Consider the following 271,479-nt stretch of genomic DNA (forward strand, 5'->3'; position numbering starts at 1 on the left):
GTTGCGTTCAATCTTCCACTGAGGGGTATTTTGTCAGCTCATACAGACTGGGGGTTATCTGTCTCCTCCAGCTGTGCCACCCAGCTGTCACACAATGCCATGCCTCCATTCTGCCCTGGCATCCTGGCATACACCTCCTCCTGCCCACCGTTATCTGCCTGGGGGTGTCGACTCCATATTTGCCTCACTTTTACTCTTTCTGATTATTATTATGGAAATGAGCAGGTTTGGGTAAACAAGCTTGCGTTTTTATGCTCTTTCCAATCTCTCCAAAACAGTTGACTTTTCTTTGCTCGTCCGTCATTCACCGCCTATTCTTGGCTTCTTATTAATCAAAAAATGTTTTTTTTTCTTTAAAAGGCAAACTCTGAATCAGTTTGCTCCATTTCCCAAAGGTAGGGTCAAACGCTTCCTCTAGACCGCAGTCCTCATTGCTGCTCTCACCCACAGCCTCAATTACCCAGAGTCTGTCACTGCAAACAGCCACTTTGCAGCCAAACCACCTGTGACTTGGACTGTAGGAAGCTCTGGATACACTGTGATGTTGTGGGGGAAGAACAGCCAAAGCCAAGGTTTGGGCAGCCATCCATTGATTAAAGGAATCAGTATTGATTAAGAGAGCAGGGGACATCTGGAATGTACCAATTTCTGTCCCCACATCAATTATTCAAATGGATGCTACTGAATTAAATTAAGGGACTATCTTCCGCTGGTTGTTTTTAGCCATAAACGATCTGCACCCTCCCCCGAAGCTGTCGCCGCAAGTCTGACAACAAATTACAAAGTTTTAGGTCAAGCTGGGAATCTGCAAGCACAGACGAGCCAGAAAAAGGCAGGTGCTGGGATCATAATGAGCGAACGCTAAAAGACACCACACTGTAGGGCTCCAATTTTCACTTATAGTGCAAGGATCTGATGTTTCAAGGACCAGTGCTTTTTATCAGGCAGGCTTTAAGTTCACAGCATGCACATTTATGCATATTCAACTGATGCAAGTCGCAGGGACCTTGGGGGGATTTGAAGTACAAATTAAAAAGCACAGTACAGTGCAAGGACAAGCGTTTCAACTATTGGATCTGTAATGCTTATAGCTGATTGTAGTCACAAACTGTTTTGTTAATTTGTTTCCCAGTTTGCCCTTCTGTCTCTGTGTTGACATCTTGAGGGCTTGAATGAGACACAGAATGATGCAGCTTGCTGAAGATTGGGCCAGAGGGTTATTAATATTCATAATGTTGTTGCTGCAAAGGCTGTGAAAATGTCTGCGGCTCTGTTCGATGACGGTATGTCATTTTGGGTGGGGGTGTTTGTGTTAATCCCTGTATGAGTGTTCCTGGTGGGATTCCTCTTTGTGTGTCTTGCAGCAGTTGGCTGACAGAAACTAGGGTCCAGCTGATGGGCTTTTGTCCATTGCAGACAGGCTGACCAGGGTGGTGATGTGCTGAACTAGGGACAACAGCCCTTTGCACAAAAACCCAACCATTGTTCCTTTAGCTATTTTTTTTTAAACTAATTCACAAAACAGTGGGGGCATAAATTGATTCCAATTTCATTTTCTGTATACTTTGACTTGATTTAGACTACAAACTTGCACAATTATGATTTTTTTTTAAAAGTAGCTGTTTTCTATTTGTTCATAACTTTTCTTCTCATAACAGTTGTTAGCACCAATAGAGTATTCTTACAAAAAAGTCTGCTATTCTTTAAAACTGTTTGCCTGTGAAGGCTTATTCATTCTCACTTATGTAGTTATTTCTGTAACTTCGATGTCACATCTACATGCTTTTTCTAATTGCTATTGATCCCTTTACTCCTGAATCACAATTTGAATAAAGAAATACTCAAAAAAGCAATTTTATGCTTAATTTTCTTTATATCAGTCCTTCATCTTGAGAAAAAAAGCCACAACATGTTAAAAAAACAAAAAACACAAGTGGGTTTTTAGCAGAAAGAAAAGTTACACTGTATATTTTCTTCCTTTGTTAATAAAGATTTTGAATTTAAATGTTAAATCTCCATCTGCAATTTTTAAAGTATCTGGTCAACTATGACACAGTTGTTTACTGAAACAGACTGGATGGAGTGGTATGCTCTAATGTCTGAAATACACCCATCTGTGTGCATGCAGTTGTCAATTTTTACTTCAACTACTGAAATTAGACGCATGAGCGAGTGTCCAAACTCCACTTCTGTCATCAGTCCATCCATCCTGCCAGTGTAACAGGAGGCGCACAATCAATCTCATTCCAAAACTCAAAGTCAAAAATCTTTCAACAGTCTTTGGTGAATGTAAAAAAAATGCATTAATCCTATTAGCGTTATGCTTCCTTGAACTTTTCCTTTTTTGTATTTTTTTGATTCAACTTTTTTCTTGTGGGTAAAAGAACAGTAGACAACCCACTTTCAGTTTAACGCTAAGAGAATAAAAAAAACTCTGATTCTGACAACAGGTAGCTCTAAATCTTGCACAGTAAAGCATAACAAACAGGTAGATGTAAACCCTCATATGTTTATGGTGTTTTCTTTTTTCCGCTACAGAATTGTTTTAGGTAAAATCTTGGTGCAAAAGTGTAAGATGAGTGAAATGTTAAGGTGGTGCAACCTTTCTAAAAAACAGAGGAGCGAGATGATAAAAGAGGATTAGGGGTCTGCGCCTGCAACAGTTTGACACCTCAGAGTGTCAGATAAATCTCTTTTTCTTCTCTCTCTGTAAGCTAAAGCAAAGATACATCACAGTCATCCGGCAGGCCGGGCCATTAGACAGACTAAGCCATTAATAAACATGAAGGGTTTTTATACTCCACGATAACATAGCTGCAAGTGCAATCATTGTAAATGATGTGCATGGAATTTTCTTACTCACTTCCTAATGTGCGCGACAAGCCGCCTCAGATTCTTCATTTGTTATGTTTTTCTGTCACTTTCCTTTTTTTAGTGTTTTCTTTCTGGAAGAACTTTGACACAGCAGCTGATGGGGTGACATTTATCTTTGGAATTGCAGTGTTGACAGTAAATGTTAATAGCCTCTTGTCTTTAAAGCCGAGGTTGTGCTCCCCTAAAGCACAGAGTTTAGTCTTATTGATCATCCAGCCCCATAACCATACGCCATACTCTTATAGTGACTGCCTTAATAGCACCCAAATGCTCGGTGTCCGTGGACAGGTCTTAAAATCTTTTTTTTTTTCTCACAGCCACAACACACCACCGGGTTTGGATTGACAGCGTAGTGGGGGTTTGGGGTTAAAGGGCTAAGGTGATCATGGAAGTGTGGAAAGCCATCTATGGTGCAAAGCAATCATAGCCAGCTCTCTATCATTCTGCCTCCTCCACTACCTCCACCCGACCTCTGTAAACCCATCACCCTTTAGGAGGTGCCTCTTACCTCCCCTCCATTATTCCCAGCTCACTAGTCAGAAAATTAGGGGAACACTTGGAAAGCCTCCCTCCACTTCTTGCCTTTACTCTTTTTCTCTATCCTCTCACCTTCCCTCTCTCCATTTCTCACCCATTACTCCCAGTTCAGTGGTTGGTATATGGAGGGTGACACTGGGGCAATTTAATATTTCGTCCCTGTCAGGCCACTTGGTTTGCTGAAGTGCCAGGAAACAGGAGATAGATTGTATACACTCACACATAAGAACATTTTGAGTGAACATGACAATGTTTATTGAAAATTTAAATAAAGCTGTATGTATGTACAGTATATATAGATTAATATAAAGCTGAATGACCGTTGACGTCATCTTCTTAATGTGTTTGGCTGTTACTGAAAACATGGTACATTTGGATTAGGATGTCTGAGTCTGCAAAAAATCTGGTGGCCAAATGTCATGAAAAATACTGGATGTGCTGGCAATCCTGCCGTAAGAACACTTATTATTGTTCTATGAACAAGGAAAACTTGAATATGTTCAGTCATGGGTACCCAAAGGTATAGAGCCCAAGAATCCTGCTTCCCATTGAAAGCCAATACCTAAGGGATAATGACTGACGAAGTGTGCATTATCAGAAATTAATGCACGCCCTGGAAGCCGGCTGCTTCCGTGAAGTGCGTTAATTTCTGGTAATGCAAATTTTGAAGGCCAGTATCCTTTTTTTGACAAAAAGCGGAATATTTGTTACACGGTGCAGTGTGTAGTCATGGGAGCATGACAACGCGCTAAGCCAGCACATACCTCAATTGCAGTAGCAAAGGAAAGTGATATTTATGCTGGTTGTAACAATAAGTTGAATAAAGCATCAGTCAGGAGAGAAAGTTCCCCTCTTACCGTTTGTTTTTGTCCAGATGATGAAGCAAAAGATTTTTTTTAAAGAAGCCAGTGCAGTGATATAGAACATTTAAGCTATGTGACCCGAACTTCCTTTACGAATGAATACAGGTGACCCACCAGTATAAGTTGTAGATCTCTCGGTGAACCCGTAGAGCAAAAATGTTCGTGCACATTTTTTTTATGAGCATGCTGCAAGAGACAGGTTGTAGTGGACATATACAACACGTAAGGGTGAAGTAAGAAAGAACCAGTACCTACGGACGGCCTGTCTGCAACCCTCCACTGACCCCGGGCAACCCAAAAACCCACAACACCCTTAGGGTTGTTGGTCACTAAGGCTTTAGGAAGTCCCTAAATGGGTTTGTTTGCAGCATGAGATCATTTCAGAATCATGGGAAAAGAGAACTGAGATTCCACAGCGCACAAATACAACTGGAGTGTTCCTGGATAGATCTCAGAAATCTGGGGGGATCAAAGTAAACTGTGAGTTCTCTTACATGTTCAGGGAGCATAATGGGGTTGCACCTGGAGAATGGAAGCGAAAATAAAACTAATCTTTACAATTACGATGTAGTAGCTTTTTTAAGATAGTCACTTGTGTGTCTGTGTATATTGTGGTTTTTCACACAGTGTTTGTTGGAGCTATATGCTTGTTTTCTTTTAAGTACTTTTTGAACATTTTTAGTCGGTTTTCCTTTGATACAATTACAGTACCTCCTATGTTCCCAAGCCACTAATATTTAAACTTGTGTTCAATATTTTTAGGACATAAATCATTACTCTCAAGCAATTTGAAGAAACTACCGTAACTGTATCACACGATCTTTAGAAACAGTTAAAGTAACTCAACTCGCCGAATCAACTTCTTTTTTCTTTATTTAAAAATTAATGGCTCCCAGCAAAGTGTTCCTATTTTTTATTTCTTTTTTTTTTGTGATTAGAAAGGTGTCATGGGACAGTACATACAGATTTTGCATTTATTTTCTTTTGAAAGTCAGGATTAGGCTGTCATTTATTCTCTAAGATGATTTAAATGGGAATTTTTATGGCTATAAATTGTAGTTTAGGGCATTTTGTCTAAGTCTTGTGTGTGTGTGTGTGTGTGTGTGTGTGTGTGTGTGTATGTGTGGAGGGGTTTCTTTATTACAGTTGTCTTCTCCTCCAACTACACTACATGCAGTCCTTTGTATGATCTGGCACTCTTACAGTAAACAGCTGAAAGTGAAGTCATACAGAACAAATAGCATTTAAATTGAAGAAATTTTAGTTTGGGCAATGGAAGGATGGAAAAAAGCTCCATACTGGAATTACAACTCTAATCTAAAATTTGGGCAGGGTTTTTGAAATTCAAGTGAATCATGTAATGCAGGGGTGCCCAAGTCCAGGCCTCGAGGGCCTGGACTGGTTTTCCAGAAATCCTGCCATGTCTGCTGTTGATGACTTGGATCAGGTCTATGTAGCCAATAAGGAGCCTCAATGTTAGGAAGGTTGGAAAACATGTTGGACAGCAGCCCTCAAGGCCTGGAATTGGACACCCCTGATGTAATGGAAAAAAAAAATCATTTTTTTTCACCTAAAGTTCAGAAGCCCATTCAGAAGACAGATGTCCATTGTTCACAATTGTTCATAATTGCCTTTTTTTTAACTGTATAAAATGGACCATCCTTTACCTAAAGAAGAGACCCTGGCTGCTCTTTTTCTTTGGACTTCAGTCATTTAAAGCAATAAAAACACCTATCATTCACAATTACAGCAGTATTCTTGTTGTGTGATGGAGTTTCAAGCTTGTATATCTCTACACTGTCAATAACAAATATTCCTGGAGCCACTACATACAGATTTATCTTAAAGGGAAACAAAAAAGAAATGTGTATGAGTGACATCTGAACTGCAACTTTGTGTTGATCTCTCCACATTACACAAGGAGTCATCTAAAAGAACAGCAAATATCTGCTGTTTCTCTTGATACAGACACATTCATTATTCAGTGATTCTGTTTACCTTCCCACTGGCGGTGTTTTTATTTTTCCTTATCCAGTCCTCTTGTTGGCATCAAACGTATACACTTCATGAGACAGAATCCTCCAGTTACATTCAGGGGTAAAAATTTGTACAACAGTTTAGGAATATTTCACCTAAAAATCACTACATCCCTCCCTGCCAAAATTAAAAAAGGTGAATTACCTTGTTACTGTATATTATGGCTACTGCTGACCATCCGGCAGCTGGATAGCTCAGTTGGTTAAGTGCAGGCTGGCACACGGGAAATCAGGGTTTAAATTCCTGGTTACATAATGAGCTTCATCCAGTGTGGGTCCTCGGCAAGGGTTCCCCCTGTGCCGGTCCCCAGCCTGGATAAAAAAAAGAGTTGTGTCAGGAAGGGAATCCTGCGTCTCAGCACCACCTATGCAAAACAGTGAAAACTGATTCACTGTGGCGACTTCTTAACCCTTGTGCTATCCTATGATCCCACCCTTACTTTGACGTGTTCTCCCTACCATGACAAAGGTGGATAATGGTGGAAAGATTTCATGCAATCCATGGACACCAGTGAAGATCACAAATCATTAAAGAAAAAAGGTTCAGCGCACTGTCTAGTGGGGTCTAGATGACCCAACTCCCAATGTTAAAGTGCCTAGGATAGCACAAGGGTTAACGATTTGCGGAAAGGAGAACAACAACAACTTACAGCTCCTGCTGACCAAGTAGAAATGGTATAGCTAGGTATGGTGTTTTACCAAGGAAAATGGCATCTGAGCGACACCTGCCACATTGTGAAGAGCGCCACGTTTGGTTGTCGGACTTGCTCATTCAAACATCACCTTTCACTTAAAGGATCTGAGAGGGGGGTATCTGTAACCCTTTTTCGTAAAGTTATAGTTCCTTCTTGGCATGCTGTTGACATATGTCTGCTGTCAAATTGTTTACATAGACAGGTAAAAGTGGGGTCACACACTTTAAATGCCAAGATCTTCTTTTTCCTGAGTCTTCATGAATTCTTCATATCATCCTTCCTATACTGTGACATTTTCTAATAAGGTCAAGGACCAAAGCTTGGGGAAATGCAACAGATGTGGTCTCGATTTGACAGTTTGGATTTATCTTGTCTTTTTAAAGTCAGCTTTTATATGGGAAACACAGACGTTCTGGATTTATATTATTTCTATGATCAACATAATCTGGCAGCTGTGGTGCAGCGGTAGGGCTGTCAACCACTCATTAGAATATTGAAGGTTTGATTCCCACCCACGTGTCAAAGTGTCCTTGGGCACTGGACGTCTAGTCTAGTGGAAGGTTTGCGCCAGTGTGTGTGAATGGATGAATGGGACTGTGACTGCAAACCACCCTGGGCCTTTGAGGAAGGTAGAAAAGCGCTATACAAGTATAAGCCAATAACCACAATTTCTGTTTCAGATGGTTTCAAATGATCTGTATTCTTAAATATTGATTGTGTGTCCATGCTACCTTTACACACGTCCTCTGTGGCGCACATACAAGTCTATATTAACACACGCTTTGGGCTTCCAGTTCAAAACTCTAGCCTTCTCCGGTTGCTACGCACACTCTTAAGACCGTTTTGTGTCAACACCATATACTTAACATGGCTTCACTATCCTGTGTTCAGCGCACCCGTGCCTGGTGTGCATGTAGTATTACGCTAGTCATCTCGCACCAAGCTTCTTCCAACTGTAGATGGTGGAAATACGCTTGTAAACAGTAGAAAAAGAAGCAGCTTGTCCAGCGTGAACACCAGGGAGGAATGTATGTTACAGAATGCACGTTTTGCGCATTCTTGAACGTGCATCAAATGCCCGGTGTGTATGTTGCTTTACAGGAGATCAGAGACTTCTTAGCAAACCAAAATATTTCTAACTCTGATATTAATTTAAAAGTAAAAAAAACTTTAAAATCAAACACAATATTGGCTTTACCAAAAATGCTACTGTGTCCAAATCTAAACAAAAACCCAAATAAACACAAGTTTCTTGGTTTCATAATAAAGTTTATTCTATATTACAAATAGTATTTTGTTCTTGACTGCAAAATAGGAATGCATTATATTTACATACACAGGTATACAATTATAACAAAGTTAGAGAAGCTTGCCTTAAATCCCCCGGGTTTCGTTTTTACTCTCAATATGATACTCTTTCTCTTTCAAATAGGTTTTAGTAAAAGTCTTTTCTAGCATGTTTGTGTAACACCTGCTATAACACTGAGCAAGGAGAACATTTTAGGTTTCTACAAAACGTTTGAAGGTGGAAACTTTATCTTTGCTCTTGGCAACACATTTTGGCTTCAAGCAGACACTCTTTGTCGTAAAAACAGGCCAAAAAGAAATGGAAAACAGGATGTTGCACTGAGAGGCAGATTCACAATGTCAGCTGAGGATTTTAAATGTGTTTTTTATTTTACTCCTAAGGATCTACTTGTGTTACTTACACATTGGCTATGTAGTAAAGATTTCAGCATTTGAGTATTAACTTTACTGGAAAATAGATTTACATAATTTTTTTTTGCAAAGGCTGATGTTTGCCAAAGTTTTCCCTAAAAACTACATCTAAAAAAGCCTCTCAAAGGCAACAGCAGACATGACTTCTGTAATGCTGAAGAATGAAGCTTATGAAAAATGTCTTGGATTTCATATGTCAAAAAATATAAATGTTAAGTCTCAGCAGCTATTTTGATTTAAATGAGTAAGTAGCTTGGTTATGGCAGTAAACAAAGGAGCACTTTCTGTGATGGGGAACTGATAATTCTGTAAGATAAAATTAGAATATTTCCTTTCATAAATGGATCTTGGAATTTAAAGCAGGACTTAATGCTAAATTATATTGAGGCATTTTAAACCAGAAGCATTACAATCATGAAATAGGTCAAAATAATCTGTATTATCAGCAAAGAAAAAGCTAGAATTACGTTTTCTGCCCAAAGGTACACCACTGCTGTCACTGATGATTTGTTGTGGAAGATGCTGTAAATGACTTTACTTGACTCTTAGTAGATGTATAACTATATAAATATCTTTGAGCAAGGCAGTTCCATTTCATACTATCCAGATAGGTTAACATGCAAAGGTATATAATATCTGGTATGTTTAGCATCTACCACTTCACAAAAAAACTGTGGGAATGAGATCCTGCAGGAGCCGAACTGGATAAAGGTTCCACCTTAAACGAAAGTTAAAACTTTTCTTGCATGAACAATCCACTTACTCCATCTCAATTCTTCCAAGCAAAAGAAAGACAAAAGAACACATCCACATCATCATTGCAAGGCTTATTTTCTTGTTTTCATTTTTTTTTTTTTTTTTTAAATAAGTTTCTTAAATTGTTTACGTTTTACATGCGCTTAAAAAGCCAATAAAGGACCCAAGGTGGACCTAGGGCGGTCTTCACACATTCACATCACCACGTGGGGCACGTTGTCAAGGCAAAAGAAAGGGCAGAGGTCAAAAGGTACGGAGGGCGCCTCCATCTTTCAGTCGCTCTTTCCCGTGGTGGGGGTTCACATCCAATAAGTCTCCATTACTCTTAATGTCCATTATGCTTACTAGTTGCTATGCTTAATCGTTTTTTTTTCTCTTTTCTTTGAGGCTTGCAAAAGGGCGCCCACAGCTTCCACTGAGGACATCTACACTAATACAGACAAGAGTGCCTCAACAATTACACACTCAGGAGTTGGGGTTTGTTGTATGCAACTAGCTACCATCTCCAAGGCTTGTGCAAAGCAGATAAATTGGTAAGTCAAGAGCCAGACAAAAGGGTGGATGGTGTGCCGAGAGCCGGAGAGACCCAGGACGATGGAAATAGCATGGAGGATCACACCAAATCGCCCACAGAGCCTCCCACTTCGACACACTGAGGTCAGAAAAAAATCACACAGGCTTCGTAAAGAATCAGTCACAAGATGTTTTTTTTTTTGTCCGAGAAGTGGTGGTCTTAAACATAGTCCTTTTTTGTTAATTCCTCAGTGGCACTTTTATAAATACATTTTTACTGTTTGACAATTTTAAGATCCTTTGGTTTTTGGCTGACCAGCTGAGTCCATCTTATTAGATTTCTCCAAACACACACACACATACACATCTCAAAATAAGAACATCCTGGAAAAGAGGTGTTTCTCACACAACTGGGCCTCTTTAGGTAGAAGTCAGCCATGTCTGACTTTGTATGGGATCTTCTCTGTATTTTGTTTCCTACCAGTGCATTTCAGTCAGCTCTTCCCCTTCTAACCACCTCTGGTTGGTGTAGAAATGTGGGCAGTCAAGATCTTGGACAGCTGCAGATTTGTTTTTGTAAATTTGTGCATGTGTGCTTTGATAGACCTTCACAGAGGCAACAAAACGTTTGGAAGAGACTGCTCCTGGTTTTGATCTGGCAGTCAAAACAGTCTTCTACGGTTGGTGTAGATATCTGGAGAGCTGTTGATTCCTTATCTGTGCATGTGTGTGCTTTGATATACCGCTGCAGAGACGACAAAGTTGGCAGGGGCTGCTCCAGTTTTGAATTAGCAGCCAAAATGCTGCCTTCCTGCATTGGTTGTGTGCTTTTTTTTTTTAAAGAAGATCCAACTTTGGTGGGGCTCCTGGGTTTTCTAATTGCTTAAGTTTGCTGTAGCCATGGAAGCGCAACTCGTTAAAAATGATCTTGATCATCCACTAAGTAGGTAAAAATGTGTGAAAGTTGCAACAGGCTACAAGTTGGGGATGCACTGCATTCTAAAGTTTTTGTTTGTCATCAAAGGAAACATTGAGAAGAGCAATAATCATTAACTACCCCAATCAGTCTCTTTCTAAAATACAACTCCAGCTACATTTAAAGAACACAAGAACATTCTGGATTTGCCTGGATTCTCCCCAGATTTCACTGATATGTATGCTTTGCTTGAAGGTACAGTGTAAACTTGGCAAACCATTCTTGCATTAATTTTCCCCAAAGGTGTTCATTTGGTTTGCAGTCACCACTTTTCATGTTTCCACTTGATTCCTTGTGTTGGAAATAGCACTACTAAAAACCAAACGCTTGGAAACTATTTTCATCTCGACTACTCTAAAGTTCAACAAATGGACACCCAACGTTGTGGTTTTCAAAAAATTACTGTATGTTCTTGAAGGCAACATAAAAATGTTTCTTCCCTCTTCCAGCTGGGGAATGAAGAATGCCAATATGGCCAGCTCTCAAGCAATCACTCCCTGTGGTGAAGCTGAGTGATGCCCCACTTTGCACGGTGGGAGACACCAACCTTAGCTGCAGACCACCCCTCACATATTCAGGTAAACTAGTCTTTGCAGCAGAGTGAATGAGGGGAAAAAGGTCTCTTCAAAGAGGAAGCAGAAAAAGGGGTAAAGGAAGAAGTCTCTAAAAAGCTGAAGGAGGAAGTCACATGATGAAAAAGATGGGGACAGGTCTTTGCTCAGGCACGGCTCGGTTTCTGATGGGGTCTCTTCCCAGTGCATCCTGGGAAATGCGATCCTCAGCTCTCCAGGCTCATGAAGGCCACCACCTGCTCCAGCTTAAAGGCCAACCTCTGTTTTCTGGCTGCATCGTCCTGCTCCAGTGCACACACAATCTGCAATCAGGAGAAAGATGTGAGGACACACAAACACAACACCTTTTTTAACTTAAAATTCTTTACACAAGTCATTCAGATCTCACATATTTTAGGTAACAGAATACTTTATTATATGTTGAGTTGTGCTAATGATCAATGATGATTTCAATGAAGATGATTTCAGACGAGGAAAACAAAGATGTATCTATTTGTCTCCATGAAGATGTATCAGAGTGGAGCAGAGCAGTGAGAGTTGGGCTTGCACATCGTAGTTTCAACGTCACAACTGGGAGCTTTTTCAGACAGCATTTTTCATCAGCTTCTGATTTATCAGGATTTGAATAAACAAAAAACTCAGAGATGCAGTTTTAAGCTTAAATTATTTTTTACATGTCCTCAAGAATGAATGAAAGTTGTTACAAGAACAAGTTCAAAAAACTGTTTTCATTGGAATGGGTCTTTCAATCCCTAAATGGTTCCTAAAGCTAGTTGTGGAGAATAAACTGGTTAATTGGTTTATGGAACCAATTTAACGGGGTTTGAAGAGAAGACAAATCAAAAACTTTAGTGAACCCATCTCCTGCAAATGAGGGAATGGGGTTTGGATGCAATGCGGACCAGGAAAGCGTCTTGCCAATTTGAGAAATACTAACATTGTGAATTTAAGCTCACTTGGACCTAAACCTTTTATTTAGTGAATCAGGGTGAAGGGTGTGGGACACCTGTAGCACTTTAGTTTAACCCCAAGATGAGGAGTTCCCAAGTGGATGAGAGGGTCCATGCTGTCATTTGTACTGATGCTACTTACATTACCACTAATGTCAAGCTTAATTTGCTAGGTCCGTTTAATTCTTCTGCTTTTTTTGTGGACAGCTTTTCTCTATGCTACAAGTAGTAGAGGAAAATTGGCCTAACTGGCTCAGATGAGACCCAACCAAATCTAAGTTCATGTTCTTCAGCCTAAAAAAGCAAGTCCAGGACTTTTCCACACAGTATCTAAGAACTCTGTTCACCAGCAAGATAACAATGGATTCTGATTGACCTAATCAGTTGGAAAGGGTTTTTTGTACCAGTCTGTTTGGTGAAGAAAGATCTGGGTTGGAAAATGAAGCTCTTAACCTCATCTATGGGCATGGATTATGGGTTGAAAAATATCTATCTTGAGATAGTGGGGAAAGCTATGCTGCCCTTTTATCTCTAGGAAATGTATCTCTGTGTGTTCTAGAACATCTCTTTGTTCTCCAGAAAGAGAGAAGCATGGGCAATTCTGCCTAGATTCCTAACTCTACGACCTGAAACCCAGATGAGCAGACGCGATGAATGGATAGGCAAAAGTCTAAACAAAACTAATAATTGTTTATGATTGAAATGTTAAATTTCTCATTACTTGAATAAGTCATTCATGTACCAAATGCTACATACCTCTTCAGTGTATTTCCCCACGTAGGAGTAAATCTCACTTAGAGAGCTCATGGAGTTGAACTCATTCATGTGCATCCTTGACTGTTCAGCTAAGTAGGCGTTCATATCCTGGTCACTGATAGCTGGCATCCTATTAATGTCTGAGTAGTACCTGTAAAAAACACAAACATAACTACTTTACTCCTTTATTTCCTAACCATCTTTGAAGCTTAGTGGATTTGAAAAATGTGGTCACTTGTGGACAATAGTTGTGTAACCCTGGATATTTCCAGGTATGTTTTTTGCAAAGTAAAGAACAAATGGGTGTTGTTCATAGAAGTCAGAGTCATGTTAACTACTGGTCAGTGTTGAAAGCAGTTATCTTGGTAGTCACATTTTTTTCCTTTAAAAAACAACCAACATGTTGGTCAGTCAAAACCCTATTTACCTTCTTTTGCAGACACACAACTCAAATATTTTTTATGCAAACTGTTACTCAACTACAATACAGTATGATGTTTTACTTTAACATTATTTTGTTTGTTTTGAAATATGTTCTACAGCATTGACATGTTCAGTTAAATAAATAAATGTAAATTCTGTCAGAAAATCTGCTCTCATTTTACATTTTTCCTTGATAGTGTGAAAATAATGAAGCTTCGGTGTCAAACTACAGTTCTTAAATGTTTTTAACCAGGCTCCTTGGGCTTATTGGTAAAAAACAAAAACCACCTGATCCAGTAATTAGTATCAGATGGAACAGGAATGTCTGAAAAACTACTAGGTTCCATATTCTTTGGAGAACATTTTTTTTAAATAATAATTTGTTATAATTTTACAAAAACCTTATGAACACAACATTCCCATTTTTTTTACTCAGAATGTATTTGCTTATAAAGAAGAGTAATAATGCTTACAATTGACAAATCTGCTTTAGCGGCGCTCGACTCCTCTCAAAACGTTTTTTGTCTTTTCCCCTTTCATGCAGTCTGTACAACACATCTCTCCTGCCTCAGGCTTCACATCATTTCTTACAAAGTTACCCGCTCCTGAAGCAGCACTACAGTTGGAGTGTGTTACGACACACACTCCAACTGTAACAAAAACCTTCTAAAGCAGTTGCTCACCTTTCCACCCAGCTTTTGTAACTGGGGATGTCCTTGGCATAAAGCAGCTTGTTGGAGGGTGAATCTTTCCCAAGGCGGTGTTCTGAGGTGGAGCAGGAGTCCATGAAGGTCTGGGCCACCACAGACAGACAGGCATCTGTGATGCTGCTTTTGTGGATATCAAACACAAATTGGGGGTTCTTGATCACATTCACCCAAAAACGTAGAGGTAGGCTGCAAGAAATTGGTAAAAACAAAGAAGAAAATTATTTGGTGGAAGAGAATTTACAGGAAGCTAAGTTAAAACTGCCATGATTAATGCAGTTAATTGAAAAATCCTTTATTTGGACTGCATATCAAACATGTAAAAACAGACGCTGAGATTTTCCTTTTTATAGGCGAATCTTTAGTGCAGCTACAAAACCTAAAGCATCTGAGAACTGATGCATGTTTTAGCTTCATGCTTAACTCGCTTTTAAAACTGAAACAAAGAGCTTGAAGAAAAAAAGTGCATCCATTTAACCTAGCTTAGAGAACAACGTTTGAATATGTAACAGTCGTTTTAGTGAATAGGTATAAACAAACCATTTGCCAGTGGGAATAAAGATACATACTAAGTGCAATGCTTTGTGTTCAATTCAATAAAGGCTTTTTCTTTAAAAACAGGTGGTAGCTGCTTCTCATTTATTCAGTGTCCAGTGGTTTTTGCTGGGGGACACATACCAACACTATTACCTTGTTTGTGTTGCTTCCTGTTTTTATGGTTGTCCAGAATAATGAAAATGTGCAAGTCTGTTTATTTGCAGGCCTTGTTTCTGCCAGAATAAATAAATTTAGGCACAGCTTCATCTGTATGCTGCGGTAAAAAGGGGTTCAGGTGGTCTTTGAAGAACTCTGAATGTGACTTGGATCACTGCAGCCTCTTTATTCTATGGACTATGTGCTTTTAGTTGCTGTGGCCGAAATCATTCCAGCCCTAAACAGCATGTCAGTGAGGAACACTACCAAAGGAGGAGGGGAAGTAAAATGGAAAATGCAGTCATTTAAAACACCGCTAGTGCTCCCCTGCTATGTATTCATACTAGCACCACCACCCATAAAGCAATTTAGATGTGCAATCTAACAAAAGAGGATTTGGACCAAGCAAGAAACAACTCTGCATTATGACTTCAAAATTAATCTAAGCAAGTAATCTAGTGGGATTAGGTGAAGGGATCAAAGGGATATTACACCACTGCTGTGCTGCTTTGATCACTGGCAATCTGCTGTTTCAAAGGGGCATAAAGGTGGCACAAACAAGAGGCCCCAGTACAATTTTAGCACATTTCCATTGTAATGTGTACATTTTTTTTCCTTTGAAGATCATAAAACATATAATTTAACTTTAATTGGTCAGTGTAGCCGCTGTGGGTTCATGAGTCGCTAGAGAGGCTGTAGCAGGTCCTTTCTTGCAATTCGCTCAAAAAAATATGCAGAAAAAGTCGACCGGCTGTGTCTTGGTTTATTGCACTTCATCATTGACATAGATGACACATAAGATGCAAACAATCAAAAGCAGCGAGTTCATAAAAAATGTATACGAAAAGCGGTCAACAACAAAAAAATGCTAGGTCCTGTGCACCCTCTCTGCACCAAACCAAAAAAAAAAACAGCTACAACAGGTGACAGGTGCGCCTAATGACGCCTGTAATTATCAGGTGACAAAGAAAAATTATAAATACACATGATCATGGCGGCTACAGGCAGATTTAAGTATGTAGTCGTGTTTGCCTATTGGTCAGAGCTTAGGTTAAATATCAACTGCCATGATCAACGTCTGTGTTATCCTGGAGAAAAGATTCTAAGAGAAAAAAAGCAGAAAATGAAAAGCTGCTTTAAGGTGCTCTAAACGAAAAGGAAATACCAATATTTGTGGATAATCATATCTTTTAAATAAATTAGTGTTCAAATTGTTAAGCAGTTTTCATCTATTTTTGTTCCTTGGTCGTTAACAGATTAAAAATGTGTTTGCATCCTACCTTGATTCACTAATTTGACATTAAAACGCAGTTTCTTACACAGATTTTGATATATTATTTTGATAATAGCATTGCAGAGAAAAGAAACTGTCTTTGTCATGCATTGACCGGTGCTGTTTCTAAACATGACTTGGTGAGTCATCTTAAAGCAGATGCTTCTCACATGAATGAAAAGAGTCATCCATGTTGTTTCTGTCCTGGACGTGCTGTTTGCACTGAGAGCTGCAGTGAAGATCGGTATGTGCATGTGCATGCTCCACAGTAAAATCAGATTTGTCTGTTCCATCTTGACATGACAAACACAGTGTGCAGAGAGACACTAATACAAATGCAGAAGAGCGAGAAGAAGAGACGCCACCAACATGCTGCCATTAATCCAAAGGATACCATCTGGAGGTGCTGAGGGAGCCAGTGACTCATCCATACACTCTCTTATTGCACACAGCAGAACTCCACAATGCAGAAACGGCTGAAAGCTAATTTGAACTTGTGACAAAGTCATTTATACTTTGTCTGAAAAGTATTTACAAAAGCGTGTGTAGGAACACATAATATATGTTTTTGCTGTTAGCATACTGTTGTGAAGTATGGCCTGAAGAAGAGGTAAGATTGGGTGGGTGCCATCTTTAGGTTGGTGTATTGTGCAGCTCTGCATTGTGGTTTGAACCAACTATACTGTGGGTGCTGCCAAAGTACAACAACGGTGATGATCCAACACAGAAGTTTTTTTAAGATTCTAGGGACTTATTGAAGTGCAAATTAATGGTGTTTGCGTTCACACCTCCCTTGGCAACGATGGTTCAAGCAACAGCTTCCAATATAAAGTCTATATAAACGTATGTATATGCACATTTCAGGCTTCCATGTTCAAAACTTTTGCATTCACAAATCTATTTTTGAGCTTTATGGTCACTGAAAATGTGCAAACGTTTAAACCGGCTGAACTTTGCCCAATCTGGGACTTGAATTTGGTACTGACAAAAATGCCCGTTTGGAATTATATGACACCAAGTCTTTCATATGTCGGAATAGAGCTATGACAGAAAAAGACTGGAGTAAGATTCACGAGACAACATTTCACATCAAGCCTCTTCCAACTGTAGGTAAATGCGCTAGTATGGATGGGGTAGTGACAGTCCAATGTGAACACCATATGCTAAACGAGCGTTCAAGACCTCACACCGTGTTCGGTCTGTTTACGTAGCCTTACACTAGGCTTGGTGGAATTGTTCCAAAGTGATACAAAGTATGAAGAATTCAACAGATTTAGTGAAATGTTATAGAGAGTTTACTTGATTGGATTCCTCCTATGTTTCAAGATACTAAATAAGCATCAATGTGTTTGTTAGTGAGGCATCCGAGAATTCCGCCTATAATGTTTAATTATTCTAAATTTGATACGTCTTTTTATGAATGTATAACTGCTGATCATAATGTTTTTTTGTGTATTATTCGTGTTTGATTGCTTGAAATAAACCATTTCAAATCAAATTAAAATAAAAAATAAAAAATATTTACTGCGTTTATCATGACTTGCTTTTCAAGATAAAATGTCCGTTCTTGTTTTTTACTTATTTATTATGTCTATTTATTTTGTCTTCTGCATCTTGTAATTCAGTGACTGATAGTCTGAAAAGTATAATATGCAAAATGAGCATCCCTTACAGTGACAATAACAGCAGTAGCATCAGCAGAAACTCAGTCAATTTAAGTGGCATTATGTTGGGGTGTGTTAGTGTTTAGCGCTTAAAACAACAACACTTTTTGACGACAACAACACTTAAAACACTAGAAATGGACTAAAAATACAAATAATTCTGGAACTGTAAATTTAAAAGAGAAAATCTATTGAAAGCATTTCTCTCTCTCTCTCTTTCTTTATTTTAACATAATTTTTTTGCTTCAGTTTTGTAGTGTGATGCATGCTGGGAGCTTGGCAGTAGCGGAGAGGCTAACAAGATATAACCACCTATTTAACTCCCACCATGCTCATTTCCTCTTCTTTACCTTTTCATTTCTCTGTTTCCGCTTTCTTTTGTTGGACATTCCAGCTCCCCAACCTTTCATGGCAGGATCTCAGAGGTTAGCATGGTCTAAATTAATATGTAAATATTAATCTAGAGGTGTACTTGTGCATTTGAGAGTGCACACTTGTCACTATAGAGATTTCCACAGTGACAGGCATTTTTGGCCCCATTACTTGTAATAATAGATCGGGAGCCTTGGCAGCCAATTGGATTAGCCCCTTGTGGTTGGATTTAATGAAGATTACACACCCCTGCGGTTGAAGGATATTAGAAAAGGAAGAGGTGCCTGTTGCAACTTGGCCTTAACAGTGCAAAGCCATTTTAAGTGTGTCAAAATGTAGGTTATTTATTGGTTATACTGTAACGCATAGATACAATTAAATGATAGTAAAATTCAATCAGAGGGATTTTGTACAATTCCCTAAATAGGAATTTGCATTATTGGAATCCAGAACAAGTACTCACCAGTTGCTCTTCCATGTGTGTCGCACATGTGGGTCGTGGATGCTGTGTTTGTCAGCCTGCTCATCCAGGAAGTCAAACATGTATTTAATAGCCAGGGGAAGAGCACTGCCTCGATGGGCAGTGCTGAAGATGGTCTCAAACAGGTCATCCACAAACTTTTGCAGCGTCCCCTGTGGTGGAATAGAGAGGAGAAATTAAATCTGCAGTCTTTCCACATCCACTTTCAGCATGTCTAATCTACACTATATAGATATTGATCACAACGCATGCAGGTGGTGAATGTAAGTGTCACCATCTAATATATTTTGTGACACATAGCTGATTAATGTTGACAGAGAGATTGCTTGAATGTATTTTCCTGTGTGGGTTCATGAATTGTGCAGTGGAGTTCATTTTGTTATTGCTCCGGTGTGTACGTATCAAGCATCCATCTCACAGACCTGGACCCTAAATCTTTTTTTTTCCAGGTTTACTGGAGGAAATTGTTATTCCACAGATAACTTTTAATAATATCTGGGAACAGAAGGACCATCTCCTAAGCCTCTTTGTGAAGCTGGATTAGTTCCCACAATGCACCACTGACCCTAATTTGATTTAATGGTGGTGACTTTAAAAAGGAGACAAGAGCAGAGACACACAGAGCAAAAGAATCTAATCCTCTTGTAAAGAACAAGTTGATGGGATGCATGGTGGAAAAAAAGCAAGAGCGGAGGATGGAAATGAAACGACAGAGGTTTCCTATCTGAAAGAGAGGCCATTGAGTGTGGCAGATGAGGTATGTACAGGCGTTAGCGAATAAAAATCCAATTTGGGTGGAGCGAGTGACCGAATCAGAGTGAAGAGAGGTAGAAAAGTGTGGGTGGAGGGAATCCTGTTAGTCTGACAATCACAGCTATAATTCTGCTGTGGCCTGCATTCCTAACAGCTTATCATTTCTCAGAGAAGATGGGATCACATATCTTTATCAAGCCAGTGTGCCTCAGCCTCACAGACTGCTTCAGTCGGCAGCGATAGCCCAGTGTTTTAAGCACTCAAACATACAGGTGTGTACAAAAGCAAAACCCTGTTTGTGGCGGAGGCTTTTACGTCAGCCTTTATCTCAAGGGGTGCATGTGTGTAAGCACTGTCATCATCACAGGGTTCTCTTGTTCCCTGGTGGAGCTGGTAACCACCAACACAACCTCCCCAGCAACCATTCAGCCTGTCATTGGCCTGCACCCTAAACCTAATGCGTCACCTGGACGTTTTGATTCTGCCTGCCTCCTCGAGGAAATTCAAATGAGGTGAGCAAACAATCACTGGGAGGATTGTAAACAGTGGAAAAGTGGGAAAATTTTTTCCATCCTCGTCCCTGTCCATGAATGCAATCTTTTACTTCTAGTCTCACTGATGGAGATGGTGCAAAAATGTAAACTGTGAAAAAAATTCATTGGTAAGGTGAAATCCAAACTTAGTTACACCATCTGTCTGTATAATCATGATGCTTCAAAAGAGAAGGCTTGTCAAGATAAACTAGTTACTCCAAAAAAACAATCTATCTGAAAAGAGGGTGTGCTGTCAGCATTCAGAATCCACCGTCCTGCACCCTGGAGTGGGATGATGGCGGGGAAATAGAGCGAGTCACGGAGGCTGAGCTGCGACGTGTGTGATGGTGTGTGGAGGACTCTACAGTATGTGTCAAGGTGACAGCTGCTCCATTTTCCTGCCTTCTCTTTATTCATCACTTTGTTTATTAGTTTCTCTCATATGCTGTGGATTAGGTCCTATGCCACAGTCCCTGTTATATTTCTCTTTCCCTTTAATTGATCACTTGAATCTGCCAATACATCTGCACTGCTAGGTATTGTTTCTGGTAAAGAAGAGTTGCTCCAATCCTTCAAATTGGAACTTTAAAAAAAACTGTAGGACAAGAGTTCTGGTTGAAATAAATGTCTAACTTTTTATTCCAAATGCAAGTCACACTTTCCTTGGATTTAAGTCCCACTCCAATCATCTTCTGATCTATTTTAAAACCATTCTCAGTGGTCTTTTAATTATATTTTTGCTGTTTTTGGGAAAAAAAGTCATTTTTTAGGATATAGTTTCTGCAGTGCGGCAGAAATACACCTACGAGTCGTGGGTGGGTTGGTTGCCTTGCAGCAACTCCGCCCCCTTTCCCCTAACTGTTGCTGAGAGCTCAAAGCAGGGAGCTTGTGGCCCGCACAGCGTATTTTCTATGTCTGTGTTTCTTCTATCTGTATTTTTTTATTTGTTCTTGTTTCACAAATAATTAAATAAAGAAATACTTAGAAAGAAATTTGAGTTTAATTTTCTTTATATATGTCCTCCATCATCAGAAAAATAAGAATTTGATTTTCAACTGAGTGGGTCTTTAAGGCTTTGGCATAATGATTGATATGAGATAGTGAGTTTTATTTTGCTATAGAATAAAATCAAAGGACTCTAAGACACATACAAGAAAAATAAAACAAGACCTGCAATACTGAACTGTTTTTTTTACACCTTCACATATTAGATTTAACACTGAGCTTTGCATATTTTTGTCTCTAGGCAAGTTTAGAAATCCAATACCTTATCACTGCCTTAAAGGTGCTCTTGCATACATTCCCCATTATTTGACACAAAGCAGTTTTCTTTATTTCATGGTCAATCTTGTGATATAACCCAATATTTATACATAAAAAAACACAAGTATGATCTACGAAGAACTGTTTCTTCTCTAGAAGTAAACATAATGATAAAATGACTTCCTTTTTTTAATAGTTTTACATTGTCTACATAATCATACTTTTATTTGTTCTCCAGTATGTACGCATTTCAAAATGTCAGAGTTTGTAAGATTTCACAACTTTTAACATATTTTAGTATTTGTTGATTGTCTTGTTTACATGCTTACATGCTAAATTGGAATTGTTAATAAAACTTTATAGATAAGAACTATAAAGATTTGTAGAATTGATGTATTTTTGTCTAATATAAGTTACTCTGAAGACACAATTTAGAGATAAGGTTTTAGTCAATTATTTTTTTTCAACTGCCTATAGATTCCCTTTAAAGCTAATTGATAATCCTCACCACATCCTTTTCCTAATCATGAATCTGTTTTATGTAATTTATTCACCAGGACAAACACTTTAAAGATGTTTTCTATATTTGACTCAAACTCAAAACAGTCAAGACTCTCTCTGTGAAGTGCTTAACACAAGTGTTTGGATCTTAATGTAAATAAAGGTTTTTTGATCACAACAAATTACAGTGGAAACATTTCTCTGCGTTCGTCTACCCTGTCTGTGTCTGATGATGTGAATTTTGATTGCAGAAAAAGACAGAGCGCTTTAGGACTGGATTCTGAATTTGCATTCAGCCGACAGATCAAAGTCACATTTCTCACCAAGCCAAATTAACTGACCCCCCGCCCCGCCCCGCCCCTCTTCAATTTAAGGGCCGTTGTCAGAAGCCCTATTCAAAGAGTTTCATTTGAAAGAAATTTCTTTTTTTATATCCTTGAATAGCCTTGTGGTTTTTTCTTCCGTAACATTTTGGATATGCTCCTGCATCAGTGCAACAGTAATGAAAAATGAAAACAAACAGATATCCGTTTTCCCTTTCTCACCTGAGGGGATAGCTGAATACATTTGAATAATCTTTTCCGGTGAGATGACTCATCCAAAGTAATCATGAATATTTAAATAAACTCAAGCTTTTCCGCATCATTATAATTCAGTGTGAAGGTTGTACTGACCCTTTAGCCTTTTACTTGCTGAACTGCTTCAAAACATACAGAAAGTAAAGATGTAGGAACATTTTACAGATAAATTAGGCTCTGTGAACGTTCCAAATTCAGACTAAGCGGAAAAAGCTGGCAGGATAATGAACATGATGGTGATTTTTCTTCAAAGATTCACCTTTGTAGCCAGAAGCCGTGTCAGGTAGATCTCAGAGACCATCTTGCTGCCACGGTCTCCTTCCTTCTGGTCTCCATGCTCATGGTTCTTGACCAAGTGCCAGACCTTCACCCCGCTCTCCAGGTCAGGAGTGATCATCGGTGTGCGGGAGCGCAGACTGTCGGGGCTTCCAGTGTACTTTATCATGTTTTCTGTAAAGAAAGGTGTATTTTTAGTTTAAAAAGTGCTGAAAAAACCAATGGAAATCAATTGGTATCCAACAGTTTTTGTTATAAAAATATAACGTATTTAGCATCAAACTGAAAGTTTAGCTATATGGTTGAATAGAGAAAAGAAAAAAAGAGAATCAACAAATGACAAAACAATCAAAGAAACATGTCAACAATAGAATACTTTTGTGGCAATTTGCAAGTCTGGGAGATTGGACAATAAACTTTCAGAAAGTCTGTTTGGTTAATTTTTTATGGTTTCTTCTCTAACTGACAAGACATGATATTGCCAGCTGACACAAAATCGAAAAGGTGTCAAAAGAGATGAAATATGTATGGCCCACCCAGTGGCTCAAGTAGCGATGACATTTCCAAACACATGGCTCAATGAATGTTTACACAGTGTAAAAAAAAAAACTGATCAATAAGTGCAAATTGGGAAAAAAGAACGTGAAAAAAGGTGATTTTCATGGCAACAGAAATCAATCTGTCCAGAGAAAAAAAACAAGGGTTTGCACGGCAAAACTTAGAGGAGAAAAAAACCCAGACAACTGAAGATAACACAAACAGAGTGAGTGCCAGCTGAAATGAGATGGAAGCATGAATGAACTGTCATTTGTTTCTCTGATAGAGCACCTCTGTGAACATTTACCAACAACTTTATTGGACATTCAGCTATAATAGGTGCATTTGCTCCTGAGGAAAAGAACAACATTTTGTTTAACTATACATTTTGTCTACTGTGTTTAACTATGACGCACCCATGTGTGCGGTTAGACACAAATGTTTTCCATAATATCACAGTTTATAAATGTCTTACTATGTTCCAATGGTATAGAGAGGACAAATAATGAAACATTTAGCTAAAAACAAGCCAGTTATGATGATGTTTACACACATGTCATACAAAGAGCACATTCTGGATGAATATGCAAAATTTTTAAGCTAAAGGGTCATCAAAAATACTAAATTTTGTGGCTTTTCTGGTAGGAATTTTTAATGCCAACATTTTAATATGAACAACTTTAACTCTTTAAATTTAACAAATCAACACAAATCTAAACTCAAAGTTCTTTCCTGCTAATGATGATGAGAGAAATGAATTTATGTTGCAGTCTTATCGAAGATCAGAATATTAGAGTAAATGTAAACCTAGTCTATGTTAGTTTATCAAGTACCGTGTTCCCTTGTTTATCGTGGGAGTTACGTTCTGAACATAACCTGTGATAGGTGACATCCGCCAAGTAGGATTATGACAATTTTTTAGGCTGTAAAACCCCTTACTACACTTTTCTCACACAGATATGAACATTTTCCCACTTTTCTCTCATGTCAAAGTTCAAACCTTTGCAGAAAAATAAGACGAGAAAATGTAATGACACTACAGATCTTATTGCAATAAGGGATTTATTTAGATGTGGAGAGCTTCACATATATACAGGAGACACGGCAAGTCTGGAGATTGATTGACAAGGTCTCCAGCCGATCAGAATGCAAAACACAACGCACAGTCTAAAAAAATTAAACAAGACCAGAAAACGCCAAGCTGGTGAAAGGTGAACAGTGATGTAGCGAGGGAACACTGTATCTGAATATTTTCAAGTGTTTTGTCTCCACAGAAATGCATTTTTTAATCCAAAATGTACAGAATTTGTTTATTATTAGATCGAATTTTGTAGTACATGATCTTGGTAAAATGGCACAAGAAAATATACCTGGTGAAAGTCGAGGTTATTACTCAGTATCACTTGAAGACTTGGTGTAACTTTAGAGGTGGAGAGTCTTGGATAAGAAATCTCGGCTCAGCGGGCAACAGGATCTCCCTGATTTGTAACTCTAAATCAACCGCACCATATGTAAACAATTAGTACATGTTTTAAATGCTTATATATTTTTATAAATGCTGAATGTATTATGTTTTTCTGTTTTTGTGAGTTAACTTCTTGTTCAGGAAGTGGTTAAGCTGTGGTTGGGAGGTTCAGAATGGATTTGGTTTTTAATCCTGCTGCACAGACGTGGTTTCATTTTTTATATTTCATTTTAGCTTTTGATCTTGAATACAAAGAAGAAGAATTCTGGATCAGACTGAGGTTACTTTTATTAATAGATAGATAGATAGATAGATAGATAGACAACTTTATTTATCCATTTGGGAGGTTCCCGCATGGAAATTGACATCTCCATCGCATACAGCACTGGTTGACATACATATAGGAAAAAGGAAAAAGCAGCACAGTGACTAGAAAATTAGAAAGATTAGAACAGTAGGAAACAGTTTAAATATCTGAAAAACAGCATATACAAAAACAAAAAAAAATAATAAAAAAAGGTCATTCAGGCCCTTTCCCTTTCCTTTTCCGTCTTCCTCCCCCCTCCTGAGTGGAGGTTAAAGAGTTTGATGGCGCGGGGGACAAAGGAGTTCCTCAGTCTATTAGTCCTGCACCTTGGGAGGAGCAGCCTCTTGCTGAAGGTGCTTCTCCGGCTACTGATGGTCGTGTGCAGAGGGTGGGTGGTATTGTCCAGGATACCCGTTAGTTTTTTGAGTGTCCTTCTCTCTGCCACAGTAGCCAGAGGGTCCAGCCTTGTGCCAACCACAGAACCAGCCCGCCTGATCAGCTTCTCCAGCCTGGAGAAGTCTGTCTTTGAGGTGCTCCGCCCCCAGCACACCACAGCGTAGGTTAGTACACTGGCGACCACAGACTGATAGAAGATCCCCAGGAGCTTCTTGCAGATGTTGAATGATCTTAACCTCCTCAAGAAGTACATCCTGCTCTGGGCCTTCTTGTACAGCTGCCCCGTGTTGCTCGTCCAGTCCAGCTTGTTGTCCAGCCACAGCCCAAGATATTTATAGGTCTGCACAACCTCCACCTCCTCCACTCCTATCAGAACTGGTCTGGGGTTTGGTCTGTCCCTCCCAAAGTCGACGACCAGTTCCTTAGTCTTGGAGGTGTTGAGCTGTAAGTTGTTCTTGTGGCTCCAGACAACAAAATCATCCACCAGGATGACACAACTAAGATTGTGTCATAATCTTGTACCGGTACTTTCCGTGTTGCAGATTTTTTGTTAACTTTTACCAAAAGATTTTCAACAGCCTCTACCTTCCTCTTCTCAGCTTCTTCTCCATCTTTATTTGGTCATTGCACTTGGGGAAAGTTCAAAGTCATTCTCAAGTACCACACTAGTTGTGAAGTGCAGCACATTTATACTTGAAGTCCCCCAAAAAACACACAGAACAATACCAGCTTCCTCCTTGGTGCCTCTGTTGCTCCACTTATCTGGTCTAATTTGGTCCCCAAGCAGAGAGGTGAGACCATATGAAGATGAGGCAATGCTAATAAAATGGCAGCCCATCTGAAGTGTCTGAAGTGTTTGTGACCAACGAGGCTAGCCCTTTGATCAGAAGCTAACTTAATGCTTTTGCAGGTTGAAGGAGATGTGGAGCAGACGGACAGGCAGAAAACAACACAGGCACGGAGACGGATAAGAGGACACCCGTGTGAGTCTCAAGAGACAAGAGGTCTCTTTATGTTTGAAAAATCTTTCCAGCTACTTTGATTTGTGGCGCGTTCCAGACATTGTTGATGAGCAGGACTTTAAAAGAAGATTCTATTGCCTCAGGATCAGTGTTTTATTTTGCTTCTTGATCATTTTGTATTGCATTTAGATAAAAAAACAACTTTTAATTGTATTGGTTTGTCTCTTTAATTGACATAAATCATTTCTTGATCTTTTTTTTTTTTATAATGTAAGGTCATCAGATGTTGATGATAAAAACCGTTAAAAGAACAAAAAGTTTAGGTTTGTTACAAATTTCTATCTTAATGATGAAAAGTTCAGCTTATATCCTAATATATATATCCTAATATATATATATATATATATAAATATATATATATATATATATATTTGAAATGCTATTCAAAGTTATTCTGCCCTTAACACATTTAACAGTAAAATTTCAGCTCATAAAAAAGAACCTTTTTGATATGTACAATGGAGAACAATTTAAAATCTACACAATCTAGAACCTGAAAATTCATCCTCACTATAAAAAGTTGCTAGAATGCTGCTCGAATGACTTTAAATGTAACTTTGGGGGTTATTTATAGTAGACTTTAAGTTCAGTGTGTGGCTGTGAGCAAAAAGTCTTACCGTATTTACTTGCAGAGGTCCGTGACACAGTGGAGTTGTTTACTGAGTTGTATGCTGTAACTTGCTTGGGTACTAGAGCCATCACTGCATTATCAGGTACCTGAAAAACAACCATAAGTAACATATATCAGCATTCCAAAAAAAACAAAACTCTTCTTAGTTTTAGGTTTGTGCAGATTTCCAATACAGACAGACAAGATATACAATTATTATATTATGGTTTTGGTTTTGCAAACACAATATTCTATAACCCATGTTTGCTCTGCTCTGCTAAGCTTTTACATGAAAATAACTACATGAAAAGGAGCTAGGGATAACTGAGCAGGACAATTTGAGAGGGTATGCCCCTAAATCTCTGTCTAATATACTTTTTCTCTTGGGCTTTTTTTATTTAGTGCACATATAAGGTCCTTAGAAGTAAGTATCTATAAGTGAAGTAACAAATGATTTTCTAGTATTTATATATGTCAGAGAAATAAAAAATGAAACAATAGGTCCATCCAGTACCCTTTTTCCCACAGTAAAATAGCACACATCCAGGAAACCTCGAGTTTGCATAATTAGGCTATGCTGCAGGGTTAATTGAAGTGATCTTCATCTTTTGAGGGTGCACGGGACCAGAAGGATTGAGTCTTCAAATATGTGCTTGCATGTGACCCGAGGCATTACTAAGATTGTGTCATTATTTCATCTCATCTCTCAGTCTGCTCCTTATGCATAATATGTTTATATCATTGTAAGCAGAAGGCCCTCAGGGCAAATTTAGATATTCCTTTGTAGGGGGGCTAAACAACTCTCCAAAACCCCCTCAAGGACTTTTCCCGATCGCTGCTCTTATATGTGAGCTGGATATATAGCAATGGGATTTCATGAAATGTAACAGGGGGGTGACATTTGAGGAAATAGGAGTTTGGAGACAAAAGACAGAAAAAAAAGTGCCATTAGAAAAGAGGACAAAATGTCTTAAGCATTTGATTTTTTTATTAGGCCAGTGATTATATGTAAAATTCTTTTGCCATTTGATAAACATTTCAATTAAGTAGTTATCCAAAAAAACAAAAAAAAAAAAATCCTAAATTTCTAATAATTATTCCACTAAACACTGAACTTGTTGATTTTAGCTACATTTATGATGTTGATAATTTCTAATATTTAATTTCTCATTTATTTTCTCATGGTAGTAAAACAATAGCCTTTTGTAGTCGTGTTTTATACCAATACACAGCATACACTTTTCTTGGATGGTTAAGAGAATGTCAGATACTTTAATGTCATGTGGCAAAAATAATATATTAGTAAAAATAAAAAACACATTTGTTGGCTTTCATTTCACATGTAAAATACATGGAATCCTTTTGATTTCCAGCTTTGACAGTTGATCTGTGCTTCGGGAACAAACTTAACCCCCTTATTTGTGAAATTGACAAACCTTCTCAGTTCATTTGAATAAAATTTGAAATAATTTATTGCTTTTACCCTAGAAAAGATGTGACTTTTTTGTGAAAAATAATAGCCACTGGGGCAAATTTGACCAGTGTGGAATAGCAGTTGCTCTTGGAGGCTGAAGCTGGGATTAGTTTGTCACATCCCCACATTTTCTTGCTCTTTGTTTAGCCTACAACCATTTTTTATTTCTCATGGTCTATCAAGAATAATGTGTCCTTTTTCTCCAGCCTGAAAAAAAAAGAATTAACTTCTGTCTTCATTATCTTATCTCCGATTCAAATCAGCTCCCTAATTCATTCCACCCACGGCTCATACTCCCAGCCTGTTGACACTCGCTGCTGCTGACATTTAATTTAGGCACCACAGAAACTGCACTCAGAGGAGACAGTCACTACTTGCTTAGCTGCTGTTAATATTAACAGCATATTGGCAGAGCAGGGCCGTCTTCCCACCCAGGCTTGTTCTTTTGGGCTGGTGAGGGACTCAAATGGCATACAACACCTGGCAATGTGTTTTACTTTATTACTTCATCATTACGGTATTCAATATTTCAGTAATTTCAGCAGGTCAAAGTAATATTTATTCCAACAGTTCAAAAAACATATATCTGTTATGTCTGGTCACTAATGTGTCTCAATTGATCAAAATGCTTATTTTCAGTTTTGTTCAATACAGTGTTTTTGTTTGCGTTCCAATATTTGCGGTTTCACAGATTGGCAGATTTTGTCTTCAGTCACGTCACTCCTCCGGTTCATCACAAAAACTCAGCTAAAGACACCTGTATGAGACTTTTGTCTCCAAATGAGGTGCTGTGGGATGAGGAGGGGAGCGGAGATAAAGAGCATGCCGGCCCGTCGGCTTCCTTGCCGCCCACTAAGAAATGTTTCTATTTCCACCGGTTCCTGAATTGCTACCAACCGAAGTTTGTGCCCCTGCATCAGCTGACTCAGAAGAGGCCGTAAAATATCCTGATACGCTGAGGAAGATAATCGCGGAGAATAATTATGATCCGGATAAATAAATGATGGATGAAACTGGCCTCTTATTGAAGAAAATGCCAGCATGCACTTAACTAATGATGAAGGAAGCACGGGCTCCAGGTTTTAAGGTACATAGAGACATAGTGGCACTCCTGATGTGTATTATAAAGTATGCCACATCCAGCCAGTCTATTGCTCTGGGAAAAAAAAATAATAATATTGAGAAATATTCCAATTTTCTTTCATAAATGTTTTACAAAACATCAGAAATGTTTTCGAAAAGTTTTTTGATTAATAAAGATTGGTGACGGACATTCAGTGGTTGTCCGTATTCATGGATTCTGAGGATTTGCGGGTCTATGGACCCTAACCCCAGCTAATACGGGGTGAATACTGTAATTCCATTTCAATTGAAAATCCCAAATGAAAGGATTTCTGCTGATTTCTGCTTTTCTTTCAAAAATGTGTAGTTATTTTTGGTCAGATTTTCATTTGATCACTTTATGTTTGCTGTAATAATTGAAAGAAACTCTGCAATCGTATCTCAAAAATCTTAATTGAACAGCTCTGTCTTTTTACTGATAAACCCATATAAATTAACATTTGAACTTATGTTGTTTCACTTTTAAATAAATGACCATATCAATTGTGTTGCAATTGTGTTCTGTCCTTTTGTGGGTCATTAATTGCTTACCTGATAATGGCAAAGAATGTTCAGCCTCTTCCAGTCAGCTTCAATCTTAGTGGTGATGTCTTCGTCCTGCAGGATCATCCGCTGTCCTCGACTTTGACGCCACTCTGCAAATGAAAAGAAAGAAAGAGGGGGAAGAAATAAAGTAATCAACCATGGTATTGGACAATTTTGACTTTGTCTTCTTGTTTGTTTCGTCTAGTGGGGGGATTTGGATATAATCCTTTCTCTGAGAATCTGTCAAGATATCTCAAAACACTGCTATATGTGGTGGACTAGTAAACCTTTGGGACAAAGAATTTCTGATTGTGTAGATGTTTTCAAGTTAGACTTCTGCTTTTGGGAATCATTTTGCTTTGTAGCCAAAACAACTGAGGCAGCTAAATCCAAATCCTACTGGGTGTGTTTGCAGTTGCAATCAATACTTAGGCCAAAAGAGAAGATGAATGGGTACTAGCAGCGTAGATAGATTTAAAGTTCTAATAGTTGTGCTTTTTACCTTTAGGGACAGTCACCAGTCAGAATCTGAACAGCCAAAAAGAATTATAATTCCTAATTAAAGCACTTTTGAAGATAGCTTGAGATAGGATTTAGCTTTTGTGTCTACAGATGAACATATATGTGGAGGCTCTGAATGCTGAAAGTCCATGTTGCCTCACCTTCAACATGACAGTTGGGGCATCTGATTCTAAGCTTATTGTAGCTGCTGTTACTAGGGGATTGAGCCCCACAAAATAAGTAAAAAAAAGGCAAAAATATTTAGCAAATAATTAATAAAGCTTTGACTGCAATGAGAAAAAGAACAACAAGGTTTTGTTGTACCTACGTCGGAATGCAACTTTAGTCACGTCATATTCAATATTATTATGGCGTAAATGGTCAATGGTGTATACTTGTACAGCGCTTTTCTACCTACAAGGACAAAGCGCTTTTTACAGTCACCGACCCATTCACCCAGACACACACACATTCACACACTGGTGGCCGCTCCGCTGCCAAACACAGGCGCCCGCCTACCACCAGAGGCAAGGTGGGGTTCAGTGTATTGCGCAAGGACACTTTGACTCATGGGCGTGCAAGGCGGGAATCAAACCTGCAACGACCCTACCGCTGCACCACGGCCGCCCCCACATTATCATTAAGTTATGAAAAATCTTACTTCACCAATTATTTGCTTCTCCTACTCAAACATTACCATTACTCAAAGAAGACTTTTCTCTCAAATGAACATGAAATTAGTAACTTAAGCCTTAGTTTTATCAACTCGTAAGGGGGCGAGGGTGGGGCGGGGGGCAATCTGAACAGATGCTGCAGGTTTTTGGATTGTACGGACCCAATGGAGGGTTGTAGACAGGAGTGGCTGCATCTTAAGGGGAGTACAGGTGTGTCTTGCAGAGGCTCGTCACCTTAAGGGAAAAACTGAAAATGGAATGTACTATTGTCGTGCATGTAAGAAGTGAATCGTGAAATTTTTGTAAAGATGGGTTTTTGTAAACACCCATACACGCACACACATTTTACAAGGAAGGTGGGACCTGGGTCCATCTGTCCCCTACCCCTTCCCTGGTGGGGGGTGCGGGCCCCTTGGCGATGGCGGCCGTGTCCCTTGGGTGCCGGCTCCCTGGGCCCGGCGGTGCTCTCTCCGCACGGTGGGGGGGTTCATATTACACCTGAGCCGGGGGTGTTCGTGTCCCTGGGGGGTGGGTCCTGGTCCTTGCCCCTGGGCGCTGGGCCCCGCCAAACTTCCAACATGGCCGAGCCTGGTCGGGCCATATTTATAACATCCCTTGTGGGCCGCCCTTTTTTCCCCGGGGTTCCCCCCTCCTGGGCGGGGGCGGCTCCTACCTGGACCAACCGTGGGCCGGGTGGGTGGCTGCCTGGAGTGCGGAGCGGGTCTCCCTTGGGGGGTCCTGGCTCGTACCTGGGGTCGGGGCGGGGGGATGCCCGGAACTCCTGGGTGGTGGTGGGGTGCTCGTCTGGGGCTGTGGGCGTCCCTCTCCGGTGGGGCCCTGCGTTGGGCTCTTCCGGCGCGGCGGGGGGCTGCTTTCCTGGCTGGGCTGGGGCGGCGCTCTCTTTCCCTCTGCGCCTCCCTGCTCTCTGGCTCTGGGGGCCTCGCGGCGGTCCGGCTGGCCCTGGCCTGGGTGGCGGTCTTGGTCGCCCGGGGGGCGGTTGTTCCCTGCCTGTTCCCGTGTGGCGTTGGGGGAATTCCGGCTGCCGCTGCTGCTGCGGCGGGGGTATGGGTGTGGGGGTGGCTGGGCGCTCCTCCTCCTTCTTTTCACATTCCACCATCCATTTTAGAAGAACATAAACACTCACCTGAGCACAGGTGTTGGCTCACCTTTGCACTAATAGTTTGCATGATTGAATGAATGAAAGATTTCACACTAGTTGGTTTAAAGGCATAGGTATGCGTTCGTGAACACTATCTGTTTTGTGTGCATGTTGACATGTGGACATTTTTGCGGCTAGCAGGTGTGTTGATAATATTTGAGTGTGTGTGAACAGGCCCCGCCCTTTTTGTACTATACATTTGAACCGTACCGTAACGATAAACAACCAGTAAACCTGTCTGCTCTATGCTGCTTCATGGTCTTACCCCCCTTCCCCTCCTATTATCACCCTCCTACCCCCCCCTTCTCTCTAACGTCCCTCTCTCTTCTTCCCCTCTTTCCTTTTCCGTCCGGTCCAACACCAAAGATTTTCAAACATGATTGAAATTAATAAATTTTGGCCTCAATTACAAAAGGGGTTTATTCAGACATACCTTTGGTTTGTCTGAAGATGAATAACCCCTCTTGTTAAAATAAAATATGTCCAACACAAGAGGCCCTCAGCTCTCATCTGTTTGCCTAGCTGTTGGACAGGACAAGTTAAAAAAAAAACAAAAAAAAAAAAAAAAAAAATTTTTTGTAAAGATATGGTGAGTTGCACACATGTATGACCTACGATTACGGCACCCTTATGCCCCTTTGTAATTTTTAGTAAGGTGCATGTACAAGCTCGTCACTGACCACATATAAATCCTACGTGCACAGGGTGTGAAGGTGATATGCAAGTGCCTATAGGACGCCCACACAAACTATGCCTTAGATGACTACGTCAATAATTTCGAACAGTCAAGCTAGCGCACAAGGAGCGTGAATGAGGCACACATTTATCACTTGAACAGATTGTTAGGGCTCCTTGAGCAGAGCAAAAAAAGGGAAAAACCCGTACAACACACCTGAGTCTCACCTTTTTTCACTGTCGCCTGAAGCCTGTCCATAGAAAATAACCTGCATAGACACTTTCACTCTACAAGCTCACTGAGTGGACAATGACCTTGATATTTTGTGCAGGTCACCTACACACCCTGTACAGGTACCATTAAAAATAAAAAATATATATATATAGAGAGAGATTTCTTGTCTTCCAAAAGAACAGTCATTTTATGTTTGTGCTAAAAATAAAATAAAAGTTGGTGTTAAAATCACTTTAAAACAAAGAACAGATGAAGAACGAAAATGTGAAACAAGTTGCACCTTTCTCCTCTTCCAGTTTTAAGAATGGAACTTTTCAATAGGTAAGCTAATACTGGCATGCTCAGGGATTTTACACTTTCTTCTGCACCTGCATCACGCTTTTAGAAAATACTACACTCTCTTGACAAACCAACTTCAACATTGCAAAACCTTGTTTGTCTGACTTTAATGTTTTCTTTAGAAGCATAAAAAAACAAACTTTAGATTGTGGCATTCCTATACCTATGAGAAAATGACCTTTTCATTGCATACTTTTTTTCCCCAACCAAAATTATATGTGCAATATGGTAACAGCAGGTTTCCACATCTGTGCACCACCAGCAAAACAAACAGCAGCTTTGATGAAAAAGAAAAATCCCCCATCCCACTTGCAACATTACCATTAACACTATCTTGAAAAACCAATACACAGGCAGATGATTCCTCTATTCAGACTCAGACATCATAGGTTTTATGAATATGTTTTGGGTGTGTGCTCCATGTTGAGCTTCCCACTTGTGTCAGATGCAGTCATCTCCTATTCTGATCACAAACAGGAAAACAAAGCAGCAATCACAGTGGTGCATGATGAGGCCTGTCTTTGGAGGATCCTCCAGAATTGTGTTGAGATCTGAACATGTGACAGAGAGAAAAAAGAGATCCTCCTGCTGCTTTTGTCTATACAGTACATCTTCCTATAAAGATGCAAATGAAAACTGGTCTCTAGTCAAGCCTCAGTAAACAAAGAGACGCAGAGCAAATAGAAGGGCTGGAAGGAATAAATAAAGAGAAAAAACTTGAGGTAAAAATGGAGCAAATTGAAATCAGCCCTCATTTCCAAACCTGGTTGTTTCTAATCAGTCTAAACACAACAGAGAAATGGGTGTTAGCTCGCTTTTTAAACAGAGAAAAGGAAAGGTTTGGATAGAAATACGGAGGTATTCGCCTAAAGGAAACACAATGCCACAGCTGTAATCCAACTAGTAAACATGTGCCACCACACATATGGCTTTACTCTGACGCCCCATCATCACCCATTTCTGTGAAGAACTCATTTGCACAGCAAAATTAAAAGCAATTGCATGGATAACAGCACTTCTTGGTTGATTTTATTAAAGGCATAATGCTTTACTCTCATTATCACCATAAGGCACAGCAGTCAGATGGTTAATGTGTGAGAGTGTGCACAAAAAAAAAAATCACAAGATCTACAACTTGTATACAGAGGACAGCTCTCTAAAAAGGTAAAATGTGTGCAAGCTTAGCAAACAAATAGAAACCAGTTTAAATTAAACAGCTCCTATTAACAGAAGAAAAGGCAGCAAATCTTTAATTACATTAGCAATCTAAAAAAAAAGAATCTACATGCTCAGAGTGTTAATAGGGACCTGATTACAGGAATAGAGCAAATTATACAATACTACAAATGCAGTTGTTAATTTGGCTTTAAATTCCATACTCTTATCCCAGTGTGAGCTTTATCTGATTCATTCTTTAATATATTTATATATGCATATACATTTACACTTTTTCAATCTCATGATCTTTTCAGATCAAGAATAAAACAGGCAAAAGCATTAAACTGATTATTTACTATTGTTTTTTTACATACTGTTTCCACATTGGATGGTATAAATATCTGAGGTTGGTTATGTAAATCTAAAAAAAAAATAAAAGAAAGAAAAAAAAAAAGCTTGGAAAAATCCTTGTCATTGTCAAACCATAAAGTTCTGTGCAGTGACAGCATGTGGACAGTGGTAGTCAGCAATCACAATAACAATGGTATCTTTTGGATTAATTAGCTGATCTTACTCAGACACCCATTGACAGAAGAGCTGATCGATATAAACATCTAAAGACATATGAGCCGACTGAGGCGGGAAGTTAATTCCCAAAAGGTTTCTAACAAGGTTGGTACTTTAGAAAAAGTGGGGGCTGAAGGAAGTTGCCCTTTCTAAAGTCAATAGATAAAAACTTTTTTTTCTTTTTAAATCCAGTCAGAGATAAACAAAAATTTCTACTACAAGGTTTTGACTTGAAATGGAGAAAAAGTCTGGGACATGTCATCAACAGCTTCAGAACTATACTATTTCACATGTTTTATCATCATTACAGTTGTAAAATTATTTATCTTCTACTCTAGAATGCTTTTTTTATTCCTATAAATTATAGATTTCTATTAAAAAATACTCTTACCTAAGTCCATGTCCGATGATTTCAGGCGGTGTGAATAAGGAACATTCTTGTAAATGGCATCCAGTATCTTTTCCTTCACCTGGCTGATGGTGTCACAGTTCAGCACCTTAACCTGGATCTCTGGGCTTTTTTCGTTCTCAGGGTGTATACAGTTCACCACCTGTGCAATGGGGAGAGGAAAAAATAATGTCCAAGCTTTAGGAGGAATAAAAAAAAAAAGATGGAGTTGTAATAACTGTGCTTTTCAAAAGAGTGTGAGAAAGCAGCAGCAAAAGATTATTCACTCCAGAAATCACACAACGTTTTAAAATATATACTTTCTTCATAATGGACACTGAAGAAGATGTTATTGATGTAAATCCCCAAATTTGAAGTGTACTACTTTTCTCTGCTATCTTAAAAGGTTAAAAAAAACTTGAACACATATAACAATAACTGAAAACAAATTATTCTTATAAACAAAAAATGATATACATATTTGAACTTTCCTATCTTTAAAGTCCAACTTTTATCATGTTTTGATGTATTTTAAAAGCATTCCCAGTGGTCTTTTAATTATGATTATGATGTTTATAGGAAAAATCATAAAAACCTGAGTCATATTCTAGGACATAATTTCTGGAGAGTGGCAGTGGTTCATCCACCACTGAGTTGTTGTTGGGTAGTCAGCCTTTCTTCATTTCCTATGATCCTTTTGTTTACACTCTCTCTCACTATCTTATAGCCCCTCCCAATCTTACACTAGTGGTGCAACAAAAATGACGAGCAATATCGGAGCCATCCGGTCATACAGTTTTGAGGCTGATGTCAGCTAAGAAGAGGAAACCGAAAATGTCAATGGTCTAAACCTCTGCAGGTGGATGCATCAGAATGGAACATAGAAGGGAGTTTGTGGCACACCGACTTGGACCTACCTCACAGCTACAGTCTTTTTCAAATGTTTTTTTTTCATCCGCTCCTGATTCTTAACAATTTGAATAAAGAAACACTCAGAAATGCAATTAATGTTATTTATAAATGTCTTCCATCGTTAGAAAAATGCTACAAGAACATATTCAAAACATGATTTTCAATGAACCCACCACAGTGGGTAATGAACAGATTGTTGTAATAAACAAAAGACGGCACAGGGAGACATTTCTTTTGTTTCTCTGCTTGTGCAAAGATGCATTGAAGCCTTCCTTTTTTCTTGACAGCCCCCGCCTCCACAGGATCTGAGGTTGCCACTTCTTTGCTCCTTTCCTTACATGTCAAGCGTGACAACAACAACTTTGTTTCCCTTTGCACATCTCATGACTGACCACCCATGACCACCCCATCCTCTCCTCTTGTCCCTGAAAACATATTAAGCATCTCCCTTCAGCCCTAGTACCCCAGGGCAGGTGAACCCCTTACCAGTGTCTTGTAGTCAATCTGTTGTCTGATGAGTTTGTCCTCACTGAGCGAGTAGCGAGCCTCTCCTGTGATGGAGTCAATGGGGCCTTTCTCCATCTGCTGCTTGATGGCACAGAAGAGAGAGAAAAGCGGCTCTCCTGCACACTCCTGCAAGAAGATTTGGAGAAAGAACAAAGTTTGGAATGAGCAGCGTGATGGCTCTTTCAAATTGAAGGCACGCACTTCAAGCAGAGTTTGGCACAAAGGAGGAGTCCCTGAGTGCTGATCAAAATAAGAAGAGTTTTCAAAACTTCAGCATTGTCATTTGTTGTTTGCCTGCAGGACGCTCCCACATTGTGTGCAGCCTATACCCTGCCAGCAAGAAAGATATATCTACACTTGTCCTGTTTTGAAAAGAAATTGTGGCTATATTAAATGCAGAGCAGGACTCTTTTGAGTGTCTCAGTGTGTCGTGAGACTATCCAGTCCTGTAAGGACAGGAGGAATGACCACAACTAGATCATACTGTTCAGGAAATTCACACATAAATAATGCCAGCTTTATCCATTTTTGATGGCTGTGCAAGCTTTTGTTATAGAGTGGACAATGCAGTGCAAGCATTAAAAAAAAAAGTGACTTTCAGTATTTGATGGGAAAGAGATAAAATGTCAGAACTAATTTTGAGAGCAAGTTTGAATGAAAAAAATGCCTGTGTCTTTGTACCTGCTTAAAACAAATGCTACAGTCTAATGTTTGCACCACTGTTACACTTTTACATCAGGTTTTCTTAAAGTTGTGGTACGATTGTTTTTGCAATATTTGCCAATATTTGTAGCACATTATACACTAAGGTACTGAATTAAGTTTGATTTTATGTTTTCATAACAGGTGTTACCTGCTTTTTTTAAAATAATTTGCAGTGCATTAAGCTTTTCTGGCCACGGTAAGATTCAAATACAAGAAATAGCACTCTTTTTACTAATCTTCCTAAAGACAATTTAATGTCAGAATCTCAAGGGTAATTTTTAAAACTGTGGTTAAGGAAACTTAAATTTAATTTCAAATTTATTTTTTGATGTTTTCATGCTACAGAACACCTCAAAGTGCTATCAATAAAATAAATAATAAAAATAGTGATAATGAAAAAAACACCACACAACCACATTCTGCAAAAAAAGACAACAGGAAAAACACAACATAAAATAAATGAAAACATTAAGAAATGTCAAAAACTACTTAAAGTTAAACTAAAGGCCCGTACACACCGGGACGAATATTCGCCAGGCGTTATTCGCCAGCGTTTTTCGCCACGTTTTTTGTGTTCACACCCAGGCGATTTTCGCTGACGATGAGTGGAGTGAACATGCAATTTCATTCCCTGACATTAGATGGCGCTTAATGTAAAACAGAAATACTCCTGTACACAAGGTGGCGCTGCGCAACTTTACGCTTCTTAAAGTCGCTTTTCACTCAGAAGAAGAGAGCAAGTATTTACACGCTTGTCAGAATCAAACAAAGAAAACATGAATATTTCAAGCACCAGTAGCTCCAACTGGTGCTTGGTTCGGGGATGTTTTAGAATGTCCGTCATTATTGCTTCGCGGCTGTGTAGACGCTACTTGGCGTCTATCTTCTTCGCTGGTATGTGTGCTCAGCAAGGCAGTTTTGTGTTTGAGCGCCCCCAAGTTGTGTTTTACTGTAACTTCAGAAGCTCCAGACACGTGAGCAAAAGCGCCATTCTCATTGGTCGAGTAGATTTCGACGCGACGCGTCAAAAAAAAAAAACGCCTCGGGTTCGTTTTTTTTTTTCGACGCGTGGCGTTTTTTGCGTCGGTGTGCACACTCTCATTGGTGCCCTTTGTTTAGTCACGAGGCGTTAAACGCGGTTAAATCGCCGGCGAAATTCGTCCCGGTGTGAACAGGCCTTAAAAATATACATTTTTTTTTCTTTTTGTAAAAGTTGAATACATCAAACTATTCAACAATTAAAACATAGAAGTATTACCCCTATTACAAGTTAATTGTAATATTATTTACTCCATGAAATTAGGAACTAAAAACAAGACTTTACCTTTAGAAACTTGTATAGGAGGAAGGTAAACCAGTTGGTCAGCATTTTCTCTGCAACAGATTCAGTCCTGCAAACGGATACAAAGAATAAAATGAACTTTTAATCCCAGGGCTCATCTTACCTTCATACATATTTAATGTCATTGTAAAATATTCTGCTTAAAATGACGACAGCTGCTAATGAATAGTCTTTCACTCCACAAATGCATTTGAAATGAAGTGAGGAGGCCATTGCACTTGCTATATTATGGCCTCTTGGAAAATCTTTTGGTTGGTTTTTATGCTCAGGCACGCCGGGGGCAGCTCATCTGCAATGGTGGCAGGGATTTTAATATTAGGCAAAGCAATTAAAAGCTTTTATTTGATCCCACTGGATTGATGTCATTAGGGGCCTGGGCAGCTCTGTAATAACACTGGCCTTATTATGAGGCGCTCCCTTGCCTATTCACTGGACCAAAACCCGATCCGTGCACAATAGAAAGTGAATGAATACATCTCCGTCTCCTTCTCCGCCTGGCATCCATGCTTCACTAGCATGGCAAACGATGTGTGTGTGTGTCGACCGGGGGTCAATAGTGCCAGTGATCTCCTGTGAATGACTAATACGCATGCATAACTACAGTAGTGTAATCAGATATTCTTTGACAGCAACCTTTCTGGCCAGCAGCAGGAGTGTGTAGGTAGTAATAAATACCCCCCCCCCCCCACACACACACATATATTCTCAATGAAAAACTACCATAGACATAAATGTTTTAGGATTAGTGTCTATTGACTTGTTTGTGTGTGTGTGTGTGTGTGTGTGTGTGTAGATTTTGTCCCTAGTGTTTCGGTTGCCACGTGTAACCCTCCTTCCCCCCACCATTCAGACAGCCTCTTAAAGAGGCTCCACACTGTGGCATTAGGGGAAGCATGATCTGCCAGTGGGTTAGTCTGGTACCCCCTGTCAGCACTGGCACAACACCTGGAGGGGATTAACTTCCTGGCTCTTGCTGTGCCTACACTTTTATTTCCCTGCCTCTCCCACCCCGTCTCCATCCACAGATCCGAGGGTCAACAAGGTCACTTTTCATCTTTTCTTTCATGTGTCCTTGCTGTCTTTCTCCCTCCCTCCCTCTGGCTTCCTTGCTCTGGATCCTGTAATCACACACATCCAAATCCTCTCCATTTCCACAAATGTAGCCCATCTATCAAAGGGATGAAAGGAGCAAGGAGAAAGGAGGAGGTGCACAGGAAAGGAAGGAAGAAGGGAGTAGTGAAAAGGCAAAAGAAAAAAAAGAGTTAAGAATAAATGGCTTGGCTAAGCCGAGCCTTTCCTTTTCTTAATTTTTAACTGACTTTCTTTACTCCCTTTGAATAGATGTTTTTTTTTCTATAAGCCTGTGTGACCAGACAAGTGTGAGAGTGATTTAAGGCCCGTGTGCAAAAGCACAAATTAATCCCACTGCGTATGTATTCAGAAATTATCACGTGCGCCTACGATTCTTTTGTGCGAGTGTGTGTGTACGTCTGGCAGCAGGTGGCAGCCCTGCAGTAATAAGAGGTCTTGGCAAAGGCCCACCATTTCGTTTTACGCTCATTCTTACTCATGGCACACAAAAATAAAAATTGCTAGGTGATGGAGCTGTTCTGACATCCAGTGCTCAAATTTGACTTGGTGACTTACAAACAACAATCTCCAAACCTCAACTGATATCTGATATTTTAACACAGCACGATCTGTGTTCGAGCAAAATTTGCGGTTTTGTTGGCTCATTCTGACTAACCCACTTGGCCAGCAGTCAGAGGGCCCATGGAAACAATAGAAAGGAAGTAGAGCCTTGATTACAGATGTCTGAATGGTAATGAAGCCCCCACTTATATTATCTAAATAACATTTTTCAGAATTGAAGGCTTGGCCAGAGACAAATATAAACATTCAAGCATTATTTCACTTAAATGAAAACAATTAACTGAAATGTTGCAAAAACTTTGTGATATACTCATGTGAGGTCCAACTCAAGGTCCTTTTCTTGTGCAAGTGTCAACTGTGTGATGACTGATTTTGGTCACGTGTCAAAGCAGATCAGCTTGAAATCCAAGCATTTCCTGTTTTCTTACCCCAACTGCGGGTGCATGGCTGAAATAGATAGGTCATCGTGTGTCACAGTCTCACCATGACGGCCTGCTGCTGTCACTCACAGATAAATGTGCCTGGGAATTTATTCTGCATATTTCTCACATCTGAGCAAAAAGTCATTTTCTATCAAGAGAGATTGTCCTTATGACTATGCAGTCGGGTCTGTTCACCTATGTACAGTGGAGCCAAAGCAATGTTGTGACTAGCATTCAAGCTTTAGCTTCTCATCTTTTGACAGAATCATGAATTCTACTTTAATGCTTTAGTTGCAGCCTAACAAAACCTAAAGCTACAGAGGGACTTTTTATTCCAGTGGGATAGGAAGATGGATGGGTTGCATCAGGAGGAAAATGAAAGATACAGGAATGAGGCTCAGAGAGAAGTTAAAGAAGGGGAATGCAGCAAGGAATGCGACAGATGGTTGTGGAAGGCTCTCGTTAGTTAGCTTGCCTGGTGGTTGTGCTTCAGCACAGGTTGAGATGGGACAGATGGAAAGATGTGTGTTGGTGTGTGGAGAGGAAAAGACACACTCAGACTACTTGGAAGAGGAGGCAGCGAGTAGCCATGCTCAGAAGCTGTGCCAGAGACACCCTGCTTACGCACTTTAAGCATTGATTTAGCAATCAAGAAGGCAGGGGTGAGGAGGAAGAGCAGAGGATATAGATTGAGGGGAAGCAACTATAAGAAATGGGAACAGAAAAAAAGGTGGCAATGTTAGAGAAAGGGAAGACAAACAGATGAGAAATCAAGAATGAGCAGAAAGGAAAACATCCAAAATGAGCAAATCTACAAATAAAAGTCCCACTGATCATCTTTTGATCTATAAGTGTTCCCAGTTTTTTTGTAATTATGATTATCCAGTTTTTAGCCAACAAAAAAAAAATCTGTCATTTTCTAGGACATAGTTTCTGCAAAGCGGGAGGAGTTTTTTAGAAAGTCACCTCTGAGTTGTGGGCTGGACTGTTGGTGTAGAGTGACCCTTCCTCTATTTCCCGTCATCCATCTTTTTACACTCTCTCCTGCTAGCTTACAGTCCCCCACACCCCCCCTTAACATTACCGGTGCAGCAAAAATGAGGAGCCACATTGGAGCTATTGCGCCATTTACCGTATTTTCCGGACTATAAGTCGCCCTTTTTTTCATAGTTTGGCAAGGGGTGCGACTTATACTCCGCAGCGACTTATATTAGAAATAAATTGAAATAAATACATTGTTAACCCTCCTGTTATGTTCATTTGTGAGGAACAGAGATGATGTTCCTGGGTCAATTTGATGTATGAGGTATGTTAAGTGTTAAGAGTATGTTAAGTGACTCAGAGAATCAGCAAACTTTTTTTACAGTAAGATCTTGAAGGCTAACCACATAATATTCTATTTTCCAATGATTTCATAGATTCAGAAATGCAATAAAAATGACAACTGTTTCTACAAATACAGGATGAAAACAGAGTATTATTTGGCCAATGATGCTTCATGAAAAGAATAAATAAATAAGTTTTAAAAAAAAATCTGTGAAATTATTAGATAAACAGTCTGCTATGATTGTGTCATATAAGGTTGTGAAAGTTAAAATGCGACTTATAGTCCAGTGCGACTTATCTGTGTTTTTTTCTACTTTATAATGCATTTTTGGGCTGGTGCGACTTATACTCCGGTGCGACTTATAGTCCGGAAAATACGGTAGTTATTAGCCAGAATGGCTCAGAATGGAGCAGAGCAGGGGGCTTGTGGTAGGTTCTATGTCACAGCTACAAGCTGTTTCCAAAAGGCATTTTTTCATCTGCCCCTGATTAACAATGATTTGCATAAAGTATGAATTAGGAGTGAATGAATAATGGACAATTTGTAAGCACTTTGATCACCAAGAAGAAGCGCAGATAAATCTTATCTATTATTATTATTATCATAAAGAAATTCTTAGAAATGCTTATTTCTAGCTTATTTTCTTTATATCATGAGAAAAGAACATGCAAAAAATATAAAAAAAACACTATTTTAATTGGAATGGGTTTTTAAAGTGAGGAAAAATAAAAAACTTTTATGGGAACTTTGTAATGGAGCTACATTCCGATGCTTTTCAGGACAAAAAAGCTAGTTCACAATGCAGTGTGGAAAGCTGCCACATACTGGGTTGTTGAAGGACTAACAAGCAAATCTGAGGATGAAAAATGAGATGAGGGCAGTCCCAGTTGAGGCTGCTGCAATCACGTGTGTGACAGTTGGGAAATCAAACTAGGAGCCTGATACAACGTGTGCGCTCTCCTTTAAAGTGCATTCTGCATGGACTGACGTTTTCCACAAGTTTTTCTACTCTCAGTGTGTCTTGTGTCTGAACAGCGCTGCCTTGATTCAAATCAGGAAATCAACTGTCTCTGCAAGAATAATATTAATACAAAAAAGAGTTTTGGTGAGTCATAATACAGAGGGAAACAAAGAGCACATCATCTTATCTCCATGCCTCAATAGGTGAGACTCTCTATTGTCCTTGACCATCTCTACCCTGTGTGCCATCTCTTATGCTGCATCTGCTGCCAGGATCAGCAGTTACACAATTGTTTAGCAGCTGCACAATACTTCCTGAGATCTGACAGCAATTAATCACGCCTCCTGCCCAGACGGCAATAATCTTTCTCTGCATCACCATCAAGTGTCTAAACATGCTTTCATGAGCAGAATATGCAGACTGTCTTCATGGACGGTACAATGAGCAGCATTAATTTCAGCCCTCTCTGCACATCCCTGTTGTGTTCATGTGTTTGTCTTTATTGGTAGGCAGTTAGAATGTTTTAAGCCACGGGCAGAATTCGAATTTGAACTGAAATGAGATGGACAACTTAATTTATCACATGCCGGTCAGATCCTCTGATGGTGTCAAGACTTGACTGACAACCCCCCAGCAATAAAACATTTAAAACTATGAGCATGTTGATATGCATGTGCATGCATGCACGCAAATACACAACAGTTGCGAAAAATATGGTTTACTCAAGTATCCATAATCATCACATTTACCAAACACTGCAGGCAGGAAGCATAATCACAAACAGTGCTGTGTTCAAGTGCATGCCATTCAAGCTTTGACTACAAATCTGAGGGAGGATTGTGATTGTGCCAGAGTGCGGGCTTTTCACAGTTTCTCTTTCTCACTTTTTCACAGTATTTTTTTTCCTCTTGAGCCATTTGAAATTGAATTCACTGCTAATTAATCATAATTATTTTGCTAATGATGTGCATGGCAATGCGCCCCGTGGTTTCTGACAGTGAGCCAGCAATTCAAGGTCACAGGAGTTAATCCAAACATGTCACAGATTGAGAACACAGAGCAACATATGCAGTCCTTCATGAGAGCTGATATAACCAGTGTAAACCTTTCATCTTGATCCCACACCCTAAGTTAAAGAAGCCGCTCCATGGTTTAGAGCAGCTGAATGTGTTCAGCACTCACGAAGCTAACTGTCCAGTGCCAGCTTTGTAACTCTGGCCACCTGTTAGAGAGCGGTGCAAGTCAAGTTAAACTGTTTTTGAGCCTGCTAATTACCTGCGAAGCAGCAGTTTGGGATGATTTTTGCTCTCAAGGTTGCGGTCTATGAGGTCAGACAGCAGGTGCTTCAGGACATCAGTGGCATATTCCAACTTGCTCTGCAGCACTGTCATGATCAGTGAGGCTACATTGCCACGGTCCCTCATTGAGAAGCCACGCTGGGCTTCCAGGGTACGGATAAAACACAGCAGGAAGATTTTGTTGTTAATGAGCTGGCCAAAGAGCTTCAGCCCCTTCTCCACTTGTTCCTGACGGTAGCCTGGCACCTGGTAAAAATCAAGGGAAATGAGAAAGAAATCTTAATATATGTGATCCATCATCAGAAAAGTGCCACAAGAAGATGTTTAAAACACCAAAAACATAATCGGAATGGATCTTGAAACATATTTTAGAAAAGTGTCTATGAAGATTCTCATTCATCCAGGCAGATTCCATCAATTGACAAAGCCGTTTGGATAAGAGGTGAAACCTCTTCAACTTTAAAAACCAAGTCCAGATGACAACCTTTAAACCTACTACTATGATATTTTAGAAAATAATAGTAAAAACAGTAATTATATTTATTATAAAACGTTTACTAAAAAAAATTCAATTGTTTACAAGTTTATCTAAAACATAAAAAATTATATTATCAACAAAAAATGTATCTAGATATTTCTACATTTTATGTGCAATGAACTCTTATTGTATATTTTCGGATACGTTTGCACGGAAAAGGGAAAGAAAAAATGTATAAATGGAACTGAGGAGAAATTTAGAGAGAAGATTTTAATACTTTTCAGCTTTAGTCAAGTTTTGCTCAAGGTTGAAAATAAAAGCTGGAAAACAGAGAAGCCCTTCAGGGAATGTTTATTATTTCGATGGCGCCGCTTGTTCCATATTAATGAAAGTTGAAAGTGAGTGCAGTTCTGTGAATTTTCCCCGTCTGCGCCCTTATCATCCCTGCACTATTTATACTTGTGACTTAACACATGTGCTTCCCTTTTTCATATTTTTTTTATAAATGGCACCTAAGGAGATTACGTTTTTTTATCTGTCAAAAGCACTTCTGGTAAGACGAGATCACTTTGCAGCCAATGCAGCTGTCAGCCCACATATGTTCTGTCTTTTTAACTTTCCTTGAGGTACTTGTAATCTGCTGGGAGCTTTTGTTAACTTGCAAATCTAATTTCATACTACTTGAAAAAGTGTGTAGCCTATATTTATGCATGTGTCTGAGTTTAGTTAGGCATGTTTTTGAGCATGCAGAGGCAATGCAGGGGTCTTTAGGTGCAGAGAAATATATAGTTTTATAATTATGTTATCTTTACTCAGCCTGTATAGTCATGTGATTACTCTGCATGATCTGGTTAATATTGTGTTAATGAAAAAATCTAATTTTTTTTTCTAAATTTAAAATGTAATTTTGAAGTGAAGGGAAAAAAAGTAAAACAACTAAAATGCTGACGTTGTTTTTGTAAACAGAGTGGCAGTAAATATGCCAAAAGCAAATTAAAACAGGAAAGAAAAAGGAACACAGATGTGAAATGTCACCATATATATATATATATATAAGAAACAGATTTTTTCTGTTAAATTTATACACATTTGTGATGTTTTACTGCAATGTCAATTTAATCTCGATTAAAAAAAAATTGAAACACAAATAATATTATTTAAAAATGTAATCCCTTCAATAGTCTTTGTGAAAACCCCTGACTTTTTTGTCTACAGCATAAAATCAGAGCCAGGAGTTTTCAACACATCAATAACAATTAAAAGGTCATCAACGGCCTAATGAAAGCCCACTCTCTTTCCCATTAGGGCTTTTTCCACATTATATACCTCATATAGTTAGATATTTATACCAATTAAGCCGTAATTAATTTGGCTTATTACTGGGAAATTCTAATCAGGGATGAAGGGGGTAACCCTGAAGGTAGAAAAGAGGCAAACCATCAGTGTTTAATGGAATAAGATGACCATTTCAATTATGGGTGTCTATCAATGTCAGCAACTATGAATAAATGACTCAATTTTTGTGTTTGGTTCTTCATATGTGATTGACTTTTAATTTGTTCCCGAGCTGGAAACAGAAACGGCAGTAATTCATGAAGTGAAGAGTTATTAATGAGAGCAAACTCCTGATTTCAGGTCTGAGGCAGGCTTGTAGTCAGCTGTCGGAGTGCTTTGTTTACCCGACAGCAACAACACACCACAATGATGGCAATTTCACCTACAGTGACCCACACATTTAATTTGTTAGTTCATTTTGTTCTCATTTCCAAAAAGGCTAATTGTATTGCAACTGGTATCTGACGAAGACTGGAAAAGAGACGCACACATTGACATGTAACGTGTGGAATGCTTGATTGAAGACAACAATTGTTAAAAGTTCCTACAATGTTTTCTCTCTGGAATTAATTGGAACTCTCGATTGGGACCAAATTCTAATTTGAATTCAATATTGGCAGACTCTCAAAGTCACTTTCCATTTACTTGAGGACAACATTTACTAAAAATGCAACCAAACAAAATCCAGTGTTTCTCAGACTTTATAGTTATTAGCTAATGCTCAGTCATACCTCCAGATCTCTCAGTACTGGATGTTCCTCAATGCCTGGGAAAAGAACCCTCATGGTGTAGGTCCTATAGTCCAAGAAAGGTATACCTGCTCCATCCAGATCACTGGTCAGCTCATGGATATCTGTCTGCAGCTCTGCAAAAGCTAGAAAAACCAAACAAACTTTTCTGTCCGTACTTATGTCTTTTTAACAAAACAAACAGAAGCACATTGAAGAACCCACTCAATGGACAGTCATTAATGTACTTTAAATATACAGTGTTCACACTGGGCTGCCGCTACCCAATACTAGCGCACGTACTCACAGTTGGAAGAGGCTCGATGGTACTTCCATGTTTTGGATAGGACACAACTCATAACTCACTACCAAAACCGAGTCCGTGACTAGTCAAAGTTCAACAGGTTTAACTTTGACGTGTGTTCTGTTTTGTACTTAGAGCCAGAAAACTCACTTAAAAACTTGCATAGCGATATGTGAACTTAAGAGTTTTGTAGGCGGAAGCCCATAACGGGAATTTTTAAAGACATTTTATTGGAAGTGGTCGCTTGAATGTGTGTTTCTGGGCCTGGTGCAAACGTAGTCTTTCAGTTTTCAATATTTCAATATCTCTGCGTGTTTTAAAATGTTATTTAGCTATGCAAAAAATTGCTCTTCAACTATTAAAAACCTCTGTTATGAGCAATCTCTTACCTTCCTTGCACTCCAGGGCCACACGTGACTCAAGGTTATCCATCTGCATCTGCAGTCTCTTCAGTGTCAGGTCGCTCTCACGGGACTTGCGTTTATAGGCGATGAGCATCACCACAATGAAAAAGATGAGCAGAACACCAGCTGCAGTGATGCCAATGATTGCTGTGCTGCTGAGTGGACTGTCGGACGTGATGTGTACCACACCTGGGGAAAACTCGATACCACCGACTCGTGCCTTGTGACAGAAGGACAAAGAAAGCTGACTTTAACAACTCACACAACTCGCATGTCACGTACGTCCACAGTCAAGCCTTTTTTTTATTAACATGATGCTGATACTTAAATTTAAAGTGGTGAAAACAAAGCATACATTTCTGAAATCAAAGACCAAGATTTGTTGAATACTGCATCTACTAGCTGCTTACGGTAATGTTTGCAATGGTTCTGGGATGCAGACATGTGGTGGTAACATCAGGGAAAGCTTTATCAGAGTGGTCCCTCATTAAACCAACAATGGAATTTTTATTAAGTTTTCCTGGATGTAATTCCTCTTATTGAAGGGTTATTTGTTTGTCTTTTGTCTGCTTGTGGGCAATAACAGGAACCGCAGTGCTGATTTGATCTGATTAAAGCCACAGCTTGTACGATAATGGACAGACGGATGGATAGAAAGGAACATTAAGAATGTTTGTCTCTGAAACTCTAAATTGATTTTTAGGTCTGCCTGTGTTTTCATCCTCAGCTTAGTGGGTTTTCCCTGTCTGTTTTTATTTATTTTATTTTTTTGCAGTGTCACTCACTAGGACTTTGTGCCGGCCAGTCAGGTTAGGGGATTCACAAAGAAGCTGGGTTTCTGACACTGTCAGCATGCAGGGTTTCTCTCCAATCAGAACTGTGTAGTTCAGCTTGCCATTCCCACTATTGGTAGGTGGAAGGAAGTTACGCCCCTGTAAATGGCACATTTGTAATTAGTACAGATTTACAGTGATTTTTACCATATATTTAAACATGTAAAATATTACTGTTTCTCACCAAAAATGTACAAAAAAGAATGACACGGTCTCTAACAAGCAATCTGACACATATTTAATTATAAAAATTGTCTTATTATACTCCAGATACTTACTTTTAGTATAATAGGGGATCCAGGTTTTAGCTCCAGAACCCCAGAGGCACTGAGAGGTTCAAATTCTGGGTTTGGGTAATAGATGAAGTTGGTATTGTTCAGAGCCATCAGAGACTGTACATCATCCAGTTTAAAGCCAAACTCATCAGGTTTTTCAGGTACTTCCTGGTGCCTAGCAAAGCTGATGGGCAGCTCTGGGGCCTGGCACAGCATGGTGGTAGGGTTCAGCACTTCACACAACTGGATAACACAAGAAAAAAAAAAAAGAAATGGTTAAGACTCTGAATAAATGTAGCATTTGTTAATATGTTAATTATTAATTAAAGCATGTTACAATGCCACAAATCCTCATTTACTTGTTTTTTTGTTGGCCAAATCTCAGCATCAATAAAACTATCTAGATGATATTTCTTTGATCTTTTGTGACACAGAGGGATTACTCTAAAACCCAACTCACTACACACTTTAAACCTGATTTCCTATAAGAACTTTTAGGACTATTTTCTGCAAGGAAAAGCACCATGAGATGCATTTAAAGAGAATCTGCAGTTTCGTCATTGTTCTAATGTTTTGAGATTCAGTAGTGATAACCGGAGCTTACATTTTCATCCTAAGCAAGCCTCTGCTTTTCCCTCTTCCTTTTGTTCCACGCTCTGATCTGTTCTTCTTTGATATATCTCTCCTTTTTATAAGTTAACTCAAAACTGTTTCAAACCTTTGGGATTTTCTAATCCTTTAATTCTGTTTTCTCTCATCAAAGTTTCAAGTTCATTTTTTTTACTACAATGTTATCAAGGTATATAAACAGAAAAAGATTGACATAACATTTTGAAGGTCCAATTTCCAAATACCCCCTTACCATCTCTATGTCTGTCTGCCTGTCAGGACACTGACAAATCAAGCAGAAGCAAAGGTTTCCCTCACAGGCATCCCACATTTCTGCAGTAACCTCTGCCATGCAGTCATTCAAACAACTGCCTGTCACTCTAATTGGCTCCTTGAAAATCAGTCCTGACAAATCCGGCAAAGTCTTGAGACTACTACTGACATGAATTACGCTATGGTATATGTCAGATACAGGAAATAAGTGGGGGGAAAAAAGGAAACAAAAACTCCCACTTGTGGACATCTGTCCCCTAAAATGTTCTATGTATGTTTGTCTGCGCTCTTTTCATTTAGACGGGAGCTGTGACAGAGAGGTGGACAACGCTATGCGGTGACACGGTTGGTTTTTTTTGAAAGGCAGCAAAGGCACAGATGTTCAATGTGCTCCAGAGTCATGCTCAAATGGACCATGAAGATAGCATTACCACCTTTTGTTTTCTCATCTTTCAGTGAGATCAAACAGATTCTTGCGTTGCTCTCTCAACCCTTCTTTGTGCAAAAGAATAAAAAGGAGGTAAATAACTTCACATGGGCCGATCTCCTTAGGTTACAGTTTTTTTCTCAGAAAAACAGCACAGTTAAGAAATAAAAATTAAATCGGTGTATGCTTACACACATGTACTCGCTTTTTCCCCAGAGAAAAACTTCAACCAACTTTAAGAAACCCAAAGAGAAAGATATTGGTATTGTAAACATAGTTTCTGATGCCTAATTACTTACATTCAGAGTCTCATGTCCGTTGTATTTGGCTCTGATGAGGGGAGTCTGGATTATGTCCAAATTGGTTCCTGTCACCGTCACAGGAGTATGTCCGCTAAAAGAAAACAAAACATGTTTTTCCCTAAATAATTTATGATATAGCTTTATTTTGTTTTATGTCACTTAGAAAAGTTGGTTACACCTAACATTTGATTTAAACTCTAAGACCCAAGTTCTTGTTAGTAATACCTTTTTAATTTTATAGTTACAGGGCCTTAGTTAAGCTGAATTAATTACGGTGATATGACCCAAAAATCATCCCTCAGTATACCTGAATATGCTCCACTCTGGCTCAATCTTGGTGATGGAGGGATCCTCCACGTATTCAAACTGCAGGTCTTTCTGGAGTTTGGCCTTATCTATGCTCACAGACACCGACACGTTTCCATAGCCGTGCAGGGAGGCATGGGTTCGGCATGTGAGCCACTGGCCTCCTCTCCTAAGGTGATGACAGGATGTAAAGTTATTTGCACATATCTTGACACAAAAGAGGGACAACAAAGTGTTTTGCACTGTGAAGATATTGAAGGGAAGCGGTCATCTTCATGCAGGTTTATAAGTTATTAAAAACAACAATTAAAACCAGAAAAAGGCATTAAATTGGCATCCAGTAGTTGTATAAATTTGGAACATCTATTTTGAAATATAAATCTTTTAACTTCCCCATATCCGTTAGTTGACCAAGGCCCTGAAGCTGCAAAAAAATCCCAAATCCTCATTCCCCCACCACAGTAGCTTTGAGGCACACAGCTTAGACACAGCACAGCTTTGGTTGTCACCAAATGTGAAGCAGGACATTAGAGCCAAATATTTACTTTGGTGTCAAACTTTAGGCGCAGCTGATGCCACTTTTCCTCCTAAAAAGGAAAGGGGTTCTCTCGGCAACCCATCCAAATACTCCACACTTGTGCTGTGCCTCTTCAACCATACTGTCGTAAATATTAAAACACGGTATGCTAAGTGAGGCATGTAAAGTCTGACATGTCCCTTCTTAGATCTTTTAAATTCTCAGAGCATTGCACAGCCTGAACTTGTAGTGAACCTTTTTAGGCACCTGTTCCTGTGAAGGAAGTCTTGAATTTGTTCCTCTTATGAAATATCATTCCCAGTGTGAAATAATGCACTCCAATTTGTTTGTAAATAGTCTTCAAGGTCTTTTGAGATTTGCTTGCAGAAGCAGTGGCTTTCCTCAGAAAACCAGTAATGTATATGCGCTTTTCCACTGTGATTAGAAAACAACAAAAGCTCCTGCATTTCTGGAGGTGTAGCTACTTGCTGAAAATCAATTAAGGGAAAACATGCAATCAGCAAAAACCTATATACTATCTGTAATATTGATTCCCAGGAAGCAGGGCAGAGTAAAAAAACATGATGTACACTTCCTTTTACACACACTCTACAGGCATTTAGAATCAGTTTTTATCTAGTAAAAAAATGAGCATCTGTTGTGTTAGGGTCTAGTTTACATCACATTTCAATATTAATTCATGCAGGAATCAGACTTATTTTTTAATGTTCTGATATATTAAGTGTTTTTATTCCCACGGGGTGGCATTTTGCAATTGTTTTTTCCATATCTTTTAAACCATTTTTTAAAGTATGTGAAAGTTTTAAACACTTTTGAATTGACAAATGCAAGCTATGATGCAGCATTTTAATTAGATGTTTAAGTGCTACTGGATGGGTCAACATGTTACTTGTTTCCACTAACTTCAGATAAGTGCAAGGCTGGTCCTTGAACACGACTGATACACTGCTCCCAGCATCGAAGTGGCTGCCAGTGATGTTTACAATCGTTCCTCCAGAGATCGGGCCTCGGTTCGGCTTTAGGGTTGTAATCCGTGGAATCTGGAAGAAAGGTAGAGTTCAATGCAAAGAATCAGCGAGAGAGTCAGACTAAGCAGAGACTGAGAACAGTTTAGCACATAAAAGCAGATTTATGACAGAACAATAGGAAAAAAAAGCCTTCAGGGCAATAGCTGGTTAACCAAGTCACATATATTCACTGTATTCAGTATAAGTTATCTTCAAATACTGTTATGAAAGCACCTTTTGCAAGTCAAAAAGCTCTTTAGCTGATAATGGTTTTAAAGTAAAAGGATTTCCCACAGTCTGTTATTTCCTAGTTTGGATGACATATTACTTTTTTTTATTTAAAGATACAACTGAACTGCATCAAAGTAATGCATTTCCTAGAAAGTATTTGTTTCACTTGGACCAGGGATCTGTAAGCTGAGGCTGTGGAGCCACATGTGGCTCTTTTATCCCCTCATAGTAGCTCTTTGCCTGAAGAAAAGTAAAATAATAGTAATGTTTGAAACTCAGTTGACACTGATTTGATTTAAATTACTTAAGATTATACATTTATGGCTGAGGTGCACCTGGAAGTAAGATAAACTATATAAAGGTTTTTACATCCCTGCTGACATTAGGAGGCCGTGTTCACTCTACACTTCCTTCAGAAAACACAGATTTAAATACTAGGCACAACTTTGGTAAAAAGTCTGATCCTTTTACCAAAAATGTTACACAGTTTACAGCACATAGTATCTTATTATGCACACCAATGACTAGTGGCTATCCAGAGGGGAGTTACCAAAATATATATTTACATAGTTTTTCTGCTGAATCACAAACCTATGAAGTCATGTTTGAGTTCAGGTTAATAGCAGCAGCAAGAAGGAAAAAGGACGATGGCTGACCAAAGTAAACCTATGGTATAACAAGAGAAAATGCCATTTGTGTCTTGTGTTATTTAAAACCTTGTAATGCTAGTTTCTCTTTATATTTCTGTTTTTATACCCCCCCCCCACCCCCCAAAAAAGAAAAGGAATGTAATTTATACTGAAAGTAAAAATGCAATGAATCCAAGGCAACATTAATTTACCTAAAGGGTGAAATAAGACTTTGCAGCTCGCACAAAGGTCTTGATTAGTAAGAAACAGATCCAAATAGTTCTTTTACCATTAAAGGTTGCTGGCCTCTGACTTAGACTGTAAAATAAAAAACTGCTGCAGTTTAATTATCATCATATTAGCAAATGCTACTATCAGACTGTATAGGAATTAGCAAGCTTAATTAAATATATATACAAAACAGCAGCTTGCATCATGTCAGGATGATTTCATTTGTCCACAGCTGAAATTTTTAACATGTTAAATTATACATTTTATTTTGTTTTACCACAATAATAATCCACCACTGTGTGGAACGTTTAAATGATTCCAGGCAGTGACCTCACTGATGAATGAACTTTGAGTGGTGCCCTTTAAGATTTATACTGAAATATCTTTTCACAATATGAATTCCTCTGAGTGACAGTGTCGCAAGAACACAGCAGGTCTGTGATTTGTATTTTTATGAGTTCATGTCAGAAAATGTTTTGGAACCATCAGTGTTTCTGTCTCATTCTGTGCTCATTAGTGACTGCCAGTCATGTCTCACCACTGATACATAAATGAAAGAAAGGCTGCCAAGTGGGAGCACAGCCAAGTAAACAACATATATTAACACAGTAAGTGTGAACACAGACCATCTAGCAGCAAGGTGCTGAAATAAAGACGGCGACATATGTAGCAGGCTTGTTTCTGCTCACACTAGCAAAATTCTCATTTTCTTTAATGAAGTGTTCATATCTTCAACACCTAAAATATTTTTAAAGTAGTACACACTTACCACAAAGTAGTAGTACTTGAGGGATTTTGCCGTAAACTCAGGTCGACAGGGTCCAACCCCAACACAGACCTTTACGTTTCCAGTATACTGGCTCATTTCAGCTTTACCCATCTCGCACACAATCCTAGAAAACACATTTGAAATTTGGAATAACTATGAAGCATTTAGCATCAATGTGCATTGAAATGAACACACACGTTTTTAATGAAAAAGGCTTCATGAATAATAAGATTGTAATCCTCCATCTAGATATTTTATTTTAATATAAAAAAATTTAAAAAAATAAACATCAGCTAGCCTTTTCTCAGTTGGTGATGCCAGCAAATACAGTACAGATTTTATGAAAAGAAAACCACATAAAATTCTCAATATATCTGTAATATAATATATTTATTTGTGTAATTGCCTCCAACAAAACTGAAAATCTGTGTGAGAAAAGTGAAAATGCTGCCCTTTTACATATGACCTCAATTACAGCGACATCTTCTGCAGGGTCAGCATCTTTTGGAAAAAAGTGCCAGCATAGAACTTTCTGAGGAGAGGCACTGGGTCTGTTGATAAGCCAACTTTAAACTCATTTAAAAAACAGCACTGTAAGAAGGCCAAGCTTGGATTAAACTCAAATGTCAACTAAATCTAACCTCCAAACTTTCTAAAAGTGATTATTGCACTGAGCGCGCAGGTGCTCATACCGATATTAAGGCTGAAAGCTTGAATCGTGCACTGGGGTGTGTCTGCTAAACAAGTTATACATTTTTTTTGTTTGGTTTTTTATTGCTAAATGTTTTCAAGTTTTCAAATAAATGCCATCTTATTTCAAAAAATACAGTTTAATTAGAAATTTAGAAAAAAATTTAATTCTTCTTTGGATCTTGCTTACTACAGACCCAAACATCGTAAGAGACCCATGTAATATAGCAGCATGACAATTACATAGTTTCAATGTTTACTGCCATATGTTCGGCTATAGTGTAGTTTAGCTGGTGTATAACAGATTATATTGCTGGATAACCTGCACCTTTTGTTGACGGAAGTTTAAATAAATATGAAGCAGAGTTTATTATTTTATTTTTTCTTGTGGTAATGAGTCTTTTCAAAAAGCTATGCTACGGTTAGCTTTTTTGCTCTAGCAAAATATAACTTGCATTACTAAATAGTTGTTCTTATGTGATGAAACCATCCTCTTTGAAAAAATGGCCTTGAAGTAAAATATTTGATGAGATAATATGTAATTGAGTTCCACCTATCAGCTATCTTTTGTCCGTCTTTTAGTTATTAAATAAGCAGTGTGGTGTGTTCATTATAAATGACAGATATGGAAGCAGGGAAACATGCGGTTAGAATAGACTTGCAGTTGAGCCTGAGATACACATGTCAAACAGCAGGGGTTTATGCACTTAGGTGCTATCATGAAAGTCAGAGTGAAAATGACACACTATGTGAACTAAAATCATGGCATAATCCATATGAAACTCAGCTAGTACAAAGCTGACTTTCTCAATACTGCAGTTTCATAAAATCTGTCATGGATATAGTGCAACTTACTGCTCTGCAGGGATGTAGCCCTCACGAATAGGTGTGCAGTTCACCTCAGCCACTTTGACGTTCCCCTGAATCTCTCTGAAGTCCAGTCCCAGGTTTTCACCACGGATAGTCACAAGCGTGCCGCCGTCTCTGGGACCCCGGAGGGGGGTGATCTGTTAAAAAAGAAATGCTCACTGATTACTTCTGAAGCAAGTTCCTTTGTGGATCTGCAGTTTGTATTGTATAGTTGTCAGTTCAAAACCAAAATATTGGTTTACACCGGTGTTTTTCAACCAATGTGCGGCAGATTAGTGTGCAGTGAGAAATGTAATTACCCAATTTCCCTTTATTGGTCTAAAAAACATTTACCATTATCCGGATGTCAGCTCTGTCTGTGTTCATCCAAACAGGACCAATACAGTACCAATACATAGAATATATAGTTATATAAATGATCATAAAATACTTTTTTCTTTTATTTGATTTCTATTCAAGACACTTTGATCAGCACCGCAATTTTGCCACAACTTTGGCCAATTGCTCTCATTTTGGAAAAAGTTTAACCCCTTAACTCTCTGCCAATCACTCTTGAAGGCTTTTTCATGTATGCCATCAATCTAACCAATCAGTGGTGGTTAACATCCTCACTTCCATGTGTTGGCATCTCTGTTACAGCAAATAACAGCTCGAGATCGTGTTTAGCGTGTAGCTTTCCGCAGAATCAGCTGTCATCATTCTTTATATATAGTCAAGAGAGACAGAGGTAAATTAGTTCTGTCAACATTTTCTAACTTGAGAAAAATGATAAAAATAAAGAAAAAGCACCTAAAACAATGGGAGCATCTGATTGGTACAGATAACTGAAGACAAACTGCTCAATGATAGGTCAAGTGATAGACTGAAGACCCCAAAGATCTGGGGGTCAATGCCATTTCTCAGTTTCGAGTTACCAGAAATCAATAATAAACTGTCATTAAACATTAACCCAAATACTTACAGTACATCGGATGGCATCACTGTGTACTGTATAGATTTATCAATAGCCTCTCTCCCTGTATCAAAGGTGGTTCCAACATCCATCAACGTTTTCTCATAAAAAGGTTTTTAAGGCAGTCTGTAAGTATAGATCATCAGGCCTGACCAGATGGAACGTATGTTACAAACAGACACACAGTGGTCTGTCTCTATCTGTCCTTGCCAAACAGAAGTCCCCTGGGCTGCAGGCAGGTGCCAGCTTTAATGGCGATTTGCACCGTTTCTCAGCTCAATGTAAAGATGACTGTGAGACCCCCCTGTGGTTTTCACATGACAGGCCGCTGTACGAGGGAGTGCAGCTTGATGTCAGAGCTTAGAGCTGCTTTATGTTACAGAGAGATATGCAATATGGAGCAAGCACAACTAAGCAAATATTAGGTTATGGTAAATTAAAAGAACAGTGAAATAACGTTGTTTTAAGTAACACAGTTAGTCTCGTCGATGACACCAGGCTTCAGGACTGCCAGGGAGGATATATATTTATTAGTTCGTTTATCTGGTTGTTCATTCTCCCTACTGAGATATTACCATATTTCCGTACAATAGGGCGCACTTAAAAGCCTCATTTTTTTCAAAAACAGAGCCCTATATATAGATTAATTCAGGTTGTGCTCACTGATGTTGAAGCGATTTTTATTTTGAGGAGTACAGGGTGCCCTGTCAAAATATCAGTTTATTTTTATTTTTATGTGTAACTAACTAGGTTGAGATTAGCATAGTCATAGTAACTTTTGTTTTAGCAGTATCAAATTGTTTTTTTGTGTTACAAACAACTTTGGGAGTTACATGTATGCTTAATACTCTAACGTGTAGCGTGTTACAATCAAGTTCTTGAATTACTTCTGAACACATGTAATAAAGTTTGCCTGACTTTTCTCTGACTCTTTTGACTCACTTTATCCTTCTTATAGTATGGTGGTTAGAGTTTGAAAATAGACCAATCATTGACGGTGCACCTTATAATTCGGTGCATCCAATACGAAGAAAGTATATGACATTCATTTAGAAACAAGGGCGCAACGCAGGCCAATATCATTTCCCTCCAACACCTCATGTTCTTCAACTCAATTAAAAAAGCAATATTTAAAATAAAATTAATAATTACAAGGGAAATATTGAAGAGAAGTGGTAGAACTTCAGGAGGAAAAGGGTGAAAATGAGTCGTTGATTAGATTTGTGACTTTGACAAGATAACTGACGTCTTGGTAGTGGCAAACGCTATCACTCCTCACTTTCCATCTTTCTACGCGAGTCTTTGCCTCTTATAAGGCTGATGAGCGATGTCATTATAATGAAGAGCATTAGAATGCATTAGAGACTGGGTTGTCCTGGGAAAGTCTTTACTTCTCACCGCTGACAGTTTTAATGGGGGATGTGGGAAGGCCGCAATATGTCCCGGCTACAGCCTCGGGGATGTTAGGAGAAATACGGCCTGTCTTCGAGAATAAATCCACTGCTCTGACTGAAGACAAACACTAGAAAGAAGGAGTGATAAAGCATATCTGACTGACAGACACGGTTTAATAAGTGGAAGGAGGGAAAAAGTGTTGCTATCTTCTTCTAACCTTCTTCAAAGCAGAGCATATATTATTTAAATAAATCTACATGAATGCTAGCCTTTTCCTGATAGGTTGACAAATCACAGACTTTAAAGGACAAGGCTATGTTTTACAGAAAACTATCAGGGCTTCAAATATCTTGTAATTCATTTTAAGAAAAGAACTGTAAAGTTTTGGTTGTATGGAACAGAGAGCATCAAATAATTAATACGTTTTCTGAACATGTCTGATATAGTGACAACTGTAGACGTGAATATGTTGCAGTAATCTCATTTAATTAGAAAATAACTCTACTTATCTTAACCCACAAGAACCCATACCCACTGTTTCTAAAAATTAAAATTATGTGTATTTTACCACAAACCAAGTGGACCACAGAATCCATTTCTGATCTCACCATGAGCTCTTATGGCTTAAGATCCAGTGGCAGAATCCCTATTTAACCAAATCGGTGAAGTAAGTTGGAAAAAATACTGGTGCATTCAGTAAAACATAAGAAGATATAACGTGAATTGTTAAGATGAGTTTTTTGAATGGAGACTTTGTTCATGTGCAGACAGGTACATGAAGGAGAAGAATTTAATTTTTGTTATTTTTATTCTATTCATGCCCAATAAAATTGATAAATCACCTCATTTGTGTCTGTCCACCCTTACCCTGCATTCTTATCCTGGGAGCATTCCATTATACTTTCACAAAAAGAAATAAAGAGTACCTGTTTGTTTAATGAGAAAAACATATATAGGAGTTGTGTCTTCTCCAGACCAGCTTCAAGTGACAATAATTTTCAAAATGTTTCACACAGCTATCCATGAGTGATCTGTCAACCCTAAGCATAAATCTACTCCCCCCCCCACCAGTAAATATGCAGCTTTCTCTTCTTTTTTCCTTCATCTTTCTGTCTGAGCATCATCAGTCTCTTTCAATTTTCAACAGCATAGGAAATGTGTTTCCTGAGGACGTATGTACTATGTACTGACAGAGTTTCTATTAAAGTTCACGTAAAAGAAAAGTCTTAAGGTGTATTCAGACTGGGCACATTTGGTCCGCTTAAAGTAAACAAGAGTTTGTTTTCCCTGATGATCTGGAACAAATTTGATGTTTGAATACAACCAAGCGGACCCTGGCCTGGGACCAGGAAGCGCTCTCTGACCCATCTTTGGAGGTGGTCTCGGTTCGTTTCCAATCAAATTGAGCTTCAGTTCGCTCTAAGATTTCTCAGTCTAAATACAATCCATCTGCGGCACGGAACAACTGAATCATAACGGACACCGTAGCGGACGTAGACAATGTAGTAATGTAGTAACAGATGAGCCACTGACAAATGTAAAACAACGATTGTCATGTTATCTAACAGAATAAAAGCTTATCTGTTAGAACATTTACTTTAACATAGCTGAAAACGCTTTATACATGCTTTTCTGTGTCTCATCTCGTGGCACGTGCTGCCCTGACGTCATCCTAAAAGTTACCTTGTAGTTCCTTAACAGAATTTTCTTCAATGAATGCCATAACGCCACAACAATGAGACACAGCAACTCATTGAAATGTAGTTGGAGAATTCAGACTCATAAACCATTATTAACGGGGAAAAAATTGCTTCTTTTTTATTTATTTATTCATTTATTTGCTTGCTTCTAGCTGTTTCCAGACAATCTACCAGGCCAAAAAAGCCAGCAAAAAGTGTTGAGCCTGACGTTGACATAGACTTTCAAAATGTGTGAACCAAATATAAAGTTTGAATGAAGTAAAAGCACCGGGCTTTCATAACTTGTCTCTAGTTGCTTCCCCCCCCCCTTTAAAATTCCTGACCAATGAGTGAAGTCACATGGTTTTGTTCACAAGCTTTAGTCCGGGACAAGACAGTTCCCTTGTCGGCACTCTGAATACAGAAAGGTTCAGGACTTGATCCAGGACCAAATGCAGTGGATGCAGTCCACAACAACAGATTTTTCTAGTCTGAATACACCCTTAATTTTGCTTCATGCTATTCATTTTTGCCGTATAAAATACACAGAAACAGCCTAAAACACAGTACAAACAGCTTATGCTATTATTTTTAATTGATTAACCGACACACACCATTAGAGTTGACATGAATGTTTAAATCAGTGAGCCATAATTAAAGTGTGCATGTAGCGTAAGTAAACGGCACAGGCATTGCTTTGTTTCATGTGAGCACTGATTTGTCAGAGCTGTACTGTATAGGTGGGCATTGATGCGTGCCTCTCCTGAGGTTTTTTGCAGCTCTCACCTGTGTGATCCGTGGGTGGGTGCACTTGCTGTTGATGCCGTTGGGCTCCAACCACTGGTTCTCGGGGTGGGGGCAGTCTTGCTTCAGGGTGCAGCGGTTCTCTCCTTTACACCAAACGCACCCAAACAGCGGGTCTGCCTTTAGACACAAACCACAACTTCCACGCTGGGCGTCACACTTGTAAAGGTGGACTGTGAATGTAGAAAACAAAAAAGCAAAGGAGGTGAAGATAATGAGGGAGGGCAGTAACATAAGGTGAGGAGTGGAGGAAAGCAACCAACCCCCTGGACCTGATAGCACTGCAAATCCAGGTATGCTTATTTTGGCCAAATCCCAACAACTGTCAGAAATCCACACATAAACAATACCTCGACAAAATCTCATTATGTTTTCATCTATTGTGAACTCAATCTCTGAGATTCCTTCAATGCTGCCTCCTGCTTCTACTTTACTCACCACGCATTTACCATCTCATCTCCATGGTAACATGCCTGCCATTTTCCTTTTAATTGCCATTAGATATGTGTGTGATCTGCCCATCAAAAATGCCCTAGGAGCCACTTCCCCCGCAGGCGAACAAAAGTAGGAGGAGAATTGCTGAGCGCTCTGTTTCAAGCATCTCCTTCTTTTTGCAACTTTTGTGGCTTTGATTTTTTACTTATGCTGAAGGGTATGTTTTGTAGACAGCTTTTGACTCAGACACTCATGCTAACCACCACAAACACTTCACAAACTTGCCTCACAGCACAGTGTCAATTTGGCATGTAATCCACAATTTAACAATGTTTTTCATGAGCCTGACTTCACTGCTTCAAGTGAAAATGAGCCACCTTCCTGTCGGAGAACCAAAACCCCTTGCATGTTAATTTATTTTATTTTTTGTTTTCTGTTGCCACATGAATAACTTACAGTGATGAAATGCTACTGGCAAAAATGAATTAAGCTCAACATTTGAATGTCTAACATTTAGCTCTTAACTGTCATTCTGCAGATGCCATGAGTTGGTGATGAATTACGCAGGAAGAACAAGTGACAGACAGGAAAATACATTTTAGAAGGAATCCCTTTGTTTTCCTTAAAATTAGACAGGGAAGATAAATGAACATTCCCTGTATATTCTTCATTCTGATTTTATTTATTTATTTATTTTACATGGATAATTAATATATTTTGTTGGTGCTTTGTCAGTATTGCCGTTGGAGAAAATCAGCATAAAATGAAACAAAAAGAAACAGGAAGTATATACATTTTGCTTTAAGGCAGTGTGACAACGTGCTAAACCCCCATTGAGATGTTGACAGAAGTCATAAAAAACACAACAGAAAAGATGCATTGTGTGAACAATTGAAAAAAGAAGATACCGGAAATTGGAAGCCAAAGCAGTGATGTGCAGAATTGCCAGATGGACCCAAATAACTACTATAGGAAAATCTGGATGTGTTAAAGTTAACCACTCTTCATGGCAACATCAGGAAATGGATGCCTCACCTCAGCACACCACCCTCCTGTTGCCATGGAGATGGGCTCCAAGGGCAACAATGGAGAAGCAGCAGCTTTCCTGTGTGTGTGAGTGTGTTTAAGAGAGAGTTTGTAAGATACTACATCTATCAAGTGTACTAATCAGTTGAGGATAGATGCAAGTGCAAATGTTGATGCTATTATCTGTGTTGTCCTAATTTGTGCACCTGCTTTTATGAACACTCACCTTTATTGTGGGCAGGGTTGTCAATGCAGAAATCTCCATTCCAGATGACGGTCAGCTCTACGGGAAGACTGCTCATCTCCATCCCATCGTAGAAATACTATCACCATGACAACCCCAGGAGGAAAGAGAGACGGTGGAGATTGTGAAAGAGGGAAAGATCAAACTGTCCATTATCGCCACATCCAAAGCAGGTTTACAATCATGCTTAAGAGGGGGGGACTTAACAGGTGGCTTTCCAAATGCAAATACAAACTAAAACACACACACACACATTAGTGTGTTAAGACTGTTACATTGGCAGCATAGAGGGTTTTTGCTATCCAGTTTTGTGCTACATTACACTTCCCCCTTTTTCCAGCTAAGTCAAAGTACATTTGTTATGAACTGTGACTACGCCTACAGAGCAGAATGACGCGCATGCTCATGAGAATACACACTAGAATGATGAAGATAGACAGGAAGATGGGATGTTATTGTATCAACAGACGATTAGCATCAAGACTCGCATACAGCCTTTGTCATGTCTGCCGTCAAAGCATTATTTAGTCACTGAATAGAGGATCATTGCAGGATGTCTGTGCAAAAAAGACAAAGTTAGCTCTTATCTCATCTACCTCTTGTCTAGATGGGAACACAAAACTCCCTAGGCTAGAAACACTGTGGATGTAGCAGTATTCGTTTGGGAGACAGTGAAAAGATTTTGTAGACACTTATCAGGTAGTTTATATAAAGAGGTGTTTTTATAGTGATTGTGTTTGTATCTGTATCTGGACGGTGGCAGTGGTGTGCGATGATGTAGCACAGAAGCAGACACCTTAAAAACACCCATTTTCCTCACCGATGTGTTTTGACACTGTACTGAGGAGCTGTTATAGCGGAGAGCAGGAACCCGATGTTCATTTCCTTGGATGGTTAACACACACTCATAACCCTTCTGTCCAGACTGGGGCTGGGGGAGATTCTTCGCTCGGAGGGTGATTGGCTTCACTACATTGACTGGCACCAGAATTCGATCTGCAGGCAGAAGCTGAGGACATCCCTGAAAAAGACAGATAAAATAGAAGTTTAACAAAAAAAAATGATTAGAAATTGTTTTGGGAAAAAGGTTAATTGTAGTGCTATGTTCACATCGGGCATGTAACGCATATTCTTGTAACACACGTTTAGCCCATTGTGTTCACACTGGAGAAGCAGGGAGAGGCTTCTTCTTGTTCTTTCACTACTGTTTACTAGCGCATGTCCACCACCTACAGTTGGAAGATGCAAATCCTTACCCTAAATCACCACCAAATCCAAGTAGATAGATAACTTTATTAATCCTCAAGGGCTATTTGGTTAAAACTGCTCTCCAGCAGAGCAGATAAAAGACATGACAGTTAAAAAAAGTGTGATAAAAATGAAGAAAATAAAATAAAACAATAAATTAATTCAAAGGTGACTGTGAGACAGGTACCTCCCTAGGGTCAAGAGTAGCCAGTCAGACTTAAAAGCTTTATAGCACAAGGAATAAAAAGATGCAGAGTGTTCCATGTGAAAGGGGCAGAAAAGACAAAAGACTTTTTCCCAGGTCAGTACAGGCAAATGGATCATCAAGAAACAGATGGTCACTGGAACGCAGTCCATTTGATTCTACAGTCCTCAGCTAGATCAAGCTGCATATGTAGGAAGGTAAAAGTCCAAGAAGAGATTTGTAAATAAAAATGCACCAGTGTTTGAATCTCCCAGTGGACAGAGAAGACCATCCCACTCGAGAGTACAGTTTGCAATGATGAGTTCAGGTCTTACAGTTTGTTACAAACCTCAAAGCAGGATGATACACAGAGTCAATCTTACTCAAACATTGAGCTGTAGGACTCATATATAAAAGGCCTCCATAATCTAAGATGGATAAAAAGTTTAACTTTCAACATGCGCTTAATGGCTGTGCATTTTGTATGTGGATCCCAAAAACGGTCTTAGAACTTGCATTGTCACGAGCGAGAGTTTTGGACACCAAAGGCCAGACCGCACTGATAGAAGCGTTTACATAGACTTTTCATTGGAAGCTTAAACGTTGTCGAGGGCGGTGTGAATCTAGCTTTGTACACATGGTTGTTTATGCTTAGTCTCATACAGAAACATCTTTTAAATAGGTTTTAGCAGATGCATTTTGGCACCACAAAAAGTTGATCACAGAATGTGTCAACATTTGTATTTGTATTATAAAACAAGATATGCCAATAAGAATTCTTGTCGACTCAAGTTCTACGATCCAAACACCTTTGAACAATCTGAACAGACCATCTTATAATTTTTCTCTATTTTTCTGAGGGCAATTGGTCTTATTTTTTAGATGTTGAAAGCTAATTTGATCAAGGCGGATGGCCTTTATCATATGCCAAGTCAATTTTAAGGGCTCTGTTTGATAAATATTATTATATTAGATTTGGCTGAATTTTGATTAATAAGTAAATAGACTAAAAATAAATGACACATACAGAAAAGACTCAGACAAACCCTCATTTTGCCAGGATCCATGCATAATCATATGGTAATATAAACTGAACAGCCAATTAATTTAGAGGCAGAGTATTTATAGATCACCTATGAGTAACTTGAAGAATGAAAAGAAAACAAGTGAGGAGTTCTTAGAAAAAGATGAAGAAGACAATAAAAAGGGAATAAAAAACGATAAATATATAAGACAATTATTTGAGGAGAGAAGTGAAAGTAATGATAATTCTATGTCTTTGAGGAGTTAGCGAAATGCTTTGTTTGGGTTAAATGGTATGCAAAGAGACAGGAAAATAGACAAAAACATAGAAAGAAATGACAGAAAAGGAAGAATAATTACTAAAAGGTGTATGTGACAATAACAGCTTTGGGATGTGAAAGACAGAAGAGGAAAGGAGCTGAAAGAAGGACAGCCGATAAGGTGAGCCCCCTCACAGATTGGGGGGCGAAGCAGAACAAACGAACTGAGTGATAACACTTGTTTGAAGTTCATTAAAAGCTACTTGATTGGGTTAGGCTGAGTGAGTGACTGGATAGTAACGGGGTGAGAGGAGAATGCACCGTGACACTATTCACAGTCATTATAGATAAATGACATGCAGAGGGAGTCAGTTAGCTCATTGCTAGAGGAGAGGAAGGTGGTGGCGCACCAGTGTTTGTGCTTTCAAATCTAATTTTTCAGGAAATGAGGGGGTCATATTTGGAAAATGAAAATGAGTGGGAGAGCAAAGAGAGATAAACTCCGTTATTAATCACATCTCTTCCTTTTAATACACTTCTACAATTAGGACCATAAATCTAAATGCTGGTTTTTGGGACACAGATGATAATGAGGTGACAGTTTTTACACTCTTCACTGACAGAATGTGCATGCCAAGACTCTAATCTTTTAAGTTAAAATTAGCTATAAAGATTATAGACTTTAATAAATACAAATTTGGACAAATACTGGCAAAAAACTTTGTCATAGGGACCACAAAATTAGGAAGACAAAATAATTTACTGACTTTTGTTGTTAGGTATTAAATAGCTTTTTGCAAGTCATGTTTTTTTTTGTGAAGACAGTATAAAAAAAATTACAATATGATGTAAAACATCAGTTTCAAATAAAGCCATTCCAGCATTTGGCATACGATAGCAGGATAACCTAAATCCGTTATTGAAAGATAAATGAGGCTGCATGAGTTTGAAGCTAAACTCAAAACAAAGGGCATTTAGTATTTTGCAATATTGTGATAAAAAACAATTGCATTATTTCAATAATTATATTTGCAAGGAAATTAAATAAAGCTGCCCTTAAGAGTTTTTATTCTTATCCACAAAATCTATAGGCATGACTTGCAAATTATTTGTGTTTTTTGGCACGTACATAAACAAATGCCTCCACACTGCTTTAAAGCAGATAATTATCATCTATTGTGATTCTCAACACTACTTGTTTTAATAAAAGGAGATACTTCAAACAAACACAAATGTTATATAAATAAATGCTGCAATGTTCATGTATTAGGCTTTACCTTCTATTTTGCGAAATGACCTTGATTTTGACAAACACATTAATAAGGCAGTCGCAAAAATCAGACTATCATCTTAAGGATTAAAGATCTAGTTTATGCATTCATTCATCTTTAATCAACTTGAATACTGTAACAGTGTTTTTACCAGACCAAGAACCAAAAAATCAAACAGGAAGCTGCTGCTTATTCAGAACTCTGCAGCTCGGGTTCTCACAAGCACCACAACATTTAGACCACATCAGTCCAGTTCTGAGGTCTTTATAATGGCTGCCTGTCAGCCAGAGGATAGACTTTTAAGTTCTTGGTCATTTTTCTTACCCTATTGTCAGATTTTTTGTCTATTTAAAGAAAATATTTCCAATTTTAAGAATTTTTTACTTATTTTTTACAGAGAAATTCTGTTCTTCTTGATGTTCTTTATATTTTTTACTTTAATGATCACTCCTTTAATTTTTCTTTTAGATGTCTCTTTTAATTGTTTTATGCAAAGAACTTTGAATTGTCTTCATACATAGAATGTGCTACACAAATAAACGTGCCTTACCAAATAGGTGTCTAAAAGATATTACATACCATTTAATTTCCTATATTTTTTATGTCATACGTGTAAATTATAACAACCAAATCTAGTACGGAACCCATGTCTCTATGTGCAGTTTCAGTTCACTCAAAAATATTCTTTTATGGTTAACAAACAAGCTTTCTGACCTATATAATTTATTTTATGTGTGCTTGTCAGTGAGCTTGTGAATGTACGTCAGTGACAGTGCAGTAAGAAACTGAACTGAAAGGCCAAAAAGAAGTAATAGCACTTGTGAATTGCATGACTCATTATAACCACAGTTAAAGCCTTGGTGTTTGATAAAACAAATTCTTTTTTGCTGCATAATTATCATTTTTTTTTTGTTCATGACTTATTTTTTACAATAATCCCTCTTTAAAGGTGTCCTGTGTGGATCATCCCATACACATTCACTGACCCCTCTCATTTTTTTAAACCTCCCAGTGATTCTCTACTTCCCACTTCTCTCTGAGTCCTGTATTTTTATGGGGACCCACTTAGATCGGATAATTAGAGGCTGGTGGGAGGTGTGAAGGGTGGAGATAGAAAAGTGACAGAGAGTAGGACGCAGAATGGGAACAGTGAATGTAAAAGCCCTTGGCATAGCTTGAAGGTAAGATGGGAGGAGGGGGATGATGGCGAGAGAAAGCCCATAAATATCGCAGTGCAAGGTGTGAAGATGAAGAGCAGCTAAAGTTTTTACACACATCTCACACATGCACGCACACAAATGCAGTGTGGTTAGCAAGCACTTTCCAGTCTATTTTATCATATCTAAATGAGCCTGGGGCAATGACTCTCCAGTTTTTGTTCTCTCCCTTCACCTCCCTGTTGCTGCTCCGCCTATATTTTTCCAACTTTTTATTCCCTTTAAAGTTTTCCAAATATATATATACATAGATTGAGAGAGAGCGAGAGAGAGAGAGAGAGAGAAGTACGAAAAAACTAAACACTTTGCTTGCTTGGCATCACCATAATGTTAGCCCTGAACCTCACTTAAGTTCTAAAGTCATGTGGTTTGTTTCAGTGTAGGAGATACACCCGTTTTGGTCGACTGGTGTGCATGACTTACTTTCTTGTGGGCAAGATAAACCAGAAGGGCTCCATAGAAATTAAAATTTTCTATAACAGAAAAAATGTTTTAAAAAGCTCCTGTTAGTCTGTATCCATTGAAAAAAAAGTATTGTATGGATTGTAATTTTCCCCATTTAAACAAAAACGTTTTTTAAGTGCTTCATGTTTATATCACGTTGAATTTGCAATTTTACCAGATTTTTTTCCACGTCTTTAAAGTATTCAGAATCCACTTCATCTTACTGAAAATAATCCACACATCGTCAGCAGTAAGGCATGACTTGATTTGAATCAAACCAAAAGAAGTCTAACCACCATTTCCTGTCTAACATAAGCCATTACCATTGACATTTAGCCTATTTAATAGAATTATACGGAACGGTTGATCAATGTGTTTGTGTTAAATAAACTACTCAGCATTGATCACCACAGGACAATAAAAAGTAAATAAAGCAATGGAATGGCAGTCCAATAGGAGTTGGGATATAGTGATTTGTATTCAGTCACATTAATATTTGTGTTTTTGGAATCTGCCTACCAGCTGAATATATTAGGAGAGGGTTTGGCAGCAGTTCAGGATATGAACGTGCTGTGTTGCAGACAGCAGTAGAAGAAAGGGAAATATCCTCCTGTGGTTTTCATCACACAAAGAGAACAGGAAGTATCTTCAGTTTCATCAGTTTCTTATGGAGAAACTATGTTTGTGCTTTAAAGGTGCTGCTGCAGTCTGAGGGAGAGCTCAGTGTGCAGGTAAGCAAACACTGTCAAATAAACAAGCACAATCCATTCATATGAGAATGACTGGTGTGAAAAACAACTACTGTCTCTCTTGAAAAAAAACAAAAAAAAAGGCAGTGGTGCTGCATTCATTGTTTTCAACAATAAAACAGAGCTCTTAAGTCCTTGAGATGTGTGGAGGGCAAACAGGAACATGACCATGGTTAATGTGCCAACAGAAAAGTGTCTGATCCCTCTGCCCACATCACTACTGGCATTTATAAAAAGGTATCAGCTGAAGGTTCACGGCCGGCTGTAACTCCACCCTGCAGTGCATACTAACGATATGCTCAAACAGTAGAGAGATTTTGCCGGCCTCAATCATTAACATAGAGCTAAAGGATTACTGAGCCTGAAATCCCTTAATTGTAATAGTATACAAAAGTCTGCAGCTGGAAGAGGCCGTCTCTTTTGATAAAGTTGACTTGTTTCCTTTTGTGAAATTTAGGAGTGATCCTCTGGGTGGTGAGTTCTTAAGCCTACATGTGCGTGTCTAAACTACTAATTTAAAAGTGGATCAAAAAATTTGGATGAAAAATGCGTGACCCTGGATTTAGGGGGTTAATTAAAAGCAAATTAAAAGTAATTAAGCCTGCATAACACCTGCTTTTGCCTAAAACAGCATGTCAAGAAAGGCTAATAACATTGTACAAAACCCTTCTTTGTTGTGTTTTTTGGAGTGAGGAACAAACAATAAAGGATTTGTACATTATTATCCTGAGTAAATATTGACTACCAGCATCTGGACTAATTGACAAAGTATCCCTGCAAAGATTCCTGTTTAGGCTTAGGTAAGCAGATGGTTCAAGGAGATAACAGACATGGCGAAAAAAAGAAAATAATGTGGTTTGTGCAAACCGAATGGCTCAAGGGGGGAGATCTGGTGGAACAAAACAATTGACAGCAGACTGTTCCTGTTGTGTGACGTCCGCCAGCCCAAACACGATCACCGGTGATCTTCATCACAGCTCACCTCGGGGTAGGATTAACAGACCAATAACTTTCCGTTAAACCTTCCCCCTAGAAAATCTGAGAGAATTAGAAGTGTAGTAGAGTAATACTACAGGTAACCACACACACCTCCACTTCACAGAGTGGATTTGCAGATGACCAGGCATACAATGCCCAGAAGACCAAATCCCATGTGCATATCCCTAACCCATGACCTCCTGCTTTTCCTTGAAGGCTTCTGGCAGGAACAAAATCAGAGCAGATTCCTTTCTTATGCCGGGCTTGAAGACTCTTACGGAATATACCCCTTTCAGTAAGTGGCTTGTCCTCTGCAGCAGAGCAGCCTAATTACAGTGGGCTCTGCTTCGACGGGAATAGAACTGGCTGCCAATATTATTGATAATTCACAAAGACTAAGCTGTCACAGGGAATAGGGATGGGCATATGGAAATGACTCAGTTTTATTAGCTTCCACTGCCCTTTGATGTGCAGTCAAGAACAAGACATGCCAGGAGACTCATGCCAGATGGAAGCAATGCTGCTGAAAGGTGTCTCTGTGCTTTAAACACAAGTCTTTGCATGTGAAATCTCAAATGATAGCTATTAGTCCAACACTGCCAAACAGTTCCCTTCCATTTATTTCACAAAGTATTCAAACTCAGCTGGCTCTGTGCAAACTGACTGACTGGACATGTACTGCATTAAAATGGGGAATTTTTACATAAAGAGCTTATTTTTACGTGTCTTTCATCTATGAATGAAATAAGGGTTATAAGACTACTAAAAACTGAACACAAAAGTGCATCACAAAAGAAAAAAAACGAAAGATTTGTGAGAGGCTCACCTCAGGGTTCTTGACCCGCCCTTCCTGGAAGGAACATGTGCTAGGATCGTGGGTGCAGACGTGCCTGTACTTACACCAGTGGCACTGGTAGGGACTGCTCACACATGACACACACCTAACCATGAAAAAGCAGAGGAATGACCCACTTTTTGATAAATATTCAACAAAAACAGATACATACAAGAAAACAGCTTAACATGTCCAATTCTTTAAAGACCCATCTCCAATGAAAATAGTGTTTTTGGTGTTTGTTCCTGTGGCATTTACTTCACGATGGAGGATATACAGTACAGACCAAATGTTTGGACACACCTTCTCATTCAAATGAATGAGAAAGTGTATCCAATGTTAGGTTGGGGTTGTGAGTGGCTGTAAGCAAGTGGGAGAGATTGTAATTTTTAATGAATTACTGCTGCTCTGCAAAACAATGTCCTAGAACAATTTTAAAATAAATCAAAATATGATGGGAGTGGGACTTTAAGTGTCCATTGGAACATTTTAAAATCCAAGGCAGGCTTTCATCAACATGAAAATTTTGAATTTAGACAAGATATCTGCAGGCAAGTTCCAACAAAAAGTGTCAAGGGAGAGACACAACCTGACTGCAAATGTTGCAGCCCTTTACATTCCTGGAACCTATTTTATATATTTCTAGCATGAAATTGGTACAAAACAAGTATATCAGACATAGCCGTACAGTTTTACAAACGTGAACTTACGATTTGTGCACACTGCAGTTGTAGAAAACAAAACTGGTATTTGCAAATGCCAATCCGGTCTCTTTAGACTTGAGAAAGAGCTGCACAATCTGGTGGTCACCTGCAGAAAAGAGATCACAGTCAGAGTTAATAAGAGTAGAGTCAGAAAGAATTTCCAGATAAACTTTTTCGGTTTTCATGCTTAGATTTCCATTTAATTCCTGAATATGGATTTGTACTGCTTGGCCATATTAAAGAAAACTGTGAGACGCCACAGGTCCATGGCTTGTTGCAATAGCAAGACAAAATCTTGAAAGGGAAGCAAAGTGGTGAAGCATTTTTTTTAGGTCAAGTCTCCCTGTCCCTCCAGCTGTACAAGAAACAAAAGTTGATGCAGACAGCTCTCCCCTGGGATCCACAATATCCCCCCTTGAAATGTCTTTGAGAGTGTATTTGACAAGGTAAAAGGAAAAAAAGATGAAACAGCAGTTATGTGTATTTGTGTGCAGGTCTGTGTGTGTATGAGACTGTGCCCATTATTTGTTGTGTCCTTTTGTCTGGCACTAATGAAGTTCATGTTTAATTCAACACCATATCCAGATATGTAACTGCTCTCTATACATCCTTCTCTCATACTCACTATGTCTATACACAGGTTTCTGCACTTCCTTCAACACTGTCACGCCTCCTCCCCCGTGTCTTTTTCCATCTTTCCAACAAAGAAGGAATCATTCATCAATCACTGTAAAGGACCACTGACAACAGCTCTGTCCTAATTAGGCCACCTAAATGTTACATTGAAGCCTGCTCACTATATCCTTGCTTCCTTCCCTTCACTTTGTCTGCAATTTATCCTTTTCTCACTTTTAACGAAGATATGAGTACTAATATAAACGGAAGATCAACAAATAGAAATGTGATGACATTTTCTTCACCTAAAACAAGAAATCCGTGTGATCTTTCCAAAGACTGAAATCTAACGAGGCGGCGGTGCTGCAGAGCTCGATTTGCTTCATATGTGATTGTTTACATATGGATGTTTACAGGACTGCGGCATTAGCAGCTTTACATGCGACTAACATGTCAAACAGATGAACAAATAGTTTTTTTCTGTCAAAGCACTTTCAGAATTCCCTTCAGTTCTACATGTATTCATACAATCTGTCTGTGACTATGTCACATACCCATGAGTTTCCAAGGTGACTGTTGATAGGATTTTGACATTTTTAGGTGGTTATGATATTGGATCCCACCACTATAAGGAATGAGGGTATAGAAATTCTACAACAAACTAATGACTTATGTTTATTTATAAGTGAAGACCTCCTAAGGCATTGCTTTAAGGCTTGTTGCTAATGGCAACAAAAATAAAGTTTACAAAAAAAGCATTTTTCAGGGACATCAAAATAAATGTTTGCTTTGCAGAAAACCTTGCATTTTGAGCAACACTGTGGAAGTGTTAAGACATGTTTTTACTTCAGAATTCTTTATTTTATTAATGTAAAATGTGAGCTTTGTCTGATTATACTGGACGACTTCTTACCTTTGTCAACGATAATCCGAGGCATTTCTCTTTCAGCTGGGCTGTAACACTTGATCCGGTTTCCTTCCACCAATCCGTTCATCTCAGCAAGGTTTTGAAAGGTACAGTTGACACCAGCTGAGAGCTCGGGGACATTATGGGCTTCCAGTACCAGCTGTCAAAAAGAAAAAATGTTTATAAATTCACAACCATATATCAAGTCCAACATAGATCGACTCAAAAACCAGCAAAATGACATTAAAAAAGTTTAGGGAAGTGGTAAGACTGATGCAACGTTCACACCGGGCTCAGAACACTGTATGCTAAAAGTGCGTCCAAGTCCAGGTGTTTAAGAAGAAAGTCAAAGATTTGTAATATCCTAAAATATCCCAAATCCAGACAACCTTCGACTGTAATGTACACAAATTTGCAATGTTTGCCCTGCTTGTGAAAACAGAAATTAACTTATGAAAATATACCGTTTGTACATCAATGGCTAGAGGAATGTCACACATAATCACCTGATTAAACACATCATTTCTTAAACTGGCTAAAATAAAATAAAAAGCATTGTTAAAAGAGTTATGCACCTGCTTCTAGTTAGACCCTTATGAAGCACAATCTACCAGGAGGACTGATGTTTGTGCATGATGCAGTGAACAATGAAGGACAGGTAAAAAGCACAGCCATAAAAACTGTTCAACAGCCATGGTAAAAAGGACTCCTCAGGAAATAAGAAATGCAAATCCTCCTCTTTATTCAAAAATGCTGCGTAAGCTGTCTTGGCACCTGAGGAGAATTGGCCTTAGGTGATGTAGAAAGGGAAAAAGAAAAAGAGGCTGTCCTTGGATTAAAGAGGAGGAGGTTTGATGGGAAGGAAGTAGGGTCAAGACCAAAATATACATACTGATGGAAAACTGTGTCTGCAGAGAGGCCTTGGTTTATACATCGATTTGGGCCAGTAGTACACTTGGAAATGTTACTGAAAGCTGCCTCAGCGACAAAGAAGGGCTGACCTGCACTGTTTTTATATTGCTATTTAATGAAAAGAAAGCGATAGGGACAGACACAGCTACACAAGATCACACAAAACTGATTCCTTAGCTTCTTTCTCTTCTACCTTGTACATTTTCCTTTATTTATTGCCTAACTTTTACAGAATTTTGGCTTTATAGGAAAGAAGTTTGCTTAATCGCATTTACAGTGGTCCTGAATGTATCTATCCGCAGAGGAGCTGCATGCAGGTCTCTGATATTCCCATGAAAATAAAAATGCCCATACAGTCTTAGACATAAAGGCACTCTCTTGAAATTTGTAAAACATCACGTGTACACCTGGAAAAAAAAATACTTCTCTAGGCTCGAAATGTGCATTTGAGCAACACTTTCCAAAGAAAAGTCGTGTAAACAAATGTTTACGCTAGTTACATGCTTCCATGTTCACGATCTTTCCGTTTGCACATTGCTATTGCAAGCTTTTAAGTTAATTTTCAGGCTCTTTGTACAAAACACGGCCATTGAACGCACGTCAAAAGTTCAACCAGTTAAACTTTGACCAATCAGGGACTCGGTTTTGGTAGTGACACATTTTTCAAAACACGGATATGCTGACCGTTGATTGATCAAGAAGGATAAATTAATAAATGCGGTTTGTGCCCGGCTGGAACCCCATGACACCAAGTCTTTCATTTATCGGAATAGAGCTGGAAAAGAAAAAGCCTGGAGCGAGATTTGCACCGCTTTGACATTTCAGAACAAGCGCTAGTACTTTAATATCAGATTGCGACAGTTCAGTGTGAACACCGTATGCTAAAAGCACGTTCAAGAGAGCCTGTCACATGCATGTGCATGTCACATTCCCAGTGTGTGTGTCATACTGTTACCCTGGAACTGACTCGTGCACTGGACTTTAGAGGGGCAGGGGCTCAAAGTCGGAAAAGGGCAGCTAAAACACTTTTTTTTGGTCCTTAAAACATTACGGAAATTAAGTGAAATTTTAAAATAAATGACTAATAGACAAATACTCAGCCATGATACCTGTGTGGGTGAAAGTGATGCAATTGCCATTTTTTATGTAAACAAATTATTGTCAGCATGAGTTTGTTCACTTTATCATATACTTGGAAAACATCAAAGCAAAAAAAAAAAACTGGAGGCTGTTTGTTTTGGCACAATGTGCTGCAGGCATAATCAACATGAATCAAGTTTAATAATGAGAAACGTGTTTCTCCACAGTTTATGTCCTGTTAAAATTTATTTATTAAATGTTTTTGTTTCTGGATTCAAGCCCAGTTTTGTTGTGATTGGAAATATGTCATACAGAAGATTATGACGAGGTGTTTAACAACAGCAAATGTAACACCTTCTAAATTTTACGTTTTTTACTTTCAATTTTTTTAAATTTGATGCAGAAAATCTACAAAGATAGAAATGAAATAAAACTTGTGTATTAAAGTAAATATTCTCCCACATAAAATTATTTCAAAAAAAATTCAAGAACAGCTGTCTGAGTTGGCATTTCTCCAGTCCCTGCAGTGATATATGTGTATAAAATTCATTCTCTCACATGGCAAAAAGCAGAATAAAAAAATCCTGTTCCAATAAACATAATAAACACTGAACTAAAGTATACACTGTTTACAGTGGTTGACATTTTGTTGAAATGTTTCCGTAGGTTAGGGCTGGACATTGTCAGGTCGAGTTGAGAGGACGCACCCTGGCAGGCAGTAAAATGACATAAAGCAGGATTATAAAGTCAACACTGTGTACTCATTAGTGCTCGGAGCATAATTACATCGTATTACAAAATATGAGAGTGTGAGAGTGTGATGCTGTAAATCGGCCAGACAAGATTTCTCACTTGCAACACATTCAGTCATCCTCACTGTTTACTGCAAATTGGCTCCACTGAACCAAATGCTTATTTGCGTCTTGAAAATCATTTTTTAACATCAAACAACAATATGTTGAATTACCACAAATAAAAACCAAATCAAATTTTGTCTCCCGAGTTGGAAGCCAGAGTAAAAAAGAAATCCTTTATTTTAAAAATTTCAAATAGAAAAAACCAATACCAGAAGTACTTCCAGTATATACTTTTAATGTTTGATTCCAACTTACCGTGACACTAAATTGGGACACAGATATATTGTTCGGGTGGACACTGAGACGCACACATTGCTTGATATCTGAAGCAAAGCGCCGTGGTTCTGATGATCGCTCACATTTCTCCTTTCTGGCACACCTGAAAGAAAAAGGGAAAGATCAGAAGAAGGGTGTTATTCAGAGATGTCAGATACACACATATGCATGCACAGAGCAACTCGATCAGGGCAGACTCTTTTTCACCTGTTTTATCTGGGGAAAAGAGAATATCCCAACACTCCCAAACTAGTGGTTTTATAAACACTTATCATGTTTCTGCTCTGGCAGAGCACCAGCTTCAGCGGTCCATGAATGAAAGCCCAGTCAGTACAGGAGCTGAAGCAGTTTTATTTAATACAATGGTTGCTCTATATGTGGAAGTGAACCTGGCTTATTAGACTAGACTTTGTGGAGTATTCTTAATGGATGGAATTCAGTGGTGATGCCTAAATGCAGGTGGGATGTGGATGGTGGTAAGGTGGGACAGAAACCCCTTCTCTTCTACTCCCAGACCAGGTGGTCTAGTCCACTATAACACTTAAGCTTGGAAGAAAGAGGCGCTCAGCTATTGTACAAGAGGGGGAATTTCATGACTCTTGTTCTGAAAACTAGTCACTGGCAGACTGATGAGTGATTCCTTCTGGCTGGAAGATCTAAATGGTTCTGTAGGTAAGGTGGAATAAGAGCTTCCATTCATTCCTAAAAAGTTTACAAAGTAAAGCTGTACAAATATGTTTCAGAAGACATAATCTAAAGGAATTTTTTCAGAGGGGTGATAAATACATGCCAATATAATGATAATAAAGCTACTCTACATACAAAACCCACTGCCATTGAGTGCACGTTGCAAGTTAGACCAATTGACTTTAGACTAATCCGGGACTTGGCTTTGGTAGTGACATATGGGTAGAGTCCTCTTTAATGCATGGAACTGGCAACCATTTGAAAGTTGATCATGGAGGAGAAATTAATAATTGTGATTTGTGCTCGGCCAGAATTCTATGACACAAATTCTTTCATCTATCAGAAAAGAGCTGTGGAAAAAAAAAGCCTGGAGTGAGATTTGCACTGCTTCAAAATTTTGCACCACCTACTGTAAGTACATAAGCTACTATCGAATAGCTACAAATCAATGTGAAGACCATATGTTAAAAGCGCATTCAAAAACCGCGTTGTGTGTTCGTGAAAGGACACACATGCTCGGTCTGCCATAGCTTAAGAGAAAAAAGTTGCAAACTTAACAAGCTGCCAATTCAACACAGAGCCTTATATTTCTTTGAAAACTCACATTTAAAAAGGAAAAAAGAAGGTTGACATTAACTACTAGAAGGAAAAAGACTATTTAGGGAGGTTGACACCTAAAAAAAACAGTAATTCTGTGCACAGAAAGACAGTTTTTTCTCCTGAACTCCAGAGATTGAAGGAGGGCTGGTTTTGACCTGACACAAGTATTGTAAAGTTAAGCAGCCTAATGCGCTGCAGAGCAGACAGGCATAAAGAAAAGACATAATCTATTTGACAGAGAAAGAGAACAGGAAGACAGGGTAAAGAGCACAGGAGAGAAAGTGGAAGAAAGAGAAAAAAAAGAAGGAAGATTAGAAGGAATGCAACTATTGTTGGCTTCCCGTAAAGCTTTCCTTGCTAAGCCGGTCTGAGTAGGGGTTTAATCGCTTCACGTTCTTTGTGCTTCCTATCTCTGGTGTCTGTGCCTCCTTTTCTAGCAGTGATTTAATAAGACCACATCATATATGGAGCCCCAGGCTACCACACTGAACAGAAAAGTCCCACACACATACTGTATATGTGAAAACACTGAAGGTATAAAAGGTTTCAAGTTTTGACTCAACGTGTATAAAAATACTCATTAATATATCAGAAATGCATATAAAATAGACATTGAAATCAAAATTTGTGAAACAATTTTATAAACACAAATGATTAATTAATGTAGGTAGCCACTAAGAAGTTTTTTGCTAACACTTAAAGTTTGTATTGGGTTCTCTCTGTGCAAATCACTAACCTTGACACAACAGATCGACAACGTTTCCTACTTTGGGTTTCACAATTGATTTTAAAGAAAATAAAAAAATTATTTTTCAGTTTGGGGGTAGCCAAAGTGTAACATGCAATACCAGCGTGGTTGGTTAAAGTGTGTAATACTTTTTAAATGTGTCTACCATGTTTTGTAAAAAAAAACAAAAACAATCATCTGACCATAAAAGTTATTCTCACTTCAATGTTGATGTGAATGTGCAAGGTATCTCAGTAAAACTTATCTGAAAGATACTCAATCATCACTAAAACATTGAAGGACTGGAAACATGATTTATTCAACCCTCCGGTATTTAGTTTTAGTGCATACTTGCATGCCTTTGATTGATTTCTGTGAAATATTCAGTTCATAAAAGACAACTCAACATAGATATAACAGACTATATAATTAATAGAATCTAATAAAAAAAGCATATGCATATAGCCATTTTAAATGACTAATGCCTTTAGATTCCATCAATGGTCATAAAAAGCATCAAATGTGTATAGGCAGATGCCCCTCAAAGAAATACTCATTTATTTAATGGTATTTTTCATAACTCGCAGCCTTTGTTGATATTTTCTAAATGAGAAATTAATAAGTGAATATATTTGTAGTTTGTAATGTATTTTTTAGCTTTCTGTTATGTGCTTTGTCCTCAGTGGGTTTTTCTTATCGATTAGGAGTTTTTCATTGCTTTTTTTTTTAATCATGGCACTTACACATTTACAATTATTTGTGATCATAGTGAGTTCCTACTGCTTTAGGCAAAACCAACAATCAAAAGTTGTATTTTATGTGAGTGAGGAGCTTAGGGTTCACAAATGCACAGCAACAATACATCTACAAATCCAATTTAGGAAATTATCTTTCTAAAATTCCAGCACCTGTAAATAACCCGTAATTGAGAAATTATAAAAGCTTTGCAATAGAAAAAAATATGAAAACATCCACAAATGGTTGTTGGTTAATAACTGCAGCAAACTATATTTTACATTAAGAAATGCTGACCTATAAAGCAAATTTAGGCATTGCTTTTCCAAGTAGCGTGTAATTTCATGCAAAAACTTTCATAAATGTGCAAAAACTTAAATGTATTATAAAAATAGGGGCAACAAAATGCTGAAGCATCTCATGCATAGTGTGGCAAGATTTCTACATGTATGGAGTTACGCCAGCCTATTCTGATGATTAAAAAAATAAAAGACCGTTTCTAAAATTGAGAAATGAAATCTTTAAATATGTCTAAAATGGGCTGCCTAACTTCTTGATTGTAACATAACGGTTAACGATCTACTTCAGTTCTCTCCACAGGCGCTGCAGCTTTCATCTCCATCTAGGTGTCAAAAGGTCACAGACTTGCTGTGCAGGATGAAAAAGGCAACAGGTTGAATAATAAACTGTTCTAACAGACTGCAGACTGTGACTCAGCAGAGGGAAGTTTCTTGTCTCTTTATCTGTCTTCAGCATATCTCCAACGAAGGACAAGGACACTGCTTAGAAGACATTTATCTCTTTTTTTTGTTTTAAATGAGACCATTGCAATGCCACCGTGGAAGGTTTCAGTCTACAAAAGCAATGCCTCAGAATCTACCCTTTTGCATTACAATGCAATGCCACCCACCAACACAGGAAAGAATCTGCACTGTATGCCATACAGATTAGTTTAGACAATGGTTGTGTCTGACATTTGAGTTATTCAAACTATTTTCCCGGTGCTATATTTAGTTTCTTGCATGCGCTATGTTCTGAAATGGCTGCATAAAGCAGGAACAAAGGCCATTGTATAGAATAAAGGGAAATAAATGAAGTGGTGATGAAATATAGCAGATAAAAACACATTTGACTGCAAAAGACTCGTTTATATCCATATTGAATCAAAAGTGTAAGATTGCTTCACAAAATGCTAAATTTTAATAAAAGTGTAGTTTAAATGTATGCAACTACCTTTGGGTTTTGGAAAAATTGATTAAAAAGATAATACAGAACAGAGTTTAACTATCTGAAAATGTGTAAAGCACTAGATAATTGTTTTTTAATTATTACCCAGACAAGCAATATACATCATTATTTGTATGAGTATGGTTATGGAATTGTTTCACTCTGTGTGAACACTGCAGAAAACACTGCAGGGAACGAAACTGAACAACATCAGTACAATTTCAAATAGCTGTCATGAAAAGCTTGACTCCTGACTGCATTTTTATGCAAAATTAAAAGTCCAGTATTCTCTGATTTGGTCAGTAAACACTGCTGTCAAAAAAAGCTGTTTACTGCCTGGTAATGACTGATTTTGAGAAAGAAAGCTGAAAGGATTAGATGGGCTCTGAATGAAAGCTAATCTGCACTCTTGTTTCTCCCAGCCTTTGATAAGGTGGCACAATTAGCGAGCAACTGAAAGGAAAAAGAGATGATTCCTGGCCTTGGCAATTATTGCTATGAGGCTGTATAGGTCATTCAAAAGCAGTGAGTATTGTAAACAAATTCACTAAAAAAGCTTTAAAACTCAGATTATTGTTCACCATAATGAATGTATAATTCATTGCAAGATGTGGAAAAAAAAGGTTCAATTTAAAAAGTTATTTTTTAACTTCAGTGATCCAGAAACAGAAACATATGATATGTAGTCTTTTTTTTTTTAAAGAAAAATTAGCTGACAACAGTTTGATTGATGGCATGCATTCAAAATGCACACAAGTGTAAAGGAAAAAGGACTGAACTTTTATGTTTTGCTTATTCACATCAATGGAAACCACAGCCCTGACAGGAAGAAATATAAGCACTGTGAAATTCTTCAATCTGCAAAATAAAAACATATATAATAGTAGGCAAAATCACAACAAAGTGCAAAGCATTCTTTCTGAGTTTTACATTTAAGTACATAAAGATTTTTCATTTGAGAGGATCAGTAAAGCCAAAGTTCATGAATTACAGCTAAAGACTTTAAGCAGCAACTTTAGGTGTTTCTGATCATGTGGGACTTCAGGTGAAATGCTCATCTAATGCAAGTCCTGGAGAAGGTCAAACAGGCAAGGAAAAAATGCTTTTTAAAAAAAAAAAAAATGCATTTTCCGCCATTTTCAGGTTTACCGAAATCTATGTAATGAAAACAGTTATAAGAGAGTTTTCACTTATGCATCAACACACAGATGGAAACATAGGCAGTGTAAATATCTCTGCACGAGCAACGAAAATGTTTTAAATGAAGAAAAAGATACGCAATAAAATAAAATAACCTTTAAAACCATTACACCGCTAGTACACATTGAGTTTCTATTTTTAAGTGATCTGCACAGCAAATAACCATTCTGTTGCCCAGCGAAACCCAATTACCATACTACCAATGTATCATCATGCGCTGCGTGGAATCTTATACATACCAATAACCTTAGGCTGCATAAGTTACTCTGGAGCAGGAGCTGTGGTGCGCTTTTTCAGTCATATGACACATTGACATTCGGGCTGACTACTTCTCTCACTCGAGCATGGCATCAAACACACATGAATGGAGCTGAGTAAGGCCACAAGTACACACATACACACAAAATAAGAAGTGTACCAACTGCTATCATTAAGACTGCTGGAGCACAGAGCAAAAATCTGCATGAAGGAGCTGGTGTGGGAGTCATTACCTGGCCCACTGGCCATGATCCTGTTACTTCACTTTGTGTGAACGCACAGACAAAAAAAAAAAAAAAAACTTCACACACACACACACAACCTCTCTCCTATACCTGTAGGCATTTCAAATGCAGAGTTGCTGTCCTCAGGTCTAAAAATCTGCAACCCACACTGCAGTGGACCATTACAAGAATGCAAACTGTACCAAATAAAAACCAAAAGCGATACTCCAACCCTGCTGGAGACTGTTTAGAGCTGACAAAGTCTGATTTTATAAGTGCATGTGACGGGGTCCCGCCGGAAAAGGATGCAAAGGAGCCAAGGTGAGTGGGTGCTTTCTTTATTCAAGAACGGTGAGCTCTCCACTAGCTCCACGCAGGGCCATATCCACATAGACACCTCCGTCTCACTCATTCCTCACTACCTGTGATGCACCCTTTTAAATGATGAGCCCCTCCCATTGGGCTCTTCATCATCTTCCAGGTGGCACCACAGGTAGATATTTTATACATAAAATATACACAAATACACAAAATAAAAACAGTGTGGGCCCCCTCGCCATCTGACGTTGCCACACCGTCACATCGCACCATAATGTTTCAGTAAAATTGGAGTTTATTAGCATGTCCAACTCAAGTTCCATTATTTTCTTCTCAGATGCAGACAAATATTTCTCAGTGAAAGCAACTAGAACACAACCTCTGGGCATTTGGTTGACACTACAGGATTTACCCTACATATGCATTCAAGCTATACAGTATTTGCGGTTTTAAAAGCCAAAAATCAAATATTCCCTGGTCGTTGAAGTCCCATCCCAATCATCTTTCGATCTATTTTATAAGAGATTCAATTTGTTTATGCCGTTTTTAGCCATAATCTAAAAACCTGTTTCATTTTCTAGGACATCGTTTTTGCAGAGCAGCAGTAGTTTATTAGAAGTGGGCGGAACTGTTAGGGCGGAGTAAGCCCACCCCCGTTTCCCATTATTCCTCTGTTTACACGCCCTCCCGCCAGCCCCTCACCTTTTTTAAGCTTACAGTTTTATATATGTGCTCCATATTGTTAAAAACATTTGTTAAAAACAAAAAAAGTATTTGCTTACTGAATTAGTGAATTTACCTCTATATTTGGCTCATGTGGTGTCGTTGTCATTCTTAAGAGATTATTGATCCATGTGGTGTTTTTCATAGTAAACAAACTAGGTCTGTCATATCTGTTTTGTGCCATGCTCTGTGTGTCCTGTGTTCCGGCAACAGTTTATTATATCCACATATCAGCAACAAATTGATTAGGGAACAGAATTCCATATGGTAACACTGGCAGATTGTGTAGGATATTTACGAATCAAATGTTGCTGGAGGCAGTAGGTCTTTTGCTTCTTTATGCTTTGTTATGATCCTACATGTGTGCAATAAGGGAAACAGTATATGACAGCATTGATCCAGGGAGTCAATATCCAGCCTGTTGAGTGAAGGTGTGTTTACTGAGTCAAGAGGGAGCTTTTATCTATGAAGGACAAGACGGAGTGTAACTACTTAATCATTTGCTGGGGTTGCAAGTAGAATACATATAACTCGGAGGTTATATGTATTTTACTTTAATTATTAAATGTGATTATTCATACAGTCTGGAATCTGGTGAACTGTTGTTATTGCTTTAACTAGGAAAGCAATGTAATTATATTTAACTTTAACCTTGTTAATCAAATACTTTTTTAAGACTGCCTAAAAAATACATTATTTTATGTCAAATTAAAAGACAAAATGAAAAACACAAATTAAATGGTAAATGGTGCATACTTGTATAGCGCTTTATAGTCACAGTTCCATTCACACACACACATTCACACACTGATTCCGCTGCCAAACACTGGTGCCAACCTTCCACCAGAGGCAAGGTGGGTTTCGGTGTCTTGCCCAAGAACACTTTGACAGATGGGCAGGCAAGGCGGGAATTGGACCTGCAAACTAGTTAAAGCTTTTAAATCAATTTAGTAGGAATCACAGTGGCTTCAGTATAATTAGGATGATAAAAATTGCAACACTACATCACCTGAGGGCAATACTATGCTAGCTGGTAAGCTAAATCACCTGATTGCATGCTTCAAGGTCAAACTAAGCAACAGAACTCAAACTTGACTAGTGATCAAGAACTGTTCCATCCTGATCCCTTTAGCCAGATCATAGGGAATGAGAGACGAGACTGATCTAGAACCTATCTGCATAAGCAAGGAGTGTCTGAAGTGGATGCACAGCTTAAGTTTCTGGGAGAGTACATGGAGACCGACTTCAAAAGGTGCTTTAACACCTCAGCTAACATGAAGGGGGCAAACAGATTCTCAGTATCCTCAAGAGAGAGGATGATGACGTACTGCATCTTTGTTTGGTTCTCCAGCTGCACTATGGTATACAGAGGGTTTTAACAATGATCAGAAGATCATTAGCCACCCTCTCCTCCCCCTTTAGGATCTTCAAAGTACCTGCTGTCTTAGGAAGTATCATTTTGTGAGACAATGTACATACAAGACATCGGTGTTTGAGATGCTGGCAGATGCTTCAGGGTGCTCAAAACAGATGCTGTCAGATGAGGGTAACTGTTTTTTTACAGAACTAACATTGGCCTTATGAATGAAAACATCTGACACTATCATGTGTTTTTCCAGCCACGGGCAAGCTGGATGCTTTTCATTACCATGACTGTGTATTCCTACCAAAATGTACAATAGAAATCTTATTTTACTTCAATCTTGTTCTTTGTGAATCTTGAATAAACATTTGCAAAGCTGTCTTTATAACTCTGTTCTTAAAATAATAAGTATATAAGTATATAAGTTTTTTTCTGTTGCACTTAATTATTTTACTATTTAAAGATTTTAACCAAATTGAGACACTGTTTTATGTTGTCTGATAATGAATTATAATCAGTCCCACTTATGCTGTGTTAAATTAAAGCAAGGCAACTACCTCCCTGAAGTTTTTTCGGTGTGCCTGTCCATTTTCTGGTGCCTCTGCCTTCCTCTGCTTGCTGGAGTGACAACAGGTGACAGTGAGCAATGGCTCTGACTTAAAAGTGAGTGTGCATATGTTGTGCATGTGCTTAAGGGTGGCTACGTAAATCATTTTGTGGCTGTTTTTGTGAGGTGTGGTTGTGAGATTGAAAAAGTCTGTGCGTCTTCACACCATGTTGGTGACAGTTCAGAGAAAACTAGAATGCGGAGGGCTCTGTTCCATCCTGATGCCCCTGTCACTTCTTGGTCTTGTTCCCTTCTCTCAACTTTCCTTAAGACCCACCAAGAGGTGGAGGGTGACGGCATTGGGTGAGCGCTGTCGCCCTTACACAAGAGAGGCCCTCCTCCCTTTTAGATACTGACATCAGAGAAAAGCCATGGATCCAACAAAATCAAGATCAAAGTGACAACTTTGAATAAATATACAACTCTGGTGGGCTAAATTGCTTACAAAAATAATTTTAAATAAATCCAGGGCTTGAATTTTCAAACGGTGGTCTACCAAGTTTTGATAGAGCTGCAGGAAAGGTTATTAAAAATAAATTGATGTTTATACTATGAATTCTAGAATTTGAAATATATTTATTTAACAAAACCATGAGAATAAGAAGAAAAAGTAAAGTAAAGTAAAAAGTAAAATGGTGGTCACAGCATTCCTTGAGGTGCTTTTAGTTACTAAACATTTTCAAGAAATCCAACTATCACAGATAGCAGTCGAGTAAATATTTCATTTAGCAAGCTGACAAATGGTGAATAAAATAGTAAAAGAGTTAGACTTCATGACACATAACCCCAAGTACAGTACTTTATTTGTTTGAGTCTGAACTTCACATTTTAACATTTGCTTGCTTATAAAATTGTTGTTGTTGTGTAAACCATGACTTTTTTTTTATGGACCAGTGTACTTAAAAGCAATTAAAGGCAACTGTACGAAAAGTTTAGCCATCACTGCAACCAATTACAATGTAGTTGCACGCTAATTGGTGCAGTGTTGTTTAATTAGTATTAGCTCACTATTTCCCAGCTAATGAGCATTCTGAGTTAAAGATGGCTTTGAGCACAACGACAGGTAGGAGAAGAAATGTGAGAAGAGAGAAGCAGAGGGCATGGAGAATCTGCCAATTAGCTTCCTCCTCCAAAAGGTTATTCGTTTGACAACACTTCAGATGTCTGAGGAATACAAAGGCTTCAGAGGACAAGAAGCTTGCAGGATGACTTGTACTCTTTATCTGCAATTTTGTGTGATTTCTCCTGGCTTCCTGAACTTATTGTATTACTCAAAAAGATTTGCAAATATCCTAGGTAGAGCTGAAAGATCTATGGGTAAATCTAAACTGGTGGAGCAACGAAAGTTATTTCTGGCATTAATTACTTTACGGAGCCAATGATTTTTATGAGAGAAAAGAACAATCCTTTGTAAGATTTTGTAGAAAAATGGAGAGGAGCCAAAAGGAGAGAGAACGTCATAATAGTCAGAAAAAATTTGAAAATACAAGATGTATAGATGTGTGACGAACAGACAAATCACAAAGCCAAAAAAATTGATTCAACATGCTGAACACTTACAATGACATTACGGTATTGTGAAACAAGAAGACAGGGAGAACCGAATGGTCTTTTGCTATATCACAGCTCACCTTTTGCAGTCTCCCTGTATCTCCTCCATGCTGTGTCTGTTGTACAGATTGTGTTCAGCCTGTCAGAGCTACATAAATCTTTGATCTCAAGCAGATTTTCAGATTTAAAAAAAATATTTTTTCGATCTGCAATACAGGACTTATTTTTCTATGAAGGTTTGAACTTAGAGAGTTTAAACCAGAGATGAAAATGTGAAATGTTAATGTCTGTTGGGGAAAACTGTAAAGTGTGCAGCAATGGTTTTTACACAGTTAGAATACTATAATTTTAGCAAAAAATTAAGATAACTACTTTACAGATTCCATCTATTGCATGTTATTTTTAGAATGTAACTACCACAATTAATGAGCATTTTTAGTCAACATATATGAATGTACAGTAAAATATAATATACTTTAGGTTTACTTAATACTGAATCGCTTGGCTTATAATTAAGAATAGTGACCATTAGGGATGTGCACTGGATTTTAGAGGGGCAGGGGCTCAAAGTCAGAAAACGGCAGCCAAAACACTTTTTTTTTGTCCTTTAAACAATACAGAAATTAAGTGAAATTATAAAATAAATGACTAATAGATAAAAACTCAGCCATGATACATGTGTAGGTGAAAGTGATGCAAGTGTCAATTTTTTAAGTAAACAAATTATTGTCAGCATGAGTTTGTTCACTTTATCATAGACTTGGAAAACATCAAAGCAATAAAACACTGCAGGCTATTAATTTTGGCACAATGTGCTGCAGGCATAATTAAAATGAATCAAGTTTAATAATGATCGTAATATTTTAAACACCGACATCCAACAAGTTTCATCCCAAGAATGCTGAAACTATTAATAGTATTTAATGTTATCATATTGTCGCTTTGAGGATTCTGCTGTCATTTATGTTTACAGTGGTGTTTTTGGTCATATTCTGTCCTCTATCAGTCACTCCTGGTTTATTTAATCATCAACATCTTTCTTCATTTCTGTTTATTTTCTTCATTGAGTAGAAGTGTGTGGTTTTCAGTTCTACCTTTTCCAGTCATCTGCTTTATCCCCTTTTTGTTTCTCCATGGCTTTTGTCCTCTTTAGAGCGTTTCTTTTAAATATGAACCATATTTAAGCTCGTTGAATCAGTGGACGACGACTAGTTAGACCAGAACTCTCAGATTCAAGTTGCTTCATGGTCGCATTGTCTGCACAGTTGTCTGTGGGGCAGCAGTTTGTCTCGCTGTCCCTGGCTGTCCCTTACTCTCTCTGGCGGCTCTGAGTCCATTCAGAGCCGCAAAGACAAAAGCGGCAGCTCAGAACCCTCATATTACAAAAAAATGGGTTTGATAGAATACTATGGGTGTTGGTAGCCACATTTTTGTCTTGTATCTCTAACAGAAATGTATTAATGTTAATACAAAAAAACAGAGGGTGCTAGGGCACTTTTTATTACGAGGCTAAAAGGGCAGGTGTTCAAGCATCCCTAGGGCCCTATGTGTGAACGTGCCTGGTGACCATAAAAAAATAAGTGATAAAAAGAAGGTTGAGTGAATATATGGCAACATATTTTCCCTTATACCACCATCAACACATATTGTATAGAAATGTAAAATATTTCCAACATCTACGCCAAATGTGACGACGATCAGATTGACAAAAGTACCTCTCAAAATACGGTCTCCAATCTTTCTGGCTGTCATGCACTACAGGCGTCTTGACATCATAGTTAACCACTTACAAAACTGACAGCTGACAGACTGGCATTCAAAAGGCAACATACCCCCAACATGGCTCAAGTATTTCTGGGTTTGGCTCTCAGCAGGAGTGCCCCTGCCTTTTTGTCAGGGGGGTGGAGAGTAGAATTCACAAAAAAAGTAACATTTCAGATTAGACCAACTTTATATTGTAAACAAAAACAGTTGGATGCAAACACCCAGGGTTAGTTAGATGGAAATTTGAAATTCATAAAAGTGTGGGTTAACATAACTCAAGCAAAGGCTGTTTTACTGTAGTTTATACATACACCTAAATATGCACATAAATTGAAAGATGTTTGCATCTAGTTTCTAACTGTTTTTATTTCTACACAGAAGACCCCTTTTGTATATGTAATCTGTCAGGGTCCTTTACTTGAAGCTTTCTTCCGATTGACAATTTTTGTTTCATCTAGAGTGCAAAAGAAATTTTTAAAAAAAGGGAATAATAAAAAGAAGGAGGTTGAGATGAGTCAAAACTTTCCTTTTACTTGCTTAACTAGAATGGCATTAGCATACATTGTGGATGTCTGACAGCATGACTAGACCAAGACAGTTTAGTTGACAGGTGTGCCTCCAGGTCTACATGAATGGTGTCAGAGCTCACTGGAGAACTTGGAAATCCCTTGAATGATTTCAAGAGTTTTTAGAATTGACATCTAATGGTATAAGTTTCATTATAAATGTACAGAAAAACATTAGAAAATAACTTTTTTCTAAAAACTGTTATATTTTTAATACGGCCATTGGTCATGAAGGACAATTTGACTGCAATTGGAGGAGCATACACAGAAATGCAAACAGGTGCACCATCCACTCTTGTTGATTTCCTCTCCTGTAATATTGATTACCTTCCTCTTCTTGGTCTGGTATTCCCTTTAACAGGTTCTCTCTCACAAATCTATAGAGTAAATAAAAGCAACGCCGATAGCTGAGAGAATGGGGGCTACGTGTGTATGTGCATGAGAGGAAAAGCGATAATAAAAGAGAGAGACCAAGAGAGAAAGCAAGCTGTTTTTCCCCTCAGAGCAGTGAGGAGAATTCAAGGTTGATTGGAACAACAAACTATGTGGACGGGCACTATGGAGGAGGAACTGCTCCCTATCCTTCCTTACAACTATTCATTCCAGCTCAGAGCAAGTATGAGAGTCTGTCTGTGTTATGGTCGCTTCTCCCATGTGGTTTTTAAAAGGCTTTGTGTACACCTTTGGTCTTTTAGTCATTGTTAAAACTTGTGTTGACCTTGACAAGGCCAGAAAAACACATCTAAATTGGCTTCAAACAAACAAAAAACAATGCTGTCCTTCATAGTTTTTAACATTATTTCACTTTTTTTGAAAATCACTTGTTAATTTTCGTCTCACTTTTGTGTTCGATAACTATTCTGTTCAAATATCACAGTCTTCTTAAACACTCAATGAAAATTGTGTTTTTAACATGTTCTACTAGTACTAGTTCCACTAGTTTTAATAAACTTTTGCTGTTCTATACAAACCGTCCTAGAACACAGCAGGGTTTTTTTGTTTTGTTATTTTGGCTAAAAACGACAAAATTATAATAAAAAAAAGCCCACTGGAAACCCTTTGTAAAGTAGCTCAAAAGATGATGGGAGTGGGTCTTTAAAATATCTCAGAACCAGAGGGATGCAGATTGTCATAAACTTACAGATTTTGTTTTATTGTTTTACTAAAATGCAACACAGGGATATTGTGAAGTGTCCACTAGCTAAAACGTGTGTTTATTTTTGACCAAGTCCTTTAGTTAGTTCGTTAATTAAGTAAATCAGGAGTGTTGTGTGACAGAAAAGTGTCAGCAAGACTCAAAGGAAAGGTGTACAAGACAGTGGTGAGACCAGCTCTGCTCTATGGGTTAGAGACGGTAGCAGTGAGACAGAGACAAGAGGCTGAGATGGAGGTAGCGGAGATGAAGATGTTGAGGTTCTCCTTGGGAGTGACCAGGATAGACAGGATAAGGAACGAGTACATCAGAGGGACGGCTCATGTTGCCTGTGTTAGCGACAAAGTCAGAGAAGCCAGACTGAGATGGTTTGGACATGTTCAGAGGAGGGACAGTGGATATATTGGTAGAAGGATGTTGGAGATGGAGCTGCCTGGCAGGAGGGCAAGAGGACGGCCAAAGAGGAGATATATGGATGTCTTAACAGAGGACATGAAGTTGGCTAATGTTAGGGTAGAAGATGTCCATGATAGAGTGAGGTGGAAGAGGATGATTCGCTGTGGCGACCCCTGATGGGAAAAGCCGAAAGAGAAAGAAGTTAATTAAGTAAATCCTACTAAGAAACCACTGAAACTTTAAAGTTATGGTAGTATGTACCATTTGTAAAATATAAATCCAAAAAAGAAGTCATCTCTCATTGAGAAGCTGACTGTAAACACTGTCATTGTTTTGCTAAAACTTAGAGACATTGAAAAAGGCTGTTGAAACTGTTTGCACTTTACCTGTTGTTTTGGTGGCTATTTGAAGCTTGAAGGTTACCCTAAAACTGAAAACAAAAATAATTCTGAACCGGGACTGTTTAAAATGTTGACTGTTTATAGGAAAGATGATAAGATGAAGATGTGGTCAATAAATCTTGTTGGTTTGTGAGTTTTATCCACAGTGTGTGTCATTGTGCAACAAGGGGTGTCCAGTAGACAGTGCTGATGTGCAGGTGAACACTCACAAATCATTCACATCTTCACTTGTACACAGCAAACCCATAAATCTATTTTTCTGCCCTTGTGTTCATCAATCATCTCAACACTTGACATCTACTAAAGGGGCATTTTGGCAATTTTCTCTCTTTCTCTGAGATCTATTCATGTTTTAGTGCATTGACAGAAAATCTCAAGCAGGAATGGCTTGTGTGAGAGTAAACCTGCCCTTCTGTGCATTTGTGTTAAGACTGAAATAAGTCAAGGGCAAGCATTTCTATCAGGTTAAGTGTGACAACCCAATCTGTAGCTACCCATTTGCTCTGACTGTGAGAATGTCAAGAGCAACTGTTTATTTGTATACATGCCCACTTACATACACACTTTACCAAATCAGTTCAGCCTAAATTCAAAACGCACTTTAAAACAAATTACCTTTGTGAAAACGGTCTAATCTTTTGGCCTGGTCTAATGCAAACATAAATATATTGTTTTGTTTTTATTAAACTTTTCATTCCGTTAGATTTAAATCCTTGAACGTATTGTCCCAATGGAACATTCATTGCCTATTTACCCCTTAAGAATTCAAAATGAACAATTATTATTTGTCATATTTTCAGGTTTTGGTTCTTAGAATTTACTAACATTTATTAAGCCTCCAAATATGGTTTTGTTCTTCGTTTGTCTTTGTCCCATCTACACTCTGCCTACATAGATAGTTCCATTTCATTTTCTTCCAAAGCACTTTTGTCCCTTTCAGACTTTTCCACCCCTTTGTGTCCTCTCTATGCCAGCATGAATAAGGATATAAAATGTTGTTTCGCTACAATATTCAAGTTGAAAATTATTTTTGAACGGCTGTGGAGCAAACTAATCTGGCACCCACAAATAGGTTTTCACAAAACTAGACTATAGCTTCTCATGGGGAAATCTTTGAGTTTAAAGTTGTAGTAGGTTTTAGAAATTAATTCTAACTAATTTCTAAGGAAAACAAACATCTATGAGCTAAGAACAAGAATGAACTCATGGTGCTACCAATCACTTGTTTTCAAACCAAAAATTATGCATATTACCCATTCCTACTATATTACCATCAATGTTTACAGCAGACACATTACAACTTTGCTACCAAAAATTGCATGTGATATTACATTAATGATTTTTACTTTATTCTGACAATTAGTTCGTACACTCATTTGTACTAAGCCACTAGCTCAACATAAGTAGACTTTATATAACCAATATAATCAGAGTAGAAAAGGGTGCTACTGACTGGTAAGATTTTTTTTTTATCTTTATGAAAGAAAAAATAATCTGGAAAAAAAACATTTATAAAGAACTGAGATTATAGATTTACACTTAAATGTATATCTTTTTTTTAAATCAAAAGCTATTTTAAAATCAAAAGGACAGAAAGAGGAAAGGATGACAGTCACGGTGTAGATCCTACAACCTGTCGAATTGCTTTCCACAAAAATAGAAACAAAATTATGAACAACACCCTGAAAGTCTACAGTAGTGCTTAACACAATCTTGGAAGTTCATGCAAGTCTCAGTGCCTCCATTGGGGTCTTGTTTCAAGGCCTACACAACACTAGTGGTTCAGTCTGGGAAAATATCTAGACATAATGGTGGCAAAAGGCCAAGTCCAGGAAAGCAACCCGAGGTCAGGATAGTGTAGAAGTATGCCTGAATGGTCAAGGGCTTTAGAGAATAGTGTGTCAAACAGGTGGTGGTGGGGGTTGCTGGAAGGAGAACTAACTATCCAAACACATATTCCCCAGAAATGTCTGTATGGGTAAAAGAGTTGGGGAACAGCAGAGAAATAAACAGAGCCAGTCAAAAGTTTTCGAACATCCCAATTATCCAAGTTATGTTTTCCAGTTAAAAGTAGTAGAGTTGTATAAAAGGCTTGAAATGGTTTAAAACAAAGTTGTGAATTGCCAGGAATTAGAATATAAAGTTGAGGTTATTTAAAACTGAAGAACTTTGAACAGCTCGAATTGAACAGCAAAATTTAGCTATTTTTTTCCAATAAATGCAAAGAAAGTCAAGGTGTCAGTGATTAAAGCTTCTCTGACGATAAAAAGGCACTTAGACTAGAAGAAACTGTGACAGGAAGAGGTGTGGAAGACCAAAGCTGCGACTGAGAACAAGTTTCTGAGAGTTAAATACTGCATAAGGGGATCACAGGACAACTTCTTCAAGCTCAGCTTCACTGCTGTCTTTGAAAGCCAGTTTCAGTATTAACTGTAAATTGAGGACTTCTATGTTGAGAATTGGCATTATCAGTTGCAGTAAGAAAGGCTAAGATAGCTTGTCTAGGCCAAGAAACACTGACAACAGGAAGATGCAGAATCTTTATAAAAGAAAAAGACTGGCTTAATATTATGCAACATCAACTGTTAAACATGGAAATAGAAGTGTGATGGTTTGGGGCTCATTGGTGAATCCAGGACTGGCATCCTGTACAGCTTCAGAGACACCTTGAACATTCACACAGCATTCTGCAGTGCCATGCGGTTCCCACTTGTGTAAAATTTTGGTCAGGGGTTTGTTTATTCATTAGGGAAATAATGACCCAAAAGATAAAGCAAAACTATACTTGAACTACCTGAAGACAAAAGAGCTAGGTGGTAAACTTAATGAAAGTATCCAGGGTTGAACCACAATGAGCCCCTTTGGATGAACTGGACAGATGAGTGAAAAACCAAGAAACTACCAAACCTTGATGGAAATTTTTGCAGGAGACTTCAAACACAATTCTGAAAAACATTCAATTATAAAAAGAATGTAGCAATTGTGTTTAGCTGTTATTTTTGTAAAAAGTGCCTTCTTTTAACAATTACAATTACATTTTGATCAATAATTTGGTTCCAGGAATTCTTTTTTGCTACTCTGGTTGTTCATTTGTATTATCATTTCATTTTAGAGATCAACGAGCCAGTACTCATTAAAAAACTTTAAAGTTTGGGGCATTTTAAAACTTTTGACAGGCACTGTAAATCTGTTCTATCTCAAAACGATTGTACTCACATGTTATGTAGGACACACCAGCCACAGTGAGGATCTCCTGATCCAAGACATTCACTGCAGGTTGAGTATTGTCCACAGGCCTCCACAGGTACTCTTGACAGCTGTGAAAAAATATGCAGAAACCTTAAACCAATGTGGAACGCATAGCTGACCTTCAAGATTAATGGAAGTAAGAGAAACTTTATGAAGAGAATCCAGTCTGGACAAGTCTTTTTGAACAACTAAAATAAATAGAGGGAGGGGGGATCTACAGTCGTATGTTTTACACTGATAAACATGTCCTGTATAATTTAGTTCTAGCATTATTGCTTGCAAAAATAATTATTAGCCTAGATTTATAAAACCATTAGTTAGGTGAAAAAGTATTTAATAAATCAAACTAAGAAGGCTGGAAACTTTAACCATTTAAATGAATTTCTTGCTTTCAATTTCTGTCAGAACTAATCAAGCAGAAGTGAATGAATATTATGTAGTATCATGGTTGGTTTTGCTGAAAATTTTACAGCTAAAGAGTTTGCATCTTTTTGCCAATCGAAGCAGCTCCATATTAGGAACTTGGCCACGGGGGAACAGTAGTCCATCTATGATGATATATTGCCCTGCCAACTAAAACTGGCAATGACTGGCACTGATTGGCATGAGTTTTGAGTGACCAAGCACATGGGGCAAAAGGGAGGTGGATCTCAGCTGCACCCTACCCCTTACTGTCACTATGGTAACTGCATGCCGCAATAATAAGAGCAGTTGGCACTTTTGATTAATGAGCTGTCATTGGTGGATGAATGCTTTCACTCAAGCTGCTTCTTGACAGCCAGGGACAGAGGAAGCCGAAATCATCAGTGAGGGACTGATATGACCAGGTTAAAGGGGGATGATGGCTTTTTGTTTGTTTGCATGCAAATGTCTGCACGCTTAGTGCATGATTAGGAAGTTCATCTTTTAGGGGAAGAAACTCCAAAATGATTTGCATACATTAGAGCATAAAATTGACATACACAATGAAGTACATAAATAAAAAGACACATGCAGAGTAAAAAAACAAGAACTAGGAAAAAGAAATCTTCGTACATGTTTCTGATTTGAAAACAATTTTAAAATGTAGTTACCTTACTACATTTTGAGGGGACACAGGTTGTTTTTTAAGACGGAAAAAGACAAATAACTAAGCCATGTACTGATGGGCCAGATAAAAAGTGGCATTTTGAGCATGCCTTTTTTCTGCTGGTAATTCTGAAACTCAGTCCGGCAATAACTGCTGTTCTCTCTGTTGATTCAATAGACACTCATTAACTGATCAGAATGCTTTTTTTCTTCCTTTTTGATAAATAAAGAAGCAAGTTTGAAATCAACTGAATTAGAAATATCTAAATAGTGTAAGTACACTGAAAGCATGCCACTGCAACACATTGCTGCTTCTTTTAGACTTCTACATTTGAGTGAATTCACAAATGTCCCTGCAAGTACTATAAATAGTATGCTGAGATATGTATGCACAAACACTGCAGAGTCACACACAACTGAATGAATTCAGAGGGGGAGTATCTCGTTGTCAAAGTCAAGAGGAATTGTGCATGCTATTACAGATTAGAGACAATGCAGGTGCATCTGTTCAGATTGTGTGTGTGCTTTGGTGGAAAAACTCAAAGTGTCTTTGCCCTCCCTGCTGTGTAGAGGCATATTTGCATCGGGTAGATAAAGAGAATGAGTTTGAGATGGAATCAGGCAGATAATGGAGAACTGATGTGCATATGTGATCTAACTCTTTACTAATCTGCATTTCCCTGTGCATCCCTTCTGTCCCTGTCACTTTTCCTCAGGCCTGATCCTCCAAAAACACTGACCACGGCTACGTCATTCAACCAACCAGATAACTTCCAAGTCCCTGCAAAGAAATTGTGCTAGAATTACCAATAAGCAGCTATTCTTGAATGAACAACACATGTTGTTTTTCTGTAAGTTGAAGACCCATCAACCTAATTTTTTGAGCTATTTGAAAGCGTTCCCAGTGGTCTTTTAATGAAGATTATGCAGATTTTAGCTATAGTCAGAAATCTGTCTTTTTTTAGGACATTGTTTTTTTAAACAGTGCACTGTGTTATGTGTCCTGATTGGCTGTTGATCTTGTCAATCACCCTCTTTGGTTCCGTGTTTCATGTACAGATATGCAGAACTTTTAGGCTGCCAGAGTTGCATAAATCTTCAATCGCCAGCAGATCTTTGTTTTCCTTCTGTAATCCTAGACTTATTTTTCTACGAAGGTTTGAACTTTGAGAGTTTAACCAAGAGAGAAAAGGGGGAAATGTTCATGTCTGTTTGAGAAAAGTTCATAAATGGTGTAGTGAGGGGTTTTACAGCCATAAACATCTGTATGCCACAATCTTTAAAGGCTACTTATGAAACCTATCTGCAAGAAAAGCTGTGGTTCAGAAAGTGAAGATATTTAAATTTTGTCCTGGACCTCTGGCATTGAACAACCCCTGCCTCCCCGTCCCCTCACTGTTGCTGAGAGCTCTCTTTTTAAATGCTCTCAAGCTAGCTTACAGCCCCTTACCACCCCAATTACCGGTGCAACGAAAATGCACAATTGGATCTAGTTGTCTTCAAGCGGATGCATCAGAATGGAGTAGAGCAGGGAGGATCTGGTTCACTCAGCGTATTTTCTGTCCCAAAAAAGCTCTTTCTCCATCTGCATTTTTGCTCCTGATTCACAACGACTTGAATAAAGAAATACTCAGGAATGCAATTTTCGGCTTAATTTTCTTCATATATGCCCTTTATCTTCAGAAAATACCACAAAAACAAGAAACACAATTTTCATGGGAGAGGGTTTTTACAGTACAATGATTTCTATGTAGGCACATAAGTCTACTAAATGAAGCCACATCTTCATACTTTATGCCTTCACATACAATCAGTGAAGCATAAGCTGATATGCACATTAACCACCTAAAAATGAATTAAAAAACTTAAATAAAGATTCTAGAACACTGGGGTCTCCTGATGCCTATTGAGGACTCAGATGCCTGGATTTGCAGAAATTCTTTTGTCAACAGATAAAACCCCAAGCGAGCAAAGACAAACACACACCAAACTCAGAGACCATTGGGTGCCAATATTAAGGCATCTCTTCCAGAGCATAGATCCTGATATCTTTCATTCTCCATCTGTTTCTGTCTGTCCGTCCCTGTCACTCAAACTCTCTGAGGTGTGTGAGATCATACATTCATCATCTCTCAAAAGCCTTGGTTCTCTATCCGCCACACAGACACACGCTCACACTTTAGCAGGCAACACTTTTGTCTCCTCTTTTATCACAAAATAGAAGGATTTGGTGGCTAAACGACCCAATGCACCTCTTGTCCCTCTCATCTCGATATCACATTCATTTCATGCTATCTTCTTCGTGGGCTTTGCCAGCAAGGAGACCATTATGACACAATGTCTCTTCACTATGACTGCACTATCATATCAGCAGGGATAAATACAAAAGATGGGGTGCATGGTATTGATAATTCCCCCCTGTTTCAGGTGAGTAAATGACAGCCATTACATCCAGCACTCTCCATCCTTTCTCAATAGGTAGAGATGGCGGATGCTGAATGTAATCATGCTTTTAAAAAAGGTAGAGATCACAGAGGTACTTGATGCTTTAATGTGTGGGGAGAAGGATGAAGACACACTTGATCATTTGCTATAGAGGCACAATAGCATAAAATTATACTGTACTAAAGTGTGCATAGCTGATGCATTACAAGGGCAGAAAAGTACCAAAAGTTCTGCCTAAAATACACATGCAAGATATAAGACCATATTTAATGATATACAGATTAAATTGATCATAATTTCTACTTCTTTCCTATGTATCTTCATTTCTCCATACATACTAAAATGCCAAAGGCAATCGAGCCATTCAACGCTGGGAATGGAATAATTTATTTATCACCCCACAGTCTTATTCTTAACTAATTTCTCTCTTTAGCTCTTCTTATTGTCCTCTTTTCCTGCAGTTCCATTTGAAATTATGTAGAGCTCATCTCAACTAAACTGCACCAATCCAAATGAACATATAAAGGAGTTTGCATTGATAGTCCAATCCCACATTACAGACACAATGGCACAGTCAGTCTCTTGTGCTCTCAGATCAGTACTCCTTTTAACTTTTTTTTCCAATCAATATTTATTTTTTGTCAAATGTGTGCTATATTTTAACATACAGCACAGATGAAATTACTGTCCTCTAAGAGCCTGATGCAAAAATGGAGATAAATAAACAATAAAAAGATAGGTGAAAAAAGTGAATTTAAATCATTGGTCAAAAAGTGGAAACAGTAAAAAGTTAGTCAAATGCATGAAATAAGTGGGGAGTGACAGTCAGCTTATTAAGATAGGTTTGCAAGTATTAGCTCATCAATAAACTGCTGTTACCTCAACTGATCTGAAACAGACACTAATCTATGAATATCCATTTCTTTTATTTCTTTTTTTCAATATTCATTTTTTAACACTCATCCTTATAGCTAAAACTCTTCCAAGTACTGTTTTCAAAAAAAAGGAAACAATTATTTCATGTAGCATTATATTTAAAATAGAAAATAAAATGTATTCACAAATTTAGTAAACGTTGCAATAAAAGCATAAAGAAGTGCCCAACCTTTCTGCGCTTATGCCTATTATGACAAAAATTGTCATCTTTTCTTTTTAGATGGTAAACACACAAGAGGAAAAAAGGAGAAAAAGTAAAAACAAATACATACATTTTTATTCTTCTCGTGTTTTATATATTTATTATGTTTTCAGTTTTAAAACATAATACAAACAAATTTAAAAACCAGTCCCCCACCCCTCCTGCTGTCAGTTGCATATACACCAATATCAATTTAGTAAAGAAAATATAAGGAAATTTGATAAGCTGAACTATACATAAAAATATATAATCGACAGATCTCTTAATAAATTTCAACTTCTCCTTGCATTGTACTAATTTCTCCTTTTGACCGTACCAAGCATCTGTGCAAGCGAATGCTTAGAACATAATGTGAAGATCTCACGTTGGCGCACACAGAAAGCATGGACGCTAATTCTGCACAGCCTGCATCGTCATGCCCTGGGGCCTAGCTAGAGTAAAAATAACATCTATATCATACAGACTGAGTGCACAGCTTGGACTGCAACCAACTGCCTGAAGCTGTCAAATATGCTGAGTGTTGAATCACATGAATTACTATTTTAATGTCGGCCCATTATTAAGAATCATGATCTTTTAAAAAATGACAGTTACACAGGTCTGGGAAAATAAATTAAGAAATACAGGTAGAGACAGGAAGAGTGGGGGGAAAGAGGTTCAAACATTACCTCTTATGAACCCCCACTTCACACAAAGCTCGTCTTACATGTCTTACTTGTCAGAGTCAAATGCATTCAGCATATCTATTCACCTGGCTTGTTAGACCGCAATAACCCCACAGCTAATCTGAGCCACATAATATGCACATCTGAACACCTACATGACTTGAAGCTGCACACTGGAGGGGGGAGGAGGCCACACACTCTGAAGGATGTTATTAAAAGATTCACCCTGACATGAATTGAAGATGCTGGCACTGACCATCTTGGAAAAGATGTGAGGAAGCAATACGTCCACCAATTGGACTGCTGAAACAGGTGTAGGGGTGTGTTATTAAAAAAACTTTTTTTTAATACAACGAGGGAACCGTTTTTTTGGGATTTAAACCTCTTTGGAAAATGCATGGTAAAATAAAATTACTGATCCACTGAACACGAGCTGGCAGCACAGGTCCATTAGCTTTACTTAAACCAATTGAAATAGCATCCCAGCTTTTAATAATATACTGTTCTGTTTTTTATTCATTTAAGTCCCACTCTAATCATCTTTTGATCTATTGTAAAAGTGTTCCTGGAGGTCTTTTAATTATGATTAAGCCGTTTTTAGCCAAAATTTGGAACGCTGTCATTTCTAGGACAGAGTGGAAGGAGTTTCATTGGCGCAGATAAAGCCTTCCACCCTTCCCATCATCCCTTTGTGTACACTCTCTCTCACTACCTTACCACCCGAACCTTACTTTACCAGTGCAACAAAAATGCACCGGTACAATGCACTGAGCAATATTGGAGTTATCCAGCTATGCAATTTTGAGAAAAATGCCAGCTCGGACAAGGAAAAAGAAGACGTACATGGATGTAGCGGCTTATAAGTGGATGCATCAGAATGGAGTGGAGCAAGGAGCTTGTGGCTTGCCATTGTAGGTTCCACGTCACACCTACAAGCTTTTTCCAGTAAGATTTTTTTGCCTGTTCCTAATTCACAATGATGTAAATAAAGAAATACTCAGACATGCAATTATAAGCTTAATTTTATTCATACATGTCCTACGTCAAGAGAAAAATGCCACAACCACATGTTAAAACACCAAAACACAATTTTCATTGGAGAAGCAAGTATAAATCCAGTTGTTATGGCATGTTTGACAACATTTTTGTCTAAAATTTTATGCTTTATAATTTACCAAATCCAACTAAAGTCAGATTATACATAAAGTACAGCTAGTGTCTAGTAATAATTTTTATTACGTTTTAAGATTTCTTTTATTCAATTTTTGCCTATTGGTGTAATTTCCTAAATAAAAAATACATTACTCTATTGTGAAGTTCTAATTTATTATTATTATTTTTACCTTTTTAAAAAATATCAATAGAGGAAACTAACCTGGATGTTGAAATGTATTCATCAATTATTTACATCACTCTGATCACCTATTGTCATCAGTGTGTGATTTCTTCCATCACTGCTTTTACAGGTGATGAGATGATCCAATACTGATCCAGTATTGACACTGACCTATTTCTACTGCCCATATGTGGCTAACACATGAACCAGTGTTAACAGCACAGGAACACAGTCGTGGACTTTGGTATCAGCTCATTTTAATAGTGTGATTGACCTGCCCTTATCACTCAAACTGCAACCTTAATATCCATAATCACAGCCCATTCTATAATACGACTGCCCTCTTTATGCCAGAACATCTATTTAACACACTAATGGGATGTCTTTTGTGTGAGTGTTCACATGTGTGTGACAGTGAAAAGAAGACGAAGAGAAATATCTCATTAGAGAACAACCAATCACTGGATTAATGAGAAAGTAGGAGTGACAGATCATTTTGTTAAGAAAAAACGAGCCAGAAGGAATAGAGAACTGCGGTTTAACAAAATAAGAACAGGAATTCAGAGGATACTTAAAAAAGAGAATGAAAGGTATAAAAAAAAAGGGGTAAGATGAAAAGAGGAGCCAGAAAACACAAAAGGCTGAGTCCTCATTTACTTCACAAATCCTCTTAGAATGGAAAAAGGATTGTAGGAACACAACTGGATAACCCGGGAAGAAAAACAAACGGCACAAAGGCAACAGTGACAGGACGGGGGATAGAAACAAGAAAGGAGGATACAAGTACGGTGGGAACAATAAGGTTTGAACAAAATACAGTGAAAGCGATGGAATTAAATTTTACAGTTAACAATGCTGAATGAGAATGTGCGCTTTGTTAATGTTTGGCTTATTTCCTTCTCTCGTGAATTGATGGCACATACAGGCAGGGTAGAGGACCTAACATGATTACAAATCCCTGCAAAAGTGTTAAGCCTTCTCTGCTGAAGCATTGCGCTGGTTCTTGAATAAAGTAAATTATTGATATTTCATTTTTCCTATCTGTCATAGCTGTTAGATGGGCAGAATATATTATGTATTATGGTGTAGCAGTCTTACAAAATGCTGAAAACACCTTTGCAAATTTAGATCAGAAAAAAAGGCACCTTTTTTATTATATTTCTTGAAAATGCTTATTACATTTCCAGTAATCTTTTCAATATGCAGGCAAAGAAAATCAAGCCATATGTCAAGTTTGTCTAAGTCTATCTTACTTATAGGTGACAAGGGAAAGAATTTAAATTACGGGCAATTTGAAAAAATACTTGTATATCTGTATACAAAGAACACACATCCACACACAAAGAAAATCCATAATGTAGCTCAGTTTGCCTTATTAATCCCTACATGCTTCTCTCCTCACATAATTGCCTTTGATTTCTCTTTTTATAGTGTCCACTTCCCAGAAGATCCGCTTCTGTGCTCCAACATCTCTGCCCCACCTTCAGTTTGGTAGCAGACACACAAAACGAACCCCAGCTTCACCAAGCTGAGCATTTCAAGTCTAAGAAAAGCACTGATAGAACTGTATTGACCAACTGTGCTCTCAGCCTCCTGTCGCGGGCACCCTTGCCTCTCTCTTTTTTGACCCCTCTGTATTTCTTTCTCGTTCAAAATATCACACTCTCTCTGCAAGTGTCTAGGTCCCAGGCCCCAGAAACAGCAGGTGGTCTTTTTCTATCGACCAACTCAGGCAGCTTTAATGGCTTTTAGTACTGCTGGGAATTTGGAATGAGCATGTGAGAGCGAGATTCTATTCTAAACTAGTACAACGATCCAGGAAGCAGTCCACCTAATCCCATTTCTAGTGGGATTGCCATTGCATGGTCTTTGAACTTGGCCAAGAGGTTAATGAAAAGCAAACAATTATTACAAAACAAAAATGTATCTTTAATCAATAGGGATGTAAAGGGCACTCTGATCAACTTTTGATCATTTTTAAACCGTTTCCAGTGGCCTTTCAATTACAGTATGTCTATGATTTTTTGAGCCAAAATCAAGAACCCAGTGTCATTTTCTAGGACATAGTTTTTGCAGAGCGGCAGTAGTTCATTAGAAATGTCCCTCTGATTTGTGGGTAGAAACATTGGCAGACCCCTTCCCCCTTCCCCTTCCCTCATAACTAAGAGCTATCAGTTTACATATTCTCCCACTAGCTTACAGCCTGTGACACCCCCAACCTAACATTAGCAGAGCAACAAAAAAGGGGACCAATATTGGAGCTATCCAGACGTACAGTTTTGAGTCAGATACCAGCTCAGCTAAGGAAAGCAGATGCATCACAATGGAGCAGAGAAGTGAGTTTGTGGCCCGGCCAGTGGGTTTTCTAGATCACAAATAAGCTCTTTTTTAGCTATGTTTTTTTTTCTTTCAATGAAAATGTAAAAGTTTTACATTACAGACAGACAAATTTAGCTGAACAGAAAAAACTTTTAGGAAAAAATTCAAGCTTGTAAGATTGTGGAGAGACTGCTCATCAATGCAGACTACAGAGTTTCTCTTTTTTTACATTTTTGGTTGTTAGTGTACCTTGGGATTTTCAAGGAAAAAGTGAACCTCGGCTCAAAAAAGGTTCAAAAACACTGGTTTAGAAAAGCCCGATTATAATTACGTCACTATATGCATTGCAATAAAATATACATGCTAAAAAATAATTACAAATGTAAATTTTCTAATAAATTCATTCAGCTTTTTCTATCTAAACTAGTGATCGTTTTTTGTGTAAATGCAGAAACAACAAGATTTTAAGCAAAGAGCAGATAAAAGCAACTGAATTAAACGTGCTCACTCTCATCGTGCTCGGTAGCCCCCCTGGCACTGATTAGGACTGGGCTTTGAGTGCATTTACTGTGTTTTCTGTGTTCATTAACTGTTTTCTCCATCTGTGTATGAAATTCCCAACTGTTTTTTTCTAAACAGTTACTTGAGATCAACCTTGTAATTGGGCTAATAGCCTAATCACTACAAAAGAGTAACACACACACCAATTCGTTTGCTTTTTAGTCCAACATTTGCATGCAAAAAAGATCCTTTTAAAATAAATGTTATCATGACGTTTCACAAATACAATAGCAGGTATATAAAAAAAGACATATAAATGAAGTTTTATTGTTCTGTTACATCAAGCAAAAGAAAACACAAAATAACTCTTAAAAAAGGCAATGAAAAACACCAGTTTCACCAATGCAGCTCAACATATTTGCACAGAAGTGCAGTAATTGGAAGCCCTGACAAACAGCATTGTAAATGTCTTCATTTTGCTGGCTTGTCTCTCCTGCAGACAGAGACCCTCAGGAGAGGCAGTGAGAGCTGCATTTGAAAGGGCACCTTCAGCTCACTGTCTGCCTGATATTTAAAGTGTTATCTCAGTAATCTCGGCACTTAGAATGTGAACGAGATTAGTAAATAGTGATGGCAAAAAGATCTGTAGATGTGCAGAAGCTGAAGACAATGTGCAGGGTTAGCTACACTGCTGTAATGCTGCCAACAGAAAAAAGCAGAACCTCTTTTATGACTGGTGCTAAGTGTAAAGATGGCAGAGGAAAGGACTAACATTTACTGCACCACTCACATAAAGCTAAATAAAATTTAGAACAGGAATGTCCATCTATTGAACATGCGTTTAAAGTTAAATCAGGTTGAACTTTGACCAATCAGGGACTTGGATTTGGTAGTGGTGTATGCATTGCGTCCTGTTCAAAACACAGAAGTGCCAACTGTCTGAAATTTGATCATGGAGGAGAAATTAATAATCTTTCATATATCGGAATAGAGCTGTGAGAGAAAAAGCCTGGAGCAAGAATCACACAATTTGCACCACTTTAACATTTTCTAATAAACCCCTTCCAACTGTGATTACATTGCTAGTATTCGGTAGTGACAGACCAGTGTGAACACAGAATGCTATAAGTAAGTGCGTTCAAGAATGGAAAGCTAAAAGTTCATTCAGTCCTTGAACGTACATCACATGAACAGTGTGTACACAGTATTATACTAGCTGCTGCTTTTTTTTGCTGTGAATTTCAAGTCAAAGTTAGGAAGAGACCTGCTTGTAAACAAAATGTAACAGTGTTCCCTTGTTAAGGTGTGGTTCACCTTTTGCTGTGTCACAGGTTTTTTTTAGTCCAACTTTGCATGATTTTTTACATACAGCCCACTGTGTTCTGCATCCTGAACACAGTGCGCTTGTTGATTTTGTCAATCAATCTCCTCCATGCGCTGTGCCACCTGTACAGAATCCATGCAGCTTGCCAGAGTTACATCAATTTTTCATCGAGAGCAGATCATTGTTTTCATTCTATGATACTGGACTTTGTTTTGTTGAAAGTTTGCACTTTGAGAGTTTATACCTATCGCAGGTTATTTATGGAACGCGAAAAACAAAGGAAGGCTGTCTAATCGACGGTGACTACTCCTTTCTCTCTGTAATTCAACACTTGTAATTATGGTCTACACGTTTTAAACGGTTATGTACTCCAAGACCTGATTCTGCTTTGCAGAAGCCATGAAACAGATCAAAGTCATTAAATCAGTTCTATTGAAGCTGGAAAGGCAGGTTTAAGAAACAATTCCTCAGAAGAAATCAGAATGTGATGCGACAAAAAATAACTTGATTTCCTGTTGTTAAATATGAAATGCATATACATCTCTAACCTGGGTGTGGGACATGACGTAGAGGTAGTGATGGTCCGATGAGAAGGCCATGTCTCTCTGGATGGGTCCACTCTCCACAGCTTGCACAGTCTCATATCGATGAGCACGTGAGGAGCCATCGACCCGAATCTGGAAAGACAGTAGAACATTAAACCTGAGTCATGATTCCTGTTGCTTTCATTTTCAGATTGCTAAACTGTGGTGTTTGGATTTAATAAATTACTCACCAACCAAACAAAAAGGTTCTTTACTTGCTAATTGACTGTAATAATTAACATAACCTTGTAAGATGCTCAGCTATTCAAAACCAAGCTCTAAGAAAGTATCTACAACAGGCATCAACACCTGCTTTATTACAATTTATTTTCCCAACATCTGGGTAGAAAATATATTCAATTACAAGTTACAGGATAATGAACTTCATTAATAAAAAAAGATTGGCTACGGAAAAAGGAAAAAGCATTAGATTCACATTTTTTTCCGAATAACGCAATTAAATTGAAGGCCAACTTAAATCATTTGAGAAAACAGCTTGTGAAAGTAACAGTGGACTCGTTAAAAATATACTTTTTTGTACACTTGTGTGCAGCACACAGAGTATTAGGATCATCCCAAGTGCCATGGCTTTTAGTGCCATATCTGAAAAACCCATCTTTTCCAATCATGGCTTGAGCCATTCAAGAGTGATTGTGCTAAAAAGCCTCAGGGCAAGATGTGTGGTCTATAGGTCCCTTGGTGAGTCTACTCTGCAGTAAGTGTGTACCGGGCCAATTTTATGCATTTTGGGATATGATGGAAATGGTGCGCGCTCATTCACAACATCTGTTAACATGGTTTCATAGAAGTGCAGACACTTCGTGGGTGCTTCTTCCTAAATCTGGTCCTCTGGCTCTAATTTCCCTGAAACACATAGTTCTCTTTCACATACCTACATATCCTGACAACTATCAGCACCCAGTGGACAACATGTTCACAAAAAGGTCTTTGTGGGCTCGTGGACAGCTGTGAAGCCAGTCTTGTTAAACTCATGATGACTCTTGGTAGTTCTTTGTGCTTTTCAGCACTTCTGTGTTTGCAGGTAACAGGCACCAACCAGAGATAATTGGACAGGAAGCAGATGGTGAGAAAGACAGGCGAGTCACTTCTTGATGAATTATAATACACTTATGGCAACACACTCCCTGTTATCTCAGTCAGCATTTAACAAAAACATGCCTGTAAACTGTTGCCTAAAGTATCTCTGAGGTCGAAAAGCTGCTTAGTTCAGACTTTCAGACATAAGTACTTGTGTTAAATTTCAAGAATTAATTTCATTTCTTAGATTTCACAAGAGTTTTTTTTTTGTTTAATTGTTGTGTAGTTTCTTACAAAAGACGGTAGTAGAACATAAAGTTTAAGAATATTTAGTCAGAACCTAAACTTCTAGATACGACAAAGACGTTTGGTCTCTGTGGAAACTGTACCTGCTAAAGTAGCAGAGCTGTCCCAGTGCTGATCATTTGTGGACAACCTGAGTATTTTCTAACCCTTCAAATAGTCTTCCCATCTTGAAGCTAATAAAGAAAAAAAATGTCTCTAAAAAATTGAGTCTTGGAGACCCACTATGATGAAAATCGTGTTTTTAACATGTTCTTGAGGCATTTTTCTGATGATGATGGACATATACAAAGAAAAATAATTTCACAATTAAATTGATTAAATCTAATTAATTATTTATTAGCTAAATAACTAGCTAATTAAATCTGAATATTTTCTTATTACAATATTTGTGAAACAGGAGCAGATAAAGAAAATGCTGATCTCCGTCCTTCACTCCATTCCAATGCATCCACTTGTAGCCAAACAGATCCATGTATATTTTTGTTCTCCTCGTTTGAGCTGGCATCTGGCTCAAAACTGTATGACTGGATAGCTCCAATATTGCTTGCTGTTTGTGTTGCACCCGTGATGTTAGGTTGGACGTGTCAGGGTTAACAATTCAGACTCAAACTTCTAGTAAACCACTGCCGTTCTGCAGAAACTATGTCCTAGAAAACGACACAGGTTTTTGGATCTTGGCTAAAAATGGTTTGACTTTGTAAAACAATATGCAGGTTTTTGCATCAAAAGTTACTGTCCGTTGATCCCATCTTTAATCTATTTGGCAGTAGAACAAAAAAAGGGGAAAAACAACCCTCAAAGTTAACTGCTCCTCTATCAAGCAGCCTAACTTTTCTTTGTCTTTGCTATGACAATTAACTATTGGATATCAAGCAGAGAAACCCAAGAACACACAGTGCAGCTGATATACATTGCCTGACCCGGCTGTTCCCTCTGATATCTTATTTCACAACATGGCATTTCTTTTAACAGGCACCATCTTTCACCCTTTTCTGTCTTCTTGTTTGTTTCACAGTCAATCTTCCTCTTTTGGTCTACCTCTTGCTTGGCTAGTGTGGTGACCTTGATCTCAAAGAACCTGGAGTTCTCTTTTATCAAAGCCTGACACACTTCCACTGGGACTCATTGAATGCACTGGGGTCACTGGCAAAGAAAAGAACAGAAGGCAAATAGGGAGAGAAAGAGGAGAAGGAGGCAAGAAGAAAGAAAGTTCCACATAAACTGGAGCCAGATTCAGCAGGTGATGTTATCTAATCTGCCCTGTCGGCAGAGTTCATTTTAGGTACAGTGCATATGCACGCCACACACTGCATGTGTGTGCCTGATGGAAAAATCAGTGTATTATGTTTCCCCCCAAAGGTATATAACAAAGTGTGAATTCAATTGTTACAAAGAGTTTAAGGACTGATAGTCTTTAGCAGGGACTGAATATAAAGTTTTATTGTGTTGGGACCTTCCCACCATCACCGGGGAGAGGGGAATCTTTAGGAGAAGCTCCTCTATATCATTTCTCGATCTGACCACTAACAAAACAAATGAGCCACCAGGGAGCACCCAGGATGTCCACAAGCATGCAGTGCCTCCTGGTTAAGTCACACAGGGACAGTGGGGGATCCCTCAATGGAGAGTGATTGAGGTAAAACAGTGACTGCTGGACATATGTGCTAATAAAATGTTGTTTTATCTAAGTTAACTTTTTTTTATTAACATATTTACTTCCATTTATAAAATATTAAGCATTTAATACTACTTGTAGATAAATATTTGATTAGTTTATTACTTTACACTTGTCTTTATTTAAGAAATTGTGTTTAAGTACATACTCTCAAACTTAAACATGTCGAGACCATGGGCATATTGTCAAATAATATTAAGAGATAAATTAAAAAAATTACAGTTTTAGTCCATTGCGGAGATAATTGCATCATAATAGTCTGTAATGCCACATTTAATCCTGAACTCCTCATCAGAAACAGTTGTCTTTAGCATGTCTTCAATATTTTTTTCTGTGCCTGAAATCATTAAGGCAGCTGCTGTGCTGTTGAACAATTGTATCTGATTCTTTTTCCACAGTAATAAAGTGGATTTGCTGTTCTACGCTAAATGGATTACAATGCTAATCTCTGCTATCACATTAGCACCACACAATAGACATTCAGTGCCAGACACTTTCATTTGCTTTAGAATAGCAAGTAACATCCGGAAAAAAGGATTGCACAGGGCTCACATATAGATAAATACAAACAAATAAGTGTGTTCACACATCACTATTCCACTCCTTCACAGATATACACTTACCCACACCTTGTCTGATGGGAGGCTCACAATAATGTGCAAGGAAGGAGAGTAACTAATAAAAGCACTATTGACTCAGCATACTTACACAGCTCTGCACAGTAAAATAGTATAATAGTAAATATATATATCCTGCCTTTAAAAATTTCAAGCTGTGAATCACTGCAAAAGATTCACAGAATATTACAGCTCAGGCTGACCTTTCCTGCACGGCAATGTATCCATCAACTGCATCCCCCTAGTGGCACAGAAGGCTGCATGCAAGTTCTCTCACTGAAAATATTAGAAATATGAACACCAAAATGTAACCCACATTTTATATTGTATGTAATTAAATGGGCCCAAGTGTCTTTAATGTAAACTTTTATTAAAATACTTGGTGTGAGCAGTTTAAAAAACATTAACTTACTGTAACTCAATAAAAATAAGATACATTTGAATAAAAAAGGTAAAATAACTAATGACTGCTACCTCATTTGTATGCTGTGCCCTGAATTTAGTTCTGTCAATGAAAATATTGTTCCCAGAGTGGTCTGTCTCTCTGTGTCTCTGTCTCTCCATGGGGCTAACAGCTAGCAGAAGGTGTGATACAGTTGGGGGAACCGTTCCGGTGTAAAAGCCACACGATCATCCTCACTCAGTTTGTTCATGTTGGCACTGTCTTTGCCCTACAAAGGAATATGAACTGAATGGCACATCCTTTGACTCCACAGGCAATTCATTATGCAGCGGGAAAGGCTAATTACAGAGTTTTTCTATGTTTAACTCTAATAAATGCTCAAACTTGAGGATTTTTTTATAATATAAAATAAATGGCAATAATAAACTTTATTTATAAAGCACTTAAATTGTGCCCATACAGGCCCGAAGAGCTGCATAATGACAGAGAATAAAATAAGTCAGATAAATCAAATAAAATAGTTTAAAAGTGGTCAGAAAAATGCTTATAAAGAACATTGTTAAAACAAAACATGTCCCAAACATGAAAGAGAATACACTGAAATGTGGTGGGATAAAAAAAAAAGAGAGGGGACCTCTTCATCGTGTATTAAACGCCAAATTAAAGCCAAATTTTAAGAGAGAACTTGGAGCTGCTGCAGCAAAAGCATGATCCCCTCCGAGTTTAACCCTTGTGCCCTCCTTGGCACTTTAACATTGGGAGTTGGGTCATCTAGACCCACTAAACAGTGCGCTGAACCTTTTTTCTTCAATGATTTGTGATCTTCACTGGTGTCCATGGATTACATGAAATCTTTCCACCTTTATCCACCTTTGTCATGGTAGGAATAACACGTCAATGTAAGGGTGGGGTCATCTAAGATAGCACAAGCGTTACGCTTTGTTTTCAGTAATTAAGAGGCAACTGATCAGCTGATCTAAGAGTACAGGGCGGGACATGAGGTTGCAGTAACTCATAAAAGTATACCGGTGCCAAGCCATGTAAGAATTTAAAAGCAAATAAAACAATCTCATAAAATGAATTCTAAAATGAACAGACAGTGAAGCCAAAACAGGGGAGATGTGTTCATATTTTTGCTTCCTAGCTAAAAGTCGAGCAACGGCTCAGGTGCTAACCCCCACATTTAGGGAATTACAGTAATTTAGCCTGGTGGTAGTAACGGTGTGGATCACTGTTTCAAACTGATTAAAAGACAGGATAGGTCTGACTTTTGCTACCAGACTTAGGTGGAAAAAGTTAAACTTAAGAACTGGATTCAGGTACATTCATTGGATTCATTGTAAAATATATATAAGGCTATGAAAAAAGTAATGCAAAACATTTTACATGGTGTTTAAAAAAAGAAGCTACATCTATTTAATCAATAGTTTTGTCTCACCGGGGCCTTCCCGCTTTCAAGATTGTTCTTTGAAATTCAGTAACTGTGGCTACACATCTGATAACTTGTATTGATTTTGGATAATCCCTGAAGTAGAGAGGAATTATGTAGAAACTACTTTAAATCCAGTGGGAAAACACCTGTCAACATATTTGGGCTGAATTTCACAAGTTCTCCTGAGACCAAAGTTTGTTGTGGAAGTGTTGGTACATTAAAATGCAGCGCTTGACAGTGTGTAAGCAGTTGAATTATGAATAAATTAATATAAAAAAAAGCTAAAATGCAACTGATATGTTGCTCTAAACAGAGTTTTAGAAATGTAAAGGTAAGTAGATTATTTGTTAAAAAATAAATAAATAAATAAATAAAAGAACATTTAGGAAAGGAGTGCAAGTCTTCAATGCGTTAGGAATTTAGTTAGGTTTAAACATTTTATGGTAATTCTTAATTAAAGTGTTTTAGTACAAAATCCATCTGTTATTGCTAAGAAGAAAATAAAGCTTTTCTCACTAAGCTTTAAGTTAGGTGCATGGTAAAAGATAGAAGAATGGTGTTGTCTGTCTGCCATGGCACAGCTGTGAAGCAGCAAAAGTCAGGCCGCTCACACAGAGCTACAGTCTGTTGAGCGTGGCACACACAATAACACACAGTAGCTGGATCACACAACATGACCAAAATGCAGGCAGAAGAAGCCAAAATAAACTGCTGACTAAAGTAGCACTATGGTCTGACATGTGCAACATAACCGTAGTAAAATGAGTGGGTTGGAGCAGAAAATCATTCAAAAAGAGAGATGATGGAAAACTCACCTGAGTGATAATTTTTACAAATCCTCTGAAAGTCAAATTCAGAATTTTGCACAAACACTTTAGGAAGTAAAAGATGTCATCACCCTATTTCACATGTCTTTCTAAACTGATACAAAAGAGTAAATTATTGGCAATTACTGCCAGAATCCTAAACTCCAACACTCACTTTGACCTCACAAGCAGAGATCACTGACAATTGACAAAAATGCAAAAATTTGAATACACAAGAAGACATCTTTGTATTCTTTCCAATGTTTTTGACTCATAAATAATCATATTTTATGAATAAAAACACAGTAGCAACTTGCCAAAAAAATTATATACCAAACCAGCATAATATTTCCAAAGGCACAAAAGAGTATTAGCTAATCAACGAGACATGGTAGAACATGCATTAAAACCGTTCAGACAAGTGTGAGGAAATTCACAGTGAATGAGACATATTGCTATTATTTAGAATGAAGATGCATTGTATTCACTGCATTGTATTCATTAAGACAGCTCAACAATGGTGGCTGTCTGATTGCCCAAATCTGTCCAGCTCCCTGAAACATATGGCAGACAGGCAGGAGCAGCACCTTCATCTCCTGGTGTCAGTCAATACAGAAATACAAAAAAAAAAACACTTTCACAATATATAGCTTTAGGTAATATTGGTTCTTGCATGACTAGCAGAATTAAGTAGGTGATATGACATTTGAATGGGGATGTGGTCCACAAATGCTGAGTACCAGAGAAGTGTTTTTTAAAAAAAAATATCAAATTGGATCCGCTGTTGTGCCAGCACAAATTTACAGACATAGATGTTTCTCATACTAAGAAGATGGGAATTCTCTAGGAAGAACACAGTCAATCTTTAAAACTCCTACAGCAAGACATGGGAATGACTAAATCTATGGTAGGTTTCAACCTATAATGGTTTTTGGCAAAGTACTTCATACTTCATGACAACCTCTAATGAAATCGTCTTGCAGTTATCAAACAGGCCAAAGTCTAAATCAGTGCCTCCCTGCCTTCCATTTATGAAAGTAAAATATTCATTCAGCTCATTTAGGACATTTTAGATCCAACCTTCTCTCCCGACTTCTTTCCTTTTGACTCTCCTCCTCACTCTATAGGAGGGATGAACAGACCCTCAGAGTGTAACTAAACTCATTCTCTGCTTTAATTTACCATTCTCTGTTTTATGTTTGCAATTAGGCATATTGGCTGCACAGCATGATTTTAATTAACGTCTTTCCTTATATGTGTGCACTATGAGAAAAAGGTGCTTTGTCGGTTCAAATCAAATAAATGTCATTGTAAGGAAGAAAACAACAACAACAAATTACATTGTCAGTATTTAAGCTGTGCATAAATGTGACCCCCAACACAGCCAGCCTGTTGAGTTTAGTTTAGCTGAAGTTAATTTAATGTATTAGCTTGGATAGGTAGTTCATGGGGAAGAGACATCTTATAAATGTAAGTACCGTATTTTCTGAGTATAAGTGGCATTTCTTTTGCATAGTTTGGCTGGGGCTGCGACTTATGTATTGTAGGTGTGTGCATCAGTTTTTGCTATGCAGAAGAAGAAGTGCTGCTCAGTCTTATGCTGGGCTTAGTGGAGTTGTTCCTAAGCGATAGAGAGGATGAAGAAAAAGATTTAATGATTAAAAGGGATATAATGAGTTTACTTGACTTGTTAATACGTTTTTAATGCTATAGTTATCTCGAGAATTGTTCATAAATTGCACTAATACACTAAATTCCTCTCATGATTCATGAAGCTAAACAACCATCAATGTGTTTTGATAGTAAAGCACATTATTGTTATCTTTTGCGTGCTTTTGTCTTGCCTTTCAATATGAAATGTTAATGTTCTCATATTTTGCCAAAAACATTCTCCTTAAAGTGTAACTTGAATAGGATTTCTTCTTCTTCAATATGCATTTTTTGGTTGATACGACTTGTAGTCCAAAAAATACTGTACTGTTTTTTCTAATACCATTTTGAAGAACACAAAAACAAAAAAACTACAGAAAGGCTCAAGTTAGAGATGACTATACATCAGTAAGTACTCATGACAAACATTTCAGGAAGGCTCTGACACTAAAGCACATAGAGGTGAAGGAGGACCTCTGGCTTAGTGACTGACCGCTGTGGTATTAAAGGTGCGGTACCTGTTAGCCCCCAGGTCTAAGCAGTCTACTAATCAAATCTTATCCCCCTGCTGAGAGATAAGCAGAAAAAAGCTAGGAAAGAGGAGAAGAGAAGGACAAGAATGTTATTGTGAGAGATGATGGTGTTGAGTGTGAAAGGGGACAAGTGTCTGGAGGGTTCCAAGCTCATTTCAGCTCCTGCTCTCTTCTCCTTCAATTTCCCCTATGGCTTCAAAGGGTGAGTGACAGGTCTCCCTGCTATCATAGCCTTCACTGCTGAGCTGCCTTAGAGCATTGTGACCAAGCAGGGGGCTCACAGCTCCGCTTTTGTCACTCATTTACCTCTCCAAACACCTTTTTTTTTAACTCTTCTCACATTCTCCATCTCTCTTTCTCTGCTGCCATCTTTAAGTCATGAGGTTGTCTGAAATAGCTGCCGGCTTGTAGCCAATTCAAAGTGGAGAACATCTGGGACTTCCTGATCGATTCTCTTAGATTTTTCCTATTTTCATGTCTGTTTTGTGATTTCATGTGTTTCTCTCTAGCTTTGTTGGCTGCATAATCAGTTTTGCTGGAGGTTTTAACTATGTACTTCAAATATTGATTCACATTCAAGTTTTTATATATTTATAAGAAAGTACAGAGAAAAGGTCTATTACTCTTGCTATTGCAAATGTGAGCAACACAGGTCTTAAGCTACATTTATACAAGGCATGGGATGCATGTTCAAGAATACGCTAAACGCGCATTCTTGAACGCGGATTTAGTTCATGGTGTTCACACTGGACTGACTCGCTACCTGATGCTAGCGCATGTCCATCACCTGTAGTTGGAAGAGTCTTGGTGCAAATCTCTTAAATCTTGCACCAGGCTTTTTCTTTTATTGTTCTTTTCCGTTTTATGAAAGGCTTGGTGTCAAATAATTCCGGCCGGACACAAACCACAATCATTCATTTCTCCTCCTTTCTACATCTACTTCTACCCTTCCTCTCTTCTTTATTTTTGATCATCATTTATCATTTAGTTCTCCATGCCTCTGTTTGGTGCAGTGCGATTCATGTATTGTCACTCTTTCCCTCTCCCCTCCTGGGGAGTGGGAGTGCTTCCAGACTCCAGTTGGCTCATCCGTGCTCCAGTTCCTGACCGTGTACCTTGTCTCTGCTCCCGCTCCTACACCTGGCTGTGGATCCTGTCTCAGGCGCGACTCGCGCCCCTGACTGTCCCCCAACCACGGCTGGATGAAGCTCGTCTGCTGGACTTTATATATGTAGTTGTAGGGTTAGATAAGTTAATTCTTCTCTTAGAGTTCTGGTAAATCGCCTGTCCGTCCTGGGGGAGGATTCTTCCTTCATGTGGGCACCCCTGAGGTTTCTTCGTTTTGGGGTGGGTCTAACGGCAAGGATGACAGTATAGCTTAGTCAGTTTTTTAATTCATTTTAGTATTTTCCTATTGAACTCTTTGTATTCATGATCCTTTTGAGATCATGTTTTACTTCGAAGCCCATCGAGATGACTGTTGTTGTGATTTTGGGCTATACAAATAAAATTGAATTGAATTTAATCCTCCATTATTTGTAAACGCTTGGCACCTCTATGGGCTAAAAGTGATGCCATCCATACATCACTACCAAATCCAAGTCCCTGATTCATCAAAGTTCTACCTGATTTAACTTTCAGTCAATGGCCATGGGTTTTGTAAGTAGAACCCAAAATCGGTCGTAGAATCTTACGTAGCGACACGTAGACGTGAGCGCGAAAGCCTGAAAACACGCATATGCACAATAACATATTTGCTGAGGGCGGTGTGAACGTAGCTTTAAAGGAGGAAATTGAAATAGCGACTCGTCGCATTTCGGGCAGACACTCGGCAGAATTGCAGGTTACTCCCCTAGGGCGGGTCAGTTAATTAACCCACCTGCTTAGCGTCCTATTTAAGTCAGGTGTACAATTGTTCATTCTCTCTTACCTTCAGCGCTCATTCTTTGCCCCTCCCTCCTCCCCGGCTTCCACCTGTGGGCTCCGTTACGGGGGTTGTTACCCAAAAGTGTATGGAAAAAATAAGTGTATCAAGGAATTGAACAGAGCCTTATGCCAAAACGAAGTTGTGAATCAAATTGTGAATGTCAACCTAAAGATGTTGTGAAATAAATATTCTTCTGCAAGAGTTGTCTGACTGAAATGGTCAGAGACATACAAATCAAAGGTAGCAGTAGATTCTCTTCTTTACTTCACGCTGATCTTTCAGGATGCCATTTCTCCTCGCGATGTTCACTATTTCATTATTTTCTGCTACAGTCTCATTAGTGCCACAGGACATTGAGGTGAAGGGCAGAGATCTCCTGACAGGACCTCAGTTACTGAGGACAAATACCTGTCTGGGTAAAAAAGCCACATGAACATTACTCAACCCAATTATTTTCTCTGCTGTGTATCCCTTTGCTATCCCATTTTCTTACAGTGATAAAAGCAGCGGTATCTTCTTTAGCAGAGAGATATTACCACGTGTGCCACTATAAGAGGCGCAACCTTATGACAGTGGTACACAATAGGGTTCACACTTTTATATTTTTGAACCACAGTCCATTTAACTGAGAAATACATACCATTGAATAAAGTCAATGTTAACTCAAAGTAATAAACTGACCAAATCAGTCACTAAAGTCAAGCCATGACATTTCATGACACTTCAAAGTTCTTTATGGAGAAAAAAAAGTTATCATTAATAAATATGGACAATTTTTCAAAATATAGATTAATAACTTTTTTTTCAAATTCCTTAACCATATAAATTGAAACATAAATCATCTGTTTCAAATAAAGAGATTGGGACAGTAGAATGTTCATATGAATTTTTGTGTTCAGTGTACAAGCTTTCTGGGTCTGTTTATGTGTGAGGATGTCAAGAAGAGACTACCGATAGTTCATCTGAAAAATGCAGGACTGACGAGGATCAAATTATGGGAGAGCAGGAGGAAGCCAACTTTGATGTTAGAGAGGCACTGAAAAAGAAAGAAAAACTTTGAAAGACGTGTCCTTATTTACCATTCCCTCTCTTCTACAGACTTAAAAGTAGTAATGAACCCAAACATCACAGCCACTACCACCTGATGCTTGACTGTACACAGAAGGAGATTCGAATTGCCAGTGCCGACTGCTAGACGTTTGAAGCAACCAGGATATGACTTTTTAAGTCCCTTAATGTTCAAACAAGGAATACTAAACATTAGAGTCCTCAGGGTACTGGGGAGCCGGTTTAGCTCGTGCTGGTTTGCGGCGCCTTCCGTCCGTGAAACCAGGGTTCGACTCCGGGCTGCTCCCTGTTCCCTTCTCTACCTCTGTGCCGGTCCCAAGCCCGGTTTGAGAAGGTTGCGTCAGGAAGGGCATCCGGCGTAAAACATTGCCAAGTTTACCATGCGACTTGTTCGATGTGGCGACCCCTGATGGGAGAAGCCGAAAGAGGAAGAAGAAGAGTCCTCAGGGTACTACTAAAGTAGCGGCATTTACAACATAGTCACTGTTGTGTTTATATTTATAAAACTTGCATCAGGGGAAAGGAAGGGACTTAAGAGCCATACTTTACATGATTTCTGTCATTTACGCAAGGTTAAATAAGTGTGATGTCACCAAATTCTCAAATTCAATTATTATCATTATTGTGATAACAGCTAATTAATGTCAATTATAAACATGGATGAGTGTCTGTAGTATTTGTTTTTATAACATCATTAAGAGCTAAGAGCCGATAATCTGTCCAAATCTGTATGTTTGTGTCTAAATGCAATCAGTAGAAGAAGAATTCCAGGGAGGACATCCAAGTGTGACATCCAAATGCCATCAGAATATTTCATGGTAGTATTTGTCAGAAAAAGAGATTTAATTTCTTTAGTTTGAGTCATGATTAAGCTGTAGTCATTTTTCTCTGTGTTTACGTCTCTGCAACCGTCAAGAATCTGGAATCTTGCTAAGTCTATGCGATCTTTACATCAGCACATTATTAAAAGCATATGACAGCCAAAATAATGACAGCCACTTCCTGGACGATCACCGTGTAGTTATTCATCTTAAAATGTCTCTGCTCTTTTTTAAACCACACACCCACTCTAAAGTCAAAATTTCACAACAAAATTATAAGATTTAAAGAATGAGCATGCCTAATTCACTGGGAAGTTTGAGTTTACCAGAATGTTGAGTTACAGGAGAAATTGTTGACATGTTCTCTGCGCTCTTCAAGCCTAAGGGGCAAGATTACTGAACATCTGGTTAGACATCAAAGACAAACAAAAGGTATTTTGGTGAATCGAGTCAATATCATGTTTTTTATGAAGCATTTCATCTATAAAGGGTTAAATGTCAATCACCAGAATATCAAACTAAGGTAATGAGGATCTGTTTGCAGGGGGCAGGGAAGCCATGCAGTTCCCTTTAGCAACCTGAGATGAAAATCAGCTCTTCAGATAAAGATCTAGTGAAAGACCTTGATCAGTGTTCACAGGGTCACCCTAAAACCTCCCCCACAGTCTGTAATCTCTTCTAGATTGAACCGAACGGAAACAGCAGCGTATCCTAGATGGGTGGTGGAGACAGTCAGCATCCCATAAAAGATGTCTGAGCCTGATAACAGCCAAATGACAGGCTCTGATCAACTTTGGACAGAGTGAAAGAATGTTTTAATACCGGTAGTTCTTTTTTTGTTGTTGCCTTTCCAGACTGCTTGGTTTTTTTCCTGCTTCTGGGTGTTTTTGTCTTTGCTCTGTCAATAATAGTCTTAATATAATTGATTTGGCAAACTAAGCAGTTATTGCCCAGCTTCCTGGTAAATAAATGCCATAACTAACATGTAAAAGAAGCAGCAAGTGCGTGTATGCATCCCAGCGTCTCTGCAGTTGTGTGAATAATAGATGGGAGGCGAGAGCCAGACGCCGTCTGAGAGCCAACATCACCCTGGATCCCGTTACCAAACACTGCCATCAGAATAACTCTGGAGACACAGGCATGCTCTTCCACACATGCACCTCAAGTTCAACCACTGAACACGTGAATGGTTCCGTGCACACTCAAACACACTGTGACCTTTCTGCACTCTGGTGCTTTGTTTCTCAACACAACATACTGACTGTTTGGGGTCAGGCGTAATCACTGAGTCAAGTAATGTGATCTTGCGATGGAAATTTAAAATAATCTTGCAAAATGTGAACACATTCTTTTTCTGATGGGAAAAGGCATTTAACCAGGGTGGCGATGACAGACAAGAGTCAGGGTAGAACGCATGTAAGTATTAAGTTTTTGGATCACTGACTGCAGCAAAAGACCACACAAATTCATGAATTCATAAATTATCAATGGGCTTACCTTTCAGACCTTTGCAAGCCTGTGTGTGTCTGTAAAAGCACGTGTGTGCGCTTTTGCGTAGCCTACCCTTCATTCTTGCACAGTGGTGATTTATGAGGGTCCTACCATACTCTCTAATTTAACAGGGAAGGGCTTCAGAACCAATTCTTCAGAGATAAGGAGGTGCAATCTTCTGTGTTCCTGCCTTTAGTGTGCACAATTGGGTCTTGGTACATGTTTGCATTTGTCACTGTGTATATTCCCCTGTTCTCAGCCCCTTGGGTGCGTCTTTTCTCCCTTTACATGTCCCCTTCTTTACATGTATTGCTTTATTAAACCGAGTGACACATTCCCTCCATTATGCCAATTTCTGCACTAAAAGGGAAAAATTGCATTGCTGCTCTGGCGGAGAAAGAGGGAGACAAAGAGGCATAAAAAGGGAGAAAATAAAAACGAAACAAAGATGGTGTGAATAAGGGAATAAAAAAAAAATCTGTACTAAACCCTTAAGGCATGTGTTTATTCACCAACTGCTGTAATAATGGGAAAGGTAGAACAAAGATTGTCAGGTAGTAATGAAAAACATGAAAGGCCAGTCCGAAATGAAACTTGTATTTCATCACACTCGTATTCTTTGAATATTTGTATACTATATTAAAAAATAAGCTATGCAAGCTTGTATTTTTTCACTTACAATGAGCTTCCTTAGCAATTAGCATTTTGTTGTTTTGAGATGATTGTAATTTATTGGAATGAGAAGAAAATCTGGGTTTAACTAACTTCAATGCAACTAAAACAAAATTTGTAAACAGACAATGAAACTACCTACAATTAAGCAACTAAGCAACAATTTGCTTATTGATCAGTGAGAATGATAGGACTTGACATAAATTATTTCTATTTTGGCATTTCTGCGAAAAGAAACGAGCAGAGCAAACAATTAATTTCTACAGAAAGTAGTAAACAAACATGCTATAGCTGTCCATGGTCAATACAATTGAAATATGTATTTTCCCTTGAATTGTTTTATTTTAACATATTGGTAACAAAAATTCTAAAAATAAAACTATTAGTGCGGCAAACATTTGCCATGAAGAAAGGTCCAAAAGCAAAATTTATTGGAATACAAAAACACACGCACATTTTCATTAATAATCCATAAACATTATTTAATATTATCTTTGTTTTAAAAATAATTTATTGTTTCCCAAAGTATGCCTTTTGTTTTATAGGTTTTTCTCTTAAACTGCCTCACTGTATTTTCTTCTGTAGTTTTTTCAAACTATTTTAATGTTGCACTTTGCAAGTTTTTTTTTTTTTACTTTAAAACACAAATTATTTCAAACAAGCAACCTTTACTAGGATTTAAATTGCCATCCATCCATTCCGTGGTCACGGGGCTACCGGAGCTTAACCTGGCCACTCGTGGGCGACACCCTGGACAAGTTACCAGTCTGACGCAGGGGCACATTCACAATTTACAGTAACCAAAAACCTATGAAGCATGGAGGAAGCTGTAAGTCGCGGAGAAAGCCCACCATGAGCAAGGAGAACATGCAAGCCTGACTTTGTATCAGGCTCCCCAACCAAGACTTGAACCAGGGCCTTCCTGCTGTGAGGGAAGAGCGCTAACCAGGGTGTGCAGCCCTGATTCAAATTTAAAGAACTGTTTATCAACGTAGAATAATGTCCAGCTCTATACTATAATAACATGCTTAAATTTACTTTTAAAGCAGCTCTTTAAAAAAAAAAAGTAAAAAGCTAAAATGTGTCAGAGGCAGCTGAAAAGAACCCATGTGCTGTCATCTTTTATGAACCACACAAACACTTAGGGATGAAAACGCTTTTATTGTGATGCAGCCAGAATTGTTTTCTTTCATTGCAGAAAACTGTACTCGAGATTGTATTGAAACTGCTTTTCTTCACTGTTCAGAAAATGTTTGGAGAATTCTTTACACAGCTACTACTCACATTTCTGGGTCATCCAATCTTAGGAACCCTACCAAAATAATAATAAAATATAGCTTTACTCATTACAGACCTGAGAAAGAAATGGACTGATCCCTTGGAGTTGCTTTTTCGCTTGTTTTTCTCTCAATATTATTCTGACTCCAAACATTCACCAGAGGCCAACACATTTATCAAAGCACACAACACAATTACCTTCCGATGGGTCACCATATGGGGTACAATAACTCAGACAAAATTATGTCTGGCAGTCTTCATACAGGCCTAGTTTTAATGACTTTTTTATAACATCATTTTAAGTGAGACATAAAAAAAAAAGATTTCAGAACAGCTATTGCTGCTTATTACTTGGCGTTTCAAAGGTCAGTACCTAAAGATTTCACAATCAAGCAATCAAAGACTATTGTTCTTTAAAGTATTTTTTATCGTAAAATAATGAAGACATTCCAGTACACAGTGCTCAGTGGGACTTTCTCTAAAATTAGCTCTGATTTATCAAGGGAGCACATTAGAGTTTCACGCCCAAGCATTATGTGATAGCATAAAAGCAGTGCGCTCTGCATGATAATGGAAGCTTCACAGTAGGAGTCACAAACTTCACCCTATAAATAAATGAGCTTGTTGCTCCGAGAAAGGTGCTTATCTAATCACAGAGACAAATAAATGAATTAAAAGGAGGCCATTGTTTTCAAACAAAACCATATCTTCATAAGAAGTCTTTTATTTGTACCAAATTACTAAAAAGACGTGGAAGATGCATATACCGGTACTATTTTTTGGTACATAAATCTTCATTTAATCACATCAACAAAATTACCATAGCTAGAAAAGAGCATTATTCTGAGCTTTGCATATTTGTTCAGAAGCGTTGCATTCTCCCCCTTAAGTGCAACTTATATATGTTTTTTCTTCTTCTATACTATACAATTTTTTCCCCCAACTCCAGAAAGTAAGGGGTAGTCTGTTTTTGCCCAACAGAGAAGTTTGATGAAATTAAATAAAAGAAAACTACTTGCAAGCAGAGGAACCCAAAATGATGAGAGAAGAAGAGACCTGCTTAAAAGGGACCAATGCACTTCACCTGCAGAGTTTTAGAGAAAGATAGGTGTAAGCTGCGCTAAAACTTGAAGACAGATACGTTAATTCTTTGTCAGGAGGAGACAGCGTGAGAGAGGAATCTAACTGGATATTCGGTGAACGGAGCCTGTCAGCTTGCATTGCAGAGAAATCCTCTTATACCTCAAAATTTCAATTAGGTGGGGATGCGATTTGGTGTGGTATGCCTCTCTCATTCTGCACAGGAAGTACAAGGTGCAATGAGGAAGGATTTGTCACAGCAGAGACAGGTCTGCTCCACCTATGCTACGATTTACAGAACACAAACGCACAGACACAGAACAAGAGCTCCACTCCAAACGCCAAAACCATTTCAAGTAGCAACAGAGGTACACTTGATGCTGCTTCAGTGTTCATTGAGCAGTGTAGCAATTCAGTTTGTTCCACTGAGGAGTTTAGAAATCTTGACTGTGCAGGTTTGTGTTGGGCTTCTGTCATCTGTGTGACTGCTACAATTACATGCACCAACCTCTCCAAATGACAGTGACTTTAAGTAATTACAATGCCAAATGTTACTGCCAATGTATTTAGCTTTCTTTGATCCCAGTCTTAGAGTTTCACTTTATTTTACATCATAAATCTTCATCTTCCTTCAAGTAACATAAAGAAAAAAAATTCCTTTAAATCCTAAAATTTGTTTTAAAGTAACAAAATCACATTAAATATTTATGTTATGTTTTAAATTAAGAAATAAATTATAGTTTCTGTGTTATCTGAAATTTGAGCATCAATATTAAATGCACTTCACCTGCAGTTTTAGAGAAAAATTGCTGTAAGCTGCGCTAAAAGTTTAAACTATCAGAAAGTACTGGAAATTATTAGAAATCTTGTTGGAAAAACGTAATTGTGATACAAAAACAGAGTAGTGAAAGTAGATAACTAATATTAAAGTCTAGAAACTAGTTTTATAGTCAGGATTGTTTCTTATAGCCTTAAACTATGTTTCAATCACTTCTAAATCCTCACAGAAGCACCGTTTTCAGACTTCTGCCACAATGTGTTTGCTTTAGCCAAGCACAAAAAGCTGCATTGCTCTTGGCACTGAAGTTACTTGAATAAAATTTCACTAAACGTCAAAGCAGATTTACCTTACAGATGAACTTGCAAGCAAGATGTTAAGTAAACAAATTGGTTTTGAGACGGGGAGCAAACTCCACTGTGAAGATACATGGATTAATGCTGATCTTTAGAAAGATCTTCTCTTAACATCAAACAGAAAAAAGCCACAACTTTAAAGCAGCGTTCATAATATGAAAGCTAATTATACTTTTTATGCTGATTCTTTACTAAAATATATTTAGCTGAGTTCTATTTTCAAGATATCTGGTAATTGTACACCACTGCATTGCACCTATCACCTAGAAGACAGTAAATGGAGGAAAAAGCTTTCGCATAATTACCTTTAGTTTTTAAATTTTTATATATTTAAATACATTCAACAATTTACTGTTTTTACAGTTAATTCTTCAGTTTGGTCTCTCAGTAATATGTTAACTTGATCTATAAATTAGTCCAGTTGTGAAAAATAATATCATGCTGGATCAACTATGAATGTCATCCAAAACTATTTTAAAAAATACCTACAAACAAGTACAAAATATTTGCTTTAAATATTTAAATAATAGTAATAAATAAAAGTTTTTTCAAAGTACGTAATGCCTTAGTTTTAAAGTTTTAAAACAATGCAAAACTATCAAATGAAATAACTCAGTAGGGGTGGGATTGTACAAATCGTTTCTTCCCACTCCTTTTCTAGCAATAAATCAAGCTCTGCTTGACTTCAGTTAATGATCACTACTTTAAATAATCAAATGTGACTTATATATGTCTTTGTTTTTGTTTGTTTGTTTTTAACCAAAACCTTGTTCTGTATTGAGTTGGTGAAAACGGTGTGATTTCTGTCTTGCAGTGACTACAATTAATGCTTGGACAAAACCAAGACATTAAATCAAGTAAAAAGAAAGAAAACCTTTGACTTTAAATCAATAATACTCAGTCTTTACTTAGCGTATTTTCTAGACGAGGAGGAAATTGATACGTTCTTAAATAACATTTAGTAAGAGCAGAAACAAACATGAAGCAAGATTAGATTTTTAATTTTGGCAACAAAATAGGAAGCACTGTTAAGTAATATCAAATTATTATATTTTTGATCACTGTTTTCTTGTTATTAAAATATATTTCCCAATATACTTTGGTACATTTTGAAATACTGATTTAATTGTCTAAAAATAATAGAAAGTTCAATAATGGAATAATTTCCCAGTGGAAAGAGAAAGTGAAAAAGCAGCTAAAATTGATTTAGAAATAAACCTGCTGTTTATAGCAATACTCAAGCTGTTAGGAGAATTAGCATCATACCAAAAGAGTAACATCTTTAATCTGCAATTATTCCTTAAACTTTGGATAACTTCATCTTTGCCAGGCTATTTCTCACAACAATTATACTTTTAACCCTGTTTGCCTCACTTTAAGGCAATTTCAGTCAGCCAGTTTTTCTGTCCCTCTCCCAGTCCCACAACACAGAGTTAATCCATTTTGCTATCTAACCTCTTCAGCATTAAACTAACAATCTTGATACTTCCCCACTTTCCAAAAACACTCGCTCTTTTTTGTGTGTTTTTTGCTGCTCATCGTTCCCTTTCCTTTTTTTCTCCTAAACTCCATTCTGTCGTTCTGTTTCCTCACCTTTCCCCCTCTTGCTCTATTCCCAGCATCCCAGCGGGCTTTCATCTTCCCCAGGTTAGATTACTGTAAAGCACTGTCTGTCTGCCAGCATTCCTGAAAGCTTTTCATCTCTGCTCTGATTCATCTGGGGAGACAGAGAGAATTGAGGAGAGGTTCGAGGGATAGAGAAAGAGAGAATTTCAGAGGATGCCTGTAGAAACAGAGGGACAGAGAAAGGAGCAGGGAAATGACGCAGCCATGGATTTTAGAGCCTTTAGTGGTTAACCTGCACTGCAATGGGCTGATGGGAAATTTCCCTGTTAGTCTCTGGGCTTCTATGAAAGGCCTACTCATAGCTGCAAGCACACCTCGTTGGGAAAGACCAATATGTTTCACATGGACACAATAAAACATGTTACCATTATGAGCAAAGATGCCGTTTACGCCAAAATGTCTAATGTTAGTACAAGGAACACTTGAACAGGATTAAAATGAAACTAAACGATTCTCCCAAAAGACAAAAATGATTTATAAAGGATAAAAAATCCCAATCTTAGGAAAATCTGTGTTTTTAAAGATGCACTCAATCAATTTTTGATCTATTGTAAAAATGTTCCCAGATGTCTTAATTACAATTAAGCCATTTTTAGCCCCTCCCCCCCAAAAAGTGTGGATTTATAGGAAATAGTTTCTGTAGAGCAGCAGTAGTTCATCAGAAATTCAATTCTGAGTTGGCATGAAGTAAACCTACCCCTGTTTCACACCATCCATTTGTTTACAGGCCCTCCCACTATTTTACAGCTCCTCACAACCCCAACCTAACATTACAGGTGAAACAAAAGTGCGGAAGAATATTGGAGCTATCCAGCAGGACAGTTTTGTCTACAAGACGATGTGTCCAAATAGAGTGGAGTAGATGGCTTGTAGCCCACCCATTGTAATTTGTATATCTCAACTCCAATATTTTCAAAAGGCATTTTTTGTCTGCTCCTGATTCACAATAGTTTGAATAAAGAAATACTAAGAAATGCCCTTTTAAGTTTATGTCCGTATATGTCTACAAGAGCATGGTAAAAACGCAATATATAACACAATACACAATATACAACATAATTTTAATCAAAGTGGGTCTTTAGGTGCATTTTTTCCTCCTAATAGTTGTACATCAAACTTAAATCACTCTCATTTAGGTAGTTCCATTTTTAATGGGCTTTGAATGTTAATCAAATGAAGGAGGAGGCCTCGAGATGTGTTATCAAAACAGACTAGTAAGTGATCTCAAACGACAACCCACATCTTCAACAGTTTGACAACTGCCAAGCCTTAAGAGAAAGAACATACAAGATGCAAATGCAACAGAAAATATGCCCAAGTATGGTTACATTTACATACCTCTCCAAACATACGTGCCTCGACAGCTTACAAACAGAGGCACAGGTTTAATTACATAAGGCCCTCCAGCTGTTTATTGCTCAGCTTCAGCGTGTGTGTATTTGTGTGTTTCTCATATGTGTTTTTGTGCATGCCTGAGTGTGGTGTTGTTGTTTAGACAGTGTCAGTGGGTGAGTATCCAGCTGTAACTACATGATTTTCTTCACGCTTACTACCACAATATGCAAATGCTGTGTGTGTGTGTGTGGGGGGGGGGGGGGGGGAGAATCCACCATGTAAATCAACATGTGTCTTGGTATTGGGTTAACATTAAATATTAGCATTTTTAATCACCATGCATTTCATAAGTCATTATTAATGACCGTACATTCATATGTATTCGTCAAAAAACTGTCAAAGCACTAGTTTTTATACCAAAGCAGAGGAATAGCTGTAAAGTTCCCCCTAGCAGGTTTCCACAGAGTCTCTTATGAGTTGGGATCTACACGGTATGGGGGCGGCTGCATCCATGTGTAAAAATAATATCTTGTGCTTTGCAGACACTTTTAAAACAAAGTCTAATAAATCCTAGACTTGTCACCACAAAATAAATGAAGTAACGAGGAAAACAGGTGGTTGTTCAGGTGGTCAATTCAACTAAATTGTTATCAGGAGCAAAAAACTAATAATGATTGCAGCAATTTTGCAGTGGATAGATAGTTGTCCACAGAATTACAACAAACAAAAGGCTGAATAAGTTTTAAAAGGAATGATTTCTATTTTATTTTATAATCTAGCACTACAAAAGTTAAACTATCACTTACAAATAAGTAAATAAAATATTTCTTCCCTTTCATTAAATGATGGAATCTGCAGAAAATTAATATATACTACTGGACATGCTGGTACACATGATATTCGTCCCAGTTTGGGTACTACTGTAGTTATTTTTATGCATAAATGCACATGTTTGTGCATAAATCTAAACCTTTATACCATGAAATCTCACATCACCAAATATCCTGTAACAAATTAACTCCAAACCCATCTTCGTCATGGTCTCATCAGAAAAGCAGCCGAAGGGCTAAATTAACACACCTCCTTTCAACTTTGAGTACTGTTAACTACAGTCTGGGTAAGAGCTACAAATTTGGACACAGACACATGGGTTCACTCAGCCCTCCCTTCTTTCCTTATCAGTTGCAAAGGTCTTTAAGTGTACCAAAACAGTAGGGACACTGGAAACTGTTCATTTTTTCAAGATTGTGTTTTTAATCTGTTGTATGAAAAGTTGCTGACATTATAGTATTTAAAACAAAATCGATTAAGGCAATTAAGATCCTATTGTACACGGTTTTGCAGAAGTTTTCCTAAACTCATAATGGTATTATTATTCCGTTTTGAATACAGCTATGTAGTGTCACTCTGTGGGGAAATCAACGTTTCCATGTTTCAGCAGAGCTGCAACTTCTTAAAATGAAGTGTTTGGCTTCTGTATGACAAGGCTGGTTTTGAAACTTTTACAAAACATGCCGCTTTAATGTCTAAAAAAAAATTTCAGTGTTGTTTCACCTTGAAATGAACCACTTTTTATTAAAAAATCTGTACTGTATCCATTTATTACATAAATACTCTGAACTTTAGTGAAACGAGTACGGGTCATCATACAGATATGTGTGCAATATGCTCCACCTCATGGAAAGCATGAAATGCAATTTCATGTTTACAAATATACAATTTATCTCCATTTGAATTCAATGTTCTGCTAAAGGATCCCGATTTGAAAACTCATTCTAAATCAATGCTTCATCCCCAATCCAGCTAAAAGGTGCAAATCCATTTCCTTCACTTTAAACTATCCCAATTGACTATTATGCTTTCCATCTCCCCAGAGGTTGTGTATTTTTGCAAACCTAGTCATAGCCCCTTAGCATCGTGATATTAGATGTGTGCATGTGTCTAAGGGTCTTAGCCCAAGAGATGACGGCACTACAAGAAGACTGGTTGAGGGATTAACTTTGCTGTCCTGCTTCAGCTCTTTACCATTTTAATGAGGCAGGGCTTCGGGGTCTTTCTTCTGCCCCAGCCATCTGTGTCATAGCCTGGGCCTTGGGAAAGTGTACAGCTGCAGTGGTTCAGAGACATTTGCAACACAGCACAATCATTGTATGAGGAAATAGAGTGAGATATGGCAGGGATGAGAGGGAAATGAAAAAAAGGTGAATGAAGGAAAACAGACATATGGGAAAATGTGGGTGTCTATTAAAGATGTGTACATGCAAACCTCCTTGTGCACCTTTTTCAGAAGAAAGGAGTAATTTAGGTCTTTCTATGGACCAACCTCCAAAGCCTCTCTGGTATGCACCCTGATAACACGGAGGAGGAGGATTAACTCTCAATTGAGGGAACTGTAATTACCTGCCTGCTGATAGGAATTTTACAGTTGCCACCAAGAAAAAAAAACAAAAAAGAAATCTACATTCAGAAAGTCAGACATGAAAAAAGTTAACTAAACAAAAAAAACAAAAAAAGAAAGTACTTTATCTATTTTTCCTAAATGTATGGTTTAAAATAAAAACTAAAAAAATGAAAGTCAGTAGGCCTGGTAGAATGATTTATTTTCAAACTTATATCATATAAGGCGCTCTGAACTATAAGACGCATTAAGCGACACAATAGATTCAGAGATAAGTCCGTCAGACTTTATTTACTGCATTCACAGTAATTCTAGAACTTATTTGTAAAACCCTACACAACAGCCACATTAGACGAGTAGACCACGTTGGCGTATTCACAATACCTGCAGCTAAGAACCTCATTTACAATATGTAGAAAACAAACTGATGCCACTAAAACAAACGTTTCTGTGACTACGGTAACTTCCAACCTTGTTAGTAAAAGGTTAAAAGAAACACAGTCCGACACTGCTACACATTAGCTGCGTTAGAGTATTCACAATAACAACCAACCTTGTTTGCAGCTCGTAAAAATACAGCCCAACATTTAACAGAGCGCATTGTACCTCTCAAAATAGTTTCAACATCAGTTAGTGCAACCAGAGTTAAACCATATATAAGGCACTCCAGTTTATGAGGAGTATTGTTGTTTTTTGAATAAGAAATGAAGGCTATTAAATGTGTCATAGTGTCGAAAATACAGTAAAAGAATTACTGCATGAAATTGCAATGTACTAGAAGAACAACAAAAAAATACATTTAACGAGAATGTTAAACTATCTAACAAAATTTCAATAGTTTTGGAAAATAGGTCTGCAATCAAAAGTACTTTTACGCCACAAAGCACAGGCAAAAACATACAAAGCAAACTTTTTCTTATGTCTGTTATAAGCCTGAAAACAGCACAAAGCTTCTGTCACCGGAGAAGCAGAATAGAAAAACCACAGCAGTGTCATGGGACTTGACAGGATCAGACAGCAGGAAAAGCAAAAGGGCAGAGAAATCTGGTGATAGATCAAAGATGCTTTTGTGTTGGTGTGAGCATGTGATTGTCTGTGTTTTCATATGATAAAATCTTAGCAGAACTTAGACTGGGAAGGAAAAAACTTTCAAAACCGTCCCAGCAAAGCAAAATATTCACCACAGCAGGGGATCTCCACGAGTTCTCTCAATTGGACAAAGAACTTGACAGTCATCACAGGGGGTCAAAAGGGTGGTCAAAACTCAAGCAGGCCACAATGGGTCTTTGGATATTCCACACTGATACACACAGATGCATACACACGCATCTTCTATGAAGGAATGCATGGCTAATCAACTCAACTCAATCGAAAAAAAACTCAACCTAGAACTTATTATCTGTGTTTGTCATTGATTAAAGGCTTCATAAAAAGGAGGAACCAGACTAGCTAAAGAGTGTTACTCTTGCAAATCCGTGCAACCATGGAATTTAATGTGTTACAATAGAGAAGGCCTTGAAGAGGAGTTATTGATGCAGGCTGAAGTCCACTTCATGGTGAGTTTGGAGCTGAGAGTGTAAGACTGAGAACCATTTCACAGCTAAAGACGGTTGGCCTTGGGGCAGAAATGCCTTTGGAGAAGAGCACAGCTCAGTCCTATGACCTCAAGGTTAAAGGACAGAACGCAATAATTACAGCCACTTGCTCTTGAATTGGACTTTGTCTCAAATCTTTTGCACACAGATACAGAGTTAAATTGATTTGCTTGCAAAAACATCAAAGTCAGAGTAAAATAGTATATATGCACACATTAAAAATATTACTTGTTCCTGTCAGCAATCCCAATAAACTTGTTAAACAGTGCTCCTATGCAGCCATAGCTCTTTGTCTCCCACCATCCTTAAACATTTTAATATTAGTTCTGTTTACTTTCTTTGACTTTTCTGTTCTCATCTCCTAGTTTTAGGATACAAAACAGTTGGCCACAGGCGCCAAATTAACTCCCCCGTTTTACCTGAACAGCCTTCCCAGGAGGACCTTCAGATACTAAGAGGCAAGTAACACTGTCCATGTCTCTATACTGCTTTTCCAGCTACCCTTACTCACAGGTTTATGAGAATCTAAAAGAAATACTAGGACTAAAGAGCAACTTTCTCAGAAAAAAGGTCAACATTTAATAAATTGAGAAATAAAGAATCACTGAGTGCAGAAGCACTGCAGCAAGGACTAATTTAAGAGGTCACAAAAAACCCTAAAACAACTTTCAATTAACTGCAGACCACACTTTCAGAAAAATACCCTTCCAGCAGTCAAATATAGTGGTGGTATCTTGGTGGTCTGGGGCTGTTTCACTGCTTTAAGACCTAAAAGACTTGCTGGGGTAAATGGTGGCATGAATTTTGCTGTCGACCAATGGATCCTGAAGGAGAATGTTTTCTTTTTCTTTCTATTTTGTTTGTGACCTCAACACAAAGCTTTAATCAAACGAGATGCTCTGGTATGACCTAAAACAAGCAGTTCAATAGTCAAAAACCCTCCAATAATGCATAGTTATAACAATTCTGCAAAAAAATGGAAAACGTTTTTTTTTTTTTTTACACAATTTAAAAAGACTCTTTGCCATTTATCATGAAGACTTGATTGCAAGTGTTACTGCTGAGTGTAGACAAACCAGTTATTAGGGGGGCAATCATGTTTTTCACACAGGGCAATGAGGACTTGAATGTTTTCCCCATAATAAAAAAAAACATTTCACTTGAAAATTGAATTTTAGAATTACTTCTATTCTTATTTGTCTTATATTGAATTTTAGTTTATTGATTTAAAACCGTTCAGTGGGAAAAGATACAAACTAAAAAAAAATAATTTGAATGAGGTTTCGAGTACAACATTGCTGTGACTGCTTAAAAGACCCAACTAGTCAAAGTAGGTGAACATCATGTGGAGACACCATTGTTGTTGCAATGTCACATGATCAAGGGAGAAGAGTTCACCTGCAGGTTTTGTTTTTTTGTGGTGTTTTGTGAATAGAGACTATGGGGATTTTCTGGTATTTTTTGCTGACCCCTTCAATTTACAAATTTACCTGAAATGAGTTTAGAAACCTTGAAAATTAGCTTTTTTTATTTACATAATGCTGAACTTTATTACTTTTGAATGTTTTGAACAATGGACCTGCCTCGGCATCTCCAGTGTCAGGTCAAGGTTAAAGACCCACTCCAATCATCTTTTGATCCATTTTAAAAGCGTTCACAGTGGTCTTTCAATTAGGATTTTGCTGTTTGAGGCAAAATCCAAAAACCTGTGCCATTTTTTTAGAACATAGGATTAGGGTTCTGCAGTATGACAGGAGTACAGTAGAAATACCCTTCTAAGTTGTGGGCAGGACTGTTGGTGCGTAGTAACCCTGCCCTGACTTCCCATCATCCCTTTGCTTTACAAGCTCTCCTGCTAACTCACAGACCTTCACAATCCCAACCTGGTGCAAGAAAAATGGAAAGCAATATTGGAGCTATCCAGCTGTACGGGTTTGAGCCAAATACCAGCTCAGACGAGGAAAACAAACGAAAACGAATATTTACATATATCCATTGGTCTGCAAGAGGATGCATCGGAATGAAGAGGAGCAGGGAGCTTGTGCCCTGCCAACTGCAGGTTTAAGTCTCAGCTACAGGATTTTCCAGGTGCATTATTTTTGTCTGCTCCTGATTCACAAAAATGTGAATAAAGAAATACTCAGAAACCCAATATTAAACTTAATTTTCTTTATATATGTCATCCACCATTAGAAAAATGCCACAAGATTACGTTAAACCAAAAACACAATTTTCATTGGAGTGGGTCTTTAAAGTCACTACATTATATTTTGCTTTTGGAGATTTTTATCTCCAGCCTGAAGCCCACCTTGTTCAATTAAAACTACTGCAAGATAAAAGGAGGGTGTACAAAAAAAAGGAGAATGTCCGGATAGTCATGCTGAGCTGTTTGATTCCAAACTGCAGGTGCACAATAATCCCCCGACAGGAAAGGGCCCAAGCTCTGAGGCTCGGTCCAATCACCCACAGCTGAGGTTAACATTCATCTCTCCCTTACGCTGTGCTCAATGGAACACACACAGCAGAATGCACAAAACCTCTCACAACTTTTAGTCAGAGCTCAAATCAACTCACAAAACAGAAATAGCCAACATGTTTGTTATAAACAAAGGCTTTATGGATCACATGTGCCAGTGTGTGACTAATTATTATTTTTTCTTTGTGTATTAGTGTGTGTCATTGCTCCTGCCTGACTGCTCCCCATTCTCATCTTGTCCTTTCAATTCATGCACACAGATGAAAGTGGGACTTGTGTGTAATTAATTGGATATGTTTGTAATTAGTGAGTAAGTGAGTGAGTGAGAAATGCACGCAAGCCTCCATTTGTTTTGTCTGTTGTGCCTACCAGCAGCATAGGAAAATAAAAACTGATTACACAGAACACTAATTAGAGAGGAATTATTTAATTAATAATATACATATATACATTAATGTTTGCCTCACTTCACAGGATTCGTTCTTATTCCATGGATGTGCGTCATTGGTTATGGGAACAATCATATACATTCACCAGGCTTTCATCTAAATGAACATGGAAACACAATTTTGAGCTATAATTACTGTGTTGTTGACCATGAGCCTGATCCTGGGGAAGCATAAGGCTGATTGGATATTAATGGCATATTTGCAGGGAGAAAATTGGCCGTTGGACGGAGGGCTCACTAATGAGCTTGGAAGTCTGAGCTTAAACAATAACTCTTCAAGTTTTATTTGCTTGGTTTTAAATTTAAATATAATTCTAATAAACTCATACATTATGTTGGAAATATGATGTAACATTATATTTATCACTAATATTTATTCATATGTCTAATTATCCTCAGTTTGATAAATCATTGTATGAATGTATGACTGATGATTGTATTGTTTTTTTGTTCTATTCTTATTTGATTGCTTGAAATAAACCATTTCCAAATCCAAATCCAAAATGTATGTGATGCTACTCTCATCTCACTACGTTAAGAGAATTGTAAATATGATTTAAAAGCAACAGCCGTGAAAAGACCTAAACCTCAGTGGAAACTTCTCTTTCATTCATTTTCTACTGTTTAATCCCTTTCGGGGTCACGGGGCTGCTGGAGCCTATCCTGGCCATTTGTGGGCAAAGGCAGGGTACACCCTGGACAGGTCGCCAATCTGTTGCAGGGCCACAATCACACACTCATTCACTCTCACGCTCACACCTAGGGACAATTTAGAGTTGCCACTTGACCTATGAAGCATGTTTTTGGACAGTGGGAGGAAACCAGAGACCCCAGAGAGAACCCACGCATGCACGGGGAGAACATGCAAACTCATGCAAACTGTTTCGGGTACCCCAGCTGGGACTTGAACCAGGGGCCTCTTGCTGTGAGGCAAGAGCGCTAACCACTGCGCCACCGTGCAGCCCTTTTCTTTTTATATTTCTATTTCTTAAAATTTTAAATTTATATATACATAAGTGGGACATTACATTAGAACTGTGATTTTAGGCTATTATTAGCTACAGTTATTATGAATTAAAAAAACAAAGGACTACTGGCTTAAATGAAAACGTCCCTGCTTTGCAGCTGATGTCCCATTACACCCCCAGCAGCCACCATGAAAGCTTGTAGCTCTGTCAGAACTGTAAAATGTATAGACTCTATACATTTAGAGATCTGGATTCTGTGCACGCCTGTTCAGTGTTTAAGCAATCATAAAGTTTGTTAATTGTTTGAGAATACTGAAAACTGGCTTCAAGTGTGTGATGTGTTTTAAACCCCAAACCAAAACAAAACAATCCTCTTTTGGGCTTTTTTAAAATGGTCCCCTGTGGTCTTTTATTGTAATTATGCCACTTTTAGTAAAAGTTGAAACAACGTTCTTGTTTTCAGGACATACTTTCTGCACAGCGGCAGTAATTCACAAGAAAATTGCCTCTAAACTGAGGGTCTACCACAGTCAATGGGGGCATATTTTTACACAAATTTTGTAACTTCAACTTAGATGAGAATTTAATAATCGTTTTCTCTCGTGATTTTTTTCTGAGCTTCCCTGACCTTTAGAAGACACAAGCAGCCAGTCAAAGGCAACAGCTGTATTGTGATCTTTTTCATTTTGGTTTGTGTCTGCAGAGTCCTAATTCCTTTGAAGTATGCATGCTAAATTACACCATAGAGCATGTGCAATCACGCAAATTAAATAGAATGTAAAAATGCAAAACCTTACACTGAGCAAATCATTGACACCGATTGTATCCCAAAGCATGTACAAGCCTTTGAATCCACCAAATCAATCTTTCACAAGAGGTGGACGTGAGGGTGGACACCCTTTTCCAGAAGACTACAGAAATGGATTACAGTGGATCCCTCCAGACCTATCCACTTTGTCTAACTTGCAGTACCACCCTGTGTTACCATAGAAACAAGGACTGGTGCGACATGATGAGGACTATTGAAGAGAAAAATAGAATAGAGAAGGAAGAGTCCACCTGCTATTCAACACCAGCAACATAATTTAGCAACAGTCAAGTCAGTATACAGCAGAAGCAAAGAAAGAAGTTAACTTGTACTTTCTCTGTTAAAAACTGACTTCCAGCTTCTTCTGTGCTCTGATTGTAAGTAGTACTGTTCTATTTTCTCCTATATCTCTTATCATTCCTCTTCTGACGTTTATTGCAACAACCTCTTCAAGTATATCTGTGTTATCAATGGGTTTTTCTCTAAATTGGTCAAAAACAATTGCAATTATTGCTATTTAGATATTTCTAACAAATAAGAAAGCAATAAATAAAAGCAATAAACAAGGTAAGAAAGTTAAAAGTAATCTTTCTTTATTACTCACCAGCTTTAATGGGATATTTGTTTTTTTTAATCACTTTTACTAAAAAGAGGATTTATCACTGCACTGTGACTCCTTTACCCTGCAGTGTTTAAGGAAATGTTTGAAGACAGTTAATTTTATGTTTCCTGGTGTCAGTGACGCTTAATGTAATATTTGCATTGATGTAATCTTGTGTGATTTGGAAGGAATGTCAAATAAACTATACTTTAACCACATATCACTTATTATTCAGTGATAAAAGCGTGATTAATGACCCCAGATTGCAACCGTTTTTACGTTATTTCATGTACTGCTACAGCAGTATGCTGCTTTTAGTTACCAACCATAAATTGCTCAGTTTTAAGAAGCTTGTGTTACTTTAGAGCAATTAGGGAGTCATAAAAGTGTATCCATGCCTGTCACCGTTTGGTGTCCATAAAGACAGAGCTGTCACGCTGATGAAACAATCTGACCCACTAGAGGCCAGGGTGCTGAGGCTGATAAAGATGCTCATAAAAGGATTTATATTGACTGTCAATGTCTAGAGATTCCTATCAGGAACATATAGATGCAACACCCATGCACATTTGCAATAGGCCAGTTTCATCTTTGATATTTATGTTACATAGTGATTGTGTAGCAACAGATAAAAACCAGCTGATGCTGGTTCTGATTTAAGGTATTGGATGACAAGAAGAAATTACACAGATCAGATGTGATCATATGCAGGGACATCCTCTAATGCCTTTGGCCAACACACACCTAAACACATTTTGACACATAACACAGTAGGCCTGGTTATCCTATCATTACTGCAGCTCAGATTCCCTTTGAAAGACAACATAACCCAATTACTCGCATCCTGTTTTTGACAAAGACAATATTACGATGTTCAGATAGGTATTATTACAAAGAGACACATCCTACTGACAGCCACCATATTTACCATTGCTTAGAACCCCCAGAAGTGGCGCCTAGATTAAAGGGTGGATAGCTTTTATAAGACAGACATGATCTGTGGCTTTAAATCACCTGTTTTCTTTTTTTTTTTCTCAGAGTAAAGAAAATTGTTTAAATTGTATCAAATGCCAACACAAAAACAATAAATCTGGCTTCTAAGGGATTTTTTATAAACACCTGATAACATATTTGTTATTAGGAATTCACTATTTCTGCATTGTAAAACTACTGATTTCAGGACATTATAAATATGTTTTATGCATTCGATCTAACTATATATATTTCATTTACTATGTCATTTTTGTAGCGTCAGCTTTGATTTGTCCGGTTGTCCTTACACTCTAATTACAGTTTAATTCAATGAAAAAAGTAAAAAAGAAGTAATGATTTAAAAATTTTAACACTTGACTGGAAAGTGGTACCATTTCAGTTTTACCACATTCTGTTATACCCCTCTTTAGATCCTATTGAGAGCATTTTTCTGTTTGTTGAAACGATCCTTTGGGGGGTATATTACACATAAAAGTGCTGCACTAATTTGGCAATAGTGTGGTACGATCAGAGTTCTATTGTTTTTGACCACCAGGGCACAGCACAAGTAAAATGAGACTGAAAAATGATTTAAATTACTTCTCCTCTCTTAAAAAAACATGAATAAATTATTAAGAGTAAGTACCGGGTCCTTGAAAAGGCTTTGATAAAGAAACATTTGCTTCATACAATTTTGGCTCAGTGCCCATCACCAAACAGGTCGTGTTGGGAAATCTGTTCAACTTAAAAAACTCAGCTTTAACCTCGGTTTAATTTAAAAGGTGTTTCTGAAAAAAGGATAATAGACACAAAAATCTGAAAAAGGTTGGTTAAGAAATAAATGGGAAAGTTTAAGGGTTTCCTGTTCAATGTCAAGTTTACAAGTGTATTACAAGTCAATAACGAGGATATGCAGAAAAGCTTTTATGACAGCTGTTGCTTTGTGTAAATATAATGACGAGCAAGGATGGTGGGATGGAAGCAAAGGTGGGGAGATGGAGGTGTAGTGAGCAAGAATCCTTCATTACCAGAATCCATTAGTGTATAAATGAACAGTAGACATAAAACAAACAGGGAAGAGTAATTACCATGCACTGAGGTACTAAAGCACATTTAGGCTTTTGAGTTTGTCAAGTGTTTATGTGCAGATTATCATGCAGTCTCCGCCATAAGAGTTCCAAAGGCTTCCAGAAGTCATAAACACCACATTGCTTTGTGCTACCAAAGATTCTCTCACGGCTGGTTGCCATGTGATCTTCTAATTAACACATAGGCAAAGAGAGGCTCCATTGACACAACAGCAATACACCAAAATTCCCTATCAGTGTTCTTAAAGCACTGCTGCAACGTACCAGTAAAACAAGACAAGCAATAAATCATGGCAAAAGAAAATCTTGACAGTTCTAAAGATAATGTGGAGAAAAGCCGAGTGAATCTGTAACACTAATGTACAGAAATACATAGCAAATATACCAAAACATGTCTGCCTGGTGCCTATAATTATTTTTTTTTACTTTTTTTGACACACATTACTACAAAACATTCATTGAGTGATTGTTATTATTGATTAAAGCTGCAAGCAGTGTTGTATGGCCTGCAGGTGCATCCGGCCCCCATTACCCCCTTTTTACCTGCCCTCACCTCCTTTACTCCCCCACCAGCCTGGTCAGAGCTGCACATGCCTAACTCGTAAAAAATAAATAAAAAAATTACTTTTTTCTAAATGCCACCTTTTCTGTTGGTTTTATCTCCATAGCAACCATATCATTTTTTTGTGTGACGATCAGGTTTATGTAATTTTTGGAAAAATCGACAGAAGTAAGGTTTTGGAATTTTACTTGGCAACAGAGGTTGTGTTTTTAACGACACCCACATTCCTAATGTGAATATCTTAGGTCATTTTGTTTTGTTTAGCTTAAGCCAGGGAAATTTTCACAATATTCTGGTTAAAAAATGTGAAAGCAATAGGAAAACGCCCTGTTTTTTTTTTATTCAAGATGGCTGTCTCTTCTCAAGGTCAACAAAGCTTTAGTTGTGGTTGTAGACCTAAGCTGGCAGTGTCTGTGTAAAAACTGTGTAAAGATTGCTCGAACAAGTTATTTCGCCAAATATCACTCTTAGCCACAAAATAGCCGCCAAGCTGTAGGTTCTGTGGCCATCCCATAATAATTTCAGAGCTTCCTTAGGTTAACCCCAAAAGGTGTGGTTTCGTTAGTGAACTTTACAAGATTTAATTTGAGCCCCTTAAGAGCTTTTGACTCCATTCATTTGTTTAACATTTTCTCCTGCTGTGAGGTCATCATTTTTTATGCCCCAAAGTGTGTTTTTTCCTGGGTACTAGGTGAATGCTAATGTTGGTGAGTTTTTGGGCATGTGGTGGGGGCAACATTTTCACTCAAAGGCACAGTAAGAAACTACAGTAACTACATCTCAGAGGGTTTTTTTTTTTCTTTTTCTAAATCTTACACCAACAGCTTTAAAGATTTGTGTTTGTGGAAAAAAAGAAGCCCAATGATCCACAAACACCACTAAATATAGATTTAAAGCTTTTAAAACTGATACTTTACAGAGATATCTGACACTGAATCCCTCCTCAATTAATCTTCTTCATGTCACTTTAAAGCTTGCCTCTGACCCAACACAGCCACTGTACTTTCTTCCATGCTCACAATAAAAACCCCTTCTCCCTGATGAGCGTTCGCCGCAGCTTTCTTGACATACAGGGGAAAGTAATGGAAATAAAGAGAGTAAGACAGACCAACAGAAAGACAACATAGAAGACTTTAATTAAATAATGAACGAGGTCTTATAAGAAAAGACTTTAAAACAGGTAAAAAGGACATATAACTAATCTACGTCAAAAATCTACTTTGTTCAATCAAAACTAATCATATTTTCTTTAAAGCCTCGTTAATAACATTAAACTGAGAAAGATGAAAAAAATAACAACCTTGATGGAAAGTAAAAGCAAGGTAATAAATGAAATTTAATTAAAATGAAGCTCAAGTAGAGTGAGAGGCAGGAGATAAACTGATTCTGATATAAAGAGGGTGGCAAGCATGACTGCAATGATTCTCTGAATCAGCTCATAAACACAAAAGATGGAAAGCAAAAAAAAAAAAAAAAGAAACAGCAGGTCCCCATGTGTCTGACAGTGCTATGGATGATTTATGGCATGCATCGCCCAGCTATGTAATTGGCCGCCATATTGGGTTTCAAGGGTTAGAATAAAAGTATGAGAAAAGAGGGGATATTTTGTGGATCAACACCAGCAAAAAATGTAAACCCAATAGTAAGGCCAGGTTTGAAAAAAAGGAACATTTCAAGAAAAGTGTAATATCTCCTTTTTTCACTGTAACATCTTCAACAGTCAAAGGGATGTTCCTTAACTGCACATAAACTAATTTCACTCGTATGAACACTGTAATATTCTGTCATGAAACAGTGAGATCTACTTAAATCAAATGAGAGATGTGCATTCATTTTCAACCAGATCAATTAGAATAGTAGAAGGAGAAAATTTACTACACAGAATTGGTAAAAACAAAAGTATTAAGGCGCTAAAGCTCTGTTCACGCCGAACACCTGCAGAGTGATTTAGGCAGTGGGCATGGCGTGGCTGTCAGGCAGCAGCATGTTTTGGGCGTTGTTGCATGTAAAGAGGTAAAAAGTTCAGAACTTTAGCAAAGAAGATGCAATGCATCAACCAATCAAGGACCCAGTTTTGAGCCGTGACGTGTTGATGATTACCTAGTGGAGTCCAAAGACTCTGATTATTCTCCTTCTGAATTTTGTGATATTTTTCTTTTTTTTCATTGAGAAAATAATCAAAATGTCTTCCAATTTTATTCCTGTTTTTATTTTTTCTCTTTTTGGTCCAACATGGGACAGCAAGTTGTCAAACTGGGTCATGGAGACGGAAGTGCAGCTGAAAGAGCTGTCATTCAGACACAGCTGCTGCAGTAGATGGTGAAACTCCCCGTACTGGGAGAATCTCTGAATGATCTCATAAATCTTACTGATGCTTTTGTAGAGCTCTTCACAATGAATACATCTGATCTTTCAACATCTAAGTGTCTTCTATGCCTTGGATATGAGATATACAGCTAATGTTTTCATGTACCGATGACGCTAAAAACTTTAAAAACTTTGGATTTGACGCGTGTATCACATTTGGTGTGAACACAGCATAAAGGCCCGTTCACACCGGGACGAATTTCGCGTGCGATATTCGCCGACGTTTATCGCCTCGTCACTAAACAAAGGGCACCAATGTGAGTGTGCACACCGACGTGAAAAACGCCACGCGTAAAAGCGTCACTTTTTAAAAAACGCCCCGGGTTCGTTTTTTTGATTTGACGCGCCGCGTCAAAATCTATTAGACCAATGAGAATGGCGCTTTTGCACACGTGTCTGGAGCTTCTGAAATTACAGTAAAACACAACTTGGGGGCGCTCAAACACAAAACTGTTTTGCTGAGCACACATACGTCACTGCGAAGAAGATATACGCCAAGTAGCATCTACACTGCCGCGAAGAAATAAGACGAAGAAGATGCACTCACTGACGGACATTCTAAAATATCCCCGAAAACGCTCATGATAAATTTTCAGCTCTTGTACCAGTCGATAAAACTCCCCATGTTCTTCTCTTCTCGTAACTATGGGATGTACCCAAAATCGACGTATTTTCCGGCGTCTTTCATCATTCAACAGAACAATAATTTCTTCATCGCTGGAACTGGAGCTAGACGTACTGGTGCTGGAAATATTCATCTTTTCTTTGTTTGATTCTGACAAGCGCGTAAATACTTGCTCTCTTTCTTTTTTTTTTAAGATAGAACAACAAAGTAAGGGTATTTTTTCTAAAATGGAAATAAATTCTTTAAACGCTGTTTAGAAGTTTTGTTTTATCAAAAGCTTTTTTCTTCAAAGTTGAAACAATCTTTAGAGATGTGCAATAGAAAATTAGATTTATTACCTCACATGATATTAATGGAAACACAAAACTGCCCAAGACCTGCTTAAAAGAAAAAAATATCACACACATTTGGTTTTGTGAGGGAAACTCTTCATATGCCTGATTTAAATATTAATTAAAAAAACATAAATGATCTCTTATTCTGAAATAACCCACTTGATTAAAAAAATACTTAAAAAGGTTCAGTTTGGCGTTCATCTTCCCGATTTCAGAATGATTTATTAACATAACCAAACACACTCACTCATGATAGTACACACTTGTTCTTTAACAGGAAAAGGAATTCAGGGAAAGTCCTGTTTGTCAGTTTTGTTGTCCAAGGAGCCAAACAAGATATAAACATCTGTTCTCCCTCTCATCCAGCTGCATTACTCCTCCCCAACTACTTTTCCCTTTTTTTAGCCTCTCTATCTTTCCCACAATTGATGAAACACCTTAGAGTTATTCCCACCATTTTTGTTTTTCTCCGTGAGCGGAAGAGGCCGATGACTTCTCCCTTTAATGAGCATGCATGCTTTCCTCAACTCACTCCTCAAACACACCCTTTTGCTGACAGCTTGCTTGGTAGAGGATAGTTTGTGTGTGTGTGTGTATTTTAGAAGTGTTTATATGTGTGAGTAGAGGGAATGGAAAGTAAAGATCTAGATATTGTTGCTCTGTGGTTGGAGCAGACCAATAACTTCCCTCATTAATGAGTGAGTTTTGTGTTGCTTTCTTCTCTCCTAGCACAGTGAGTCAACACAGATGGTCCTCTAAGGAGAGAAGAGAAGATGCACTCAAATAAGAAAAAGGAAAAGAGAACGAGGGGAGGATAATACGTATAAAAACTGGAGAAAAATGTCACAAAAAAAAGAAAAAACGTGGACTGACAGATGGAAATAAATAAACCCCTTTTAAAAAGGTTACAAAGGGAAACTGTACACTTTCTGGCACAACAGTCGCAGACTCCAGACAAAAATGCCTACATCCATGTTCACATACCTCACTAGCCTCAGGTAGTGCTGTCAAAACCTCTCTTACCAAACTGTAATCCCCTCAACCTCCTTTTCTTTAGCCTAGTGGTTTCTAAACCCCACTTATGTTCTCACGTTGCATTCAGTGCTGTCTGTAGTAAGATTAAATCAGGGAATTTCTTTCAGTCATAAATCACTGACTGTTCACTAAAGGCACTACTTAGGTCCTTAAACCAAAAAAAAGAAAAATGAATATATTTCCCAGTGTTACAATCACAATATTTAGTGACCTTTAACATTAGACCAGGGATATCCAAACCTTTTTCAAAGAGGGATAGATTTGGTGAAGTGGAAATGTGTGAGCCTAACATTTTTTTTAAACCATTGTAATAACAATAAATTTAAATTATTTATTTAATTAAGGTTATATTGCCATGGCATTCTTTTAATTTCTTACCATAGAGCAAACACAACAAAATACGTTTTTAACACAATACTTGACAATTTGTCTACTTCTTATACGGATTATTCATTAGCTTGTCGTAGTTTGCGTGTCTCCGTTGGTAGCGCCGCTTTGTGGTGACTAAGGAACATAATTTAGCCAACCACAATCAGTAAATTGTTCATAAAGATTTTTGGAAAGTGCTGGGGGGCTGCATATTATTTGGCCCACAGGCCGGACTCCGGACATGACTGCATTAGACTGTCAAAACAAATGCAAATAAGCCCTTGTTGAGAAAAAGGGTTTTATTTAATTAGAAAGTCACACTATTAACCATTTATAAAGATTAGAAAAATAGTTTTAAAATGTCATAAGATTTCTAGAAACTATTATAGTAAGTTCCATGTTACCAAATAAAATAGTAAAAGCATAGCTGAGAACGATAAGAATAAAAAAAAGTTTCTTTTACGGAAGCAGAAGTAAAAACTTTTTTGCTGGAAGCAGGTTAGATGAATATTCATGAGATAAACAGTTAAGGTTGCCTGCATCAGGTTGCCTTTCCAGCTACTATTGTGTGAGTGAATGAGTGTGTGCCAGAACGTGTGTGGCAAGTGTGCTTTTGTATGTTTGTCTCTTTGTGTTGGTGGAAAATGGCTTTTTCTTAGAAAAGGACATCTACATAAAAACAGGCTGAAAATAAAAGTAGACCAACTACATTTATAGATATTTATGAGAAGTGAAGTATCTTATAGCAATTCAAATATTAGTAACATAAAGTAACTGCGAAATAAATTTATTTTACTAATTTGTGTTTAATTGATTGACATTTTCTTAGCACAAGAATAAAAGTGTTTGTTTTTTTTACAGCAAAAGGCTTTTATTACAGGAATCTTGAAACATAACTGTATTAATGTTAAAGTAAATTAACTAGACAAAAGAGAAAATGGCATCATTGTACGAAAAACAGCTCAAACTGGTTTATTCAGCCTTTTATAGATGGATTAAAAAATGTATGACGTGATAGAATAAAAATTCTGTTAGAAATTTAGTTAAAAATTTCGCTGTGAGACACAAATTTACTAACAAAAACTAGAATTTTAGTCTGTAAAACTGGATTGAATCTGATCTGTTTGAAATACACATTCTTTATTTGAACTACAATATATTTTAATCAAACCCTTAAGTATAACTTTTAGATATGAAAATAATACGTTTTTGACTAATTATTTTTACTGTAAGATTACTATGATATTTATCTCAAAAAGTTTGTTTTCTGAAAAAAATGATCCAATTTTATTGCAGGAATGACTAAATAAAAAATAAATAAATAAAATAAATAAATTAAATAAAAATAAAAATAAAAAATAAAAAAATCTTAAATAAAAATGCACAATGTGTCCTTAATTTGTGGTAAACGTCTGTCTGCTCTAAAGCTATTGATTGGTTAAAGAGTCAAACATTAATGGACAAACTTACTTACTGTATGAACACAGACACAAGTGTAATTTAAAATGAAGTCAGACCACAGGAGTAAGCAGAAAAGAGAACCTTCTTAGCTTGTAGTGCATCACCATGGAAACAGTCTATCATCTGGTTTAGCATGCTGGAGGTTTGTTGGTTTTCACCCTGAACAATTTAAGCCACATTTAGTACTTTGTCCAATCAGTGATCTAGTGAGAGCGACGGCAGCCATTGATATTTTAACAGGGACAGAAATGAGCCGCTATGCACAGTTGTATTAAAAGGCAATGGCCAGCTGAAAAGTTCTAAAATAATCACAAGCTTTTAGTTGAATCTAAGACAATGAAAAGCAAGAAAATAAATGCAAGACAATAAATTAGAAGAAAGAAATGGAGGAAGGAAAGGAAACAAGAGGAAGCAGCTATATGAGCCTGAAGCAAAACAAGAGGAAAAAAGAAATCATCACATGCAGTAAGACAATGATACATTATTTATGTACCAGTCTGTTTTTCTTCCAAATCAGTTAGGGATGTACCCTCACAGTATTCTAGAGAGTGGAAAGAAAGCACAAGAGAGGCAGACTGACTGAGCAGCAAATGAAAATAGAAAACTAAAAGAAAAGAAACAAAACACAAGGGCAGAACACAAGGGCTGAATACTTGATGAGATTAGCATTTTAATGCATTACTGAGGTAGCTGTGAGACCAGCAGCTCAGCATGGTTTCAATAATAATGATAGCAAATATAATGGCTCTGGAGTTAGCATTCACATGACTCCCTAACTCTGTCGTGGAATCGGAGACAACCAACCGAACACAACAAAAAAGAAGGCAAAAATAGAGTTATGTAACAGCTATGTCTTAACCTTTAGATAGAAAAAAGAATTCAATCATGTTCAAATTAGACATAACTGATCAATAAACGTGTGACATCTCACTATGCTGCCAGAGAAGCCAAGGAGAGTCTGCATGTTTGTGTGACCTTGGCATGTCACATCTTGTCAGTGAGGATAATATGACAGTAGAAAACTATAAACAGTGAGTCAGCATGAACCATGGATGGGCTGCTGCTGTGTCATGAGAAATATGCAACGCTATATTACAACATGCTGCTACAAAGCAAGTGCAATGTAAAGAAGCTTAGGCACTGAATAAAAACTTGAATTTCTGTTCTTTTTTAGCCTTAAACAGGGGTATAGTCTGACAAGCACCTAAACAAAATAACACTTTCAGAAAAAAAGACATCTATGTCCCAAACTAATATTTTGAGTACCTAAAACATTTTTTTTTCTTCAGAAAACCTAATAATCCAGAATTTTCTTCAAAATTTCTGCTCCCATCTAAGTTCTTCCATCATCTGTTTCACCCCTTCCTACAGCTGTCCGGCCGGCTGTCGCGCAGCCTCTCCACCAATGAAGAAGTGATTACACCACCGCCTGACACCATGCTGGGACATGTGGCATTTTCACTGCCAAACGTCTAGTCTGCCTAAATTAGCATGAATTATACTATCACGTGAGCAATTAAATTGAGTGCAATAATGACAGCGTACACTAGGCGGGTGACAGACTGACATAGTGTTTTAAGGTGCAATGCCGCGGAGCAAAGCAAGAATGAAGAAGGAAAAGTCCAAAAATAAGTCTGAATTTAAATTAGAAAGAGAGAGCCTTAATGTAAAGACATGGTTTAAAAGAACGGGAAAAAAACGACAAATAATCAGGGCCGGTGCTGCTCAAAGACTTTCCTGGACACCATTATAGTCCCTAGAAATCACCTCAAAGATTAAGTGCTTTTCCCCTTGTGGCAAGGTTTCTCACCTAGAGGCACCAATCGAAAATCTTAGAAGTCTTGCAAAGAGCTTGACAACCTCTTTTATGGCAGGTGACGAATGTGCTGGTATAAAAGGTCAAAGTATTCATCTTAAAATCTTGATGACAACAGTAAGAGCATAGCACATTTTGAAAAGATAACACCTGAAATAAAGCTTTGTCTAAAACGTAAAAAATATCTGAATGGTAAGGGCCGAAAGCATGCTGACGAATTGATCAAATGCAAAATAAAAAAAATTGCAGCATATCCTATGCAAGAAAACAGGGACTTCATCCAAGGTGATCAATCAATAATATGCCTGATTCTTTTATTTTTAATGATTTACAGTATAACGATACAAAAACAGTTCCGAAAAACCTAAATGTATTCATATAAATAAAGCCCATTTTAGAATTGAAAAACTGAAAACAGATGGCATTTGTTTTTTTAATAATCTTATATTTATTATATTTAAAAAGATATATGATTAGCTACTAATTAGAGGAGGTTGTTTAACATTGTTTCAGATATCATTATTGTGAATTTATCACGTTAGGAGTGGCTGTTAAGGTTTTAACTATTTAGAAAATAATTGTGAACAATCTTAGCCAGCAACAGCAGACTCGACAGCATTCTTCCAGTGCAAAGCAAATGAATATAAACAGTTATATTTAAGGAATATATTTAAAAAAAGTTACTTTAGATTTGAAATCCTATGTTTAACAAAGTACCAGAACCAGATCGCTCAAAACGCACATTTAAAATTTCTATTTTCTCCATGATTGCTACACACCTGTTTTGTCAGGTGCCCCTTAAAAAGATATTTCCAAACTCCAAAAATCTCAAAGTAAAGCTGCAACAGTTGCATGCCCACCTGGAGTGAGACCGAGTATTGAAAGTATGGAAGCAAGACTCATAGACATAAAGTCCACATGTACCCTTTATATGTTTTCTAGAAATGTCTAGTGTCAGTGTTTTAAAATCCTTTACGTAACAGATACGCATAGTAACAATATTTAGCAGGCTACTATTACTAGCTGAGTGATTAACTAGTTAAAAGGAAAGCCTAGGATCTGCAAAACATCTCCATGTGCAACAAATTACCATCAGTTCTAGAAAGATGTGGTTTTTGATGATCTTCTATGTTATTGAGACACATGATTGCAAACACTGAAAAACAGATGTATGGCATAAATGTGTTTACATACCTGATGTAAACAGGGGGCCGTTTCAAAGGTGTGCAGGTTAGAACAATCAGGAAAACATGCAAGAAAAAGAGAAAACATTATTATTGTACCATCTGCTCATAAAACCAATACCATGTTCAGTTTCAGGCAATAACAACATTTCCAAAACAAATGAGCTATAGGTAGTTCTATATTACAAGATCATGCAACTATCTATGCAACAAAAATCTATATTTCAACAGGTTGTTTTTCTGAAACCAAAAACACCTGCAGGCTACTATGATCCCATTTTTTCAGGGAGTTTATTTTAACAGCATCAGAAACTGTGCCAGTTCTCAGGTCCTGTTAGCAGAGGTGGCACCCACATCCTAAACCCCTGTTGTGCTGGTAAAGCCGCCTGGCACAAGGCTCACTAGAGCTCTGCGGTGCTGCGAAAGTGCAGCAGCACAATACCAGCCTTAGGTTAGTGAGATGTGATTCATTAATCAGCACTCCCCGTGGGGAATAGCGGCTGGCACAGCCTCTCTTTTCATTCCCCTTCAGCCCTTTCTTGACTAGCAATGGACAAACAGCACAATAGTAACCTGCACACAAACACCTTCAGACACCCCGGTATGCCTCACGTTAGTAATTAAAAACACAAACACACAGCTATAAGCATTCTTTTTCATTCTGGAGTTAATAATCCCCTGTGGTTCATTTGTGATGGAGTGACTTAGTTTTAGGAGAACCTACAATTGGTTAAAGGTAGACTGGGGCTTTAATCACCAAGTTTCCGATTTCTACTGTTGTCTTGTTTTTTATGTTGTCGTTTACATTAGGTCTCACTTTCATTATTACAGCAACAGCATCTTTATTATTCCCAGTGAGCCATGATAAGCCCCAGAAAGGCAAAAATATTGCTCCATAGGGGGTATTGAGTGACACTTTTATTTTGTTCCTTTAAAATTAAACCACCTCTATTCCTAATTCCTTTTTTCATGTCAACGAACAACAAAAAATGATTATTTTAACTTACAACTACTTTAAATAATGGGTTAAATATTTTTCTGAGGACTGTGCAAGATAAGCCACTCTGTTGTTGCACAACTTTCCATCAATCTACAGAGGAGAGCATTTCAGAAAGCTAGCATACCATTAAATGCCCCACCATTTTCAAGCTTCTGTTAAGTTCCATTAAGAGTTTCAATACAGTCTACCCCATGGAGTCCTCAGACAGAAATATTAAGTAGACAGCATGGCAAGGATTATGGATAAAAAGGCACATCTGAGCAACACAAACAACCACCAGCAATACTTTTTTTCACATCAAGTTGTTATAAACAGTCCTAATGGATGTGCTTTAGTGTAAGACAGTTCTGAGAAACAATGGTCCCTTCTGCACTCCGAAGATGAGATTGTGTAAACAACATTTGAAGATTCGGTCTGACTGCATTTTGCACACAACAGCTGTGCTTGGCGTGTTGTTTAAATGATAGAAAGGCTGAACAGAGGTGAAATGTAAATCCTGGTCAGCCCTTTCTCAACAGCCTTTTGTTTCCGACTGACAGGAAGCAGTAACTCTTCGATGTTTGCAGCTGAGCATTCATGTCAGATGTAATTTGTGCGTGTGTTGACTGAGACTTGGGTTCAATCAGCCTGGACAAAGACATTCTTTCCTTCGTTTGATGCTAGGATGGGCATCAGATATAATTCCAATAGGCAAATATCTGGAATGTAGAAATATTGTGCTTGTTCTCTGATTTTAAGCTGCTCCCTTTAGAGGTTGCCACAAGTAATCATCAATCTATTTTTATCATCTGGATCCTTGATGCTCACACTAACCACTCTCGTGTGCTCCTTCCCTCCATCAATGAACCTCCTCTTTGGTTTTCCTCTGGTTCTTTCTCCTGGTAGCTTCGACCTTTGACCAACATATTCTCTGTCCCTCTAAACCTTCTCAGCCTGGCTGTCCTGCATTTATCTCCAAAACATCAAACATGAGCTGTCCTTTGATCCCTTCTAAACATATTTTCCATCTCCCTTTTTATGCCTTGCCAACCCATAAATTAACCTTTCCCTCTTCTGTGTCCAACATGTCATACACATACTCATATGCCAAACATTCAACATCCCACTCTCGACTTCCAGCTGTAGTTATCACCCTATCTGACACTCTCTTCACCTCCAGAACATTATTAGCAAAGTCTTTCGTCAGGATTACTCCTACTCTGGTCCACTTTTCATCCACACCATGAGAAAACAGCTTTAACCCTGCTCCAAATCTACATGCCTTTCTCCCTTTTCATCTGGTCTCTCGAACACACGAGATACTTTCAACATTTTATCATTTTGTCCAATTGTAGTTTTCCCTATCAAAGTCTCTTTATTCAAGGTTCCTACACTCCTACCTTTCCTTTTTCCTCTCTGTAAACACACGTCTTCCTCCTCTCCTCCTTTGAGCAACAATAGTCCAATTTCCACCTGAAGGTCAACAGCTCTAGTGGCAATCATCGGTTTTCCAGGCCACAACAGATCTGGTATGTCAGTTCTGTTTGTGATTCCTATAATTGGCTTTGGTTTTACATCAGATGCCCTTACTGACACAACCCTCTGCATTTACCCAAGTTCAGGTAAATGCAGTCCAATTAAAAAGGCAAAATATTACTGCACATTAACTGTCAGGTCATTTCATGACCAAAGATCATTTAAGACATCAGTGACTTCTACTGCCTACTTTAAATCACAGCTACAATAAAACTACATGTGTTGCCTTTTCATTGGAAAATAGTATTCATTGCTGTATCATTAAAAAATTTGCTAACATTACTTTGATTGTCGTTAACACATTAAATTCAAAACCTCCATGCTTTAAGTTGTAAGTGCAATACATCCAGCCAATAAAAAAGAAAATTCCTCCACTGCTCTCTACCAACTACCGTGTCCACAGCGCAGCAGGTCAAGGCCTCTTTCGCGGTGAGAGCAGGTCTGTGCTGCGGGGAGCAACTTGTGCCATTATCCACCTTCAAATTCAAATTACTGAAACATACGTGGTTGCCTTGAGAATACTCCCCATGCAAATTATTTTTTCAATGCTCTAACAAGATAAGAGTTGGTCAGCAGAGAGGAGGGGAGTACGTGTGGCTAAATCTGACATTCAGATGGCCATCCGTTAAATAAGTGTAACAGATGTGTATGCAGCGAATTCTGTGCTGTGAAAGTAGATCTAAGGATCAGTCCACCTAAAATAAAACTTTATGAGACATGGTTTTGAGTATTTGGATCTAGTGTGACTGTAACTGAATGGGACTATAAGCAGGGCTAAATATAATGGAAATGGTTGTGCACCTGCTAGCACATCAGAAAGCAGCAAGAGGGGATCACAGACGTCTTACTTCTGATTGGTCACAACTTTTAAATACTGCTTTGCTCAAACTAATAGTCTCTAGGATTCACATTGATTTACAGCAATTAATGACTGTTCCTAATACGCCCGTAATTAGACGTCAGTTTGATCTAATTGACAGAAACAGCAGTCTGCACTATTATAAAAGGAAAAGCATCTGACAGACAAAACATCTACTGCATTAGAAGTGTGTTCTTGGCAAACATCAAATATTTATTGCACTAGACAAGTTTTTTACAACAGTTTTTTACTTAAACAATTGTCTTTGCAAAAATTTTGCAACTAGTTCCTAAACAGAAATTTTTTGTCTTAGTTTCTTCAGAAGTTTTTTTCTTTTGCATCATTTTGCATTTAGTAAAGCTCAGTTCAAATGGAGGCAACATTTTTTTTACTGTGCATGTAATGTTAGATTTTCTACTTATTGCCATCTAAATATTTTGTTTTCTTTCAAGTCTTATGCCATCTTTCTTCCACCGTTGATTTCTTTCTCTTGTCTTCATCTCTCCAGCCATTAATATTTCCCACAGCTTTTATTTGCAATGCACCAACCACCCTCCTTCCTTTTCTCACTCTTCTCTTTTTTTCTCTTCCTCACAATCTGTTAGCTGCACACTCTCACCACCTCACCCCATTATTTATTGATCAACGAGCCGGGGGCCACAGGAGGGGCTGTGCATGGGGTCTGGCAGGATGCTGAGAAATATTTCCATAAAGGATATTTAAGGCCACTGTCTCCAAGATGCCTAATGGCCATCTCTGGCAGACACACAGTAAGGTCAAAAGACATGATCAAAATGCTACAAATGTTGTTTGTTCAATGTGTTTTGCCAGGAACATCATTGTAAACAAAAAAAGATTATACAAGTGAATAAGATGCAAAATTGTTCTAAATCACGGTGTTTTTCCTGAAGTCTGTTGAAAAAACCCAACTGCCTGAATGTCTGTTTGTAACAAACAGTGTAAGATAGGAGATGTAAGAGAATCTAACATGATCAGTTCGAACCGCATATTTACTATCTCAACCTACACAAACTGATGTAAAGATGAATGGCATTGCATGTTTAAAATTCACTGTTTATTCACTTCAGTGAGCCTTTTATTTCATCATTGTCACTTGGAAGTTGCAGATATTTCATGAACCATGTCTCTACAGCCATTCTACTTTCCAAGAAAAAGTCAACTGCATTCACTGCTTGCCAGCTATGCCTGTCTTTCAAGAAGAAAAAGCAGCTCAGATTTTACAGCCAGGTAAAACAACAAAAGATAATTTTGCTGGATCAATGCTAAGTCAACCACAGCCAATCACAGTCCAACATTTGAATTTCCATGTAAATAATAGACCAAATCAGTATTTTATATCTTTAGGCTTTGATTGAGATTTGAGAATAAAATGTATAACATAGTTAAGTCACAAGAAAACTGCAACCTATTGAAATTGTCTTTTATTTTTCTCATGTTTTTATTTGAAAAATCTTTCTTTGATGTTAAAGAGATACAATACAATGATTTAAACGTTAAAGTCTTAATCAGTTACGTTTCTTAGAAAGTCACTGCAGGAGTTTCTCTACCGGGCCCGTGAATTGATCTTTGTTTGATTTTCTTTTGATTTTTTTCCCCATAGGGCATTCAGTATCCTTGATGTCATAAATACTAAGACTATAATAGGTTCAGCAGGCCAGTGAATGGGGTACTCTTCTGTGTCTGTACTGCTGGAGGGAGTGTGACTAACGGTGAATATGCCTGGACCCACAGGAGAGGGGCATTGCCTGAAACAGACAGCTCATTGCTAAGTAGCTTTGCACAGAGACAATAATGATATGGTAACACAAAGCATAGTATTTTGAACTAGTCCAACAATTTTATAATGCAATAATGGTATACAAGAATTTTAAAAATGGAAGGAGATTGGCAAACCTCAATAGAGCATGATATGACCTGTTAAATCTCATGAAATGTGATGCATGTTTGTCAATCCCCAAAAAAAAAGACATCGAAATTTTAATGTTTTTACAATCATGACACAACATGTACTTCTCACACCAGCTTTTATTCACTTATTGCTTTGCAGTCAGGTTGGTTTAAGGGACTCTAGAGTCCTCTTTCTCCTTTAAATAAAGGGCAAGTGGTGCACCTGGAAGCCTGGCCAGGGATTGAATAAATTGAGGTGACATTGTACATCATCAAATTCTTCCACACCATCCCAGACTCAGCTGAATCAAAGGCACTGCTGATAATAGCAATGATGTGTGTGAGTGTATTCTGAGAGCTCTGTAAAAGGGCAGGCATAGTACTGGACTCTTGTCAGCATTTATGGTGTGGCGGTGGAGAAAAAAGGTTGGTAGTATCTTTTTATTTAAGTTTGATTGGGAAATGCACCATAGAAATGAATTTGTACAGCATGGCCATCTCATAGGCAGAAGGAATAGGAAGTGAAAAAGTACAGCAAACAGGAGGAAAATCAAGGGTATGCTGAAGTGACAGATGACCAATGAATGGCGGTGTTCAGTGTGGGGCATGTACTGTATGTCTGTGCTCTGCAAAGGCCAAAGTGCTGCCTCAGCAACTAACACTGCTACATAACACAGCTGCCAGTAAACACCCCAACATGCTGGACAGGGAACACAGGGGACTTGGACCATGAACAAAAGGAAAATAGGGCTAACTGCTAAACTCAACATCACTGAAATCAATCATCGGTTAAAGCACCTGTAATCTCGCTATGGGTATTGGGGAAAATGAGGACTGAACATACATTGGCCGGTGAATTGAAAATCTAAAGCTAAGGCGGATTAACATAACCAAATGTAGAGAAAAAATTTCCCACACAGCAACACAGGAGTCAATCTTGAGGTGGGCAACACATAAATTATTGCAGAAAGTGAGACATGGCGAAAATTTGCATCCAACACACACACACACACACACACACACACACAAACATCATTAGGTCATCGGGTTCTGTTTAGTGTTCATCTCCATGGTATACATTATCCATTGGCCATCATTTAGCAAGGAGCCACACTAATCATTCATCACAGCAACCGCTCTGTATGTAGCATACTCTACGATAGCTCACCAAGCAATGTTAGAAAGAGGGCTGAGGTTTTCCAGTGGGACCACAAGAACAGAGAAAGGTAATGGATCATCTCATGGACATTAATCATCCTAACCTATTTTTTAACACACGGTGTAAATGAAAGGGTATTCCTGAAGTGGCCAAACCCTTGTATGCAAATACATGTTGTAATGTTAAAGAACAGAACATATGAGAGAGGAGATTTTCACTATCTTATGCTAAATATCACTTAAGTTTTGTGGCCAGAAAAACAAAAAGGTAACCACTCGGCAAACAATGACACCTTACGAAATAAAGCATGTCCCTTACATAGATCATACAATTAATTTTGACATAAATATATTCATAGAACTGATAAACCAATAAATACCATGATTTATGTGATTAGAATAAAAAAACAAAATATCTCAACTTGTATTTTGCCTGACGAAAAATTAAAAAAAAAATGTTTCAAAACAAAAAATAAAAATGAATACTTGAAAGCTTTTGAAAAACATTTAATATTTTATATGACTGACATATTTCTGCTTAAATTTACTACAAATCAAGTACTTGTGAGAATAAACAAAAAACGAGGAACAGACTGATATGTGAGCTGCACAGATGTAACAAATGGTCGTCCCTACAGACATACAGAAAGTTGTTGTTTTACAGATAAAGTAAACTCGAATTTTGTTGTATCCCTGAAGAGAATAGGAGGAGTGTGATGTTTGAGAATACAGTCAGACATAGGCAAGGTTTACACAAATATACGCCGCTTACGCTCCCTTGGGAAGCCACCTCAAACAAATGGCTGACCTCTTTGGAGAAAAACGTTTCAAATTCCCACAAACACACACACACATAATCTAGGTAATGAACAGTAACAGCTGCAGTCTGTCCTAATTAAATACCTGTGCATATGCTCCTGGATCTGTTTTCCTTATTATGTGTCTATTATGATTGGTGTGTGGGTGGATCTCTATGTATTCTATTGAGTGCAAGCACCACTGTGTATTATGAAGCAAGTTTTCACTATTTTACAAATGTTCATAGAAAACGCATCATCTTGATGGATGTCCTTGTTAGTTTTTTTTTCAGTATTGAGTATGTAAAACTCCAGCTGTTGGTGCTTACGTATATTGCAAAAGCATGACCCACAACTAGGTCAACATGGCAGAAAAATACTTTTTATACTACTTAATATAAAAGTGAGAAGAAACAAGAATTCTCAAACAGAGCGAGAGGAGGAAAAAAACAGAAGGATGAAATGTTACTCCATTCTGGAAATAAATGAAAAAAAGCCTTTGATTAAAGACAACACTGTATTGGTTGTGTTGATGATAAGCATGATAAAAAATGACGCAGATTGTGACAGGGGGCTTTGTTTCCCCATTATTGGCTGCTAATGTCCAGTTTTTAACCACATGGGCATCTTTGCTTCAGAGAGGTTTGTGTGACAAACAACTCAGCGTTCCAACTTCCCTCAGGCAACCTCTGGATCTAAATTGAGGTCAGATGTCATTTGTGTGTCCGCGTGTGTGGAAGATGGTACTGACACGGACACCAGATGAGGCGTCAACGTTCTCAGCTTGGGTCACTGTATGGTACACAAACACGCAAAATACCACATGAGAGGAGAAACCCCAATTCCCTGGCCCATCATGCCCTGCAGGGACAGCAGCACTTAACCCTCTGAAATATTTACTGGCATTTGCTATCAAAGAGCCTCAGATAATACCCTACTGTCAATCTACTCTTACACAGTAGGAAACAAAACAACCAAGAAAAAAACAAAGCTTCAAAAGCTTCAATTCATTCATTTACTCACTCATTCGTTCAGCTTCTAAACCTATTTCAGCCTGAACACAGTCATGCGGGGCAGGACCCTGCCGGGTTACTTTCAAGCAAAGGAAGGGTGCACCCTGAACACTCCATCACAGACATGTCGATTTTTGAATGAAGCAAATTACTTAAAAAAAATAAACGACTGACATTAAAAAATATGAATTCAAAGAATCACATTCAACAAAAATAAACAGGACAACTGATAATCATAATCTAACAAAACTAGACCATTTTAGGGAAATCTGTGAAAAGTTTTACAGAAAAACATCCTGTGGGTTTTTTTTTAAAGAGGCATTTCTAAAAAAACAAAAAGTGTGGTTCCTGGGAATAAAAATGCAATAAGAATAATTGGGAAAAGACAGTAGAGCATCCTTCTTATCTAAACTGTCACAAGCTTTAACTTGTGTAACTGAGGTTGCATCAGCTGATTTGTGGCTTTTAGTAGAGGCGATCCAAGCTCTACAGTCTAAGCACTTCCAGGAAGACCTCTTGTGGGTACGTCTGTTACATGATGTGACAGTTTTCTGAGATTTTTTACACTAGACATTTATGAATTTGAATTCTGGTTAGTTTGTTTTGTTAAAGTTTTGTATGTCTATTTTTTATATTTAAAAAGACTCACATTTCCAACATCTTTGCCTTTTATTTTTTGTTTTTTAACTAACAAAATGCTTCAAAGCTTCAAAACATCGTCTCACTTGCTGATGACTGAATAATTAATTAATGACTATATATTTATGAGAAAACACCTAGTCATGACTTCTGGTCTGAAAACTTATCTATTGGTTATTTATGTTGTGTTTTTATTTTTTGCAATGTATGAAAAAAATATTGAATTTATTACTCTACCACGCAGGTCTTTTCTCGTGATAAACTCGTGTTTATAATTTCAAAGAAGCTTCCCTTAGACCTCATCTAAAGAAGACATCCCAACACAACTACCTGATATTCAGAGTGTCAGCCATGACCACTATGTTCACAAGGCTACAATCACTCAATTATTCAGTTGACATAGTCCATTGTTTAGGTAATAATTGTGGCAAGTCATGCATGCATAACGCAAAGGGTCTTTGCATGCTTCTAGGTAAGAGGGGAGTGTAAGATTCCTCCCTGGGGCGGAACTCACCGTAATTATGTTTTCCCCTGCATTGTGTTTAACCCCTGACCTTTTATAGTGCCACAGTATCATAGAGTTGATTGTGTCTAGACCACTTAGTGATGGTAGGGGTCAGGAGAAAAATATTTTTCCTTAGAGCATAATTGGCAGGGATTTATTAAGTGCTAAAACTGAAGAGAAATCTCTTAAATTAAGAAGGTAGAATACTTTTTTTTATTCTGAAAGACCAAGAATAATTATTTGGATTCAAACAAATGTACATCTTTTTAGTTTCTTTTATAGAAGATTACTGTGTTTCAAAATCAATCACAATCTTTCTGTTTTAAATGTATATTTTTTAAATAAATGATGCAAAATGGATTTAACTAAAGTATGATTTTTTTTTTGTATCGACTGAAAACAATGTCTCAAAATAATTTTAAAACATAATGATAAAATAGCTAATTTAAACAAATAAAACAGAAACAAAGCTTCTTCCATGGTTGAATAAAAAACAATCTGAGACAGAACTGCTGAATATTCTCCATTTTTATGATGGAGTATATGTTGCAGGGCAGCAATCCCCATAATGTAATGAATACTGACATGAGGGCTGCTGAAATGTGTTACCCGATCTCTGATAATCTCCCTCTTGTGTTTAGGTCATCTATATTGTGTCAACACAAGCTTAAGTGCATGCAGGAGATGCATGTGTGGGGAGGGTTGGCGGTTTTGGAAATCAATAGCGTCCCATGCTTAGACATATGCACGGCTTGATATTAGATGGGATCATCAGTCAAAGCGCACTTAAGGGTATAAGGCCTGTGTGTGACCCACAAATGGAGTGGTGTCCCAGAGATCTGTTTGATTTTATTCTGAATAGACTGCAACTGGAGCAAAAGGGTTATCCATTGCCACTTGCTTTTATTCCTGCTAGGCGTGGATGTTGATACTTCAAAAGGACTGAGTATTTAAAACACAAAAACAACTGCACTTGTGTCAAGGAGCACGTTTTATGGAACACATACTCCCCTTTCCTCAAGTACCTGAGCTTGTGGAAAGAAAATAAGAGAATGGAGAATAAAATAGGTGGAGCAGTTTCCCTTAGAGATAACCTCCAAGGTTCTTGTTCCACCCTCTACTCCACTGTGTGTTATTGTGTATCCTAGACTGGTCAATACTCCATCCCACTCCCTCGAGGTGAACCCTTCTAAAACATGCATGAGTCTTTGGGTTGGGAATGTGCCACAGAAAGCCTTTAGGGCTTTCTAAGGTGGTAGAATATCTAAAAACTAAGTGAAGCCATCTTTCCAGGATTAGGTCTAATAGCTTTCTACCTCCCCTTTAATTCTCTTTTACTGTTTCTGCTCTCATCTTTTTCTCCATTGCATCTTTCTTCTTTGCTTCCTGTAAGACAGGCATACACCCCTATACATCCTGTGTAAATCAGTTCTAAGGCACCACCCTTAGGGCAAATGTATGTGCAGATCCAGCTTGCTGAGCTTTATGGGAGAAATCTCTAGATAATTCTACAACTGTGTTTTTTAGTTCCCCCATTGATAGTTGCACACCTTTCACAAATGGCAAAAGAATAGGCAGTTTAAGTTAAAATATCCCTGTTAACCTGTTCTATCAATCATGTGATTAGATAAATATTTGTGAAGTTGGTAAGATAGTTAAAAAAAGGAAAAATTGAGAGTTTTACATTGATAAATGTCTGATCATCACACGACTTTTAACATAGGCAAAACGTGTAAAAGTGCAAAACATTTAGAGGTTTTTTTTAAATCATAGACGAGCAAAGTTCTGCACAAAAAAAAGATTATGCTGTCGGGAAGCTTTACTTTTATTTATTTAATATATTACCTTCAATATTGAAATTGACTTTACTTCCTCTGATTCACCCACTTCCTTTCTACTCTAAAAAAAAAAGTTGAGGATCAATGTCTTTTCATGCCTGATGTGCACTGTCTGGCACAAATCACCACTCAACGGCAAATGTGGAACAATGAATGGGCAGAGGAGGGATAGATGGATGGATACTGGGAGGGCAAACAGTCAAAGCTGATGGAGGAGAAGACCCCCTCCTGTTACCAGCACATTAATCACTGGCATACAAAACCACAGAAATAAAAGGCAGGCACAGCTGAAAACCACAGCACTTTAAATTCAGTCCACGGTCGGAAACGTAAATGCTGCAATGAAGGTGTGAAAGGGGCGTCTCGGAAAAAGAAATACAAAAAAAAAACAAATACAGATGAATTGAAAAATCACAGATTTACCATTACCTTAAAAATGGAAATTTCCCCATCGTGGGACGAATAAAGGAATATCTTATCTTATCTTATCTTATCTTAAAATCAAACCCCACTCCTAAAAGCATACACTGACTTTCCACCCTCTGCCTGTTTGTTGCCATTTTATTTTTTCAGTCCTCCTGCCACCTACCTCTGCTTCTTCCTTCATCACAGACAATGATACTTAGAGAGTATTACATTCATGGATTCCTCTCTTAAGTGCTGCCATTATGGTTACCAGATGCACTTATGGCTTTTTAGGTCCATTGATTGGCACAATCAATACGTCATCCAAGGAAAGTTTGGAGACACTACATTAAGGATGCCAGACGCTCTTAAAGCTTTAAGCAGTCATCTGTATGGAAATGGGAGCTAGTTCATTATGTTAATGGTCAAGAACAGATGGGTTTGGTTGAAATCTAAATGCCTATTCCCAAAACCAGATATGTTTTAAAAGTTCTTCTCTTTATTCTCCTCACATTTAAGATGGTTAAAACAAAAAAAAATAAAACATTTTCAAACATAGAAGAAACAAAACAGTTTTGGCAAGACTTTGATTTGACACTTGCAAAATATTTTTTGTAGGAATCAAAGCTTCAACCCCTCATCATACCTGCCTCCACTGTGAAGAACTTGAACTGTACTATGACTGTAGATAAGCTCCAATTGCTTTGCTATCTCACTGCTGGACGCCACACTAATCTGGCATGTCAGGCTTGCAATCAGGCCAAGGCAGGTGACATCTGACTGAAAGGCTGAACAATAGGATGGAGCTTGGTCTTCAGATAAGAGAATTAATATTGATTGCACATGCATGTTGGACAGATTGTGCCCATTAGGAGTTACAATTGCTTTGTTCATTTTCTCACAAGTAATATGCCTGGTCTGAGGGCTGAATAACAAAGAAGTTTATTTACTCTGTTAAAGATCACATAACAGAAAAAGTGAAGTTTCTACTCATGTTTTAAAGATAGTTCTTCATCCACTTGCTTGACTACAAATCTAATCCGTTTTATGGTTCAATAAGGATTTAAACGTGTCTTTGAATGCTTATTTAATAACTACAATTGGAGAATAAAAAATGAATTTAAAAATATTTGTTAAAGTCCCACTCAAATCAGATTTTCATCTATTGTCAAAGCATTCCCAGAGGTCTTTTAATTAGCACTGTCCCATTTTTAGCCCAAAAAACTGTCCTAGTGCAGACATTAGGACATAGTGTCTCCTGATCCACTATGATTTGAATAAAGAAATACTCAGAAATGCTATTTTAAGCTTAATTTACTTTACTAGTGTCCTCCATCAACATGAAAATGTTACAAGAACAAAGCACCAAAAACATGATTGTCATTGGAGTGAGTCTCATATCCAGTCTTTTTTGTTTTTTTGGAGTGTGAGTTCTATTTCCAAGTAGTTGGATGACAAAAAACAATTAGTTATTTGCTCATTTGTTTCACACTTGAAGTGAAATAAATAGTACTGCATGTATTTTCTCACCAGTCAAGTTTGCACATTTCTGATAAAGTTGCTGACAGTCTCAAGTTCAAAACAAAAGCATAACTAAATGCATTTTCACTTCGTCTTGATAGTGTAAGTAACACCCAAATATAGATTTGTGTGTGTATGCGTGAGCATGTTTATGCGCGTGTGAGAGAAGCAGGAGGACGCAAAGCGCTGAGAGCTGTAACTGCAATAGTGTTTTACAAGCTCCAAGCTCAGCTTTTGCTTCTCTAATTCAGCACACACATTGCACTTTGAGCAGATCAATTGATCTCTGGTGCATTGCACACATCTTGTATCTTTCCATGCATCCACACATATACATACACACGCAAACGCTGCACAAACATACATGCGAGCCTATTCATTCCACCCTCCCTCTAATCCAACTCCATTTCTCATGCTCTCATACACCTCCTCTATTTTTTTTTTCCATCTTGTCCTCTCTCTGAAGCCCTGAACAATTACTCATCGAGGCTCCAGAGAAGACTTTAAGTGAGAACGGAAGGAGTGACTGAGGGAAAAAAAAGAGGACGTGAAAACGAGTCCAGATAAATGTGGGGCTGAATGAAAACTGTCTGTTATGGAATTCTGGGTAGCACCTTGGAATAGCTGTTGTTCAATGACCAGGTTCAAAGTGTCACATAAGAGTATACAAGAGTCATCTATACAGCGCTGAGTGTGGTGCTGCGGATACATGTAAAGGGTTAAGCTGAGTGCTTTGGCGAGAGCAATGGGTCACTGCAATATTGCACATCATTTATTTATTGAGAGGGTAAAGTGTGTTACAGCTGCAGTGCACATGCTCTAAACACAAGTCACTTCAAGAGTGTGCTATGGAAAAAACACACACACACAAAACAAAAGCTGCCACCATCTCCCTGGACACAATTATAAAAAATGTGGGAATTTATGAGAAACTTCACCTTTACAAACCATTTTAAAATCACAAACCTATCCTCTCATCTCTTACTACTTATTATGCCATTTTTAGGTTAAAAAAAAAGTCATTTTTAGGACAACTTTTAGGCAACTGAATTGTGGGAGAAACTGTTGGCACGGAGAAAGCCTTCCCTCCCTTCCCATCATCCCTTTGTTTACACTCTCTCCTGCAAGCGTTCAGCCCCTTACAACCCCAATGTAACATTAACAGTGCAACATATATGGCTAGAAATATTGAAGCTATCCAGCTGCATAGTTTTCTGCCGAATGCCAAAATGAAGACGTACATGGATCTAGTCGTCTCAAGTGGATGCATTAGAATAGAATTCGGCAGGGACCAGTAGCCCGCTGACAGTAGCACCTACGTGATAGCTACAAGCTTTTTCCAACAGCATTTTATTTATTTGCTCCTGATTCATGACAATTTGTAAAAACAAATAATCAGAAATGCAATTTTGAATTTAATTTTCTTTATTTATGTTCCCTGTCATTAGAAAATTGCCACAAAAACATGTTAAAAACACAATTTTCCTTGGAGTTGGTCTTTAATGAAAAAGCAGATTAAACTCCCATTAGGCTTCTCACGTCAGCTTGTTCCAAAGCCCACTATTATTCTAACCCTTTTTAACAAAAGTCTTTTTTTGTTTAAGTGTGTTTGTTTGTAATTTATGCAAAAAACAGATTTCCTTGTAGGTTTAACACACATGTGCATGAACAGGAGACGTAAGGTCTGCCATCCAGAGGGTAGGTTAGGAGAGCAAAGCCCCTCTCCAACATAAAGTGCTCATGAATTGCTTTGGCCCAGAGCTAAATCTCCTTGTAGACACCTCCACGTTTTCTCAAGAAGCGAGAGAAAGAGGGAAAAAATAAAAAACTGTTTTCATTCAATCTGCATTCAACACATTCTATTCACTGAGATTTGAGCCAGCGCTTGGCCAAAATGCAGGTGTGAAAATCCATGCACTCACAAATACACAATGATTCCCTGTCCATGTATCTCTCCACACCATTTCATTTCCACAGCCAACAAATCATTTTCAAAATAATAATGAATCTCCTCGCACAATGACCCCTTTCTCCCTCTATTAAAGCTCGTCATTCACTCTTCCAGAAATAAACAACTTGACCAAAAATCTCTGATTTCTCCAACACACAAAGACAGAGTTGCCACTCCTGTTTGCCCAAACCCCTCCTACCAAAAAGACAACAGTTCCAGTCTGTCCATCCAGCAGTATTTAGACCCCTGATTAAACCAGTGCTTATTGGTAATTAAGCACTGTGCTTTGTGGAGGTATCCAAAAAGCTGTAAAGCACTCCACCTCCCCAGCACGTAAACACCCACCCATCCCACCCCCACTGGCACGGTGCCGTCCCCTCCTTTCCTCTCTTCCAGCTTTTCAGGGGGCCGCAGGTGGCACAATTGGCAGTAATGTGTTCTAATTGTTGGCAGTGCTGCCTTGGTAAAGATATGTAGTGGGGAGTGGGAGCTTGGCTGGTGTACAGCAGGAAACAGAAGGGCGGGGGTTGAAGGGGGTTAAGGGGATGTGGAGGCAAAGGTATAGGGTAAAAAAAAGTTTACGGTTGTAAATATATGAATAGAGAGATGATAAAAATATAGCTGTCAAAGCAAACAAGTTCGAATGGGCAATAATAAGTTATAAATAAAAAAAACGGGGGGGGGGGGGGGGGGCAGTTAAACAAGGTTTTAGCAGAAGAGAGCAGAGCAAAAGAAATATAAACCCATCGAGGCTGCTGTTTACTCTGTGTCCAAATGTTTCCTTTGCTGTTGTTTTTCAGGTAGAGAGGCTCCCGAGGGTTGAGGCTTAGCAATAACTGTTACAGAGACAGACACAGAGTGAGCTGCTGGTTCATGTAGAGAGTGGTTAGACACCAGCCTAAGCTGCTGAGCTCAAGACCATACAAACCCCTAGGGTCTGTCAAAACAAAAATGTTGAGGATAGAGTGAAGAACAGTGGGTGTAAAATAATACTATCCAGCTTTTACTGTCCTATAATTAATCTCAAGATATGTTTCAATCTTTCCTTATTTTACACTTTAGCCTCTGAGACTGTCAGTGTTTTGAGTGAACTAAGCATCTAACATTAGTTTATGCTGTTTATGCATAATTGTTGTTTTATTTAAAGAAAAACTGATAAAAACACCTTTTTTTTCAGATTAGGAAACTAAAACAATAACAGCATAAACTGTGATCAAATTAAGTGTGGAAAAACCAATGCCTAGTTAGTTATAATAAGCCATCAAAATAAATAGTCATTTGGATTTGAATATATCAGCCTGTTTCATCATTCTAGAGTAAAAAGCTCATCAAGCCTCATTTACATTTTTTGCTCTAATTTTCATTGAGAACTTGGTCCAAATACAATGTGTTAGAGCTGCCATGTGTGAATCTGAAAAAAATGGCCCTTCAGTTTGGTACTAGAATGGCATCTCCTGCCCTCTGCCTACTGGTAGATGTAATTCTTCCTAAGCATTGCTCACATGGAGTAGATCAGATTTGAAGAAATTGGGATAGTCAGTGAACCAATGCACACAGATCAAACTCAGATCACATACCAAATTTGCAAATAAATTGGTGCTCTCCTACCATCTAAAAAATAAAATAAAAAGCAATACTGTTTACCTTAAAGTTGCATTCACACTAATGGTCACATGCATGAATTCACAGTAAACTGGAAACCCTATACTGTAGTTTCATACATCATTGCTCTTACAGTGGTGGTGCAGTAGTTGGGTCACCTCCACGCAGGTGGAAAGTTTCAGAGAAATAAAGCCAGCTAGAAAGAAAAAAAATGCACTGAGCTTCTTAGGAAACTCGCAGAGAAGGATACAAGAGGCTGCTGCAGTATTGCCATGGCAACGGTGAATAGACCATGAGGTGCTAGTCAGAATTTCAAGGTTACTCAATATATTCATGTTTTAATAATACCGTACCCTTATGAAAGGAATATTATATTCCTTGTAAGTATGATAGAATCATCAGATCTATTCAGATCTATTCAGCTTAATTGTCAAGGAAACACACATTGTATTGCAAAGACTAGGACATGGAAAACTACCCATCTTTTCACAAACTAAAACTCAGTTTTATAAGGGCTCATTTCAAACTGTTTCTGCAAGTGACACTGTGTTTTCTCTTTGTAACACACAGAGCTAAGAGAGAAATTAGAGGAGGTTTTAACATCTGGAGCAATAAAAACAAATGACAATATATTTTGTGTGTGCACAGAAAAAAAAAAATCCCCAAAAGCCTGGGTTTTGGAGCCATTCAAAGTTCACAAGTTTTCACTTGTGTTAGAAGGGAAAGTGTGGGTGAAAATGTAACGCTGAACCCATGCATGCAAAAGCATGGTCAAGCAAGCCTGCTGGGAGTTTTTGTCCATCCACTGGTCCACCCCTGAAGTCAAAACAATTCCATCTATATAACATAGCAGGCTTGAATAACAAATGTTGCAAAAACATCCTCACAGCTCTTTGTCACATCTTGTCTGAACCATCATCACAAAGTGAAAAAGTGTGTTAGCAAGATATCATGCCAACACACTTAACACAAACACATCCGGATCCCAGAGTTTGGATTTTTACTGTCCTTCTCTTTCATTTGTATAAAACGAATATCTACATGAAATCACCTAAAAGTCATTTAACATTCTCCAACAATGGTTTACTTGTTGTTTAAGACACAAGAGGATATGGATAATCTATTGGAAGGCAACAAACAAATGAAATGTTCTTTTTTTATGTAAATATTTGTTTTGGATGAAATTCTGTTAAACTCTGCTTTTATATAATTTTCTGTCTATATTTTTTACCTCCTTTATATCATCTGAAAATGTGCCATGCAACCTCTTCCTTTTCTTATGCATCTTCCCTGTTGAAAAAAGGCTAAACTATTTCTGTTAAATTATGTTTGTATTCTGGTGAGTTCATCCTACTGCAGTCACTTATCATTTACTCTTAGCAAAAGGGGCTGCAGCACAAGTGGAGCCTTTCTGCAATAAATTCATGACATTAAAGAGCTTATGATAACCCATGAGGACTGTAACAAGAGCAAAAAGTCATTGCTCTGAATAAATGAAGCTTTTTGGACAAATAACTGCCAGAATAAACTTCGATTTCAGAGCTACAGGGACTCTGAACATGTCATTTTTGTTTTTAAAAGATTAGACTGCAAGTTTATTGGCTTACATGGAAAATTGAGTGCAATTATGGCGCTCCAATGTATAACAAGTGCAACCATGACCTCCAAGTATTGTTAGAACCACAACTGGTTAAACAAGCACCTGTTTAAAAGGCTTTCCATAGACTCTGTTTACGGTGATGAGTTTATATTTGATCTAGGTATATATTTACATAGAGCAAGTCTACTTGGATCTGAACAATTTCTTTCTAATTTTTATTAAAAAAAATTATTTAAACTTTATTTAACCAGGAAAGTCCCATTGAGATTAAAAACCTCTTTTCCAAGGGAGTTCTGGCCAAGAGGCAGCACATTTCAAAACAAAAAATACATAAAAACAAACATTAGTAAAACCACATACATCATAAAAAGCAGTTGCTTTGCTAATTATTTACTTCTTTTTGTATATGAGCTATAATAATTCGTTGTTCAAGTGTAAACCTTTGTATTTTAAACAGAACAAATAGAAATGAGTAGCACTGTTTGCTTTCTTAGGCTGTTGAATAGATCAGTCATTCAAAAGCTAAAGCTGATAGCCATCTTTTCTATTAATTTATAGTGTTTCCTCGTTCATCGATGGAGTCACATTCTAAAAATTACCCAATAATAGGTAATATCCACATAACAGTATTACGGATATTTAAGGCTGTTAAAATGCCTCACTTCACACTTTTAATAAGACAGACAGTAACATTTTGACACTTTTCTTCTCATTTAAACTCTCCAAGTTCAAATTTTTGAAGAAAATAAGTTCAGTATAATAGAATGAAACCAAAAATCTGGTTGCTATCGAACATTTATATTGATTTGGTGAACTGAATGCAGTACAGGAGACACCGCACATAGGAGATTGACAAGTTTAACAGCCAATCAGGATGCAGAACACAATGCGCTACAAAACATTGCACTGAAAAAAATGTGTAAAACAGTAAAAGGTGATTTGTGTTAAACCGAGGGACCACTGTACAGCAAATCTGGTCTACATGAGGCTTCTTTTCATGTCTTTTACTAAAACCTTGTTTCTTCCATTCATTTATTTAGCAAGTCAGAGGTTTAGACGGAGTCATTTCTCTTTGCAATATCACAAGGCCATTCAAAACCAACTTCTAAACCCTTATACAAACACACAAAAATGTTTTAGAGTTGGAATCTTGAGGATGTTTTTGGCTTAATTAAGGAAATGTTGGCACTGGCACATCAGAGCATGAACGACTAAGACAGGCAATTTCACTGTTCTCTCCCTTTTTCCATAAACTACTAATTGATCTCAAGGGAGGCGAGCTGCTTAAGCTGTTCTGAAGTGTAAATGACTGTACCAAAACCTTTAAAAGAGAGTTGAAGAAGCCCCGATGGAGAACAAGCTGCTGGTGTGGATTAGGTTTGCAAAAAAAACAAAACTTTTACTTAAAGTTGGTCTATGCACCATAAAATAAGTCCATTAAACAGATTTGAGGAAAAAAGTGTCAAATTATATACATTTTAGGTTAAAACGGTTGGGGGGAAAAAACTTGTACATTTCATTAAATAAAGAAGTGAAATATTTTTAGCAATGTCCACATCTTCCTGAGTTTACGAAATGCCTCTGGAAAAGTGAACCTTTCTGTCATAATTTAGCAGGGTTTTAATTTCATTGCGGTGCTCATCCAGCCTCATCTACAACTTTGACTAATTTAGCTGAGGATTCATTTAAAATTCACAAGTCTCTCCACTCATGAATGAAACATAAGGACTGGGAGGTTATCATCAGTTCTGTGCTGGCCCTTGTGTGGCCATGAATGTGAATCGTGCATTATTAATGATGCTACAGTAAACTATATTATAAATGTAGTCATATTCAACTATATGAGCAGGAAGAGGGCAGATTTTTACTAGTAGAGGGGCGAACCCAAACCTCAGTAAAATTCAATCATTTGAGACAAGTTTTCATGTGCGAGTTAATGAAACGGAACAAAACTTAGCCTAAGCTTGGCCTGTAAAATGATTTATTATTTAAAAAACCTCACTAGTTATGACTGAGAGGATTTTAGCCTCTGTTTACAATGTGGCCAACTGCACCACACTATTTGATACTTGCAAAGATTTAAAACCTTGTTTTAGACATTTAAGAAATTCAACCAGATTTTAAATTGTTTTAACTTCTTTGCTTTATATCTTTCCAAATTTTTTTAAATCAACAGAGTCCATATTTTTTGTCATTAAGATCTAGGACTTAGAAACAAAGAAATTGTCATTGAAGTAAGTTAAAATCACTTGCTCTGTACTCTTAATGATAGAAAAACCTGTTAAGATTTTATGAGGATATACAGCATTAAGATGCGCCAACCTTAAGATCATATTCTCATTTTGCTAACATTTTGTTCTAAAATGACTAATTTCCACTTTTTAGTGGTAGTAGAGTCAACATAAACTTAAACACTACAAACCATTTGCTCAAAGGATTATGTGTTTTAGTGGGTCTTCCAACATAACTTTCAACATCTGCAATGTTTTAATACTATTAGTGCTTCTGAGTTTAGGTCATGTTGTAGGTCATGTTGCAATTTAAGACCCACCCCAATTAAAATCATGCTTTTGGTGTTTAACATGTTGCTGTGGCATTTTCTTTTATTGATAGAGGACATATAAAGAAAATTTAGCTTTAAAACTGCATTTCTGAGTATTTCTTTAATCATGTCATTGTAAAAAAGGTGCAGACGTAAAAATGTGATTTGAAAAATCTTGTAGGTGTGACATAGAAACTATTATAGTAAGCCACAAGCTTCGATTCATTCCAATGCATCCACTCGCAGACAAATACAGTCGATCATGCGTTTCTTCGGTTTCCTCGTCTGAGCTACACTTTCTGCTGCACTGCAGAAACTATGTTTCAGAAAATAAAAAATAATTATAATCATACCTAAAAGACCACTGGGATCCTTTTACAATCGATCAAAAGATGATCTGAATAGGTATTTAAAGGCTAGCAAAAAGTTTTACTGTGATGCACAATGTTTTCACATCAGTATACAAGAGCTGCACAAGCAAGGGTTGCAGAAGGATGTACACACCTTTAGATATCGTGAAGGAGTAGCGGACGTTATTGTTGTAGGAAAAAAAATGGTGGTGTTCCCAAACAGTACATGATCAGGCAAGCCCGTGATTCATGCTTTTCTGCCACGGGAGGCATGTACAGTGATAAACAATGGAAGAAGAATCCCCACAGATCACAAAGGGGAATACCACCAGCATGGTGGTGTGTGCATGTACAGTTTCACACACGTGATACTATCCCTCATCAGATCGGACATCCATCACAACAAGGTGCTTAATAATTCAGCGCTACAAAATAAAAGAGCACGCCCAGGAACAAATGGCCTCATAAATGATAAAGAAGAGGAAGAGAAACAAAAGAGATCTAACAAAATGCTAGCATTTCTTTTCTTTTGTGAAACTGTCTTCAGTTTTTCTTTAAGTATTCATGTGACTCTCTCGCATTGCGCCATGTATGAAAAAATACCACAAAGCGCACACAAGGATTCACACAAAAGTCTTTTTTCTTTTCTTTTCTAGGGGTTTGTGTTACAGCCAAAGCAACTAGGATGTGATCCAAACAGTTTTCTTTAAAAAAAAAAAAAAGCATCAGCAGTGGTGTGGATACATAAATGCAGAGAAGCCCCACTTATTTACAAAACACTTCTCGATACAAAAGGGAGATTTATGAGAAAACCAGGACAACAACAATATGAAAAAAATAAAAATGGACGGCCATATGAATGGAAATGAAAAGACAAAAGCAATAAGTTGTAAGCAAAGAATGGTGTTTAATAAAAGTCCCAATATGTGCACATACACACCATTATACACAAGCAATGACAGAGATTTATCATACGTCTCCAGGAGTGCCATCTGGAGACTTCTAGTGCCAAAACTCTACAGGTCAAAGCAAGTGACATGCTCCCTGAAGCGAGGAAGGAAGTGCATATGTGTCTGTCTGCCAAATAATTAAAACTGTCATTACTGAATGGTAGATTGTTTGCATATGAGAACAGAAACCCAAACACACGGAGCTCCCACAGTGACAGACACACACAAAGTTCAGCAAAAGGCCAACACTATGAGATGTGAGTAAACAAGCACGGAAAATTTCAGGGAAAACCTTGACAGTCATAGAATACATAAACACCTGCAAACAAAATATGGGAGAGGCTGAGTAAGGAAACACTGAGTAAGGAGAACCAACATGCAGTTTAACTATAACACCTTTTTGACTAGAAACTTGATGTAAATAACTTCACAAATAGAAGCTGTTTTATGATGTAATACTTTAGTTTAGAGCCTTTTTAGTCAATTAACTTCAACATCGTGTCAACAAATTATAATAAAAGGAGTAAGGGATGTTTTTCTTCAAAGGGCTTTCCTTTTGAGCGTGGCTGAAGGAAAGTCAAGCTAATGATGCGGTGTAGACAGAGCTGACTGCAGACTTAGCATTGGTGTGTTGCTATCAGAGCTAAAAGACATTGTTTTACTGATTGTCTGGCGTTGCTTATTACAATGACAAGACTGATACATGCAATCTTATGCTTTTATAAGTATCTGTGCTTATTAAAGACCCACTCCCATAATCTTTTGATCTATTGTAAAAGCGTTCCCAGTGGTCTGTTAATTATAGATTTGCCAATTTTTAGCCAAAACCTACAAACCTATGTCATTTTCTCAGACATTTTTTGCAGAGTGGCAGTAGTTCTTTAGAATTTCACCTCTTAGTTGTGGGGGGGACCACAAACCCACCGCCCCCCTTCCCATCCCCCATAACTGAGAGCTCTTTGTCTATACGCTCTCCCGCTAGCTTACAGCCCCTCACAACTCCAACCAAACATTACTGGTGCAACATAAACTTTGAGCAATATTAAGTTTTGAGCCAGATGCAAGCTTGGACAAGGATAACAAAGACATTCGTGGATCTATTTGTCTGCATTGACACATCAGAATGTTGATGCAACATCAGAGCAGGGAGCTTGTGACCTGCCCGTTGTCTTTGTGACGTCACCTCCAGTCTTTTTCAAACATCATTTTTTTGTCTGGTCCTTCTTCACAAATATTTGACTAAATACTCAGAAATAAAAATTTCAGCCTAATTTTCTTAATATATGTCCTCCATCATCAGAAAAATGCCATGAAAACATGTTCTAAACACTGAAGAACACACTTTTTATTGGAGTGTGTATTTAAAATAAAACAAAAGAAGAAAAAAACAGCTGACAGAATTGGATCCACAGAAAAATGATTACTGGCAGCATACCAATTCTTAAACTGTAATAAGATGAGGACAGAAAGTTATCAAGGAAATCAAGCACTTATGTATGAGGCATGCCAAACTATGTCATTAAGACAAAGGTGACATTCCTACCTGCAGAAACTGCATTTTGGAGTAATACTCTGATATTTACATGCTTCAAAGTTGTTCTATACATCTTATTTTTTATTATTCTATAATCAATTTAGATTTGCAAGGTACTTTAGAAATGGCATCTTAGACACCTGTTCAAATGAACCACAAACATAAACAAGAGCATTTAAAAGAAATTAAAGCTGCAAAATTTCCTCACCCTATAAATCTTTTTTTTCAAAATACCTACTTGAAAATAAAATTCTAATTGAAGTAATGAGCTTGTTGACCCTATAACATGCTGGTAGGGTTGTTACATTATGCACAGTGGGAGTTAACGGGTGTGATGATATAATCAATCATTCCCCGTATTATTTTTGTGTGTGTTTGTAATTAACGTAAACGATTTTCAGAATGTAGACATAGTTAAGGCCTTAAATGAGTTACACATTTACAGCATCATGTCTGCTCCACTTCCAACTGCTATAAGTCTTTAGATTACTTAGCTGTATTATTCTGACACTTTCAGCTTATTGGTTTTAGGACTTGTCTTATATGCATGACAATCATCTTAGAATAATCTTTAATTATCTGCTCAACAGTATAAATACAGTGGGGACCCGATAATGATACGGTGTACAAACTGCACTTTTGCCATCCCTGTCACTAAAAGAAAGGGAGAGGGAAAGATGAAAGAAAACAATAAAGTGTGTGTGTGCATGTGCACCCATGTGGATTGGGGCCAGTAAGCAGATTTACTGAACCCATCATTAAGTTCTCTCCCCTTGTGGTCGGTGTCAGGATCTAGACAGGAAGACAAAGCCTGGGCCCTTCCTCCACGTGGTACCCAGGGGAGAAGGCAGAGACCTGGGGGACTGAGCTGAGGTGGGACAGGGCATCCTGGGAGACATGCAGGCTGCAGAATGAGGGGAAACCCAACAAAGGAAATTAAGAAGAATGGGGTAATTTACAGAGGCTGATGAAACTACTGTATCTTTCTTTTTGTTAGGAGCACAAAAAAACAGAGGGGGTGAATGTGTGGCAAAGTGGTCTTGGGAGGGGTGGGGCAATTAGTGAGGGAGACCGTGTGTCCCTCATTGAGTTGGGTCTCTTGGGTGGGGAACAGAGCAGTCAGTATCCAGCTGTAGATAGGGTTGTGCAGGTGTCTGTAATGCTGCACTTTCATCCTCCTCATCCTGTGTCTCATTAATTTGTGTAGTACAGTAAAAGGTTGTAACACACATGCAGTACAGACACACACTCTGGTGAATAATGTGTGCCCCATGGCTGTCTTGGTGTACAGTATCTTGACATTGTAAGCTTTCCTACTTTTTGCATAGATCGTTAAGCTTTGTAGGCCACTCAAAGTGAGTCTTGATGTTTCTTGGATGAAATAACCACATAGATGCACTTGCAACCCAAACTGGGTCTTTAAAACTGAATAGATAAACACACACTAGAGTGATTAAAAATAAAATATTCATTTGACGTGTGTGAAGAATTATTAATATATTTATCATGATGAGCCTTTTTGTCCGGAGTACGATGGGGTGTTAGGGTCACCATAGAAAATTAAATACATTTACGAGAATAAAGTCATAAAGTAATGAGAAATATGGTTGTATTTTTACGAATAAAAAGTCGTTATGATAAAAAAAGTCAAAATTTATGTGAGTACAGTTGCAAAATTACTGCAAAATAATCAACATTTTGCATGATTAAACTCGTAGAATTATGAGTAAGACTCACTAGTTTACAATAGTAATGTTATATTTTCGTAAATTATGTGAATTTACTAAAGTAAAGTTGTAAATTAATGTGGCGAAAGGCTGTTTACTAATGAAAATATGAACAACAAAAACAGATATATTTTTATTACTGTGTTTTAGTATGAGAGACTTACAGCACAATGTAGGGGGTTACTTTAGGATCGGTTTCACTAATAAGGAAACACAGTCTTTTAGTGAGTCAACAATTTATTATTGTTAGTATAGATACATTGAAATTATGTGCTCTAAAATTTGACTCATAATTTTAGAGAACAAAGTGTTTTTTCTTAAAGATTTACTACTTTTACCATGATTTTTTTTCTATTGTGGCCCTAATACTCCTTTTATATGGGAGAGATGGTCTCATAACTTTAAAAATATTTTTTCACAGATGAAAGTTTGAGTGGGTTAAAAAAAATAACTAATTCATTTCTAGGTAAACAGTAAATATGTCCATCTTCACGAATAATTTAAGTATAAATTCCTCAACCATGTTAAATGGGTATTTTGTTGCTTTCGTGGTAATATGTTACTTCTAGCTCTGCGGGGATAAAATTCAAAAGCTATTCATTTTGTAGATATGTTTTTGATGATCATTGGGGATTAGAAGTTTGCACTCAGCAATCATCTCTTTGCAGTTACTTTGATGATGAACAAAATCAAGTTCCAGGCAGCATTACACTTCCGAGTAAACAAATTTGCTTATGCAAATGTGCTGCGTCTGGGTGTAATGTTAATAGGAGTGGTTAATAAGACATCTCTGGTGGATAATGCTGATGCATATTGCTCTCTGAATTGGCAAAGAGACGACATGCCAAATAAAAAGGAAATAAATGAAAGATGGCAAAAAAGGAGGGGGGGGGGGGGGGGCGTATTTGTCTGAACAGAAGCTGTTGGGATTACTTTGCAATAAAAGCAATGATGAGTCTGCCCTCCCCTCTTGCACCCCCTACAGAGCAAAGCCCAATAACCTAACATCACAGTCATATCACCCTTTCGGGACCTGTCACCAGGCGCCTCAAACTAGGATGCCAGGGCCCCAGATGTCCCACCAGGCTTGCCATGCCTCTGGGCACACCGTATGTGTCTGTGCGGGGTGTTTTCCTTATGATCCATCCTTGCATATATTTATGTGATCTATGTCTACATGAGCAGAAGGGGACGAGTGTACAGCTGTGTGTATCTGCATGCTGTCTGACTGTCTGAAGAGGGAGGAGGGAGTCATCAGATAAGCCACCTCATTTGGGCCGCTTCAGGAGGAGTGAAAGGAACCATGGGGAGGCTTTCATCCCTGAGACGGAAGAAAGAGACGGAATCAAGATGGAGTGAATATGGAAGAAGATGAGAGGGTGGGTGAGAGGGTGAAGAAAGGGGGCGGTGAAAGGAGGGGAAAGTGAGATGAAGAATGAGAGAGATAACGCATGAGGATGTTTTACTTGGTCATGCTGGCAGAAGAAAAATAAGTGGCACCAATTTCTACTGCCCCCTATTGGGCCAAAGAATAACAAGTTGTGAGGAGAAAATTTACTGGCAAAAGAGGAAGTTGCAGTTTCTCTGCACTGGGCGCATCACTCTCTCAAAAAGACAAATCGGGTAATTAAAGATGAGTTAAGAGCGGTCCGTCTGTCTGTGTAGGTCTGCGTATATTAAGTGTGTGTGTCTTCAGTGCATTCATCTCGTCTTCATAGATAACACAAGGACGGCATTTACAAGTCAAATTCAGCCTGTAATGACACGGGAAATCATCTGAATTTATTGAAAGCCAGCTTGGAGAGGAAAGCAGCTTGTTGAAGTGGCAGATCAAAAATGTATAAAATTGCCTGTACACAGACATTTGAGTGCTTGTGATTTGAAATGAAGCGATGTGTCAAGGTGAATGTGTGCCAGACTGATATCCAAGGGCTCCAATGACTCCATATTTGATACAGATTCATAAGTTGAGATATTTTAGCTCGAAAAGTCGTTGAAAAGAAAATACATATCAACAGGAAGTTTCCTAATTGCATGCTTGTATGAGAATCCGGGAATTGACGTAATCGTATAAAAGAAGAATATTATATATTTGTAAAATTATCAACAAACTATCAATGTTGACAACACGTTTCAACTAAAAAAAACACTTATTTTTCTTGAAGAATTATTACATTTTATTTTCAATCAGTTTCAGTGTTTCTGTGTAAAGGGCTTGTCAAAATGTAAGTAATCAAATATTTATGTATGAATTTAATTACCAGATCGCATGTATCTTAAAAACAGAATTTCACAGGATTCCATTTTTTCCTGCTCAAAATACTTTATTAATTTAAGACATAAAACACTTTCTTAGCTAGAGTGATTACATTTTATACATTCCTAATAAAACATTCAATACATTTAACATGTTTGGAAGTGTGTTAAAAAGTTGGATTTACATGGGGGAATCTTAAAATTTGACAAATTATTTTACAGTCATGTTAGAAATTTGACAGACTTTCTTATTAAAAAATAACATTATTTTTTAAAACGAAGGGTATAACGATTTATTTTAACAAAGATTCAATTCGATATTTGTGATTGCCGATTATGTATGACTCAGACTAACTGTGCAGGTGACGTTTTCCAGATTCCTTGAATTCCTTGCAAGTGTAAATTAAATATGTGTACAGATAAACAAATAAGCAAGAATGAATGGCAAATCCATTTACATTCAGTCCACTGTTTTTCCGCATCAAAATAATTACAAACAGAATCTGGTTCGATCCTAAGAATCAACATCAATTCATCGATTAATTGTTTGTTACATCTCTATTTGAAACACATAAACTGACATGTAGGAAGCAATTTCGCAATGCATTACACAGAACTCCAACACACACATTAATTCCTCCCCGCATCCTGAATGTAGGTGAGTAGGTAGCAGTGCATGAACCACAAAAGTATCACAGCAGTTTCTGCTATACCATACACTTCCATTTAAAATTTTAAGAAAGAACTTAAAAAATCAAAGAAACCGAGAAACAAACTAAGAATTATTCCAAATCTTCTGTGTTGTTGTAATGCTACCATTTTCTTGTGCGTTTTTGAGATATTTAACAAATTTAGTTATTTCTATCACACAGAACAGAATGGATATTTTCATCTTGGCCAGTAAATATTCCTACTGGGAATGTCTTACACAAAATTCAGTTATGGTGCAATTTCATGCATTCTTAATAAAAACTAATATAAAATAATTTTAGCCAGAACATATTTATCAGACACTAAAACTCCAGAGTTTCAGTTTGGTGAGGATGTTTGTCCCCAAACAGATAAACATCCAATTATTACTAAATCATATTAGGGGATTTTTGCAGCTACTGCCAGTTAGAATGCTCTTCCATAGCAACACTCCCATCAAAGTGTTCAACTGCCATCCAACTAAATAGTGTTATAGAAAGCAAAAGATTAGAGAAAGAGGAGGAAAAAATACATTAGCACGAGGGTTGTACATTTGTAATGGTCTGCATCCATCACAATAATTGGAAATAAACAGCACACTTATTGTTTAGAGAGCACTAAGTCAACCTCTAATAAAGCCTCGGCAGAGTGGTAAAGCTTTGGCACTAAAGACAGTTTCAGCAGAAATAAAGTAAACGGCTCCAAATGATGGTGCTTGTGTATATATGTGTGTGTGAGAAGGATTCTTTGAAACCACTCGCACATGGCTGGCAGTATTTTGCAAAAAGCTCTAAGGAAACTTACTGCAAACTATTTTCCTGGAGAGCAATTGAACCATACCTCATAAAAAGTCAAGAGTTTCTTATATGTTCAAAAGTGAATTACAATTAAAAATGTTTTTCAAAGTTATCTAAAGCAAAACTTCTCTGGGTTTTTTTTTTTTTTCTACACATTTCTTTTTCACGTTTATTTTTGAAAAAGATTTCCACTTTGTATTTTCTTTAGTCAATTACCTACAAAAGATTTGAAATTTGCCATTCAATGTTAACAGGGAGTAATATAAGGTTTGCAACATCTCCTCAAATCAACATTCAGGGGACAATGTACTGAGGAAACTGCTGTCATTGCACTTTACAAAGTCAATTATGCCATATGGAAAAGACAATTATACAGGTACATTTAAATCATTCAGTCAACAAGTTTGAGTCTGGATAGGGTTTCAGAAGAAAAATGTTGACATCAAAAGTGCCTCCATGTTTTAGAAAGTAGCATATTTTCTGCGCTATACGGTGCACTGGATTAGAAGGCACACCATCAATGAATGGTCCATTTTCAAACGTATGTCATATGGCAAACTAAACTGTAAGGCGCGCAAGTGAGACAAGAATCCGAGATAAGCCTACCAGTCAGACTTTATGAACTTCATTAATTTTCCATTGTATTCAAAGTAACTACAACTCGTTTTTAACATGCTACATGTTAGTCATGTTAGAAGCGTTCGCCTTCTTAGCATATTCACAATAACTGTAACTCCCAACCTAGTTTGCGACTCATAAAAAAAACAGGCTGATCCTGCTAAAATAAAACTGTGGCTATGCTAACTCCCAACTATGCTAGTAATATGTTAAAAACAAAAAAACACAATCCAACACCACCACACATTAGCATTTACAAAAACACCCAGCCAGTTTGCAACTCATAAAAAAAGACTGACATTTGACATACTTAACAAAATCACTTCCACATGAAAACCAGAATTGATCCATGGCACACTGTTGTTTTTGGAACAAAATGAATGCTTTAAAGGGTGCCTTAGAAGTGCAGAAAATATGGTAGATTAAATGAAACTATTTTCTTTGCACTGTTAAAGCTTGACCAGACTTAATCTTCCCTTTATTTTGTAACCTTTTTTTTTGTTTTGGGATTTTGTTTTCTATTTTTTTCTCAGTAATTTATTTTTCTTTTTTGGTTTCTTCTCTGTTCCTAATTTATTCTGTTTTGTCGCGCTTCCTTTTCTTGTTTCAGAGTTGGATTTGAGTGACAGTCCCTTTATTACCCTTATTCCATTTTTTTTTTTTTTTACCCACTCTCCTTGGGTTTTATTTACCTGGGGGTGTAGATCAACATTTAAAATAAGATAAAATAAAATAAAGCAATTCTGATTATAAAAAGGTATAATTTTTGATGTTTCACTATATTATCATATCTTTCAACATTGTTTTTGTTTTTTTACATTAAATGCTACTGTGAATTTTCCTTTATTATAAACCCTAAACAACCAACAATTTAAACAAAAGCGAAAGCTTAAACAGAAAGGCAAGGAGCCAGGCACCAGAAATGATGTCTACAGACAGATGGTAAGTACAAAAGAAAGGAGCAAAGTGGGAGATGCAGTGCTGCTGATTTCATCAAGATTAATACAGTCAGACAGGAAAGCAAACACAAAGAATGAATCAAAGAAGCGGAGGTTTCGCTATAATGAGATCAATAGACTGGCATCACTGAAGGGTCAATGGCCGTGTCCATGGTGACCCATCACTCACGGGCTGCAAGACTCCCATCAGAAGTCCTCAATAGATCCGTATCTCACTCTCCAAATCATACCCTATATGTTATCTCATGCCTTCTGTTTATTCTTGGGAGTTTTCTTTTTTCATTGAATTTCTTATCATTTACTATGATTCACTATTTAATGTAATTTCCGGTATAAAGCCCTTCTGGGGTTCCTCTATCCCTACGATTCAGCTCAACAACTTGCACGTTTTTCTCTCTAACGTCTTGAATCTCCATAGTGACACAAATGTACTAACTGAGCATCCCTATTGCTTGGCACACATTTCCATCCTACCTCTTAGGATTGTAAATAAATCCTTTAGCTGATTAGAACTGGTGGTCAGTTTTAATTGACCAACAGCATGTCCTTTTCTTTTCTTTGTTTACAATAAAAGTTAACAAAACACAAACTAAATATGCAACCTCTATACATTTTGTAGACAGATTATAGGAGGTTTTGTTACATTATTTTGCGAAGGATACTATCTAGTTTGTGATTTCAAAGACTTGGAGAAAATAACAAAAATGGTGTCATTTCTGAGATAAAATGGCATGCATGTAGATAAAAACAAAGAACAGCAAAAATGGAAACAAAAAAAGTGGAATATTTTGCTATCAGCACTTAAAATAGGAAGGTAAATACAAAGAGTAGCTGCATTTAGAAGAGAAAATTGGAAATGCAAAATGCAAAATTAGGTGTAATTCTAAAAAATTTTGTCATAATTATTTTGAAAAGCAAGAGAGAAATGTGGAATGCCTTTATCCCTTCATCTCCACTAATAGTCTCTCCTTTTTTGCATTGCACTGCCTAAATTGGCAATGCAAGCTTCTGCTCCCAAAACAAAGCTCCAAAAATTTCACTGCCAGCTCATGGCACATGTATTTCCACGGCTGCTAGCAGGACTCTGTGTATGTGTTCTAGCTTCCACAGCTGTGGGGAGCACGGAGTTCAGCATCAATAATTGAAGATGAGGGAGAATCCAACTTCAGAAAAAGCAAAATGCCAACTGAAAGGCTCATCTTATTTGCTAAAAGAAATAAAAATAAAGCAGAAGGTGGAGTAAGTGAATAAATAAATTAGAAAGAAATAAAACGACCTAATAACCAATTAAAACAAGCTCCAACAGCTGCACTTCTCTACTCAGTCTCTATCAACAATGCCATGGATAGCCGCAGAGTTAGGAGTCAGAGGTCAGGTTCAGGGGTCAAGGTATGGGTTCAGGTCAGAAAGATTTTGAATGTCAACAATAAACTACATGACCTTTATGGTATGAAAGCAGGCTCCACATAATTGATCTTTACACAAAAGGAAAATCAGTTAATCAAAATAATATGATTACAGGGAAACAGAGCCACTGGCCTTTTTTCTTCACGTCTATGGATTCTGTCATCTTAACAATGACAGAATGATTTCAAACACGTAATTTCATTGCAAGTAACGAAATAAAAATATCAAATAAAAAAAGGTTCTCAGACTAAATTATACAGGGGAAAAAAGTGGACAAAATGTTAAAAAGGGGATTAATAACAGGGCAGAGAGATGTGTTTTTTTTTTAATTCATCAATAGTCCTGACTTACTCCTGCTGGGAGATCACAGTTCCTCTATATCCTTTTATCTCTCCAATCACTGTATTTTCTGAAAAGGCATCAACTGACCAGGGTAATATGGGCTCATTTCTCTCACTACCTTGGCTTTGGTGGTGGTCAGCTTCAAACTCATTAGTCCGTTTGATAGATAAGAGGCTTGCAACTGAAAAGCCACAGAACCCACAGTGTTGTGGGTTGTAAAAGCAATGTAATCAGGATTTAGCAAAAATAATCTAAAGAGTTCAGGAAGGAAAAGTAGCACTAATTTGAAAATCTGATTTGGAAATTTTGGAAAATGTATCCTTGAATGTGTTTACTATAAAATGCAGTAAAATAGTGTAGACAAAACTTGCAAAATATATAGTTTGCTGTTGTGCTGAAAATATCTAACATTTTTCTCTTTCCTTGCCCTGCCATCCGGCATTCATTGCAATACTTATGCTCATCCATTTAATTACTTCAACTCACTTTTTTTCTTCACAATAATCTCTCCTTGTGACCTTCTTACTGCTCTTGCTGTCAGATCTCTCTATCCACTCCAGTCAAATTACACTTTTCAGATAACACGCCAATTAAAGGCCCCATTGGTACTCCGTCTTTATGCTGCAGCTTGTCTCTGAAAAGGAGAGATGAACTGAATGTGTGTCCACGCATAGAGCGAAATGAGCATTTAAAATTCTAGCATGTTTGCATATGTCTAATGGCAGACGGCGGCCCCCTGCTAAATCCCTATTAATGATCCTATTTACACTTGTTGCCAGATTGATCAAAGTTTAGCAGTTGTGTGATCTGCTGCCTTTTCATCTCAGCTGGTTTGGAGGGGGGTTGCTTGCACCATGTGAGTCTGTGTACAGAGGGAGGCTGTTACTTGGCACAGTGTGTGGTAGTTGGCAGAAAAAGGGGCAAGACGCCACGATGCAAAGACCCGGGGCTGATGGGTGTTTATGTAGTGCCTGTGAAGTGCATTGGTGGATCGCTAGCATAGAGCAGAAGATTAAAGTAGAACAGTTACGATGGTCAAAGCTAACAGATACCGCACACCAAAATCATAAATTACACAACTGCCAAGTGGTTAAAAAAAACACTGTTTTAATTAAAACTCAAACCATCCTTATAATTATGGCCCGCAGCAGTCCTGGACTGTAAGGCCCATTCTGTCTGCACTATTTTTCTTTCTTACTGGACATTTGAGCAAACATGCTCAAAAACTCACCCAAATTTTCACAGACCTAGTGTCCAGTGAAAATCAATGTTGGGGATAGTAAACGAACCCCCACCAACACAAATGATGACAACACATTGGGAGAAACCGTACAAAAAATAAATAAATGGATCAAATATCTCTTATGGGGCTCAAAAATAAATTTCAAAATCCGCGAACAAAATCAAAACACACATGTGGGTGAAATCCAAAGGAAGCACTGCGCGGTCACAGCGCCTATGGCTTGGTTGCCATTTTGTGGCAAAGTGTAAGATTTGACAATTTTCACACAGTATGGGAGGGGGGGGGCTTTTGATCGAAGCAATTTTCACCTAATTTCACACATATCCCACCAGGTTAAGTCTACAGCCATAGACTTGGGGAGAGGCCCGCATCTTGACTTTAAAAATAAATAAATAATGCCTTAAGTAGCTTAAAAGATGGGGGGGGGGGGGTAATCTATTACATGGTTATATTAGCATGGTAAAATAATTATTGATAGAGGATATTTAGGAAAGTGTTGAACAAGCAGATCAAACCATCCTCAAATAAGAATTTACAGCTGAGTTCATCTGGAACCCCAAAGGTAAACTGATCTGGGGATATAAACCAAAGGGAAACTAAGGTCACTTGTTTGTTTACTGGCAAACGACAATGACACAATGACAGGAACAATAAAAATGGAGAGATCTTTAAAATCAAAAAAATAATAGGAGATGTAAAATAAAAGCCAATGACAGAAAAAGAGGAAAAGTGGGGGATGTTTTAAAGACATTTTCATCTTGGCCTTTGGGATCATCCATCAGCTGGACACAGACCTTAACAACATGGACATACACATTTTAGCACATAAAAACATGCACTTACACTGGCTCCTCCATTGTCCTTATGAGAGTTCATTTTCCGTAAAAGCACTTACCTTACCATGTTTAATTCACTGTGTCCGCAAGCAAGCACAGGCTTGCTAAAACACACCAATAAACATATCCATGTCATAAGCAATAGGTCAGGACAGGACATAATTTATGGCCTACAGCCTTTACTGAAACTAGTTTTTTAACCTTAGCGAACTACATTTGGGAATTAATGTTTAATGTTTTGAGTTTATCGGGTTGGAAGTTGTTAAGACGTTTCAGGTAATGCATCAGCTGAAAGCATCATTCCATTACTTTACCATTTTAATAATTAGAAACAACCACCAAAGAAGTTGTCAGAAAAGCTATTTATTTTCTTGATTACACAACATGCATGCAAAACCCTTGTGCTATGCTAAGCACTTTAACATTTGGAGTAGGGTCATCTAGACCCACTAGACAGTGCGCTGAACCTTTTTTCTTCAATGATTTGTGATCTTCACTGGTGTCCATGGATTACATGAAATCTTTCCACCTTTATCCACCTTTGTCATGGTAGGGAGACCACGTCAATGTAAGGGTGGGGTCATCTAAGATAAAACAAGGGTTATATCAGCAGGCAGGATTATAGTGTAGCTTTTCTTAGACTCAAAAAATCCTTTTCAGCTTTAAAGTGCTATCCAGTAAGGCAAAAAACAATAATAAAAGTTAGCCAATTTTGTAATTTGTCATGGATTTACACATATTTTTAAGTGAATTGGAATACATTAGGACACTCTGAATAGATCGCCTAAAGCAGAAGTACATCCCATCTATTAACCTAGAATACAGTTCTGCACATTCAGTCTGAAGACAAAATGCCATAGTCTCTCTGCTGATGAGTAATTTCACTCCTTGTCCATAAATCAATTATGCATAATCCCCTTGATGAAGACAATTAGAGGCCATTTAACATGAGGAATTAAAGTGTCTGAGTGTGGTTAATGTGGGCATATGAGCATATTCTTGTGTTTATGTCAAAGCTGTGAAAGTTATGGTTTGCTTACCGATTAGAGTAGCTTTAAACTCACAACTGCAGACAAACTTTTCACTGACAGAAGCCCTAACTACAGACACAGATCTGCGCAGTTACTTAATGTTTCTTGACTTACTTTCCAGTATGTTATGACTCATGTCTGAAAAAGATCGTGGCCATTTAATTATACCGTTTACCGTCTTCAATGGGTAAATACATTAAAAGACTTTTCTACATTCTGATTCAGGTGTAAAGTTTGGAAAAAACAGGAAGTATAAACCAAATATATAAACCAAATATTATTCCTGGTATAAACCAGGAATAAACAATTCCTGGTTTAAAACCGAACCGTAGGTTACACTATTGAACCAAAATGGGGAGAAAGTGAATCATTGAATCCCTACTGCACACCAGTATGTTTGTACAGAAAGTGTCAAAGGTGTAGTGCTAAATTTAAGAATAAATTATTTATTGCAGGGGTCCCCAAATCCAGGCTTCAAGGGCCGGTGTCCTACATGTTTTCCAACCAACCAGCCATTGAAGCCCTGTATTGGCTCAACACGCCTGATCCAGGTAGTCAGCAGCAAACAAAGCAGGGTTTCTGGAAAACCAGCAGGACACTGGCCCTCGAGGCCTGGATTTGGGCACCCCTGATTTATTGTTATATTACATTACACCAGGCTTGGCATGGGCCAATTAAAAGATATTTCTTCTTTGTTAGTGGCTTATTTCTAGTTTTTTTAGTTTCTTAGTTGTTGTTATATAATACACAAATCATTTAATGAACCGAAACAAAACCATGACCCAAAAATTGATGTTTGAACCAAATCGTGGGGAAGGTGAACTGTTGCATCCCTACTAAATACGGATCTTACTCCGGGTAAAAGTGAAGCAAATGAACTGTGGGGAGGGAGGAATAATGCAAAACATGGCACTGTTGAGACATAACTGGGTCATTGTTGCCGGTGAAAACAGAACAACCGTTTATGTGGACAAAGCTGTGAGGCGTATAAAAGGTGAAGCTTCCTCCATCACTCAATATCAGTGGTGGAATAGCTCCTTCCTGGTCAGGAGAGGACCTTATTCTATATGTGCTGAGATCTGTCTTATTCTCACAGTTATTCACAGCCAACCTTTCTGTATTTACAGTATTAGCATGTCTTCACACTGTCTCAGCATGGACACACCCACCACTCATACAAAAACTCACAAATTAGTCATTCACGTGACCACTTCAAAACAGTTTGCTTGCTGTCCATATTATCTCCTTTATGCAAAGTTTTACATTTTAATAACTGCTCAGGGTGAGCACTTGGCGTGAGTAAAACAGTACTCATCATTGTCAAAAAAGCTTCACATCAGTCTTTATCTAACCTCCAAACTCTTTCAACCAAAAATTACATCAACACCAGCTGACATGTAGAAGTTGTGTTTTTAATTTGAAAAATGTATTAAAATGTTTTTTTGGCTGCCAGTTCAGCATGATAATAACCGTCTATTTTTTTTATATTTTTAGTCAAATCTAAATGTTTGCCAGGCTGTTACTGTATAGGTAGTACTGGTTTTTGGTAGCTAACCCAGGTGGAGGGTCTAAACAGTTTGAAGTTGGAAGAAGTAAGTCCTGAGTTTTGTGTAAGTATTGTTATGTTACTCTGTAGGTTAAAAAAAAAGGTTCTGGGGCAGCATTTGTTCATACTGTCATTTATTTATTTATTTATTAACCAGAACAAAGTAAATAAAGAGATACAATGACTAAATTTTGAAATATATATTGAAAAATATGACTTGTTTTGTTTTGCCACCCAATGCTGTTTTAGAAACGTTTTTGTGGGAAACAAGCTGGATAAATTTGACTATCCCTGTACCTGTGACTGATCATTCCTAATACATCAAGCAGAATCCCTCTACAATATCCCTGCCGTCTTGTTTTTTGCATCCGTCTGGATGTGACTGAGTGTGGCTGACGTTTCTATTTCAAAATGTGTCTCCCTTGGTGTGTCTTCCTTGGCCAAGTCTGCAGCCCACGCTGTATAAAGCAGGGTGTCTGCCAACACATTCTAACACAGTTACATCTGTAGTGTGCTAAGCTGACTGGGAATTAGAGTCTAAACTGCAGGGCATTGTATCACAACACATGACACTTGTGAGAGTAAACAGATAAAGGGCAGCATCCCCCTATAAAAGCATATGATCCATACAGTGGTTGGGCACGAGTGAAAGGTGAAAGACTGGTGTGTTTTCTTCCACAACATAAAGCTGAGCACTAAATAAAATAAGGAAACTTTTAAGACTTGACACGTATTGTTAACAGCATTTCTTGCGAATAACATTTGTATATTAAGGGTTTTACGTTTACGAATATGAAAGTGATTTTATGTTGCTACGAAGCTTACAGGACTGGACACGAAGCTGACAGCTAAGCTGTCACAATGGACGAAGGCCAAACAGAGATGATGGGGACAGAAGGAGAAGATGGCAGTTGTTTGATTAGTTTGCCAGTTGTAGAAGCGGGCAGCTGAGACTAAACGACAATAATGCCCTAACAAGGAGGGATCTGGAGAGCCAAACCAGATGGAACAGCAACAGCCACGTGCCATCTTGGAACTCTGGTGGCTTTGTTAGCCAAACAGCACAAAACCTGCTAAAATTTGCATTTTTAAATTTAGGATCGAACATTGATATAAGATTAAGAAAAAGAAAACTATTGGCCAAGCATTTGTCAAAAGTTTTACCAATCTCTCAATTCCTTTTTGAAGGAAATTCACGCTATCACTCATTTTTACTCTCTCTTTTACACTTTAATGCTTATTCAAGTATTGTTTTTGTCATGCGGTAATAAGGGCTTAGCTATAAAGACAGGAGTTGATTACATATAGGGAGCAAAGACTCTTCTTCATCTCCAGGGAGGAGTGTAGCAGATGAAATGCTGCATTGGGTTTTAGTCAACAATGAAACAGGAGGGGGGAAAAATGAATTGGCTCTGAGGGTGGTGAACACATCACAGTGTCCTTGGAAGTGAAATTTCCCAGGGTGCTCCAGTGTCAGGAATCAAGGACATGAAGAAAAGGATAAAAATATCTATGGTGCTGGCTTTTAGATGATTTGGACAGGTACTCTTGACACAAAAACACTAAAGCATGCCAGGAGACACAAACTCGTGTCAGCATTCACAGCCCTGACATTGTTAAAGTGACTGGACTGAGATTTTTCTGGCTTTTGACATACTGGTAGGCAACTGCTAACTAGTACTGCCTTTGATTATTACAGCCTTTAATTGAAGAAGGCAAATTTTACTGGCCTTGTATTGGACTACACATGTATCTTAAAGAGTTGTATTTCAAAGAAGAAAAAAGCAACACTTCACTTATTGTAAATGATATCCAAAGGAAGCATTAATCCATAACATTATGAGGCTGTGAAAAAGCTGCACTAACTTAAAATGTTAAATAGAAAGCCTATCAGTGCTTGTCTAATAACTTTTATTAGACAAACACTTAACTTAGTTAAGTTAACTTATTAACCTAAATACCTAATAACTGAACTTTTAATGAAAACATTCAGCACATACAACATTCCTCTCCAATTTACAAGAATAGAAAGTCATCTTATAAAACTCAGGGATGTGCTTGGAGAAATATAGTAGAGCAAAATGTTTTTTCACAAGTGTTTCACCTTTGGACTTTAGCAAAAATGGCAAAAATCCTTTAGTCTGGTGACTTTTGGGTATTTAGCCTGGGGCAGTCAGTTTAGTTTGTCAGAATAAATCCTGTCACATTTTTTAAAATAAGGGTGCCTGAGTGTAGACTTGCAATTGTTATAATGTGTAGACAAAAGGAAAAATGTATGCCTATAAACCGTGGAAAGGCTAATATTTCTGCTTAAAAAGTCATCTTTCTCAAAGTCATGGTGAAGATAACTAAGGCCAAAAAAAGTAGGTGACAAAAAACTAAAGTACAGTTTTAAAATAATGTCTTTCTTTGTTTTAATGGTTCTATTGTCTTCATTTTTTTATCTTTTCTATCACTACTTAGTATCCCGCTCCTTATCCTTCATTCACTGTCTGTTTTGATTATTTTCACCAGTCAAAATAGATATAAGGCAATTGTACCTGAAGTATACTTGAATCCACTGAGTCAAAGTAACAAACAGCTTAAACACACAGATAGAGCAACATATTCCTTTTAAAAGAGGAGGAAAGAGAAGAAAAATGACAAGATTTGAAAAAAAAATTTTTACACATGAATAAATGCAATTTCAGTTTGAAGAAAAACAAGAATTCATGCACATAGCAGCTAAATACTCAACGGTCCAATCAAATCCTGCATAATGACAATGGAATACCACTTGTGTGATCTATGGCTACGTTCACACTGGAGGCTGAAACGACCCAATTCCGATTTTTTTGCCCCTATGCGACCTGTATCTGATCTTTTCATGACAGTCTGAACGACACAGATCCGATCTTTTCAAATGTGACCCAGGCCACTTGGGTATGTGGTCCTGAATCTGATACGTATCCGATCTTTTGAAATGTGACCTCCATCTGAACGGCCATGTAACCTACCTGAACGTCATCGATACGCTACAAACTCAAAATCTGCATTGAAGTAGGTGGGAACGAGATCAGAAACATCAACCATGGCTGAGGATGATGCTGCTGAGACCAGTCAGTGGAAGGGAAGCGAGTTCACCGATTGGATTCATATTTGGGGTGAAAGCTTTATTCAGGCCAAACTCGAGGGTTCTTATCGCAACTGGGCGGTTTTTGAATACACTTCCAGCGAAATGGCTGAGCGTGGGTAATTGTGCTGGCTCCTTTTTTGAAAATAAATGTAATAATGAAAAAAGAGCTCCGCTGTTGACAACACTGTTGTTGACATCCATTGTTAACGTTAGCTACTTCCGCAAACAACGAGTGATGTCGTTGTACACCGTTGAGTACTCTTCTGTGGATACGGGTCACTTCTGTGTCATTTCACGTTCACACAGGAGATCACAAAAGTTTGCATTTAATTGGAAATGTGTACGGCCTTGGAAAAAAACTAATTTTTTCACAAAAATCGGAATTGAGCATTAAGTCCTGCAGTCTAAATGTAGCCTAAGAAAATTCCTTTATAGTTAAAACATAAAGTGCAGCCATGTCTTTCTGACTTACTACTAGCATTTACTGCAGAAAAAATGACCCAGTTTAGAGACAAACAATCCTCTACAGAGACAGAAAGACAGTAAGATAGATTCAAAATAAAAGGAAAGCAGGGTAGGTAGAGGAATAGGATGAGGTGCATGGGGCACTAGTTATCCCAAGGGACCAACGGTGTGCAATGATTAGTTTCAGGCATGCGGAAAAGGAGGTAGCGAGAGGAGCAGCAGAGGCATAGGGATAATCTGCAGAGGTGTGTTCTCCATAGTTGCAAAGGTTCAGCCATAAATCATAAAAAGGAAGGACATCATAAAGAAAGGACACCAAACAGAGGTAAAGAAAAGAAGAGGATTTTGATCTTTTGTGGACACAAAGAATGGAAATTACTTTGAAAATATATGTAATCGCTTTAAATGAGTAATCTGTGGGGATATGAAAAGTAAATTAACTCATATATCAACGACATTCAGAAGAGAGAGGTGGCAAAGGCCAAACAGAAAGCTTACGATGAGCTATATGACAGGTTAGACACAAAGGAAGGAGAGAAGGACTTGTACAGGCTAGCCAGACAGAGAGACAGAGATGGGAAGGACGTGCAACAGATAAGGGTGATTAAGGACAGAGACGGAAAGGTGCTAACAACCCAGGAGAGTGTACAGAAAAGATGGAAGGAGTATTTTGAGGAGCTGATGAACGAGGAAAATGACAGGGAAAGAAGGGAGGAAGATGTGGTTGTTGTGGAGCAGGAAGTAGCAGAGATTGGAAAGGATGAGGTTAGGAAGGCTCTGAAAAGGATGAAGAGCGGAAAGGCCGTTGGTCCTGATGACGTACCTGTGGAGGTATGGAAGTGCTTAGGAGAGACAGCAGTGGAATTTCTAACGAGTTTTTTCAATAGGATTCTAGAGAGTGAGAAGATGCCTGAGGAATGGAGGAGAAGCGTTCTGGTTCCGATCTTTAAGAACAAGGGTGACATGCAGAACTGCAGCAACTATAGAGGAATAAAGTTGATGAGCCACACAATGAAGCTGTGGGAAAGAGTAGTGGAAGCCAGGCTTAGGAAAGAGGTGGAGATTTGTGAGCAGCAGTATGGTTTCATGCCCCGTAAGAGCACCACTGATGCCATTTTTGCTTTGAGAATGTTGATGGAAAAGTACAGAGAAGGTCAGAAGGAGCTGCATTGTGTGTTCGTAGATTTAGAGAAGGCGTATGACAGGGTGCCGAGGGAGGAGCTGTGGTACTGTATGAGGTCGTCTGGAGTGGCAGAGAAGTATGTCAGAGTAGTTCAGGACATGTATGAGAGAAGTATGACGGTGGTGAGATGTGCTGTAGGTCAGACAGAGGAGTTCAAGGTGGAAGTGGGACTACACCAAGGATCAGCTTTGAGTCCTTTTTTGTTTGCTATGCTGATGGACAGGCTGACAGACGAGGTAAGACAGGAATCTCCCTGGACAATGATGTTTGCGGATGACATCGTAATTTGCAGTGAGAGTAGAGAGCAGGTGGAGGAACAGCTAGAGAGGTGGAGGTTTGCTCTGGAAAGAAGAGGCATGAAGGTCAGTCGTAGTAAGACAGAATACATGTGTCTGAACGAGAGGGATCAAGGTAGAAGCGTTAGGTTACAGGGGGCTGAGGTGAAGAAGGTGCAGGAGTTTAAGTACTTGGGGTCAACAGTTCAGTGTGATGGGGAGTGTGGAAAAGAGGTGAAGAGGCGAGTGCAGGCAGGTTGGAGTGGGTGGAGGAAAGTGTCAGGAGTGTTGTGTGACAGAAGAGTGTCAGCAAGACTCAAAGGAAAGGTGTACAAGACAGTGGTGAGACCAGCTCTGCTCTATGGGTTAGAGACGGTAGCAGTGAGACAGAGACAAGAGGCTGAGATGGAGGTAGCGGAGATGAAGATGTTGAGGTTCTCCTTAGGAGTGACCAGGTTAGACAGGATAAGGAACGAGTACATCAGAGGGACGGCTCATGTTGCCTGTGTTAGCGACAAAGTCAGAGAAGCCAGACTGAGATGGTTTGGACATGTTCAGAGGAGGGATAGTGGATATATTGGTAGAAGGATGTTGGAGATGGAGCTGCCTGGCAGGAGGGCAAGAGGACGGCCAAAGAGGAGATACATGGATGTCTTGACAGAGGACATGAAGTTGGCTAATGTTAGGGTAGAAGATGTTCATGATAGAGTGAGGTGGAAAAGGATGATTCGCTGTGGCGACCCCTGATGGGAAAAGCCGAAAGAGAAAGAAGAAGATTCAGACAATACATAAAGCACTAAATATTTATCCAACACTATGTATAGCAGAAAAAAAATTGAAAATTCAGCAATTTCAATTATATGCCAGAACAACAAAAACATGAAGGTTCTTTTTTTTCTTGTTTTTATATTTATCAGTTTTTTGCAATTATTTCATAGAGTTTTTAAACTTGAATTTCTGTAAATGGGTAACAATTCGTAATTATATTAAATATAGGTTTTGAACTGTAACATGTGCACCTTCATTCAAGAGCAACCTTTAAAAGGTCATTCTCTATGTGTGAACATGTTTTATTTTTCATTGTCGTCTTCTTATAAACCATTAACCAAAGGACAATGGGGTCAATATGATGGACATATTTAAAAATGTCTCAATCCAAAATTAACTGTATGAATTTATGCTTTTCAGCAGCAGGTAGTTCTACATATGAGCCTCTCTTTTTCAAGCTTGATTTAATGTCTTAAAAAAAGATGAGCTCACTTCAGTTTTGCATCAAAGGTTTACACACACTGACTCATCTTTCCTGAAAGTTAACCCTACAGTAACCCAGAGTCTGCAACACACAATCAAGTTTGGTATTTTGACTTAACCTCTCAGCTACTTTAAGCCTTTTAAATCCCCAAATGCACAGTCAGAAATGGCCACTTGAATCACTCACAGCTCAATAGACACCACATACTGGCATTCTTCTCAGTAGGAGCAGACGCATAGGAGAGAAAGGGGAAAAAAAGTATCAAGCTCCATATCACCACTTGCACCTTTTTCTTGACATGCTCTTTATCTCTGTAGCTTCCTTCTATCTTGCTTGTCAGTGTTGTCCTTTTTCAGTCTTTCAGCAGCTCTTCAGCCACCCCTGCTGCTTTACATCTCAGAAAAGACAGGCATACAAAACGTAAGGTGTCTTCTATGAATAACTAAAAGGACAGAAAAAAGTTGGTGTGCAAAATAAAACAATTAACAGATTTAATCACTCCCTTGGTTTTGATAATACAATGGTGCAACGGTGTCCCAGCATGCACTTTTTTGTGTTACTGTAAGCATAACGTATTTAAATCCAATGCTAAAGCAGCAAGTCACCTTGATGGGGGTGTGTGCAGGAAAATATATCTGCAGGTTATCTGCGGGTCGGCTCATCTCCTAGTAACTCATTAATTATAAAGAAACAGTGGAAAAAGGCCATTAGGAAAAATTAACCCAGTGGTAGCTGCAGACATGAACCAAAGTGGCATGCATAACACATAAAGCTATTTTTAACTCTGACAAATCTGAACAAGTGACAGCTATGAAGGCTGAACACACAAGAAAGAGTCATTTGTGACAATCGGACTAACTTTTGCACCTGTTATATTAATAATATTTAGGAAAAATAATCTTAACATGAAGGATGTTTCTGTTTTTACCAACTATCAACCTATACATGAGCATAGCTAAACACTGTTACTGTCTAGAGGACATGTTTATCAATTTACTGCAGCACCTTATTTTTCCAGTGGCTTTCCTCATTTTCTTTTCTTTGGGTCTATTTAACCCTTAGCTGAGCTGTGACTGTGCCCACTTCTGTACTTCATTAGTTTTACTGTGTCTGTATATTCAGCTTTGCAGCAACACACAGTGATACCATCTTCAGATCTGTGTTTCTGTTCCAACATCACGAGCACGCTGAAAACCCCTCCATTTAATTTTCATTCTCTAACCACCAAAGCAAGAAACCCAAGGTGTAAGTCATCTCATTTCTATGTCATGCTTCAGTTAAGAGTTCATCATTAAAGGCTAAAATCCTATTTTATTTTGCTATTTAAAAGAAATGGACTCAAAGCTTCTACCTACATTGAAAAAGTTGCACTTTGATATACTAGGAATGATTTTACTTATAGCCTCAACTTTTTCTTTCGTTGTCCTTACTATATTTAAATTACATTAATAAGTTTAAGGTCCTAATTTGTAAGGTTGTTTTTTGAACCTCTGTTAATTAATTGCACCGGACAGTCCAAAAAACACCATACATGTTGCCTGTTTTGGAAACAAAAAAACAGAAGTAAGGCTACAAAATCAAAAACTTTTGAGAACACAAGCAAGAGAAGATCTTAATTTAATGCACCAAGCACTTACCACATGATGGTACATGGACATTTCACTAGAAACAATTCTGTAATAAAAAGGCTGAAAAAAAAGACTTAACTGGCTAGTTTTGAGTGACTCTCCTTAATATGTCTTTCCATTTCTAGAACACTGCTTAAAATTCACACAATAGTCATTCCAGCAAGAGAGAAAGCTTGTGTTTGTTAAATCTGGCCAGAGGATCATTTCATCCTCTTGTTCACTCAGTGGAATTTATCAGCATAATATGTAGACTGTTTTTGCAGAGCAGTGTTTTGTAACATGCTCTCTCAAGTGAATGTGTGTGTTTTCCATATGTATTCTATCTTATTCATACAGAGCAGACTACGCTACCATGGCAACTCAAGCTGCAAAAGCTGATGTGGGCACAACAACACACTCAAAGTGTCAATACGACTAGCTATAATCATAAACCACTGTCCACACACACTCATACGATGGCTCCCTGTCCTAAAACATATTTCATCATTAACTTTAAGCAGTTAATCCTCTGCTCCACTGACCACGGCTCAGCTCAGCCCATTTCAATAATCTGCATCTGGGGCTAACCAACCCATCAAGCACACACACACACACACACACACACACAGAGGCGCACAGGCATCCTCAACAAGGACACAATCAGCCCAGAAAAAAGATGAAACCGATCCAAAGCAATAAAAAGCCCTTTCACCAACAAACAACTTTTCGTACATTCATTTGGTTGCCAGAGTGGTCAGTAAGAAAAAAATGACACTAGAAAGACAATGGTAGATAGTCAGTAAGAGTGGCATTGAAGGAGACTTAAAAAAATAAAAAAAATAAAATCTAAAACAGAATTTGACAAAGGCTGACTCACAGTTGAGAATTCAACTTTCCATTTCTCAGCAAAAACATAAGAATTTATGGGTTTATCCTCACTCGTACCACCCATTTTAAGCCTACTCATAGAGTATGAGTTGGTAGCATGCCAGAGTCCATCTGGCCCCAAAAGTACCACTCTTTTGAGAATCTGTGATCCCTCTGGTGCTGTTCCCTGGCACTGGTTGTTGGCCCACCTTGCAGAAGTGCACTACTACACTAACACCTGGACTCAGGAACAGAATAGAGGCCCTGTAAATACAAATCGTGACTGATCTACCGGCCAATAGGAGGAGTGAACACCACCCCCTACTGTACTTGTATTAGCTTTATTAGTGGAGCCAGGGAGAAATCAGCACAGTGAGCAAACTGGTGAACTATAAGTAGGCCCAAAATGTGTCAACAAAGCCCATCTCCTTAAACGCTAAGACAAATCTATTCTACCCAACATGCTGTTCCCAAAAAAAATCATTATTTTTACTCATTATTCCATATCTTCCTTCTTCTTCTATTTTCTCCACATTTGCATTCTTCCTCCTTATCAATCCATATGGTAACAATTAATAACTAAAAGTACTATGTTGATTAAACATAAAAGTATAAAAGTATCTGCTTATTTTTTCATAAGATGGGTTTGCCCTGGCAAAACTGGCAGTATCTGTAACTCAGAAACTCTTTTCTAGACTCACAAGCTTTGCATGTTTCACCTTGCTCTTTTTGTCCTGATGTTAAGTTCAAGGTTAACTGCTCATTGTATTGAGCACCAGTGCTACCCCATTGGGATGGGCAGAGGGGAGATGCATTAGCACCTCTGCAGGTGGTTTTCAATCTAATCTTTTCACTCCTGTTTCTTTAGACTTCTTTCCTTCCACACTTCACTATTCCCTTAGTCTATTTCTCTGGCCAAAACCACATTTGCATAACTAAAAGGCTGATGCATGCATTTGTGCTTATTTCACAAGACGCCCAATCATTTTTAAATCGTAAAGTATACTAAATTTGTGTCCATACAAACATTAATCATTTTTTTTTTATAACCAAAACCCACATGGGGGGTCAAATCTTTCCCCTTGACTTGCTTCAGTTTATTGACCTGCACTAAATGGGTTTAAACCTCACCCAGCTAGTCTTTTATCTCCATCATATCTCCATCCCCTCACATCTTCATCACAGATCAGCGAACACACAAACTGACCGACAGACAGGCTGAGAGAAGCCATATGGCCTTTTCACTTCCAGTGGCAGGAGGTAGCCATCAAAGACTTCTCACAACAATTCCACTCAGCCATGGACAGACAGAGGGAGAGATGAAGGAAAAGGGAAATTTAGAGAAAGCGGGGGAAAGTGTGTAAACGAGTGTTAACAAAGAGAAAATAGAAATAATCTTGAAACATTCACTGAAAAAAGGGGTTTATAAATCAGTATAAACCTCGGAATAAAAAGAGTTAATCATCATTCATCCCAATACACAGTCATTGGCAGTAGATCAAAAACAATATATAGATTCAATTATATAAGTGATATATATATATATATATAGATATAGATATAGATATAGATATAGATATAGATATAGATATAATGTGAGAAATTTACAAGCAAAATTAATAGGAAAAAAATAAAGCAAAAAGGGATTTTCAAAAAATGGCAGCTCTTCAAAATTTACTAATGAAAAGGGTGTTGGTGATTTTATTCCCTTGATGTGTTGTACAATTGGCAACATGGAGAAAAACCGGCACTAGTTCTCCCTCCTGCACTAGGGGTGGACCCCTTCAAGTAGCTGCTGTTCTTAATGGTTTCTATTGATCTAACAGCACTACCTACTGTATACATGGCAATAGTATTACGAAGAAAGGTGACTCAGATCAAGTTAAAACAGATTTAACTCCAGAGGTTATCTCTAAATCTGTTTTAGTCAGCCTTCTGGATCATCCCTTTTTGTTTGAGAGGATAATGGTAAAAATCAGCTAACCATCAGTGCAAGAAAATACATGTTGGCTGGGTTAAAACTCTTTCAACAATTGTATAAAGTGTACAATTACAAATTGGTGAAAATTGCTCCATCTCTTTGACCCAATCTTTTCTGAACAACCCAAGACCTAGTCGTCACGGGAGACTGATTTATCCTCTTTACTGAGATTGCATTAAAGTAAGACATTCAGAGAAAATGGCTAAATGACATCTACCACAGTTCTTCACCACAAACTGAACTTTAATCTTCCAAGAAGAAAATACATTTCCTGATCTGTTATCAGTAGAATAATTTATTATGTCAATGCTTTATAGTCTAAATGATGATAGACTTTTGTTTCTGTCAATAAAAAAGTGCAACATATAAATAAAAACAATGACAAAGGTGTTGCAGCAACATACTTGGCTTTAGAACCATTTTTGCAAAGAAACATTTAACATATCAAACCATCCCAGATAACATAAATATTATGTTTGTATTTGAAAAAGGGATCAACATGCTTCAATAAACACAAGCGGGTTGCTTCTGCATAATGTATAACTTCTGGTTTAACCACGTCCGTCTAGCACCTCAGCAAATCTCATGATGTACCCAACAAAGGTTACTCTAACTGCCACCCCCCCAAACGCTCACCCAGCCTGCACCATTTTTTACTAGCAGAATGACTTTTATGCACTGAGCACCCTGTCCAGCGGAACTTCATGATGTCATAAACGTGAGCATGTAAACATCAACATTTGACTCCCACAAACAGGACTTCATTAAAGTTCACCCACGCCTTTTTACTGTAAGAATAATATTTATTCAGGGAGACGTTTCCATCAGGGGTTCATAAATAACGATACAGAAAAAGATAGGAGGACAAATTGTGTACGGGGAAAAAAAGGAGAGGAGATGGAACGTGCAATGTGAGGATTGTGCATAAATCACCATCCATTAGCAAAGGGGTTATAAAGTCACTGATGAAGGAGGTGGACTTCAGCTCAGACTTTTTATTGTCTTGTTGTTGTCTTTTATTGCCTGTGATGTCATCTAATGGTAAACAGTTAATTATATTTGAGGGGAGGTGTGTACATGGGAGGAGAGGATGAGATTGTAATAGCATTGTGTGAGTAGTTGTGTTCGCCTATGGTGACACACAATATTGATCGCCTTGGAATCACATTTTGCTATTTTCCGTTAAAACAAAAGGTTCTTTCTGCTTTTCATAATCAATCTGCAATCATATAAACACACACATGTAGTATATGGTAATCTTAAAAAGGATAATTTGACAAAAGTTAAATCATAGACAATTTTAGCTTTTTAATATGCCTAAATATTTTTGCACAGTAAAAAAAACACGATTGAATGATGATCCAACACAACCTCATGGATGTTCATCACTAGAAAAGCTGAACCTTTGTTGTAGTGTGAAAAACACAGCTGGGTAATTGTAATAAAACATAATATAAACTGCATCACTGAAGATTTTTGTTCAAGTCGCTTCTTTTTGTCATATTTCTCCCTTTACCCTCCATTACAACCCTGTGAACTTGTCTCCTTTCTCTGCAACCTTTACTTCTGTAACACAGTTAAAATCTGTGCAGTTTGGCCCAAACCAGCTTTACTGTAATTCTCGCAGTAAGCCTTCACCTCTTCTACTCTGTGCATGGAATTTTTCCTGTATTCCCAGACCCACATTCAGCCCAAGCTGCACCATGAATTAGAGTCGGTTATGGACTTACATTATCTGGTGCACATGTGTTATAGTGGGGGTTGCAGAGTTCTTTCACACCTAGCTGCAGAGCTACATCCCATTAGCTTCAAGTAATGCTACTTCATGCAGGTAGAAAAGAACAAAAAAAAGCAGTACAAAAAACTCGGATGTAAAAACTATGGCAATCAAAAATCCGCTAATCCGGTTGTCCTGAATGTGATTAGCAAAACTGGATTGAAAAAAAGTTTAACTTTCTACAAAGCTCTACTTAGCTTGCACACAAGGTTTAAGGGCAAAATGGTTAGGGTAAGCAATCAGTGCCGATTTTTTGTCAGAGTATAAGTCGCAGTTTTTTTCGCATAGTTTTGGCCGGGGGTGTGACTTATACTCAGGTGTTTAAATGTGTTTAATAGAAAAAAAATGTAATCGACTCATGTTTTGTTATTTTCTGAATAACATCTGCTAGAGGGAACTGTGTGTGTCAGTATTTGCTACTCACATTAATGCAGAAGAAGGCATGCCGGTCTTGGAGGAGTTGTTTCAATCAACTCAAATGATGAAGAATTCACTGGTTTTAGTGATTCAAAGTGGTACAGTTTAGTTGACTTGTTAGCATGTCCTTTATACTATGATAATACTTTGAAGGGACCTATAGTCCCCAGAACACATTAGTAGTGTCACAGATATCAATGTGATCATTTATTTCTGTTTAAAAGCATTTCACCTTATTTTTAGGTTTTCATAAAATGCACATGTCCATTACAAAAACAGTACACAGATTAAAAATAAAAGCAAAATAGCAATTGATGAAGCATAGGAACCAGAAGGAAGTGAAGTACTTTAATTTAGAATATTACAGTGAAATCATGAAAAACTGCTTTTTCAATGATAGATTTCCTCTAAATCTGATCCTTTAATGTGCCCCAAGAAAGGATAGGAAACTTTGTGGAACTGATTCGGCAGCCTGCTGACCTGTGCTGTCTGCAAAGTTCTGCAACATGCTGATGTGTGCTGCAATCTGCCCCGACGGCATTGGATTTTATACACACCCCAAGTGAAGGCAAAGTAAAGCAGATACTCCTGATACTTGATGTGTACCAGTGCATGTGTGATTTACAGTGCGGTGGAAGTGGAGGATGTTTAAAGATATCAGATAGGCTTGACTGTAGGAATAAAACCCCCAAAGGGGGTCTCCTGATCCCCTTTCCTCAACCACACACATGATTTTCTCTACAAAACAGGACAGACTTTCACCATTTATTCCTCCTCCTTGATGCACACACACACCTCCCTGCTGCAAATGCAGCCAACTCAGCTGATTTGCTTGAAAGTCAATCTGCCTTACTACTACTATCATCCTCTGATCCAGCATTCCCAATTCCCAGGCCTTATCCCACAGTCTTGCAGGGAAACCAAACGGCAGTTTCCATTGAATCAATCTAGCATGTTTTATCAGAAATATCTCCTTACCTTCTTGATTTTTCCACTCTTTGTACCCACGAAGACCAGTGAGTGGTTCTTGTAGACGTAGGCGATGACAGACGTCATTTTGTCAGTAGCATCAGAAAAGACAGGCTTGCCTCGAACCATCTCAGACACGCCCAGTGGTGCATTCATGTCAAGGCCACAAAAGTCATCATCAATGGTCAAAAGCTGTAATAATAAAAACAACAACAAATTCAGTAACCTTGAAATACATCAATTAGATAAAGCAACATCAGATAAAAAAAATACATATTTTTCATTAAAAGATTCAGACTAGCTAAGGTTAACCTCCCATTAATCAAGTTCTTCTTTGAATATTCCTCATAAATACGTAAGAAAGAAAGAGTAGTTGAAGGAAGGAGAAAAAAACTGCAGTGAGGCACTAGTTCTTTATTGGTGCCAGAGGCTGCTCTGTCAGGCACAATTCCCCACCGTCCACCCAATGTAACAGAAACTGCTGAAATGCTAGTGCAGCAAGTATTCAATGTGAAGTGATTTTAAGTGAACTCACTAAAATAAAAAATAAAAAGAAGTGCTGCAGTACCAGGACTGAGAGGCAAAGCAATAAATATTCAAATGCAGATAAAACCTAAATCACACAATAGATCTAAATGAGTGTTTTGTTATCTTTTTGCAGTTGCATAAAAAACTTTTGTTTACTTAGACATGGTTCTCTACAGTTATAATTAGCACTCATGTACCAAATTATGCAGAAAGCTGCTTTTCGTCTTCTAGATTTTCTCTTTATTCTTATCCACATTTTGTGGTAAATTCAGCCGTACTGCGGATTCTGACTGCATTCTTAATTCTATCATTTGTATGTGGCTATTAAATGTAAAATTTCTACTTTTTGTAGTTTGTCTGTAAACTCAAAGCTTTATAGCAACTCTTAGACAACCACACCCACTGGAAAAAAGTGTTCGTCTGAATCATATGGATCACAACACCCTATAAAAAAAGTTCAGACAGCACTAATAAAAAAAAAGGCTCAGAATAGAACAGTGATGTTGCAAAGCTGTTTTTCACATTTTTATATTAGTCATTCAAATTAGTTGATTTTAACCCTTTTATTGTATTTTTTATGTTTTTATTTAAATTACTTTTAGTTTCTTTCTGGATTGCATAAGTAATAATTTGTCATGTTGCAAAACTTATTTACACAGGTATCTTGTGAATTCATTACATTAATCATATTGTACACTGAAAGGAAAATTATATCAATGCAAAAACAGATCTAACTGTTGAAAGGATAATGAAATCATTTTTTGAATAATTGTTCTGCTAAAGTTAACTTTAGTTTTAAATGTCCTCCTCATTTCGTACTAAATCAGCTTCACATTGGCTGGAGTTCCATTTTTTATATAGGAGTATCATGTTAGATCTCCAATCTTTTTTTCTTTTCCACTTTTTTCCTTTTCTTTAAAAGACTGTGAAGCTTTGCTCATCGCAACCAAAACTTCATTGAATGTTGCAGCATAGATGGTGTGAAGGTAATTTAAATTTAAGAGACTTTATGACACATACCACCATTTTTAATCTTCAAAACAGTTGGAATGAAGTCAGCAAAACACACGGAGAAGAAAAAGAGACATGCCAGTCAAAACGCAGCTCAGTTGACTTCAGTACGAATTAATCCTTCTAAATAGACACATTAAACAACCTGCTGCTGCAGGTTCTTTAGTTGCTGAAGGTATGAATTTAGCTCCAGTGATTTTTCCTCGTATAGGAAACTCTAGGGCAGGCATGTCCAAAGCCTGGCCTCTGAATCAAATGTTTAAATTTCCACTGGCCCCCATGCTTCTGTCATTAAATCAGTAATATGCGCCCCACCCCTGCACTTTCTTAAATCTGAGTTTATGATTTCTTGATTGTGGTCGGCTAAATTAGGTCAGAAGCCATATGAAACATGTGGCATCACTGTTGTGTGACCCTTTCTAGCTAATTTCTAAAATATTGACTGTAAATTTTAAAAATGACGTTGACAGCAAGGGCTGCCATTTTCAGGAGAATGGGGAAATTGAAGTATTTTTTAGTGTAATGGAAAACATTTGTATCTGCCTAGTAAGCCAATAGGCTTGCTCGAACTTCAAGGAGTTACACAGCAAGGTGCACTACAAGACGAGACATGCTAACTACGCCAATCTAAGCGGGAAAGAGTGAAATTCACAGCAACTCTGGTAAAAATGTTTTTAGCTGTCTCACTGGTACTTACATGAAGAAATTAAAGCATGCCATTGCAATGATATGTCCACTATACAGCTCTTTTACATTTCATGTTACGAGGGTTCAAAGAATGCAGGCCCAATGGTTGGCCCTCACAAATATTCACCAAATCTGGGTTTCTTTGCAAAAGTTTGGATGCCCCTGCTTAAGGGATTTCATATTAACTGTGACAGTGCAAAATATAAGCACCACACATTACTATAATAACCATTATCATTAAGACCTAAATCAAGACACAGAGGATTTACCATCCTTAAACAATCTTGGTTAACACAGACGCTTCAGGTAACACTAATAAGTGACCAATAGCAGAATCTGAAGTTTGCTGTACATTTAAAGACTTCAGACTGGTATGAAAAGAAGACATAAAGCCGCATTGCCAAAAAGATTAATAACCGAGCCCAACAAAAATATTAAAGCCTATCCTTCTATCAAGACCTTTTCCTTTCTTTTCCCTCATGACCTTTTCAGAACGAGCAGCTGTCAGGAACATGCACTCTTTCCACCAAGTCGCACAGCAGTTTGCTGCAAGACAAATCACTTGCCAATGAGAACCAAGGTCGATCCTTCTACTCCAGGTTTCTACAGCAACCAGCACTCTTTCTATTCAATCTTATCCCCTCGTTTATGTGACAGAAGGAAAACACCCTCTTCATGTCACCATCAGTTACAGAGGACACACATCATGCCTAGGTTCAAAGGTTAACAGGTCCATCAGAAGGAAAATGGAGTGCTTTCTTTGTAATATTTGGAGCTGTGATGATTTAGAGCTTTTCCTCAGAAGATAAAGATGCTGATATGTTTATTAAGAATTGTTTAATCCATGAAATGCCTTTTTTATAAAAACTTTTTATCTTGTCGCTGTGTCAGGGAAAAAAGTTACTCTGTTTACAGGTTTTGTAATCTCTTGTGATTGACAGGCTGTAGTATTTCTGAAAATTGCCAATCACCAGCGTCTCTCTTGTGTTCTGCAATCTAATGAAATATACTTCTGCTGCTGTGCCTTTCAGGAAGCAGACACATTTTCATTATGCTACCACCAAAACATGACATTTGTAGTTGAGATGCCAAAGACGTTCCTAGTCAGAATATAAAGTAATATCCACCCAGCCCCTGACAGTGTCTGCCAGTAAGGTACTGTTGTCACTGCCTCTATTATTTTTTCCTGTCATTCTTCTGTCTTTCAGCCCACCTGTTTAATGCATTTACAAAGTTGGAGAATGAACATTTGCTGTGTTTTGATCTCAGCTGTTTCTGTCTGAATTTCCGGTTTTCGCTGTTTTTCTTAGTGTTTTTACAGTGCATGTAAGCAAAAAGGTTTTTGATCCTTTATTCTTCTCACGGTATATCTTAGCTTTATTATAGTACATGAATGTAAAATGTCTTACCCAATACAGTGTAACACTCATTTACACATCTGAAAAAGTGTTGCATGTTAGATTAATATAGCTTTAACTTAAATGATTACACAATGTGTGTGTATTTGTGTCTAACAGGTAAAGGTCTCCCTGTGCAGAACAGAGGTATTTCCCCCAAAAAATAAAGGTAACAAGAGAGCAGAGAATGTATATTTGGGCAGAGGCCAGGCACTGAAGCAGAATCAGGTCACTCTCAGCTGTATCCATCTCTCTGCTTGTGTCTGCCTGCCAGCAGCAGCACAAAGAAAGCTCTCTTCTGGACGATGCAGTGGGATCAGCAGATACAGACTGAGGGGAAAAGAGAAGGGAGTCTGCGCACCAAAGCTAGAGTTGTTCAATGAGATTAGTGGCAAAATGAAAAGATCTGCTCTTTAATATTTCCTGATGTAGAGTCTAATCTGCGTCTGGACTGATGTGATGGTTCATAGGCGGCAAATTCTCCAAATAAATGAAATTTCAAAGAAATGTGACATTTTCATTCAACTCAACCACTGGAGACCTCAAAGTCTATTCCTTTTTTATTGACTACACTTTGACATTTGTGCTTCTTTTTTCATCAGTTCCCTAAAATGTGCACCAAAAAGTGCTTCTTGTCCTAATGACAATTTACCACTCATCATATGGTGATTACAGTTATTAGCCAGCTTTAATGTCACTGATAATTATGTGGGAAACCTCTTATGTAGATGGAATTGAGTCAAATGCAAACCTAGTCACTGATCTTTGTGCAGGTAGCCACTTGGAAATCCAATATTTTCCTTGGCTCTGGTGTGCTAAATGACTAACCTGCTTCAATGACTGGAGGCACTGGAGGATTTTGGCATGATTAAGTGGGTTAGTTGTGTTTGTTGAAATAAACCAACACAGAATTTTGCCTTGTGAAAAAAACTGTCTTCAAGCAAAATGTATTCAGTAAAATAAACATAAAAACATGTGGTATTTGTAACAAAAAAACAACACATCAAAGAAAAAGCATTTTATGCTGACAATTTACATTAGACGTTATCCCACAGTTAAACTACTCATGCCTAACACATATATGAGCCAAACGCTCACTGTAAATGGGGTTAAAATTGCATAAATTCTTTAGTATAAATAATTTTGCACAGGATTTAAAGAACAAAAATTACTAAAACAATGCCAACTCTATAAATAGTCTTTTGTCAATAAACTCATCCTTCAATCCATTTATGGCTACACCAAGTCTCTGGTTCTAATATGGATTGAATAAAGGAAAACAATTTAAATGGGTATCTTCCAGGTTCAAATTGGCTAAAAGAGCAGCCTCACTGTTGAAACACAGCTGTGCTAAAAATGGATTTAAAAATAAATTGCCTTTTTTTGGGAAAGAGACTTCTAGGCATTAGACATTGGTATTAAAACTAAAGTATTTTTTCCTTGTTTGTGTATCAAGCAACAATAGGATTTATTACCTGTAAGTCAGTTAGAGCATGTGTTAATCTAATAGTTATTTTAAGATGTGCCACCAAATGATTTTTTTTATTGGTAGACCTTCTGTTATTCCCTAAATCTAACAGGGCAGTCCAACCTCAGTCCCTAAAACCCACTAACCTGATCATTTGACACTGAAAGGATCAAAATGTCAAAACATTTTCATTTTACACCATCACAACCTTCAATTTATAATGCATTGGCTCCAAAATATAATAAAGAAACAATGATAAGCTTAATTGGGAGAAATTTAACATAACCTCTATATTAACAAAAACTATGTTTTTGCCTGAAGCAAGAATTTTATGACACGAAAAAAGTATTTATAATACAACGTTTCAGACGGCTTTACTATGGTTTTATTTTGAAAAGGTAGTGCTGTCATACAATGGATTCTTTTGTGCGATCAATTAATCATGACCTGTAATTATTTAATCTAATTAAACTATTTTTAGTCTAACCTGAAAACGACTGTGAAAAGCCCAATTTCGAGGTATTTTAATTTGTGACATTTTGGCACAGTAAAAAAAAAAAGGAAAAAAATAAAATCAAAATACAATTTAAAAAGTGGCTTAATGAGGTTTTGCTATTAAAACAGAATTTCAACCGTTACTTTTACATCACCAAGGGGTATTTTTTCACCATCAAACAATCAAGCAGAAAAAAAGCATCAGTTGCAATGTGCTTTATTTAACACATCAAAAAAGTAGAAGCACTACTCTGAACAATCCAAAAAATATTGACCACTAAACATCAGCAACAGGAGTGTACTGTGTACTGAGACACCATGGACAATATAGGACGGGTTTTTTAAAAAGAACGTTCATGCAAATAAACAGTCAGACCCTTGTTTTAATTGAGAACACGACAATTGTTATAGATTAAAAATGAGATTAACAAAAAATTTTTTAATGTCTGTAATTAATTAATCCCAATTAAGGCATAATTTGACATCCCTAGTAATACTTTTTAAATTTCGACATCTTTCAATCTTTCACTGATGACCCAAATGTATATATATGTTGTCTAAAGGTTCATGATCTTGTTCACATACTGTCGAACAAATGACTAGGGCAACCAGAAATGCAACCACCAACCCTTAGGCAGGAAGACAAGTGCCCTACCTCGGGGCCACAACCACCAACGTTCATAGTACTTTTTTAAAGTAATGGCAACACGAAATGTTAACAAAAACATCACACAAGTTTGTGAAAATGATCTTTTTTCTTAAAGCCATATGTAGGGCTGCACGATATGAGGAAAACTCGCGATATGCGATATTTAAGATTAATATTGCGATAACGGTACAATTTGCGGTATATAAACAAATAAAATAAACAAAAACATCATTCCCATTTAATTGCAACAGTTTAAAAATTATACTCCAAATGACCCTCGTTGACATAGGAGACAAACATCTAACATAATAGGCCTCCATCCGATTGGTCAACAAGGTGAAGGCGTCCATCCGATTGGTCAAATGCATAAAGGGATTTATTTGATTCGTTAAATGCTTCAAGCTGCCATAAGGTTGTATTACACATTTAAGGTTTACGATTTATTGCGATTTTCATTGTCTTTTGCAATATGCATATTGCAGTGCTGGGTATTGCGATAACGATAAATTTGCGGTATATTGTGCAGGCCTAGCCATATGGCATATTTATGACTTCAAGACATTGTGAAAGAATGTCTGATTTGGGGGATTCTGTGCATTCTGCTTCTTTACTTTACAGGTTACAGCAAGTATTTTGTACCCTTTTTTTTGTTTTGTTTTTTACATGACAGCACTCTGAGTCATACTGAGCTGTCGACTGAATGCTTATATGGGGAACAAGGGCTGTCACAACGTAGAATTTACAGTCTGTGTTTTGTGCCTTCAAGGCTGTACTGAAAAACAGCCACAATGATTAGGACCACGGAACAAAAATATTACTTTAGAAAAGAAGAAATATGGGATGTCAATGTGTTTGATACCAATTTGCCTGAAAACATAACATGGCTAAATCATAGTTATAATATGCAAAAATGCTCAAATATTTATCTATTTATTGTTTTAAGTTAGAATTCACCTGAACTGGATTTAGATATTTTTCTTTTACAAACACCAGCCAAATGTTAGCCAAGAACCTGCATCAAATAATAAATATTTGCTTGGGAGAACTAATCAAATCAGGGGCTAGTAAGCCTAATAATAATGGAGACACACAAACATCACTGCTGCAGAGCGAAAAAATAAAAAATGAAAGTACACAGGTGAAATTTGACATTTGAAAGTGGAAAATGGGGGAAAATCACAAATCAAACCAAAATGCTTAAAGTTTAATGGATTTACAAGCAGAAATATGCTAAAGATAGAATTTTAACTTTTTGTTAAAAAAAGGACAACAATATATTTTTCTTTTTTTAAACAGGAAAAGCATACAAGTTGAACATATCAGCTTGAATAATGATAAGTCTAAACTACAAAAAGCTGCTTCTTAGAGTACAAGCATGTGTGTTTTTTGAAGGTTTTAATGAAAAATGTCTATGTTTTAACATGGTGGCAGCTAGTTTAGATTGAGAAGATTAAAACATTTGTAACCTAAAGTTAAATTGCAGCTTTTACCTTTTAGGATGTGGCGTCCACATGCGTGGACATCCCAGTTTGGGTTATATTTCCTCAGTAGTTAATTCTGCTTTACTGGGTCCCTGTGACTATGCGTGTAGAGCAGGGGTCGGGAACCTATGGCTCGCGAGCCATATATGGCTCTTTTGATGGTCACATGTGGCTCGCAGAGAAATCTTTAATTATACTTTTTTTTCATTAGTCCAGTCCTTCTCGGGCGCGATGCGATGCCAGAGGCGCGCTGTAGTAGCGGTGCTTGGAGAGAAAACTATCAGTTTACTATTATCTATTATTTCACAGAGTTTGAACCAGCCGGAAACCTGTGAATTGCCGTGCCTAAAACTGCGCGTTCCCGTCTCTGAGAATGAGCGCGCATTAGCGGGGACGGGATGTGTGAGGAAGAAAGCAGAGAGGGGGGGGGGGGGGGGGGGGGGGGCACGGCCAGCAGGTGAATCGCGCAGGGATTGTAAAAACGTAAAATCCGCTGCCCGTCACTCACTGCAGTGTGTGTGAGTGTGTTTGGCTCCATGTCTGCATGTGAGCAGTCTTTGTCACATCTACAGAACATTCAGACCAACGATCACGTTTAAAGTCTCAACGCCTGCATGAAGCAGAAACTCACCACATAACCAGACTAGACCATCAGCAAAACTACTATGAGAAATACTCATCATTTATTAGCAACAGGATAACAATGTTATTCAAAATAATCCACAGACTTATTGTACTTTAAAAATATTGAAATTACATCAAATGCACACATTTATTTGTATATTTAGTTTTAAACATATTGTCGCGGACAGAGTTTAATTGGGTGGCTGTTGGGCCGCGTTAAAAGTTCTGGAGTTCACTAAACGCATCATGCAGAGATCTGATTGGCTCTCAGTTCTGTCACTCAGCCTGTTGTTAGGTAGTTTGGACCAATGGGGTTCAGCTATGGGCCAAATAAGGGAAATGGGAGGGGCTGGAGCGGGAGCAGGGGAATATAAAGTTGGGAGAAGCGCTCTCGTCTCGGCGGGAGAGATTCAGGAGTTGCTGAATTAATTGTACGGCGTTTGTTGCGGTCTATAGTAACCAGAATAAAGAACTTTAAAAGAGGTTAAGTCTCCGTGCCTCAGTTGGGAAAGGGACACAACATTATTGTATGGCTCTTTTGAAATTAGATTTAAAAATATGTGGCGTTTATGGCTCTCTCGGCCAAAAAGGTTCCCGACCCCTGGTGTAGAGGGTTAGCTCAAATATTAACTCAGGTCTTAAAGAGGTTAAAGAGAACATTTTCGCAAGAAATCCCTGAATCTTAATTTTTTTTCTACATGGTGACAGTAATGTTTTTACAATTCTAAATATTTTGTTCAGCTTTATACAAATAAAGGTCCTTCAACACAAAGAAAGCAGACTTGATGCAGCTTCTCTAGCTTAGCTTTTTCTTTTACCTGTAAATACCAATTATTTGGCCCAAAATATTAAGTCTTTTAGCACAGTTTTATGCTAATATTACAATTACAGACTGTGAGACTTACTATGTGAAGAATTACTAAATGGCCAGCATGCCAGTTCCCCACTGAGGTCTTGATTTCAAACTGCTGGGGTGTTTTTTTTTTGCACAATTTTTAAAGCTCAAATTGTTCCAGTCAGTAAAATGAATATTTCATTTACATAAATGTTTCACTATATTATTATTACTTTTTTGTGAGTGAACAAGTCAAAGCGTTCTTAATGGCAGATTTAGAACAATTTAAAATTTAAGAATACAAACTTCTTCAATAATGTGATCGATTCCTATTAAAGCAACACGGGTTCTGCTTTTGGATGTTGATTTGAGGTTTTCTAACTTATCCCCATGTTATTTTTTTAATTGACCAGTGATAGCTTTTCTACAATTTACATGGTTCACTTTTTTTTTTTTTTTTTTTGGTGTGCATTTTGATGGATTGAAGGCTCTTCACCTATCAAATGATATAAAGAAAGGTTCAGATTTCCAATTAGTCTCAACAAGACAAAGCAGACGTAGACAATGGACACAGCATTACGCCGGGCTGGGCAGATTTGTTCAGAACCATGCATTTTTCTCTCAAAAGTGGGACTTGTACTCTGAAGCGCTTTATTTATGGTATTTTCTACTTTCTTATGCATTTCATTGGCTCCTGCAACTTATACTCCAGAAAATATGGGTATAGAAATGTTTGCCTTTTTCTGCTCTATGGAAGAAAACATTACACTGCCATGATCCCAATCTCAAGTTTATGCTGAACTATATAGAGTACAAGAAAATAACAAACAATTAAAGTTACTACCTTCAGTCTGTCTTGAAAAGCACAGGTCAACCCAAGCTGTGCATGTCAAGAAAGCTGGAGACACTTGTTTAATCACAGAATAATGATATTGTGATGGATTTTGACCTTTAGCAAGTGGTATCATATATGGAGATTTAATTAGCGAGCCAGCCAGCAAGCAGGGTAGCGGATATATAGATGGAGAGGAGTGATGTGAGGAGGGAGGGGTGAGAGAGAAGACTGAACATTCTTAATGAATCTGCTAGCCTTTCCCTTCCTGAGGATGTGGCCTAGACTGACTCATCAGCAACAGTCACAGTCAGTCACTGATGAAGAACCCCTATCAGGAAGAGGAGGGATCAAAATGACCAGCAGAGCAAACAGCATTATTTAAAGGCCAGACAGAAAAAAAAACCCACAAGGCACAAAAGAAAAAAGAAGCAACATCAATAACATAAAAAGTGAGCATGTGGTATAATAGAATGTAAATGTAACACTTCTTTTCAAGTGAAGGATGAAAGAGGGTGCATGTGTTAGAGGATTGAGAGGAAGATCAAGAAAAAGACAAAGAAACAGCAGTGGCCAAATAGATTTGAGTATGTGAAGAGGGTGGTACAAAACAGATGTGAAAGAATAGAGCGCAGCATGTTAGTCAATGACACACAACTGATGATCATTAACAAAAAAGATGAGTTGATGGCCAAGAGGAACGGGGGATGTGTGGACGTTTTCTTTTGGGAAGGAGGAAGGCGAGTCTTCCAACAAAAAGTTCAACTTTATAAATAAGGGAGACGGGTACACAGACTCGATGGAGATTATGGCAGAAGCCATCTTTCTAACATTGTGAAAAAAGAAGCAAAAGCAGCTAAAGAAAAGAGGATACAGCCAATGAATCAAGGATGAGACAGAAAAGAGTGCAGCAATGAAATTTACTGCAATCCTGTTGTTCTGTTTTTTCTGCTGACACAGTGAACAGAGGGAACAGGCAGCTTTTTTTATAGGTCACATGCCACTTCTCAATGATCTATGGACGCAAGGCCTTTTCTGACTTATACTGTTGAGTACGCATTATGTGGCTCAGCCAAGCATGGCCATTTGGGGGGGATAGAGGAAGCACTCCCCCTTAACGCTCTTTTATTTCTATCCATCCTCTCACCCACTCTGCAGTATATTCCCTTTTTTCTCTTCTGCTTCATCCTGTTTGAATCTTTTCTGCTATGACTGAAAGCCTCTTAAAGATTTGTGTAAAGCATGAAAGGTCTGCGGGGATCAAGTGTTTTTATACTGTTCTAACAAAGCTGGCGTCCTTGAACATACTTCTATGATGATGCCATATAATCATGGACATGTTTAGAATTAAAAATTAAAGATTTGAGTTGTACCTCTTTTGTAAAGGTACATAATTTAAAATTGTTTCATCATTAACTTAAAAATCAACCTGTTTTAAGGAGTTTTTTTGTCAAACTGGTGTATCATACGGCCCGGTTTCTGTTGTTTTCTCATGTGCAGCACTTCAAAAGAGCATTGGTTAAATTATAATGGATGGGTTGCATAAAGATATGCAAACACTATATGCCTTATAGTATATGTTGTCTGACCTGTTTATACATTTATTTCAACCAAACCGATCAGGAAAAGAATTGGTTAAATCAGGCACGCTCTTCTGCGACGTAATTCGCCTGCTGTGTCAAAATAGAAAATAAATGTTTTCGATTAGTTCAACCCTTTATGCTTATTCGATTTCAAAAGAAACATTAAATTATAATATAGAACAAAGTCCTCTCTCTACACCAATGCTCCACTCCCTTATAAACAGAACACCCTTCTGCAAACACAGAAAAGTTCAAAAAGGCTTCCAAACATTTTCCCCAACTCTACAAATTCGCTATGAGAATAGATGAAACCAACATTTGTACGTTTGGAGAGTAAATGTTATTTCAGTCAGTGGTTATAAATGTCTTGTATAACAATCATGAATCAAAACTTCATCCCAAATAACTTTCTGTTGACTTGTTGGACAAACAATCATCATCCAATCAGTGATGTCCCATTATACCTACCTTTTCTGGTTTCTTCTTTTGCTTTGTTTTTTAACATTGCAATTTTAGGAATTACTTTAGTCATCCTAATTTTTGTTTCTTGTTTTATGGAAACCTAAAAAGGTATGAATGTGGACTTTAAAGACACATTTGGGAAAAAAACTAAAATGTCAAAAGTCAAACATCCTCATCCAATCAGCGTTGTCCCATAAGACTTGCCTTTTTCTGCTTCTTATCGCGTTTCATCTTTTTCAAAGTTTCTTTTTAATTTTGTTTCTGTTATTTGGAATTGTGTTTTGGTTTCATGAATTTTGTTTTGATTTCTAAAATATATATACATATATATATATATTTTTTGCTTTTTTAATTGTCATTGGCATTTTTAATATGTTTTCACATCGAGTGATTTGTTGTTGTGATTTGCACTTCAGGGCCACTGTAAAACTGTCCACCACTGTGTGTGCTCATCTTTGACAAGCCAAAGTGTGCTAATGAGCTGGAAGATTGTTCATTTTTGTGCAACTGGGGTAAAGAGGAAAATATGAAACCAATAAAAAGACTCAAGGGAGGGGAAAAGGACAAACCTAGAAAAGTAGAGTGTGGTGGAACAGATACAAAGACACGGAGCAATAACAGAAAAAAAAGGCACATGTTCGTATAAGGCGGCTTCTCATCTTGGCTTCTTCAGGCAGTAACAAACCTATAACATGAAGTGTGCCATTCAGAAATAGAAGGACTGTTTTTTTTGTTTTGTTTTTTGTTGTTTAACCATTTTAGCCTAGTTTTAAGACAGTCCACATTCTAGCTTTTAGGAACATAATTGATTATAAAACATATTAACAAAGGCTGCCTTCACACTGCAGGGTTGCTCAATCCCGATTTTTGAAAAAAATCAAATTTTTTGGCAAGGCCGTTCACATTTCTAATTAAATGAGAACTCTTGTGATCTCCTGTGTGAACGTGAAATAACCCAGAAGTGACCCGCATATGCAGAAGACGACTCAACGGTGAACAACGACGTCACTCGTTGTTTGCGGAAGTAGCTAACGTTGACAATGGATGTCAACAACAGTGTTGTCAACAGCGGAGCTCTTTTTGCATTATTACATTTATTTTCACAAAGGAGCCAGCACAATTACAATCTTCTCATTTTAAGAAGGATTTGGAGCCGGGATCGTCTGTACCCACTGTTGTGGAATGGTTATGTGAATGTGCTGGAGCCGCACGTGTGTGTAAGAGAGAGTAGAGAGTGTGTGCAGCGCAGTAGGGAAAACTGCGCTCTCTCCTCTTTGAGGGGCAGTGAGAGGCGCGCATTCATGTTGTGTGTTATGGAGGAAGGAGAACGATAATAAAAGAAAGTTCCCCCCAGAAGAACTGCAATTGACTCTTTATTAACCCGCTCTGGAGAATCTGAGGGTCCTAATGGGGAAGTGAACCCCGAAGGAGGAGACGCCTACTGTCACCCGCGCTTTTGACCACGGTTGGAAAGGGAGGAAAAAAGTCATCGCGGGAAATGTTCAACACCACTTAGCTGGAAATCCTTTCAAAAACTGCCCAGTTGCAATAAGAGCCCTTGAGTTTGGCCTGAATAGAGCTGTCACCCCACATATTAATCCAATCGGAGACATTGCTTCCCTTCCACTGACTGGTCTCAGCAGCATCGTCCGCCATGGTTAATGTTTATGTTCTCGTTCTCGCCTACTGCAACGCAGAATTATGACGTTTGTAGCGCATCGATGACGTACGGGTCGGATAAATGTGGCCTGGCCGTTCAGACGGTGGTCGCATTTCAAAAGATCGGATACGTATCAGATACAGGACCACATACCCAAGTGGCCTGGGTCGTATTTGAAAAGATCGGATCTGTGTGGTTCAGACTGTCATGAAAAGATCTGATACAGGTCGCATAGGGACAAAAAAATCGGAATTGGGTCGTTTCAGCCTGCAGTGTGAACGTGGCCTAAATGTGCAGTTTTTTATAAAATAATTAAAACTGAATACTTGACTTATTAATACACAAATATTTTTGCGTTGAAGTTATATAAAAAACATAAATAAAAAAAGTAAAACCTTGTCAAATGATTCATCTGCAGTAACTATAGTTACAAGTATTATCGAACCTACTTGAATGTATATGAGAAGTCATTTATCTCCTGCAGAGTTCAGCGTCACCTCTTCAGCAGGGTCTAATTTATGCACTGGCGGTGGCACATGCTGAAATGGCATCATTCCTCAGCACTAACCTCAGCATGCTCCCTCACACTTCCTCTCCCTGCTGACAGCTACACCCAAGGCGTGATTTATCAAGGCCCTCAAGTGGCAAACAATGGAGTCCTGGCACGGGTGCTGTGCCAAAGAGGGATTCATAGATAAATGCTGTGATTCCAGATCCAAACACAACTGAGGTCAATTTCATTATGTCTCACATAGGGAGACCAGGTGTCCCTCTTTGTGGGAGACTGCACACTATCCCTTGTCCATTGTCACACAAATTGAGACATCCATTTCAATCTTAATTGTCTCCATTTTTTTTGATGTAAATGCTTCTATAAAGAAGTTGCTTTTGGCTCCTGTCCAACGCCTGGGAATAGAGCTGAGAAGGCGTTCACCACAGGAACTGTGTTTAATGTCCGTCAACCTGCACACATGCGGGTCAAAAGCATTTTAACCTCACACCACCACTGCTGCCTATCTACATGCTGCTGGGAAAAGTGGAGGACACTATACAAGTGCAGTTTAAATAGTGCTGTGCTGAAATTTAAAAAAAGAGTATCACAAAAATGAAGCATAACTTTACAAGTTCTTTGGAATTTGAAGCAAATCTTTTTTTTTTTTTTGAAACAAAAAGTAATAAAAGTGGAGCAAGCTTTTTGGAAGCTCTATTTAACATAAGATCTGCTGAAGCTTGCTGGAATGGTAGAAAAATGATTGCTATTTAAAGAAGATGTGAATTACCAACAAAATGCACTGATTCCATTCAAAATTAGGCAAGCCAGAATTGCACATTTAACTGAGAAACTCTGATATATAATTAAAAAAAAAAACATTCAAGTCTAGTAAAAGTGCATGGCTTTTTAAAAATGTACATCTATTTAAATTGCATTGTCTTTACCACTCCATTAAAATCTACAAACTCAATTTATGGAGATTTCTTTCTAATTTTCTTGGAGCCCTTAGTTTAAAATCTGTGGACTGGCTCAGTTTTCTGCTTGTTATCAAGCTCATTTGTAAGCCACTTTGTATTAAATCATTTGCCAAAGCCTTAAATGTAAATTTGTCATCAGTCGCTGCACATAAATGCCTAATTTTGACACTAGACTTAACTCGTAACCTGCTGTTATTAAAGGAGTATGGACATGATGTTTAAAGATGGTCAAATCCCAGAGGTAGTGATAAGTTTAGCATTTAAATGTTCTGGGGTACATGTATGTAAGAAACATCCCATCAAAGCAAAAGAATAAAGAAAATCTCCGCCTTTGAGCTGCAGTAACACTTTTGACAAATCTATACATTGAAAATGAGACAGCGTAGCTTTGTCTAACCCATTATCTAACCTCTCTAAATGCAAATTTGGCCAGATAGCATTTTTTAAAGATAAGCAGACAATGTAGGGAAAGACAGTGACACTTCATGATCAAGGTAATTTGCTTATTCCTGAGCTTCACACATTTTATTAATAATGTAGTACAAGATGAGAAATAATTCCTGAAATCACTTTGTTTGCGCGGGTGTGGTATTAACATGTATCTAATTTAGCCTTATTTTTATATGCGTAAAGTGAAAAATCTAATAAAATGAATCAGTGAATTTGTAATGTTGTTATAGAAAATGGAATTATGGTAATTTTAGTTAAGCATTTTGCTGCATTGTTTAAAGGCTGAGGAGATTAAAAGAGGCAATGGATGGTGTTAACATCTCAACATAATGGGATGGAGCATGAACCCATCGCAGCACACAGTGGGGGTGAGTCCCCCCTTCATCCACTCGAGTTCATTACAGCCAAGTTCATTACAGGGGTGGGTCAAAACAGGTCATCACCTGTGATAATAGCCAATTTTAAAACTATACAAAATGGAGAGAGAAAAAAGCAGTGATTTGTTTTTCTTTTTATTAAAATTTCAACAAATGTCTGTATAAAATTGTCTAAGCTCAATATGATTGATTTATTTTTTATTTTTGCAGAGAGCAGTTATATAATAGAATGTGTGTCACCTGGAGTGTCTTTCAAGTATATATTATCTTCATGTGGATTGTTAAGACATTTCTATAACGCTTGCTTTGAACTGCCCTTCTCCTGTCCATGAACTGGCAAAACTTACAAAGTCACTCTCGCTGTGGTGGTACTCACCGCACTGCTGCAGGGAATGTCTTTGACTTTCAGCCAGGCCAAGTCCAGTGTGCCCTCACCCTTATAGCAAGACTGAAGCCTTTCCTTGATTTTCTCATTGATCTTTCGGAGAGAGAAAACACAAAGCGCAGAGTCCTGGGAGGCCTGCCTTGGACGCCTCTTCTGGCCTTTTGAGAAAACGGCGAACAGCACATCATCATCCGGCGTCACATCTAATGACCGTGCCAGGATAGCACCAGCCTTTGATAGATAGGCTGCCTCCAGTAAGCGGTACTCCACATTGCCACTGATGCATCCGATAGGCACCTCAACATATGAGTTGAATGCAGTGTCTGCCTTGCAGAGACGGACTATTTTTGATGTGTAAACCTGTTCCCTACCAGCAGAGGAGGACCCAGTGGTAGGCCCACCTCCCATTTCAGGCTGCAGAGTTAGAAAGTATACAAAGTTGCCACTTGCAAAGCCATAAATGTAGTATATGTCAAAATCTGGGATGACGGTGAAAGTGTCCGAGGGGATCTTAATCATAGAGGCCACAAACTCATCGTGGAAGACGTACGCAAACATGCCATCCTCCTCTGAGTTTCTGGCTAACTTTCGACTTGAAATTGTGGGGAAATACTCTGGTTTCCCATCAACTGCTGTGGCTACAAACAGCATGTCTGGAGATGCATTACCATAAGAAACAATGACTCCAAACACAGAGCCGCTCTCATTTACACCAGAGAGGTAGTGCTCTTTCTTGTGGAAGGGCTCTCCTAGTTTGAAGAGGTCATCTAAGCGAAGCAGTTTGCAGATACCCTGATAGAGGCTGCCACAGGCCAGTAACCTGTTTTCTTTATAGTCCATCAAAAGCATCTTGTTTACATTGTTTGTGAGTGTAAGCGGCTCATTGCAGGGCTGGACAATGCGTGGTGGATAGCACTTGCGGTTGTCTTCCTCGGGACCAGTCACATGGAACACCTGGACATCCAAGCCAGGAGACAGTTTGTAGATGCGGTTGACAGCCCCTAAATAAACATTGCCATTGCGATAGTCCACAGCAAGATGGTTAAATGTCCACTCGGGGTTCTCAGCATGAAATGATGCATACTCCTCCTCCTCCTCCTGGAGGACTGCAGTGATCACTTGTGAGCTGGCACTCTGTGCCTGCGGAGCCTGCACTACTGTTTGTGATGTCACAGGAAGCACCAAACTAAACAGGAAGCAGCATACAGAAAAAGAGGTCCTTATCCTTGTGAGGGATGACATGACTGTGCTGATGGTTGGATTAGTGAGAAGAAGGGCAGAGGCACAGTCCAGTACCGGTGACAGTCAGGATCAAGCTTCTCTTGCAATGAAGAGCATCATGTACCTGAAAGAAAGAGAGAATTCATTTATTTAAATATCACAAGAAAATTACTGTGTTCAGCCTAACTCTCACAGGTACTGACAGTTGTACATCAAGATGAAAAAAAAGAAAAATTAAGTTAACCCTGTTCTAATTTTATCTAGCACAAATGAGAAGGAACAACTTAATGAGATACACAGGTGAGAAGGCCACACGTCTGAGACTCCAGAGCTATCTAATTTTAGGGGGGAAAAATAGGCTGCATGAGGACAAAATAAATGGAGAAAAAGAAATTAGGCTGTGGTAAAGTATCACAAATCAGTAAGATCATTTATTGAAAGGCAGGACAGAAGAGGAGGAGTAATGTCTCAGAGGAGTTGATCAGCATGGCACTGCAGCATCATCCTGCATGGCCCTCTGCTTCTCTCCATCTCTCTTTGCCTTTCTGCTTCAGCCTATATCCACTTAATTGATTCTCCCCTTGGAGTAGCAATTTGCATGCTTTGGTGATTTTTCCCTCGTCTCCCAATAGGGCAGCTTACCTGCTGACACTGCTAGTACATAGAAAAGAACTGGATTTCTCTTTTAAACATACCGACACACACACATCCATACACAAAAAGGTAGGAGGTTCATGAGCCAAAGAGGAACAATTAGGGAAGAAATGCTTGTGTTTGCAGAAATAAGCTTTCCTGCTGTCCTTGGGTCATTTGCTCAGACTCAATATTTCATGCATTCTTGGCCAATGCAACAAGAAATAGGGCTATTAATAAAAATCTGCTTGTGTAAATCTATATATTCAAAGCATTCAGAGGATCAAAAAGACAACAATGTTGGACCAAAATGCATGTAACTAAAAAAGGAACGACCTTGGGAGAATTTCAGGCATGCAGCTCAGCAGTGCGTTGTTTACACCTCCCAGTGGACGGTTCAGCCAATTAACTCACCTGTTCCGTGACCAACTTAAAGAACCAGGTGTGTGCTCTACGCCTTTGGTAATTCATTTGCACGAGCGCTGCGTTTACTGCCCCACCCTCCTCCCCGGCTTCCACCTGTGATCTCAGCTGGGGTTAGTTTTTATACCCGAAGTTTTCAATGAAGACCTTGTTTTATTGTTTCTGAATGGAGCTGTATGCCAAACTATAAAATTATGCCAAACTAAAAAAATATGGAAAATACAGATTTTCTACTGTATGAGTTGTCTGACTGAAATGTAATTTTTTTAATTTTGTAGTGTGCTATTCGATAAAAAAGCACAAGTTTTCCCAAGATTGAAAAAACAAAGTCTCAGTTGATTTATAACATTTTGCATAAATTATTTGGCTTACAAAATAAAGAAAAAAATATATTTACTGTGGGCACTAGAACACGTGATATCTTGAAACCACACATCAAATCTGAGACTCTCGTTTAAAGATTTACAAGGTGTTGAAGTGTGCAATGCAACCTCACAGCAATCTGTCCCATCTCTCTTAAATCTTCTGCAGACACAGAGGAAGTGCAGTCTCTCAAAACATGATAAACAGCAGATGATGACAGGGAGAGAAACTGAAGCTGATTTAGGGGGCATGAATATGGGTTTGTGTGCAAAGAGCATTAATTATCACAGCTTTGACATGGGTACAAGATGACAGGGTGTGAAAAAGAAGATCAAGACTGAGAGAAATATGAAATAAACCCTACAAGAAACATCCACTTAGGCAATGACATGTGCAGCACAGAAAAAAACTAATAATTGAATTGCTTTAGAGACCCACAGCAATGAATATTGTGTTTTAATATGTTCTTGCGGCATTTTTCCCATGAAAAATGTGAATCAGGAGCAGACAAATAAAATGCTGTTGGAAAAAGCTTGTAGCAGTGACGTAGGTGCTACATTCAATGGGCCACAATCTCCCTACTCCACTCCATTCTGATGCATCCACTTGCATACAAATAAATCTATCTTTGTTTTCCTCGTCTGAGCTGGCATCCGGCTCGAAACTGTATGGCTGGATAGTTCCAATATTGCTCGCCATTTCTGTTACACCGCTAATGTTAGGTCAGGGCTGTAAGCCAGTGGAAGAGGATGTAACAGATAGATGTCGGGAAGCAGGGTCGGGTTTACTTCACGCCAACGGTCCCGCCCACAACTCACAGGTGAATTTCTAATGAATGTTTTGAAACTACAATATTTTTTTTGTCTAAAAACGGCATAATCAAAAATAAAAGACCACTGTGATCGCTTTTACAATACATCAATAGATGATTGGAGTGGGAATTTAACAACATAAAGGATTTATGTAAAACCTAATAATTTGTTTTAAATATTTTAAAAAACAAAAACATCTGTAAGAGCCCTAAAAATAGCATTGGGGCTATGGGAAGTCATAATTGTGCATTCAACTAAACCCAACAAATAAACAATACAAAAATTAAGTTTAAACAGGAGACCAAGTGGGGGCCCCTGGTACTACTACTGTAGGGATGACGGTGCAGGTAACCAATTTTTCTACTCTAGAATTAAAAATAGAGCCACATGTTTGGATCACTTTTGGAATACAGCTCCCACCTTTCATTTACTTAGCTGCAAGGACAGCCATAACAAAGTGTGCCTCTGGAGCTCCCGGGTAGCCTAATTCATCAGATATAAATATGTGAGAAAGACACAGAGGAAAGAGAGAAAACAAAAGAAGACTAAAGAGGGAATAAAGTGTGAGAAATGGTGACAAACAGAGGGAGAAGCTGTTATTTCACCTGCACATCCACCTATTCTCATGAGGATGAACAAATCCAAATTTAGACACACTGTATTTCCCTGGGAGAAAATGGAAGAGAAAAGCTCCCATCGGATTCCCCACTAAGAATAAGTTGGAATTTTGCAAGAGTAACAATTTTAGAAAGGGCCTTCCCTTCAACTCTTTCAATTTTTCAACCTGGAGCCTTTAAAAGCCTGCACAAATGGCACTGTTTGCGTGACTCGTGCAGCAATATGAACAAGATTTACACACAAAATCACAAAAAGCAAATGCTAAACCCCCAATTTATTCTAGCGGATATGTACTATTTATCCTGCATACTGCCTTCTTAACTGTTAATTGAAGTCTGCACCATTGTTAATACAAACAATGAAAACGTAATTGTTGATTCTTTCAAGTTTGCTTTTTGTGCCTGAAATGCATTAAGTAGCCAAAAAACAAAACAATATTCAAAGACTTTTTATCAAAAAAATAATTACCACTGAAGTTCATCTCCAAGTTTAAAAAGAACTATGTTTTTTTTCATAAAAATAAACCTTAAAGCAGAAAAGAAGAGATAACTAAAACTTACAGATTAGTAGAAAAAAAACAAGAACAAGGTAGCTAAGTTCTCAAACACTAGGCCAAATAGAAACAATATTTAAAAGACTGGTTTAGTAATGAGCATTATTATGTTGCAAATCTAAATTTGAAGACAAGAATTTTAGACAAACTGAAATGTTTTTCATAAAATTGGAAATACAAATTTATTCATGACATTAAAATACACGCTTTAATTCAAGATTCAAGATCAACTTTTTTAATCCCCGAAGGGAAATTTCGTTGTAGTAGCAGCAGACACAAAATATACAGGGAAGAAAAGAGGAAGAGATTGAATAAAATAATAATAAAATAACTATACAGTAGAAAAAACTCTAGAACTCTCAAAAAAATCTTACGTACATTCAAGTCTGCCAGATGAATTGTAAAGTCTAATGGCTGATGGCAGGAATGACTTCCTGTATCGTTCTCTGGCACAGCGGGGGTGTATAAGTCTGCCGCTGAAACTGCTTCTCAGATTGTCCACATCCCCAAAGAGGGGGTGGGAGGGATTGTCCATGATGGTCCCCAGTTTAGCCAGTAGTCTGTCCCCCACTACCTCCTCCAGATTGACAAGCTTGGAGCCAATAACAGACCCTGCTTTTCTAATGAGTTTATTCAGTCTGTTGGCGTCCTTGGTTTTGATGGAGAATGGAGAATCTTCTGTATTTTCTAAACTTAAGAAAATATTAGGTAATGCAATAAACTAAGACATAAATCAGCTGTTAAAAACTTTTCAGTTTGAAAAAAACTGACAAGCCCTAAGAGTCAAAAGATTGAGAGCAGATATGAAATACATTTTTCTGTCAGAGGTTAGGAGAGGTGAGTAAACCATGTATTCTTATAGAAAGAAAAAAATGATTAAATAATTCAGGCACAGAAATGGATGAATAATAATGAATGACAATGAAGTGAACTACGTCTTTTAAAATTATAGTAAAGTAGGATAGAAGGTCAATAGGTCAGTGAAGTTTCAGTACAGAAAGAGAGATGAGAAGGGCTACCATAAGGTTAATAGCTCTTCTGTCAATTTATTTGAAACTGGTTGCTAATACCAAGGACTTCTGAAAGTATAAATGAATGGAGGCTTGGCATATTCCACAAGAGAGCTCATTATTGGTTAAAAAAGATAAAAACATTTCAAATTCTCTGCTTCAAAGAGCCGCTAAATTGAAATGTTAAAACAAGTTAACCAAAATACTTGATTTTTTTTTTTTTTTTAAATACATGTTAACCTAAAAAAAAGACTCCCAGTGGCATTTACAGTATTTCCACATAGAAAAATTCTTCTCTATGTTTATGCTGAGCAACAGGAGTTCATTAGAAATTCGCCTTTTAGTTATAGGCGTGACATTAATAAGCCTGTCAACACTTCCCATCACCCATCTGTTTATGTACTCTCCTGCTAGCTTACAGCCCCTCACAACCCCAACCTAACATTAGCGGTCCAACAAAAATGGCGATCAGTGTTGGAGCTATCCAGTCATACAGTTTTGAGCCAGATGCATTTTTTCGTCTGCTCCTGATTCACAAGGATTTGAACAAAGAAATACCTAGAAATGCAATTCTAAGCCTCATTTTCTTTATACATGTTCTCCATCATGAGAAAAAAACAAAAGAACATAATAAAAACACTATTTTAATTCAAGTGATCACTTAAGACAGATATCCTATGGGTAATTTTTCTATACCTCATAATAACATGAACTAATATAACAACAGTGGTAAAAATTAAGTTGCAGTATCATTTAAAAGTCATTAATGGGTTAAGATTAAGGGAAAAGTTATAACCAACACACAAGGCAAAGGAAAATGAAAAGTGAACGACAGATGCATGTCCCAGATCTGTGGATGCACCTATTGAAGTGCCCCCCCCTTTCCACAAGTCCACCCTCCCTGGATGTACAGCTCCATGCTGAGCTTTACCACTGATCACAGGACGCACTGTGCATGACAGTCACACTGAACTGCAGAAAAACTGTCCCTGCCAACATCAAGCATCATCACAAATGTATGCATGCACAAACACATAACCTACAGAAAATTAAAAGGGAAATGCATACATTAGCTTTTATCGCACTGACATAAACATCCCAGCTAATAACAATAGATAGCAGTGCCCTATCATTTCTCATATACTACAGATTTAAATGGTTGACAAGATTATTCAGATTTATAAATAAGCGGGAATAGTCATCCTGTGATCAGCTTACTTGGTTCTTAAGGAAAAAGCTTTGAATTTTCTCTTTAGTTTTTAAAAAAATGACAGCTAGCAGTTGCTTTCATCAGTAAAAAATGGCAGCACTATCATGAACAGTTACAGATGTAAAAGACTAATATCCTTTAGTAACCACCATTTTTTATGATTAAAAAGTGAGCAAGTTGAGCATGCCGACAGCAAACTCCTGCTGATACACAAACAGATGGCAAGACCATTTCCTTCAGGAAAACATTTCTCTCAGAAGATAGTGAGGGAAAAAAGGAGGACACAGAGGATAGGAGGCGGGGTGTCCTTGGTGTTTACATCAAGACGTGGATTAGCAGCATGGATTACTGTCACAAGATACCCTGTCAAGATCAAGGTTAGAAGGTTTAATCCGCCACAGAGCTGTTGATATTACAGTGAAAGTCTTCCGATTTTGCTGTCAACTGAGTACAAGTAATGTTTATAAAATAACAGGCTGGAACACTGATACCATGACTACACAACATGCAGAAATTGACCATTTTTTATAGCCATCAGTGCTTAAAAAATATAATATATATATATATACATATATAACAATAGCTCCTCAGTAAATAACAGCTATGCATTAGGATAACAAGATTTTTAGACAGCATAGTAACCTTTTCAACAGAGATACAAATACAAATGCGATTTGACTAATAAAAACATGAATTCATGATGCTAAAAATTATATAGTCTGCACACACTCCAACCAGAAAAAAATAAAACCAAAATAACAACAAGAAATATGAACTCTGACAAAATGCCGTGTGAAATGAAATCAAGTATAGTAAATCACTAATCAAGTTCAAGTCTGAACCAGACAAATTCTTCTCTAAAGCTTAATCTTTCTTGCCAGATGGCTGCACGTTTTTTAAACCCAGAGTGAGTAAACATTAGGAGAAAAAAATCCAACTGGGGAACTTCTCTTGATTTAGAAAAATATTGATATTTACTCTTTCTATTTGGCATAGCTCTTTTTTTTACATGATTTAATTTATCTGAAATTCTTTTCAGTAGTAAAGTTTTTCAACACTGAAAGACGAATCGTTTTTGGCTCCGCTCTGGGGGCTGTGGCTTCACTGATGCAGCAGGTGACTGATGGAGTGTTATCAGCAGATCAGTTGCCTCTAAAGTCATTAGGACTTTTGAAATATTGCCATCTGCGCCTCACTTTGAGTGGGATATTTTACAATCACTAAAAGAGGCATTTTTTTCCTTGGTTTAGCACAGAACGATGACTCTAGAAGGGCACTTTGAGAGGCAATGTTAACCTTCCATGTGCTTAAATTCAAAGATCCACAAACAAGTATTGCTAATAGTTAAACAAAATGTCTTAAAGATCCACTCCAATAAAAACTGTTGCTTTGGTCTAATTAACATGTTCTTGTGGCGTTAATATATATATATGGGGGACATATAAAGAAAATTAAGCTAAAATTACATTCATATATATATATATATATATATATATATATATATATATATATATATATATATATATATATATATATATATATATATATATATATATATATATATATATATATATATATATATATATATACACCCACACATATATATATATAAATATATATTTATATACTTTTTTTTCTTGCTTGCTGATTTTTAAATTTGGAAAATGTCTTATGTGAAGCACTGTGAGCGAGTTTTGTCCGAAAAACTCTTCTATAAATGAAGTTTGATTTGTGTGCGGCTGTCAGATAGCAGGAGAGCAAATAAATGGATGCCGGGAAGCAGGGTTGTGCTTACTCCACACATATGGTCCCGCCCACCCAAACCTCAAAGGCAAATTTTTAATGGCCTTGGGTACTACAGAAACTATGTCCTAGAAAACTACAGGTTTTCTTGATTTTTGCCTAAAAACTGGATAATCATAATAAAAAGACCACTGGGAATTTTTTAAATATCACAAAAGATGATCAGAGTGGGTGTTTAAAGTTCAACATATAAAGGAATTATATAAAGTTACAATTATTTAATATACTAGAGACTTAAACCAAATGACTGTGCAAGTATTGAATTTTTAGCTATATTATAACTGACAAATATAGTTTGAAAGCTTGAAACAATTAATTCCAATGCTTGGTAGATAAAGAGAATTACTTTCTAATAAACTAAAGACACACTTGCAATATAATATGTATAACACCTCAATGATCATTGATCTATCCCCTTGTTATCCACATTTTGTGCTATATAAGTGCACATAAAAATCAAAGGGAGAAATTTTGCTGCGATTACTGTCAATGTAGCCAAGAATTCTAGCCTAAAGCTGTTTCTCTCATTTTCCATTTCTTTTTTATTCCCCTCTTACCCCAAACTCCCTTATACCCTAACACTGGTGCAAACACATGAATGCAGAGCTCTGTGAAGGAATCAGCTCACCTACATCTGCTGCTGACTGGCACCACTTTAAGTCCCAACGCACTCTTTCCTTTTCTCTCTTTATCCCTCCCTCCCTCCCTCCCTTCCTCCCTCCCAATAAAATAATCTCCTTTTTGCGCTGTTATTTTAGGAAATAAAATTGTTCTCTTCTTTTAAGCTGTTTTACTTTCCTTCCTTCTTTCCCTTAAGTTGCATCTCCAGTTCCCAGTCTCCGCTTTTCCTCGTGACACAGTTAATATTAGTCAGTTAGCTTAAAGGTGGAATGATCCTGCTATGTGAGAAAAACTGAAACAAGAGACGTCAGTGTTGTTAACAACGTGTGGTTCTTTCTTGGTTAAGACGACTGGAAAAACTTTCCTCTTTTCCCTTTTATGTCAGGAAGTTTCCTTAAAAGCTGTTCAGATGTAATTTAATTACCATTAATGTAAAACAGTTGACTTTTGGAGAACTCCTGTCAATTAAACAAAAAAAAACAAAAGAAACACTTTAAGGTATATAAATTATTGATCTAATAAACTGAACTTTTACTGGAAAATCTCAACAAGTCAGAACATGTAATAATCTTAATGTTCCTCTTGTTTGGTCTCACTACAAGACATTTCTGCTGACACAACCTATATTTAAGGAAAAGGCTTCTACACACGTGTCTGTTAGAGCTTTTAGTGAGCTTCATTTAAATTTTATTGTGTTTTGACTAGACTACTTTTAGTGGGATTCCTTTAAGCCATTTGACTTTAAGTTCCCAGAGAAGATGGTGGGCAAATATAAAATATGTACATCCATCTAAACACAGAGAGGGGGATAAAAAAAGAGTACTCTTCAGACTCAATGCAAAACATTGAGAAAGGAAGTAGACAAAAGTATTTTTGTTTGCCTTACCTTTGCATTTACATTTTTCTTACGGTTACAATGATACAAAAAAGGGGTTCAAAAAACTCTATCAAAATCTGAATGTCCCTGCTGAGGTTCCAGTCTTTAAAATTGTTGTGGAAGCTTTCAAACATACACAAAAAACAGACAAACAAAATTGCGTTTTGATCAAGCCAACAGGTGTTATAGGTACGGAAATATCCTTGTTTATATGCCGTTATGTTTCACACTGGCAGACAAAATGGGACATTTGAGGTGCCAACTGAGAATTAAAGCAAGTACTGTATTTTCAACATCTTACAACAAAGAGGAGAAACCAGCATGACTAATGTTATAGCTCCAGTTTATGGCACTACATTCTGCCCATATATGTGACAAAAAATCATGTAAAATCTGAAACTCAAAAATGGATAACAGAAGTTTTCATTTTCTGAAACAAATAAAAATATCAGCACTGAAACTTGGGTGAAAAAAAGGGTGGTTGTTCATGAAGAAACCTGTCTTTGGACTGTTGTTGGGAAAACTGTCCCAAATGGTGCACATATTAATAGATTTGCATGACGCAAATTAAATATGAAAATTGAAATGTGACCACATTGGCTGAACAAAGAAAAGATGATGGGGAAAGTCGAATGTGGTTCTGCTCTCCACAACATGTTTTCTTTTTAGTCAATTACCATTTATGGGAATACTGAGGGAAATACAGTTTTACATTTGCAGCTATTTGATGAAAAACTTGACATATTTTCATGCGGTTTTACCAAGTCGTTTTGCAACCAGCCCACAGCTGTTAATTATCCTGTCTTCTTGTCTGTAGCTAAATGGAGCTGGAACAGAATTGACCTTCGAGATTAACATCTTAGACATGAAAGCCCATAATTCAGACGGATTTGTGGTGATTATAATAAAACGATAAACTGCTGCTTTAAGTCGTATCTGATCCCTCAGTCAGTTTACTTTTATTCAACCTTCGGGTTTTCAGATATGCAAGTGTTTGAAACCGACTGTGAATGGGTGCTGTGCGGGGCCAAGTGAAGAAAAAGAAATTGTAGTGCTTAAGAGCCATTTTCTGATTATCAAAGATTTGTCATTTTTTGTTGTATTCCATCACATGGGTTAAAAACCAAACATACCCACACATGCACACACAACCAAAGCAAAGAAACACAAACTGGATCGCCATGCACATCTGTGAGTCTCATCATTGCAGGGGATAATTTGGTTTGCTTGAAGCTCATGGATTACAGCTCTTCCTTATAATCTATACAAGACAAATCTTAAAATCTAAGCTCTTGGTTTAATATGCGCAGCTGGAATAAAGTTGTCTGCTTAACCTGTTGTCAAATTGTGATTATCCTTTGTTATGGAGTAAATTTAACTACAGTCACTCCAATTGTCTCCTAAATCAACACTATTATTAAAATAAAATAAAGTTTTCAGGTCATGTTTGTTATTGCTCTTTGTCATCCTGATATATGGTATAATCCCGGGCAATTCATTTATAGTTTACATCTAACATTGCTTTCTTCTGACCATTATTAGAAAGGAAATTGTGGTCTTGCGCAATCTGCTGTTATAGACAAATAAACTGTGTCATACTCTGTCACCCTATTCCCATGCCTATACAGGATATATTTTTCTGTAGGACATGCGAGATAGATAGAAAAAGTGGGACACACTAGTGAAGACAGAGTGTCTACACCTGCACAGACTTGCTGCTCTGCTGTAAAAAGTCCCAAAATACTGAAAAATGAGCAGTTTGACAGGATGTGTCAAAAGTGGCCTTCCAGCTGCTGAAATGTTTCAACATATTTTGCAAATGGTCCTGCAGAACCATCACTAGACAGATCTGATGAATGAGCAGAAGATGGAAAAGTGGATGTGTAATTTCCTTAAAAGGTCAAAGCCAAAATAAGAAATTCATAATCATTTGAGTTGACAAAGATTAAATGAAGTGTTATTTAGCTTTTTCCACTATTTCTAAGAGTGTAAGTTAAGAGTATACAAATCCACAATATTTGATTCCTCAGTCTTGGAGTAAGACATGAGAAAAATCTCCGATCCGCTAATAATGGCCTGAAGCCATAATAGGTAATAATTGTTGGTAATTGCAGATAATTACCGGCATGTACTTTGACAACCGGCTTTGGGCTAGCAAAAAAAAAATGCTGAGAAAGTTACTATACTTATAATAAGATTAATAACTTTGATTTATTTCATTTAGTAAAAACCACTGGGACGTGTTGTATTGCAGAAGTCATTCCAGCTTAAGAATTCTATGGTGTACAAATGTAAATTTAATACAAATGTGTAGTATTTGAAAGTTAGCGCTCAACAAACCCAAGCTAAAGTTCAAATAATGCTTAATAGATAGACTTTTACTCTGTTAAAAATAAGGAAAAATAAACTGAGGGCATAATACCATCAGTACAAAAAAACTTGAGAGCTTGTTTGATCAAAAAATAAAATTTACTTAAAGTACACTGAAAACACAGTCATTTTTTGTGGTCCCTTGAAAAATATGCAAATGTTAATCCGTCCACTAAAATATATATATACATTTAAACTTATGGTTTTAAAAGTTCCTTTCAGATCATCTTTTGATCCGTTGTAAAAGCGTTCCCAGTGGTCTTTTATTTACGAATATGACATTTTTAGCCGAAATCAAAAAACCTGTCATTTCCTAGGATGCAGTTTCTGCAAAAGCAGGAGTTCATTAGAAATTCATCTCTAATTTCTGGATCGAACTGTTCGCGCCTAGGAACCCTGCCCCCCTTTCTCTCACACTTGCTGAGAGCTCTCTTTTTCCATGCTCTCCCACTAGCTTACAGCCCCTCACAGAAATGGTAAGCAATATTGGAGCTATCCAGCTGTACAGTTCTGAGCCAGATTCCAGCTCGGACTAGGAAGAGCTTGTGGCTTGCCGTAGCAGCTTCTACCCCATATCTACATGTACAAGCCCCCAACAGCATTTTTCTGTCTGCTTCTGATTCACAACTCAACTTTCTTAAATGTCTTCATATATGTGAGGAAAAATGCAACAAGAACATATTAAAAAACACAATTTTCAGCAGAGTGGGTGTTTAAAAAGTATTCTTTCATCAAAATTGAGAGGAAATAATCATTATGAAAAGGCGTCACATTAGGACTTCTGTTATATACTGCAATTTAACAAAAAGTGACATTATTTGATGCATTTCATGTCATTTTTTTTTCTTATAATACCCCAATCACAACCTTGCACATTGTTTACCGATGCAGAACCATTCACTTGGCAGGAACTAGTTTGTTTGGCTGCCAACAAAGACTAGTGCTGTTGCACAGAAGCAAAGCGGATCTAGAGAGTTAGGCCCGTTTAAAGACCTAACAGACCATGCAAATTAAGTGATGTTGACACAGAGCTACTGTTCTTTACATGCAAGTTCCCCAAGATGATCATTAGACAATATCCATGGTTCTTTGTTTTTTTTTGGTTCCCAAAACTCTTGCAGCAATGTGAACCTTACAAATCGTGCTCACAGCCAAGTTTATTCAAAAGACAGATTTAAATAAATAAAAATTAAAAAAACTTTCCATTGTGAATAAACGGTCTAATTACTAAAAAATGATCAAAAATTATAAATTAAGTTATTTATGAACATGACTAAAGTCAGAGGTTGAGGGGGAGGAGGTAGTCAATTTTGCATTACACTGCATACATTTCTAAAGCACCTTCTGCTTTCTTCTTACCTCTATCCACACTTTCTTTCTCACTTTAAGTCCATCCCTTTGCCTTTGGCATAAACACATCAGACAAGCTTTCAAGCAAGGCATTCACACTGGAAAGCAAGAAGATGCAAATATTTATCTAGTATTTGCTTTTGCTTTCGTGTTTCCTCTGAGAATCTCAGCCATTTTCATACTTTAACAAACATGAAATAAATCCTTCTCACACGTCAACTGGCCAAGACATACACTACATAGCAATTTGGTTTTCAGATTTGCCGGTGGGTCTAGAAAAAACAAGTTAAAGCGCAGCTGGAATAAAAACCATGACATTGCAGAACCATTAGACATGAAAAAAGGGGGGATGCTGGGAGGAGGGATGCAGTCCTTGACCATTCTCCACAGTTGTTTGTGGCTCAGACAGAGATGAAGGACTTATGTGAGCAAACAGTGGCAAAACTAAAAGGGAGTTTCTTACCCCTACATAACAGGGTGGTTTGCCTTTGCTCTATAACAGGGCTCCATACGTTATGCAGAGGGCCGAGTTTGGTCAAATGAAAACGTTTGAGGGCCTGAAATTCTTTGAACTTGCAATGGCATACTTTTCATTTCTTCACACACAAAACAAATATGTCAACTTTTCACGCCGCTCATTCCCAGTTAACTTGACATGGCTAGCATGTCTCGTCAGGTATTCCAGCTTGATATTGAACTCCTTGAAAACAGCCACAGTCTTCTGGCGTATTGGGGCAGTCAAAGTTGTTTCGTATTTCACTGAAAAAATTATATGCCATTTCTTTTTTTTCTACTGGAAGCAGTGCACATGACTGTCAACTTTTCTTTTCATTTTTTTTCCAGTTGACATTTTAGAAAAAGTTAAATTTTAAAGTTTAGTTAATTTTTGAAATTTGATTTGAATCACTGGACGGACTTTGGACATCTGCTCTACAAGTATGTCCCTTACAAATTTGGGCAGCATTTTTCTTTTGGCAATATTATTAGTCCGGTTCAAAACAAAATAATCATTAAAACTTACAAAGCAGATAACAAATATGTAATGTTATCGTGCAGATTTTGTAATTAAACACTAAACAAACAGACTGAAAAAAGAGAAAAACTAAAACATTATGCAGCAAGACAATTCACTAAGAAACAACTTTCCACCCCAAGCCTCAAATGGCCTCAAATGGAGGACAACCGATCCAAGGAAGTGATTCTAGTGATCAGTAACACAAAGAAAGAGAGTCCTGCTCACAAAACCACAGTCACATGTTTATGTTGCAGCTTTTTTCTTCCAAGACAAGAAAAGCACTCAAGATTATTTCTGTTGATAGCAAATAATATTGTCATAGCAACTGCAGAGTATAAAAGAGGGGGAAAGTTAAAGATCCTGTGGCATTATCTTAAAAAGACTGAATGTGACCATAGAATTCTGAATAGTTAATCTTCTTATTAATGAATGATGTTAGATGGAAGACACCACTAAGTGATGAAAAATGTTACCAGGCTTGATCCAACCTATCAAAACCTAACAAATAATAGAAAACTTCTCTCAATTTCCAAATTCATATACAATTATCAAAAATTATGTTTTAATTTAGGGCTGCATGATACAAGGAAAAGGGGGCCGGTTTAGCTCGTGCTGGTTTGCGGCGCCTTTCGTCCTTGAAACCAGGGCTCGATCCCGGGCTGCTCCCTATTCCCTTCTCTGCTGCTGTGCCGGTCCCAAGCACGGTTGGATTGAGAGGGTTGCGTCAAGAAGGGGATGCGGCGTAAAACATTGCCAAGCTAACCATGCGACGCGTCCTCGAGGGAGGGTTGTTTCACTGTGGCGACCCCTGATGGGAGAAGCCAAAAGTGAAAGAAGATGATACAAGGAAAACCTGCAATGTGTGATATCAATGTTGCAATGACGATATAACTTGCAATACATTAACAAGCAGCAACACAAAACACAACTAATACATAATTTCTGTTTTATTAAAGGGCGCCATCTTATTGGTCAAATGCACAAAGGGCTTTATTTGATTTGTTAAAGACCCACTCCAATTAAAATCATGTTTTTGTATCATTTTGTTTTTTCTCATGATGAAGGATATATATAAAAGAATTTATGATCATTTTTTTTATTTAAATCATGATTGATCTAAAAATGGAGAAAAACCTGCCATTAGAAAAAGTAACCATTTATTGTAACAGATATTGCATAAGCTAATATTGCTATGACAATAAATATTAAATTTTTTATTTAATATTTTTTTTTGTTTTGTTTTCATTACTTTCATGATCTAAGTATTCTATCAGATTGACATAAACCTATTGTTCATTTGACTGGGGGCAAATTATGAAACAAGTCCAAACTTTTGCATTCTTGCGTTTGTGTCACCTAGTAAAAGTGCAGTTTGTGCAACATGATGGATTCACAGACCTAAATGAATCATAATTTTAAAAAACGTTTTATTCCAGGGAAGCCAAAATTTCTCTTCAGCAGTTGGCGAGAGTCTGGCATTGGCTAAGAGTCAATCATTGCATTTGCACAGACAAAGCCCGTTACAAATCCCATCAACAGAACAAGAACTATCTTAAAAAAGGCAAAATTCCAAACTCAAATGGAAGTTATACACAAAGACTCACACAAAAACTGTGTAAACCTTGTTAATTCTCTTTGTACTATTCCCATTATTATGCTGCTAGACTATGGCGTGTCCTGAGGGGGAGGGAGGAGACAGAGGAAAGTAGGAGTACAACTGAAAGGATATTGCCACACATTCCCACCCCACCTGAAAAACCTAAGGCTATAACGAAGCAGGGATTCTTCCTCAAGTATCTATTTCACAATCAATAGTGATATTAGTGAGTACTGATGACTCCTGTCAAAACTGAAATTTAGTCTAGAAACTAGGGCTGCACAATATGTGGAAAACGTGCGATTTGCGATATTCGTGATCCATATTGCGATGACGCTATAACTTGCGATAAATGAATAAATAGCAAAGAATTCAAAACGTAATTTCCATTTCAATGCAAGAGTTTATTTTAAATTGACAACATAATTCATTAATTTCAACATAATTTAAATTATGTCTACAAAAATTTCGTCTACATGGGAGGCAAGCAAAAGGTACAAGGGCTCCATCCAATTAAACAACGTGAATGGGTCCATCCGATTGATCAAATGCATAAATGGATTTAATTGGTTCGTTAAATACTTCAAGGTGCCATAGGATTGTTTTAGCACATTTAAGGTAACCATTTATCGCAATTTTCGCCGTCTTTTGCGATATGTGTATTGCACAGCTTGATATCGCCATAACGATAAATTTGCGATTTATTGTGCAGGCCTACTTTTCCCATAAAAAAATTAGAAGGAAAAGGGAAACAAAACCACAAAAATCCTTAAGTTTAAAGTCCTAAAGATCCACTCTGATAAAAAATTGTGGGTTTTCTAACCCTAACCCCCACCACAGGTCTATAAATATAGTCAGTCGTACCAACACTACATGGGGTTATTGGCATGTAGTTGACATGATTGCAGCCCTTTTGCAATGCTATTTTGGTGTTGGTAACAATAGTATGTTTTTAGTGTAACACTTGTAGTAGCTGGACCTGGAGAATACACCAAGAAATATGAGCATAATACTAGTTTTGTTCTCTTCAAAAATCACACGGACAAAGGGTAGTTTGAAGGCTTACAAGAAAAGGGGGTACTGACTTCTTTTAACAGCTAAGGTCATGGGTGATAGTTGTCCTTTTAGGTTCAGGTTATCTGAGAAAACAACATTCTCAAGACAAACCACTGTTCCAAATAATAAAATCCGGGAAGACTTGAGTAGGTTTGAAAAGAAAAGCAAGGAAACAAGTTTTGCTTGTGTGTTAGCAACACTTCAGGCAGGAAAATGACCTGTGGCGAGCTGCATGCTTGAACACCACAGTCAAAATGCAATTTGTTTTAGAAGGTTCTCATAGAACTGTGTTTTCTTTTCAAATAAATTCAGGAAGGTTTAAAGGTTAAAACTGAGGACATGCTTGAACACGTGTAGAACAAAGTCAATAATGTAAAAAAAAAGGTGTATGTTTTATAATACAAATCTGAAATTCTTTCAAAAGTGAACTGAGAACATGCAAGTTGTGCATGTGTTAAAGCATGTGTGCACATACTTCTTAGCAAGAGACAAGATGAAAAAAAGAATTAAGTCCCTAATCCTTGCTAGGACTTAGGGCATCAGCAAAGAAGTAAATGACAGAGAATGCACTGGGTAAAAAAAAACTGCCCCAAGACCGTCTGCAATTTTCTCATCATTTCATGCAACTGAAACAAAACTAATTTACTGCTTGTCATGCTTGGCTTGGCACGCACAAGCATTAGAGCCAATATGCCACAGCTCGTCATCTGCTGCACCATCAAAGAGAGCTGTTTATATATCAGATTCACAGCTCCATATGAATCACAAGAACCTTGGAGAAACGTTTAATATGGTCTTATCAAATGGAGCAGTCTGCCAAACCTACTGATAACTTTAGGCATGTCCCCAGTTCTCCTTTCTTCTCATCTACACCCTTCCTCCATTCTTCACCACACCAGATTTTCTTTTTTTGCTTAATGCTGCACACAAACAGATAAAGTTAGAGTCATCTCAAAGTCAGACAGAAACATTAGGCCTCAAAGGGCTTGAGGTGAAAACCCTAAGAATAAAAAAAAGGATTAAGTGGAAAAGATGGATGAAATCCTGACAGAAAAGCTGGAGGGTGAAAATAAAAATCATGCTGATGTGTAATAGTTGCATGAACATGTATTAGACCCCATTTTTGATGGCAAGTAAAAAGGAACCTGAAGACAGTAGTTGTGAATGACAGATTACACACTCACATGCTCACCCACATCACATTTATCTTCTCTAAAGGTTGAAAGCATATGCTGACTTAACCATTTGGAGAAGAACAAAGGTTGTCATTAAATGGGACATTGTGACATGTATTGATTTCTCAGAGCAGACATCTCAACACCCATTGTTTGGAGATCCTCACTTTAGATCTGTGCTGACTGTGCAAGAGGAAAAAACATCAATATTCAGCTCTGTGGTGCATAATGAAAAGGTTAATTACCTACTTGTAAGCAATTATTCTCTTAATAACATGCCAACATTCTCCAACAAAAATCTGAAATTTCATCAAAAGCTCCATGCCATCAGTCAGAGATGCCATCTCTTCCAGTGACGGCTTAAATGCAATCTTACAGTTCCCAGATTTTAAGGTCAAGTTGACAAAGGACGTTTTAGAAAGCAAGGGACAGACTATTCAAAGTTAAACAGTAATAGATATTTCTAAAGAAAAAAAAAAGAAGAAAAAAATCCCCGTCTTGGCAAACTATTAAGCTACATATGCTTTTAGCATACAGTGTTCACACTGGACTGATACTAGTGCATGTACTCAGTTGGAAGAGGCTTGGTGCAAAATGTCAAAGTGGTGTAAATCTGGTGAATCTTGCTCCTGGCTTTTTCTTTCACAGCTCCATTCCGATTTATAGAAGACTCGGTGTGATATAATTCCAGCTGGGCACAAACCACAATTAATGATTTCTCCTTTATGATAACTTTGAAAACCAGTTGCATGTCTGCGTTTTGAAAGAAAATCTACCCTATTAAAAAGATAAAAAGACTTTTCATTAAAGGTGGTCACCTGAATGCGCCATTACACACTGCAATAATATTTGGATGTGTTGTAAAAGTGTTTCCTGTGGTCTTTTAATTATGATTATGCCGTTTGTAGCAAACATTAAAAAAAACAACCTGTGTCATTTTTCTCGGACATAGTTTCTGCAGAGCAGCAGTAGTTCCTTAAAAATTCGCCTCTAAGTTGTAGATGGGAGTTTTGGTGCCCAGCTTGTACACTCTCTCCCGCTAGCTTTCAGCCCCTCCCAACCCCAGTCTAACTTTCCAGGTTTGAGCCAGATGCCAGCTCAGAAGAGGAAAACAAAGACAAACATGGATCTAGATGTCTACAAGTGGGTGCATCAGAATGGAATGGAGCATGGGGCTTCTTGTGGTTGTAGAGTCAACATTACATCTACAAGCTTTTTCCAAACTGCCTTTGTTCATCTGTTCCTGATTTACAACGATTTACATGAATAAAAACTCAAAAGTGCAATGTTAAGCTTAATTTTCTTTATAAATGTCACAAGAACATGTTAAAAACACCAAAAACAGGATTTTCCTCAGTGTGTCTGTGGTGATAGAAAGTGGATCAGGGTGAGAGAACACAGTTGGTGGTGACTCGGGGGAATGCTATCTCCTCTCTGCTGTTAGGTGGAGTGAGAACACAGAGTCTAACTGGACACTGGCATGTGTCTGGTAGTCCTGTCACAACCCAGAAGGGTGCAAGCGCGTACAAGTGAGTGAGGGCGGGAGTGAGGGAAACAGGCGAAGAACAAACAGAGACCTCCATTCAGGTCTAATTCACAGACACATCATTCAGTCTGACATGACGATACATCTCTGTGACCAGAGTATTCATACAGGGCCATTCACAGATGCATCATTCACACCCACATACAGACAAACACACTTCCGCTGGGTTCTGCCAACGCGGCTAGCGGGTATTTATATCACTATACGGAGAAGCTTTCCCGTTCGCACTCATTCAGCTTCCTCACCCGACAGGAACACATGGCAAAGATTTTCTCAGCCCTTGTTCTTCCAAGGGTGCCGCCCCAAAATGCAATGAATGTATTTGCTGCCAAGGTTGGAGTGAGGGTTTATCCATTAGCAAGTCATAATATTGACAAGGCCGTGCTCTACGAGTCCAAACTCCAGCCTTGTAGACGTAACACTGGCAGACAGACAGGGGGTTGTATGTCAATGTGAGGTGCTTACAGGCCGATAAAGGCTGCTGCTCCAGTTCTTAGACAGGCCTTGATGGACAGCGGAATGGGAAGGAGGAGGAATAAGCGCTGTGACTCGCTCTACAGCTTTTAAGAGTTTAGAACTGGTGAAAAAGGGAAAAACACAGATTAAAGTTTCCCACTGTTTAGCTCCTCTTTTATTAGATCTTGGCAGCAGCATTTGGAAAAATCAACAAAACTCCTAGAAGAAAGTTAAAAAGTAACATCACAAACACAAACTCTAAAGAAAGTATGAAGGAAAAAGAGTGCTCATTATGTCACTATCACAAGGAGTTCCGTTTTTAAATAAACTGGTCATAAAAACATTTGGTGCTAAATTTCCCTAAACAAAGTATTCAAACGGTTAATATTAACACTCTCCTTAAGTCAGTGTGAAGTATGTTGGATCACTGCATGAACTTGTATGATTTTCATCGATTTTTCCAAAAATATCTTTATCCATGTTTAGTGAAGCATTAATTCCAATAAAGCATCTAATAAATAAATGCCAGATATAAATGCATCATTTTGGCATTTTTACAGGAACATGAAGTCTTTGCATTAAATGCAGGATAAACTCAGGTACTAACGCTGAATTGATGCATTGACTCTGGGCTGCAGGTGGACAGAGGGAGGGGACAAACCAGTAGAGGGGCTCAGAGCGCTCAGTGCCACTGCTGCACTGTGAAAACTGCATTTAACGTCGGCTGAAGCAGCAGCTGCTTTCTGTGCATGAGGTGCAACAGAAGGTGAATAGACGGAAGGAGAGAAAAGAAGAGGGGGTGATAAATGTAATGACACAGTTTAAGACCTACAGCACACTGTAAGACTCGGCATAGGTGTGAAAGGAGAATGTCCTGTTGTGTCTTTTATAAAATGTCCAAAAATCAGCTAAAACTGCTGCTATCAAACCTCCTCATTCAACACCAGATGACACTAATGTCAGGAAATAACTCACACTAAGCCAAATATCCTTCAAACCTGCAAGATTGAAACCTTATCTAACCTGTATTATGATAAAATCATGCAAAATCAAATGAAAGGTCAGAAAAAAAAGCATGTGTCATGAAGTTGTGGAGTTTTAAAAACTTGTTCAGATTACAAATGTGTTTTAAATTCAGGTTTAGTGGAATTTAACTTGTTTGAAATGTTCTAAAGACATTGGAAGTTTATTTTTGTTTTCTTGGTGAACAGGAGACGTGCCCTGCTGCCCTTGGAGCTCTGAGTCCATCATAAACTCAAGCTGAAGTCCAGCAAATCTGCCTCAAAATGTCATCTACTGTTCCATAACTCAGAAAATTGCCTATTTTGTATATATTCGATGGCATTTATTAGGAAAAGATGTACAGAAATATTTAGAAAAGTTCTGCTGAAAATGTAAGGTTTTAAAAGACTTATAGGAGAAGATATTTATTTATATATCTATTTAAATCAAGACTTTTATATTTTATTTTTTATATATAAATTTAAATATTCCACTAGAAATACGAGCATACATAACAGATACACGTGTGCAGTTTCACATGGTTTCTTAGTTTCCAAAATTGGCAGCCAAGTCTCCAAAGAAAATAATCCACGCCGGAGCAAATATATACGCCCCAATAAATGTTCAGGCGAGCCTGCGCAGTTCTTTCAGCCCCGCAGACTGCCTACACCCCGACCTCACGCATTCTTTAATTTGTCAACTTAGAAGAGTGGATCGCCCCGGGATTGGCGTGAGCAGTTTGGGCACACATGGCATGAAGGAGACGGGGCGCGAGGCGGGGAGACTCCAGTGCGCGCGCGGTCTGGAGCAAAACAGCGAAGCGGGTCATTGGAATCAAATGTGGTCTTATCCAGGGGAATATGAGGCAAAGTACCACATAAAGCGTTTGGGAAAGCCCGGTCCGAAGGCTCGACAGCGGGCATGAACAGGTGCAGCGCGCCTCTTGTCACCTGGCTGCATGGCGCAATGGTGAGCTAACACCCCAAGCCCGGCCATAAACTGGGCGGCAGACCGCACTACAAACTCCGTAGACTGTGGAACTAACACTATGTAAAGCCACTTTCATACTCCACTCCATACCTGTAATAACTGCAGACAGCAGGCACAGCCGCATCCACACTGCGGAAAGAGGTACTACTACGTCCACTGCAATCCCAACTCCAGAACCACAATCTTCAGAAAAATGTTAAATCCAGACTTGTCCACTTAAATCCTCTGTCGACGTGCAGTCAAAAGGCGATTCCTGCACAGGGGGGAAAATAACGTGCAGCAGCAGACTTCCAGGAGCATCCCCCAACCAACGAGACCGTTCAGCCGCTCTGAGTGCTCTGACACCCGGGAACTGCTCCTCCCATCTCCCGGCGAGGACGCACTTGGTATGCCGCTGGAAAAGCCGCTGCGCCGTGTGGGATACTGCAGGAGGCTGCGTCTGAGTGCGTGCCCGTGCGTGCGCGTGTTGGGAGCGTGTGTGCCGAGAGATGTGACTCAGTGCGGTGCTCCTGCTCGACTGAAGGTGCTGAGGCTGCTGCGGCGGAGTGCGAGCGGAGGGAGGCGGGCGGCGCGCGCGCGAGGGACAGACAGAGATGGAGAGGAGGGCAGGACAGGAGGCTGATGCTCCACCGCTGATCTGCGCTCCGGGAGGGAATGAGAGGATGAATGTGAGGAAAGGACAGCTTTCAGCACCGTCCGCAGTGCCACTCCGGATGGCAAAAAAGAGAGGGGGGGGGGGGGTTGCACAGAAGAAGTCCCTAGAAACTACCTGTGCAGAAATGAGAGCACGTTCCTCCTCAAAGGGCTTTTTATAAGGGCAACACTGGTTCCGTTTCCCAGATCACTTGCAAGGTGCGGTCGGAACCAAAAGGCTTTGAAAAGTTAAAGTTGTATTATCATTTTCCCCTCCAAAAATAAAAGCAGCTTCTGCAAAAATGATGCGGATAACCAGAGAGGTGCGCATCCGTGAGAAAGCAAGGCATTCATCCCGTTCAGAATGGGATTTGGCAAAGCCATGAGGGGAAATTTAATGCGACACAATACCGGAGTGAAATGATCAGATCATCGGATTTAAAATATCTAATCGTAGGATCGTTTAAAGATAGAGATTAGGCAACATAATTGCGACCCCTGCTCAGACAGTTTGCAGGGGATTAGATTTTTTTGAACATGCCCCAGGATTGTATTCCACCCCCCAAACCCATTGCATTTTTTTAAGCAATTATTATTGTAAAAGCCTAATTATGTAATCATGACTTCAACTAAATAAGCTGTGTGCATGGGGGTGGAGGGAGAAATTATTAGTCAGCCTTTACCGGTTATAACCAATTTAAATGTATTTAAAAAGAAAAAACTTTTTAAGAGGAGTCCATTAATATATATATATATATATATATATATATATATATATATATATATATATATATATATATATATATATATATATATATATATTAGGATGAAAGGAACAATTTAAGATAACTCCCCATAAAAAATATAAAGTATAGTCGAGTGACTGGCCCTTGGCCTCTTGATCAATATTCCTGTGGTGTGCGTTTTAGCCTCTTTTAGAGGCAGCCTTGCTGCAGCTGCATCCTCCTGCTCGCCATCACCTCCAGGCTCCCTCTGAAGTGAAACACTGCATCAGAGCCCCACCTACAGGCCAAAGACGCCTCACAGCCGCAGACCTCTATGCACGAGGGAGGGGGTTCACCGGCATGCCAGGGTTTTATAAGGGCTTTTATCATGGAACAAGCATATATATCATAATACGGGATCAAATAGAAAAAAAATACACTTGAGCCGAATTGTATGACGTAGATCTTTTTTTGTAATTTTTTTAAAGCCAATTATTATTCTTAGTAGGTCAGAGCAGGAGCATGTTTCCTTTTTTTTTAAAGGTTACATTAAAAGCTATAGCTTTACATAAGACAAACAAAAAAAAAACGTTTGTCCTTTTTAAAAACTAATTAGCCACGTGCTCAGGTGACCAATTAGTTTGCAATTTTAGGCACCGAATAAAAATGGTGTTGAAAACCCCTGTTTTTCACGCTAAAAAATAGTCCCAAAAGTCATTTCATTTAGATTCTTAACTCACCTAAGATGTTTTCCAGACCCCTTTTCTTCTAAATAAAACAAGTCCGTTGCCCAAAGACATGTTTAACTCAGGTTTAGACTCAAATTTAAGGAGATTAACTCAAGCTAATTTACAAACACAGCCTTTAATTAGGTCACGTGACTTCCTCCACGTGCGCATGTGTTTGTTTTTTCAAAGTGAAATGGGAGTTGGCTTAAATAAGATACAGCTTGTGTCTTTCTCCTTTTTTAAAGATGTTTATTGTTCTTAATCTGGGAGTGGACACATTTACCTATTGCTGTTTTTATAATACGTTTAACATAAAAAACTAAACTAAAACATTGTACAATAAGCTTCTGCTTAAAGTGACGGGAGTTAGTCATTTTACATCATTAGATGTGGCAAAAAAAAAAAATCATGGTTTGAGAAAATGTTTTCATTTTTTATTTTTCATGAAAAGACTTAAGAAGAACACACCACTTTCAGATACAGTAGCCCTGGGGGTGGGGGTGGGGGGTATTCCAGAAAGCAGGTTATGTGAGTTACCACGGTAGTTTGAGGCTAAGAAAGCGGATAACCTCAGCTTTCAATTCCAAAAAAGGAGGTATGTTTCAGGATATGCTTGGTTCCCATAGCAACTCATGCGCTGATCATAACCTGGTCTGGAGCAGGTTTATTTGATGTTAGTTTGTTTTCAGAGAGGTGAGGCAGCATGGCGTGTCCATTTGAAGATGAATTAGTGGATGAAGAAGCTCAGAAAATACATTTCCACCGTGAGAGGGTGATAAGACCACGTATGGATGTTGGAAAGATAACTTTTTTACATTGATCTAACTGAATTATTTGCTTCAGTTAAGATAAATTTTTTTTTTTAAGTCATCTTAAAAATAGCATCTAGTTTTTAGAGTTATTTAACTTTCATTCAAATTAATTCAATGAAGTAGGTGTAACTTTGGTGCTGCTGTTAGATCGGCACCGCAAGGATTTGCGGGATACCATTCCCTTTGCCTGTCTGGACGGATTTTGGTTTAAGTGTGGGTTTTCTACCAAATGTTTTAGTTGTAGCTGTTTTACTGTGTTTTGCCGAGTTATTTGTCCTGTTATGTTTAATTCTTCCTGCACCATGAGTGAGAGGGAGGGAGAGGATGATGAGTTTATTAAGCACCCCTACTGGCTGTTGTTGCAGTGTTAAAGTCAGAAAGATAATATAACATATTATAAATCATGTTGCAAATCCGTTGTGTCACATTCATTTTATTGTTATAAAAGTGAGTATATCTGCAGGTTCAAAATTAGACATATGAGATAACAAGAAGTACAATAAATTAATATGGAAAAACATTTAACTGAATTCGAGTAATATGACATTTAATTAGATAAATACTTAAATTTGAGTTGTAAAAATATATTATTTTTAATTAGGTGTACACCTAATTAAAAATAATATGAATTACTTTAATTGTAACATGTTACAATTAAAGTAATTCATTCAAGTTGGATAAGATATATGTATATATATATTAAAATCTCAGACTCCGTCTCACTGAAGTATAGCACTCTCTTTTTTTTCTCCACACGTTTCCATGGTGACTCCGGAAATCGGCGATCCATTGAGAATGTCTTTATGTACTTGACATGCACGCGCATTAACCCAGGGTTACCAAGTCGAGCGTAATTACGCTAACTCATATCCGGTCTTTTGGAAACGACAGAGAAGCAAGTTCAGGCGGATTTCAGCCAGAGTTCAGGGTTAAAGTCAGGCTAGTTTAAACATGCTTCCTGGAATACCCCCCTGAAGAGCAAATCACACCAACAAATCACACAATGCAAAAGCAGATTAAAGATCACAACGACAATGTTAAAAGCTAAATAAATAATTTAAAAACATACAAATGAAAACAAAGTTAAAGAAACAAAAACACAATTAAAAAAGGAAACAAAAAACCGAAACGTTTCAGAAAACAAAAGAAAATCCCAGAAATCAAAATGAAATGTTAATAAATGAAACAATAAGAAACCAGAAGAAGTAGGTACTGTGGGACATCGCTAATTGGATGATAACGTTTGAGTTTTTTAAACGTGTCCTCAAATGTTCACATACTTATAAATGTTTTGTGATTAGTAAGGAGCATACAGACCACTATTGTTTCATGCCAATTAACTTTCACTTGAAATGATGGAAAACATTGATGTCCCATTAAAAGTACCTTTTAATTCTTTTTTTTTCTTTTGTTTCTTTTTTTTAACATTTAATTTTGAGCTTTGGAAGTTACTTTTGTTTTCCGAAATATTCATTTGTATTTATGAAAACCGGAAACTGTAGGTACCATGGGAGATTACTGATTGGACGATGACGTTTGTTTTTTTTAATTGTGATCCTAAATACATTTTTGCATTGAGTGATTGGTTGGTGTGATTTGCACTTTAGGGCCACCGTAGTTAAATGAGTCTGGAAAATAATAAGTAAAATCATACGCAAAAAGCTGCGAACCATGACGTCTTGTCAATGTGACCTATAGAAAAACAGTTCACAATAAATCAGTGATTGCTACATTGCTCTTTGTCTGGCCATTGATTAAAAAAAATGTATCAGGTGTATGTGCATTTCTTACTCTGTTGTCTTTGTGTCGGATTAAGCGGGCATCTCTTCCAGTCATTTGACTGATGAAATGCACAGATACCAGCAAACCTATTGAGCTTATTTAATTATCCAATAAAAGTGCAGAGCTAAATCAACAGTCTGTGGTTCTCAATAATCAGATAACTTTCAAAGCAGAGCAAATCAATGGCGCTGCAATCTACAGTGACAATAGTTATTCCACAAAGGGTCAGGAAGCATGACCTCCGCCTCCACATCCCTGTCGCTTGGTTATTCTAATAGGACTCCATTATTATGTTTCATAGGAAGAGTAGCATATCTGTGTTCTCCATGAGCATATATTAACACTATCCAAGGACACCAATTTGTCTTGAAAGATTAAAAACATACAGTGTTTGTTTACATTTAAAATGTAGGCTTTTTTCAGTCGACTTGCGTGAGATTTTGGAGCAGAGCAAATAATTACATGCTCGCATGGCATAACATTAAGGAAGCTATTTTTAAAGATTACTGTTATCCATGACTGTAAAAGAAAAACTGGTGCCAAAAATACTTTGGCAGCTGTTTATATGAAAATTTGTAGCTTTGAGCTAAATTGTTGATTGTGTGTTTTTGTATTCTATGAGCTAAATGTCTTTTGGTGTTGGCAAAAGACATTGAAAGTCCATGAGTGATGTTTTGAAGCTTTTAATGCTAATGTTTGTTTTTCGTCTGCCAATATCAAGTTTTACTCAACATGAACATTTATATTCCAGCTTCAGCTATGCAGTTGTTTGTTTCTTTTCCGCAGATGGATCAAACAATGAAATATTTTGATTTTTGATTTTCTTTAACCTCTTAAGACCAAAGCTAATATTTGAACTAAACCTCTACACACATAGTGACAGGGCCTCAATTAACTACTGTGGTAATTTAACCCAAAATGTGAAGTCCACACATGTGGACGCCAAGTTTTAAGAATTTAAAGTGACCAAATGAGACTTTGGTCTTGTTTCATTGTTCAGAATACAAAAAAGAATAGACATGGTCCAATTTAAACTTCTTATAATGTTCATTTTAAGGTTTGCTGTCAGGATGTCAAGAGTTGTCAAGGATTGCAGTGTCTCCAAGCGCGCAGAAGAGAAGCCTGCTCAGCTGGCTCTTTATTAAAATCCACTGACCAATCTGACTTCCCCATTTGTCTTGCAAATGAGATAATGGCCTATGTAGGCAACATGAATGGCTTTGATGAAGCCCCTTTAATGCAGTCAAGTGGGTTGCACGGAGCTGCACGTGGTTTTGCGAGGATCTGTGTGTGTCTCCTATTGCCAGCTGGTGTAGTATTTTTTCAGAGGGTATCCCCTTCTTGGGTAAAGCAGTCTCTGTGCATGTGTAACCCTACAAATGATCCTGTATAGCACATCCATTGAATTAGCTCAGTGAACCCCCTCAAACACAGCTGTATGTGGTTTATCTTGCCTGTGGGGATTCAGAAATCAGCCCACAGACGGACACTGATCCTGCGGGTCTTCCCCTTTCTGCTCTTATGCACATACTCATTGTGTCACCCGCAAGACATTTAGATGTTTCCCCCTATATACATGTGCTCCATGGCCAATTTACAAGTCAATTCTATCCAAGGGATCATGATATTTAGGAGCTGCCTGTCCCCTTCAAAGCCTTTTCCTGGCTCAAATCTCACTTGGATAAGTAAGCTTCACTGACTAAATCATAATTTGTGAAAAATCCATCAGTTTTGTGGGTGAGCTAATGAAGTTTTATGAGTTGTATGGGGCAGCGAATGACACTGATATCCCATTGATTTGGGTTGTAAATAGCTTTTCAATTTAATGCCTGTGTTATGATTTACTGGATAGTAAATATTGAAGCTGACATTTTTGCATTTCTATTAGGCGTGTGTGCGGGAGCCAGAGTGTGGGAGTGGATGGACGGGTGTGTTGAATGTGTCACTCAGTCTTCTAATTAGCTAGTTTGCATATTGATGGCGTACTGCTTTTTTGCGTAAACGTGTGCACTTGCTTGTCGCAGTTTTTTTATTCCATGATGTGTTTGAGTGTTTATTCACTCAGGCGTTATCAGCCTCCCCGTCAAGCTAGCAGATGCCTGTCTGTCTGTCCGTATAGCTGTTCATCCATGTGTGTGTTTGTGTGTGTGCGCGCGCATATGCCACAGCCAGGTGAATCAATGTTTTGCCAGCTATTTCTCCGAGTCCATCTCATGTCCACAGAGATGCAGACAAAGCCACCTCAGCTTTCACCCTAAGAATTATACCCTTCCATGGGGATAGATACTGCAGATGGTTGGAGGGGGTGGGGGGGTTGGGCACTATAGAGGTAGAGCAGAGCAACAAGCAAAGATAAGGCAATAAAAAATGAGTATAGCTCACAGGGACCTAATTCTTTTTCTTTAACATCACTTCTCACTGCTAACCCAATATCCCCTCTTTCCTCGTACCAATGTTCTGATAAGTGCACTGAAAGTTGTTTGCCTCAGCTCAGAAAGTTTTATCAATGTGATACTGAGTTGTAGGTGTTCTCTGCGCCAACTAAACACATCCAACATGTAACGTGTGCTGTTAATGCTTTCACACCACAGCTTTAGCGTCAGTGATGACATTCTTCCCCCAATCATAACTCTTCAACCGTTTACGCATTTAAAGTAATTCTAATGGATTCTGAAGCGGAGAAACGCAACCTTGCTTCCGTATTTAAGACTTTGCAGTAGTGAAGTGTTTACACAATCGACGTAAATCAGCTTATTCTGTTGTGGTGAAAGGCGGCTTTGTGACGGTATTTAACACTTTGTCAGTTATGTGTTGCATTTCGGTGCACAGCTTTTCTCCATTACAGAATCCGGTGATTCACGTTGTTCACATGAATGGTTAAGGAGTTACGGTATGTCAAAGCACATATTATTTAGGTGACATTACAAATCTACACATCACCTAAATGTATCATCTACAATGTTACAGGGTTTATATATTTTTTTTGCAGAGGATAGACAATCCAAACTGTGAGGATTCTGTGGTTTAATTTGGTTTATAAGTTGTTTTTCGTCATGTTTTGAGTTGTACCCTGCCCGTCACTCCAGGTTCATGTTAACCATCCACAGCTGATTTCATTTCTGTCAATTGTCCTCAGTATATATAAGTTCAAGAACAAACACAGCAAGGAGGAGAGCCATATTCTTTTTCTTTGCTACTGTTTCCTAGCGCATGTTCGCCACCTGCAGTTGGAAGAGGCTTGGTGTGAAATATCGAAGCGTTGCAAATCTCACAAATTTCACAAATTTTGCTAGAGGCTTTTTTTTTCTCCTAGCTTTATTCCAATATTGGGAGACTTGGTATCATAGAATTCCAGAATAATTAATTTCTCTTTTATGGTTAATGTTCAAACGGTTGAAACTTCTGTGAATACAAAACGGGCCAACTAAACATCACTACCAAATCCTAGTCCCTCATTGGTCAAAGTCTGACCCGGTTTAACTTTCAACACGCGTTTTGTACATAGAGCCTGAAAACGATGGGAGAAACTTGCGTGCCAATGCGTGAACGTAAACGTTTTAAACAGGGAAGCCCGAAATGCGCGTTTACATAGACTCACATAGACTTTTCATTAAAACAAATTGAAGATAAACTTTATTGTTTCCTCAAAAAAGACAACATTGGTACAAAAAAGACCAAAATGGAATAAAAAAAAAAAGCTTGGTCTTCGTTTCATATCTACCAGCAGCATGTTACACCTACTTGACCAGAAGCTTTCAGCACGTATCCGCTGGCACAACTCCATATTACACATTAATACAATTTCTCAATCCCCTCCTTTTGAATTTCTCTCACTGGCTTTTTTTTGTTTTCTCAGCCTTGGAGTCACTGTTTTTCTTTAGCTTTGCATCTTAATATCTTGTACTCTGTTTGTTCTGATGGTTTGGGCTTATAAGGACGCACACAAGCACAAAAATGTTCCTCAAAAGAAATTAACAATAACTTCCATCTGGTGCTTCATGCAAGTGAGATGAGTATGTGCCAAAATAGTGCAATGTGCACGTTTTACACCCAAATAAAGTTTTGGGAGCTAAAAGCAGCATTACTGTAGTTTGGCAGTTTTCTGTGCAGTTCCCGAGCAAAGTGCAAAAGTTCCAGTTCAATACATTTTAAAAGTGCTCTTTTAATTATTTATTAAATATTTAAATATTTAGCCAAAATTAAAAAAAAAACTGTGTTGTTTTCTTGGACATAGTTTCTGCAGAGTGGCAGGAGTTCATTAGAAATATGCGTCAGAGTTGTGGGCAGGACTATTGGAGTAAGTCCGCCCCATTTCCCTTTTTCTTCTGTCTTGTATTTTGAATAAAGAAACACTGAAAAATGTAATCTTAAGCTCAACTTCCTTATATATGTCCTCCATCATATTATTATTATCATATTATTATATTAAAAACACCAAAAACACAATTTTCCTTGGAGTGGGTCTCAAAAATCAAGTGGCTAAAAAAATATCCACGATTGTTTGGGGGTGATAACTTACTCATTTTAAATTGCTGCCAATTCTCTCAGGTGTGCTCGCAAACAGGTTTCAGTATATTCTAAGCATTCTGGAGATCTTGCTATAATTCTTTTTGTCACAGCAGTTGCTGTCTCTTCACATAAAACCAGGCTGACTTGATGTTGTTGAGATCAGGACTCAGTGGGGAATGCCTGTTGTGGGTTTTTAGTTACTCTTGCTGCCGGAGATAATTCTTTGTGACTCCTGCTGTATGTTTTGGGTTGCTGTCTCATGCTGCAAAAATGAATTTGGATGATAAAAGACACCTCACTCATACGCTCCCCGACGAATAGGAATCCAAACACCTAGAACAGCTGACATTGTTTTAAGCACAGTTCTACTGAATACAGCAGAAAATGCTATTTTAGATTCCATACGTCCTTGACATTCAATGTGGGCGCTGTCCTGAGTTGATTACACGTGTTGAGGGCCATTAAGAAAAGAAGAAGAATAGGAAGGCGAAACAAAACATTCCATAGAAAATGTTAGGTGGAGGGATAATTGACTGAACATGAGGGAAGCACATTTACATTCTAAATTGAACACTGCCTTCCAAATCAGTCGGAAGAGCATTAAATGGTGTAATTATGCACGAGTGACTCTGTGCCATAAACACAACTTGTCATTCCACTCTGCAAAAGAAAAAAGAAAAAAGCTGCATGTTTTACCATAAGCAATGAGTGACAGACCAAATCAAATTCATTTTTTACGGTGGTTTAGACAGAAGCACTGCTGCACTTGAACAAACAATAGCAGAGCATTCCAATGGCATGTAAACAAATCTGTGTACTTGCTGCATGGTAAAGAGACAGGCCATACATGTATGGATGAAGACAACAAAGCATGTTGTTTCTGTAGCATGTCAGCCTTGAATAACAAAAGCACACATGTGCTTCACAGATTTTATAAGGCTGCTTCTGCATTGAAAAGAAAACCAAAATACAGACCTCAATTTCTATTAAAGATAATAAACTGCAGCTTATCTTAATAAAAAATGAATAGATATTGAAGATTTGTTGTTCACACATGCAGTCATGGTCACAGAAGAAATCCTTTTTTAATACGTGTCCTTGATCCACCCTTCCTTTGATAATCCTTACAGCGGATGTAGTAATACTTTATAATCCCACACTGTATTGTCTGTGATGTTTCAAGAATTAAAGTAAAATAAGGCCAAGAAAAGAACCAATCACACAAACGATAACAGTCTTTACTGAAACTACAACAAGCTTGTATTAGAGTCCGGAGAAAAATCAATTCTGATGAGTCCTCCATGACATTGTACAGGGAACAAAGCGCTCAAATGATGTGTAAGCCTTTGAACAACAACCAAGCAAATGTGTTGGCATTAAATGCAAGCCTTCTCCTGGGCTTAAAAAATGCCACGAATCAGCTGCTGTAACCTACAGGTGGAGAATATGAGCAAAGGAAAAGGTTGCTACTAACATTTCACAGTGAAGGGCTTGAAAGCAACTTTCTTTGACAAAAGTGGCAAAGGGACACATCCACACACATCCATGTAATCATAAACATGTGGTTTTGTTCCATGCATACAAATCCTGGCAGCCCACAAGAAATGTGACTTCAAGAAGGTTGAACAGAAGAAATGTATGCAACAAATAAAGTATGTAAGAGGACTGAATTACATTTGCTAAAAGCCTTAAAACAATTTTTCCTAAGCCTTTTTTTTTGTGCATGGCCAGCAGCTCATTGGTCGGCTCTTCTGTTTGTTTTTGCACATTTGAGGTGTGCTCGCTTTGTTTCCAGCAGTGGGCTGTCATTACAGAGCAACCGTCAGCACACCTTTTACTCATGTCACCCACCCAGGCATGTTCAAAAAACATCTGCCGGAGTGGGCTGCGAGCGTTGCCTTTTGATTGACAGATAGTTTAATAACAGGCTTGGCAGCTTTGAAAATTACATGTGTGGTTTCTGATGTTGTGTGTATTTTACTTGCAAATTCAGCAAAGGAAGAGTTTCATAAAATTGCTTATTTTTGTATGCAGTGATAAAAATCTTTTATGTTAAATGGCCAAATTCAGCTTCCATCAAGGTTAGGGGGATAAACATCTTAAGTCTGGTTAGGCTTGTCAGTCAATTGATTGGCTTTTGAGCTTTTTTGAAAACTGTAATACCATTGCAGTTTGAATAAAAGCTTAAAGTTTTCACTTTGATTCCATCATGATCGACCTTTCGTTTATTCTGGTAGTATACGTGGCAGAATCCTTTCAAAAAAACAAAAGGCACGTTAGTGAATAGTTTCTGATAATATCCAAGCAAATGAAACCAAGTAATCTTTCAATCACTGTGATTGATGATTGCTTTCTAAAATAGTCGACACATTCTGTGCCGCAACTTGTCCAACTTTTCCTTTTTCTATGCTTTAACACTCCACAATGCATGCCGCATTTTCTGATATATTTCAAAGAATGGGCAGAATTGTTGGCACATAATCACACGCATGCATGTGGATGAAGGAGGAGGCTTCAGCGGGCTGACAAGCTGAAGATTAATCCATCTTCCCCAACCAGCCCCCCCCCCCCACCACCACCACCACCACCCTTCCTCCCGACTCTCCTTCCAGCCTCATTGTTTTCAATAAAGTGTCAAGACTGGCCATTTTATAATCACATTTGCGACTTGGGATCTGGGATTCAGATGCAATCAATGTCTATTAGAATCACTATGTTATTGATTGAAAGAGGAGAAATGGTGTGAGCAAACCCTGCCATTTTTATCCTTGCCTTCATCCTCATTTATATTGTACATATACTGTATTAGTAGAAAAGCATTCCTGTGAGCTGGTGGTTTACTTTTATCGCTTATTACAAATAGTAGGATATAAAAAAGGAAATCAGATGTGAAATATCCCTATCATTCATGAATAGTTGTGAATTTTCCTCATCTCTCATGAGGACGTTCTTGAGAAGTCTCTCCTAGTTTCTGGCCTGCAGACTTGCAGTTCTACTTTATATCTGCAAATCCTCAGCATAATAAAGCTGAAAGTAAAATTTTATAAACTACCAGAAAGATTATATGAAGATAAAAAAACTGTAATAAAAAATAGAATATAGGCTTGAGGAGCAATCGTAGGTGCAGTTGGTTTCCCCTTTTACTTGTAAAGCACAATCAGCTACTTCAGACTTGGCACACTGGCCATTGATGCAAACATGGTGTCTTGTCATATGGCAAGCAAGCGACTGCACATGGAGCATATGCAAGAAAGAAATATAACTTTGCATTTCATCTGTTGTTTCATCGTACTGCCTATATTTCAAATAGTGTATCTGAATGAAGGAGCACCTGAACCAATGAAAATACAGTCAACACAGGATGAGAAGAAAAGGGATTCTATAAAGCAGAAAACTGGCAAAGAAAGACTTTTCCCTCATGATTCGTCCAAAGAAAGCTGCAGAAACTCAGAGGAAAGGGAGAATTGGCTCTTTCCCAAAGATGCCATCTGAAATAAATCCAATAAATATTAGTTTGGGAAAGAAGAAAGAATGAGCAGCACAAACTCTCCAGCAACAGAGAGTAAATGTCTGTGTGAGGGTCCTCAGTCAGTCAGCAGGACAAAGGTGGTTTTAAAATGCTTGATTCTTTTTTGTTTTTTGTTTTTTTTTCAATGAACGGGGATTCTTTGTCTCCAGTATTGGAGCCAAAAAAATAAATAAAGAATGGATATGAAGCAAAGGAGACTGAACCGATCCAAAAAACCACTACCCGATATTACACTTGGGGAAGCAACGGACAAATCCATTCCACTCTCAAAGGGGGGGAGGAAAGCAATGTTAACTAACTCGTCTCATTACAAAAAATAAAATAAATCAATGAATTAAAAAAATCTAACACATAATTTCAGTTTCCAACATAAACCAAATAAATTCCTTTAAGAAAAAATAATGTCCATAACTGAAGACTTGGCGTCTCTGATGTTCTTCGCCCCAGTCCTCTTCCTGATTATCAACAGTAGTCCTGAAGTGAAACTCAAAACAAAATAAACAAACTGTTTTCCACCTAACAAAATTGAGATGTGTGCACCCATTACAGATACATATTTCAAAAACTTTTGAACTTTTAATGATTAAAAAGAAAAAAATATATATATAAAAAAACTACTAACACCTAATTGGTGGTGAGTCCACCACAGTCTAAAGAAACAAAAGAAAAGAGAAATATTCATAGAATATTCACAGAAAGTTACACAACCCTAGTTTGCTACACTCTTCTATAGAGACAATTATTAAAATGAAAAAAATACCAAAACTAATGTTTGAATTGCTAAAATAAATGAGCACAAAACACACAGCATCCATCTGCTGATTGATTTTTTACCGACAGTCTTCTTGTTGATGTGTCCTTGCCATGGACATGACACTCAACCCCACATCGCACATTCAATAATACATGAATACAACAGATATTTTATGGATTAGTTGATTCATCCTTTGTAAGTTACTGTGGACAAGAGCACCTGTAGGTTCATTGCTGTGTCTCCGTTTAGAAACACAAGCATTTTAACCGTTGTGTACGTTATCAATGACTGAACAGTACTGAAAGTCACTAAACGTCCCCGAAAAACGTTGCCAAGACTCATTCCAGGAGTCCTTTTACAGTACAGTCAGAGTACTAACCAGTACATTTCTGTGCAGGCCATGTTTTCTTGAAATGATGCTCGATCATAATTTCAATAATCTTCTCTAGGGACTTTGCATAGAAATCTTGAAATTACATAGAAACTTAATTTTACCATTTATAAAGCTTTCACAGACAGCCAACAGACTGAGGCTCAGGGTTTACAGCCATCTGCCTCCACCAAATGGAGTCATAGGGGAGCAGATATATTTACCTTTTGATAAATTTGTCCTCCCTTTGAGCAAATGTGTGTTTGAACAGATGCAGACTGTAATCAGTTATTCATTTATACACAACTAAAAATTAAGTTTATCTTTTGAAAATTGCCAAAAGGATGCACAAGTTACTCATGGGGTGTTCTATACTAAAAATTCTAAAAATGCACATTACCTGTAAGTTTTTGTATAACAACATCATCCAAATAAGCAGCTGCACAACTTGAAGAATCTTTTAGAAGGATGTCCATTAATCTTTGAAAGGTTGCAGGAGCTCCACGAGTGATTACCTTGTTGACTAGGAATGCATTGGAGGCCTGTGCCGGCATTGATGGAGAACAATCCGATTTATATGATGCCATTAAAGCTGCTGTATGAATGGAATTTAGAGGAGACCAACAGGGAATGTGGGAAACTAAAACCGGATCAAAGGACTCTAGGAAGGGTAGATTTGTTCACAGAAGGAGATCGGTGAGATCATAATTCGGGAACAATGCCTAATGTGTGTTTTGTTCAGATTTTTGTAGATGGGTGAAAGAGCATAACCCACAGGTTGCTGAAGAAGCTGTAGACCTAGAAGACACTATATAAGTGATCATTAGGATGTAAACTACAAAATGAGCCCCAATCTTGTTCTGTATTTGGTTTGGACAACTTCAACACAAAGCTTCTTTGTGCCCTTTGGAAAAACCGAAACCAACTGAATTATTATTAATTATGTGTGGCAACATGCTAATGACCCCAACAATGTGAACAGTAATGGAGGAGTTCCTCACAAACATGTTGATGTGTCAGTTAGTCGACAGCTGGCAAAAACACGGAAAGTTCACTGACTTCACTGAAATCTTTATTACTCTTCAACGCTTTGAGACAAATGCAAACATTGCAAGAAGTCATGGGTTCAAACAAGACTATCCCACTGCTGAAACCATTATGTTGGAAGACACCCACCCATTCAAATAAAAACAGAGTCAGGTATTAGATTTTGAGTGGATTTTGTTTCTCTTACCGTTTCATAAGGGCTTAGCTTAGGAAACACATTCCAGTGAGCTCAGAAACTGTTCCTTCACCATCCTCTTAGTCATCTTCAACACCTGCCTAAATAGGAAGGAGCACCACCATACCCCACCTGTTAACAGTTAAGTAAAAATACATTGATAAATAAAACATTTATTTTTACAAAAAAGTCTATTTGTGTTGTCCATCAAATAAACAAAATAAGGAAACGAGGAAGAATCACCTTAAATTTACTAAATCTTACATAAATGTCTTTATTGTCAAACAAATGACCTGCCTGAACTGAAGTATAAAACGGCATCTTGTTAAACCTTCCTCCTCTAACATATATGAGAAGGGGTTGTGGTGCAGAGGTACAGCGGTTAAACTCTAACTGGAAGATCGCAGGCTCGGTTCCCGCCCTGCCTGCCCATGTGCTGAAGCTTCCTTGGGCAAGACACTGAACACAACATAACTCCTGGTGGTTACAGGTTGGCGCCACATCAGTGTGTGAATGCGTGTGTGAATGGGACTGTGACTGTAAAGCACTTTGGGCCTTCTAAGAAGGTAGTAACATATGATCATAAGGGCAGCCACAGGACGTAAGGATTGTCTGTTAATTTTCTATACAGCAGAGCTTAACAAGAAAAGGAAAAAAACAAAGTTTTGGTTTTTCTTCTGAATATTCTAGTTACTTGTAGGAGAAAAGAAGTTGTTACTTCCACACACCCATGGTGTATTTTTTTTTATTTTAAAGACCCACTCCAGTCATCTTTTGACTATTGTAAAAGCGTTCCCAGTGGTTTTTGAATTATGATCGTGCTGTTTTTAGCCAAAATCAAAAGCTAGGACATAATTTCTGCAGAGTACCAAGTAATTCATTTTAAATTCGCCTCTGAGTTGACCATGGGCACAGAGCAAGCTCGCCCCCTTTTCCTCCCCGTTGCTGAGAGCAGAACGCATGTGGCCCGCTCAGCGTACTTCCTACAACACAAAATGCTCTTTTTCAAACTACATTATTTTGTCTGCTCCTGATTCACAACAATTTGAATAAAGAACTACTCAGAAATGCAATTTGAGCTTAATTTTCTTTATAAATGTCCTCAATAATCAGGAAAATGCCACAAGAATATGTTAAAGACACTATTTTCATCAGAGTGGGATTTTAATGAGCTGCAGCAAAGTATGTGCCACTGGCTTTACTATTCTAGATAGGGAAATATTTTCAAGAATACCTGCTGAAGTTTAAATAAAATTGATATGTGACATTGTGTGTTGCATGGATTCTGAATAGTCATAAACGTTGGAGCAGAAATGAAAGAATGGGACAGGGAGTTTTCACACAGACCGGTGTTGCTTGCAGGGCATTTTCTCTTTCCTCTAACCATCTTCTGTAAAACTTTCACGTGGTTGTGCACCACAATCGCAGCAGATCAGCAGTTTCTGTAATAATCAAGCCAGCTTGTTTGGCACCATGTCACGTTCAAAGTCACTTTAGTCACCTTCCTCCCTTAATCAAATGCTCAGTTTGGACTTTAGTAGGTCACCTTGACCCCATCTTCATTTCCAAAGGCACTGAGCTGGCACAGTGTGATTTGCTGATTAGATATTAAGAAGAAGCTGTATTGTAATTCTACAGTAAAATCTACTTAAAGCATGTTTTGTAGCAATTAGCTGTACAGGCGCTGTAACACTGAATGAGATAAATGAGATGCAAAGAATTAATTAAAATACATGACAAAATAAAAGTAGGGAAACTTTTCTAATATAGGCTAAGATAAACACCAAGTTCATGTATCAGTGAGGACTTTTGCAACAAACATTGCAGTGGGTTAGAGTGTAGTTTGTGTTGGCTCTGCATCTGCAAACTTCAGAGGAAGCTATAAAGAGGGTTTATAAGTAATGCATTTTAAAAAATGTATAATTTGCTTTTGATTCTATTTTTTAGGTTAATCAAACCTTTATTTATAATGAACTTTTTGTACATTTAAAATGATGTTTTTAAAATGCTTCTTGAAAGTTAAACCAGTTGAACTTTGACCAATTAGGGATTCAGATTTGGTAGTGATGTTTTTAAAGTGACCATACTCATCACCAAGTCTTTCATATATTGGAACAGAGCTGTGAAAGGAAAAGTCTTGAACAAGATTTGCTCCACTTCAACATTTTGCACCAAGTCTTTTCCAACTGTAGATACATGTGTTAGTTTCGGGTAGCGACAGTCCAGAGTGAACACCATCTGTATCCTAAAAGTACATGACATGGTCACTATATATGTAGCATGAGGGACAATTTAGAGCCATCAAGTAACCTCAGACATGCTTTTGGACTTGGGGAGGAAGCCAGAGTACCTGGAGAGTATTTAAAAGAATATAAAAGATTAACATTGCCATTCAGTGTTAAGAAATTGTTTGAAGAGAAGAAAAACAAGTAAGTGGTTTGGAGGCTGTTTTTCAAAGTTACTTGATTCTCTGCAGCCCTCGGTATCTCTGGAAGGCTCTTTTAGAAATACAGGGAAGAATGCTGTGTTTTTGATTCAACTCTGGGAACAAATAAGAGACAATTGTTGGAGGACAACAAAGGTTCTTATGGTGAAAGCAAATTGATAAATAAGAATGTAAAGAACTAAAGAATGTATAAATCAATCGCGAAACACACAGGGAGCCAATGAGGTCATTATAGGGTAACCTTAAGGTGAGGTAAGGTTTAAATAAGTAGCTAACTGGTACTGGTTGAGGTCGAGGTTAGGGTTTGGGTCAATCCAATGATTTGGAGCCATTGCAGAGTACCATTAAGACCTACTGTCCATGTTTTTGTGTGTCTTTTTCTGTGTGTGTGTTAAACAGTCTGAAGTCCCAGGACAACTCATTAAGTGTGAATTCCTCCAACAGAACCTGGACGCTGCACTGCAGTCTATATTCAGTATGCTAGTCACTCCCAGGGAAGTGTTTGCTCTTTTTTGTATTTTTTTTTTTTTTACTTCTCACTCATTCTCTCCAGACTACACAAACAATTGTGTTGACCACCACACAAAACGCCACACACGTAACTTACAAAGAATGGCATGGATTTATGTTCTCAACTACTGAAGATGACAAGCCGTGGAGGGAGGGGGAAAGGGACAAAAACAAGCAAAGAATAGGAATAGCCATTGTTCTGGCAGACACCAACGCGCACACATACTGACACACACTCCTCCTCAACAGGAAATGGCTTATCGACTGCACAGTGTTTAAATCAGACCTGCATGTGAGAGGTTGCTGTTTTAGTTACTGCATGCTAGCGTGCACTTAATGGTATAATTGAGTTTGGAGCTCTATTGACATGTGCAGGAACAGAAACCACACCAACACTGCACTGATGAATGCCATAAACGGCGGAATAAATCTGTTGTGATCACTGATAAAATTTGTGTTATTTGAATGGAAATGAACCATAAGATTATGTTTGGTGACCGTCTTGGGGTGAAATGTGTGTTTCCATGAAATGAATTTGCCAAAGTGATTTGCAAGAAGACTGAAGGAAGGCGAGTTTTTAATGAGCGCTTGTTTGATTTGGGAATAGGAAATGGCGAGATCTTTCCCTTGTGCTGATTTGTTCTGCATCAATAAAATAAGTGCTTATGAATGTATGAAGGAGATTCTATCCGTTCGTTTTTCCTCCTTTGCTTTTCAGTCATTTTTTTTCCTCCTGACTTGTGTTGTTTGTTCTAACCCCCATTTAATTAAGTGTTACTAAACACAGAGAAGAAAATGAAATCCTAACAAACTAGAGCCGGCAATGGAGAAAGGGTAAATGAAGGAGAGATGGCCTGAATCCTTTGTGCAGCCTCCTTTCTCCTAACCCGATGAGACAGAGTGGAAGAAAAAACCACTAACAAAAGGAAATTAGGCTGTGTTCCTCCATCTTTCCTAACTCCACAGCGATCAATAATCAATCCCTAATCTCTGCCATCTGTCTCACCTTTTCACTCTCCCTCTTTTGCTGTGTCCCCTCTTTCCTTGCACGCTTTTCACGTCAGCAAGACACTGAACCTCTTGAAAGAATCAGGCAAAGCCATACAAATGGGCAATTTAGAGAGCAGCTCACAGGCACATTGAAAGCATAAATCTTATTTCCAAACATTTTCTTGCAAAAGTTTGTACACAAGGACCTAAAATTTATGTTGGAAAAATTTTTTTTACAGAACCACTCCAATGAAAACGGCGTTTTTGGTGTTTTTAACATGTTCTTGTGGATTTTTCAGATGATGGAGGACATATTTAAAGAAAACTGCATTTCTGAGTACTTCTTTATTTAAATAATTGTGAATCAGACAAATAAAATACAGTTTGATATGCATCCACTTGTAGAGGACTGGTAGACAGTAATGTTGGATGACGGGAAGTAGGGGCAGGCTTACACTGCAACAAAAGTTCCCCCAGCAACTCAAAGGTGAATTCTGACGGAAGTCCTGTCGCTCTGTAGAAACTATGTCCTGGAAAACAACAGTTTGTTTTATTTTGACTGAAAACGGCATAATCATAATGAAAAGACCACTGGAAAGGCTTGTACAATAGATCAAAAGATGATTGGAGGTGCGACTCTAAGAAACAAAACTTTTTGTGGTTTTATCTTTCATGTTTTAGAGCCTTACCTTACTGGAAATATAAAGCTGCATACAGCCTATGTTTCAAGCTCTGATGCTTGCATGTAGAAGCTTTAAATCTCCCTCCTCCGTACCTTCACAAGTGACTGCTTTAAGAAATGTTAATTTTTTCCATATGGGCACGATAAGAAAAAAAAAGAAAAAAGAAAAATAATAGAAAAAAAAAGGTGACAGATAAGAAAAAAAAAGAAAAAGGGGACATGTGTCATGGTTCCTCCAGGAGTCGTCTCCTGTCCCTCCCTTCTCTGCTCTTCCTCCACAGACTGATCCCAGCTGTTGGCACTTCCCTCATCAACCCTCCTGTATTTAACATGGCCTTTCTCCAGTTTTCATCGCCAGTTTGTTGCCCACCATGGTGCAGTACCTTGTCCATAGTGAATTCACGTTTGCTAAATTAACCTCTCGTTTTACTATTCAAGTAACCACGTTCTCATCCTTGTCTACTGAACTTCAACCTTCACAAGTGCCCACCTGGGTTCATTCTCAAGCTCCTGACAATTAAGACTGCCTTGTCATCCAGACCTCCAGCCACGCCATTTCTCTACGCTGATTTTCCACACCACGCCATGTTTCCGCTGTCGGATCACAATCTGCAATTCCAACTTCACCTGCCTAGTCATTACTGCGTTCCACCACACACAAGGAAGATTCCTTACCTTTGGGTCCACGTCTCACTGTCTTCCTCTCTGGTGACAACATCCATGGAACTCCTCGTCAACACTCAAGAACAAAATAAAACATTTCTAAGTCACCTCCACGTGCGTGATCTTTCCAGGTTACAGCATTTGGGTCTGTTCTCGTCATAGCTCATCATGACAACATGAAAGACAAAGATGAGAATGAAGAGAAAAGGAAATTAAGCTGCTAGAGATCAAATGATAACGCATTTACTGCTTTCTGGGTTCTGAAAGTTTCTTTTTGTTGCATTGCAGTTGTCTTGCTAAATGACAGACTAACCGTACAAAGAAAATACAAACAAATCAAAACAAAAATGCTTTCATGCTGCAAGAAACCCTATATGAAAGTTGGAGTCACGTTGTCACATTTTCTGTTGGAATTACGTCAATTGAGTTAACGGTTGTACAGTTACTGTATTCGAACGAATGTCAACGCCGGCGCTAAAGCTTTGGTGCTGAAGGGCTAAACTAAAAAACTGAACTAAATTGGAAAGAATCCAATTAGAATATTCTCTGATGATGACATTTTTTGTTTGTTTTAAATAACCCTTTTCTTCTTAGCAAACTATTGGGGAAATAGTGTTGTATAAAAAAAAAGGTTAAACGCAAATTGTGAAAATATATTAAAAAACCCTTTGTGATGAAATGTCAATATTATTGCTTTTACCCAACAGTTTATTATTCTAACAGGATTAACACATATTAATATTTTAGTGACCTTTTTAGCTAGTTTATATGTACATGGGAACAATTATTTTAAATCAGCATTCAAGCCAGGGTATGTCTTGCAAACTAAATCCAAGGAAAATTATTTGACGCCTTTGAAGTCTTACACATTTTTTTAATAGCCTTGTTAAAGATAAGTTCACATTGAGTTCACAGTGATTATTAAAACTTATTTCTTTACTGTGAAATAAGGCAGACGTGAGAGTTGGTGTTACTATTCCAAAAGTGTTAGATGATATTGTTCATATGCATCTGTTGTTGTTACATACTTCATGCTATTGATAATGAAAAAAGGTCTGTTCGTCTTTTTCCTGCTGGCCTATAGTTGCAGTCTTCCTTATCTTTTCTGCTGTCATAAGTGAGATGCTGGTTTGATAGTGACTCCTAAACCAACATAAAACATAAAGAGCAAACAGAAGAATCATCCTGTCATCAAACATAAAGCTAGAAAAACACTCTCAGCTGCAACCCTGAACAGGATTAAAGCAAAGAGACAGAAAACATCAAACTACAAAGACTTAACATTTGAAAATGGTTTCTAGTTCACTTTGTTTAACGGCAACATTTTAAAAAACCTATGAGACTCATAAGACTTTGTTTCCTCTGTGGAAAAAAAATGGTACAGTTGTGCTCCCAAGAGTCCACAGTCTCTGCAGGATCAGGCTACAATGGATGGATGTCACGATCAATCGAAACAATTCCACGTACGCCTTAAGAAGAAACAGTCAGTCACTCAACGGAAGGAAGCAGGGACACATAATATGTTTGCACCTGCTCCTTTTCTTTGTGCATCAGTCCAACAGAAGGTTTTTTCAAGTTAATTTTTTCCAATCTAATAATGAAATATGTTGGTGGTCTACAGTACCTGTGGTTACTTTTTAAATGAATAGAACTGTTAAAGAGCTGAGAACAGACATGCTGCTTTTAGTCTAAAAAAAAAAATTACTAAAAAACTTTCATTTTGAAACTTCACCAACAAAACAACCGATAACTGATATTTAGAAATATAAGTTGAACATGATTTATTTTATTTAATATGTTGTCTGTATTGTTGAGGGTTGAAATCTGTTTTTTTTTACATAAAAAAATGATGTTCCATATGTTTACAACAGTGGCGGTGCTAGATTATTTATATCGGAGCAGGAGGGGGCTTGAAGACGTTGGAAGGGAGGCAAATGAAAACAGAAGGGTGGAGGGCCGTTACAAATGCAAGGATCAAAAATACATACTTCAAAAAGTTTTATTTATTTAATCCTTATATCGTGTTTGGATCAAAATTGACCCCGTTTCACAATTGAAAAATGAAGCTTTTGTAGATGATTTTTTATCTTGTGTCAATAATGACACATCATTTTAACTTTGGGTAAAAGTGGGGCGGGAAAGCTTTTTGCTAGACCAGTTTTGCCTCTGGTCAGTAATCAATCTCTTCTCTGCTGTTGCACAATCATCAACAAATGTATAAAAACTACTTATCATCAACTGTTTTTGAGAATATTGTAAAATCCCTGCAGATAAAGCAGAATCCTGAGGTACCTCGTAGAACAGAGGGAACAGTAAGGGCTTTATGCAGGGACTCACTGCCTGAATATACTCAGTTTAGAAAATAACTATGAATGATTAATGGTTTTCATTAAAATACTGCACCACAATAATTTCCCCCAGAGTGGAGGGTGTTTATTACCCTAAAGCACATGTCATTTGTAAAACTTTATGGTATCATACACAGCTTAATTTATTTGATGATGCTGAACGAGGAAAAAGGAGAGCTGCTGCTGATGCTGCTGATGGTAGTTTTGTGCCTCTGGACAAAGAGAGAAGCAGTTATCCTCTGTGTCTTCTGCAATTAACCCACAAGTGCTACAAGTGCTGTGCTATCCAGCAGCTATTCTATAATAACAGAACCTTTTGCCTCTGGCTATGTACGAGTGGGATACAATTCAGAGCGTAGCATGGTGGTCAGCGCTTTGTTGGGACCCAACAATCAAATGTGAGTCCTGACACTCAAAGTGTGGAGCTGATGGAAGCTGAGGAAGACTCTTTCTGAATCTTCTTCCATTACTCTCACTGTCACTTGGAGACAATGAGCGCTTCTCATCGATAAGATGTTGCTCATGGCGCCCTTGGGCTGCTCCGACACACGAGACATTCAGACCTCTGGGTTTAAACGCCGCCTGATAAAACCAATGTCACTCAAACAAAGCGTCAACACAGAACCATGTCTGCTCCATCCAAATCAATAATGGCCCGGGGCGAGGTGGTGCAGCCGTGTTTAGGGGAAACATTGCAGCGGCAACAATAACCATGTTAATGAGCTCAGAAAAAGGTCAAGGCTAAACAAAAGGTTTACCCCTTATAAATATTTAAGTATGATTAACATTAGCAGTCCTAATTAAGCCATCAGTCTTTGCCTATGAAAGGGCCTTTGATTAGTCCACACTCAGGACACAGTGCTCCACTGAAGAGCAAGTCAAATGAGAAAGCTATTGTCATAATTGTATGTGCAATCACAGCCCAAAGTTGGTTTCTTCCTTAATATTGTAGTGAAATGTATGTTGGAATAAACTAACTATCTGACATTTATCCAATTTCTTTCCAAATTAGAAACTTTATCATATTTTAAACATGTATTTTATCAATAATCTGATCCTTATTCTGTACAAATCTGATGTTTACACTGCATGTAGGTCTTAAAACATTCATATTTTTGGTTGATAGAGTACACCTTATAAGAAGAGCTTTAAATTAGACATTGGACATTGGATAAATAATGCTACAACCAGACAAAACAAATAAGTAAACACATTATGTTTTATGAAAGATTCCTATCCAGTTACAAAAGCTAATAAAAGACAAATAACCCAAAGCAGATCAGCATGATCAACAGCCCTTAGGAAATCTACACATTCTGTAAACAACTACTGGTAATACTAATGCAGTCTCTTGCAAGCAATGCTTCCTGAAACAGTTCTCAATAACTGTTGTGTTGAGGGGCTTTGAGAGCTCCAAAGCCTTGGTAGATCATCAATATCTGAAACACCTGAGTTGCCCAAAGATTCTTTAGTTTTCAAAAATTACTCACAAAAGTTTTTTACCCTTACCAACATGTCCTTCATTTATAAATGGACGTGTTGTTTTGGCACTAATTTCTTGATCTATACCAGGGGTCTGCAACCTTTCACAATAAAAGTGTCATTGGATTTAGTTTCTTACACACCAAATCCCTGGGAGAGCAACAAAGTCTCACTTCACCGTTCAGAAAAATACACTTTATGTATGTTTTGTGAGTATTAAGCCATTTGTTAAAAAAAATTCAATCATCGCAATAATTTAATTATAGTGTTAAATACATTTAGTGATAAAGTAATATGTGTAACAACCTGATTCATTTTAAATTGATTCATGATTTTTCCTGATGTAACATAATTTTGCACATATTTTAACTTTTGATACTTGAACAATTATTGCTGTGAAGATTTTTGAAACAGTGTTATGTCTATTTTAATGATATAGTGTTATTTTTTTAATCATATACATGATTTTTATAAGTAACATTTATTATTTATTTTGGATAGCTGATCTGCATTTGCCATGTTGATTACTAAAATAACAATTTTTTACATAATACTTCATCTTTGTCATGTGCTTTATTGATACTTCAGGATTCTTAATTCTGTCTGATAAAAGTTATGAACCGGATAATGATAAATCATGTAGTAAAATGGTTACAGTAGAACTGGGGTGGGATTATATAAGTTTGCTTCCTTCCACTCCCTTTCAAGCAATATTTATTAATATGTCTTATCCCAAGTTTGAATCGTCATTGTATGAATGTATAACTGATGATTGTATTGTTTTTGTGTATTATTCTTGTTTGATTGCTTGAAATCAAAACATTTCAAATCAAAAATTGACAGCAGCACAAGTTCATTTCAAAATAAAATACCCCTTGTGTCTACTAAGACACATATCTGCTGTAGCAGATTTAAACTCTAAAAACTTACAGTTGAAACTGCATATATATTTATACATATACATATGCAGTTATATACACTGACCAAAAATATAAACGCAACACTTTTGTTATTGCTCCCATTTTTTATGGTATGAACTCAAAGATGTGAAACATTTTCCACATACACAAAAAAAACAGTTCTCTGAAATATTGTTCACAAATCTGTCTAAATCTGTGATAGTGAGCACTTCTCCTATGCCCAGACAATCCATCCCACCTCACAGGTGTGCCATATCAAGATGCTGATTAGACAGCATGATTATTGCACAGGTGTGCTTTAGACTGGCCACAAGAAAAGGCCACTCTGAAATCTTCAGTTTAGTTTTATTGAGGGGGTCAGGTGACTCAGACAACCAGTCAGTATCTGGTGTGACCACCATTTGCCTCATGAAGTGCGACACATGTCCTTCGCATAGAGTTGATCAGGTTGTCTATTGTGGCCTGTGGAATGTTGGTCCACTCTTCTTCAATGGCTGTGCGAAGTTGCTGGATATTGGCAGGAACTGGAACACGCTGTTGTGTACGCCGATCCAGAGCATCCCAAACATGCTCAAGGGGTGACATGTCCGGTGAGTATGCTTGCCATGCAAGAACTGGGATGTTTTCAGCTTCCAAGAATTGTGTACAGACCCTTGCAACATGGGGCCGTGCATTATCATGCTGCAACATGAGGTGATGTTGTTGGATGTACGGCACAACAATGGGCCCCAGGATCTCGTCACGGTATCTTTGTGCATTCAAAATGCCATCAATGAAATGCATTATGCACCTGTGTTCTTCGCCCATAACACATGCCTGCCCATACCATAACCCCACCACCACCATGGGCTACTCGATCCACAACATTGACATCAGAAAACCGCTCACCCACACGACGCCACACACGCTGTCTGCCATCTGCCCTGAACAGTATAAACCAGGATTCATCCGTGAAGAGAACACCTCTCCAACGTGCCAGACGCCATCACATGTGAGCATTTGCCCACTCAAGTCGGTTACGACGACGAACTGGAGTGAGGTCGAGACCTCGATGAGGGCAATGAGCATGCAGATGAGCTTCCCTGAGACGGTTTCTGACAGTTTGTGCAGAAATTCTGTGGTTATGCAAACGATTGTTTCAGCAGCTGTCCGAGTGGCTGGTCTCAGATGATCTTGGAGGTGGACATGCTGGATGTGGAGGTCTTGGGCTGGTGTGGTTACACGTGGTCTGCGGTTGTGAGGCCGGTTGGATGTGCTGCCAAATTCTCGGAAACGCCTTTGGAGACGGCTTATGGTGGAGAAATGGACATTCAATTCCCTAGCAACAGCTCTGGTGGACATTCCTGCTATCAGCATGCCAATTACACGCTCCCTCAAAACTTGCGTCATCTGTGGCATTGTACTGTGTGATACAACTGAAGATTTCAGAGTGGCCTTTTCTTGTGGCCAGTCTAAGGCACACCTGTGCAATAATCATGCTGTTTAATCAGCATCTTGATATGGCACACCTGCGAGGTGGGATGGATTGTCTTGGCAAAGGAGAAGTGCTCACTATCACAGATTTAGACAGATTTGTGAACAATATTTCAGAGAACTGTTTTTTTTGTGTATGTGGAAAATGTTTCACATCTTTGAGTTCATACCATAAAAAATGGGAGCAATAACAAAAGTGTTGCGGTTATATTTTTGGTCAGTGTATATTATGTTGCTGAACATATCAGAATATGAGAATATAACTGAGAAAAATGATGACTTGTTAAACATAAATAACAGCTTTATTGAAACAACCCAATATTTATGTAATTTGTTAGCATTTCTCTTTTAAGCCAAAGAGCCAGAATGGAAGGATAAAAGATCCACATGTGGGTGTACATCTAATCGACAGCAAATCTGGTATTTCAGTTTTTTCCATCCTAAAAAGAATGAGAAGCGACAATTATTCTATGTCTGTAACCGAGCAAACATCAGCTCAAACTGCAGAAATCCAAACTGTAATATGTGCAATGATGATGTGTTAGCCTCCCTGGAGTTTTACAGGAAACTGTGTTTGTGTTTGGGATGACGCCACTCTTCCTAATATAACCCAGTCACAGACATCAAATGGAGATAATCATGTCAGACTGTGTGCCTGTGCTGTGAGAGCCTCCAGGCGTGTTACACAAATGGGACAATGAGGTGTAAAGCATGAGGCATGATTCCATGTGTGTGTTTTAATGTTTTTCTGCTTACCCTCCAGCTATTTGCTTACAAAGACAGCGAGTGCATTTGCAAAGGGTTAACCCCGCGCTGTACACCGTAAATTAGACTGTGTGTGTGTGTGTGTGTGTGTGTGTGTGTGTGTCTGTGGTCGTCCTGTCCGCGCGTGCAAACAGGTGTCTGCGTTTAACCTCCTTTGAAAGCGTCTCTGTTCAGAAGCATCTCACACCATGACAGAAACTCTGCAACAAAGTGCATTTCAGTTTGTGCACGTGCACCGCTCATCAGGAGGGACAATGTGCGCCTGCCACGTATTAATGGGTCCGAGTCACCCAAGTGAATTGGGTTTGTGGACAAAATTAATGCTCCAGGCGGCAGCTGCACACCACAGGAAAGCCTCAGCGCAAGTTTTGAGCGTAAAGTAATTTAAATCCCCTTCTGAGGGGCAAGAAAACATTTTTACACAGTTTTGGGGATTAGTTTAAACAGCTTCTCACAGGTCACAGATGAATGGGCTTATGCAGGGCTATATAACTGGTTTAGTGGCCACTGGCTTTTTTCATTCGCTGACATGTGGGGGGTAAATAGCCAGTTTTGCCTCTGGACATCATACTTTAGTGAGAACTTATTGTACAACTTATTCTAACAGTTCTTTACCAAACTATTTCATGGTGGTACTATGGTATGCTGTAGATATGTGACAATGACGAGTGCAAGCTAAAAGAAGTAAATGTAGTAATGTTTTCACTTTTTTATTCTACCTGGTTTGATGTTATGTGTTGTTGCTGTTACTTCCTGTTTCATTTTTTTGGTAGGCGTAGTTTCTTTTGCCTTTTGTTTTGCTCTAGGTCTTCTTTTGAACATTTCTTTCATTTTGCATGGCATTCAGCTGTGATTTATTATTAGTTTTTTTTTTTTGTACATGTACACCAATAACTGCATATTAGAACTGGACCACGTGAGTATGACGTCACCCATAGAAAATGACTTTCTTCTGGCTCCAACAAAACAAAGTCAATTCAGTCGCCGTTTTTGATGTCGCCATGTGGGAAGCAGAAATAGTTAGTAGTAGGCAGTGATTGTTGCGTGTCTTCTGAGTCATTATTTCTATGGCAACCACTCGGGAGTTACCTTTTTGGAAGGCCACACCCCTACCACTTGAAAGCATGTTTGGGAGGATCTGTCAAACGCTGTGAACATTCCACGTGAGACCACACCCTTTTATTGAGGCATTTGATTGGCCAGTTTATAACTTGAATGACACACACTACAGAAAACATAAACATAAAAAAAATTAGATCAACAGAAACAAGTTTAAAAAAAAAGAAGCAGAGCGAGAATGGTTATACTAAAAAATATAATGACTGAATACTAACTGTTTCTTTCTCTATAGAATTTTATGGGATTTTGGCTTCTTGTAACCAGTAAGTACTTCTTCCTTGGAATGCAAAAGGGGCGGGTCACTCAGTCCATCTCTCATGTACAGTCGATGGTTTAATCCTGTTGTCCGATTTTTCTTTTAAATGTTTTTGAAACAAATTATGGCTTATGGTAGAATGTGTATGTGTTTTGGGTTGTTTTTTAATTATAATTCCTACTTTTAACAAATATATTTGTAATTTAGTTATTTTATGTAGAGCACCTTGAAGTATTTTCTAGCAGGAAAAGTGCTCTATAAATAAAGTTGAATTTTAATTTTTGCTATTCCTATCCAAGTGCTTCTTACTGTTTTTTTCTTTTTTTTCTGAGTCTGTCCATAGGTTTGGATATTTTTGACTACAGCACTTTTTGTTTGACCTCTTTGGAATAAACATACAGACATAAACCTTCTACTACAAGCCTTCAGTCACCACAGAAACACAGAAAAATCCCAAGTTTGTTGTAACATCATTATATTAATAAATGTTATCTGTTAAATTCAGGGCCAAAAATATTGATTTTATTTGATCAAATAAAATACTTATAATTTTATTCTTTCAAAAGCATGTGTAATGTTTGTATCTGCCCTCCAGCTACTATTTTGCCATATTTATTTTGAATAAAACAACAAGCTGGAATGAGAAGAAGGTCCTCAAAGGATTCACCATTGTTCCAACACAAATCTTAATGCCAAAATCAAGATTACCCCATGGTATTATGCTTGCACTGCAGTTCCCAGCCCAAATAGTAAAATAACTTTTTGTTTTTGAGGAAGAGGAATGTACTTTTGCAGATCTCTGTGGGTGTAAAGGATCACACAAATCAGTGTGCCCACCAAGGTCATTTTCATCTCCTGGCTCTTCTGCTGTCTTTTCAACACAGCAGTTTAGGGTCTCATTACTGCTTACTTTATCTCTGGAGAGAAAGTGAGAGTCAAAGTTCTCACTCGCTGCTTCTGTCCACCCCTCATACACATCGGCATCACTTATTCAACACGCCGTCCTTTATCGGCTGAGCTTGCACACCACGGCGGCAGCCCTGTGTGATTTATGCGTAATTAAAGCTCCTTTGATAAGCTTCTTGTGCTTATAAGTGCACTGTTTCCACACTCATTGTTGCACTAGAAGAGGAGAATTAAAACCCAAGCATTCAGCCTACTTAAGGATTTTTTTTTAACTGATTGATTACTGAAGTGGTTCAGATATGTTTCATATAAAAAGGCTAGAAAGCCTTTATGAAAGTAAATAAAGGCACAATACTCTGGGAACTACTAAAACATTTTGTTTCAATTGGTAAAAATCATTTATTCAGAAAATTCTTCCTTTAGGTTTGATGTTAAAAATATTCTTATAAATCGCTGTTTTATTAGCTTGGAAGATTAAAAAAAAGGTTTAAGATTTTAAAGTTGACAGCAAGGAAACAGTGTTTTATCACTTTGAGAGCAGGCAGTGTGTTTTCTGAAGTCAGTTTTTTTTAATGTTTTTTCTTTGAATTTCTGGATGCTGTGATGAATCTGCTGCTAAACCCACAGATTGATTTGTCTGTTTTTATCTGCAGCGCTGCCACAAGGTCTGAAGATCACAGCTTTCTGCATTAAATAAGACATGTTTGGTTTCCTAGATACCAAAATCCTCAAATCATCTGCCAAGCTGTGCTGATGATCTATCTGCACCAAATTGTTGCACAGATTTACTGGTGATCTATGTAATGCGATACATTTAGTTATGAAAGGATTATTTCCAATTTGACATGTCTTTTTAATCCTTTTGTTTTCCTTCACCTTTTTTTTTGCACAGTTGACAAACAAATTTAATTAAAAAAAACCTTTTAGTATTGTGTTAAAAATATATTAATTTCCAACAGCATTGTTCCAGTTGTTCCATTAACAAATCTCTTTTGCACATATGTCTTGTTGTTTTTTCCTAAGAAAGCCTGAAAAGACTTTATATCCCGATTTATATATTTGGAACAAATTTTTTTTTTTACAGGTTTAAAAAAATAATCCAAAGACCCCTTTTCACACCATTTTGTAATGCTGTCCGAATCTACAATTCCACAATTGAGTGGCCTTTAGCCTCTGCCCCAAACCATTGTGCATTGATTACTAGACTTGGGGAATATAGACCACAACTTGTGTAAAAACAATTTTTGCAGCGAAAAAAAGTATTTCAATTTTTTTTTTTTTACTAAACCATCAACATTTTCATCTTCAGAACACAGTGGATTCATAAATAGTTGTCGTAAAATGCTTATATTTACTAATTTTTTACTTTGTGACGTGAATAGGTAGTATGCTGACCGAATTGCTTTTAAAATGCAGTGCAATATATAGTCCCGCATTATAGCCTCTAGTTTTTTAGTAGTTAGGGTATGGCGAGGTAATTGGGACATTGTCTTTGTTTATTTACATGTTGCAAACTGGGTTGGGAGTTAGAGGTATTGTTAATATGCTAATACAGCTAATGTGCAGATGTTTCAGACTGTATCTTTTTATGCATTACTAATAAGGTTAGGAGTTAGCGTAGTTAAAGAAAGGTTTATTTTAGTCGTGTTAGTCTGTTTTCTACGTGTTGCAAACAAGGTTGGGAGTATTAGGTATTGTGAATATGCTCATGTGGCTAACATGTAGCGTGTTCCAAACAAGTCATTGTGAATGAAGTTAAAGTCTGACGAATTGAAAGACTTCTCCCAGACTCTTGTCTCGAGTAACCCTTGTGCTATCCTAGGCACTTTAACATTGGGAGTTGGGTCATCTAGACCCACTAGACAGTGCTCTGAACCTTTTTTCTTCAATGATTTGTGATCTTCACTGGTGTCCATGGATTACATGAAATCTTTCCACCTTTATCCGCCTTTGTTATGGTAGGAATAACACGTCAATGTAAGGGTGGGATCATCTAAGATAGCACAAGGGTTAATGCACCTTAAAGTTCAGTGCGACAATACGATGCAAGTTTGAAAATAGACCAATTATGATCCGGTGTGGCTTAACGTTCGGAAAACATGGTATGGAAAAATGCACTTGAAAGAGGAAAACGTGGAAAGGAAGCCTATAAATTTCTTTTTGGTGCAAAGCTGCAGGGGGGCGTAGCAGGCAGATGAATAGAGCCATCAGCTTAAGCAAAGGCTACAGAGCTGCCTGCCATCTGCCTGCCCATTAGGAGAATGGAACTCAACACAGTCTGCTCTCATCTGCTGGCCCCAACGGCATCACTTGCAACCGACAACTTTTCTTTGTGTGTGCTGATGTGGATCTTCCCTCACCCTCGGGTCCAAACGGGAAGAAGTGCATCCCACCCGCAGCTGTCTGAGCGTGGCCCCCATAATGTCTTATGCTGGCTTTTTAATTTAAGCGCATGACGGCATTAGTCAAGCGCATGTACATATTTGAAGCATATTGCGTCAAACTGTGTGTGTGAAAGCGCAAGAGGGGCTGCCCTTAGAGAAGAGTTACAGCAGCATGAGAGACGGTTCACACCTCATTGGCAAGAGAGAAGAGCCAATCACCGCCAACAGATCCACCCCACAGGCTGCCGGCCTATCCGTTAATATCCTTGATGGGCTGGAGAGAGTGACAGGAATAAAGAAGTGGTAAAAAGTTTAGAAAGGAGCAGAGGGAGTGAGAACAAAAGGGGGGGAAAAAGCAAACATGAGCAGTAGGAATCTGTGGGTTCCCTTTTTTTTCCTTTAGAAAACCGGAGCTGAGTGAGATTTAAAAAACATACCACAAAGAGACTGCTAGTTTTATTGCTTTAACCCTTTAACACCAGAGCTGTCGCTGGTGACATCGAAATAACACACGCTCTTTCATATACCGCAAATCTTTGACCGTTCACGCGATCAATATGAATCAGTCGGTTTTTTTTGTTGGTTTTTGAGCCATAAGACGGTTTTCTTCATGACAGAATTAGCTGATTTACGTCAATTGTGTAAACACTTCAATACTTTAAAGTGTTGTTTATCAGCGAAGGCTACTTTTTTCCACCTCAGAAGGCGCTGGAATTACATTTGTTGCGTCAATGGTTGAAGAGTTGCAGGAGTTGGAAGAATGTCATCAGTGGAGCTAAAGGGTTAAGGCCCAATGTGCTCAGACTAATACCTTTGTGTCAACCTGAATCACCAGGAGCAATGTGGGGTTCAGCGTCTTGCCCAAGGACACTTCGACTCATGAGCAGGCAGCGTAGGAACCAAGCCTGTGATCCTCCCATCAGGGGGTCAACCACTCCACCTCAGCACCAAGTACAGGCAGAAGAAAGAGAGAATTATGGCTAGAATTATTTTATTGTTGCAACAATACACTATGGTCATAAAGCTTTTACAGATGGAAAATGTTTTGAATTTATTTTTATGGTTGACTAAATTCTTGGGCTAAGCAGCAGAAATGAGTGTTTTTGTTGTGTCCATGAAAATGTTGTCGAGTCTTCTGAGCCATTGGCAAACAGCTCATTTTGCCTTTTTAGTTTGAGCTCCTGGAACCCTCAGGCTCTGCCAATCAGATGCCTGATTGTACATAAGCAGTCAGGGGAGGACTTCGTCCTCCAAGATGACAGCGCTCGCCCCAAGTTTTAACCCGAGGGGGTCCAGATATAAAACCTGAGCCAAGTTTGTCCGAGACTACCTCCAGACTTTCAAGAAGAATGCTTGAGGATGGTAATGTGTGACTAGAATTAAGGAAGAGGTTTCATGCTATTGTGACAATGACTAACCAATAATATTTGGGATGTTAAATTGTTGTCTTATTTTCTTAAAACTTTAATTACTCCGTCCACCAAACTGGCTAAATGAGGACATAACACAATTTTTGCTCTGCTTGACTTGCCGTAGAAATTGGTTCTGAAAAATTATCTTCAAATAAAGGACAAAGTGCATTTTAACCTGTCTTCCAGTGTTGAAAGTGTAACAGATACATATAGATATTATTTGAAACCCATAATGCTTAAAAAAAAAAAAAAACTCTACTCAATAAAAATACTCCCAGTAGGACTTTCTTAGTGCCGTTTCAAACCGTTCCTGGGTTCTTAGTGTCTGTGACTTTTTTGCAGTGTGTGTGGTTAAAAGCTTCCTCACCATCAGCCATGTGTGTCGGATCAGCGGCTAATGCCAAACCAG

The 271,479-nt window shown here is 38.0% G+C and overlaps 1 protein-coding gene across 2 annotated transcripts; it reads right to left on the minus strand.

Annotated features, from left to right (window-relative positions):
* Positions 1-8,259: 8,259 nt before the first annotated feature.
* plxna4 (plexin A4) lies at positions 8,260-240,073 on the minus strand. 2 transcript variants are annotated; one of them, XM_023952327.1, is made up of 32 exons: positions 239,749-240,073; positions 214,941-216,294; positions 198,565-198,747; positions 105,473-105,601; positions 94,096-94,196; positions 76,359-76,482; positions 73,261-73,414; positions 71,739-71,838; positions 71,020-71,134; positions 63,640-63,840; positions 62,802-62,898; positions 61,097-61,287; positions 56,270-56,421; positions 54,725-54,848; positions 52,761-52,897; positions 51,321-51,488; positions 51,011-51,104; positions 49,406-49,645; positions 49,080-49,226; positions 48,280-48,514; positions 47,590-47,732; positions 45,023-45,291; positions 39,367-39,433; positions 37,317-37,463; positions 35,922-36,081; positions 30,229-30,332; positions 27,109-27,208; positions 22,748-22,938; positions 18,843-19,012; positions 14,354-14,566; positions 13,248-13,398; positions 8,260-11,843 (listed from the first exon to the last, which is right to left on the minus strand). In XM_023952327.1, exons 2-32 carry the CDS (start codon positions 216,189-216,191, stop codon positions 11,748-11,750), a joined length of 5,754 nt encoding a protein of 1,917 aa, XP_023808095.1. In that variant the 5' UTR covers positions 216,192-216,294; positions 239,749-240,073; the 3' UTR covers positions 8,260-11,747. The 2 variants fall into 2 exon arrangements, with proteins under 2 accessions (XP_023808095.1, XP_023808094.1); XM_023952326.1 differs by lacking the exon at positions 239,749-240,073 and adding an exon at positions 237,741-238,331.
* Between the last annotated feature and the right edge of the window lie 31,406 nt (positions 240,074-271,479).

The sequence above is a fragment of the Oryzias latipes genome, chromosome 23, assembly GCF_002234675.1.
Source record: "Oryzias latipes chromosome 23, ASM223467v1".
NCBI lineage: Eukaryota > Metazoa > Chordata > Actinopteri > Beloniformes > Adrianichthyidae > Oryzias > Oryzias latipes.

Coding starts and splice junctions, on each gene's coding strand:
- plxna4 (XM_023952327.1), bottom strand. CDS start 216,191: ATGTCATCCCTCACAAGGATAAGGACCTCTTTTTCTGTATGCTGCTTC. Junction 71,839..73,260: donor TCGGATTATCGTTGACAAAG/GTAAGAAGTCGT, acceptor TCTTTTCTGCAG/GTGACCACCAGATTGTGCAG. Junction 56,422..61,096: donor CCCACCCACGGATCACACAG/GTGAGAGCTGCA, acceptor CTTTTTTAACAG/ATCACCCCCCTCCGGGGTCC.